This window comes from Apodemus sylvaticus, chromosome 9 (assembly GCF_947179515.1).
Source record: "Apodemus sylvaticus chromosome 9, mApoSyl1.1, whole genome shotgun sequence".
NCBI lineage: Eukaryota > Metazoa > Chordata > Mammalia > Rodentia > Muridae > Apodemus > Apodemus sylvaticus.
The window spans coordinates 83,404,892-83,679,072 of NC_067480.1; the positions used below are offsets into that span (position 1 = coordinate 83,404,892).

At 42.8% G+C, this 274,181-nt stretch overlaps 1 protein-coding gene across 1 annotated transcript; it reads right to left on the reverse strand.

Annotated features, from left to right (window-relative positions):
* Positions 1-1,677: 1,677 nt before the first annotated feature.
* Positions 1,678-227,232, reverse strand: Rcan2 (regulator of calcineurin 2). The gene is made up of 5 exons (XM_052193409.1): positions 226,956-227,232; positions 194,615-194,841; positions 23,489-23,662; positions 20,413-20,584; positions 1,678-4,277 (listed from the first exon to the last, which is right to left on the reverse strand). Exons 2-5 carry the CDS (start codon positions 194,837-194,839, stop codon positions 4,117-4,119), a joined length of 732 nt encoding a protein of 243 aa, XP_052049369.1. The 5' UTR covers positions 194,840-194,841; positions 226,956-227,232; the 3' UTR covers positions 1,678-4,116.
* Positions 227,233-274,181: the final 46,949 nt, after the last annotated feature.

Consider the following 274,181-nt stretch of genomic DNA (forward strand, 5'->3'; position numbering starts at 1 on the left):
TTTTGTGCAAAGCACGCTAGTGTCATGGACCACATGTCTGGATGTCAGAGGGCAACCTTTGTTGTCTTTCCTTGACTTTCAAGCTATGGTTGACCCAGGGCCTCTCTTGCTGTTTGCCATGCATGGTGTACTCCTGTCTAGCGGGTCAAGAAGCTTCTGGGGCAATGGTCCTGCTTCACCTTCCTCCTGTGTTGACTGGGATTATAGGTGTGCACCACAGTGTCCATATTTTTTAATGGGTTTTGGGATCCAAATTTAGGTTTCAGGAAGGAGTTCTTGACAAATTTTTAACCTGATGAGCTGTTTTCTTGGCCCTTCAGCATACTTTTCAACTCCCTAACTGAAACAATATGCTAAGTATTGTTTCATATACTATATGAATATATATGTATAACTGTATATATAAAACTGAATACAGTTATATATATTTGTATATATATGTATATATGTATATATATCCAACAGTATAACTTTGAAATGTATTTAGTTACTACATGCATTAGATTTTTTTATTTATACATTAAATACTTGAAAGACATTTGAGTTGTATAAACTTAACAGCTCCTGGTCACTCTTCTCTGGGTCTTGTTGTACATATTTTTAAAATTGATAGGAGCACTTTCCTCTATGTGCTTCAGGGTAGAAGAGCTCCAGACAGGCGTGCACATGGGCCATCAGCTACTGACCAAGTGTTCTCAGATGACCATTGTGTCTTCTTCACGCAGGCCGCCTTTGTCGCCTTACTAGGACTCCCAAGCTCTGCACACTTCATCTAAACCATTCTGCTGCTAGATGCCAGCTATCTTCACCTTTGGGGTTTATTCTTGACTGGCAAGAGGTGATATAGAGCACCTTTTACTGTTTATGGGTCTTCGGATAGTTAAGACACGTGTATGTATGTGGATTGCCCCGATGTAGGTTAATCATTAAAAAGAAAGCATTGTATGTCTTTTATGGGTGGCTTTTAAAGCAGTGGTTCTCATCCTGTTGGTTGTGGCCCCCTAAAGAACATTGGAAAAAATACATAATTTATATTATGATTCATAACAGTAGCAAAATTACATTTAGGAAGCAGCAATGAAAATAATTTTATGGTTAGGGGTCACCACGACATGAGGACCTGTATTAAAGGGTTGCAGCATTAGGGAGGTCAAGAACCACTGCTTGGCCATGCATTATCTAACTCCTCCATGTGTTTTGGCTATGTCTCCCCATATGGAATTTCCTTCGTGACCTTCCTATTCCTATGGTGTCACTGCAGTGAATGGATGTTCCAACCTCAATGACAGCTAGAAAGCCAATCTCTTAGATTCCACTAGTATTTCTTTTATTGTTTAAGGGCTCTCTTTCAGAGGGCTTCCTGTTGGTGTTTTTAAAGAATGTAGCTGGGATGTATTATAAGCTGTTCTTAGTGTACTTAAAATGGCTTTTGGAATGGTTGAACTACAGTAAGATTACCTTCCGAGCTCCCTTAATGAGAAGCCAACCCATCCTTCCAGGCTTGACTTAAATAACTTCTTCACAGGACAGCTAGCTCATCAGGAAGGATGCCATTGGGTTAGTTACACACATTGGTCACCCCTCAGAAATCTCCGAGCTGGTTTGTACTCCTCCACCTCCCCTACCTCAGAAATTCTTAACCCAGGCAGACAACTCAGAAATGACGCCACACAGACATTCATTCACCAGATATATTTGAACTCTAAGCTCTTTGAGCTGTACACGTGCACAAATGATTCAGTTGGTGGAAACCTTCCCCTTCCCCTCCATTTAAAACGTTTCAAACATAAAAGAGCGCTAAAGAGATTTGCATAATGAGCATCATGGAAGTGGCGAGGAGGCGGCGAGGTGAGGCGACTTTCTCCATGCTGAGAGGTCCTGTGGCTTCCCCATTCCTTCTGGGAAAAGCTCCTCCTCTCCCCTCCCCATGCTCAACCTAGCGCGAGAATCCCTTGATCTGCAGCAGGTTAACATCGACATATGGCAATACAGTTTACTAAGACTAGTCACCTGGCCATTTTTAACAGAGTTCTCATCTTAATGCCTATCCCAGGTAGGCAGGTCTGCTATCATTGTTTGGAAGCACAAGTTATTTCCAAGACTTTCTCTCATTTCGATTGTGTTTCTCTCTCTCTCTCTCTCTCTCTCTCTCTCTCTCTCTCTCTCTCTCTCTCTCTCTCTCTCTCTCTCTCTCTCTCTCTCTCTCATCTCTCTCTGAAAGTTAATGTGGATTAGAAAGGCAGCCCGTTAGTTGACTGTTGACTGTTGTGATCAATCCATCTATTCAACCGACTTCAATGTTTCTGCCACCAGAGGGCATCATCTCGTCACTATTTGTAGTCTTTCCGTGGCCAATGGGGGGGAAAAAACAAAATCTTCCACAACAAAGGAAAGTCAAAGCCTTTGCTTATTGTACACTCCTCAGATCTGATTTTCAAAAGGAGACTTGTTTTCCCTGTAGAAACTCAGGATTCCACAAGCAATACTGTCCTCGGTCTCAATGGTACTGTACCGTGTCCGGCACTATATTGCTATATTTCACAGTAGAACGGACTTTAATTTTCTGAGTGATCAGTCTAGGTTTGAAGTTTCTGCTGAAACTAACATACACCTTAATCAAAAAACCACAATGATCCCCCCCCATCAGGTGGCTGTGTTAGTGTTCTTGTGTTTTATTCTGAGGCTTAGGTCATGAAAGTCCTTGCCTGTTGTGTGGTAAATGGTATTTGCATCCAAAGTTACTTGTTAATGAACAGGAACAGATGAGGCTTGACACATGGAGCAGAAAGTATGGTTCTGCAGGCGTTATCTTCTGTAATGCACTTTGGGCTAGAGAAATACAAAAGTCACATGTAACAAAAACAAGGAACGTTTGAGCACGTGGGCATTGGATGAATGGGAGGGGCATCCTTTGTGCTCTGAAATGCTCAGCTGTATATGTTCTTGGATTTAGTATTACCCAAGTTGCTTATAACTGATACTTAGATCTTTGTTTGAAAACAGGTGGTCTGGACAGCAAAGAGGTTGGCTAGTCAGTTATCTATTGGCATGAGACATTGCTGTACCCTTTTTACAACTTAGCACGAACCATAATAGCATGTAATAGTACCAGATTATCTACATTAGAATCAGAATGCATTCAGAAGCAACACAGGTATGATGTCATTAAGCAGCTACCGGTTGAACAATCACTAAATAAAAAACATCCAGATTTTAAAAGCACAGCTCAAACATCTGTACAAATATACAAAGGGGTGGGGGACAATCGTTCAGACACTATGAGACTTTTATAATAAATATGTTTGTCTGAAATCAGTCTCTGTCACTCGGACAAGCCTCCCCAGTAACACTGGGTAGTCCTATGTGGTAGTGATGTTCAGAATCTTCTGAGGAATATCTTTGGGGCCACGCTCAATTTTACCTCCAGGAATTTGAACAGAGCTATATGATGTATTGACTCAAACTAATAATGATTCCCAGACTTATTGAGCTGAATGGTGCTGTGGATGCCCCCTGTCTATACAGGACAGGGCTGGGATACCATAAGTTGGGGCATACCTTCAAATCATCAAAATAAATGCTGGTGATCGTGCATGTCTGGGAATGTTGGGATGCAGAGGACTGGGTGAGACCAGATAGGGGGATCTCATGCAGTCAAAACCAAGTTTACTTATGGTCCTATAAGGGGCCAGGAAAAAAAAACACCACACACACACACACACACACACACACACACATACACACACACACACATAGGACTGAACTGGAGAAGCTCACAAACAACATAAAGGCTATTCATTACTGATGTCTCTGGCTTGGATCAACATGAGAGAACAGAGATATAGGCCATACTGATAGTTTAATAAGAAAATACTACCCTTTGTCTAGAACTTTCTAAGTGATAGATTGTAGTTAATGGGTGGGAGTTGATTGGGAGACATATCACCTTTTCCTAGCCCTTTTGTCCGAGAGGCTTAATCACAAGGAAGGATTCGCAAACAATCAAACACCCAGGGACTTCAAGGCAATTAATTGTTTTGACAAACACCAAGGGAGGAAGCATGGTAAGAGGAGATGCATGTATTGTGGACGTGACGTGCTCAGTTGTGGACGTGCTCAGTTGGACACGGAGGGTGGCAGGCCGGGACGCCGGGTCTGGATGATTTTTGGCTTTGGGGAAGTCTTTGGATCCTCCTCTTCCTCCATGTCGCTGTCACACACATGCACCACAACACTTGGTGTGGACTCGGTCCCCGCATGCAGTTCATACTTCTCTCCTGAAAAGCAAGAGACATCTGGTGAGAAAAGGGAAAGAGGTTGTTTGTTTGTTTGGTTGGTTGGTTAGTTGGATTTCTGTTTGTTTGTTTGTTTGGTTGGTTGGTTGGTCTTTGTTTTTGTTGTTTTATTGAGACAAGGTCTCTCTATGTAGCTCCAACTGTCCTTTAACACACTATATAGACCAGGCTGGTTTTAATCACAGAGATCAACCTGCCTTTACTTCCTAAGTGCTGGGATTAAAGACCTGAGCCACAATACCTGGACGAAGGATTTTTTTAAATTCATTTTCTCATATATTGCATCCTGACCACAGTTTCCCCTCCATCCTCCCCTCCCTGCACTTCCCTCATCTACCCTTCTATTTCTCTGCAGAAAAGGGTGGACCTCCCATGGGTAGCATGGATGGATATCAAACAGCATATCAAGTTGCAGTAAGACTAGGTACCTTCCCTCGAATTAAGGCTGGACAAGGTAATTCAGTAGTAGGAACAAGGTCAAAAGAGTCAGAGATAGCCCCTGCTCCTGTTAGGAGTCCCCCAAGAAGACCAAGCTACACAACTGTAACATACGTAGAGGACCTCTGTCAGACCCATGTGGGCTCTCTAGTTGTCAGTTCTGTTTCTCTGAGCCATGATGAGTCTAAGTTAGTTGGTTCTTTGGGTTTTCTTGTGGTGTTCTTGACAAATCTGATTCCTATAGTCCTTCCTCTCCCTCAGGAAGGATTCTTACAAATGGCTTTCATAAGATTTGCAAAAGAAATAGGTCCAACATTTTTAGGTGCATTGGGAAGCATGTGATCTGACATCGGATGGAATAAAGCCTGTCTGCCATTGTGTCCTGGCTAACATCTCTCAGATGTACAACTGCCATTTGTCTACTATCAACTAGCCAATCCCCAGTAAGCCATTTAGCCTTTCTCAGGAAAGCAAGCTCAACTGCAAGTTTCAAAATGGTACTTCCATTCCGGTGGATTGTAAGGACGAGATGGATCTGGCACTGTCATGCTTTGGTTCCTCGGTGCTCTCTAAAGGCTCAGTTTGCTGTGCCCTTGGACATGAGAGAACATTCAAGAGCTGGAGTATCACAGAAGGAAGTTGGATCATTGAGGATATGCCCCTGTAGGTGATGATGGAACCCTGGCCCTCCTCTCTCCGTTTTTTGCTTTCTGACCTCCATGAGGTAAGTGGGTCTGCCCTCTCCATCACAGTTCTATAGAGAGATTCTCTTATCAACATTACCTGTCAGTAAATAAGCTGATGGTTTATGAGCTGAGGCAGAAATCGGGGGTACCGTACTGGCAGGAAGAGAGGATTCTGGGAAATAGTAAGAGATGAAGGAGAGACAGGAGGAGAGCTGAGAGAGATGAGATTCAAGACCAAGAAGATGAATGTAAATCAGCAGGCAGATAGTGAGGAGATGCTAAGGAAGAAGTGGGATGGGACTGAATAAGAGGTAACTAACCACTTACTTGGTAGACATAGAATAGTTTAAGTGGGTTAAATAAGTTATGAGCTAGTCAGGGAATGAGCCAAAGCATATGGCCTAGGCAAATACTACTACTACTACTACTGCTGCTGCTGCTGCTGCTACTACTACTACTACTACTACTACTACTAATACTACTACTAATATCTTAAAGTTGTCATTGATAGGAACTAAAGGACCAAAGGAAAAACAGATTTAAACATTATTTTTACATGGTTCCCTCCTTGGGAACTGGGCTCCATAGTGCCTAGTGAGTATGGACTGAAGGCTCTGAGGCCATAAGCCCAAATTGACTTCAGTGACTGATTAGTTCAAGTGTTTTGTCTCAGTGACAGGGAGCTGACGAACACAGCCAGTGAGTCAGACCTGTTACCGCTTGATCCCAGGCCTTGCTGCTAATGGCTGAGTAATCTTGAGTCAAACATGTTTTGGCAAAGATCGTCTTTAAATTCTCCTCCAGCTCTATGATTCCAATGACCACAACTCTGGGGTGCAATAGGGATGGATTGCTTGTCCAGAATCTTCAGTGGTTAGTGAATGAATTGTTGATGATCATTAAGGCCCTAATTCCTAGAGTGTTTCTCTCTCTCTCTCTCTCTCTCTCTCTCTCTCTCTCTCTCTCTCTCTCTCTCTGGCTTGGGGGTATATAAGTATATAGATGCACATGTGTATATGAACATGTGTGGCTTAGAGGACAGTCATAGGTACTGTCCCTCATGCATTTCCACCTTTGGCTGTTGTCTGTGGTGGTTTGAATATGCTTGGCCCAAGGAGTGGCACTATTAGGAGGTGTGGCCTTGTTGGAGGAAGTATGTCACTGTGGGGGTGGGCAGTGAGACCTCGTAACAGTCACTCTTCTAGCAGCCTTCAGATGAAGATGCAGAACTCTCATCTCCTCCTGTACCATGCCTGGCTGGACACTGCCATGCTCCTGCCTTGATAATGGACTGAACCTCTGAACCTGTAAGCCAGCCCCAGTTAAATGTTGTCCTTATAAGAGTTGCCTCCAGTTTGCTGTTTTATAATCAAGTCACTCCCTGACTCCCTGGCATGTCTTCATTTCACCTCAGTAGGTATTTTCTGAGCCTCTCCCATGGTCTTCCCCACTGCTGAATGCACAGTGTAGTCAATCAACATTTGTGCCTTAACAGCACAGACCTGTAGAAGCAATGTGATCTCCAGGTAGAGGAGCAAGAAAAAGTGGATCTACAGCCTGCACTTTCTCCATAACTGTTAGCATCTCCATCTTCCCCTGAAACCTCACCCTGTACTTCCCATCCTTTAGGACTCAACAGAAAAAGACTTCTAAAGGTAGTATCTTCTAGATTGCATCTTAGTGGCTGGCTCCTCAAATCTCCCCAAGTCCAGATGTCCTTGAACTAATCCAAAAGACTCTATGTCACCTCTCAGCAGTCTTTTCCTGAGTTCATTCACTCCCTGTGTGCTTTGTTAGAGTGACTTACCAGCTCAAGCCTAATCATGGTCTCTATCTTCTCCTACTCAGCCTATCTACTGCCATTTGGCACCATCCCACCTCTCTCTGAGAGTTCCTCAAATCTTGCCTTCCTACAAGGATCATGACCTAGAAACCACCCTGCCCAGGAATTGTGCCTGTTGTCCTAGGTCTGTATGGTGAACCTCTACTTGATGACTAGAGCAAGTATTGTTAGTCCCCACGGCAGGGTATCAGTCATTTGTGGCCCTGTGCACACACTGGTAAGAAAACAGGAGCAGAACAGAAAACTTGCAAGGTATAAACTTAAAGGTTGCAGGCTGGCATTGAAAATGAGGATCCTGGATGATATAGTGGGTATCAAAGCTCTTCCAAGTGATCCTGGGAAGGATGGCTTAGTCACTGTTATTCACTGAACTATCCCCATAAAAGTTATTGAAGTCCTAACCTTGAGTTCTTATGAATGCCACTACGCTTGATAATAAGGTCTCTTTATAGATGACCATGTTAAGATGAGGTCATTAAGTCTATAACCTTATAAAAAAAAGGACAAGATCGGGTAAACACACAGAAACTCACGCAGAGTGAATAAATGCCACATGGAGAACGGATCTATGTTGTCCAAAGCCAGATTATGACCAGAAGCTAGGAAAGAGGCAGGAACAGGTCCTTCTCTAACACGTTCAGAGTGAGTGTAGCCCTATGCACACCTTGATCTTGGAGCTCCCGGAAATGCATGTCAACAGTCTTGTTGTAGAAGCCATTCACATTATGGTGCTTTTGTTATATAGCCTGGCAAACTTTTTATTCTACTCTGCTTTTTATTCAGTCAAAAATGTTGTATTCCCTTTGAAGTTGTGTGTATGTGTGTTTGCACGCACATGCATGCTTGCTTGCTTGCTCCTGTAGCGTCAGGTGTGGAGATCACAGGACAGCCTTGGGTATTAGTTCTTATTTAGTTCCTTGTTTGAGAGAGGGTCTTTTATTTGCTGGGGGTACACCAGGCTCGCTGGGCCACCCAGTGCTTGGGATTCCCCCATTTATAGCTTCCATCTTGGCATAGGAATGCTAGGACTGTGGACACATACTAGCATCTCTTGCTCTCCGTGGGCTTCAGATATCTGAACTCAGGGCCTCCTATCTGCATGGCCAGTGCTTTGCTCACTCAACCATCTCTGTCTCCTCAGTCTAGGAGGCAGGAAGCTCTTTATCAGATCCTCCATCAGCATCTCCATCAGCATCCCTATCAGCATTCCACTGTGTCCAGCAGGAACTTCCATTGCAGTGACTAGCCCAAGCAAACAGAATATTATGGCTCCTAAGCGCTCTAGAAGCCAAAGCAATAGAAGCAGGCAGAGGAGTTGCTCTGCAGTGCATAAAGACTCTATGAGTTATGTGTGCTGAAATTACAGATAGGACTGCTGCAAGTATTACACCCCTGGTCCAAGTTAGTTGATAAGGACCAGTCAGCACGTTCCCCTGTTTGCACCCTGCTACATGGCAAGCTGGAATGGAAAGCAAGCCTTAATCCAGCAAGGGAGTAAGCCCCTGTGAAATCCCTGTAGGCATCATGTGGCCCTTTTAATTTGTTAAATATGTTGGATTAAGTGGAGTTTATCACCATGGAACTATTTTGTCCTAATTTATTTATTTATTTTTTAAGATCAAAGCTCTAAGGCAGAAGAGCCTATTTGGGTGCTGCTAATGGGAGGAACACTCTTGGAACCAGTTTTATCTGGGGATGCAGGAGATGGTTTAGGGCAGCTTGAGGACATCTCTGAGCACTGGTTCTTGGAGGAAGAGCTTATTAGAAGTGCTTGCTAACAAACACACACCAGTGGGGCCAGCCACCTTGCTGACCCTGATATAATGGAGGGGTGTGTGCTTGTGTGTGTGTGTGTGTGTGTGTGTGTGTGTGTGTGTGTGTGTATGTCGGGGGGGGGAGGTAGAGAGGAAGGGGGAGGAAGGAGGAGGGGGGAGGGGAGAGGGGGAGGAGAGATCACAGAAGCCTTAATGCGAAGGTCATGAAACCTAAGGCTGGTGTGGGTGACAGCGGTGATGCAGGCCAGCATAAACATATATCCTGGCCCTTTACTCATCTTTTGGCAAGAAAGCTATCCTTATTGGAGAGAAGATCACATTTGTAACCCTATAATGCTATATAATATACATAGATATACGTCCTATAATTCACTATGTAGCCCAGGCTGTCCTAGAACTCACTGTTTAACCCATGCTGGCCTGGAACTCACTATGCAATCCATGCTAGCCTTGAACTTGTAACCCTTCTGTGCCAGTCTCTGAAGTGCTGGTATTTCTAGCAGACTCTACCATTGCTGGCTTCCTTTTCCTTTTCCCCTTCTTTCCCTTTCTTCCCCTCTCCTTCCTCCCCTCTCTAATTTCTTCTTTCCTCCCATCTTCCATTCCCACCTTCCACCTTCCTTCCTCTCTCTTTTTATGCCTTCCCCTTTCCTTTTCCCCATCCTCCCTTCCTCTTCTTCCTCCCTGTCCCTTCACAACTGCAGTGAAGCACACAAGGGAAACTAGCCTTTGTTAGGTCTTTTCTTCACCTTGGCTAAGATAACAGGGTGCTCCTTCCAAGGCACCCCCCACCCCTTGCACCTTGTTCACACATCTGGCAGGGAGGAAGAAGAACCCAGAATGGGACTGAGTAGCAGTTTGGTCCCCTCTGGTGCAGCCTCTTCAGTTATGTTAATCAAGTCAGACTGCACAGGAGTAAGGGATGCTTTCTGGCTGTGGTCCCATTAAGGCTGACATCTCATTGTGCTATTTTGGGAAACACTGTTACTATCAAAATCCCGCAAAACTTAACATCTGCTGAGTGCCTACAAAATAAAAAGAAACGGCCTTAGCTTTACTGGATTAGATCTTTCTTTTTTTGGCTTCTCTTTCCCCTTGGGCTTCAGCTAATTCTTCCACCATGAGGGTTGACGTCAATACTGTCACTATTCAAAGGGGACAACTGGGCTTAACTGGGGACTAAGAGCTTGTGTCAAGCCTTTTCCACCCAGGGTGGAGACAATCTTGGCCATGGTGCAGTGAGGACAGGACATTCAGACCGGGTTCTTTTATGGGACAAGGAAAGCATTCATCTGTCACCTGCTAGCTCCTTTGTCTGCATTAGATTGTCCTGTCCCCTGTGTGCAGAAAGGAGGCCAGGGCCAAAAGCCATCAAAAATGCACCAGTCAGGGTTTTCCCTTGACCTCTGCTGAGACACGTGAAAAACTATCTAGTGTGGGCAAGAGTCAAATGCTCAGTCAGGCCCTGGACACTGACTGAGGCTTGGCTGCCATCCAAAATAGATGCCCAACTTCTGTCCTCTGGCTTCTCGGGTGGGTGGGATCAGGTTGGTGACAATGTCCCAGTTCCTGTGGTATGAAGATGCCACCCACCTGTAATGAGCATGGTCCTGAAGGATCCTGTGTGGTAGCACCTTCTATGCTAACTGACACAGGGGACGGCCATAATGCCAGCTTTGTCTCTAGGCAGGGACTGAGCCCCTCCTGCATTTTCTCTAGACTTCCTCGCTGAGATTACAGTTTGTAAATACCAGCTTCTTACAGAGGCTCGATGGCCAGAAGATGGCGCAGACATTAAAACACAGTCAAGGCTATACAGATGTTAATACTTAGGAATGAAAAATAATAACCCTTTTTGAATTTAATGAAGGGAAGAAGAAACCCTCCTGAGACTTCAGCCCTTGGGGACCAGTCCCTAACAGATAGAATCTCTGCCCCAGGGGCTTGCCAATGGCAGTTTAACAGGTAGATGCTTTATTCCTTAGCACTTCCTGCTCTTCTGTACGGATTCTTACTTGTTCACACTGACCACTTATTGGAGGCTTCATACTGATTGCCTGACATCTTCCTAAATACCCACACATGCTCACATATCTAATATGTATTATATCATGACTTTGTGTGCGTATGTTTCTTTTCTACCTGGTTTTCCCTCAAAGGTCTTTCTATCACCCTTCCAGGCATCTCTGTGGAAATCCTTAGAGCCAAGTACCCCTCAATTTCCCATCAGCCACCACTTTTGGTCTCAGTGCTTTCCTCAATGTGACTCTGAAGCATTTCCACACGTGTTCCTTCCAACATCCGCTAGGCAAAAGGACCCCATCTGGCGGCATCTTTGAAACTTCCAGCCACCTGGGGCACTTCCTGTTGTTTTCCTCACCACAGCAACTAGTCTTCTTAAAACAACAGATGGCAATGCTGCATTATCACATGCTAATAACATGACTCAGAGGAAGTTGTATAACTGAGCATTTATCAATGCAAGGAGGTTAGCACCCGTGTTCCTAGGATACGGTCAAGAAAAATTCATACCGACTATATAAAGCTCTCCCAAGATGCATGATCTTAATTGCTTGGGAGAATGTCACTGTGGTCAGTGCTACCCAAATAATCTGTTTTCTATATGAAGAACTATTCATGCAGTATTTAAATAACCAAGCAATGAAACAGTTGCAAAGAGCTTTGACTCAGTGGGTCATGAGGAAGCCTAAGAACTGAAAGGCAGGCTGAGTCCCCCAGGCCATTGTGTAGCTGGGCACCATGGAACCTGATCATGAAGACAGACAGTTATTTCCCCCAAGTCACTAGTCTCCATTTTCTAAATTGTCATTGGTAAATCTCTCTCCTTTTTTCTCTGTCTTCCTACCCACTTCCACACTCCTATGTCTGAGACAGAAAACTGCAAGTTGCTATTTTAATGAGATCTGGCATTTTTTTCCCCTGAGATCCTCTGAACCATTCAATTCTAATATTTAAATGTACCATCTTTTGTAACCATAATTATCTCATTGGAATGATATTTGCACATGCTTGTATGTATATATAAGTATGTGTGTGAATGTGTGTATGTGTGTATGAGTGTGTATGCATGTATATGTGTGTATATGTGTAAGTGTATGTGTGAGCATATGTGTGTGTGTGTGTGAGTGTATGCGTGAGTGTGTGTTTGTATGAGTGTGTCTGAGTATAAATGTGTGTGAGTCTGTGAGTGTATATGAATATGTATATGTATGTACGTATGAGTATGAATGTGTGTGAATATGTGAGTGTGTATATGTGTGTATGTATGAGTGTGTGTATATGTGAGTATGTGTGAGTGTGTGTATATATGTATATGTGTATGAGTGTGTGTATATGTATGTGTGAGTATGTATGTGTAAGTATGAATATGTATAAGTTTGAGTGTGTGCGTGTTGTCACTTGCTGTGCTATTGTCTTGAAAGTGGATCTCTCACAGAACCAGGTCAGCTTCAGCTAAGCTACCCAGCCAGCAAGGTCTCAGGCTCTGCACGTCTCAGTCTTCCCAATACTGACCCAGTTACAGGCATACCTAGCCATGTCTGGCAGTTTATATAGGAGCAGGAGATTTGAACTCTGATTTTCATGCTTGCAGAGCAAGGGACCTCACCCACTGAAGTCACATTGTAGACTGGGGAGTGAACAGACACTAGTTAATGCTCAATAAATATAGGGTTGACTTACAGAGGGCGCTGAGCTGCTAACAATTGCCTGTGTAAAGTCTAGTACAGACCTGGGGCAGCTGGGAATCATTGTCGTAGGATGGAAGGCAAAGAAACTACTGAACCTAAAGACTGTTCCTAGTTAAAGAATGGCGCATGCTCTCTAGCCCATCCTGGTACTTTCCCAGTATCTGGAACAGCTTAAGTTCCTGAAGTCCATTAGGGATGATGATGATGATGGTGGTGGTGGTGGTGGTGGTGGTGGTGGTAGTGGTAGTGGTGGTAAAGAAGGAGGAGAAGAAGGAGGTAGAGGAGGTGGAGATGGTGGTGGAAAAAGAGGGGGAGGAGAAAGAAGAGTAGGAGAAGATGGAGGATGGAGGAGAAAGAGAAGATGTGGTTAGCCCACACCAGATAACCATTACGATCTTGCCTCTCCTCTCACCCTGAGAGCAGCTGAGGCTTCATTTCGCTCAGTGCTGACTCCCTTCAGGTTGTGACCAAAGCATCATGTAAATTCTGAGTGTGCTCCTACACCTTTCTATTGTCTCTGTGGTACCTGACACACCCATGGATGTTCCACTCTGACCACTGTTCTGTCTTTTCAATCAAGCTGAACACCCACCCTTTAGAGCAGCTGCCTGCTTTGCTTATTGTATGTCCTAGAAACCCGGCATGCTCCTTAAACTCAATGAAAACGGTGTTTTAGAGTACTTACTAAATTCTAGGCACAGGGCTAGGTCTCCAAGGATGTTACATTTAAAAAAAATGAATGCTTATTATACAGTTCTGTGATGTGGGTTTCATCACGGGAGGGTAAGGGAACTTCTGATCATACGGCACACAAAAGGTGCATTCTAGACTCAAACTCACACCGTGGCGTTTCAGTCATCATCCCACAGCAAGAAGAGAGCCCAACTTTATGGTAGATATTCTTTGCAGATAGAAAAGACCAGGTATGAAAGGCAGAGCATACTGAACACTGAAAATCACAGCCATCTAGTTGCTGCCAATTCACCAGATTTAAATTTTTAAAATATTTATTTATTTATTATTTATTTATTTATTTATTTATTTATTTATTTATTTATTTAGTGTGGATCTGTGGATGTGCAACTTTCAGAAGTCAGTTCTCTCCTTCCACCAAGTGGGGCCCTGGGGGTTGAACTAAGGCCATCTGGCTTGGCAGCGAGGACTGTTACCGGCTGAGCCAGCTCACGAGATAGCCCAAGAGTAGACACAGAATATACTTTTAAGGATGGTAAGGAGGGTTGGAATGAAAGAGGCGTTTCCAAGATTTCCAGTTGTCTGTAGAGGTTTTTCTCTGATTCCGTGTTTGCACATGTTTATACATGTTGGACAGCCCTGGAGAGGAGCGGTGTGCTCCAGTCCAGGCTGGTTACCACCGTCGCTGTCACACTCCCTCCTGTGCATAGGTGAGGGGTCTGAGTAGGGCTAGGGTAGAGATAATACGAGGTCATAATAGGAAAATGTCACTTGGATTTCTAGCATCCTCCCTCTGTTCTGGTTCTGGAGGGAGTGAAAGAGATTAACAGAGAGGAAGACCTGGGAGAGGAAGAGGTTCCAGATTTATCACAAAAGCCATTCGCCTCTTCCACAGGTCTCTCCTTCCCCTCCCCTCATGGTGGCCATTTATCTAGGAGGTGCCCTCCTAGACCTGTAGGACCCAGATAACTTCACAGAAGTAGACTGAAGGCCTGAATTCCTGGTACAACGACGGAGGAAGAACACACAAAATAAGACATGTAGGGATTTGACATTGCTGCTCAGTGGAATTGAGACACGTGGGGAAGGAAGACCTTTCCACAGGTGTGACTCCCCTCTTCAGGGAGAACTCCTGGAGAGGAGCCAGAAGCTGCTGAAATGCCCGCTGGGGGATCAGAGCTCCGCATCTCCTGTGTGTGGGGAGCCATGGTGGGAGAGCATGCTGACCGGGGATGGGGGATGCTGGCTGTTGTGTGTACAGTTCACGCCTGTGTTCAGAGCACACCCATCTTGGATCATGAAGTGAACCATCATGCAGTACTCATGCCATACACGCAAAGTATGAGTGCCAGTTTATATTTGTAAAAGAATTCTCCTTACCTCTGACTCAGAGCTTGAAATAGATATGTCTTCCTTGTGAGTTACATTAATTAGTGAGAGATATTTTCCACTTGAAGGGAGACTATGTTGAGCAGTGACTGCAGCCAAGCTTCTTTACGACGACATGTTCTGATAGAGTAGCAATCGTGGGGGCTGGGGGAGGGTAGCTAAATATAGCAGACACGGGCAACTTGAAACTGAAGCACCATTTAAAACTCTCCTCTGCTGTTAACTAAAATTGATCTCGCTATGCCGAGCTAAAAATAGCAGGAGGGAAGAAGAGAATAGACAATGTTTTCATATCTCCCTGTGGGCATTCTCAGTGGCAGTGAGCGCGACCTTCCGCGCCCTCCAGAGAGCAGAACAAAGGCTGGCACTTCACATCTGCTCAGATCAGCATCCCGTCTAGTTGGTTGGCGGTCTGTTTGCCATTTATGCCCGCTGTTGTGGATACACTGTTTTTGCTAGGCTGGGATTTTATTTTTCCTTTCTTTCCTATTCCGTTACCAAAAGAATATAGCCCCGTACTGCTTCTCAAATTCAAAACAGCAGATACCATAAAACAAAGAGAAATAAAGAACTAGCTCATTACCAGGTCAGAAGCCTCCGCCTCAGCGTTAAACAAAGCACAGGGAGCCTCCTGTGTTTCTTAGAGACTGTAAACACCCCATCAACAGAAAAAAAGGGAGCCAATTCTGTGCACCAGGCTCCAAATTGCCATTTTAGTAATGCAGGGATGTAGGCTCCCCCCCCCCTTGGAAAAAAAAAGGCCTGGGGTATATGCAATGGATGGTGGTTAATTCCGAAACTGACAACTGATCAAAGTACAGAAAATAAATGCCTTTGAAGCGTTCAGACACCAGGGACTATTCATTCCACCCTTTCCAAGATTGGGAATCACTGGGGGAAAGGGGATAGAAAGATCATAAGAACTAGAAGTGGGAAGAATGGGAGGAGCGGGTGCCACCTGGGCATGTTCTATGACCTCTGCCCTCATAAACTCACAGGAGCTGTAGCTGCCTGAATAAGACCCTCAAAGATCAAGGTAGGCGATCTTTTAGCACACAGGGGGAAGGGGATCCTAAACACCCAACCCCAGTAGGGAGGCTACGAGCACGTGGTGGTTTCTGGGAAAGGGCGAATCTGTCTTCCTTAAGGGCGTGGACTGTGGTGCCTTGACTGTCGCAGAGGATAGTCTCATTCCCATGAGAGTAAGCATAGCACAAAATTGAACTCTGAGGATTTTTTTAAAAAAAAGACACAAAGTTGGAAATCGGTGCGGGGGAGGTAGTAAGTAGATCTGAAAAGAGTTATGGGGAGGGATGGGGGTAAATATGATCAAAATACTTTGTATAAAAATTTCAAACAATTAATAGAAATATTTTGTTTTTAAAAACCAGAACTCAGGTAACTCTCCCTTAACACGAAATGAGTTATACTTTGTCACTAAAAGGGTTCTGCCAAAGGATTAAAGAAACGAACTTTATGAAATCATTTTTAATGGCAATGCTGGAAGTCCTTTTGTTATTGCTAACATTAATTAACTGCTGTCTGACTCAGTCTGGCTAAAGCCACAGAAAGCAACAATTTGCTGCTGAAGATACTATCTGTAAGGAGGCTAACATCTGAGACATCCATTTGTTTATGTATTCAGTCATCTAATATTTATTGAGCATCTACTATGTGCCAGGCGCTAGCAGGAACAGAGAATGCCAACATGGATAAAGCAAACACATTCCTTTTAAAAAGCAGGGAAGAGCCAACAGTGAACAAGAGAAAATACCCACAAGGAGAAGGGAGTGACTGCATAAAGTGTCACGTGGAAGACAAATGTGAATTTTTTCCCTGTAGCACCATGTTGAGGTAATTCAGAGTATGTAGTCTTGAACCCTCATTATTATGCCTGAAATAGCCTCTTCTGTAGCTTGAGGGCCTACCATTAGCTCATATGTTAGATCCCCACTTCCCTACTGCAGCGTGGGGAAGCATTTGGGTCACGAAGACTGAGTGCCAATGAATGGATTAATCCAGTCTCCTATTCATGAGAAGCAGGTTAGTTGCCACGAGAGTGGGCTGTTGTAGAGTATGTTCTAAACTCACCTCCTCTATGGAGTCTTTGCTTTAAAGATAGGGTATCACTATATGTGTACGAATGAATATAGGCCAGGAACTTGCTATTAGATGAGGCTGGCCCAAACTCACAGAGATCCACCTGCCTCTGCCTCCAAACCCGTGGGAATAAAGCTGCATTCTCTCATATCTGACTGCGTCATGTCCTCTGGATGACAGGAGTGAGCAGATGGTCACATTTATGTTCCTGGGCTTCCTAGCCTTCAGAACTACTAGCCAAACACATCTCGACCTCTTTTTATAAATCATTAAGTCTTGGGGGTTCTCTTTTGGACCCAGACAAGTAAGGATTCTGGCTTCTAATATGACCTCTGTAATATTTTCAGCCCCATTGTTGGACACAAGTCATTCATCCACATTGGATATGAAAGCAAAGAGAAACAGCATCAAACTGCTGACAAGGAACATGAATAATAATGTCAAAACAATAACAACAATGACAAACCCCCAAATCCATCCTGGTTGCAGATATTCTAGGAACATAGACCCAGCTGTCCTTAGGAAGGAGGGAACCCTAGATGTTGGTCTATCTTTGCTCACCCTACACACTGGGTTAGGCTTTCTGAAAGACTGGTGTGGTGTTAAAGATCACCATCAACTCAGGGTTAGAACAGAAGTTATCCCGTATCCAAGCCAGAGGGGCCTGAAGTTGGCAGTGCTCCATAACAGGAGACCGTCTGGCCAAGGGGTAGAGCTTCATTCCCTGCAGGAATCAGAAGAGACAACTATCCAGCTGTATTACCCTAGAAAACCCATCTGTCTTACCACAGCTCTGTCCCTCAGTCTATCATGCAGATGACAATAACTCAAGGGCACTTGCGAAATGGTACAAGGTATATTTGAGACAGGGAGGTGAAGGCCATAGGTTAGCCTGCATTTGAACACTGTCAATCACCTGGGATCAATATTCACAGGAACCACCCTTCTCTGTCTGTCTGAGGTCATTTACTCTCTGCCTCCTTTGTGGCAGGTTCTACAAGTATCCTGGCCTAATCCCTGTTCTATATATCACTTCCTTCTATCATTTAGGTCAACCCATCCCTCATAGTGACTTCTAGCCATCGAGGGAGGCTGAGGCTGGCCCTCATCTCCTCTCTGTTCTGCTCTCTGTTGACACTGACTCCAAATGAAAGTTTATATCCTTGATAAAACAAACCACCACTAACAAAAGGACTAGATTTTACGGGATTACTAGCTCTCAGTAGGCAGAGCATGGGTCAGTTGAGCTACAATCCCAGCACATTTTATATCAAGAAGCCACTTTGTTAAAGAGCAAAGACCAGGCTGGAATACGGCTCCCAACTGATGAAGGGCTTACTGGGTAAACACAAACACCTACTGTCCAGAGCCCGTGTGGGCATGATGGTACGCACTTATAAATCCAGTGCTGAGGAGGGAGAGACAGTTGGGTCCCCAAGAATCTCTGGCTGGTCAGTTTAGTTACTTATCGAGTTCCAGGCCATGTGAGATCCTGTCTCAACAAACAGCAGAAAAGGTAGATGATGCTTGAAGAGGGATACTAGAGTCTGACCTCTAGCCTTCTTTCAGATATACATATATGTGCATATAAGCGCTTGTACACACACACACACACACACACACACACACACTCACGCTTACAGTGAAGGATGATGAGCAAAGTCTTGTAATTACCTAGCAGTGTTCTCAGTAATTGATGTTCTCACCCTGGGACCCATCTCCAGTCCTGTAAAATGTAACTCAGCCAGCCAGGGTCTTGGTAATTCTACAGGAAATTCTATGTGCTGATATTCAGAACAACTATGCAACATGCCCATTCATGTGGTACCCGTTCATAGCCAAGTCAAACCAGCAGCCCACAGGGTCCTCTTGGCTTTAGAGGGTTCCTGCCTCTCTGACAGGTAATGGCCTTCCAAGGCTTGACTTGAGAAAACCTGTGTTTGTACATGTCACCATGCTACTGCTCTTCACAGTTGTGGCCCTCCTTGAATGGAGACTGTAGATTTGGGACTTCAGAAGGTGAGCCAGGCACTCATAAATGCTACCACTTCTCTCACCAGCCTATCCTGCACACCTACTGCTTCTCACAGGGGATCTCTGAGGGTGAAACCATGGCCATTTCTAAGGCCCCAGAAGCCAAGTGGGCAGGCTTCCTTCCTTCTGAGGCAGGCTCTACACTGAACAAGCAGGCATTCCCTCAAAGAGAATAATAATTAATCAAATCAGACTCCATCTTTATCAAACACAGCAGAGTGACCATTTCTTCTTAGTAATTTCCTGGTTTTAACACCGAAGTCCCATACCCCAGGAATCTTGCCATCATCCATCACTGACAAACCAGAACCATTGCTCACCCTATTTCCCATGGTTGACAACATATAGTACATATGAGAATCAAGTTTCTAGGAAGGGTGACTCTGAATCAAACACTTCCCTGACTGTGTAATACATACTGGGAAGATTGTATTATAAGTTCATTATTCTTAGAATTTAGCATCTAGGATATCAGTGACTCTTAAACTCACCTGTAAGAATCAGTGGAATTTTCTGAACTTTACCTCTCTTAGGGTGGAGTCAGGCCATTGGGGTTGTTTTCTTAAGTCCTGAGTTACTCTAGGAGAACCACTAGCACAAAGAACTGACTTATGGGCCTCTATTCATCTTTTCTTTCTACAGTGCTAATTTTTGGCCCTTCCATTTCAATCATTTTCTCTCTTTGTGGAAGACAAGGAAAAGTAATTTGAAGTACAAAGGTGCTTCACCAGCTGAAATCAGAGATGGTATCACTGCTGGGTATAAAATCTGTAATAACACTAGAGAAGCATGTAAAGAGATCCAAACAGGTTGCTAATGGTAGCTTTGATTATAATACAAAAATATGGAAATAATCTAAACATACATTTACAGAAGAGCCAAAAAGTATGGCAGTAAATGCATATAACTGGAATGAAAAATTAAGCTACAAAATGTCAACAGTGGAACAATGTGACTGCATACATAGACATATATGTATAGATACACACACACAATTTCATTGACTTCTCGCAAGACTTGGAAGTCTTCATTTTCATAGGAAGGATGTCACATATTAGAGGATTCCAGGATGCATACTCATATCTGTGGCAGTAATAAAACTGTCAAGATAGCAAGGTAGACTCTTGCCAGCTGAGAGAGCATCTTCCTCTGCATGTCTCAGGATACACAGAGAAATCCTAACACTGGGTAGCTGTTTCTTCATTTAAGTCCTGCATTGCAACCCAGAATCAGTCTTCTTAGCAGAGGCTCCCCAGTTGCTTTGCAAAAGGTGCAGAGCTGAGCACTGCATTCTCATCCATCATTCCTCCCTCCCATTGTCCGCAGGGAGCAAGGAATCCATTGAAATGCAGGTGTGACGGGAAACCTATGCATTCACGCTTATTAATTTTACTTGGCACTTCTGGGTTGCTGACAAATGGTTAGTTTGAAGAAGGGGCCAGAGCTTACCTGGTCCTAGTTTGGCCACGGCATAGAGGAGGTCATAGTTGAGGACTGGTGTGGCATCACTGATAGGCTTCCAGCCAACAGGAGGAGATGAAGGGGGTGAGATGAGGAACTGTTTGGCAGGCTGTGGGGGTGCCAAATGCAGTTTGTCTCCATCTGTCTCTGGGGTCTGGACCTTTCAAACAAGATAATGAGACATGTGACTGTCCATGCTTGCAGCTGGGCAGGCTTCACTGCGGGCCAGACCGCAGTGGCAATCGCTCCTTATAGCACATAGTGTACTGGACTCATTGTTTGACTTAATCCTTAAAACAGCAGTTTCCATCTTTTAATGAGCACCAGGGTCACCTAGATGACTTCCAAATCGTGTTGTTTAGCTCTGCACTATGTTGTGAGTGTGTACATGTGGAAGCCAGTGGACAGCTTCTGATGTCCTTCCTTGCTTTTTTTTTTTAACCTTGATTTCACCAATAAGATTAGGCTAGATGGGGAACAATCCAGAGTGCTGCCTAAGACCATCAGAAAACACACATAATCACACTATAATTAAAAATATTAGCAAAATTACAGTTATGAAGTAGCAACAAAAATAAATTTGTGGTTGGGGGTCATCACATCCTGAGGAGTTGTATTAAAGGGGTGCAGCATTAAGAAGGTTGACAACTGCCCTAACTCTTCCCATTGCTCTAAGGATAACTATGCACCCCTTAAATGATGACTACCAATGAAGTTTCCTACTACGCCTGAGGGTTGTCAAGCTGTGTCTACTTCTCTGAACTTAACTCTTATGAAAATGGAACCATAGCATGGGTGAGCTCTTGTGTCGAGTTTCCCATTACATTTTAAAGGCACATTATTTGATGATGAATTATCAACATTCTCTCTCTCTCTCTCTCTCTCTCTCTCTCTTTACACACACACACACATACACACACACACACATACACACAGCTGAATAATATGAATAATAGTCCTTTGTGTGGGCATGCTATAGTCTCTTTATTCCTTTATCTGTTGAAGAACTTTAGGTAGTTCTCACTGTTGGCCTATTGTGAACATAGGGCTGCTCTCAATATTCTTGCAGAAGTATTTGTTTGAGTTCCTGATTTTTAGAACCTAGAAGAGTATTTATAGTAATTCCATGTTATCTATTAATGTTTTAATGGAAATCTATCTATCTATCTATCTATCTATCTATCTATCTATCTATCTATCTATCTATCTATAAATATATATCTATGAGTCTATCCTGTATCTATATAGATATGTATGTATCTATGTATGTGGTCTGTCATGTATGTATACATATATGTGTGTATCATATCTATATATCTATATATATGTACCTATCATTTAACTGTACACACCCACACACCCACACCCACACACACAACACACACACACACACACATACACACACACACACACACACACACACACACGGTCTTTTGACACAGGGACTTACTGCACACCTCAGGCTGGCCTTGAATGCAAGGTCTCCTGCCTCAGGAGATAATAATAATAATAATTAATGGTTTTTTGGATTTGTTTTTTTTTCGAGACAGGGTTTCTCTGTATAGCCCTGACTGTCCTGGAACTCACTCTGTAGACCAGGCTGGCCTCGAACTCAGAAATCCGCCTGCCTCTGCCTCCCAGAGTGCTGGAATTATAGGAGTGCACCACCACCTCCCCGCTCATACACCATTATAACTGGTCCTGATGCGGGTTTTAATAAATGATAATCTAAGATTGTCCTAGCTACATGAATTTACAAGAGATGTAGGATTTTAGCAGGAGTCTGCAGCTGACACAACTGTTTCAGATGCATGTTTTAATAAATGATGATCTAAAATTGTCCTAGCTACATGAATTTATAAGAGATGTAGGATTTTAACAGGAGTCTGCAGCTGAAGCGACACTTAAGAGGTGACTATGGCCTAGTGATGGATAAGGTCTTGATGGAGAATGGATACTGACAACTAGTACTGTGAGCTTCATGAACATCCCTAAGAACTACCCAGCCCTGTTCAGAATAGTGAACCTTTGGTTTTACAAAACATGAAATTAATTTTCATGGATTTGTGACTCTTTGTCATTAATGTATTTAGCATACCATTAAGATGATTTAAATTTTAATCACAACCCTGTCAGGAAGGTTAGAAGTCAACTGTGGTGAGATCAGTTCTATTGCAGTTCCTAGCTGGAATTTATTGTTCCTTTGCCAAAAATCTAGGCACTGCTGCACACAGCTTTCCATGCCATCATCATGACAGCTACATGTGTTGATACCATCATCATTGCCATCTTACAGATGAGAACTCTGAGTCCCTGTGAGGTTCTGTGTCTTCTTCTAGTTAGAACATAGCTTGGCAGTTCTTAGGGCCTCTTTTCTAAGACATAGATACTGCTCAATCTGGGACTCACTATCTGTGTCTATTTCTCTCCTTATTTTAAGAACATTAACTCTGAGGATTTCATACATGTATACACATATTTTGATCAGATTCGCTCCCATCCCTTTCCCCTCCTCATGTTCTTTATGCTTTCATATCTACCGAGTCCAGTTTGTGCTGACCATAAAAGCATGGGTGTGGGACCATTCCCTGGAACATACTCAACCTACCAGAGACCACACCACCATGGAAACATCCCCTCTCCCCTAGCATCCATCAACTGTCAAAGGCCCCTCAGTTGGAGGGGGCATCTCCTGGAAAAGGGATTACAGACAATTATAAGGCACCATATGAGCTCTAGGAATCAAACTCATGTCCTTTGGAAGAGCAGCCAGCTTTCTTAACTGCATAACCATCTCCCCAGATTCCCATTCCCATTTTAATTTATTTATTTTTCAACTAACAATGACTTTCTATGCTTTTAACTTTAAATTTATGTGCATGAATGTGTTGCCCACATTTATGTATATCCACCATTTGTGTGTTTGTGGCACCCTAAAGGATCAGAGTAGGGCAACAGATGTTTGTGAACTACCATGTGGGGTACTGGAAATTGAATCTGGTTCTTCTGCAAAAGCAACACATCCTCCAAACTGTTGGGCCAAAACAGCAGGGTGAAGAATTACCTGTGCAAAGTAGAGTTTTAGCTTCTTCCCTCTGAACTGGGTCTCATGAAGCTCTATTCGGGCACGGGCTGCAGATTTGGGGTGACTGAAATTTATTCGAACCCGTCGGAAACTCTTAAATAGCTGGAACGTCACACATTCATCATAGGTCCGGAACAGTCCCTCGAATTTTTCCTGATAGAAACAGAGAAAGAAATCCATTGGTCATGGATCTTACATGGTGTCATGTGACAAAAGCAGGTAACTTTGGTAGGTTGTTGAGAACAGAAAGTTAAATCAGAAGGCACAGGGGCCAGAAACAGAAGCTTTCTTAGCCTGGGTAGCCACGAGGAAGACAAGTGTTCTTCATGTGACCCACAACCAACTTTGTTTTGACATTAAAAAAATAAACAAAACAACCAACAATTTATTGCATCAAACCACTAAGATTTTGTTCTTATTTCTCCATGCAGCATGACTCTATGATACAAAGCAATGATTTAAAATGTTTAATTAAATACAAAATCTTAATTCTACTGGAAAATACCTATTCATGTTCACTCGGCACAAGGCATGCATGGTTTTACAAGGCTACACAGGTTGGGGCTATTTTATTCTGACATGTGGTTGTCTAAAAATTTAACATTAGAGTCCACTACACATGCAAATAAGAGAACACCCAGAAGGGTCCAGAAAGGACTGAAAGGAAATCCAGAGAACTAAACGTGTGTGTGTGTGTGTGTGTGTGTGTGTGTGTGTGTGTAATTAACCATATCTATAGAGTTCTTCTTAGTCTTAAAAAAGAACTTACAAGTAGAAAACCTGTGTATATTAAGCACTGTACATTTTTAATGGCAAAATGGGTCTTATGAGAATACTATCTACAATTAAAAAAAAAGTCCTGATTTTTAAATTCCAACAGTCAACAGTATTTTGACAAAATGCATGAACAATGGATTCTACAAAATTCATAGAATTGTATGTTTGTGGAATAAGTATTCCTGTGTCTTGTACACAGGTCGGGGCCAGGAGTTGTTGCCCAGTGTTGTTCTCAATCTCTTTCCACCTTGGTTTTTGAGGTACAGTCTCCCAGTGAACTGGAGATCATCATTTCTGCTAGACAGGCTGGGCAATGGACTCTAGAATCCACTTGTTCCTGCCCTACTCCCAGTGCTGGGGTTACAGCTGCATGCTAAGGTCATCCCTGCTTTTAATTGGAACCATACTTATTGAGCCATCTGTCCAGCCTCAGGTTCATAGAATTTTAACATCACGTTAGAGCCTAGTGGACGGTGAATTTAACTTTTCCCTCCTCAGTGGCATCATTTTACAGATTAATATTCCCAGCTCATTCAGTAAGTTAAGACCAGTCAAAGTCCCCTGGGCCCTGGCTTCAGAGGTGCTTTTGAACTACGTGAATAATCAAACTACTAGACTGATGGGAAGAAATGTTGTTACTGTAAAGGAAGGATGGCTATAAAATGACCCCAGGGATAATTCTGTGACAAAGGGAAAGAGGATGATGTGGAGTTTGGAATTCATGAGTCCTTCAGCCTTTTAGAAAAGACCCCTCATGTCAGAGAAGAGTTTCTTGTCTCTCTGGCATCCAGAAGGTGTCCTAGCCTTTTATGTACATGCCTGTGGATCTTCCAAACTTAGCAACAGCCCATGCTGAACCCACCATAGCTCTTCCCATGCTTAACTCCCATATCTGACCACTCTCTTATAAGCCGATATGTCATTCCACCCCATCAACCTGGAGCATCCATTCAAAGCTCTGGGCTTGCTTTGCCCAGACATTTGAGAGATTCATTCCTCCTCTTTTCTGCCTTTCTTTTTCTCTTTTCCTGATAGTAGCAAACCAAGCATCTTCCCTTGCCATAGACAGAATAATGGCTTTTCTCCATTATCTCTCAAGTCTTGAGATAAGTCAGCCCCAAAGCCTGAGCCTCTAGGTACCACGCAAAGGCATTCTTTAAGGAATTCTTTCTCCCAGTCCTGTGTCCTTCCAGATAGGAGTTCTGATATTAGCATCCTTTCCCTTTGCACAGTAGGAGTGCTCTGAGCTGGCCAAAACTGGCTAGTGGTTTGATAAGCTATGAGTGTCCTCAGGAATGTGATGGGTTAAGATGTAAAGAACTTATTTTTCATTTATCCTTTGTTTTAGGACCAAATTCTCTTTTTTATTCTTTTTTTTATTCGATATATTTTTTATTTACATTTCAAATGGTTTCCCCTTTTCTGGCCCCCCACTCCCCGAAAGTCCCATAAGCCCCCTTCCCTCTCCCTGTTCTCCTACCTACCCCTTCCCACTTCCCTGTTCTGGTTTTGCCTTATGCTGATACACTGAGTCTTTCCAGAACCAGGGGCCACTCCTTCGTTCTTCTTGTACCTCATTTGATGTGTGGATTATGTTTTGGGTATTCCAGTTTTCCAGGCTAATATCCACTTATTAGTGAGTGCATACCATGACTGATCTTTTGAGACTGGGTTACCTCACTTAGTATGATGTTCTAGGACCAAATTCTTAAGTCATCTCTTTGGCTCACTTATTTTTTCCAGTTGAGAGGTTCTACCTCTCCATCTCCTCACCAAGGCCTAAGAACAAGCAGCTGACTAGTAGAGGATAGGTTTTACCCCTCCTTAAATATCCATTTTTCCATATTACTATTATTTTTTAATATAACGCTATGAGTTTGAGCTGCCAACCTTAAATGCTTATGTTAGAGGAAAAGAGTCAAAAGAGCTGGGCCAAGGGCTCTTGGCAAATGGCGCCATGCGTGTTTCCACATTGAAAGGCTTTGGTCAACCAGCAACACTTGCTGTCTACTGATCTTCAATAGATTGTTCTACACCATGGTTGTCTGGCCTCAGCTTCTAACATAAGTGTCCTATGTCATTTCTGTTGCTATGCTGACAAAATATTCTGACAAAAAGCTAGGGAAACAGAGAAATGAATGGTTTATTTAGAGTATAACTCCAAGTTACAATCCATCATTGTGGGGAAGGTCAAAGCGGGAACCCAAGAAGCTAGACACACACATCTACTTTCATCCACTTTCAGGCAGAGAAGAACAAATGTATCCTTGCTTCTCCATTGCTTTTGAGCTAGTGTTTGTTCTTACATAGTACAGGGCCCAGCCTAGAAAATGGGGCCACAAAAGGAGCACCTGATACCCATACTTAGAGATCCAGTTCAGTGCTCAGGGGCCAGGATTTTCATTGGACCATGTAGGGCTTTATATCTAGAATATTGATAAGAAACATCTGCTATGTGCTTAGAAGGTCCTCTATATGTTTTCAGGAGCTTGTAAGGGGCAGGGGGTGTGAGTGAGAGCTAGCCACGAATGAGGAGGCTTCCATTAATGACATTATAAATATTCATATTTTGAGGTAATAAATAGGATACAACACAATTTGGCTAGAGGAAGACAACACATCAAGCCCATCAATGCACAGGAAGACAAAACAATGACATAGAATGGCCAGCTGCAAGAGTCTTCTACCTCCACCACAGCAAATCTATTACTGTGTTGATGCCCCGTGCTAGCCAAGCACACAGTTAAATGTTGTGGTTCTCCATCTGACAGTTTTCTTCACTGTGGAATCCTTCAGACTTGACTGTGAGATCTCCCTGTAGCCTCTATACTGTTGTATCATGGCAGTCTTTATTTTTTTGGTCTTAAGACACTGAATTCCCAGAAATTGCTAGAGAAGCCAAAAGAGCGAGCTTTTATTGTGTTGGATTTTCTCTCTTAACATTGATCATACCAGATATAAGACAGAAGTTGGAAAATCCTTACTTATAACTGCATTGCAAAGCAACAGTAACAGGTCTTTTGTAAATCAAAACCTTATGATGGGAAATTTCTGTTTTCTGGAAAATGACAAGATATGGTCAGAAGATTGTCATTGCTTTCCAGGTTTGCAAATCTTTTCACTTTTCACTTTAATTTACTTCCAGGGTAGTATGTATCTGTAACTCAATGGTATGTAGAAATGCGCAATGGTATGTTGTTGCAGCTCAGACTCTGAAGCCACAACCAAACAACACTTTAACTATGTTAAGGCTCATGGATCTAACCTTGTACTTTCAGTGGAGTTTATTTTTAACCCCTGCATGACTTTATAATAGTGGTTACCATCATGTACAATAACTTCCCTAAGTTATATGGCCATACAAAATGATGAGTATAATAATACAATTTAAAAGTGACAACCAAGAAAAAAATCCAGTAGAATTCAATTTTTCCAAAATTAATTTTGGCTTTAAAGCTTGTGATTTATCATTGGTAATACACATAAGAGCTACTTTAAAAATAATTGTGTGGGAAGTGGAGGTGGGGGTGGGTAGGTGCCGAAAGAGGGCACTGCATCACTTGGAGCTGGTGTTACAGCTGGTGAACTACCTGAAGTGGGCAGTGAGAACCAAACTGGAGCCTTCTGTAAGAGCTGTGCAAGCTCTGACCTGTGTCTTCAGCCCCAGGAGGGGTTTCCTTTCAGTAAGTTAGCATTCAGCATTGTAATAGGCTTCATAGCAGTATTTATATTCATCCCTTATACAGTGTTCTTTTCCATTCTTCACACAGTACTTCGCTTAGCCCTTTCCCTTTCTTGACACTGTCTTCCTCTTCACCAAATGGGCCCCTCTTCTGCTGATTGATCACATGCCCTTCATTACTTGGAGAACATAGGACTTTAAGTTTTCTACTTTTTGATGGATTTGGCTTTTGTAAGTGCAGCCTGGGGACTTAGCTTGTCACTTGACCAATCCAGATGCAAGTTGTCACTTTTAATTTTTTAAAATTTATTTATTTATTATATGTACATACTGTCTTGAACACACCATAAGAGGACATCTGATCTCATTACAGATGGTTGTGAGCTACCACATGGTTGCTGGGATTTGAACTCAGGACCCCCGGAAGAGCAGTCAGTGCTCTTAATCACTGAACCATCTCTCCAGCCCCCCACTTTCTAATTTTTTATAGTCTAAGAATTTTATACGTATATAATATTTTGTTCAAATTCACCCCCAGTTCCCTCCCCTCCAATTTATCCCACATCCATCCCTGTTTGTCCCGCCCAACTTCATGTGCCCATTTTAAAAGACATATTTATATGTTTATGAGCATTTATATCCATGAGAATGATGCATGATGAATGTGCCTGATGTCTTCAGAGGCCAGAATAGAGTGTCAGATCCCCCAAACTGGAGTTACAAGTGGTTGTGAGGCACTCTGTGGGTGCTAGGAACTGAACTTGGTTCCTTTTCTAGAGCAGCCAGTGCTCTAAATCACTGAGCCATCTCTCTAGCCCCAGATATGCCCATTTTAAAAACAAAATCACTGAGTTTACTTAGAACTTCCTCTAGGTTCATGGGGTTGGGGCCATCTACTAGAGCGTGGGTAGCCTCTCAGGGAATGAATCCCTGAAAAGAGCAGACTTTCCCTTTCCCATCAGCCATCAATTGTCCTCAGTTAGGGGTGGGGTTTCACAGCCCCTCCCCTCAAAACTTTGATAGGCAGCAAGTCTTATTTAAGTTTCTTATTTCATGCCTGAGGTCAGTATTTATCCAGTTTGTGCCTCATACTTAAAGGTATTCAAACACACCTATAAATACTTGATAGTGTAACACAAGTCAAGATGGAAGTTGAGTAAGAAAATGGGCTTGAGACAAGGGGAGAAGAATAATTGGCCTGTACAGGATACGTTCAGCAAAGCTGAACAATGTCTCACAGCTATGACCTCTTGTCACAGCTGGGCCAATACAACGCCCGCCATCTTTGTGAACACATACTGGGAAAAAAAAATGCTCACTCATTCTACTGTTCATGGAGTCTACAAGGCAAAAATGGGTCTGATCTTAAAACTAGGCCATTGGCTCTGTCCACCATGCTCATTGAGGGACTAGCGCCCTTTATGAAGAATGAGCACAACGTTCTTGTTAAGGCAACAGAATGGTGGATGGCATGTTTCTGATCAAAGTATCAGCAAATACTAATTCCTAAATCAACACCTTTCCCTTTGTGCCCAATAAAACTGAGGAAGTGCTCAAGACATTCTGCCCGGTGGGTGCCACAGAATCTGAGAGGATCTTAGAAAACACAATAGAAATCCCACTTACACTGGTTTTATTCACAGAAGTGGACCAAACTTAACTTCTGATGGTTCTCTCCCTAACTCCTTGAACATTTTTGAGAGAGAGTTGGAGTTATCACTGCTTGACTGTAGGTTTTTGTCTATACAAAGGAAGCCCACTGCAAGCCAGATAACTGTACAATTAGGCACCTAGCAAACTCAAGCTAGTTCTACTGCATAAAAACTGCAGGTAACACGTAACGGAGCCCAGGGTTCCCAAGACAAAATGAAGAAGTGGATTTTCATCACCTTAGAGAGTCAGTCCTGTACTTGCTTTTGTGACTATGGGGGAAGCTTAGTGGAGCCTTTATCCTCTGTGAAACCACACTGTATTCCTTACATAGTTCCTAGTGTTTTACACTTAGTATCCCTGTAGGTTTAAATTGGCTTAATAAGAAACTGGGCATCTCAAGAGTTATAAGACTTTCATCTGTCAGATGAAACCCAGAAACTGTCAAAGAAGGAAAGTACTTATCACCTTTCTGTAGCTGTCATGGACGGTCACAGGCAAATCCCATCATCAGAGTGATACTGGCCTTGACCAGCCTCTCAGGGGTCCTGCTATCAACACTGCTGGGAAGGGGAGACCTAGGTTGCATGTGCTGGTTCTCATGTCTGGATTTAACCTGTCATGATTTCTTTGTCCAGTCCCTCTTATTACTATGTGTGCATTGTCCCATCTCTGATCCAGATGTTACCCAAACATCATTATGGAAAGAAGGGTTGCCACGTCCTGCACAGCTGGCTCCCGGAAACTTAGCTGTGGTGCCCTGGGGAGAAAGAAATGAGAGAGACTGGAGAATGGCAGCTACATTTACAGAGAAGCTGGGATTGGGAATGTTCTGCTGGCTCAGACGGAGGGACACCATCCAACTTACTATACAACCCAGGAACACAAAACGGTTATTATGTATCGCACGGGGACAGTGGCAGTATCCATCTCTCAGAGGTATCCTGAGTATGACGTCCAAAATAACATAATTAAGGTATTTGAAATGCTAAGCACAGTATAAAAGTATGTGAGCTGTTGTTATTCGTTACTATTAGAAGGTAGAAAATATTTTATTTCGATGTCTATGCTTGGCCTATTAGTTGTAGCTGTACAAATATCACTATATCCAGTTCAATTTTTGTCCATGTCTTTGTCTGTTCTACCAGTGCCTTTGTCCATAATCACTTATGACTACAAACCACAAATGGAAATCTTTATATGCAGCATATAAAATTAACTATAAATGGACTAATCTGATTTTATTTGTGGTTATGTGCTTAAAATGTAGAGCCTGCGTGTTTTAGTTAGGGTTTCTATTGCTGCAACAAAAGATCATGACCAAAACACAAGTTGGGGAAGGGTTTATTTGGCTTACTCTCTCATATTGCTGTTCATTATTGAAGAAACTTAGGACGGGAACTCAAACAGGGCAGAATCCTGGAGGCAGGAGCTCATGCAGTGGCCATGGAAGGGTGATGCTCACTGGCGTGCTTCACATGGCTTGCTCAGTCTGCTTTCTTGTAGAAGTCAGGACCACCAGGCAGGGATGTCACCCTCCGGCATTGAACACTAATTGAGAAAATGGCTTACAGCTGGATCTTGTGGAGGCATCTTCTCAGCTGAGGCTCCTTCCTCTCTGATGACTCTAGCTTGTGTCAAGTTGACACACAAAACCAGCTAGCATACCCAGTTAACCACAGGCATTTTTTTTTTCTTTTTCTGAAAAACTTCACAAGTGTCAATAAAGTGCTTGCTGAGTGAAAAACCTGACGTTGAGGCCAAACTATGATACAAGAAACAAATCATGGTGATGTGTACTTGTTGTACCAGAGTTGAGAAGGCAGAGACAAGAGGATCCCTTGGCCAGCCAGCCTAGATTACCTGGCAAACTCAAGGCTAGTACATACCCTGTTCTCAGGCAATATGTCTCAGGTATACTCAAGGTGAAACCCCATATTTCATTGTGTCCTGCGTAGACGCTATGAGATAGCCCATAAGTACCTTAAATTTAATGGTCCTAAAGCCAAGTTATAAATTGCTACTTAAATGCCTCTATAAACGTGCTCCCATCTTCCAAGTTGCTCAAACCAGAAGCTAAATGTCCTGTCCCCTCCTCTCCCTCACTGACATTAAGCAGTCAACAGCCCCTGAATTCTCTAAATTCACCGTTCTTCAGCCACCACACCTGCTCCCACTGTTTTCATGTTGCCACTGATTTCTGAGCACCCGGAAGCTGAGCCTGTGATTGTTCTAGGTTTGCTTACTATTGGGACATTTGAAAAGCAACCTGGAAAGATCATTTTTAGAGAAGACCTTCAGAAAGAAAAATCCCCAGTATGGCCCTTCCTTTATAAAAATCTGTTAATGGCTCCCCAAAGTTTTAGTGATGAAGCATAGGTGAGCATTCAAGACCATTTAGAAGATGGCTGCCACTTACCCTACCAACCTCATACCCCACCTCTGCCCCATCCTGTTTCCTAGATAATAGGCAAAATTTACTTAAAGGTCCCAAAGGAAGGTTGTTCTCTCTCCAGGCTATGTTATCCCTGTTCATGCTTCTCTGAATGTTTCTTTTATCCAAGCTTAGCTTTCACATCTGAGAGGCCCTTCCCCAACACCACTCAGGTTTGAACTTCCTTCCACTGTGTTCCCACTGGAGGTTAATTAGTGAGGGAAAAGCCTCCCTCATTACCTTATACTCTATTTGGACTGTGGACCATATGCCATTTGGACTCTAAAGAGAGCTCACTTGGCAGAGCAATGAGTGAGTTAATGTTGGAAGAATAGCCTTCTGACCCACACACCACCTTTGGGAGTATTTGTTTTATTGATTAATCAAATCAGATCCTGTACATGTACTAACCAAGTGAATTAGAATCCTCTGTATAAAGATGCTATGGGGAAGGCGTGACTGAATCTGACACATTCTTAATCTCACCCCATTCCTCTGTCTAGGTTTAATTTGTTCTTCCTTAGAGCCTTTCAAAATTTCAGAATCACTTGTCAGGTGACTGGGTCATTATGGGTGTGTGTCTGTCCAGGGCAGTGTTAAGAGAGAGTGCAGAGAGTACATAGAATATGTGTTTAATTTAATGCATGCAAATGAGACTGTGACTCTAATCAGAAGGACAATTTGATCAACAGACTTATATATTCATATTAACTTGTTTTTTTTATTTTTTAAGTCATCAAAAATTTATAATAGTTTAATGCCTCTGAAATATACATATCTTCTGAAACTAAAAGTAATATGCACTCAACCAGTTTTTAAAATCTATTTGGAGCATTACACATGATAGATGTAGAAAAAAATCTCTTATGAAGTCCTCTATGAAATGAGATTGTGGATTGTGGCAAGTTCCTGATTAGACAGAAACCATTCCATCTTCAAGGGAGAATATGCTGTGTAACTGTGTCTTGACAGAATGAATTAGATAGTGTTCCTTCTGTTTCTATTTTGATGACTGCTTCTATTTCTTTAGGGGTTATGAGACTCTTTAGACAGTTTTCTGATCCTGATTTAATTTAGGTATTTGATATACATTTTCAAATTTGGTTGAATAAAGGCTTTTGTAGTAGAATCTGATATTTTTTTAAAATTTCCTCAGTGTCTGTTGTTATATCTTCATTTTTCATTTCTTATTTTGTTAATTTGGATACTGTCTCTGTGTATTCTGGTTAGTCTGGCTAAGTGTTAATCTATCTTGTTGATTTTCTCAAAGAACCAGCTCCTGGTTTTGTTGATTCTTTGTATAGTTCTTTTTGTTTCTACTTGGTTGACTTTGGCTCCGAGTTCTATCATTTCCTGCCTTCTACTCCTCTTGGGTGTATTTGTTCCTTTTTTTTTTTTTTTTTTTTTTTTTTTTTTTTTTTTTTTTGTTCTAGAGCTTTCAGGTATGCTGTCAAGCTGCTAGTGTATGCTCACCCAGTTTCTTTTTGGAGACGCTCAGAGCTATGAATTTTCCTCTTAGCATTGCTATGATTGTGTCCCATAAATTTGGGTATGTTGTGCTTTCATTTTCATTACATTCTAAAGTCTTTAATTTCTTTCTTTATTTCTTCCTTGACCAAGTTGTTATTGAGTAGGGTATTGTTTAGCTTCCATGTGTATGTGGTCTTTCTGACGTTTTTGTTGCTATTGAAGACCAGCCTTAGTCTGTGGTGATCTGATAGGATGCATGGGGGTATTTCCATATTCTTGTATCTGTTGAGGCATGTTTTGTTACCAATTATATTGTCAGTTATGGAGAAGATACCATGATGTGTGAGAAGAAGGTATATTCTTCTGTTTTAGGATGAAATGTTCTATAGATATCTGTCAAATCCATTTGGTCTATGACTTGTGCTAGTTTCAATGTGTCTTTGTTTAGTTGTGTTTTCATGATCTGTCTATTGATGAGAGTGGGGTGTTGGAGTCTCCCACTATTAGAGTATGAGGTGCAATATGTACTTTGAGATTTAGTATTTTCTTTTATGAATGTGTGTGCCCTTACATTTGGGACATAGATGTTCAGAATTGAGAGTTCTTCTTGAAAGATTTTTCTCTGATGAATATGAAGTGTCCTTCCTTATCTTTTTGGATAATTTTTGGTTGAGAGTCAATTTTTTTTCAGTATTAGAATGGCTACTCCAGCTTGTTTCTTGGGACCATTTCCTTGGAAAATTGTTTTCCAACCCTTTACTCTAAGGTATTGTCTGTCTTTGACACTGAGATGCAGTTCCTGTATGCAGCAAAATGCTGGGTCTTGTTTATGTATCCAGTCTGTTAGTTATGTCTTTTCATTGGGGTATTGAGTCCATTGATGTTAAGAGATATTAAGGAAAAGTTATTATTGTTTCCTGTTATTTTTGATATTATTTTTATGTTTTTGTAGCTATCTTCTTTTGGGTTTGTTGAAAGAAGATTACTTTCTTGATTTTTCTAGGGTTTAGTTTTCCTCCTTGTGTTGGCATTTTCCATCTATTATCCTTTTTAGGGCTGGATTTGTGGAAAGTATTCGGCAAATTTGTTTTTGTCTTAGAATATCTTGGTTTCTCCATCTCTGGTGATTAAGAGTTTTGCTGGGTATAGTTGGCTGGGCTGGCATTTGTGTTCTCTTAGGGTCTGTATGACATCTGCCCAGCTTTCGTAGCTTTAGCTCGAAGATCGTCTAGCTTTCATAGTCTCTGTGAGAAGTATGGTGTAATTCTGATAGGTTTGCCTTTATATATTACTTGACCACTTGACCTTTTTCCCTTACTGCTTTTAGTATTCTTTCTTTGTGTTGTGCATTTGGTGTTTTTTTTTTTTTTATTGCAATAAGCTTTGTTTTAATTAATGCTGAACAGATCATTAAAATGAAGGCATTTACTACACAAAGCAATAGTGGCAGGGAAACATTATTAGAAAAACATTCAGTGTTGTACACTGGGCATTTTCTTTTGACTATCATGTGACAGGAAGAATTTCTTTTCTGGTCCAATCTGTTTGGAGTTCTATAGGCTTCTTGTGTGTTTATGGGCATTTCTTTCTTTAGGTTAGAGAAATTTTCTTCTATAATTTTGTTAAAGATATTCACTGGCCTTTTAAGTTGGGAATCTTCACTCTCTTCAATATCTATTTTCAATATCAATATCCACACTCTGTCCCAGTGGAGTGCTGTGGCACAGGATCAGCTCCAGGCACTGTGGCACAAGATGAGCTCTAGCCACAGATGGAAACCGGAAGGCAATTGTCTTTTTTAAAATGGTGTTTTCTAACTGATTTTTCCACGAAACTGAAATGCCATTTTTATTATCTTAAGAGGCAGGTATGAGCATTTAAATAAATGGTTCAATCATTAAAACTAAAATACAGATTTTATACTTCCCGTTTTTTCCTGGTCTCTTTCCTCTTTGATTTCTGAGGGGTTCTAAGCCTCACACCCCTAGTTCTTTGCTAGCCCATAGCACTGTTATGAAGTAGGGATAAAGCTGAAGAACATGGAAACGAATGGGAGCTGAGCACTTGCTACCAGGCGGTGCTTGCATGAGTCTTACATTTATTTTTACGGCAAGAAGTTTCTGGGAATAGACTTTGTGTGCTTTCCAAACTGCAGGTCAAGGGCCTGCTGATGCTTTCCAGCTTGCTGGCTCATTTCGGGAAACACATCTCCCGGGAACACTACATGATAACACACTTAGAAGGTAGGGAAAGAGGAACTGGACAGACGGCTCAGTGGCTTAAGGAACTTGTTGCTCCTGCTGAGGATTTGTGTTTGGGTTCCCAGCACCTACAATGGGCTACCCACAGCAAACTGCAACTCCAGCTGTAGGAGATCTGACACCCTCTACAAGCACTTTCATGAACACACACACACACACACACACACACACACACACACACACACACTTTTTTAAAAAAGCAGAAATGGAATTCAATAAAGACGGTGTATTCCAGATTCTCAAAGTGGAGGTAAGGTCTGCTTTCTCATTGGTCTTTCAATAATTGATGAGCACATGTTTAGGAAGTGTTAAATTAAAAGGCTAAATTCTAAATAAGTTCCCTATCACATCCTTTTGAAGATGGGCAATTTGAAGTCTAATCCGTTCATTTTCCTACTTGGCTGATGATCAAAGCCAGGTTGCAGATGCAGTGTGGAATCCTCTTACTGATTTCTGGACATGAAATTGAAGTGGCCTCGGGGTTCCTTAAAGAGGCAGGCTTGAGCAGACACAACCATTAAATCTAACAGTGCAGTTTTCCTGCTTCTCAAGGTTTCCTACCAGCCCCGCCTCTCCTCCCATTTCTCCTTTTCTGTCTCACTCAGGCTATGTGTTTGTTCTTCCTGATCTGATAACATAAAATAGGGTGGGCTTGAATGCTAAAACTGTTCAAATTTCTCTCATCCAGCTTTCTTGATATTCAAAATTAAAAATGATTGCCTCAATCCTCTGCCCCCATCCCCAGGATACAAGGTACCTAAACAAAAGCCTTTCCAAACTGAACCATGAGAGTCAACACCACCGAAAGCTTACGCAGAGTGACAAAACCAACTATGGCCACAGCTAACACTGAGCAGAACTCTGGAGCACCATTGTCTACGGTGACTAAATTTTTAATTAGGTATTTATAGCCAGCAAATACAGGTCTGGCTTGAGTGTGGTTCTGCCTCTCTAATCCCCCTTCCATATATGCTCATTTCTACTTACAGTGAACTGAGACAGTTAAAGAAATGGAGAGGAGGGGGGAGTGGGTGGGAATAGTATGAATACTTTCTCTCAGGGAGCCAGCCTTAGCTACAGACTGGAAATTCATCAAAGAGAACCCTGCTCCCAGGCTAGCTCACCGATGGCAGAGGGAAACAGGCTCTAACACAGCTTTGTTTACAGCTCATCCAAAAGGCTGAACACAGCTTTTGTCATGAGTCACTTTTGCTGGTCTCTTACAAGGGACTCTCATGTACTCCTAGGAGAAACGGCAGAAACTCAGAAAGAAGCTTTGTCTATTAAAGGAAAGAAAGCTGAAGTGATGTCCTTCAGGTACAAGATAGCTGGCTCCCACTGTAGATGTAAGTTTAGTTCCTTGAGAACCTCCATACTGCTCTTCATAGGAGTTGAACTAGCTTGCAGTCCCTCGCCAGTAGCATCTAAGGGTTATAAACATCATTAAACGACCAAAAAAGATTATATAAATATACAAAAGATATAAAAAGTGAGAGTTTTACATGGAAAGTTCGTACCAGAAGCAACTAAACACGGAAGTAGGGCAATGGAGTTACGTTTCTTCCTCAATATGCCTGTGGTACACATATGTGTTTCATGTTTCTTTCGTGTATTTGATTTAAGGCTCAGATGCTTGCCAGCCAAGTAAGATGATTTTTACTAAGAATTACATGGAGAATGACTTCTCTTTGTGTGGCATAAATCCATGTTCAATGAGGCAAGGAAGCTGGAGAAACCAGTAACTCATAGTTAGTAACTACTGTAATTAGAATTATTATATAATGCATTGTTCAAATCAGGACACTGAAACTGGGGGTGGGGCGGGTTACTATTCATTATGGTGTGACCTCAGAAGAATCTTGGCACAGTGGCTCTGTGGTCCCCAGCTAACTAATCTTCTCAACCAGGGATCCCTGAACTATGTCCTTCAGCTCACTGGAGAGACCTGGTGGTCCTGTCTCCAGAAGGATCCCACCCAGATGTGCAAGGTTCCTCCACTAATCTTAGCATATACCAGTGTCTCCTTACCAAAGGCTGACTATGGGCTATGTTTTAATGGTGGCTGAGCTGTGTCACCTTGATACAGGCTAGAGCCATTGAGAGGAAGGAGCCTCCATTGAGGAAATGTCTCCATGAGATCCAGGTATAAGGCACTTTTTCAATTAGTGACAATGAGGGAGGGGGCTAGTCCATTGTGGGTGGTGCCATTCCCAGGCTGGTGGTCCTGGATTCTATAGGACAGCTGATCAAGTCATGTACAGCAAGCTAGTTAGCAGCACATATCCATGGCCTCTGTGTTGGCTTCTGCCTCCAGGTTCATGCCCTGACTTCCTTCAATGATGAATAGCGATATGGAAGTGTTAAGTCAAATAAACCGTTTCCTCCTCAACTTGCTTTGTGGTCATGGTATTTCATTACAGCAATAGCAACCCTAACTAAGACAGTGACTGAAATTCTTAGGTAGTCTTTGATGAAAAGGATGCTGGTCATATTCTCAACTACAGAGTCTGGCTCCTTCGAATTTTTTCAGTTTTCAGAAATAGGAGGAACTGCTCACCCCTACTAGCCCTCCCTGAGGATGAGCACTGTTCAACAGCTTCACACTGAGTCTTGGAGAGGGCTCAGTACTTGCGTTGCAAGCTTAATTCTCAGAACATGCATAGAGTATGTCATGTGTTGTAATACTTGTAATCCCAGTGCTGGGGAGGCAACGGCAGGAGGGTCTCTGAGGCTTGTTGGCCAGCTAGCCTACCCTAACTGATGAGCCTGAGGTCCCACTGAAAGACCCTGTTTGAAAAACAAAATGGGTAGTATACACACACACACACACACACACACACACACACACACTCTGCACAAAATAGTTTTCAGGAAATCACTGAATTAAAAAGAGTTTTATAGTCCAGCCTGTGAACAAGAAGTCACTATCATCACCATCACCATCATCATTATCACAAGCAGCACCAGCATCGCTAGCTTCACCAACAGCACTAGCAGAATCAGCAGCAGCAGCAGCACCGGCAGCAGCAACACCAACATTAGCACCAGCAGCACCAGCAGCACCAGCAGCACCAGCAGCACCAGCAGCACCAGCAGCACCAGCAGCACCAGCAGCACCAGCAGTACCAGTACCTGCATCTTTCCTATATTCTCAAATGCTGTTGAATGAGCATCATTTCACGTTCCAGGCTCTTGATTTTACAGATTAATTCACAACTTTCATTTCAACAGATCCACAGGTAATTGGTTTTCCTTAAATCTATGTTAAAACACCCTGAACAGGATTATTTGAGACATGAGGGCTAGCTCACATGCTGAATGAGTTCATTTAGAACTGTGCTGCTGACAGTTATGACAACTGTTCTTGGGTACTGGTGCTCTTCATTTTGGGACTAACAAGAACATCTGGAATTAATGGTTACTATTACTACAGTTGATGGCTTCATTCTTGCAACCACTGTCTGCATTTTACTGTTTTAATCAACAGATTCCTTTTCCACCATCAATGGGTAGCCCATTGGATAGGTGGGCACCATGTTAGAAGATCCCATGTCCAAAACATTTCAGTGGAATTAGACCTTGTCTGAGCTAATAATGAGCAGTGTGCCAACATGTATCTGGGTAAGCCTAGGGCAACTCCTTCGTGTTTCATGTCCCTCTGGGGTGGCACTTCTGAGGGTAGGCTATACCTTCCTAAGGACAATACAGTCCTCTGCCTCTATGAAATGAAAATGAATACCAGGTGTCCAAATCTCGCTCAACATTGCTTGTTCCAGAGTGTCCCACCAATGATGTTGAACATTATAAAGCCAAGATCAGAGCAGCCACATGGCCAAGGGTGGAAATGACACTAGACCTTGGGTGGGACTCGATGCATACACAGGAGAACCCTAAAGCCATTGTAGCAGCATTTAAAATCAAGGACCTTGGAGCTGGGAAGTGGCTCAGTGATCAAGAGCATGCACTCTTGCAGAGGGCATAAGTTTTAGTTCCCAGTGATCAGGGCTATAGAAATGCTAGGCCAGCACTCCCATTTTCCTGTTAAATATGGTCACCCATATGAATTTGGATTTTCTATCTCAGAAAACACTATTTCATGCACTCATGTGGGTATCCCTTGCCAGCTGTCTCATTAAACATTCACATCTATCTCATTCCTAGAACATCTAAAGTCCTTTCTATTCCTGTTGAAGATGTCAACCTCTTATCTCATTAACACCATAATCTTGTCCCTCCAGGTTCCAACTTGTTTGAGTTGTTCTATCAAACATCCTCTTGAGGCTCTGTCCCATAGACCCTCTTGGTTCAAGCAGAGGCCTGCTCCACCATGTGTTTCTTTAGCCTCTTAGTGGATAAAGCTCTTGTCCTACAAGCATGAGAACCTAAGTTCAAATCCTAGAACCCATATAAAAGTAGAAGAAAATAACTCACAGTTTCCCTCTGATCTCCATGTGTGTGTTGTGGCATTTGCTCACCTGTTACACACACCAGACACGCAAGACAATAGTGATTTAAAAATAACCAGTTTATTCCAGAATGTGTATGCAAATTTGCAAATATGCAAATATGCAGAATCTGGCTCTATGGTTTTGTTTTGAGCTCTGAAGATGGCCCCCAGGATCATACATGTACAAGGCAAGGTAACGACAGCGACAATGATTCCCATTTCCCCGTCTGAATCTGTCATTTTCTAGCCAAATGTCTTAAACCATGCCCTCTTCCATGAACCAAAAAACCATGACTGCTACCTGAGTTTTGTCTTTTGGGGATCACAAATATCCCCCATCCTCTGCATTTCAGAAGTATGAGCACGGGGTATGTAGGGATGTGTTTTTACCCCATTTTGGTTTCCTGGGAAGCAGGTTAGCAAGCCACAGTCAATTCCAATTTTCTGCCTGTTTACTACGTGAATAAAGTTTTATTGAACCACATTCACTTTCATTTGTTACATAGTGGCCCACAAAATCTGAAATATGTACCTGTATGGTTGAGAGAGCGAGGGGGGGGGGGAAACGCATGTGTGTGTGTGTGTGTGTGTGTGTGTGTGTGTATGTGTGTATGTATACATATGTGTGCATGTGCCTACATGGACCTGCAGAAGCCAGAGAAGTATCTTGGATGTTCTGATTTGTTACTCTTCACTTTATTCCTTTGAGGCAGGATTTCTTTCTGAATCTGGAGCTTTCCTAGCAGCCCTCAAGTCCCAGTGTTCCTCCTGTCTCCACTCAGTAGCCCCAGAGCTGGGGATCCAGGTCCACACATGACCACATGATGATCCAGTTTTCTTTCACAAATTCTGGGAATTTAAACTTGGATCCCTATACTTGAATATTAAGCACTTCTACCCACTGGACCATCTCCTCAGTTGACCTGTCTGGTTTTTGCTGACCCCTCATGTAGGGTAACAAGGATTTCTGATTGGTTTATGATTTCTGGTCCTATATTTAATACTGCAGATGGCCTTTTCATTTTGTTCCTACCATTTCAGAGATACTTCATTAGTGACAAATCAAATTGTGGTGGTTTGAATAAGAATAGCCTCATAGGCGGATATATTTTAAGGCTTAGTCATGAAGGTGAAGCACTATCTGAGAAGGATTAGGAGGTGTGGTCTTGTTGGAGTAGGAGTGGCCTTGTTAAAGAAAGTGTAGCTGGGGATGGAATTAGAGGTTTCAAAAGCCCATCCTACACCAGGTTCTTCCTCTCCACCTGTAGCTCAGGATGTGTTCTCAGCTATGCTCTAGCGCCATGGTCTCCACCATGATGACAGTAGACTAAAGCTCTGACGCTGTAAGCGAGTCTCCAACTCAATGCCTTCTTCTGTAAAATTTACATGACCATGCTGTCTCTTCACAGCAAAAGAACAGTGACTAAGTCACAAATACTTTCTAAGTTTGCTATTTCAAGTCAGAAGTACACGTCGAGCTTATATGAGCTTGAAATGCATGAAATTGCATTTCAGGAAGGTCAAAACCCATTGAATATTGGCAATTTCTTTTGCAGTTCAACCTGTGAGTAAGAGCTCGGGAAACTGAAAAACATAACCACCAAACCAAGGAATTATTTCACAAAGGCACTTTAAGGAGATAAAGATCAGACAACTTTTGGAAAAGGCATTTTGTACAAAATTAATTTCTTCTTCAATACCAAGGAAGGGCATTCATACTTGTGTTCCAATTTTTATAATAAATTGGGTACTTTCCCCCGGTGTCCTAATAGTTTTCTGTGTCCTCATTAAGCTTTGGGGTGTAAATAGTGACTCAGGCACACAGATGCTAGGTCCCAGCTTAATGGAACCCAAGATAGCTATGGGGGAGTGATAGAAAGCTGTTCTGTGCTCTGCTTGGTACAGGCCTTGATAGCCTTTTTGCCAGGAGCAGAGACCATAGCTGAGTTCCTAGTTATTTGAGGGTCAGGGAGCTGCTGTTCCAATTTGGCTGTGGGTACCTCGTGCACACACTGTTTTCCCAGTAACCCTCTGGCCTTGTGCTAACTAACATTTGGACAGGAAGGCAATGAGGCCAATAGACATTTAGACATTAGGGGTTTGTCCCCTTTCATAAAAATTATTGGATTGCCCATTTTTCTACTCTTTCATCCATGGAAACAGTCATATATATACATATATGTATATATATATATATACGTCCAGAGGCCACACCCCCAAGAAAGAATAATTTTCTCTCCCTTGCAGGTACCGCCTGCCTGTAGCTCTTTCATACAGAGTAGGGCCTAGAAAGCAGCTCCCCCCTCACCCCTGCTCCTATCTTATGGGAACTTGGACTGGCTTGATCTTGCTGGGAAACTGCAGCTGCTGTGAGTTCCAGGAGGCAATAGCCACGCCCCGCCCAGAAGATGGGATTTCATGGCAGTCATGTTTTGAGCATTTACTCATGATACTGACAAGATCAACATAAGAGTAGAATAGTCCCTCCATGTATATTCTTTGGTTGGTGGTCCAGCCCTTGGGAGCTCTAGGGGGTCTGGCCTGTTGACACTGTTGCTCCCTCCGTGGGGGCTGCAAACCCCCTCAGCTCCTTCAATTCCTTCTCCAACTCCTCCATTGGGGACCCCTGCACCTAGTCCAATGGCTGCCTGTGAGCTTCTGCCTCTGTCTTTGTCAGGTTCTGGCAGGGCCACGCAGGAGACAGCCACAGCCTTGTTGGACATCAGTGGGAGGAAAGGCCCGTGGGCCTGGGGGGAGTTGACTGCCCCAGTGTAGGGGAATGCCAGGGTGTTAAGAAGGGAGTGGGTGGGGGTGGGGGAGCATCCTCACAGAGGCAGGGCAAGTGGGGATGGCATAGTGGGTTTCCGAAGGGGAGACCTGGAAAGGGGAAAATATTTGAAATGTAAATAAAGAAAACATCCAATAAAAAAAAAGAGTAGGGTAATATATAGTGCTTTGTACCCTGCTCATGTGTAAACTCTCTTTTGTGCTGGCTATCTCATGGATGCTCCCAATCCTCTGCATATGCAGGCAAAGTGTGGCTATCATTTTTCAGGTAAAGAAGTGTTTAGGAGGTGAGGGTTAATCCTTTGCTGAGGTCAATCTTTGCATCTAACTTTAGACATTTTTCTACCTCAATTATCTGATCATGGCAGGAAAAGCTAGTGCACCATCTCATAAGTGCATGGCTCTGTATAGAGGAAGAGATACTTCACCACTACTTTAGGACCATTACAGTAGTCTAGGGTCCCAGAGAGCAAGGACTCAACCATGAGTTCACTGAACGGCTGCATACGTTGTTGTGGCACTGGCAATTTTCTTAAAAGGCAAAGGTAGCTGACAGGCTGATGGTGACTGTCATCTCTTTGGCTAGCTGTATGATTTTTTGCAGGAGTAACAAAAATACAATCACGATTTCTATGTGTTTTGGATACTGGGTTCTGGGTAGCATCTGCCTACAATCAGCTCAGTGAAAAGCCTGGCTGTGTGAGATGCTATTGAAAGATGAGCGTTTCAGCAAAATGGGCCACAGCACGGAGCTTCCTCCGCTTCATGCGGCAAGAAACACACACACTGCGTGAGTTTATCTTTTCCTTTCCAGCAGCAATTGAACTGCCTTCCTGGTCTGTGATTGACACAGAACTTCATCCAGACAAGGAGGCATCCAGCCTGCAGACCTTTGATAACAGCAAAACATTTGCTGGGGGACTTCTTCTTCTTCTTTGAATATTGGTTATGGTTTTAAAGGGATAACTGTACTGATGGAGTCTTTTATTAAACCCTTATGCAGGCAGCTAAATGCAGGCTGGCTACTTCCTCAGTTGTAGAAGCAGAAAAGAAAAGGAGCCAATTATTTTCCTTTCAGTTAAAAAGCTGTGATCTAGTTGCTGAGATTCAAGTATTTGAGGGTATGTTCTGTGAGGCCAGTTGTTACTACCAAGAACTATATATATATATAGATTTTGAAAAATGTTTAGACAGCAAGGATTTGAGACTATTACATCTTAGTTTAAACCTCTGGAGGGGAAAGGGAGGGGTAGGATTCTGGAATCCATCTGAGCTGAGATGAAATACAGTACCCATGTCTTGTTTCCTAGAGAGGGCAGAGACCCGGAAGTCAGAAATCCAGCTGTTGCCATTTTCTATGGTACAACAGCCTAGATATGGCTATATGGCAGTCCGGCAAAGGCCTTGAGAGTACCTGAGTGAACTCTGATGCACAGCTCTAGTGTCACCCACACCCCCAAATGTGTGAACTGTTTGAAGAGCTGCACCAATACGGGAAGAAGAGGTGCTCCAAGGAAAGCTGTGGCCAGAACAAGGGAGATGGAGAAGAATCTTCATAGGAAGTGTGAGCTCTCCCAGAAAAGGAGAAAGGATACAGATGACTGAGGACCACCAGTGGAGGATACAGTGATGGATATCCATTTGGGTAAATTTAAACAAGAACATACTTTCCCAGTCGCCACACCTGAACGCTTTGACAATGTGCAAGGATTTTCAATTCAACATCCATCTGGAAGTGAACTGACTCAGAAAAATCCTATAATCACTAGGAGAAAAGCCAGAAGTGGCCAAGATTATGTTTTAAAACCAGCTGGCACAGTATCATGAAAAATACTAATTTTGCTAAGAACAAAATAAAGGCTATTATTGCTTTTATATCCCTGAGTCTATGGTCTGTAGCTCTCTAAAATTCACATTGAGGATGTGGTCACCGTGAGAAATACTAGGTGGGTTGACCCAATTAGGACTTAACTCTCCACCACCTTCTCTCAAATACAAACCTTTTCAAGGCAATTTAGATGACACACAAGATGGCTGTTTTTGTTTGAGCAGCTTAGCCCATAAGATCACAAATCCTTTGTAAAATATTATTAGTGTGGCACAAGTATGTCTACTTTGTTATTCTTGAGAAAGGAAAAACATTTAGTTGTCCAAGGCTGTGGTGGTTTGAATATGCTTTGCCCATGTGAAGTGGCACTATTAGGAGGCGTGGCCTTGTTGGAATAGGTGTGGCCTTGTTGGAGGAAGTGTGTCACTGTGTAGGCAGGCTCTGAGGTCTCCTAGTGCTCAAGCTCCATCCAGTGCAGACTAGAGCCTCCTCCAGGCTGCCTGAAGAAGAAAGAGTCTCCCTCTGATTGCTTTCAGATCAAGATGCAGAAATCTCAACTCTTCTAGCACTGTGTCTGCCTGGACACTTCCATGCTTCCTGCTATGGTCATAATGGATTCTGAAACTGTAAGCCAGCCCCAACTAAATGTTTGCAATTATAAGACTGGTCATGGTATCTTTACCCAGCAATGGAAACCCTAAGACAGAGCCCAACTGATGACAGAGTCCTGGAAGGACAATTGAATGGAGACATTGCTTCCCTACCCCGCTGTTAAGACATAGGCTCTTCCACTCTCTTAAGACCTGATTCGGTCTCATGTTCAAACTGTGCAAATAATACCTGCTAAAGGGTCAGATAGGATTCAAAAGTAGCCTGTAAAACAGAAGATATTCCACAGGTATAAACACCGATGTCTGATGTCTTCCATGATGGTATCACCATGCCAGAGAAGAGGTTCCTTTTTCCAAATAGATAGGATTTTAGAGAGAAGATAGAAGTAGAGTCAATTTTCTGCCATGTTTAGGAAGAAAACAAACTAGGAGGTCAAGATTTGATTTATAGGTTGGTGAGATGATTCAGTGGTTAAATCGATTGTCACTCCAGCAAGAGTTCAGAGTCTAGAGTGCAGATCTCCAGAACCTATGTAAATACCAGATGGGAGTGGGGGCCCTTTCAGCCTTAGAAGCCAGAGACACATCCTCAGGGAAGTGGGCTAATAGACTGACCTTATGAGCTCTGGATTTTGTTGTGAGTCCCTGCCTCAGCAAATATGAAAAAGAGCCATTGAGGATGACTTCCGACATAAACCTAGGGCTCTTCAGGCACACACACAGAATATTCGGGAAAGTATTTGATTTGTTTTAACTCCATAGGCCCAAGAGAATTCTGGATCTTGTGTTGGTTATAAAGTATATTTTGCCTTAGCACAAGCTGTGAGAAGAGCCAAGCAGGACCAACAGGACCAGCAGCATCTATATGAAGATGTATGTGAGGTGGCCATAGAGAGGGTTCTATTGCTCTCAGCAGGGATGCAGTTTTACTCCATTCTCCATCTGTCTATTCTCCTCTGGGAGCTTAACAGCTACACGAGGTACAAGGTTTTTCCAACCAAATGCTACTTTAGCGAACCCTTTGAATACAAAGGGTTTGAAAGGAGCCACCCCATTCTCTCACAAATAAGGAATTCAACATGTACTTTTTCAATACAGTAGTCGATGAGAGTCTCTCTATGGGAACACTCTGGGCTCCAGGAAACCAGCCTTTTAGCTGAGCAGTTGCTAAAATTCATCTCATCTTGATGGAGCCTATAGTTCTCAAATGAGTTCACGGAGTATCGTGTGGTGTGTGTGTGTGTGTGTGTGTGTGTGTGTAGGGGTGTGATTTTGAGAGCTGGATAGGGCCAGAGGCATCTAAAAGATAATGGGGGCAGCTTGTTGCAGCCATTGGCTGATACACGGGTTCATATCCCCTATAACTAGATGTATGCTTCATCCAGGCATCCCTGTGGTTCTTGCATGGAAATGGAGCAGAAATACAGGAATATAGGAAGGGTATGCCCGCGAGGACAAGGAAGGAACATACCTTTCTTTTAGAAGAAGAGAAGGAGGCGGAAGAGGAGGAGGAGGAAGAGGGGAAGAAGGAGAAGAAGAAGAAGAAGAAGAAAAAAGAAGAAGAAGAAGAAGAAGAAGAAGAAGAAGAAGAAGAAGAAGAAGAAGAAGAAGAAGAAGAAGAAGAAGAAGAAGAAGAAGAAGAAGAAGAAAAGTGATTTAAAACAGAGATTGATCAGAAAATGCAACACTAGCAGTACTGCACTCTTGCATTGATGTCCTGTTCCCAGGTCTTACTGTTTTCTCCATGGGCTGTGTTTGCCTTCCCTTTGTTCAAACTTCTCTGTTATATCCCAAATAGACTGGAATTATCATATGCTCCCCCAAATCTCATCAATTTTTCTGACACAAAGATAAATTACCACTGTGGGTGTAAATCATTCTGCTGCCTGGCTTCTCTTGGGAGACTAATTGACACTGTGAAAATCTGATTGGCTGCAGATGCAATGTCATCAGCTGTTTCAAGTTCCTGCTGCCTGGACCTTCCCACCGTGATAGACTGCACCCTTGAGCCATGAGCCACAACACACACCTCTACTTTATTCCTTTTCAACAGGGTATTTTATACCAGCAACAAGAAACAAACCAATACAGAACTCTACAAACTACACTTAGTTTTTCAAGATTTTCCCACTAATGTCCCCTACTATGTGGTGAATTCAGTCACTATGTCTCTTTAACCCCCTTTAATCTGTAATATTTATTCCTCATTTACTGATATTGGGTGGTTTACAGGTCAAATCCTTTGTAAAATGTGACTTTGAAATATACAGTATGGCTCTTCTATTTCCTCATGAAAGGTTTGTGCAGGGCATCACTGGAAGGCTATTGCAAGTATTTTAAATCCCTTTATCCTTTACGTTTTCTTTTTTAATGTCAAACCCACCACAAAATCACTGCTCCAACTACATTTTACCCAACTGAACACCTCAATTGAGTACAGTTAGTGATGCTCAACTCCGAGTACACACTAGATCCACCACATACCAAACCAAATTAGGCAGAAGTTTTTGGAGCAAGGCTATTTGGTAAAGCATCTCAGATCACAGTGACATATAGCCAGGAATTCTTTTGCTTTTCTCTTTGAATGGCTGCTTAGTTTTCTTGGTGAAAACATGATCATTTATAGCACTAGGAGATCTTTCTGCTCAACCTGTCTTGTTTAAAAATCAATCAATAAAGATTGAAATGCAAAAGGAGGCCTGTTATCTTTACTGTAGGCCACATCCCAACACTGTGGAATTTATCATTATCAAATAGACATATGTAGGTATTTAAACCATAAGACAGTGCCAAATATCTCCATTGGAGACACACAAGCAGAACATTCTAGCTATAGGATGCTTCAAAATTGTGGCTATATAATTTTTTGTTGTGTGTGGGGGGTTGTTATAGGATACAACCTATGCCCCCCTTTACTAACAGCAACCACACCACAATTATGATAATAAAACCATCTCTAGATAGAGATAACTGCCTCCTTTCAAGGGAGGAGTTATCTCCCCTGGAGAAGTGGACTTGGACACTTCTCGGAGTTCAGGCCTCTGGTTAAACTATTCATCACACCCACTTCCATGTGGCTACATTCTGCTTGGCTGGTAAAATCATCTAGATCAAAGGCATATCTGCTGCTTTTCTGTTGCTGTGATAAAGCACCCTGGCCCAAAGCAACTCCAGGACAAGCAAGTTTATTTTGGCATATGGTTCCAAAGGGTTTAGAGTTGATTGCAGAGAGGGGCTGTGACAGTCGGTGGCTGGGATGGCGGCAGGAGCATGGCATTGAGCAATCACATTCTTGATTCTAAACAGGAAGCAGAGACCACTGTCTGAAAATAGAGTGATCTATGAAATGTCATACAGGAAGGCTGTATCTTCCAAGCAGTGTCACTAACAGGGGACTGAGCTCAATTACTTGGGCCTTTGGGAGACATTCTCATTCAAAACACCAGAAGGGGACTATATATCTGTTGGCTTGGTTTTCAGACATATTGCTTTGGGATTCTGTTTTCTCTGCCACTTCCTGTTGAGCTTTGTTCTTGTGATTTTTTTCTTTTGTGTTTCTCAGGTTTTTTATCTGTAAAATGGGAACGATATGAACAGCCCTCCTTTGAGGTTGCTGTGAAAATGTCATGGGATCATTTATAAAATGTGCTAGTATCCAGTAGTCCTCTAAACAAAGGTCTCTTAGAGAGCCAGTTCACCTGAAGTGACGTTAGTTAGTACCTGGCATTGCATGAAGCACTTGCTGGATGTTTCTGGCTGCTATTATTGACCTTATAAATTCTGGCCCAGAATGGTTGAAGGTCTTGGTGGAGACCATACAGCTGGTTAATGATGGAAAAAGCCATGCTTGCTTTCTCCCGAGCTTTGAAAGCTTAAGGACAATTCCAGGGAAGCCGGCACTCTTGGCCAGATTAGCTTTGGGCAGTGCTGTTAATAGGCACAGTTTGGCAGTATAGGTGAGGTGATTTATCATTCTGATTTAGAGATGTCAGTACACTGCCACTCGATGGGACATTTAAAGGCACTTGCTCCCTTAAGTGCTATCCCCTGACTTTTAAAAAGAAGTAGAAAACCATTGGGGATACTTGAATCTAGCTCTGCAAAGCCTGTTCACACCAAAACCCTGAACCCTAAACGAGATATCAAACCTTCATGGTTAAAGGCCTTTTGCTGAAGATATATTAAGATAAACGCAATAGAAATGAATACTCCAGGATATAAGACAGTTGTAGTAATAAAACACACAGCGGGGTGAGCTAAATGCCCAAGAACCTTGAGCACAGAAGTGATCCCTGGGCACCAAGTAGATTTGTTTGAGACTAAGAATGTTGGCTCTCCCTACAGAGTCATATACTAAAGGGGACCAATGGAAACTTGGAAAATGATTTCTTCTGCCAAGAGACTGTAGCTTCTCATGAAATACAGGTCAGGGAGATTCATTCAGCATACAGGTAAGCAGCAGCCCATGCCATCTGGTCCCTTCAGTGAAGGAGCTGGACACTACTTATACTAATGTCCTCTTAGGAAAGGTGTCATGAAGCTGTACATGCCTCAGGGAGGTTTGTGGTTATACACAGGTACACATAGATGCAAGATGAGAATAATGCTTAGCTCCATGTGGTGTGTGTGTATGTGTGTGTGTGTGTGCTCTTAACCCAAGAACAGAGCTTTTATCTTTTAGGGATATTCATTGGAAATTAGCTTGACATTTTTGGCAGGTGCATCTGGTCCCTGACAGGTCTAGACATGTACCTAGCTTATGGCATCTGTCTCTAATTAATAGGCCCGAGACTCCAGGACTGGCTCTCTCAAAGACAAAGCCCTGTTTTAATTCTCTCCCACAGTTGGTCTTTGCACGGGGATGCTAGGTTTTCCTGTCTGAAGCACAGATCCCTGGTGCATGTGACTGGGAATGAGTTTTCAACAAGCTCCCAAAGAGGTGAGCCGCTATCGATCGATTCTGACTCTTTCAAGAGTGTGTTCACAGCTTAAGAGGCTGCTGGTTAGCCTTGAGGATGAAAGTCCCTGTAACAAGTGAGAAGTGAGATCCGAGTAGTTGGCTGGAGAAGGAAGAGCTCCATGTGACATGACAGCTTCAATTAACACACGAAAAGTGGTCTCTTCTTCCTATAAATAGTGCTCAAGGGAAAGAAGTGAGCTACATAGCCCCCTCATTCCATTATTTTTGTGTTTCTTCTTCTTAGTGATTCTAATCTATTAACTAGAAATATTGCATATTGAATGGCTACTTCCCATCAGACATTCCAAAGATATTATAAGGTATCACATTTATAATTTTCTTAGTAGATTACAAATCAAATATTATTTCAATTAGATTTCCTTTTAAACCGATGCATAATATAAAAATATACAAACTAATGGGGTACCACAGGATGCTTTGATGCCAGTAAACATTGTGTACTGTTTCATACATGTTAAGCATATTTGTTGGTTCAAACATTTAGAATCTCTTGGGTTGTCTTTGAAAACCTCCCAGCCTTTTGAAGATTTAGTTGATGTGTATCTACATGTGTGAGTGTACACCCTTATGTTTTCAGGTCACCATGGTGACCTGAAGAACCCTCAGAGTTGTGAGCAGCTGAGAGCCACTTACCATGAGTGCTGGGGACTTACTACACATAAAGTCTAAGAGAAGCAAGCGTGCTCTTAGCTGATGACCCAGCTCTGCAGCCCATGTTTCCAGCCTTTTGAAATGCGTGCTGTATATTATTATCCCCATGGTCTGTAGGATAAATGTTGCTGCCCCCATTTCACAGATAAAGAGAATGAAGCTTAGAGACTTAACAAACATCTTCCTCAAAGTCACACAGTTAAAAATAAGTTGCATTTTATATCCAAAGTCTGTACCCTCGGCCACACTGCCACTACCTCATGTTACCATTTATGGTAATTGTCACAGTTCACCAAATATAATGGATGCGCAATGATGCTAGAGTCCATTTCTCTCTGGTACAGTTCTATTTCCCAAGGCCTAGTAATCCTGAGCACCTAAATTAAAAATATCATATTGCATACAAAACTTTAGAAGCATGTGTCAGAACAAATTATTATCTCTCCTAATGATGTAATATTTTAGTACTACAACTACAAATGACCTAAAGGATGCCACACTGGTGGGCCAGGAGAGAATGGCGCTGTCTTCTTAAATCCTTAAGTTCTCCTGGAGAGGTCTTCTATCTTCAGCTACTGAAAGGATTTGTGCTTCCTTTTAAATCATACTGAGAAAGCACACTGCCTATGGACCACTGAGCAATAGCTCAGGAGGGATGACCCATCTTTATGACTCAGTGATGGGGACATAGGTAATCTTATACTTGAAGTTACTGATGGTCTGAAGCAGACAGAGCAATTTGCCAGAGAGTTGCACAGAGGCCCTTTCCTGGCTGTCAATGCAAATAGAATTTCACAGCCTTTCCCAAAAGCCAATTCCAGAGGCAAAGGCAGAGTCCTGGCTCCTTGTCAAGCCTGTCTTTTACAATAAATATTAAACACAGGAAATATAACCTAAGCCTTCATTCTAAAGATAAGCAATCTTGAGCTCAGAGTAAGAGCGGTACTCAAAATTTTCAGGATTTTTTCCTGTTCAGGAACTGTGTAGTGTCAGGGTTGGGCAGGAAAACAATAAGCCTTAGTGACTGAATGGTGGGGAAATTAAGGGGTGGCACCAATGGCCTATGACATCAATTGCATTGTCAATCCATAAGCCTTTTGTTCTTTAAGTTGAACTTGCCAGGTGTTTTATCATAGCAACAAGAAAAATAAGGAATATAAGTTTCAAGTGCTCCAGACAGCTTTGTAGGGCATTTGGATAAAAACATTTTAATAAATATACTTGACTAATCAGAACAAAAGATACAGGCTGATCACTGTAAGTGAATGGGCAAATATTATAAATTTACAGCGATTTAACAAGGAGAGAATAAAGATGGATCATACTTATTGTGTAATGAACAATCAGTGTTGAGCGTGGACATGCCGTGGGGAGGATGGGTGGTCACTGGGGTCTGTGCAGGAAGGAAATGAGAACTGGGGGAAGCCGACTTGCATCAATGGGAAGCCCTTTGGTTCTATATGGTTTCAGAAAGATTAACTTCTGCACCCTGGAGGACTTTGGACTCAATTGTTTGGAAGTGGAAAGTAGAATTGGATTAGCCACAGCTGCCACTTTATAAACTTTAGGTGCAAAATAATAATGTGAATGTTAATTAATAATAGCAATAGCAATATTTAGCTGAAAATTTAGGAGTTTAAAGGTTGCTATTTGGGTCAGCATAAGAATCTGATGCCTGGCAGCGTGGGTATCACCACCTATACAGGTCAACATAAGGCCTTTACTGGTAAGACACTGATGAATTAGGCAGTGTTCTATTGCTGTGAAGAGATACCATGACCAAAGCAACTCTTATAAAAGAAAGTATTTAATTGGGGCTGGCTTAAAGTTTCAGGGGCTGGGTCCATTATAATCATGTCAGAAAACATGGTGGCAGTAGGCCAGAGAAGTAACTAAAAGCTACATCCTGATCCTGGGGGAGAGACAGAAAGAGACAGAGACAGAGTCACAGAGAGACACAGATAGAAGACAGAAACAGAGACAGAGATCTGGACCTAGCATGGGCTTTTGAAACCTTAAAGCCCACCTTCAGTGACACACTTCCTCCAACATGGCCACACATCCTAATCTGTCTCATATAGTGTCACTCTCTAGTGGCTAAGCATTCAAATATATCAGTCTATGAGGCCGATTCTTATTCAAACCACCACAAATGCTACAGTCTTCTACAGAAAATTCTATGAAGCAGAGTGTGTGGTTAGTAGGTATCCTCAGTCGATTCAGTGTAAGGCAGTGTGCTACAGCAGACTTTGGGGAGCAGGAACTTGAGCATTCCTGGGGGCCCTGAAGCCTTTCGCTGATGTGGAAGCCTGAGACATCAGTTCTGCAGCGATGGCATGCTATAGAGCCAACCAGGTAGAGACTGCACCACTGCACCACTCGCAAAACTCCATCTACTCTGGCTCGCCCTCTTTTGGGAACTTTGTAGCTCTGACAGAGTTCTTGACTGCAGTTTAATTATCTCAATCATGAAGAATTTGGGGATTTGGCAAAGTATTAATAACTCAACCTTTCTAGTGTACTTGAGGCCACTTGTTTTCCATAGAACAGCCAAATCCTATTTCATGTCTCTCTTATCTATTTGTCCTGGTCCATAAAACAACCCAATCCTATTTTAAGTCTCTCTCATCTATTTGTACTGGGATCAGCTGCTATAACAGGGCTTAGCATTTGATTATACTATGTTTCATTGATCAATAAATACATGTTGACTTTGCTTTTTCAAGCTATGCATTAGCTTACTAGGGGAGACTGGGTCTGAATATTGTTTTTACATCCAGATGCAAAGCAGAACCCACTCACCTCATCTGTGTGTCTTTGTAAAATTCAGGCTAATGGTTACACAGAGTACTTAACAAGATGCAAACTAAACATAGAAGTTGATCTTAGACTTTGATCATATTATCTGAGATGGGGCTGAGAAGCCTACATTTTACACAGCTGCTAAGGATTTGATGATAGTCTCCCCTGGCTGTACACTGAGATACAGTGTTCTATGTTCCCTGGTAAGAGTTACCTGGGAAGACCTGTTCAAAATGTCCATTTCAAAGCTTCAAAAGTAGAGGTTCTAATTCCATGAGCCTGGGACAGGCCAAGATTATTCTGATATGGATGATCGGAGGATCAAACCTCAGAAAGACCGCTCAGTTGAGTATTACTGATATATTTGAAGATAAGCACTTCCTGAACGCGACTATGGAAAAATGTCTTCCTCACCTTTTCATGAGGCATTGCTGCAGTTAGAAGGATGAGATCTTGGCTGTGCTATCAACACAGACATTAGATAAGGAGCCCCTATGTGAGGTAATGTTTTGAGTCTTTGCAATGGCATACAAATTATTCTTGTATGGTATCTGTGAGAGTTAGGATGTGCCCTGTGACATGCCTGACATATAGGATATTATGAGCAAGAACCAGCTCTCAGAAATGGGTGTTATAAATCATGTGAAAATCTTGTTGCTGGAGAATAAATACATAAGGATTCCTGTAATGAAACAGATTTCTAAAAATAGCTATCAGGAATATAGATACAAAGAAGGGGGGAGCATCAGATGCATTTTGGTCAGAGCAAAGGTGGACTCTCCAAGGATAGTGGTGTGTTCCTGGTGTGATTGTTGAGAAAATAAGGTTACATACACACTTTGGGATAGCTCCAGACTTTTCTGACATCTCTATGAAGGAGAGAGAACAGATAACCCTCGGAGAGAAGGTTATACAAAGTTTGCAGCCATGCAATGAGCCCTTAGTCCCTGTACTTACAGAGAAAATGACTAACAAAGGGAAAATCAGTTTTCTTCAATGAAGTATTGCAGGGCCTATCAAACCACACTCCAGGGCAGGCCCCACACCCAGAAGTAGTTGGTAAACAAAATAAATCTAGGTTTTTTGGTTTTGGAAGCTCTGTTTCATTTTGGCAATTTTATTTTTGTCTTACTAATCTTTTGATTGTTTTGATGTGTGTGTGTGTGTGTGTGTGTGTGTGTGTGTGTAAGGGGGGTGCACAGGAGAAGAAAGAGAAAACATAAAGTTGGGTGGGAAGGTTCTGAGAGGAGTTAAGGAAAAATCATAATCAAAATATATAACATATTGTATGGGAGAAAAAGAATTTTAGTTTGAAAAAACCCACTCAATTATTTTTTTCCTCTCAAAAGCAAAGTCAACTCAATTTAGGAACAAGTGTTTTAAGAACACAAACATTGTGTGATTTCAAAGCCTTAATTTGCTAGAACTCTCACCAACATCTTAAAGAAAAAAATTCCTGGACTGCCGCTGCCTGATCCCTCATGCCCACCTGCGAAGGAGCATCCATTCTGAAGTGTTGTGTTAGTTCCTTTATCCTGTAGGAACACCAGGCATGTGGAGTGCTAAGCTATGCTTTAGGCCCCACACAATGGCATTCTGAAAGGCACTAGAGAACCAATGAGCAGGCAGTACCCAGCAACCATTAGATATAGTTCCACTCTTCCTTCTTGCTCTCGGATGCCTAAATTTCTTAGACTTCACAGTTGGCATTACATCCTCAAAATGCAAATACCCTTTGAAGCTGCCCATCAGCAAACTTAGTATGCTGTGCTCTAAGTAACCAGTGTGGCATTTAGAGCAATACCAACCCCAGACTTTCTGTTCTGTATGGAGAAGATAAAACAGTAGTATGTAGAAAGTTCCCAAGAGGCAAAGGAGTAGACATTTCCAATTTTCCCATCAAGTAAATTGATCAAGAGAATTATTGCCACGCGGCTTGATATAAGATAAATGTGTTAAAGAAAGGAAGGAAGGAAGGAAGAAAGGAAGGAAGGAAGGAAGGAAGAAACTAACTTGGCTTCCTAACCAAATTAATAGATTTGTATTCTTATTCCTCTATAACTTTGACAGACTACAAAGAGTTGTGGGGTTTGGTTTTATTCTTTTTTCTGTTTTGCTTTAAATACAAACCAAAATGTTACTTGTTTCTCTTTGAGAAATTCAATGTGTGTGTGTGTGTGTGTGTGTGTGTGCCCCCTGTATATGTTCATGTGTTGTGTATGTGTGTATCTGCTTTTGTTTGAGTGTGTGTGTATTCTCATGTGTCTATATCTGTGCCTGTGCTCTTGTCTCCGCCTTTTGCCCTTCCTCCCTCCCTCCCTCCCTCCCTCCCCCAACTCTCTCTCCCTCCCTCCCTCCTTTTCTCTCTCTCTCCCCCTCCTTCCTTCTCTCTCTCCCTCTCCCTCCCTCCTTCTCTCTCCCCCTCCCTCCTTCCTTCCCTCTCTCTCTCCCTCCCTCCCTCCTTCCTTCTCTCTCTCTCCCTCCCTCCCTCCTTCCTTCTCTCTCTCCCTCTCTCCCTCCCTCCCTCCTTCCTTCTCTCTCTCTCTCCCTCTCCCCCCTCTCTCTCTGTATTAGAACCCTGTGCATATTAATACGTGTCCTTATCTCTGTATCTCTCCCTCTTTGTGTGTGTGTGTGTGTATGTGTGTCTGCCTCTCTCTGTAGTATGTACAAGTGTGTTCATATGTATGTATCTGCACATATATCAATGTGTCTATGTGTGTGTGTAAGCTAGAGATGAACATTATATGTCTTTATACATCTTTCTCAATAGCTCTCTATAATACCTTGTGCATCAAGGTCTCTTACCTGAACCACTAAGACCCAGGAACTCTCTAGATTCTGTTCTGGGATTATTCATATGCACCACCATGTCTGGCTTTTCAAAAAACATGTATTGTGTGGTGTGGAAATTGTGTCCTTGTGCTTCTGTTACAAATGCTTTATTGCAGAGCCATCATCTAGCAGGTAGAACTTTAATTAAAAATTCTTAATAATTTATTTGAATATTAAATGATATGGGAAAATGATACAAAAGCCATCTTTCATGAGAAATTATACAGAGCCTAATTAGATAATAGGAAAAATGTTTTCTAATTGACAAGACAATTTTTGTGTTTATTATCCACCCACCCATCCATCCTCTTCATCCATCCCAGCATCCTCAAGGTTCACAGCATTATGCTATGTTCCCCTTAGAATTAAAAAAAAATCAAATGCTGTGATAACTGGCACAGTGAAATTATAATTTCTATGTTAATAGTAAACCTGAGCTTTGGAGCTAATCAAATTTAGTCCAAAAAATTCCTTTCCTATAATTTTATAGGTAATTATAAACAGGACATGTGCCAATCATATTTTATATTGAAAAGTTTTAGTAGATTAGCAACTAAATGCCAGGGCTCTACCCACCTGGAGAGAGGATGGGGCAGGGCACGTTATTATATTATCAGGATAAGGAATTCAATGGGATACACCCTCTAAAGCAAACGCACATGATTTTATATAATTAGTAATAGTTTCTTCCACATTTATTAAGCACAAACTATGCTTCTGATGGTAATTGGCAACTCCCAAGAAGTAGCAATAAAGACAATACAGCATCTAAGCACTGTGAGGGAAACTTGACCAGAACACAGAGCAGAGAGAGCACACAATGAGGACCTGAAATTGAAGCTCACGGGTAGAGAATATTTCCTACCTAGAGAGGTGTCTCAGTTTCTTTATCATTGTGTTGTTAAAAAAAAACTCAACAGAAGCAATGTACAGGGAAAGGTTTCTTTTGGCTTATGGTTTCATAGGGATGGATCACATCACGGCAGAAAAGGCACAATGGCAGGAGCAGGAGGCTGGAAGTTGGCCATTAAGGTTTTATCAGGTACTCATAAACAGGAAGTGGGGTTGAGTTAGTAAGCCCCAAGCCACACCCTAATGACCTCCAGCAGGGCTCCACCCCTAAAGATTTCCCAAGCAGCATCAGCAGCTGGAGATCAACTGTTCAAACCCATGAGCCTCTAGAGGCCATTTCACATCCAAACTACAACAGGAGGTGGGTCTTGAGTACGCCTAAAGGTAAGTGAAAATTATCCAGAAAGCAGGGGGAGGGCAAGCAGAGAGCACCCATCTGAGCATCTTGCAAGGAATGCAGTTTAAGGAACAAAGATTATTTTGTAAGCTGGGAGTGATTCAGAGTCGGCCTCAAGTGGATTTGTGAGCATCTTGCTCACAATGTCAGACAGTCAAGGGCAGAATAATGGGGAAAAGTATGCAGAGTTGGGGGATTTCAGCCTTGCTCTGAGACTTTTAAGGAACAATAAAGGGTGCTTAAGGAATGTTTGTATTTCAGAACGGAGCTAAAAGCAGAGCATCCAAAACTGTAATCTAAAGAGAAACTGAAGACCTTCAGGTGTAATTCACTCCCAAGTTATTATTTAAATGTACATATGCACTGAAGAATAACTTTTTTTTCTGGAAAACAGAAAACAAATAATGTCCTCCCCCCCAAAAAATCTAAAACTAAAACAACAACAAAACTAAAATTGAGAGCAATAGAGAAAAGATATTGACCATGGCCTTTACACACAAGCACCATAACACAAATGTGTACACACCTATGTAAATAAGTACATATGGACCTGGAGAGAGAACAGAACATTCATACATGACACACATATGGAAAGAGTGGTTTTAAAATGCATGCAGTTGAGAAAACTTAAGCCCTATTGGGTTTAACAACCGTATAGTGTTCAGAGTCAAAGAAAAAAAAAAGTAGAGTTTTTTGATAGACCATGAAGACTGTGCAAATGCCACAGACCTTAGGACCTCTCTATTGCTTTCCTTGGTTATACTGTCATGGCACGTTTCTTTCTGACTTAAATATAAGTACATTATGCAGAGGGAATAGTTAATCCTTAGGATGTCCCATCAAGCTTTGGAGATAGTTCCTAAGCAGACACTTGCATGAGTCTTTGACATCCCTTGAGGCCTCACTACATAATTCTTTGTCTAATTTGACCTCACATTGTGTTATATTTTTTAAATTTAAAAGAACTTATCTCCACCATAAGTCATTAAAATGAAGTCATAATGGAGGGAGTAGCTATAGGAAATAATTTAAGTCATCTCTCTGGCCTACAATTGAGCCTCTTATTTGTGCATAAATATCTCTTGAAGAAGGGATTTTGGTCTTCTGGAAGCCTCAGGAAGAGACAAATGGCATAAAAAATGCTAGCAATATCATCCCAATATCTAATAGCTTTCTTGTACAGTTAAGATATAATTCTCTCACGAGTCGCCCCTGTTACCAGTGTCTGCTTTTAATAGAGGTCACACAGAATACACTCAAAGCTGAGCCTTGAAGAAGTCTGATCCCGTGTCTTTCTGTTCTGCCCAGATATACCAACAGAAGAGTCCTTGAAGAGCTCTTCTCCAGTCTTCAGCCTCACAATGCAAACTCTTCTCGTTTTCTTCCTTATTCCTGAGCTCTGCTCAGAGTAACTGTGAGATAAAGGCTCTGTTTCTACAAAGCCTCTTCATTATCCTTCAGGGTCCTGATCCTGAACTGGTATGCTTCTATAGAACAGGACCCTCCCTGACAGCCTGCATCAAGCACCTGGTGGAACATCTTTTCCAAGAAAGGCTTTCAGCGTGGAGATTCTTCAGATACTGATGTACTCCGTATGAGCCCTGTCAGGCCAGAGAGAGGACAAGATGCAGCCATCTGTCACTGCAGACACAATAACGAAAGAGGCTATACTCAGCCAGGGAAGATTAAAGGGCACAGCTTCCTAGACTTGGGCTAAGGAATGGTATCTAGACACTAGCATTTTCTCTATATCTCCCAGAGGGTACAGACATGCCAACCAACCCATTGTCTGGGTCCCTAATGAGATAAGAACTCCGACAGGATCCAGACAGAACAAAAAGAAAACTCAAGCTGAGGCACAGAATATGTGTGTGTGTGTGTATGTGTGTGGTGTGTGTGGTGTGTGTGTGTGTGTGTGTGTGTGGTGTGTATGTGTGTGTGTGTGTGTGTGTGTGGTGTGTGTGTGTGTGTGTGTGTGTGTGTGTGTGGGTGTGGGTGTGTGTGTGTGGTGTGTGTGTGGGTGTGTGTGTGTGTGTGCTGTGTGTGTGAATATATAGAAACATAAGAATATATGCATTTATGTATGTATATTTTAAGTCTATAGAGAACCAAATAAAATTCTAACATGCTCATGCATTCTATACCATTAGTCAATATGGATCTAGTCCCTTCAGATCCAAGTAAGTCTCCAATACTTTGAATGTTATGGTGAAAGAATTTTATTCTTCTCCTATTTCCTATTGACCATGACGTTTTTTCAGAAGGCTTCCTCCTAATGTTAACTGAAAAGAGTGAGTTTTAGTTTCCTTTGAAACAGATTACTCAAATGTAATTCTTGAAGTCCAAAACATTTCATTGAGAGAAAGGGAAGGAGAGTCTGAGAGCACAAGTTCCCTCAAACAAGGAACAAGGTGATAGAGAGGGAAGCGGAACACCCCGGGAAGCTATCTAACCTGCTCATTCCCCACCAAAGGTCCAATTGGCTGAGGTCTGCGGTGGAGTCCTGAAGGTCCAAGGCACACCAGAAGGGACTCATTAATTTATGTAAATGACACTACAAAGGCTATTTTGCCTCTCTATGATAGAATGCCTGGGATTAATACTGTGGTATCTGAAGTGTAATTATCTTCTTGGCGGCTTGGAAGGGAGTTAAGATGCTAAAAATAAATAAATTAAAAGCCTCTCTCCATCAAATGCTGTGCAATATAATGCATGTCTTCCCAATTCACTCCTGGTGGTAAATGTGATTGATTTCTTGTAAGTGACAAAGATGTCACCCAGAGTAACCCAGGGTAAGACAGTAGTAGCATATGAATATTTAACTAGTTAAAAACAATGTTTGGGGGCTGTGGTGGGGATGGTTATGCAGGCAACATAAAGCACAGTGGGTACCAGGCTCTCGAGGGTTTTGCTTAGAGTTGCTGAAGTTACTTTTTTGATAAACCTTTACATTCTCCTTTCTTTGCAGAATGATGCACACTGTCTTTAAACACTAGAGCAAAGGCAGAAAGCACGGACGGACTCATTGCTTTTCTCAAAGATCTTTATACCAAGAGCTAGTAACACGATACTGACGGGCACTTAGACCAATCACCGTTCCTCGGGTAACAATAGAGGAGCTGCGGTTTCTTAGTAATCTTGGTAGCAGTTACCCTGAACCAGTAGTTACCAGAATTTTTCTGATTTTTGATAAACCTTTATATTCTCATGAGTCAAAAGATTCTTTCCAACTTCGGTGAATACTATACAAACCACCCATGCTTGAAGAGGCTTTGTTTAAAAAGCTACTCAATTTCAAAGAGTAGAAACCAAATATGATATCAACTTAAGGTTACTGACCTGAGGGGGGCTTCAGGGGACAGTGGCATTAAGGATCTACTGTCCCTCTAAAGCAAACAGTTTTAGGATGTGTAGTTCTAGACTGAGAACGTGGTACTGAATTACTCACTGTAGCAATGACGGCAGCAGTGATAATAGCGACTGATTGCATTATCAAGTGTGACTTGCTTTATGCTCCTACTCAGTATCGCAATGTTTATAAAGTAGGCTTTATTCCAACTATTAAATGAGAAAAGTCCCAGAGAGATAGGACAGGGCTATATGGCTTTACGACTAGTGCTAAAACGCCTTTGCAGGATGCGACATGCTGTCTTTAAACTCTAGAGCAAAGGCAGACAGCATGGACTCATCATAATTCTTAAGGATCTTTGTACCAAACTTGTAATGTGATCATGGTGGATGCTTAGACCAACCATCTTTCCTTGGGTAAAATTAGAGAAGCTATGGCCATGCGTCACAAGTGTGTCTTTGAACTAGAAGGTCCATGGATCCCTTATACAAGACCCTTACTGTGGTATTAGGTTGTTTTTATTTTAAGATGGCTTCACGATGCATGAATGTAGAACATTATAGAACCCTATTATTTTTAAGGCTCATAAAATTATAGAACAAAGGCAAATGTTCAAATTAAGCACACATTCCAAATCAGCACAATTTACATTAGCATCTCTCAGCGCAGATTGGACTCTGGCTTCTTTATGTAAGAACTGCTCTCACAGCACCACCCTGCCCTAAGAATAGCTTTTCCTCCTTTTCTTGCTGGGAACTTGGGCTTCTGAGAAGCCTTTATTCCTCCTTCAGCTCTCTTTATTGGATTAAACCCAATGCTGTCGTCATCTCCTAAAATAAATGTACTATTGTACATGATTGTCCTGCAGCCTAGCTCAGGTGTCTTGACTTCTTTCTGCCTCATTGTTCTCATCTAAAAAATGGGGATAAATTCATGGGATCTCTTCCCATTGAAATTTTGTTGAGTACTGATTACAAGTTAGTAAATGCCCTGTTACTATTAGTGTCTGGTACCCCATAGATGTTTAGTGTTTATTATTTTTTGATATAATGAAGAAACCTGAAAACAGTAACAGAAGGGCAGCTCTGTGGCTTAGCTGATTCTATGATGGTAACGTGAGTGAACTAGAATCTAATTCAGGAAATGATCTTAACTGCTGAGCCATCCCTCTAGCTCCTCTATTTCTCTGTTAACAAACTTATAGATCTCTGAGGGAAAAATATTAGAAAACCAAGTGGAGTTCATCCCATTTTGCCTCTAGGCTTCTATGCTCTGTACAGCTACCAAATCAAAATTTTAACCTTTAAAGTTTTTATTTGAAAAGCTAAACTAAGCATCTTCTGAGATGAAATCAGAGAAAATCACATAATAAGTGACAAGTAGGATTTAGACTAAGGATAGACACAAATTCTAACAAGAAGAAGCGTGATTCTTGCCACTGGTGAGCAAGGCATTTATATTTCACCATTCAATGACCACCTTCTAGAAAGTTCATTTAGGGAGAAGCAGTGGCTGAGGGGGAACCCTGTTTCCAGAATTTATAGCAAAACCCAAACCATAAATCAAAGAGAAGAAAAATGCTGTTTAAACTGTGATGGCCACCAAGGGAACTCAAAGATCTTTTGTCATTTAAAGAAATCATAGGTACCAAAAAAGAAAAGAAAAGGAAAGGAAAGAAGAGAAGAGAAGAGAAGAGAAGAGAAGAGAAGAGAAGAGAAGAGAAGAGAAAAAAGAAGAAAAGAGAGGAGAGGAAAAAGTAAGCCAAAAAAAAAAAATCTGCGTGGGAAACTGAGACATCTTGTCTCACAATGAAAATCTGGGCCGTATTTCTTTCTTGTAGGAGGAAATGAGAATCCAGGCTCTGGTGCTAAAATGGAGTAGGTGTAGATGAAGGGAAATATTTATCAACATGTAGTTAACACCACTGGTTTTCAAGCACAGAGATGTGGGGGTTGTTTCAACAAGAGCAGCAGATCAAGTATGCTTGGCTAACAGAAAACAGCAGGATTCGATCATTAAAAATGACATATTTATTCTGGGCCTCTGTGTTTGCATCTGTGCAGTGGGACTGAGCCTTCTTAGGGTGGTCATCAGGAGTGAAAACATATACACAGGGTAGCCCTCTATATATCCGTACATTGTGTTCAGGAACCCTGGAAGCTTGGCTCCAAGAAAATCATTCAAATACTTGTTGCATCCCCCCAAGCCAGAACACTCAAATCTCCCAGACATTGGACACATTCATTCATTCCAGCAGTCTGTTGACAAATGCGCACTGAAAGCATGATCCTGTCTCTGATTACTAACACTGGTAGACATAGCATCCTCCCGGTGAATTACAACCCATTGGTGAATACAGATTAAATGTAAATGATCTATTAGAGCTGATGGGATCATGAGAATATGGGGAATGGTGGAGTGGTGGGGAATGGTGGAGTGGTGGGGAGTGACTTACTGAGGGGGGATGGGCTACTTCAGGCTGCATGATGAGAGGCACTCTGGGGAACTGGTTCAACCTGGGGACAAGAGCCAACCCCACAGAAAACCCAGGGAAGATCTTCAGGAAGAGAAACCCTCAGCACGCCTTGAAGCATAACAAATAAGAGAACAAACTCAGCGTGTGGCTAACACACCAAGCCATGTTGGCCTCCTGGTCCGTAGTGTCCCTTTCCATTGATTCTGAATATAATAGGGAGTGAGGGGAAGGTTTGTGAATTGAGAAACATGACATTGCATTTTTAAAAGGTCACCTTCACTGCTGAGACTGGATTAGAGGGGAGAGAGTGTGTGACCAAGGGGCCTTAACTATTGCAAACGGTGGGGCATGGCTTGGCAATAGAGTGCTTGCTTAGTATACACCAAGCCCTGGATTATGTCTCCAGCACTACATAAACTTCAAGTGGTTGTCAATGTCTGCAATTTCATCAATCCAGAGGTAAGGGGACGGTGACGCTCAGTTCAAGGTCATTTTCTCCTACATTGAAAGTTTGAGGCGATCCTGGGTTAAATGAGACCCTATCTTAGCAAAAAAGAAGAAAATGAGTCTCTGATCTGGCTTCCATTTTCACCTGGGGACTAGAAACAGATTGGGGTCCCTGAGGTGTATTTCAACAAGAACAGGCAAAACACACTTGGCTACAGAAACTCGCAGTACTTAACCACTGGGACTGTCTCACAGGCTCTGGGCCTCTGTGTCTGCATCTAAGAGGGGCAGCAGAATGTAAGAGCCAGAGGAGGGGGGAGAGCGATTATAGTTAGCATCTTCCAAGCAGGATACGAATATGACAGCCATGAACTTTCAGCAGCCTTTTGATTGGTCCTCCCTGAGTCCCTAGACACTGAGCCTTCTAAACAAGTCAGCTATGGGGGGGACTGGGGGGGCAGCTCACAGAGGCCCTTCCACATAGTGTTGATCTCTTGGAAACTGATAGATTCTGGCAACCTGGGAGGCATGATATCCAGCTGTATACCTGTGCTTGAGTCTCCAGGATCCAAACCCAGGATCACAAACATAGTCCAGATTAAAAAGTCCATGGGACACTAAATAAATTTACCAGACTGGTAAATAGGGGGATGAGATGGGACAAGGGCTAGTAGGCATAGGAGGAAGTAGGTGAAGAGTAGAGGGCACAAAACTATATAAGGTGCACAGATGAAATTGCAAAGGAACAAACAAAATATCCTGCAAATAATAAAAGTGAAAGAAGCTATTGTGGGGTCTGAGGGAAGACGCTGGGCATAGGCTATTGTGAAGGTGGTGAACGCTGGAGGGTAGAGTTGGACCTGGTTTGCTGAAATGGTATGGGGACACCTTGTCTATGGCTTGAGTGGCTGACTGATTGACAGGTGAAGTTTCTAGAACGGACACGGTGGTAGGGAGACCAGGTGTTTGTGGGGGATAGCCCAGAACAATACTTTGGCCAAGTAAAGTAAAAATAACTGTATCAGAAAACAGGCCGTGGCATTGAGTCCCAGGAGACAACAGAGCTGAATCAGATTAACTGGGACACTCAGGTGAGGTTCCGCACACTGGGCTGCCAAAGTCACCAGGGCTGCACGGGTTCTGCTGTTCTGCAGGCTTGTTTTGCTGCACCTGCAGAACATGCTCCCGAATCCTCGCTTAAATAAGCTGCCATTTCTGCCTATGCTAGCTTTTCAACCGGTATTATTCGATACCCTCACAGACCTTAAGAAATCCATGGTGTTTGACAAGAATTTTTATTTATTTTTATTTTTATTTTTATTTTACCAATACCTATGGTATTGGTAGTGGTGGGCTTGGGGGTGAGGGGCAGGCATGAGCTACATGGACAATGGCCGTATAGGAGTCAGCGCTGGGTTTAAGTGAAGTACCACAGGCTTTTGCACATTTCAACTCTTTTCTTCTCACAAAAGGTGTTGGTGACCACTTTGTTTTGCAGTCAGGGCTCAGGAGTACCTATGGGAAGAAGCCTGTGATGGTGTCAGGTCTGGCTTTCTAATATCTACTGTGTTGGTTAGCCACTGCAATGCACCGCTGGGAGCAGGCTTGGCCTGGCAGGACAGGAGGTGAGCGAGCCAGGGTCTGAAACAAGTTCATGATCCACGGTGTGTTTGGGGGAGGGGGCAGACTGAGCGCTGCAGAAACCTACTTTCTTACTTTACTGCAGTGCTGGCACAACACAGTCAACCCTGGCAGACCTCTAAGTAGGCTGTGCAGACTGCTGAGCTTCTTTCTCTGTTTCCAAGGGCCCTGTGTCATTGGACAGGGCAGAAAGAACACAAGGCATGTGTCTTCATCCAGGTCTTGGGAGGAAAGGAAATCACTAGAGTCAGGGACCTCTGAGGTACACAAAGCATCCTTTAGCAACCAGCCATTTCATAGATAAGGAAACCAGGGTCTGGATAGGTTACTTTCCAGGATTAGTTGGCTAACTGATCAATGTCAATCTTCAAGTCTCCGCTTTTCTGAGTCTGTGTTTAATCTTCTCACAGTGTCCTTGCCTCTCTCGATTCAGAGGACATCCTGTACCCCCTTCCTAGCAAGACAGATCATCAACTTTTTGTCCTTAACTTTGGCCCATATCAATTTATTATTATTAAGCTCTAAGATACACAGACAAGGCACACCAACTGAACTGTGTAGATATTGTACAGAATAACTAACCACTACCTAACTACCGTCTACCTACAGTACCCTAGAAGGCTCCAGACTGTCTGGCCAGCCATGAGCCAGCTCCCCCAGTCCTTGGGGTAGCTGCTATTCTGGCTTCTATCACTATAGAATAGTTTCTGCCTATTCCCAAATTTTGTAAGCAGTTTTAAAGTGTGCCTTATTTTATTCTACATTATAATAGGAGAGGATACCCTTCTGTTATATAAGTACACATAAACAACAGTCACCTGTTCTCCTTGAAGGGGTATTTAAACATAGCCACTTGTAGGCTGTCAATTTCTATAAACATTTCTGTCTGTGTCTTCTGGTAGGCATATGGACTCATTTGTCTCACAAATTTGAATCGCAGGGTAGACCTAGATTTTGTTCTGGAAGACACTGTAAATGGCTTTCCAAAACAGTTGTAATAATTTGCCCCCCTGTTGGTAATGTATGAGGGCTCCAGTTGTTACAAGATCTTGCCAATGCTTGGCGCTGGCTGTCTTTTTGCTTTTAGCCATTTTGTTGACTGTGGTGTAGTGGTGTCTCAGTATGAGTTTAATCAGCATATCCATGAAGACTAATGTTTCTTTTTCATTTAGATATACTCATTTATACAAATGTCTGTTCACATATTTTGCTCAGTTTTAAATCAGATTTTTCTTTTACCTGATTTTGCAATTCCTATGTATATTTCAGGAACATAGCCCTTGTCAGGCGAATAAAACACGAATGTCTTCTCAGGTGAAGCCTTGATTTTTATTTTTAATTTTTTTTATTTTGAGTGGTACCTTTTACTGATTAGGAGTTCTCTTAAATGTTTTCTTTTTTACATTTATTAATTTTGTGTGTATGTGTATGCGTGTATGCACATGTACACATGTGTACCTCAGCGTGTATGTAGGGATCAAAAGACAATTTGTTGGTGTTGGTTCTTTCTTCCACCATGTGGGATCTTGAGATAGAACTTGATAGACCAGGCTTGAGAGCAGCAAGCACTCTTGCCCACTGAGCCATCTCACTGGCCTGAAGATCTTCATTTTGAAGTCCAATTTCCTACCTATTATATTTAATGTTCATTGGTCCTAAGTTCATTACTTAGGAAATCTGTACCTACTCCAAACCTTGCTTCTTTTCACTCAGGGAGGCCAGAACATCTACTCATTTCCTGATGACTTAACAGCTCTGTGAGATGCTGATAAACTTAGCTTTTTGTCAGTTCCATGGGGGCACAGATAATGAGAAGTAAGAAAAGAAGTAACAGGATGGTACTGATGCAACTGGAAGCGAATGTTGGAAATGTAGGAATCGGGGCATGGTGGAGCATGGCTGTAATCCCAGCATCAGGAGTTCAGAGCCAGCTCTGCTATGCGAGACCCTGTCTCAATTGCTCACCTCCAAAGACGACAACAAAAATGAATCTATAATTAAAACGGGAAGGGACGCTTTTCTTGAGAGAAATAATAGACCAATCATTAAACCGTCTCTGATGTACTTAAGTTTTTCACTGGAAGTGTCTCCAGGCTTTTGAGGAAGGGGATGTTCAAAGCCTCACTGAACCGTTACTGAACATCCTGGTTATGCATGAAATGGAGGCTTCAGAAGAGAAGCATGCAATTGGTAGGGGTAGCAGCAACCTTATGTCTTTCTTGGAATATGCATGGGCTGCCTTAGATAATTCCAGGGCATCACTCCACAGTTCTCTACCCTATCTTCCTCCCATCAGCGCAGCCGTGGCTGAATCACTTATCCCTACGCATGTTCTGATTTGACGTTATACACTTTGCATCTTGGGGGCTTCTCTTCCAAGTCTGCCTTTTTCCCTGCCAGGACTTTCTGCCAATACACCCTAAGTTACTCACAGATGCCTACTCCAGGGAGCAAGAACCTCCTATGGCATCTGGCAGCCAAAGGATAAAGGCCCTGGATATAACGTTCTGCACCATGCCCTGGACAGTTTTGTATTCTTCCCATGGAATTCAACAAGTAATTCTAATAGTAAAGATCTTCTCCAAACCTGGCCTTGTACTTGCAAGCCCCTCCTCAGTGCTCCGCTGTGCTCCACTGCTCAGCCCCCTGCCTGCTATTTGGTTCTCAGTCATTACTATGGCCAGTATACTTGGTTTTGATGTTTGGCTCAGCTCTCTGGGGAGCCCAGGCTAAGATGACAACGAATAGGAGTTTTGCTTAATTATTATGGCTTCATCATATTTCTAATGTGGGTCAATTTCAACCCCATTAAAGCTTCAAAGGAAAACTCACACCTTTTAGTGAGTCAAGGCAACTGCCTTATTCATTTATTTCAGAATCAATGAAGTTCTCTGTTAACCACGAGGCTGGAAGTATTTCTCTGTAGACAGTTGATGAGGAGGGGCCAAGACCAGGATCAGATCTTAAGGATACTCTTAGTCTAAGATACTAAACTTAGAGCAATTTGGTCTACAAGAAACATGCCAAGAAACTGACTGTCCCACACCTGGGGCACTGTCCTGTTCTCCACTGGACTTCTTTGGTTATGGTCTCTACTTCAGATGCTGGCCCAGCTCCTGGTGAGCTCAGCCCATACTGCTGAGATGGTCAGGAGGAAGCCATGAGCAGGTACTGCAAGAGGCAGTAAAGATGGTATGCTGTGGAAGTGTGTACATAGCAGAGCTATTGAATGTAACTCTCTCTCCTTTCTCTCTGCTGGCGTAAGAGAACATGAGAGTGAGTCAACAGGTGACATCTGAGATGGCTATATGGCCTTAAGGGTCCTCATCAAAGGAGCCAAATTATGAGTGCTGTCAGTAGATGATTCCATCCATCTATCCATCCATCCATCCATCCATCCATCCATCCATCCATCCATCCAAATCCCATCCTCCTAGCCTTCTCCAGGTCCACAGTGACCATGCCCATGACTGAACATTCTAGAACAATGGCTGCCCTATAAAACCTTCAATATTCTTACAGCCCCAGAAAGTAGAACTTCTACAGCACACCTGAATAAATCACAAGTCACCATGCTACCACCAGCACAGGCACTTCTAAAGGAAGTGAGGCATCAGGAAAAGGGCAGAGCGAGGACAGGGAGATGACAAGGAGGGTAGCAATGGTGACATTTACATAGCATTTGGAAAGCCAGCTCTCTGAGCTCACGTAGCCCACTGCTATCCCATTTTATCCCGGCTGCTCTCACACTTCCTGTACTCTGGCGGACGTGCCAGCCTTCTCACTAGAGAGCTCTATTTTTGAATTCTTGAGCCTCCGTGCCTTGCTCACTGTAGGAACTCTGTTTCTGGAGGGCTTCGCTCTCTGCTCGCACGCCAACTTCTCAGTCAGTCTGCCTACCACCACAGGGAAGATTTCTACCTGAGCCACCTCCCCCTTTCCTGTCCTTTATTGTTTTTTTTCCTAACACACATCACTTTTAGCATATTATTGGATTTTATTACTTTGCTTATCATATTTTTCTTCTACTGCCAGATAATGCTTAATAGAAAACATCTTTATTGCTTTATTTGATGAAACCTCTTTATAATAGAAAACAAGGGACTATTAAAAGAAGGCTCCTTCTCCTCATGAGAAAGACTTCTCAAGAGAATAGAATCTTTTGTCTGGATGGAGACCTAATATTTTAGCTGGTCCTGATCAGGCGCCTGGCTAGGGACCACCCTGAGGAAGGCAGGTTCCTCTTAAGACACACTAAATAGATAAATAGAGCAACCCTTCTTTAATGAGATACTATAATTTTCCTTCCCAGAACTCCTGTCCCCAGCTTAGTGCCGATGTGCAGCTATGCTGTCCTAACTCACACAGATATAACTATTTCCTTTTTGTCTCTTCCATCCTTATCTTCAGATGCTGGCATGAGCCTAAGTATGTTTTTTCTGGTACCCTGGGCTTCCTTACTGCATTTCTAAATCAGGGACCCCACCACCACTACCACCACCACCGTGATGTGGCTGCTTCTGTGTCACGTGTCTGACCTCCTTGCCTTCTCCACATGAGCAGTATAGCTCACTTCCTTCTCTTCATTCTTCTCCTCTAAGGTGCTGCTGAGACTTACAGCTTGCCTGTCCTGAGGGCTTATCTTTGAAACTTTAATAAAATTATCCTTAAGCTTCCATTTGAGTCTGTTTTTTAAAAATTACTTTATTAATGGGACTAAGATCCCCCAAGAAGAGTCTAGGGCAGGTCTGGAATATAACAGACTCTTCATAAATGTTACCTGAGCAAAGAACTTTTATCTTTAGATCTCTTTAGTACTTACTGCCTACTCATATTGTTCTAAATATTTATAGAAACCATATTTTTCTAATAAGCGTTGTTTTGTAGTCCAGACTGGCTTTTAATTTCTGGATGTTTTTGTCTGCATCAGCATCATGTGTTTGGAGATTATAGGTGTGTGCCACCACACCTAGTTTTAAAAACAGTATTTATAACTCATCATTAACTATTTGTTTTATACGTTTCCAGGCGCAATGCTTAGTGACAGAGAACTAAATGATGAGGAAAAGGGTCCTCGGCTCTGAAGACCTTACTGTTTGTGCTAGAAGACTGCTGTACCACACCTTAGTAAATGTGGTATTAGAGTTAAGTCCACGATGGAAAGGGAGTATCAGGAAGATGTAGGTGGGCCTTATAGATCAACCAAGATTTTTACAGGAATCAAATTCCCAAAAATCTGAGGCTTCATGGACACTCATTAGGATTAAGTATACAGGAAGAGGAAGCAGGGAGTCACAGCAGAAGATGAAAATAATAAACATAAATGCCCCCATTCTTATGACGATATAATCGCTTCAGCATTGACATTCAACTATCTATTCAGTACATAGTTCTTGCATTTCTATTCCATGCTGAACCGGGGATTCAGTCACAAATAGATTTCTGCTTCTATAAAGCTTACCTTCTGGTAAAAAGAAATGTAATAGACAAAATGGATAAACAAATTTAAGTATTTGAAAAATACGTGCTCTTGATGAAAACAGGAAGAAGAAAGGAGATGCATGAGAATCCCAATACATGGAAAGACAAATATTGACACATTTGAGTTCAAGTGTTGTTTTGCTTTGTTGCTTTTCTTCATTTTTAGATAATTTTTTAGTATCCTTTCTGCGAGCCTGGCAGCTGGTATGGTCAGCCTCTTTCTTTTATGGGGAAAGAGACCCTCGTGTATCATAGTCATTATAACATTAATTGCACTACTAAACCTCTGAAAGCTCAAAGCAGCTGTCCAATAAATAGACAAATAAAAAGATCCACAATGACAATAAACATCAGGCAAGAATGCTGGGTGAGGCTAGAGGTTTGGGGCCTGGAATCTTAGCTTTTCAGCCCAGTTTTGCTACTGACAGGCTGATGTGGGCAACTCCTTCAGATCACAAAGCCTGTCTTTCCCCATGGACAGCGTAGACATTGCTATCAATTGGAGTGTGGTGATTTAGGTCCACTGGAATTGGTAAGAGAAGGGACCAACAACTGGATGATAGCTTGAAACATAAGTCAAGCAGACCTGAGTTATGGGAGGCAGGAATTTGATTGATACCTTGATAATCTAGAGAAAAGTCACATCTATTAGTCATCCCAAGTAGATCTGGCACTTGAGTAAAGACCAAATAGTTGTCATCAAAAAACAAAACTGTTTTTCTAGCCAAAAAAGGGAAAATACTTACTCTGCCTTTTTGCAGAGCATATCCCAGCTGGGATAAATGGATTGTAGTTATAGAGCTTCAGGAAAAAAAAAAACCTGAAGCATCATGGGTAGTGAGGGTACCATCTCTGGAGGAATCAACAAGGAAGCTATGATCTGAAGAGGATGTGGCTTCCATTGGAAAGCAGGCACTTGTCATATATCCAACTCTGAAGGCCTAACCTTCAACTCAGTTGTGACGAAAGAGGCAGACTGAGCATTAGTGGGAAACAGAGAGGAAATGAATGTAGATATTTCAGTTGATACTCAACTGAAGAGGCTAGATATTGAAGAGGCCCTATGGGACTCCAAGCTTGTATGAAGTCTAAGTTTAAAAAAAAAAAAAAACAGATCAACAGTAGAAACATGGGGTGAACCAATTGTTTCCAAGTTCTAAAAAAATGATGTCAGAAGGCATGGTACTGTCATAAAGACCACATATTGTTCATAGGCTCTACAGAATGTAAGGGGTCTCCATCAGCACAGAAAGGGGCTAGAAAAATAGCAACCATATGTTGAGTACCTGCATGCCTTACGTACATGTGTATTCCAGTTGCAACACCCTAGAGGATAATGCTATTTTACATACTCTCTAAAAAATAGATAAAGATAACTTCTTAACAGTGACAAACTGCTAACTAGTAGGATCAAGGGTACAAAGCCTAAATTCATTTCCTCTCTGTTTCCCACTAATGCTCAGCCTACCTCTTTCGTCACAGTGGAGCGCCTAAGACTTGCTCAAATAATCCTGTGCCTACTTAGTGTTCTCCTTTCTGTCTGTCACTCAGCAGCACAGCCCCGCCCATCAGGGAGGCTGTTGTAACGACGAAGCGTGGGAAAGGCTAGAAGATGATTTATATAAGTCTAGAAGACATACACCCTGCACAACAAAGGACCTAAATGACACTCAGAGATCTGTCGATAAAACATCGACAGAGTGAAGGGAGCTACTCAACTGGAGAGTGGCCACATAAAGTGGTGTGTGAAATGCCCACTGGGCAAGGGAGGGCAAGGTATGATGAGATACTTTTCCAGTTGCTTCTGCAAAATGTCTGACAAAGGCAACTTAAGGAAGGGCAAAGTTAATCTTGTGTCCCAGTCTGTAGAAGTGGGGAGGACATGGTAGCAGGAGGCTGAGGCAGCTGGTCATATCACATCTGCAGTCAGGAAGCAGAGAGGGATGCAAGCTGGTGCCTTCATCCCCTATTCACCCCGCTATCCTCCATTTACTCACTATGGAGTCTCACTCTACAGCAGGGTGCTGCCCACAATAAGTATGGGTCTACACCTTCTCAATTTACCTAATCTAGAAAACCCTTTAGAGTCATGCCCCATGTGGGGTCTGTCTCCTAGGTGACTCTTGATTCTGTCAAGTTCAAAGCCAATTTTAACCATCACAGACAGCAACCATCAGAGTCTGGAAGTTGACTGGAGAAAGAGCCACCTGAGCTCTGATCTCACTGCCTCCCAGAAGCAATAGCCAGACTGAACGGCTGAGATGTGTGCTTTAAAGGCCTCTTTAGCTTCTTTCTTTTACTTAGCAGATACAAAGCTATGACTTGACTTTCCAAGTCTTTTACTTGAAGGACACATCTGTTAGTCATGCAGAAATTACCATGAGTCTTTGAATATTCACTTTCTCTTCCTCTGTGTATAAGATAATCCTGATTTGGCACCTGGGCATGGGGCCACCTAGAACAAGGTGATATTCTTAGCCTCTCTTGCACACAGACAGGTCCAAATGTCACACTCTATCCAGTTGAATATGGAATGAAGTGGTATGTGCAATGTCTGAAGTCTGTTCTGCTTCTCTCATCCAAACTTTATTTTGTATCTATTCAGCATGGACCACTATGCTGCAGAAAGATTGGGGCATGCTGTGACAGTTAAGCAAAAGGACACAAAACTGAATTTTCCCTTTGTATGTGGTCAACTTTGATTATGTTATCCCATAAGAATGTTAGTAGTAATAATTTGGATGTCCAACTGGTAGGTTTAATTGCTAATCCCAGCTCTCAGAAGGCAGAAAGGTAGGTAGATCTCTGTGAGTAAGAGGACAGCCTTGCCTACAGAGGTTTCCAGGACATCCAGGGCTACACAGAAAACCTCTTGTCTTGAGAAAAAAAAACAAACAGAAAATGAATGAATGAACAAATAAATGGATTTGTGTGTGTGTGTGTGTGTGTGTGAGAGAGAGAGAGAGAGAGAGAGAGAGAGAGAGAGAGAGAGAGAGAGAGAGAGAGGTTGTATATATGCACCAAATGCCCTTTATATAAATTTTTATATTCTTTTTACATATTAAGAAAGTAACAAATAAGGTGAACTGTATTGCTCTGACTCCAAAACAGCCCGGAATATTCTAGATCCAACAATGGACATAATTGGATTTCTCATTTGAAGTTTTTTAGAGATGTGAGGGGCATCAAGGCAGAACAGATGTGTGAATAACACACCTCTGTGGCTCTGAGTTTCTCTGCTTTGACCACAGAGCCCTGGTTTTAGATTCTTGATCCTAGAAAACCATAAATATCATGTACAGGCCATATTAACATGCACTCCTCCACTACTAGCTCCTTTGAAAGGGAATCTAATCATATCCTCCAGATGATTGCCTTCCTATTTTATCATCTTCCCTTATTAGAAAGGCAGAGGAATAGCTAGAAGGCAATCAGCATGCTTCAAGGGTCCTGGGGCTTAAGGGCGGAGTCTCACAGGCTCTCACTGTGGAGGATGCTACAGCCACTTCATCTTTGCCCTCCTCCCCTGGCAATGTTGGCCACAAGTCACAGAATAACCAGCAAAAACTTTTAGTCTGGCGAGGTGACAGATCTCTAATCTGTCCCAAATATTTCCATATCTCAGATCTATTGAAGTTGAGGGTACAATCCCAACTCCTTCCTAATGTGAGTCCGGTTTTGGTATGATGTCATATCCAGCCTGGTATTGCCTTCACAGAATCACCCTTCCTGGCATCTCTGCTTTGGGGCAGGCTCCTCCTGGGGTACTATCCCTTCTTCCTTTATTTTCTTCACCAGATGAGTACTTTCTTATCCTATGAAGCTGTGACTTCATAATTATCCCTTAGTAATGCTTCCTCTCATCCCAGAATACCAGCTAACAATTACTTCCAGTCTTCCATTAAATGGAAGCAGAGTAAATTCATGCATTTCGTCATTTCCATGTTTCTATTTCATACCTCTGCCAGCCTGGGAGGTTGAAACTATGCCTCCTATTCCAATATTCCTATGGCTAAGTACCTCCTATTCTATAGCACACGCCCCACCATAACTGTGAAAGTGCACGGCTTCCTAAAGCCCCACCATACGATTGATCATGATGCCCTTGACCTGGCTGAGCATTCTCATCACAACAACATTCACCCAAATCTGTATCCTCTTCTTACGTACAGGGAAATTCATAAAGAAGAGTAGTAGCATCCCTCTGCCTCCAAAGACCAAGCAGCTTTCTACCATGCCTTTGCAACAAAGCACAATATATAGAGTGAGATACACTGGAAGCAAAGACACTTAACCAGTAACATGTTGGCCCTCCTGAAGGCATGAGGATCTGAGTTGGATCTCCAGAACCTTTGTATAAACTCAAGGTGATATAGTATACATAACTGTAATCCCAGTGCTGAAAAGGCAGAGACAGAAAGATGTCTGTGGCTGGCTGACCAGACACCCTCACCTTCTTCATGAGTTCTAGAGCAATGAGTGATCTTCTCAAAGGAAGTGAACACAGTTTCTGAAGATAACACTCAAGGTTGTCCCCTGGCCTTCACATACAGGCACACACACACACTGAAAACATGAACAAACTTGACTCTCTTCTTTGTTATACAATTGGGAGATTCTACTTTATAAATGTCACATTGTAAGAGCAATACTTCCTACCCACATAAAATTGTGGCTATGAGCTAGCACTCTTTCGAAGAGAGTTCAAGTCTTCTGAGGCTGCACAATGTTAACTGCCATTAATAATATGCTTAGTTATCTAGTGCACCATTTTGCTGACCACAACTCGTGGAGTGCCTCCTTTCAAAGGGAGAATATAAAATAGACCATCCACTATCTTTCTCATCCATAATTCAGATTTACTGCTTATTCATTCTGACATTGGATGGTAGGGGCTTTTAGCTCAAATTTTATTTTTAAGTATTCCAGAATTGAAAACTATTTTTATGATAGAAATTAGTAAGCTTTTGAGGAGAGCGGTACATGACAGAATTTTTAGGCCGTGATGCCTGTGAAGCAAAAGAGAAATTGTGCTCAGCTTGGATAATTAATCTAATTTCCAACCCTCTCCACAGTTTTAAAGTAGAAATGGGATCTGAAGGTCAATATTGAAAGTATTGTAATTACAGTGTAATTACAGTGTAGCGTTACTGTAGTGAGGTCAGTCTATAATTCCCTTTAACAGTCCTGCTTGGAAGGAGGTGCTTAAAGGTATTTTTGAATAAATGGCCTCTGAGCTCAACCTCTCTCTTCCTTAATGAGCATCTTGTCTTAAAAACCTGTTATTTTCATGTAACGGTCTCTCTTATTTAAGTGGCTTTGGCTTGGAGTTTTCTGCCCAGCCCTTTCCAAGAAGTGGTGTCGGTACTGTCTGATGCTGGGAACTACAGCCTACAGTATTTCTTCTAACAGACGGCATCATTGCAGTATGACCTACCCACTCTCACAACTGACTTGTCAGTAGATGAAAGAATAACCCTCATGACACCTTCACTTTAGTGGGGGAAGTTAGACAATGAATAACACATAAACACTCAAAATGCCACTTTGTAACTGCACTGAAGGCAAAGCTGAGAGAAGAATGGAGAGCATCCAGAGGGTTAATGTGCTAGCTTAGATGTGCCAATCAAAAATTGATGGCTCTAGAGGCAAGAGAGGTGGTACTGTCGGTACAGTGCTTGCTAGAATGTAGGAAGCCTGGGATCCACCCCAGGTACCCTATAAACTGAACATGGTAGCACATGCTTGTGATCCCAGCACTTGGGAGGTAGAGGCTGGAGGATTAAAAGTTCAAAGTCATGCTCAGACATATGGTAAATCCCAGACTACTCTTAGTGATCACCATATGGTGAATCCCTTGGCTACTCTTACCTGCCCCTCAGAAAAGAATCAATGGTGCTACAGAAAGTGAGGAGCAAGCCATGTGGATGTATGCTGAGCTAGCTCAGTAGGATGCAAGGGCAAGGAGAGTATGGTTAGAGGTCATTAAAAAGGACAGAGGGAGAGGGGAAGTCAGAACAGCAGGGCAGCTGGTCCTCCAGGCATGGGAAGCCCCAACAAGGACTTAGGTTTTCTTCTGAGTCTGATGGAAGACACCGAATCCCTGGCTTCCATCTTGACTGGGGCGAGGGTTCTATGTCTGGTTGATATTTCAGATCCATCCAGCTACTTCCCCTCCACAAAGTAGAAGAACTTTTCTTACACCACACTATTTGTTTTGGGGGAATGGAGATTCTCCCTATCTACCTTTCCCCCATTCCTGCTATCTCATATGCTAGGGTGGGCCTTACTCATGGAAGCTTAGAAGGATCGGGAAAAATACAACCAAGAAAAGAAGAAAAGCATAAAAAGAAGGTTGGTGCCCATCCCTGTCACCTGCCCTTGACTATAATTCTGTTTGAATACAGAGCCAGTGACTTCTAGGATGTCAGTATCACAGAGATGAGTGTGCTGCTGTAATGGGGCAATAATCAGTTCACAACTACAGCAAAGAAGTTTAATGATGGACAAAGAGAGGGAGAGAAGAAAGAAGGGAGGAAGAGAGGGAGGGAGGGGTGGAGTCTTGGAAACCCAATAGAAGTCTTCTATGGCTGTGGGATAGTACCATATTAATTAACATCATGGTGGATCTGGATGGCTAGGTGTGCATTCCCTTCATCTCTTTACTCCTTCGTGTGCATCCCTGCTGAAGCTGTGTGCTTGGTCCAAGAGGATGAGGTTAGGGAAGAGCAGGTCTTCTAGATTGCAGAGGTATCGGCACACCCCTGCTGCAATCTCCACAAGTGTTTCCTTTACATCTCTAACAGATTTCATCCATTCCATTTCTATCATAAGAAACAGTTTTCAGTTCTGGAATATTTAAAAGTAAAATGGATGTAGTCATGATTATTTTGATCCATTTCCAGTTGAGAAAAACCAGGTCATAAAAGCAGGAAGGATCCTTGTCTACAATCAATACCAAACAGTCAACCTGAGAAGCCTGACCAGGATGTCTAATTCTAGAATGGTCTCACAGCCTATATTAGTAAAGGAGGTGTCTTCAGAGGTCAAAAATGGCACTGTCCTTTCTGGGGGAAGGAGAAAGAACACTGGGGAGCACAAAGACCAGGACTGTTGGGTGCCCAACAAGTTTGCTCCTCTTTCTATACAGAGCCAATTTGAGTATTTGACCCTCAAAAAACCTCAAAACATATTTGATGAATGAGTGAATGAATGAAAAAGTACTTTGCATATTCCTTGCAAATTGTAAATGATCAATATCTTGTTGCTATTCTTAACTTTGCTCATTGCTTATGTATCCTGTTCTAGAAAAAGATGACCCGAGATGATGTTCTGAGTACAGAAAGGCATAGTGAAGTCATAGAAGAAATCGATTCTATTAGCTATCTGATTGATGCAGATACAATAATACCCCAAGAGATCTTATTTTGTGTCATGAACAAAATCCCAGTCCAAGTCCCTTCCCTTGAGATTTCAAGATTTGTTTTGCTGGGTAGACTTCCTAGGGAAAAGCTGCATTCTAAATAATCTGGAAAGCACTAACCTCACAGTAAAATAGCATCATTTCTTCCTTCATCACCTCTGTTCTACAATTCTTAATGGTTCATCTGTCACCGAGTCCATGGGAAAACAAATTGGTGGAATACCACCACGAAGCCTGTGCTCTCTGATTTTTGCCTGTTCTTGGGACCCTTTTCCTCGTACTGGGTTGCCCCATCCAGCCTTGTTATGAAGGTTTGTTTGTGCCTAAACTTATCACATCTTGTTATGCTGTGTTTGGTTGCTATCACTGAGAAGCCTGCTCTTTTCTGAAGGGAAATATAGGAGCAGTAGATCTGAGGGACAGGGGAGAGGGTTGGAATGTGGGAAAGAGATTGGGAGAGGGGCAACTTGGAGGAGTGGAGGAAGAAGAGGCAATATTTGGGATGTATTGTATGAGAGAGGAATAAATAAAAAGAATTTTTAACAAGATTATCAAACAGATCCCCAATATAAAAATATATATTTTAAACAAAATCTCAAGCAGATGCTACTATTCAGTACAGATTAGAAGTGTGTAGTAAATGTACTAGGCTTTTAACTTAAACACATCAAGTAAGACTAATACTTCAGGGGTCATCATCTTCCTGATACATCAATTCCAAGGCTCATTAGAAAATACTAAACAGACTATTATGATTTACCAGCATTTGTACTTAAATGGAAACCTTAAGAAGGTGCCAAGGGCATCCTGAGTTTTCCATTCAAATTTGCTTTTCTAAGGGAGTACTTTTAGTGAAGACATAGTGTTTTGTTCTATTGGTAAGTGTGACACTTGGGTTATAGGTGTCAACTACACTCATTGTCTCACTTTCCAACAGTTAAAAAGATCTTGAAATAAATGAGTAAGTCTGTAGTTGATGTCTCAACCTACCGATGTCTTTAGTTATAACAGTGTGCTTTGTCTCTTCAGTGACAGGTGACTGAGAAATCCATCTGATACCCTTCTCAAGGAGCATCTGTCATCCACACAAAACTATCTTCCCCTTATTTTCCACATTCTTTTGGGGCAAAAGAAAAGCTTGGTACTACAATTTTGAGTTTATTCATAAATTTTAACTTATTCCAAAAATGGTATCAATTCTACACCATATTATTCATAGTCCATCTGTGCATATATATGCATGATAACCTTTACACAGACATACACACTTCACTTCTAGTTTTTATAAACTTAAATAGGACAAAGATATGTGTAATAAAATACCATTTGATAATACTGCCATTGTTTAGTTACATATTTTGGCTACTAAGGATTTTTGTTGCGTGAAAAATTAAAAAGAAAAAGTAGAGTCCACACATTCCCCTGCTTGTGCCTCTAACTCTGCCCCAGCGGCCTGACCAACCAGGCACTGGAGACTCCTGGAGATTCACTGGCTTGAAACTCCGAAAACAACTCCACCCAGCTTAGTGGTGGGTCACTACTACACCAACATCATGTTTCAAATCCCCCATGGTCTTTGTGGTGCACATCTGAAAGACCCACATTTTGCCACTGTACCTTTCTCTCTTGTACCCAAACGAGCTGCACCATGAAGAAAAATGTAATACAAACTTAGTTCAGAAACAATGGTTAATCAATCTCTGGGTGTAACAATTAAAACCTGATCTTCTAAGCCTTATTAAAATCTGTTGCCTCTGGTGGTGGATGCACAAGGATCTGCCATGATACTAGAAAACTGTAACAGCTATATCTCACCCCTCTGCTGTCCTGGTTCCAAAAGGAACTAACTCCCTCCTACTTCCTCTCTTCTTCTGTCCAAACCAGAAGTCCCACCTACTTATCCTGTGATTGGCTCCTTTATTCATAAGGGGATTGGCTCACAAGAATAGCACCAGGCCCATCTACAACAGGATTTCCTATGAATAGTTCTCTAGAGTTTTCCATTTTTCATCATAAAGCTGCGTACAGTACAAACTAGACTATATTACCACATAGATGCAGAGGTTTTGATGATCTCAAAGAACTGCAGTAGTTTGTAGAACCATAGTGGTAACACCCAGACCCTTACCTAGCACGTGCTATAAGCTTCAAAAGTTGAACCCCGCAGGCTCTAACAAGCACCCATCAGCTCCTCTTTAACACAACTCCTGGTACCCTGCACCCATGCGGTCATTTGAGTCACTCTTCCGTATTCTTCTGCTCTCACCAGACAATGCAAGTCAGTAGAAATACCTAGTAGTTCAAAGGCTGAATAGATAGCATTCTGCTAAGACTCTCTTCCATAACTCACTCAACAGCATGACACAGACTTTGAGTCATTTACCTGTCCTCTTATAGGGGAAAAAAAAACAAGACTTAACAAAACAGTCTTTCTTTGCAACAGGATTATGGATCACTGAGGATAGTTAAGAGACATGCCCAAGGTCACCTGGTTTGGAAGATACTGGGAAATGCTCAAAAACAGAAAAGAGAATGTAAGACTCATATAATCATGGGTGACAACACAGATTTTCTTAGAAGACATCCTGTTAAACAGAGTGACAGAAAAGACAGCTGTCATACAAGCTTGCACATTCATGGGATCTAAATCATGTTATCTCATAAAGGCTCCGGAGCTCTTGGTGGAAAAACAGTTAGTTATCTGAGGTTTCACGGGAAACATGGAGAAAGGATGGTCGATACACCCCATCTTACAATTTGAGAAGATGTGTTTCTGTGTGTGTGTGTGTGTGTGTGTGTGTGTGAGTGAGTGTGTGTGTGTGTGTGTTCCCTTGAACATAAGGTATTGTATGTTTTGAAATATCTAGCAGACCAAAATCTGAATACTTCCTATGAAGAAAGAATTAACATGTAACAGTGTGGATAACAAGGGAACCTGAATTGAGCATCTTATAATATAAATACATGTCACAATATTCCATAAATATTCCAAAAATAAAAATAAAACAGGAAAGAAAAGGCCTTGGCTACTTTTAGATTTTAGCCATATCTAAGGAATTATTATAGGGGATGGAGAGATGGCTCAGTGGTTAAGAGCACTTGCTATTCTTCTAGAAGACCTGGCTTCAATTCCTAGCATCAAAATGCTGGCTTGTAACTGTTTATAACTCAAGTGCCAGGGGATAAGATACCTCTTCTGGTCTCCATTAACTCCTGCACACATGTAGTACACAGACATACACTCAGACATATATGTAAATGCACTTCTGTGGGTCCCTGATGAAGAATGCCAAGAGGTTAAATGTGGGTTAGGTAAAAGGAACAACAGATGAAACTGCTTTTATTTTTAAACCTCCTCTACCTGGAATGATTTCGTCTAAGATCTATACATGACTTTCTGAACAACTTCTTTTAATGACTGTTAATACGGTGTCACCTCCCCCAGAGAAGCTTCCATTGTCTATGGATTCAATAGCAGCTATTTTTTCCCATTGCTGTTCATTCTTCACAATACTAATTTACTGTCTGCCTCCCACATGAGAATGTGAACTCTCTGAAGGGATGCCTTGCCCATCCCTCACTGCTGAGAGCACTGTCTGTGAGCTAAGAATTTATCTACAAGTTCTTAAATGAACAGGTAAAGCAAATGTTATAGGCCTTAAAGTCCTTCAAAACTTCTATACTTCCTATGACACATATCATGTTCCCTTTTTCCTCTAGTTAGTAAACTGGAGTTCTATAGACAGATCTCTGCAGAGGCAGGAGTGGATATGAAGGGAAGGATCAGAAACCCCCTATCCTAAAGAGAAGACATCCCTTCCCTACCCTCCTCCCTGGGAGAGTAGAACACTATAAGGAGTCAGCAAAGCTTTGAGAATGCTGCCTGCCCGCAGCTTCTAGCAGTGTTTCTAGAGGAGCGTTTACTGTCTTTTCCCAGAAGAAGCAGATAAACTCCAGATGTGCTGACCTGACCAAACAGTTTGGGGCAAGCCTTGGCATCTCTGGCAGCTTGAAGATCAAAAATTGCATAGTTTAAGTCTTAATTTGGGGGATGTAGATCAAAGCACTTGAGGAGAGGCAACTGTTAGCTGACCTTGATGTACCAATTTATGACTAGAAGGGACAAGATACTGGCTTAATATGATGGTTTATACTTGGGTTCCATTCATACCTAAACTATATGCATTTCTGGGCACAGGGCCTGGGTTTCATCAATATTTTTTAAAACCTTTCAGAGTAAGCAATGTTCAATCCGGCTTAAGAACCCAAAAGACAGTGAAGAGCAAATTTAATTATTACCCTTTTCACTTTTTTTTATTTTATAAGAGTTTTGGGTCCTGATGAAGTGGCAAGAATATTTTTAGAAATATGAGAAGACTATTTGAGGAAATTTATACCCCCTATACACACATGTACACACATACACCAATTTATCATAGCATTTTCTCTCTAGTGATGACTTCAAACTTCTAGATTGTTATTCACGTTCTTGTGAAACTAAATAAATAGCTAAGTTCCAAAGCCCATACTGAGGAGAGAAGGAGTATTTCTAGAGAAGAGAAGGAGTATGGCTGACATCACAGCCCCAGTTTTCTTCTTTAATATCACTCCAGCAGCTTTGAGAAACTTTAGAGGGTTGAAGTCTGAATGGTATCCTTTGCACCCAGCTAAACCCCAGGCTGGAGTGGCTTGCTAAGTCACTGTGAGAGAGTGTGTGCACAGGCTACTCTTGTCATACATTAGCTGCCATATTTGCACAGAACGCCCAGTGGCTGCATCTCCTTAACATGGCCAGTCTTCCTCTAGATTCCATAAAGAAAGGGAGAGGTCCAAAACCATGAAAAAGTCTTCAGTCATGCAACCCGGATACAGACCTCTGTTGTCATCAACATCAAAGACGTTCCTAAGATTTATAATATTTTCAAAAAATATTTTATTACTTTATGTGTATGACAGTTTTACCTTCAGGTCTGTCTGTGCACTGCACATGTGTTATGTACCCAGGTGGACAAAAGAGGGATGCTGGGTGCCCTAAAACTAGAATTATGGACATTTGTGAGCTGCCATGTGGGTATTGGGAGTTGTACTGAACTACCTCTCCAGGCACTATTTATTTTATTTGTAATTGTATGTGTGTGTATCAGGAGAGGGGACTGCCATTCTTTCAACTGCTGAATCATATCTCTAGCTTGTGTTTATTGTATTTATGGCTGTGTGTGTGTGCACACACACACACATGAGTACAGGTGTCTAAATGTCCAGAAGGGAGTAGGATTCCTTGAAGTTGCCGTTATAGGAAGTTGTGATGTGGGCAGCATCCAATCCAATGTGGTTGCTGGGAAGTGATGGACTCTAAGAGTAGTAGACTCTAACTACTGAGCTATCTCTCCAGTCCCAAAGGCATCAAGTACTAAAAGCTTTGAAGAATGGAATTCCCAACTCTACTATTACCTATCGCTAGCACCTAAGTATGGATATTAAATTTGGGCACATTTTGGCACCTGAAATTTTATACTTGTATTTCCTAAGACAGTATCTAATAAGTCATAGTGATGATGCCACAGATTTTTTTGTAAGTCTCATTTTTATTTAATTTTCCTCTTTTTTAATAAATATAATATAGATCTTGACTTGATGAAGATGTCACTGCTACCAATTGAATGACCACATGTCTGAAATAGCAACCCATGTTTTCTTGATGGAGGTGGTGTGTTTATGTGTGTCTCACTGGGAGTGAGGACATATTCTTTGTTCTGATTTATCCCTGTATACTACATGGGAACTTTATTTCTTTGTTTATTAAAGTCCCTGTCCTTCAGAGAGTGTTGGAAATGATGGTCATGATGACAGAGACAGCTGACATTTAATGACCACTGAATACAAGTTAAGTACTGTAGTCAAATTTTCACACTTGTACAATTCTCTGGATAAGCCAATATGGAGGGTGGGGGGATTACTGTCTCCACATTCCAGATGAGAAAACTGAGACATAAAATCAGGAGCTTCTCTACAATAACAAAACCATGTGGCTGAGAGATATTGGTGGAAAGAGCATGCTATCCATGTCTCCAAACTCCATGGTTCTGAAGAAATCTTGGTCTGCTCTGTGGTCATCCATTCTGACCATCTCCCCTCTGATACATAGACAATATACTGCAAACAAGTTGAGTCACTTGACTAGAGAGAGGGTGGTATACATCTGCCAGCCCCTCCTTGAAGTCGCCCCAATTTCTCAGAACTTGGTGTCCCTTTAACGCCATAGGACAATCTTTCTCTGCCTCTAGGAAATACTGAATGAGTGGTTATTTTATTTACCCATCATAGAGACATGCAGCGTATATGTGTATATTTGAAATCCCTCTTATATAAATAGGTATAGTATCTGGTTTATTACAGGTCTCTAATAAGTAAAGATTTTCTTCACTATTGCTTTATGTATGAGCTTCAGAGATTTGAGATTAGCTTGTAAGATTTCTGGGACAGAATATAGCCCAACCAAACTAACCAACCAAACAAAACAAACCTAGTGAGGACAAAGGGGGCCTTGGAGTTTTACTTTCCGGGCTGATCCAGCAGTTTTGGAGGGTAACTCTAGGTAATAACCCACGGTGGATTTTAAGCTAGCTCTAACCTTAACCTGAAGGGTTTTTGTGACTTCTGTCCTCTTAGAATGTCTGTCACACACATTTCCCTTCAGCAGACAGGCAACCCCAGACATTTCTGTTGAAATTCTTCAACCTTTCCTATGACAGGTGGTACAGAGTTGAACTTACACTGGAATAGGAATTAATAAATACAGAGACACATGCTTCAGACTTGAAGAACAGTAAACCAGAAAGAAGACCTAATTCATTCCAAAAGAGTGTGTGGAACTGCAGCCTTGAGGGGTACCATCATGTGCGGGTGACATATTAATCCCTACCTGTGTGTCTCCAGCATGTCACCTGTGCTTGTAGTATTAAAGAATTCAGGGCTTCAGTAAGTAAGGGTTAGAAGGTTGGTGGTCCTTGACTGTGTAGCATAATCTTCCCTTTCTTCCTCTGGCTTCAGCAGGAGCTACTGTGTTCTCTCTCTCTCTCTCTCTCTCTCTCTCTCTCTCTCTCTCTCTCTCTCTCTCTCTCCTCCATCAACCTTCCCTCTGTTTATAAATAAGAAGCTTGGCTTGGCTAGTCCTTTATCAGAACCTGAGAAAGAAAGATTCTTATTTTACAAGCACAGAATCTTTTTCATAATAGAAACCAAATTCGAAAAAAAAATCCCCAGGAGAATCATGGTGATGATAGAACAGTTGCCACGACAGAGACAACTGCTGCCCAGTCCGGGCTGGTGTGTCTAACTCGGAGCCTCGGGATGGAAAGATGGATTTCCGCATGAACTTTCCTCATGGATGAGGAAAGGCGTGAGAGGAAACAGCTCACCGCTTTTGCACCCGACAAAAGCAACTTTAAACGCTGCTCCTCGGACTTCAGATTTCTACGCCCTGGAGACTGACACTGCACCAAAGCAGCCTTTGTTCAGTCGGAGGACCACATCCCAGGGTACGTAGGTGACATGTTGTGAGTGGGTATTGTCCTATTGTTAGGGCATCCTCAATGTCCTGGTGACTGCGTGTACATTCTCCCATTAATCAATGATTGAAACCCCCTCTCAGTACTGAAGACCTACAAATTCCCCGGCTTGATGGAGATACTATAAAGGGAATAGGAAAACGTGTCTCCTGGGAAAGAAGTGACCACAGATCACTTAATTCAGTAGAAGAGAATTAACCGAACCGAACGATATCCAATCACATTCTAACATAGCACGCTGGTCTTCTAACTTATTCCAGCTAGCATCACCATGCACTTTCACTTGTCTTCGTGGTACAAACAATAAAACTGCCAATGATTAACCCAAGTTATATTTCCCCTGTCCTAGAAAGAGCTCTGCCAAGTAGCCTCCAGAACAGCAACGATCAATGAAAAAGAACACTGTAGCTGCATACCTTAACCTCCTGATTGGTAAAGACCTCCACATCCACCACACAGGCAACCAGAGTGGAAACATCACAGTCCATGCTAGGGGCTGGCATTCCCCTCTCTGTGAAGAGTTAGGCAGCCTCAGAGTTGGGAGTGAAGAGACTCTTCTGGATACAGTTCTGGTACTGCCCTGCTCCTGGGGGGTGGGGTGCCCAGGCAGAGCAGTGCTGGTTGGAGACTCAGGCACCTGGAGCCTGCTCCTGCTGCAAGCAGCCTCTGAGGCAGCACAGCAGAGTCAAGACGGCCCGGCTCTCTCTCTCTCTCTCTCTCTCTCTCTCTCTCTCTCTCTCTCTCTCTCTCTCTCATGCCAATGACATCATCACAGAGGCTGACACAAGCTGAAGCTTCTCCCCCCAACACACACACACACACACACACACACACAGAGAGAGGGGGGGGGAGGGAGGGAGAGAGAGAGCCTTTTATCTGTAGGCAGTGCAGTAAAGCAAATTGAACATGATTACGTGCTAAATCTGAACTCGGACTAAATCAATTCAGGCAGCAGCGTTCGTGAGGAACTGAGTCACTGGTGCTGTTTCAGCTTACGTCTGCAAAAAGCAGTGTGCGTGTGTGGGGTGGGGGGAGGTTCTGACAGCAGAGATTCCGCTTTTCGAGGGAGGGTGAGAGATACTGGGCACAGGAGCCTTCCTAGGTTAAGGTCTGACAGTTTTCTGCCTGGGACGATAAGCTGGGCATTTTGCAGCTTGCCTGGGCTCTGCTAATTTGCTCCATGCCCCTCAGCACAGCCTCACATGTTCTGGGTGCCCGAATGCATGCCAGACATGGACTGAAGAGAAATCCATTAGTGGGGAGGGGGGGTAGAGAGCTGGTTGTCAGTCATTGAGTTATGTTGCTGGGGAAAATTAGAGGTTTGTGCAAATTCTATTTGAAGAACAGTTAAGTGCAGACGAGGAACTCAAAAGCACCCTCCTCAGCTCAGTAGTCCTGGCTGCCTCCAAGGTCACGCAGACTGAAGGCAATCAGTGGAAAGGGGTTGCAGTAGGTATGACACCCAGGGACAGATGGCAGGGTCTAATGGGCAGATTCACTCATGTGGGTCACTGTCACCGCCTCCTGGCTCTGATTTGCCTGAGACTTTGAAGGGACACTCACCCTTGCTTTCTCTTTGTCCTGCTTGTGAGTCCCTGAAGGGCAGGGCTGTAGCTATCTTGTGCTTTGCAGAGTGCCTGGCACGGAGGTCCATACACGTGTAATGACTAAATCAATCAAGTGGGACTAGCCTTTTGTCTTCTTCACAGTAGGAGTGTGTAAAGGAAAAAAAATTTAAGACAGGTTTAATCTGCACCATTAATTGCACAGGTCTCAAAAGAATACATCAACACCCCACAGGATTTATCCCAAATAGAAAGGCAGCTGCCTTTCCAGTGGCCAGCAGGGTATCATGGTTTAGAACATATTGGTGCCTTTCCAGTACATGATTAGATAAAATATTCTAATTTTACCCACAGACGAGAAAGGTGGACATGGCATTTTACATTTTGTGATTGTCTACATTGGATTAGCTCTGAATGACAGAATTCCTTTTCATTGGGCATTTTCCACACTAATGGTAATTCTTCTACAAGTAGCAAGTAGATATTGGGAAAGATGAATCTCTCTCTCTCTCTCTCTCTCTCTCTCTTTCTCTCTCTCTCTCTCTGTGTGTGTGTGTGTGTGTGTGTGATTACATGCTGTTCAGGCACTGTAGGAAATATGCCATCATGTATTCAGAGAAATCAAAAAACACTTTCTGAGGATGACTTTGTAAAATATTCTGTACCAGATGTTCGTAAATATAAAAAAAGCAAGCTTCCTCATCATCTAGGGGTTTAAAATTTAACAGAGAAATGCTTATACAAAGCAGTAGTGATGATGGTGAAGTGGTTCAAGAACCAGTGAGCATTGGACGAAGAGGGATGGATGGTGAATGTTCGTTAGATGCCAGGTTAGGATAAAAAAAAAAATGGCTACCAAGAACTAAGATCAGGCCCGTTCTCTGACCTCCACATACTGGCAAGACATGGGCAGACCGGGAAGCGAGGTGAAGTCCCCAGCTCAGAGGCAGCTGACTGGAAATACCCACAGGAAAAGGAAAGAATAAGACATGGCTGAGCCTTGTGGAAACTTAGATTTGAAGTAAACAGGGAAGGCAGCAGAGCCTGAGGCTGCAAAACCTTGAAAGTCCCTTAGTGTTTACCTGATCAATCATAGAATTTGTGGTGGTCTGAATAAGAATGGCCCCCACGAAATGGAAATCAAAATGACTCTGAGATTCCATTTTTATACCCATCAGAATGGCTACGATCAAGGGACAGCACAGTCTGGCTTGGATATGGAGAGAGGGGAACACTCCTCCATTACTGGTGGGAGTGCAAACTTGTACAACCACTCAATTCAGTTTGGTGGTTTCTTAAAAAAACTGGGAATAATAGTTCTACCTCGAGACCCAGCTATACCACTCCTGGGCATAAACCCAAAAGATGTTCCACTGTCTGACAAGGACACTTACTCAACTATGTTCATAGCAGCTTTATTTGTAATAGCCAGAAGCTAGAAATAACCCAGATGTCTCGCAACTGAAGAATGGATTTTTTTTAAAAAGCAGTTTATTTCAGAATGGAATACTACTCAGATATTAAAAACAAGGACACAATGAAATTTGCCAGAAAATGGGTGGAACTAGAAACTATCATCCTGAGTGAGACACCCAGACCCATTCTCCTAAGTAGTGTCTTGTCTGGCTTCAGTGAAAGAGGATACACCTAGTCCTGTAGTGACATCATGTTCCAGAATGAGGTGTTACCCAGAAGGGATCTCCTCCTCAGAGAAGGGGAGGGGGTATAGGGAAGAGCCTCTGTGTGTGTGTGTGTGTGTGTGTGTGTGTGTGTGTGTGTGTGTGTGTGTTGGGGGACCAGGAGGAGAGGGGTTGCCTGGGATTGGGATGTAAAGTCAATAAATAAATAAATAAATAAATAAATAAATAAATAAATAAATAAATAAGAAAAATGGCTCCCATGTGCTTATTTATTTGACTATATAAAGACTATATATTCTCTCCTCCATACCCCCTCTCTCTCCTTGTCTCTTTCTCTTTCCTTTTCTCTCTCTCCTCTCTGTCAGCCTGTATCAGCCTCCTTCTTTTCTAGGAGTTACCTTGGTTGTAACTTCTCTTCATAGCAATGGAACTGTGACCAAGAAAGAGAGAGAGAGTGCTAGGCAAAATTTCTAAAATGGTCAAAGAAATTGATATTTCTTCAGCTATATCAATACACTTAAAATACAAAGTAATCCAAGAACAAAACAAGAAGGGTTTTGAATATAATTTGGCATCCACTTAAGAGGCTGGATAAAGATGTATTATTTTCATATTCCATGCCACACCTTAGAGTTTATTTTCAGTATTACACAGCTGTGGGGCAGAGGAGATGACTCAGTGCGTAGAGTTTGCAGCATAAGAGTAAAGACCCGAGGTCAGAATTCCAGCATCCACATGAAATTTAGGAACCATAGGGTGCATCTGTAACCCAGGTGTTGGAAGACAACAAGAGGGGAGATCCCAGATGCTTGCAGACATCAATCTAGTGGAAATGACAAGCGCTAGGCTCAATGAGAGTCTTTGCCTCAAAAAGTAAGGTTAGTAAGTTATAGAAGATGATGCTAACACAAGACTACACACACACACACACACACACATCCACATGCATGTTAAATTTAAAAATAAAATTAAAATATTTCATAGCAATAGAAGCATGCAGGTAAATGTCTAAAAGTTCTCTGCTTACTTAAAAAAAAAAAACCTGATTTTTCTAGGGTTTCTAATTTCTGTGGTGTATGATTTTCAGGGTTTAAATAAATACCTGACCTTTGAGAGATAACCTAACAGATATTCAAATAAGTAAGTAAACACAGGTGTGGACAGCTATCGGTGAGCAGAAGAGCCCTTCCCAGTAGAGGTGCCACCTGAACCAGGGAGACACTTGCAGGGAGGTGAGCAGGTACGCATGCGAATTTGCACATCTTCTGATCTCTGACAGCTGAGATAGGACACAGCTCTCTTCAGGAGGGTTCTTTCCAGTGGAAGCTGCCAGAAGCTCCTGGAATTCTCCCAAGCCACTGTTCTTCCAAAATCCATAGGGAGAAGCAGGATACAGCATGACACAGGCGTCTTAGAAAGCACACTCTTCTGTAGCCTCTGTCCAGGAGGCCTAGTCAATGGAGAGAGAGCTGAGCTGACATGCTCACGGCCAACAGGGTCAGAAGAGCTACGAGCCTTCAATCCAGAGGCGGCCTTAGAAGCAGCCGCCACATCTGATTTGTTAATGGACACAGAAGTTCCCATTAACAACCTTGCAGTTTTAAAAAGGTGAGCTCCATGCCTGTGTCCTCTTGGACTCCTACTAAAGTTTCTTTTTAAATAGAGAGTCTCAAGTCTATTTGGAACACAATAGCAATGTTCTCACGGGCCAGGTGCAAGAATAACTAACTCCAGTCTGGTCTTGCATCCACTGCTCTGAGCAGTGTCCCTGGACAAAAAGTATTAGCATGGCTTGAGGACTTGTTGCAAGGTAAATCCTAGGGTCCCCTCCCCTCCTCCTCTCTCCTCCCCCTCAGTCACCTCCTTTTCATGTCCCCTCCTGCCGCTGTTTCCTCTCCTTCCTCCCCCCTGTAACTCTTCACTTATTTAAACCAAAATCTAAATTGTGTCTCTCATGCCTCTTTTGTCATACTGTCTCCACCCTCTTTTTCCTTCTTCCTTGTATTGTGTTGATGGTGAAACCATGATATGTGTTTTAGAATTCCCTCCATCGGGATTTTATTGATCCAATTATATACATCGCCACACGTTGAGCTGAGTTTCCCTGTTGCCTGCAGGTTCTGTGTGTCAGGCCCAGAGCTGTAAGAAACTCAGGCTTGGTTCCTTCATAAGCCTTGGCCTGTGCTGCAATTAGCAGGGGCACACTGTTGCCTGGCTCTCTCTGTGATGTTAGTGGCTCTCGATCTCAATGCTAAGACCTCCTCATGAACTCCTTCTTGCATTTATTTTCGTGTATTCCATGGTCTACTCCCTTATTAGCTCTAAAGATCATGGATGGTTTTAGACACCATGTAGACTGATGGATTGGTCAGTCTCAATAGCTTCCATTCCATTGCAGTTTGATTTTACCGCTGTGCATACAGCCCAACTTTGGCTGTTGGGAGTCTAATGAGGTTGGCTTCAGAGTCCTTCTGACAGATGCCAGCAATCTTTGAGGAAGTACCTCGCCTTCTGGTATGACAAGATGTTCCAGACTCATTTTGTTCATTTCCTGCCCCAGATAAGGGAGTTAGGCATTTCTCCAAGGAGTCCTGGTACCATTTACTAAGTACTTCAAAATATTTTAAGATCACAATCAACACACTTCAAGATGTTCTTTGTATTGCATTGGATATTCTCTGTAAGCCTTTCTACTAGGTAGAGCTAGGAAATGTCTAAATATATTCTGAAGATTACATATGAGCTCAGACTTATTATTCCAAGTTCAATATAGGGCCTTCATATTGAAACTTACTTGCCATATGTCTACGATCCCATCCTTCTACATCAAGTATCATGGTCTAACCAACAATATAGTTAGTGTAGAGCTGTGTATTGTACGCTGCTGTGCCTGGCCAGCAGCCTCAAAATAATAGGACAAGAGTTACCAGGAAGAATTAAAGGCTTTATTCTTAGTTTTTCTTTTTTTTATCTTTAGGGTATAACCCATAATGGACACAGAATATTATGTTTTGTTGTCAGAATCATCCCTTTCTCCTACCAAGCAGATGCCAAGTTTTTCTTTTTGTTTTGTTTTATTTCATTTCCTGTTCCTAGAGACTGCTTTTCTCTTTAAACTTATTATTGTTTTACAGTACACACATATGGCTCTGTCTCTCCCCTTGGGGGACTGTCTGCCAATAAGGTCCATGGGGGCAACGGGAGCGGAAACCAGAGGCAACTAAGTGGGGTGGGGCAGTCCAAAAGCCCTGTGAATAAGTACTTTGAAGGCTTATATAATTTTGGGGACTGGGAGTAGTTACATCCAAGATGGGCAAAGATCATTGGCTGAAGTCTTAGGGTACCAAAATGCCTTATTAGCATTGGGGAAGCATTTTTAGCAATCTCGGGTGATAGCTGAATGGGCTCTTATCAGGAGAAAAGAAGTTAATCTAACTAAATTAATCTAACTAGAGCTATGTGACATTGCACAGGTAGAGGAATTTGAATTCCCCAGACAAGGTCAGAGAAGCAAAAGCCCTCCATATTGTGTGTGCCAAGACCAGAGGCTTTCTGGTTATTGGTAGACTTTGACCTTAATTAGCAGAGTTTTACACACACACACACACACACACACACACACACCATGCCTCAAGAAAATGGGCTAAGGGGCTGCAAAGGTAGAGACAGGGATATCACTAGGGGCTTGCTGACCAGTAAACCTATCTGAATCAGAGAAAAGGCGAGAAAAGAGAATTCCACCTTTGAATGTGGACTTTTCATCTTCGTTTCAGTCCTGGAACATCAGAAGTCAGCACACGCCACACACGAGGGGAGAGCCATGGTGTAGACCGAGGAGAAGCAGAAATCAAAACAGGGATTGAGAAGGAAAGGGATCCTGAGAAATTCAGGAAAGGAAAACCGGGGCAATAAAGTTTTCATTTTTTTTTTGTTTGTTTTTAAAACCTGGTTTAGAATAAACACTGAAAATAATTGGTAAAAGTTTTAAGTAAATGAATATCAGGATAGGTAAAAGAACAAAACTGAAACAATTAAAATGTACTGTAACCATGTCACAAGATCTTATCAGGCTTGGGACTATGTTTTAAAAAGTTTCCACCTAGAAAGAGGAACACTACTCCACTGCTGGTGGGGCTGTAAGATGGTACAACCACTTTGGAAATTAGTCTGGCGGTTCCTCAGAAAACTGGACATGACACTTCCGGAGAACCCTGCTATACCTCTCCTGGGCATATACTCAAAGGATTCCCCAACATGCCATAAAGACACATGCTCCATTATGTTCATAGCAGCTTTATTTTTTAATAGCCAGAAGCTGGAAAGAACCCAGATGCCCCTCAAAGGAGGAATGGATACAGAAAATGTGGTATATTCACACAATGGAATACTACTTAGCAATTAGAAACAATGAATTCACAAAATTTTTAGGCAAATGGTTTGGTCTGGTAAATATCATCCTAAGTGAGGTAACCCAGTCACAAAAAAAAATAATAATAAACATGGAATGCAAGCTCTGATAAGTGGATATTAATTAGCCCTGAATACCCAAGGCACAAATTGCATAACAAATGACTCCCATGAAGAAGTTTGGAGAAGGTCCTGATCCTGGAAAGGATTGATCTAGCACTGGAGGGGAATATAAGGACAGAGAAAAAGGAGAGAGGTGATTGGAGAATGGATGGAGAGAAGAAGGTTTATGGGACACATAGGGAGGGGGGATCCGGGAAAGGGGGGAATCATTTGGAATGTAAACAAAGAATATAGAAAATAAAAATATTTTTAAAAAAGTTTCCACCTCTCTTGCCTTCTTGCGTCTTCCCTTGCTCCCCCTCTCTCCCCATTCCCTTCCCCCTCTCTCCATGGGGTCAGGGCTGGCCTCTGCTTCTCTACTCTCTCTCCCTCTCTCTGCCTTTCTCTGCCTCTACTACCCTCTTAACTCCCTTCCCATGCCCTGAATAAACTCTATTCTATAACAAAAAAAAAAAAAAAGATTTTGCCTAAGATGGGCGGTAAAGATGTCAAATTATTTTCTATTTGACCACTCCAGGGTCATCTTAAGAAGAAAAGTCAGATATCTGTAATCTACAGACCCAGACAGAAAATAGAACAGTAAACAAAGGTAATTAAGAGTGTCTTCATTGATAACACAGAAGGTAGATGAAGACACATGATTAAGACATAAGGTTACATACAATCAATAAAAAATTACAACTATTGACGTGAATGCGTCTCCTGATGAAATCTCCAAGTCCGCTGAATAGAATGTGACAGAATTAAAGAGAGAAACAACTTTGTGCTTACAGTCAGGTGTTATAATACCTCACCCACCCCCTAACCCCACCCCACCACACTTCTAAAGTTAGTAGAGAAGATGTCAGCAAAGATAAAATAAGATTTAAACAGCTCTACCTGTAAACCTCAGCTCCTTGATACTCATACAACCACCCAAGAGCTAAAGAACATAATTGATTTTCATGTGCTAACAGAGTGCCCACTGCTGTGTTTGCAATGAAAAATGCGCTGCCCCACCCCCCCAACACCGTTTGGCAAGATTGTGGAACCTTTAGGGAGGAGAGCCTTGTAAGAGAAACAACAATAAAATGGGCTTTGAGGTTTCATAGCCTTGCTGGGCTTCCTGTTCTTGCCCTCCACTTCCTGTGTGTGGATCATGTGATCTCTTTGCTACCTGACTGCCAAGCCAGACTTCTGTTTCTGCCACCATGCCTTCCCTCAAGTGATGGACACCATCTCTGTAAAACTGTAAGCTAAAATATGCCTTTTCAACCATAAGCAGGTTTTTCTCAAGGTATTCTATCACAGTTGCAGAAAGATTAGGCTTACTGCTTAATAATTTCATTTTCATGATCCCTGACCTGAAGAATATACATGAAATTAAGATAGAAATCTACAAAATAGGACACCAAGTAGCCCCAGGTGCCTGAAATAAAATTATCTTTTTCAGAGTCACCCTTCGGCCAGAGAAATATAAAAGAAAATATTTAAAGAATATTTTAAAGCAAATGATAATGGCATAATCAATTTCAACTAAGGCAGGACAGAGGATGGATTTTTTTGGCCTTGGGTGCATAGCGATAAGAAGAAGACTGTAAAAGTCAATTGGATTGTGTAGCAATACCAAGTCATTCACATACCAGAGAAGGGGGAAATAGTTCATTATTCACCTTTACAGGGATAGCATAAGAATGCCAAAATTTAGTAAAGTCATTTTAAAGATCTTTCTGCAGTGATGACAGCTGTTGGAACATCTTCACAGGAATTACTAATAACCTAAGTATCTCTGTTCAGTAACATAGTAATAAAATATCCCTAGAGGTATTGATTTAACTTGCACCAAGTACTAAATTACCAATTGAATAAATTACCATGCCCATGGGTTGAATCATTATGCAACTTCTGTAAGTATTTTCAGAGGATTTAATGCTATAGGGAAAGATATAAGTTATGTGAGATGTGCATACAGTTATGTGCCATTGTTGTGAGACCACACATACATATAAGAAGCCTGGAAGGAAATGTATCAATACATTAATAGTGCTTAACCCCAGATAGAAAGAATCCCCACTAATTTTGGTTCCCCTTTTTATTTCATTTTCCTAACCCCCCTGTGATATAATCAGGCCACGTTGATAGTAGGGGAGAACAAAACCTTAATTGGTTGTTTAAAAGAAAATTCTGGATGAGCCAACTCATATAATTCATATGACAGTATTTCTCTGAGAACCTTGGAAATTGACACCTGTATTTTATATTGGTAAATTGAATTCCTCCCATCTAGGCTGGACACCCATAACTGATACATTGGGTAACAGTTCTGTCATGGCAATGACAGAATTAAGTCAATATTTTTGTCCTCTTCTTCCTCATACCCGTCTTCTTCCTGAGACCAGGCCACGTAGAGCACATTATCATATCAAGTATGTGGAAATTCCTCAGATTTACTCAATTATCTTAATCCTGAGAGAGCAGAAACTTTATTCTGTCTTAGTCTTTTGTCCTAGTTTGCTTTTGGTTTGCAGGGCTAAAACACCACAACTAAAGCCAACTTCCGAAGACAGGAATGGTTTTGCTTGCAGTTGATAGCCCATTATGGAGGGAAGCCAGAGCAGAAACTCCAGGCAGGACATAAGAATTCTGGAACTAAAGAGACCATGGGAAAACTTTTGCTTACTGGCTTGCTCTCTCAGCTTTCTCAGCGTGCTTTCTTATACAATCCAGAACCATCTGCCTGGGGGTGATATCGCCCAGAGTGGCTGGGGCCTTCCAAATCAATCATCAATTAAGACTGTGCCCTACAGATATAGCACACAGGCAAAACTGATGTAGGCAAGCCCTGTTAAGGTTCCCTCTAGTTTGTATCACGCTGACAAAAAAATTAATCAGCACCTTTGTAAATTCAAAGGTAAAGCGTAAAAACTATATTTACAAATAAGTATACCATCAATGATCACAATATAGGCATGGATAGATTTTTTTTTTGTCTCTCCTTAAATTTTAATATTTTTCCTATGTGAAATTTCAGACAGTCAATAAGATTAAAATTACCAACAGCATAATAAATATGGTTACTTCACTATCCAGGTACTCTGGCGAAACAAACAAATTAACCAGCCTTCAGAAAACCTGTACTGTCCTGCTCAGGGGTCATCTCAAACCCAGTATTTGGGCTAGCTCCCTCAGAGACATCTGGGCAACAAAGACTTTGTCAGAGAACAAAAGCTGCATTTCGTTCTTGGCATACTGATGAGTCCATCAAGCCTGTGCTGGGAGAACTGAGCACGGTGGCTCGGGCAGCACAGTCTGGGGAAGGCGGCTGGGGAGGACGCAGGACTCCAGCAGAATGCTAGTGTGTGATTAAAATGAGCAGCCATCGTTGGCGACTGTCGTGTCTAGATTTCCAGCCACAACAATACATCCAGGAAACTCAGGTCAGGCTCCTATCACTTTCTTTGCTTTACATTTTATTAATTTTATATATACTCGAAGATATGCATGTGCCCTGGCCATAGGGTGGAGGACAGAGGACAACTTCTTGGGGGAGTTTGCTTTCCTTTTATACTATGTGCTCAGGGTAGAGCTCATGATGCCAGGCTTGGAAGCACATAGGCTTGCCTGCTAAGCCATTTCAGTGGCTTTATACCACTTTCTTAGTTGATGCGGTCTCAAATGACCACTTTGTGGTATATCTATGATAGATGCACCCAAAGCCTATAGGCAATGAGAGAGTGCATTTTCTATTTAATGATAAGATTAGTATATTGGAGTCCTGAAAGATTTAATATGTTACAGCATTTGTCCTTATAGAGTTAAAATGTGAAGCAAGAATTTGAGCCAGTGCCCCACCTATACCATTTTGTGGTATTGGAGATATTTGGGAATGGTCCTAGGGCCTCTTTAGCCTCTGCTCCATTGTGATGCTGGTGGTCTTTATCCTCTATATACTTTATCCTTTATACTTTATCCTTCATTCCTTGCCATATTAGAGGCAACTTCTCAGGCCCCGGCTATTTCACCAATGACACTGGCTGTTGGGTCTGGTCTACTTTCATTCTGATGTCACAATAAAACACTCTGGTCCAAAGAAACTTGAAGAGGAAAGTTTAGTTTGGCTCGCACTTCTAGGTCATAAACTGTCACTGAGGGAAGGAGCTCAAGCAATAACTGAAGCAGAGACCACAGAGAAATGCTGCTTACAGGCTCATGTTTGGCTAGCTTTCACAGCCTAGAACCACATGCCTAAAGATGGTGCCACCACAATGGGCTGTGTTTTCCCCGCATCAATCACATAGTCAAGACAATGGTGCACAGACTTGCCTATAGCCCAATTGGATGAAGGAATCATCTATCCATATCCACATTCGACTGTCATCAGCTTGAAGTACATTGCTGTGTGTGTGTGTATATATATACATATATACATACATACATACACACACATATATACATATATATACACATACACACACATACACACACACACACACACAATATATATATATATATATATATATATATATATATATATATATATATATGTATCCTGGTTTTCAAAAGGAAAATTATGTTGTGGAAAAAATGTTTTCCCAACTAACAATTTCAGAACAAGTATCAAAATTTGGAAACATTGGCTCAGTGATATTATCATGTGCCTTACGCTTACACGGTTTAAGGATTTTTGTCATCCATTTACGATATACTAAGTACTACAGGAGTACTATTAGAGAAAAGGGAGGAAATAGCTGTTAAAGTAGCTCTTAGGTCTGGGAGGTATCTCCATTGTTAAAACATTGCCTTGTAAGCACAAGGACCTAAGTTTGATCAAAACATATATGTAGTAATAATACACTAATAATAAACCTGGATGTGGTCATGCTGGGTTTCAATTCCAGAGTGGGGCAACAGAGACAGGCAGATCTCTGGGGTTTACAGGCCAGTCTGCTTAGCTTCTTGAAGTAGACCACAATCCATCTCAGGATGGTCAGCACTGTTCAAGCCCTCTCTCACTCATATCCAGACTTCCTGCCATGCCTGCTAACCATCTTCAAAGCTCATATCATAGTTGACACATCCTCCCCCCATCTCTAATCCAAACCACTTTTATCTCTTACCTAGTCTATTGCCTGAGTACCTGGGCTGGTTTCCTATCTTTCTTCCTGATTTCAATAAACTCTATATATCCAGACCATGTAGAAGCTGGACTCATCCAACTCTTATAAAACCATTATTAGCCCACAGCACTCGACCTTCTCAGTCCAACAACATCATTTGATGTCACTGAGCCTTTCTCTAAAAGCTCACCCTGTTTTCTTCTCAGCAACACTTGTTATCACTGGAGTGGTCTGGATGAAAATGCCTCCCATAGGCCCATAGGGAGAGGCAGTGTTGGGAGGTGTGGCCTTGTTGAGGCAGGTGTGGCATTGCTAGAGGAAGTGCATCACTGCGGGCAGGCTTTGAGATCTCAGGGCATCTAGTGGGGCTCCCTCACTCTTCCTGTTTCCTGTGGATCCAGATGTAGAACTCTCAGCTGCCTCTCCAGAACCACATCTGCCCGCATGCTGCCGTGCTTCCCCATGTGATGATGATAATGGACTGAACCTCTGAAACTGTAAACTAGCCTCCAGTAAATGCTTTCCTTTATGAGAGTTGCTATGGTGATGGTTTCTCTTTACAGAAATAAAACCTTAACTAAGACAATCACCTATCAAAACATGCATTTTCTCATATTCTGATTGATTATCCCTGTATCACGTGGGATCCACAAGGGCAAGAATATTGGTGATTCTATTCAGAGTTGTATCCTGCAGGATCTGCAATCGTGTATGGGGAACAGTAGCTCTTCACTAAATATTTGATGGCAGAATTAATGAGCAGAGGTAGAAATTGAAGCAAAGAGGCTCCCAAGATGGCACATTTGGTCAAAGCACTTGTCACTAAGGTTGCTGACCTGAGTTTGATCCCTGGGATACACATACAAGTAGTGAAGACCAATCCCCAGTATTAGTACTCTGGACACCATACTGACACTCTTCTATGCACAGATAATAAATAAATTAATTAAATATAATTTTTTAAAAAAAACATGGAGGAAAATATGTTGTTGATCAGTACAAAAGAATGCTAAATCACCATCTCGAGTGTGTCCCACTTGTAGCTTACTTGGTTGGTTAATTAATTGGTTGATTGCTTGCTTGATTAATTGATTGGTTGGTTGGTTGGTTGGCTGGTTGGTTGGTTGGTTGATCAATGTTAAGTGATTTTGGGGCAGGTGATAAGACTGGACTGACGTAGCTGGAGAAGAGCCAAACACAAAGATGGCTGCTTCTTCATGTGGCTAGCCTAACTGAACCTAGGGAATTCAAAGCCACCAACTACATAGTTGGTTGGTGAAGGTAAAAACTGCTTTTTGTGAGTTCCAGGCCAGCTAATGAGACCGAGATCCATCTCAAAAAAGAAAAAAAAAAGAATGAATAAATGAATGAATGAATAAATAAATAAATAAATAATAACACAAAAGAAAAAAGTTAGGCCACTGTATAGATGTCTCAGCAATTAAGAGTACTGGATAGATACTCTACCAGAGGATTCAGGGTTCAGTTCCCAGCATCTGCATGGCAGCTCATAGCCATCTGGAACTCCAGTTCCATGTGATCCAACACCCTCTTCTCATCTCTGCAGGCACTAAAATAGTGAGCACACAAATATGCAGGCAGAACACCAATACATAAAATAGAAAAAAAAATCAAGTTCACACACACAAAAAAGTCAACTAACCAAAGAGTTGAGAGCCAAACCCAAGAATCCTAGCGGAGTTCATTGAACCACACACCACTCATCAATTTGGAAGAGTATAGGTCTTGAACTAACTTGACTAGCTTGAAGTAATTTGGCCTCCAATCATCTACTTTCCTAGTACCTCTACTTCTTGTAGGTAATGGAAGCACTGATGTCTGTGTTTTCTGAGAGGTTGAAATGAGTTTATAAATAGAGAGAAAGTGAGAAAGCAGGGAGGCACTCACACAGAAGAACTCAGAATTATCATTGCAGCTAGAGGATCATCCTGAACAGAAGCACTACAGGCTACATGCAGAGCCGTGGACCCCACACAGGCCCAGCCATGTGCGGCCTCCAAAGTTTTGTTCTCACAGGGCACAGGATCCATCCAGCATTTGCGGACCCCCAGCCAAAGCTTTCTGTTCCACTGTGGCACTTCTCTGTAACATTAAGTCTTACTTCTGTGTGTCAACCTTTTAATAACCTGGGATTCAGATAGAGAAGTCTCAAGCCTGGAACTTGACTTTTTACAACTGACTGAAGAAATCTACGAGCATGGCAGCTGGGGCTGCTTCCTCTTGCTTCTAACATCCAACCTCCCCAGTCCAGACTTAAAGGAAGTCATATCCTTCAAAGGCTCCATATAGCAATGCCCAGTACTCCAAAGGGCTATATCATCAAGCCACAGCTCTCACAAGATACACAGGTGAAAGGTACAATAACTGTTCTGGTAAACAGCACACATCACCACACTGGCAAGGCTGGTCAGTTCAGTTCCAGGAGAGTGGCACAGTAGGACTTGAAAAATAAATACCCCATCCGTTGATGGCCCAACACACCATCATAAGCCTGCATACTGTAATGGATGGTCCAGGCAGTTGATACCACAGATTTATTTTGTACTTACTAATTTATCTGTCTTCTTTGTATGCGTTCCTTTGTGTAACTGGGTACTCTTATGGGCCAGTGCCCTCAGAGGCCAGAAGAGAATGACAGATTCCCTGGAGCTGAAGTTATAGGGTTAAACTGCCAGATATGGGTGTCGAGAATTGGACTCTGGTCCTCTACAAAAGAAGTAAGTGTCCTTAAACGCCAAGCTATCTCCGTAGCATCGGCCTTGCTTTGCTTTATAAATAGGGTAAAACCATGGAGAAATCTAGAAATTGCAAGTGTGTGTGTGTGTGTGTGTGTGTGTGGCAGTTTTCCTGTGGCTCCCAGGCACCTCGACTTTCCCTGTTTGTCACCTGAACTCAGTGTCCTTACAAGGCCTCTGTTCCTTACATCTTCCTGGTTTTCAACATTTGTTTCTAGAAAGAGGCATATAACCCTGCTTCTGTTATACTGCAAATCAGTGGTTCCAATGGCTTTTTCAGACTCCGGCTAAATCACAAGAGTCAGTACACGGTTTAAGCTGAGCAAAAAGTTGGTTAACCCAACCATTAAAGCCTTTCCCGTAGAAGAAGAGAAATCCCAGGGAGGTACTCATCTAGTGCTCTGAAGTCAGTTTCTAGCCCTCACCTTCATTCACAGGAAAGGTTAGATTTGGTGATGTTTTTTCCAGAGCAGTGTTTTTCAATCCACCTAATCTATGTTAATCAGAATGTTCAAAGGACATTTCCCAGGGCACTGTGGGATTATGGCTAATGAGGTGCAAAAGGATGCATCAATAAAGATGAATGGACTGTGGTTTATAGCTAAGTCTCTGAGAAAGGCACTTCTTCTCTTCCACCTCATCCTATCCTCTTTCCCCTCCCAGGATTGACTTTAGGGGTCTGGGAGCAGAGCTGGAAAGAGTCATCTTTAGAATCAGGTACCTCATCATCGTCCTCTTGGCTGAAAAATCAGAGCTCCTGTCATAGGCCCCCCAGGGACTCCAATAGCATTCCCAGGAGAAACTCTACTTCAGACCAGAGCCTCTCCCCAAGACGTGAGGTAGAAAGAATCTTCTCAAAATTCCTAGTCAAGCATGCAGTGTACCCTGTAAGTTTCTGGAAAATTAAAGCCCCTTGAGATATCCAAGACTCCTAGCCAGACACAGGAAGTTCTGGAAAGAATACTAGGGCACAGAGAACTTAGAGAGACCAGAGAAAGAGAGGCCTCATTACTGCAAAGGAAGTTGTCAAAAGGGAAACCAAGGGAGGTCTCTGAGGACAAGTCCCCTCTGCATCATCCAGTGCCTTTGTCATATTCTGTAGGTGTATTTGGGGGCGGAGGGTTCTGAGACAGCAGAATACATTAGTAGCCAGAAACAGTGGAGCTGTCTCACTTATGGGACAAGGTGAGATCTTACAAGCCCACAAAAGTCAATCCTTAGTCATACTGGTGTGGCAAAGAGAAAGCTTGCCCTGAATAAAGAGGACTCTCTTTCTTTTACAAGGCCAGAAAATGTTCTGAATCCCAGTTGCTCGCCAGGTCTTATAGCCAGACGCAGCCAGGCTGGCATGGAACTTGTTCTGATTGCAAACATCCCTAGATAACCACAGTGAGCATCAGAAAACAGACGCTAGGATGAGAGGTGAGCCCTGTTTATCACTCACACTGCATCTCTGATCAATGCTCATTTCCACGCTATTAGAGAGAAAAACTATGGAAACTTGCTGGGACAATGTTTAATTTCCCAGGTGGCAGAGAAGGGAGTGCTGATTTACTTATAGAGGACAGAGATAGCTAATGTGCATTTTCAGCATGATCAGTGGATGTGCGTACGCACACAACACACACATACACACACACACACACACAGCTTACTTACCGTGTTATCAGGCTTTAACCACTACATTTTAAGCATAAATGATACTTTCAAAATCCATGGTGTTTCCTTCCCGGTGCTGACAAGAATCTAAATTCAGGGAGCCACACCTCTCTTCATTGCCTGGGAACAGGAATGGCCAGCATCCTCTTCCTGACTTGGGGTCTAAACTAGGATATGTTCTGTGCAACTCTCAACTATTTTCCTGCAGTGACATTTTCTTTTGAATGTCAGTGCTACTTTAATGTCACAATCTCTTATTAAAAGTGTAGAGCTTTTAGGATGTGTGCTTATAAGAGGACTTGACACTTGTATAACACATCTGTGTATATGATATGGTGTGTGTGTGTGTGTGTGTCCATCTGTGTGAGTGATAAATGACCATGGTTAAAAGGAACCAGAAGTATCACTTTGAGTAGAGGTTTTTCAAGAACCTTGACTATTTGGTAGACCATTTGGACTTCATCTGGCTAAGAAGGTAGCTCAGTTAGCAAGGCGCTTGCTGCTCTAGCATGAGGAGCCCCTGGCATCTGCTTGCATAGCCAGCAGGATAGCATGCTCCCCCCACCCCCAGGACCCAGCACTGGGAGGGAAGGGAGAGACAGATCCCTAGTTATCATTAGCCAGACAGTCTAGCCTAGCACGGATCCCCAGGTTCAATGAGCGACTCTGTCTCAAAGAATAAAGTGGAAAAGACTGGAGTAGCTGCTTTTGCTTATAAGCATTATTACTCTGGTTGTGGATGACTCGGCTATGATGTTCAGCTGTGGTTACATCAGTTGTTAGCACTGGGGAAGGCTGAGTGGAGGGCCTGAGGGATCTCTCTGTGTTGTCTTTGTATTTTCCTGTGACCTTATAATTTTTTCAAGACAAAACATCTAAAAATTCTGAAACACAGACTGTACCCAGAGTAAGTATGAGTCTCTGAGGGAAGAAATCCAGACTCCATCTTTTTAAAGCTCTCGCAGGCCCAAGCAACAGTCAAGTGAGGGCAAGGTGAGTGGATAGTTACTGATTGCAGTGGTTTGAGGGAGTGACACTGTTAGGAGGTGTGGCCTTGTTGGAGGAAGTGTGTCACTGAGGGGGTAGGCTTTGAGAGCTCCTAGCGCTCAGGCTCCGCCCAGTGTGGAAGAGACTGCTTTTGGATCAAGATGTAGGACATCCAGCTCCTCCAGCCCCATGTCTGCCTGGATTCTGCCATGCTTCCTGCCATGATGATAACAGACTGAACTTTTGAAACTGTAAGCCAGTCCCAATTAAATGTGTGCCTTTAGAAGAGTTGTCTTGGTCACGGTGCCTTTTCACAGCAATGGAAACCCTAAGCAATACAGTCCTCTTACTGTAACAGTCACTCTGTATTCAATCCCCCAACATAATGCTTATTATATTCACAGGAAGAAATGGCTTATCAGTTATGGACCAGAATATCATGAGTTCTCTAATATTCTTGGCAACTTTCAGAGAAACCTCAGAGGAAAGTTTATATATGCACCAGGCACCATGATATGATAATTTTTCTAGTAATTCCTTAATTGTATTTCCATAGAGAGCAGCTAGCCCTAAAAGTCCATGCCTGCCTGCACTGGCAGAGACACTATGCGTAAAAGCTTCAGTACTTATCTTTATAAAAATATACCTACCATTGTGTGTGTTGGCACATAGCTTTAATCCCAGCACTAGGGAGATATGCAGGTGGATCTCTGTGAGTTTGAAGCCAGCCTTGTCTATGTAAATCCTAGCTCATTTAGGGATGGATATACAGTCAGACTCTGTTTCAAAACAAAACAAAATAAAACAAATACCTTTGCTACCACAAAAAGTAATTATAAATGTCATTTTAAAAGGAATTTTTGAATGGCAAAACATTCATATTATATAATTGAGTGTATCTCCAAATACATCTCCCCCCCATAAAGGTCAAAGATATCACTTAGACAATGATTTGAAATAGCACTGAATTTGCAGTAAACATTCACCTCCATCTAAAATTCCATATGTCTGCTATAGGGTGCAGTGGATCAGCCCAATATGATGTGTGCTATTAAGAGTCTCTCAGGGGCTGGGGGGACCTTCACATATGTATAGGCATAGAGAGTAAAGAAATAGTGGGAGGAAAATACCAGCATAAACGTAACAACAGGTGCCTCAAAAAATTAGATAGAGACCATGGCCCCTAAGTTTATTGGTGAGAAACAAGAGGCTCAGAGGTGGAGAAAACTCAGGCAAAGGACAAAGAGTTAGTGTGCCGGTGAACAAGAGAAACAGAATTCTAAGCCAGACCCTGTCCACAATGAGCCCTTCAGAGGAGCAGTTGCTCTTTGTGTCTAGATCTGTCCTTCCAACTGAGCTGAAAGATCAGCACCATAGCCCATCCAATTTACCAAATGAGAAGATGGAATCTCAGAGGCATACAACCAAGTTTAGGATTGTGGGATACAACCAAGTTCAGCAGCTCAGTAATGAAACTGATGGAACTCTGTGCTCTCCTCTACAGCTGCTTTGTGAGGCCTGTCTCTACTTGGGAATTTGACCTGGCCCTACTATAGAAACTACCCAATGCCAGTGTTTGGGGACCTTAGTATTAACAGTTCACAGTGGAAGCAAAACTGTGTGTCCTTTTGTTTGAGGCAAGCAGAGGTACTTTCCATCTTTTATGCTGAAGGTAAATTTCAGACACATTACATGACATTCAGATTCCCTGGAGGATTCCCTCCAAATATGTATATTAGCTCATTTTGGTTGTGGTGGTAAAACACCATGACCAGAAGTGACTTATGGAAGGTGTCTTGTTTTGGCTTTGAGTTCTAAAACTTTGGAAGAGGCATGGCAGCATGGATCAGGAGGAGCAGAAAGCTGAAAGAACAAATCTTTGTTCATGTACAGAACTAGCACTCTGGAAGTGAGGGAAGGCTCTACACCCCAAAGCCCACCCCAGCGACAGAAAGGCTGTATCTCCCAAAGGCTTCATGACTTCCCCCAAACAGCACTATCAACCAATGACCACATATTCAAAGATGTGAGCCTATGGAGGATGTGTCTCCTTCAAATCAGCACAATATGTATTCATCAAACCCTAAAAAGGGGGGCCACTTTCAGCTATGCCATTAAAATCAGAACAGAGCTTTGGAGATAGCTCTAAAAGGGAATCATTAAAATAAGTCATTGACCAAGAAGGAGGTGGTGGCATTTTGAAGTACCATCCAACATGTATAAAAACCCTTTCTTCTACTCTGTAAAACAGAATTGATCAAATTACCAGAAAATACCCCCTGGTCCTCCCCCCACTGTCTCCCTTGGGGCCCCTGATTACTTTGATAGTGCACATCAGAAAGGCACCTGTTTGGAGATAGGTTATTGAAGTCCGTGCTAGTATAGAGAAAGAAATGCCCTGTAAGTGGATGAAGGCTTCAGGTATCTCTAAAGACTACTGGAAAGGCTTGAGCCTTTCCTATCCCAAAACTTCTTTTGCTGTATCTCAAATTTTCCCAGATAAACCCACAAAGGGGCAAGAACATGAGCAGATATTGACACTTGAGCATAGAACCCCATGGAGAAGGCATCTCCTGCTTATTCACTTAGAAAGCCAGGGCACTAAAAGACAGATGACTCTGATGTGTCCTGTCTATCAGAGACAGGGACATTTCTACCCATGGGTTCCCCGGTCCCAGGAGACTTGTTTCCAGCAATATCTGCAGCAGATCAAGATTTGGGTATTCATAAGAGTTTCTGGGTGTTGAACACACTACCCAGAGCAGTCCTGAGCATTGGTTTCCATGTGCATGTGCATGTACATGAGAGTGTGCATGCATGCTTGTATGCAGCGGGGGTGGGGGAGGTCCTAATGAGACACTGGGATTTAATCAATTCTCATTTCCAAGGATGGTATTTATTAAAGTTGCTAAGTGACTCAAATAAACACTGAGGTTGACCCTAAGTCAGGTGATATGTAAGGGACTGCTGTGTTTGGGGTCCCATACCCTTCCTGCTTTGTAGGCAGTTTTAATGATGTCCTCAGATTTATCACCATTACCTAGAGAGCTTGTTAAAGCACAGACTTGCGGGTGTCATCTCAGAGGTTCCCAGGTGTAGGGTAAGGAGTGGGAATGGATTTATAACAGGCCCCAGGTGCTGCTGCTCTTAATGCAGAAGTCACACTTTGAAATTGACTGCTGTAGAACAGATGTACATTTTTAATTTTTTATTTTTGTTGTTTCTAATTGTGTGTGTGTGTGTTGGTGTACATTTGCATATGTGTGTTGGTATAAGATGTGAGTCCAGGTGCTCCAAGAGGCCAGAGACATAGGATTCAGCTGGAGCTGGAATTACAGCCGGTTATAGACTACCAGGCATGTGTACAGAGAATAGAACTTGGGTCTTTTGCAAGAACAGTAAGCACACTTGACCACTGAGCTGTCTCACTAGCCCTAGCAAAGGTGCTTTGACATTGCAGAATACAGACTAGGAAGAGTAAATAAATTAATAAACACACACAATGTGTGTGTGTGTGTGTGTGTGTGTGTGTGTGTGTGTGTGTGTGTGTATGTGTGCAGGTACTTGGATGTGCACTCCTGGAGGGCAACCCCCAGTGGTCAGTTTTCTTTTTTCTGCATGTGGATCCTTAAAGTCAAACTCAGGCCATAAGACTTGGTGGTGCCTGCCTTTACCTGCTAACTCATCTCTCCAGACCTAGAACAAGTTATTTATTTTTTTTAAGATTAATGATCAGACAGAAGAAAAAGATGGAGGGAAAAAAAACAACAACAGAAGTATATTGGGATCTTAAGGTGTAACCTAGGGACCATGATTAGACTTCCAAACCCAGACAGGAGGAGAGCCTGCCTAAGAAATGGGAAAATGGCAGGGACACACCCCACCCTTGTGACTCTCCATTCACCGTAGATGCAAGCTGGTTTTTGGTCAAGCCACAGGAAGACAGGAACATTGGAGCAAGCCCTGCTTACCTTCATAATAATATCCTATTAGTATTCACATTTGATCAAGGCTTTTGGCATTATTTTTTTCTTTTATGACTTGAACCATCATATTATTTTTCTAGACATCTATATTTAGGAGTGCATTGTTTTGCTCTGAATAATTTGGAATGTCCCAAAAGAGAACCGTCAATAATGAGAAGGTGTAAGGGGTGGATAGAGAGCTTGGCATGCATTATCAGTCAGCTGTGGGTATATACATCCTATTCCTGTGGTTGTATCCTGTTAATTCCCTTCAAAATAGGCGGATGGCATCTCACCATGTGCAAATGCTAGAACACATCAAAAAGATCACCATATTCGCCTTAATTCCCACAGCTAGTGGGGACAAGAGTCAAGGCTTGAGTGCATGTGTGTCTGACTCCAAAGCCAGGTCTGTCTTTCCCTTCATCACACACAAATCTTGTCCCTTTGTGCCATCTACTGATGGGCCCTGAAAACTGCCAACCTTCCTAACCCAGAGCATCTCAGGTCTGGCTGTGCTAAGATTCCCCAGGGAATCTTGTTACAATGCAGTTCTGAGGCATAATCTATGAGTCTATATAGATTAATATATAGCTCCAGGCAGCACAAACACATCTTGTCTGTGACCCAGCTTCCTAGACCAAGGTTTCAGGAGACCTGAGTTTAAAGGGAGCCTGATGCTAGTTATAGGAGACAGAAATCTTCCAAAGCAAATCTTCCGAAGAAGACACCATTGGTCTAGGAAACTAGGGAGGGAAGCAAGAATCCAGGTGCATGGGACACACTGTTTACATTCTGGTTTTAGTAGCCAACCACTTCTTTGATCCTAAAGGACAAAATGACCTAAGACCTGTACTGGTTCAATCTAATGAACTTTTTTCTGCCACAATCTGATTACTTGTCGGTAATAGGTAGGAAAGTCAGTAGTGTGTGTGTGTGTGTGTGTGTGTGAGAGAGAGAGAGAGAGAGAGAGAGAGAGAGAGAGAGAGAGAGAAAGAGAGAGAGAGGGAGAGAGAGAGAGAGAGAGGGAGAGAGAGAGAGAGAGAGAGAGAGAGAGAGAGAGAGAGAGAGAGAGAGAGCTGTGTATGGGTATATGAGTGGATGTGTGCATGTATGTGTGAGGAAGAAAAGGGGGAGAGGGAGGAGGAGGAGAAGAAGGAAGAAGAAGAAGAAGAAGAAGAAGAAGAAGAAGAAGAAGAAGAGGAGGAGGAGGAGGAGGAGGAGGAGGAGGAGGAGGAGGAGGAGGAGGAGGAGGAGAACACTAACACAGGTGTCCATGGATGACTGACAATGGAATTATTTCCTCTGGAGCTGAAGTTAAAAGGTGGTTATGAACTGTCTGACATAGGTGCTGGGTTCTCTGAAGAAACAGCAAGTGCTCTGAAGCACAGAGTTATTTTTCCAGCCCCAGTAAACACCTTTTGTAGCATGCTTTATTCAAGAATTGGGTGCTAGTTTTCTTGGAGTGAAGTGATACTTAGATTCATGGGTGTTTGGATTAATGGGATTTCCTTGGAGGAAGGGTTGCTAGGAGTCTGTTTGTCACCACAGAGCCTTGTTGCCAGTGGTTCTGTTGTAGAGATTAGAAGGATTTGGGGTATCACTGGCACTGTGAATGGGATTTATGTTAATCTCTTAGTCATTTATCTTTAACTGGATTAGATACTGAGAATTCATATATTTTTATCTGAACTTTGCAAAGACCTATCATCAGGGTTGGGGAATTTCAGCTGGGATAAAGTTTTAAGAGACAGAGGAAAAATATCAATAAACAAGGTATTTAGAATGCAACCTTTCATTAAGTTTTGAGAGTTGAAGTCAAGTCCAGTGCAGGAGCTGACTGAGGAATCATTTTGGACATTGTGTTAGGATGGGTTCTGAAGTTCAGCAGCAACCAACACTACAATTTCGCAGGTCTGCTTGTCCTGAGCCCAATTTAGGTTTGTGATCATACATATGCTGTGGACATAAATATAGACACGTGTAGCATTAATGGAACCAAAGTAACAAAATGGTTCTATACTTAAACAGGGAAATTTATCTTTTCCTGTTCAAGAGAAGTGAATTAAAACAGCATGGGTTCAGATTAGCTATAATAAATGGACCAATCAGGATGTTCTACAGACTGGAAATGCTGGGTGTTTCTCCTTCATTATAAACTTAAACAATGTAGGCACTGTAAGGAAATATGCAACAGTGTGTGGCCATCTAAGGACATCCTCAAAGAGGCCACACTCTTCCACTACCACCAAATCAGCCTACCGGAGGCTGCTATGTCCTCTCTGAAAGCCTTCAGGCTGAGAGCAACCTGATGATGTCCTGGCGCATGGTCTTCAGTTTGGGTTCCTTTCCTTCAATAACTGCGGTTTGGCCTCTAGATGGAAAACCCATGACACTGGAGGGAAAGTGGAGGTACGCAAGATCTGCTGACTGTTTTTTGTTTTGCTTTGTTTTGTTTTGTTTTGTTTTGTTTTTCAAGACAGGGTTTCTCTGTGTAGCCCTGGCTGTGCTGGAACTCACTCTGTAGACCAGGCTGGCCTCGAACTCAGAAATCTGCCTGCCTCTGCCTCCCAAGTGCTGGGATTAAAGGCGTGCGCCATCACTGCCCAGCTTGCTGGCTGGTTTTTAAGATTTATTTATTAATGTAATATAAATTGTCTCCATTCATGTATGTACACTATTGTGTTCAGTGCCCTCTGGAGGCCAGAAGAGGCAACTGATCCTATGGATCTAAGTTACAGGCCATTATGAGCTTCCATGTGGGTGCCGGGAACCAAACCATGGTCCTTTGCAAAAGTAGTCAGTTGGTACCTTCTTAATATGCAGAAAAGGCCCCTCATATTACAATATTTCCCTCATAAGTCTTTATAGTGGTTCAGGGCTCTGCCAATGTCTAGTAGGGCTGTTCATCTGGCTTCCTCTTCTATGCTTACAGTGTGTGAGGTCCTAAGATTAACCTTAAAGGTCCTGTGGAGGCCCAATGCCCCAGTGGTGGGAGATGCTAGGGCAGTGAGTCAGGAGTGGGTGGGTGGGTGCAGGAGCACCTTCATAGAGGGAGAGGGAGGGAGGGATGGGATAGGGGATTTGTGGAAGGGAAACCAGGAAGGGGGACAACCTTTGAAATGTAAGTAAATGAAATAACCAATTGAAAATGTTATCTTTCAAGCAGAATACATGGGCACACATGTTACACTTGTATCTCTAAAGATACAATGCCACATTTAAATACAGCCATTCTCCTGCAGTACCAATTACGTATACCCATGGTTTCTGGGCTATGCTGCTAGATGGAGACTTCAGCTATTCCCATCCAGTCAGCTAAATTCCTGTTTATATGTCTTTTTTTCCATCTTGCTATTTTTTATTGATTATCCTTCTTACATAATAGTAAGTAAATTACACTGGATCGGGAGGTAAGGTATTGCAGCTGGCTCCTAGTAAAGATGTCTCTCAGCTCTAGGTCTTTTCAAAGCCCTACATAGATGTTTTCCCCTGCAACATGTAGACTTGTTGGACAAATATCTCTTCCCTTCCTGCTAGTTACAGAGACGAAAGTAAGGTATGTGCACATGCGTACGTGCAAGAGGGACGGGGAGAGGGAGAGAGAGCGCTAGCAGGCTATTGGATGTGTAAATGCAGCTTATGTCCCACAAGCTGAAGTTGCCCTTTTGATTTATTGAGATGGTGGATCCTAAATCACAGCCAGAAGAGCTCTTTCAACATCATAAATGAGGGAAAGGGAATTAGTATACAAATATACAAATACTCTCCTATCTATGATGGCTGAGCTTGGGCAATTTCAACTTTGTCGTGGTGTGGAAACAGTATATTTCTAGTAGAAATCTATTGAATATGAAATCCATATGAAAATACATGGACTCATACATTTGAACACTTGGAACCAAGCTACTGATGGCATGGAGTTCGAGCACACTAACAGGTAAGTAACTCCTACAAGCCTATACTTGAGTTTGAATTTTTTTTCCCTAGCTAGCTATATTCCAGAGACGCGCTGTCTAGTGGGAACTAGCCACGGCCACCAGCCAGCCACCGAATCGCAACTGGATACAAGAGCCCCCTAGTCAGCTACCCAGTCACAATGGGAAACCACTGTTAGTCTGCTATGCCCAGAGTCACTGAGGTCTGAGGTGAGGTGGGCCAGAGATTTTAAGTGCAGATTTAACAATGAGTCAAGAGCATCTGTGCAGTCAGTGGATTGCGAAGTATCATTTCTGCAAGTGCTCCAATACTCCCAAGTCTGGAAGCTACTAAGTAACAAAAGGCCACACTGCTGAATCTAGGAGCTGATGTAAAACTTGAGCTGCCTGCTCAGCCTCACTCCGATTGGTCTAAGACATCAGAGGTTAGCACGCAAACCATTAGCTTCTCATCCCATTGTGAATGCTGAGCGCTAGCTCTTGTCCTCTGGAAAATTCCTACTGCTGACACCTCTGTGAAGGGTGCTACCACTCTGGGCTTCTCAACTGTTGACTCTGAGGAGGAAGAGCCCAGGTTCCCTGGAATCCTTCAAGGTTTCTAGGAGAAATGACCTCCTCTACACCATTCTGCTCCCACTCACTCTGCTCAGTCACACCTGCTTCCTGGCTGCCCCTTGAGCCCGCCGAGTCCACTCCGGGTCTGTTCTCTCTGCACTCGACATTCCTGTTCCAAGTTCCAGCATGCACTGCGCGATCGCCTCTGCCTGATCATCACGGAAGCATCTCTCGGACGTCTACCCTAGCCACCCCTCCTAAGGGTGCACACCCCCACCCCACTTTAATATGTCCTACTTCTTCTGCCTGGTTCATTTTTCTCCCTGCCATTTATTTCATAACTGTTTTGCAAAGTACGTATTTATCTTATTTCTTGCCTGACTTCCTGCACTGCTAGGCAGTCCTCAAACAGGCAGCTCTTACCTGCTTTGCTCATTGCTGCATGCTGTGGGGTGTCAGGATGAGCACCCAGCAGGCGTTCTGTGAGCATCTTTGGAGGGTGAATGAGAACGTGAAGCCCCTCTTAAGTGTGTGCGTGTGCCTGTGCGTGCGTGTGCGTGTGTCTGTGCGTGTGCGTGTGCATGTGTGTGTGGTGGTTCACTCAAAATAAAGAGAGAGAGAGAGAAAGAAAGAGAGGGAGAGGGAAAGGAGATGAGAGGAGAAGAGAGGAGGGGAGGGGAGGAGAGGAGAGATTTCCTCAGTGTGTGTACTTTCCTCTGCAGAGTTGAGAACTGGTTTGTTGGCGCTGAGCCAGGAGTCTCCCCCACAGCAAACACAGTCATCCACTGTCTGTCTTCACCCGGCAGACATCTCTGCCGTCCTCGCCCAGACTTGAGCATTTCTCATTCCTCCTCCAAGGAATGTGGCGAAGATGGTGTCTAATGACTACACTTTGTGGGCTCAGGTCCTCTCCTCTTAGCTTCGTGGGTTGGATCACGATGGTAACATCACTTCTTGCAGGTACTCCTGACTCATAAGGCAAATCACATTTAGTTGTTTGATGAGCAATAACCAGTTGACTCCATTGGAAGGTGCTATAAATAAACACTGCTTAGGTAATCTAAGTTAATTGTGTTGGTAGAGAGAAAAGCCTTTCCCTGTACTGTGCAATATACTAGCTAGATGCCCTGCTGTACAATTTAGTTTAATCTTTGACAAGGACTCTCTCTAAGTGGGTACTATTAGCCCCCCCCCTCCCCAGCTTGAAAAGGAATAAATACAACAAAAGGATGGTTAAATGCTCAGGATTATTTAGCAGGTATGTGTCAGATCTGGGCAGCTATGTGGGAGGCTAAGGTCGGAAGTCTGGGGCTGCAACCATTATTTTCTAGGGCCAAAGCTATGGTTCCAAATGACACATCGTGACTCCTTTTCCCCTGCTTGGGTTGCTGACTCGGGATGGGGTGGGGCATGATTTTCCTTTTCTCCCCATTCTCCTCAAATCTCAGCCTCAAATAAATCACACTATTAACAGACACTGGACTCTGAATAATTCAAGACACTTCCAAAGGCTCCTGAGGCAGAAACTCTAACACCTGGACTTCTGAAATATTTACACACTTTTCAACACCCCTTGAAAAGAAGACATTTTTCCTTAGTCTCCCCGTAATAAAAATCCTGAGGCTCCCTGCTCCAGCTTTCTGTCCATCCTTACATTCACTTACAGTGATGAAGATTAGCCCCTTGAGTGGACTCTGCTAAATATTGCTTGAACCTTTCTCCTGGGCCTGAACCTGTAGCTTCTGTGTTCATTTCTGAGTCAACTGGTTTTTGTCAGAAAGCAATCCAAGTTGGTATTCCTAGACTCCTATACGTCACACTGGCCGCCCTTGAGGCAGAACTGTGTTTCTCTTTTTCCACTGCCCCCACTCCCAGTTGATGCCTCATCACCTGGCCTTCTGCAAGGCCCTGTTTTATCAATTTAGCCAGAATCCACTTTCATCTATAATGTTTATTCTACTTATTAGCTATAAATTAAAATTTGTTTGTGCTGAATTGCGAGCCAAATATAGTCTCTCTCCTCTATAATAAACTCACTACACTGTGAATTTCTGTTGTGATAATTCACTAGAGTAAAATATTCAGAATATTTTCTTTAATACCAGCCTACCTCCCAACCTAATAATGGAAAAATCCTCTTTTTTTTTCTTTTAATTTTAGTTATCTTTGATGCCTATCTGTCCATCACCTTCTAGGCTGATAGTCCAACAATTAAAAGAAGCAAGACAAATTTAAACGTGCCATGCATGCAAAGGAGACCTCTGTTATAGGGGGTGGGGGTGGGGTGGGGGAAGGAAATCTAAGTTGGAGAGATACGAGCATGGCAAATTGTAAATTCTTCTTGCTGTGCTTCAAGATGCCTTTAGAAATAGAAGAAAAATCTAGGCTGAATGCACTTCAAGGGTACACTTAATGTGTTCATTTTTCTTTATAAGCTGTTGGCTTATAAAGTCTAGGCTTTACAAACACACCAGTAGGGAGAATTACCATTTGTGGGGTTTTGTTGGTTTGTTTTTATTTCTCAAGGCAGTGGATTTAAAAGCACAGCTGTTCCTCCCAGTGAGGACTTTAAATCTGCAGTGACAGCCTGAAGATTCCAGGAGACAGTGGCCGAATTAGAAAGCTCCTGAAAACCCCGGTATTAACATTGTGCCGCTCAGAATCTTCAAAGGCTTGGCCGGCTAAGATGAACTCAGCATGTCAGCTCCAGATCAAGTTAAATCACTTTGCAGTGCTGAGTTACAGTTGTGTCTCCAGGTGGACGGTCTTTCTTTCATCTTCCTTTTCATATGGCTGCATCTCTTATCAACAGTCACGTGACCTAATTCTGATGCCATCCTCAAAACTATGCGCATCCTTTTCTGATTTAATTTCCCTTATACTTTAAAAAACATAATGTCAGATAAGAGAATAAAATTGGTGTCTTCTAATACTGTTCTCTCTCCTTCTCTGTCCACATTTAACTCCCAGTTGTATGCACAAAGATGCCAATTAATAGTGCCAAGTCATAATACAATTAACATGTATAATATTTTAGAAATGCAACTTGACTGGCATTTTAAATAAAATTTTTTCCATATATCTGGCTAGCACTAACTAACTTTTCTTTACTCTCTAAATTGTATGGACTAGCCAGATATGTAATTTAACTATTTATCTTTCTGTCTCGGAAGCTGGCAAACTTCCTGTGAAAAGCTAGATAGTCATTACTTACAGCTTTGTGAAATGTGTTGTCTCTATGGTATCCCCTCAAAGTTGCTATTATTTTTGTATATGTACAAGATGTATACAATGTATATAAGTGTGTGTGTATGGGTGTGTGTGCATGTATGTGTGTATATGAGTGTGTGTGTGTGTGCACCCGCGCGCACGCGCGCATACACATATACACATGCCACAGAGCACTTGTGACAATCAGAAAGCAGCCTGTAGTGTCAAGCCTTGTCTTCTTCCTTCCTTGTGTGAGGTCTGGTTTTCCCAGCTGTCCCTGAGATTCTTCTGTTTGCCTCAGATCTCACCATAGGAGCAATGGGATCCTGAGGTGCACTGCCACACCCAGCTCCCTCTGCACTCAGAGATTTCAAGCGCAGGAATTTCTGCTCCATGACAAATGCTCTGCTCACTAAGCTGGCTCCCTCAGACTGACCATTTAAAGTGACAGCAGCCACAGAAAATTGTAACGAAGGCGTGGGTCTGCATTCCAGAAGCAAACAAAAAACAAAAACAAACAAACAACAAAATAAAACAAGCTCAAAAGATGCCCACATATACTTTATGACAAGGAATTCTTAAAAATCTTAATAAGCTTAAATTGCCATCCTGTCCCTGTGCTACCTTTATGGGATCATATGTCCAAACAGCAGGATTCTGGATATTTCGTGTTAAAGCCATATAGTAAAACTCTGCATAGACAAGCTACAAAAAAATGTTCTACTCCCAAACATGAGCTGTTAGAAGCTATCTCATATAGTCATCTAAAGCAGAGTGTCTCAGCCTCCTTGATGATTCAACCCTAATCCAGTTCCTCATGTTATGGTGACCCACCCCCACCCCAATCATTAAATTGCTTCTGTTGCCACTTCATAACTGTCATCTTGCTACTGTTATAAATTGTAAATAAAAAAGATCTGATATGGGAGATGTCTGATATGTGACCCCTGTGAAAGTGTCATTTGACACCCCCAAAGGGGTTGCAACCCACAGGTTGAGAGTCACTGATGTAAAAACCTAAAGAAGAAATTGTACCAAAGGTGGTGATAAATCTGGTGTGATATAAATAAGTCACTGAGATATTCCCCACCCCCTTAGAAATAGTTTAAAACTCATTCATGCCTGCCGTGCTGGCTAAAATGGACACCCAGAGCTGTGTGACTCTTTTGTTTCTAGGGGACCACAGCACCTGGTCATCTCTGCTAAGGTCTTTCCTTTTACTTCCTCCTTTGCTTTCTTTTCAAACCATTAGAAATCAACAAACATCAAACAAAGCTTGGAACTCTGGGAAGGGTGTGGCTGTGTCCTGTGCCTGAGAACAAAGGAAGGCTGAGAAAGCGCTGCTTGAGGACTCTGTGTGGTGGCAGGCATAGTTGTAATTCCAGCAACACTTGGGAGACAGAAGCACAAGAGCTGGAGCATGGGGTGGGGGGGGGGATAATTTAAAACTAAGCTTGATCTCCTGCTTAGCTTTTTGGCAACTAGACACAAGCCAGGACCATCGGGAAGAGAGGAACATAGTTGAGAAAATTCTTCCATCGCATTGACTTGGAGGAGAGGCTGTCGGAGCATTTTCTTGGTTAATGATTAATGAGGAAGTATTCAGGCCACTGTGGCCCGTGCCATTCCTGAACAGGTATTCCTGGGACTAGAAGCACAATACGGAGTAAGCCATGGAAAGTGAGCCAGTCAGCTGAGTTCTTCCAGGGCCCCTGCCTCCCACAACGGACTGCGGATGTGATAGAGGATAGAGGTGGACTGGGATGGAGGAAATTGTAAGATTAAAAACAAACAAGAAACAACCACCACCCACCCTTCCTTCCCAGGTTGTGTTTGGTCATGATATTTTATCACAGCAAGAGAGGGCAAACAAAGACATTTAGCTTGTGTAGTGAAGATCGAGCAAACCAGAGCAGCAGACATAGCTCTGCTTAGTCCGTCTGCAGAGACGGTAAATGCACAGTGCGCAGGTCCCCCCGGGCCCATGGTAAGAGCTGTAGAGCGGCCTCGTTAGCCTTAGTGTCTACCCGTCTCCTGTGAAACCTTCCCTTCCTCTTAGACTCTACACACTTTGAGCAAGCCCCTGTTGTGAGAGCTCCTTCCTGAGCCCCAGCCCCTATCATGTGGGAGATGCGGAAATCAACCTTGGGAAGGAAAACATGGGACGGAGAACAAGGCTCACAGGCTCCTGCAACAACTCAAAAAGTCCCAATCCACTATACAAGGCAGATCTAAATTGGCTCCCGGAACACAGGGGAGACAACAAAAAAGTAACCGAGGCTGGGGCCAAGGCTGCTTCCCCCATTCTCAAAGAAGTTCTAACTGGTGACGATGCCCCGCCCACTCTCCACGCCCACCCCACGCACTTCTTCTGAGTTATCTTATCAGGCAGTGTTTTCATTGGGCATGGTGACAAGATACACGATTGGCCATGTGTCAAGATACGATTGGCCGAGGATTTAGGAACCTGGGATTGGCTGAAACACTGCATATAAGCTTATATATGCACTGGGCAATAAACTCAGGTCTGTACCCTGATGCTGGCCTCCAACGTCTGATTTCCCAGGACATCACATGACTCTGCCACCTGTCACCCCACATCCTCAGTCCTGTTCCCACTCTCTCACACACTTAGCCTTGCTCACGCCTGCAGTTTTTCCTAAGTCCCTCACTGGTTCTTCTCTCTGTGCCCTCTGCCTCCTGTTCTGCTCTGTCCCGGAAGGACCTTCTGTGAACCACACCCTACTCTAGCCCCCCACTCTTCAGCCCCAGCTCGTCCTCCAAATTCCTAGTGAAGTCACTACTGCGAAGTGTCACTGGGACCTCAGTAGACAGTAGGGGTAGCAGCTTTTCTGGGTAGTCCTAGCTTCCTCCTGGCATTCAAAATGGTGCTAAGCCTAGCCCCACTGCTCTCTTACCTTCTTTGACCCTGAGTGTAGCAATACCTTTCCCTTGTTACTCATCTCCAGTTGTTCTAACAACTTACATCTGCCTGCATTTCAATGGGTAGCCTCTTCACGATGGCTTCTTTGTTGCAAACTGACTAATTTTATTCTGATAGACATCTTGACCTTTCACCTTTGTTGTATGACCAGATCCCTCATGTAGTCCACACAACTCATTTCACATGGCACCAAGGCCATCAGAGCTTGTGCGTCACGCTTTCATCCTTTGCTGGTCACTCTGTTCTTCGTGTCAAACTGCTCAGAGCTACAGACCAAGGATGTAACCCACAGGTCTTAGTCTGAAATACACAATCTTCTTAGGGTTGCAGGAAGGGAGTTTGAAAAAAAAAAAGGAACGGGATATATTCTGACATCAGATAGGAGTGTGTATACCTTTGTGTGAGTATGAGTGTGTGCATGTGTGAGTATGTAAGTGAGTGTGAATGGGTGTCTTTATGTGAAAGTGAGTGTGTGAGTAGGAGTGTGTATGTAGGTGAGTGTGTGAGTATGAGTGTAGGTATATGTATGTATGAGTGTGTGTTCAAGTATATGTGTCTGTCTCTGTATGTAAATGTGAATGTTTGTATAAGTGGGTGTCTGTATGTGAGTGTGAGTGTGCTTGTGTGTGAGTGTGAATATGTGTATGAGTATGAGCAAGTGTGTATCTGTATGTGAATCTGAATGTGACAGTGTGTCCAAGTGTGTGTGAGTGTGTGTCTGTATGTGAGTGTGAGCGTGTGTATGTGAATGTGTATGTTCCCATGTGCATGTGTGCATGCATGTATGTGGTGCCTGCTCTGGAATCTCAGGATTCATCACCTTCTCAATGCTCTTCTGACTAAATAGCCAAGCATGACTTTTATCAAAGATAAAAAGAAAGTCAAATCAAAACTGACTTTATCAGTTCAATTAGTGACATAATTCCTAGTGTATTTTCTCACACACACACACACACACACACACACATACATACACACACACACACACACACACACCCGAACATGAGTTCTGACAATCCCCAGTTGCGATGATCATCAGCTCTCTTGAGCATTCAAAAACAAGCCTTGGTTCCAAATAATTAGGGGGACAAAATGAAAGCAGCAGGGTACTAAGGATGTCCCAACAAGTCTATAGGTCACAGTATTGATGTGGATGGGCCTGGCCCATTGTAGATTGTTCCTTAGGTAAGTGCTTCTGGGTCATATAAGAAAGAACACTGAGCAGGCAGGAGAGGGCAAGCCAGTGAGCAATATCTCTCCACAGCCTCTGCATCAGTTCCTGCACCCAAGTCCCTGCTGGAGGTCCTGTCATGTCTTCCCTTCATGATGGAACATAAACTACAAGTTGAAATAAACCCTTTGCTCCCCACGTTGGCTTTAGGTCATGGTTTAGGTCATGGTTTAGGTTTGACACAGCAATAGAAACCTAGTTAAGATAAGCAGTGAACCTGGACATCATGCTGTGTCCTCTCACAGACCCTGACACCTGGCCATCATGCTGTGTCTCTCACAGACCCTGACACCTGGCCATCATGCTGTGTCTCTCACAGACCCTGACACCTGGCCATCATGCTGTGTCCTCTCACAGATCCTGACACCTGGTCATCATGCTGTGTCCTCTCACAGACCCTGACACCTGGTCATCATGCTGTGTCTCTCACAGACCCTGACACCTGGTCATCATGCTGTGTCTCTCACAGACCCTGACACCTGGCTATCATGCTGTGTCCTCTCACAGACCCTGACACCTGGCCATCATGCTGTGTCCTCTCACAGACCCTGGCACCTGGCCATCATGCTGTGTCCTCTCACAGATCCTGACACCTGGTCATCATGCTGTGTCTCTCACAGACCCTGACACCTGGTCATCATGCTGTGTCCTCTCACAGACCCTGACACCTGGCCATCATGCTGTGTCCTCTCACAGACCCTGACACCTGGCCATCATGCTGTGTCCTCTCACAGACCCTGACACCTGGTCATCATGCTGTGTCTCTCACAGACCCTGACACCTGGCCATCATGCTGTGTCTCTCACAGACCCTGACACCTGGCCATCATGCTGTGTTCTCTCACAGACCCTGACACCTGGCCATCATGCTGTGTCCTCTCACAGACCCTGACACCTGGCCATCATGCTGTGTCCTCTCACAGATCCTGACACCTGGTCATCATGCTGTGTCTCTCACAGACCCTGACACCTGGTCATCATGCTGTGTCCTCTCACAGACCCTGACACCTGGCCATCATGCTGTGTCCTCTCACAGACCCTGACACCTGGCCATCATGCTGTGTCTCTCACAGATCCTGACACTTGGCCATCATGCTGTGTCCTCTCACAGACCCTGACACCTGGCCATCATGCTGTGTCTCTCACAGTCCCTGACAGAGAGCTGAGGCTCTAGCCCTGTTTGACTTCTCCCTCTGTCCTTCAACTGTGAAGTTTCCAAAGAATTCCTTTTCCAATGAACCTCTAGGTTCTGTGTGTTGGGTAAATTACTCGGTTATTCAGAACTATTTGAGATAGGTTAGCTCAGAAATTGTCCTTTCAACTGATCTTAGATATTGGCCTTTTCAAAATAGGTAACAAACTTGGTAGGATCACAGCTCCAATCCTAATTTTGATGCAAAATCTGGTAATTTTTTGAGCTAAGAAAACATTTCTCCAATTGCAATGCCCATTACCAGTTATCAAGAGAACTCCTTTGACATATATAGGTCCTTTTACCAACAAGTGTCTAGTCTCAACTGTCTCCTTGGAGCATCTAAGAAATTACTATTAATTTCTTTAAGCTGTTTGATATGGGTGGTGTCAGGTAAGTTAAAATTAAGCTATAGAGGATATAAAATCTAAGAATCTTCTATTGAATTTTCACAGAATAACAATTGGTCCCCACCATCTCTAGGACATGCTAGAGACCTGGGATGGGGAAGGCTCCAGGAAGTCTATGAGGGTAAGTCTAGTTGAAACTCCTAGCAGTGGGAAATATGGAGCCTGAGGTGGCCACCCCCTGTAGCCAAGCAGGAAGGATAAGGATGCCAATCCACCCACAAAATCGTTGACCCAAAATTTGTCCTTCCTATAAGAAGTTTATGAACAAATATGAAGCAGAGACTGAGGGAATGACCAGCCCAACTTGAGACCCAGCCCATGGGCAGGAACCAATCCCTGACACTATGAATGATACTTGTTATATTTGCAGACAGAAGACTAGCACAGCTTTCCTCTGAGAGGCACCACCCAGCAGCTGGCCAACATAGATGCAGTCAAACGTTAGAGAAAGTTCGGGCAGTCTTGTGGAAGAGTCAGGGGAAGAACTGAGGGATCCAGATGGGATAGGGACTCTACAAGAAGACCAACAGAGTGAGCTAACCTGGACCTTTGGTGCTCTCAGAAACCACACCCAACAAAACAGCACATATGGGCTGGACCTAGCTTCCCCTGCGCCCCCAACACATATGTAACAGATGTGCAGCTTGGTCTTCATGCAGGTTTTCCAATTTCATGCAGGAGTTGTCCCTGATTCTGTTGCATGCCTGTGTATCCTGTTCCTTGTCTGACCTCAGTAGGAGAGGATATGTCTAGTCCTGCAATGACTTGATGGATGTGCCAGATGGGGTTGGTACCCAGGAGGGCCTCTGCCTTCTCATGGGTGAATGGGAGGGGTGGAGGAGGGGACACGTGAGGCAGAGAATGAAGGAAGGGGGCCTGAATCAGGATGTAAAGTAAGTAAGTAAGTAAATAAATAAATAAATAGTTAACACTCCCCACATAAGGGAAACCAAGTCACCACCAACTTTCTGCATTTTTCTTTATCTCTAAGTAACTAATCAAGAAGGTGGGGGCACGTTGCTATACTTGTTTATCTTTACAAGCAAGGGAGAGAGGGCCCGCACAAACAGTAGCAGGAAACCTGACCATATTAAGATTCACATTTGACCTTTGACTGAGACTCTTGATGTAGGCGATGATAGCTCAGTCTCTGCAATCTTAGTTCTCTGTCTCTCTGTCTCTGTCTCTCTGTGTCTCTTTCATATTTATCTTCCTGTCTCTTCTCCTCAGAATCATCCTCACACGTTCACCTGAGGTCTTCATGGTCATAATCCAGCCAGCCAACAGATGTCATCGACACATCCTTAAAACTCTCCTCATCCCCAGTCAGCCTAGCACTCTGATGCCACCTGCAGAGGCAAGAGCTGCATCTGGAACATTTGTTTCTCCTGGGAGAGTTTACAGTCCTGTTCCTTGAGGGCAGGGTCCATGGCTCATTGGTTGTGATTTCCCCATGGTACATTCAGTACAGTGCTTTATACAGTCCGTAAGAGCCGAGGAGAGAGCTCAGGTGGGAAAGAGCTTGTGTCCTGCGTAAGGACCTGAGTTCAGTGACTACGGCCATCACTAAAGCTGGGCTCTCAGCCTACATACAAGCAGAGCCCAACAGGAAAAGAGGGAAATTGCTGTGGTAGCACCAGAAAGCAGGGGTAGAGCGTGCCTTTCAGATCAAGAGTTCTGCCTCACTCTGTTTTCATACTCTTGCTCAAGTGGAATTTCCTGTGAGACATCTGATGACAAACCGGACACTCTCCTCCATGACTGTTTATCTGGAATCAGACAATGTGACTCTCATATGCTATATCTCAGAACTTAGTAGCCGGTGTTTCTATAGGGAGATAAGCACTGGACTCTACCTTCTAAGGATCTAAGTTAAGGCAGACCCAATCCTGGAATACACACAGGGCAGAGGGCACAATTCCCAGTGTATCTTCTCCATCAATGGTCAACAGAAGTGTACTGTGATGGATGAGGAGAGATGGGTACTAGGTAACCAGCACAGGCAGCACCTCGAAGAGATGTGTCTGCTCTTCTTTCCAAAAAGCAGCAGGGATGGGCTTCCCCTGACTGAGAGCTCAGGGGAACCCCTCATGGTTGCTCTGTGTTCGAAGGAAAAAGCCGTATGTTACTCAATTTCTAAATTAAGAACTCTTGAGGTCCACATGCATTTGTGTGTACACGTATGTGTGTGTACATGTACATGCATGCACACATTCATGTGCCTGAAGGCAGTGTTTGAGTATAAGCAGTCTTAAGTCACATGACATGGGTGCTAGGACCAAATTTGTGTCCACTACAAGAACAGTAAGTGCTCTTAACCACTGAACTGTCTCTCTAGATCCAATATCCATGTTAATGACAGCCCCAGAGCTCCACAAGGAGCTAAGAGAAACAAATATTCAGAATCCTATGGTCAGTGTCCCATCCTGGCCGCCAGGAAACTTCTATAATGCTTCCTTCCATAGCTGAGTCAGACTCACACTCCCCAGTGGGATCCAGAGTGAGTCAGCTGTGCATCAGAGCCCTGTATGGAAAAGTGAGGGATGTGCCATATACTTGTGCATCACAAATGCTCTGAAGAACGCCACCCAACCCAGTGGGCGCTGTCTTCTGCCGGATGTTAGCTAACAGAGCAGATTGCCTCTGGTGCACTCCTGATTTGTGCTATTACGTTTTCTACATATATATGGCGTAAATGAGGTTCATGCTTCCTTCTTATTATAAAGAATTTGCATATAAGCATAAATGTTTTATAAGGCAACCTGACAACATGTTTCAGCAAGTCAAAACAGGTTCTAACCCAATGCTTACAACTTCCCCAGTCATGTGCTTTTGGTCAGGTTAATAATCAGGCATGGCATTTTTCAATGTTAAATAGGCCTCAAATACAATCAGAAAGGACATAGAATGCAGTTGTGAAATTTTCCTTTTTCTAACTCACTTGAACTCAGACCATTTCATATAACCCCATTCCAATGCACGCTGGTGTTCCCCCCACCCCCCCACCCCCGAGAGTCCAGCTTTGTCTGATTATGTAACAACTCTGCGCGGCTTTCTCATTTAAGCACAACATTGTTTAGGAGACATCAACAGTGAGCTGGTGATTAAAGCCTCACTTGTTCTGGAATAAAAGTAAGATTGTCTCTGCCTCCCTCCTGATTCCCAGCTGCAGGTATCTGCAGGTTAAATGGAACCTCTCGCTCCCATAGAGAGAGCTGGTGCTTTTGGAAGGCATGGTGGGGTGTCGGGATGGAGCCATTGACTTCACCCCTCAAGATGTCACAAAAAGCTTCAGGAAATAACCATTTCCCTTCCGCTGTGTCCTTGGGCTCTGCTGGGATCACTGGGAAAAGCACTTGGCACCTTTCCCACCCCAGCCTGCAGCAGTTTATCTGCAGCAGGACAGAAACTCTTGGAAGACAGCCCATAAAACATCTCCCGAGGTATACATCAAACCCCAATGTGTGCATACTGGGTCTATTTAAAGATCACTATTTGTTTATTTATTTTTTAGTTTTGCATCATCGGAAGCAAAGAAAGCTGTCCCTTCTGTGAATGTATTTCAAGTTGAGTTCCTTGTCTGAAACCCTTGGCATCAGATGTGTTTCAGATTTAGAATTTCTCAGGCTCTCCACGAAGGTATGAAGCATCTGTGGGGAACAGATGCTCTGCACATCCTACTTGAATTGACACTCCTATCATTCAATACACGGATATCTCTGCCACCCCCTCTGCAGAGGTACTTCAAAGGCTAAAGAAAAATTATAAATGATTAAAGATTAAAATTATACAAAGTCTCACCATTGTTATGTCAGGCTTTGCTGTCGAGTGGTGCTCTCACCATACTGGTAAAAATAAAAATAAGAATAAAAATAAAAATAAAAATGAAAAACTCATTCTATTTTCAGAGTGTTTTGGTTTTATTGCTGTGTATTATGTGTTCACTGCTTGTAGAATAGTTGAGATGTTACAATGTCACCATATAGAGCAACAGTTTGTATAATGTGGTCCTTAGACCAGCAGCTACAACCTCTTCTGGAAGCATTCTAGAATAAAATACAGGAGAGTCTAAAGGGATGGTTCCCTGGGTTAAAGGCTTGCTGCACAAGCACTCAGACCTGATATGCATCCCTAGTAGCCTTGTAAAAGGCCGTGTAAGGCAGTGAATCCCTGGGGCTCACTGTCCAGCTAGCCTAATTGAACTGTTCAGCTCCAGGTCTTAAAAATAAGGTGGAAAGTGATTGAGAAAGACACCCAACTTTACCTCTAGAGTCTACACTGCATATGCTCGCATGCGCGTATACACACACTCAAGACCACACACGCACAAATGCATACAGAGATACACCCACACATATACAAAGAGAGAAAGAACAGCGCATTCTCCAGTTCCATCTAAGACTTACTGAATGAGGAACTGTGGTAAGTGGGCCACGTAAGCCTGTCTCACTCGACCTGCATAGAATCGTGAAAACCATTGCAGGGGGAGGAGCCTCAGGAAGACGCATGCGTAAATGTTAGCCTGAGAGGAAAGACACTTGAGTCCTGGTTACCTGAGTGTGGTCTGTAGTAACCGGATTTTAAACCAGATGCATGGGTATTGTGCATAACGCCCCCCACCTTTTCCCTCTGAGCAGAAGTGTCATACAGTTCTAAAGTGATAACTAACATTTTTTAAAACGTGTAAATAAAGAAACGTTTTATGTTTCACTGACTGAAATAATATCACCATTGCATGGGGCAAACGATTATTTGCTGATCAACTCTATATAGTAAGAGAAAGTAAGTGTACTAACGCAAAATGCTGAATCTATAAGAAGAACAAATTGGCATTGTCTTCTACCACAGCTTTTCTATCGAAGGAACTCGCCCGCCCTGGGCCACAGCATGCATTTGGGACCAGCCAAGCCTTCCGCATAAGACCTTGTTCTCTCTGGACTCCAAATGATGCTAGAACAGAGGTACAGGCAGACTAGCTAAACTGCTCCATTGCGTAATCAAAAAAGCATCCACCCACCACAACGATCATCCTTCACAGAGAGCAGGGAACAAATTGCCTCATTATCTATCCGAGGCCACAGAAACACAGGCGATTCTCTCTGGACTAATTCTGGGTACAGTGTTTACTTTCAAACCTTGCCATGATGTCCCGGGCAGAACAGCTGAGAATATGAAATGTGACCGTGGGTCATAAGAAGAGATTCTCGTTGAGCTGGAAGAGCCGTGAAGAGGGCGAGGGTGGAAGAAAGGGTCAGTCGCATGTGGCTGTCACCTGCGGCGTTAGGAAACTCTTCCAGTGCCACCTGACCATTTGTTTGGCACTGTTAACCAGTCATAAACAGAGGGAGTGACATACAGTGTAGGCAAAATATTGTTCCCTCGGGATTAGCTCTTTGCTGTCTCAACACTACAGATATCAACCCCAGGGCTGAGCCTTCACCAAAAGCAAAGCAATTCTCTGGATACTGTGGGTCCTCCGTGGGTCATAGGGTCAAAGCTTGAGAGGATCTTAATCACTATCATTTTACAGAATGTATTTCTGGTCATTATTGACTTTTTGTCATTGAAACTCAGTTAAAAAAAAAAAAGTGACCACATATGCCCACTGCTTTTTCCAAGTCCAGCAGAGCCACACTGCCCTCAAGTCTGCAGGGCTGTAGATTGTTGGGGACTGCCATGGCTGAGTACTGGAGAGTACTATATAGAAGAGGAAAGGAGGGACAGTGGGACTTAGGAGCAGCGAGAGTCACTTTGAGGGGTTTCAATAAGGAGAGCTGCTTCTGAGTCTCCTGGTAGAGAAGACTGAGATGCCACCCACTGTTTTCAGGATGCCTGGAAAACAGCGAAGGTTCAGGAGAGATGCTGAATACCACAGAAGTTAAAAGAGTGGCGGGAGGGGGGGGTACTACGATATTTCAGTCAGGCCTGGGCAGACAAAGGTAGGGGGCAAAGCCCTGCTATAGTACATAGCAGGGTGCCTGAGTCAGAGAGAGGAGTGTTCTATGTCAGACAGCCTGGCTCCAACCCATCTCAGTGCATCCTGTACTCTCTCTGCTGTGTACCTGTGCATGTATGGGTACGTTCATGAGTGTGTGTGTGTGTGTGTGTGTGTGTGTGTGTATGTGTGTGTGTGCATAAGTATGCATGTATATAGGTGTGGAGGCGGTATGCCCATGTGGGAGAAATTCAGGAGATACCCACTTTGTACAGTTGATTTCTTTGGGGTTTCTTGCTTTGCTTTTGTTTTTTTGTTTTTTTCCACAGGCCCAAAGCTTGTTCAATAAGCGATGCTGTGTGACCAGGGCATCTCAGGGATCCTCCTGTCTCTACTCTCTAGCACGGGACTACAAGCCCATGCCACGATACCTGACTTACTCCATGGGTTCTGTAAGGTCAAACTTAGGTCTGGATGTTTATGGTGCATCAGAGTTCAGAATACAGTTGTGCGCTCTCGTGGTTGGTATTGGTTCAAAGCCAACACTCAAGCTAGTCATCAGTTTGTTGCTTGACTTTTCTGAACCTCTGAACCTGAAGAACTGTGATATGGAAATGATCATTGGCTCCTGGGGCCCCAACCCCCTCGGAGGATTGATATATAGATATCAATTAGAACGGGAAGGAGAAACCTTGTTTTAGTGGTGTAACTGCTGGAAAGGTCCATACACTCCTATGAACAACCCTGATAAAGTTCATTAATTTACAAAAAAGGGACAGGAAAGTAGGAGGATTTCATTTTGAAGAGGAAGAGGGATTATTGGGGGCGGGGGGATGGACAGGGAGGAGGAGAACAAGAGAGGATAACTAGTAATTGAATATAATTAAAATACGTTATGTACATGTGTGGAAAATGTCATAACGAGACCCATTAGCATGTATAATTATCGTGACTCATGAAAACACAGATGACTGCATTAGGTGGTGTGCAGTAAGTGTCCAATCAAATGAAAGCCAGGGGAACCAGGGCTCTCGCTCAGGAGGAAGTCTTGGCTAGCATGCGTGATGCTCTGTGTTTATTCCTTGGTACTTGACACACAGGAAGAGGACAGGACTGTCAGTCAACTCTTCTTTCAGAGAGGAAACTGTGGGACAAAAGGCATTTCCTTCTTACAAGTGGTGGTATCCATTCTAAACATTCACTTACCCTGCAAAGGGACAAGCTCATCTTGTTTACCATGTGGTAATAACCCCTGGATCTCTTTGCCATAGGAGAAACTGACTCTTACAAATAGCTACAAATGGCTGGTCCTCTCCCTCTCCTGTGTGGTTCATGCCCCTCCCCCACAGCTCTACTTCTGAGTTCTCTGCCTGTTGTGTCTATTGCCTATGTGCTCCCCTACAGAATGTTCCTCTCTTATCTCCTGGGGCCCATCCACTTGCTGGGTTGCTAGTCAGTTTGCTAATCACCCTAACTTTCTCCCAAGCCTGCTTGGCACTGCCAATGTGACTGAAACACAGCAAAAAGAACCCTTGACCTCAATGCCTACAAATCCTAGTCTTCCCACAGGGATTGGAATGGAACTCGGGGCATGGACCATTCTAGGTGAGTGTGGTGTCCCTGAGCTACAGCCCCAAGTCTACTGATTTGTTTCTTTGCCACCAATGAAGGACTTTGAGCACCACTGGAGGACTTTCGGCAGCAGGATGAGGAAGGGGCTTAAAGGGGGGGAGTATAGGGGGTTAGGTGAGTGTGGCTAGGCGGCATGGGGGAAGGTGTCCAGGCGGGCCCTTGCCTGGACACCTCTGCCCCTGAGGGACCACACACACACAGACATGGTATAGAATAGAGTTTATTCAGAATAGGGGATGGGAGTTAGTGGTAGAGAGAGAGAGGTAGAGGTAGAGAGAGAGAGAGAGAGAGTGAGTGAAGGCCGGCCATGACCACGTGTGGGGGGGGGAGAGCCCCAGAGGCAGAGAGGTGAGAGAGTATGGGAGAGCAGAGAGCAAAGAGGGAGAGGAGGGACAAGTAGCCCCTCTTATAGTGGGCCAGATCTCTGGGGCGGGGCATACCTGGCTATTTCCAGGTAGGTGTGGGCGTGGAGCTTAGACAAAACCCCCAACAACATCTACTATTAATTAGACATTTCAAATCAAAATCTTGAGGCTAATTTCTATGCATTGTAGTATATTGGGCTATTTCAAATGTCTTTACCCATACCACAAATAAAATCAACAATAATCAGGTTTGTAGACACAGCATAAAACTGTGGGGATTAGCTAATTACATCATCTTTCTGGTTTATGATGTCTTGATTTTGTTTGTAACACTTGTAAGGTTGTTTTGTAGCTTTTGCCTGCAAATCAAAATACTCTCTCTTACAGAGAACAGACTCCTAATACTTCTGAAGCTGAGGAAACATGGGAGGTTCAGGAAGAGCCTGAAGCCTATGAGGCTCAGAAAGTAGCAAGGTTTACGAGATTAAAATAAGCAGCAAACAAGGGTTGGGAAGAAAACCTTCAGTAGAGCTCTCTGCAAGTCAATCTGGGAACTCCTAAGATGCAGCTTTATTGTCCATGCTGCCATTGCAGAGCTGTGATTCAGCTGCATTTGAATCACCAGGTGTCTGTAAGTTGCACTTCCTCCATGCTCGTTTAAGTAAATCCATTAAACTCACTGATTCAACAAGCTACACTTGGGAGTGGTTATGTATTTAGCCTGTCAGAGTCTTCTCTGGAGTGAATAGATATTTAGTCAGATCTCCCCCAGGACAAATCATAAAATGGGATCTTCAACTTAAAGTCAGTTCTCTTTGCCTTGAACTATTCCTGAACAAATACCCTTTGTGTGGTCACCAAAACTCTATATCCTCACCCAGGAAAAGGTGAGGACCACCATTTTCATTTACTTTAACATGGTTTATTTGCAATATTAACATGTAAAAAAATCTTTTAAAATTTGCATTATTTCAGAGGCATAAGTTCTAAGTTAAGGAAAATATCCCTGAGCTAATGGACTCATCATTTGTGTTACAAAGAAAGATTTGTACCTTCTAGACTTGAGCATAATTTATGGAGTGTGAGAAACTGAGGGCAATCTGGATGTGCAGATAAGTGGCTTGTTTGCTACACTTTAGCAGAAACACAGACTTATAGTCAATCAAGTGTTTTTATAAGAGACTACTTCACAATTGGGAAAGCAGTCCTCAGTGCTTTAACTAAGTGGGAAAATGCTTTAATGGAGTATACAACAGTATCATTTGCATAGAGAACAAACAGATATTTAAATGTTAATGGGAGTTTCTCTGCAGGACAGCATCAAAAATAGCAGTTTTAGCTACTAAATTTTTAAATGTTTGCAATGAATATTGACTACATTTGCAACAGATATGTAAAAGAGGAAAGCATGAATCTCTCATGACCAACTTTGCTGCAGACTAACATTTCCAAACTTCGGTGAGGGGACCACTGGTGATCCAAAGATTTCTTTCATTATGGTTCATTATTGCTTCTTGATTAATATGATACATCCATAAGATTCTGGCTATCTCTGGAGAGAGAAAGATTAGTGGGCAAAGCACTTGGACAAGTGGGAGGACCTAAGTTCAGATCCTCCAAAAAACCACCTAGGTCAACTTGGAGCTCCTGTTTGCAATCTCAGTGCACCTGCAGAGAGATGGAAGTTGGAGACAGGAGAATCCCTGGGAGCTCACTGGCGACTAGGCTGGCATATGCAGTGGCAAGTAATAGAGGGCCTTTACTCTAAAAAGGTGGGAACTGAGGACTAACACCCGAGACTGTACACTAACCTGTACATGTGTGCTGCGGCATCATGCACCTGCATTCAAACACGTGCACAGCACTTTCTCTCTCCTGTTTCTTACACAGAGACACATAGGCAAGGGAGAAAAAGGGAGAAGGGATAAACAGAGAGGCAGAGAGAGGTACAGAGAGGCACACACAGAGGGAGGAAGGAAGAGAGACTGCGGAAGGAAGGAGAGGGACAAAGGTTAAGAGAGGGAGAGAGACACACACTGAAGAAGGGAAGGAGGGGGAATGAGGGAGAGGGAGAGACTACAACAATAACAGGTGTGTTCTGGCTCACGGGTACCCTATGTGTCTGTGTGTCAGAGTTGGCTATTGCCCATATGTGCATTGACTTTTATGTGGCTACTCTAGTGCTTACCAATTAAGGAAGAAGCAATCATATGGAAGAGATGGTGTCTTCTTGGCTAATACACACCAGAGGCACTGCATAAATGAAGCCTGGCAGACTTTCCCATGGTGAAATTAGACATCATATTAGCCATGCCAATCCTGAAAGTCCCACTCTCTGCTGCAGTACCTAGTTCAGCATGTGAGCACTGAGTGTGTCATTGGTACTGTAAGTTATTAGGGTTTAGTTCCTATTGTCTTTTACCTATAAATTTTATTTTGTCTCCATTCCTCCATTGAGGGACATCTGGGTTCTTTCCAGCTTCTGGCTATTATAAATAAGGCTGCTATGAACATAGTGGAGCATGTGTCCTTATGACATGCTGGGGAATCCTCTGGGTATATGCCCAAGAAAGGTATAGCAGGGTCCTCCGGAAGTGACGTGTCCAGTTTTCTGAGGAACCGCCAGACTGATTTCCAGAGTGGTTGTACCAGCTTACAATCCCACCAGCAGTGGAGGAGTGTTCCTCTTTCTCCACATCTTTGCCAACACCTGCTATCTCCTCAGTTTTTAATCTTAGCCCTTCTGACTGGTGTGAGGTGAAATCTCAGGGTTGCTTTGATTTGCATTTCCCTAAGGACTAATGATGTTGAACATTTCTTAAGGTGCTTCGCAGCCATCCAAAGTCCTTCAGGTGAAAATTCTTTGTTTAGCTCTGTACCCCATTTTTTAATAGGGTAAAGATTCCAGATGTCCCTCAATGGAGGAATGGATACAGAAAATGTGGTATATTTACACAATGGAATACTACTCAGCAATTAAAAACAATGAATTCATGAAATTCATAGGCAAATGGTTGGAACTGAAAATTATCATACTAAGTGAGGTAACTCATTCACAAAAGAACACACACAGAATGCAGTCACTGATAAGTGGATAATAGCCCAGAAGCTCTGAATACTCAAGACACAATTCATATATCAAATGATTCCCAAGAAGAAGGAAGGAGAGGGCCCTGGTCCTGGAAAGGCTTGATGCAGCATTGTAGGGGATTGCCAGGACAGAGGAGTGGGAGGGGGTTGATTGGGGAACTGGTGGAGGGAAGAGGACTTATGGAACTTAGGGGAAGGGGAGGACTTGGAAAGGGAAAATCATTTGGAATGTAAACAAAGAATATGGAAAATAAAAAATAGTAAAATAAATAAATACATATATAAATAAATGTTATTTTGATCTCATAAACACACAGAAGGTTTATACACAGAGGAGTGTACCTAGTTTTATGTTGGAGCTATTTGAACAGTATATTGTGGCAAAAAATTGAGTGAACTGGCATCTATAGAATTTTTTTTCTTTTCTTTTTTTTTTAATGTGCATGGTATGGATATTTTGCCTGCACACATGCATGTGTGCTATGTTTGTGTCTGATGTCTTAGGAAGGCAGAAAAGCGAATCAGATCCTCTGGAACATGAGTGCACATGGTTGTGAGCAGCCATGTGGATACTGGAAATGAACCCAGGACCTCTATTAAGAGCAGACAACATCTTTATAATCACTGAGAGATTACATGTGAAAAAAACAAGTGATTTCACATTTCCAAAATTTGACAAATATATTCTTAATTAAAACTGATCCAAGAGGCCACAGAAACTTTACCAGAGCATTGTGAGCATTTGTCTTATTTGTCGATACTCTGAACAATCAATAACATGTAAGTGGACCATGTCCCAAAAGGCTGTTGCTAAACTGCCTATTTGCTCACACACACACCCAGCATATTTTTAGACACATATTTTAGAATGTGTGTGAAAAGAACCAGTTGACTAAATCTCTTCAATATAACATGTCTTAGACTAGAAGAAACTACATTCTAGCACTGGGATAAGTTTTTTTTCTCCTTTTATTGGGTCATGGAATACTTCACAGAATTAGTTTGGGATCTTACCCTAGCCTATTGATTTGCTGCATCCCAATGCCTTCAAACTAAGTAAAACATTCTCTTCAATACAGTCTCCTGCTGCAAAATAATACAGACATCAGTATTTTCCTCCAAGCTTATAACACTATCTTTGTACTCTGTCTCACTAAGTCCTCACATCTCAGCATCTTATTAATAAGAAAGAAAATACACAGTTTGTAAATGTTCAGAAGAGGTTTTCAAGAAGACCAAATGGCCCTCCCACCCATGAACAGGAACAGGACAGCCCTGAGGCAGGAATATTGGCTCCCAGTCCACTCACCTTCAATAGTAATTCACAACCAAACTTATCTCCTTGGTCCTTAGGAAGGAAAAATCACTTAGATCAATAGAGTTTGCTTTGGGCCTGAAGAAATGGCTTGGAGGGTAGAGGCACTTGCTGTCAAACCTGGCGATCTGAGTTCAATCCCTAGAACACACACATTAGAAGGAGAGAACTGACTCCTGCGAGCTTTCCTCAGACCACCACATACACATGTACAAATTATAAATAAGCAAATGTTTCCAATGAATTGCCTTGAGTGGAAATGAACTTTGAAGCTTCCTTGAAGTCTTTGTTTTCATAGGACAGGGCTATTCCAATAGCTGATCCATCCCATAAAGTTGAAGGCAGGGTGGTCTGGTTTCTACCCACCACCTTGATTGATTACTATGAACAAAATGGTTTCGGAAAATAGCTATGGGCTCTTCCATGTTCTGGAGGCTAGAGCTTCAGTCCTTCCAATGACTATGGAGGCAAACTAATTGTATTCCTTACTCTCTATTACTGGTGGCTGCAGCCTGGCTTGGAGACATGTCATCTTCATCTTTGCCTACATGCTCACTTCACCTTCTCTTCTGCAATCTCTACTTCACTTCAGGCTATGGCTTCTCTGCTAGTCACTAGGTTTGGAACTCTCTCTGATCCAGAGTGATTTCACTTAAGCATCTTTAGCTCAGTCTTCTATATGAAGACCCTTCTCCCAAATGAGGTCATGGTCACAATTCTGGGTGGACACATCTCTTTAGTAGTTCACTGCTGGTTCACTCTTTGGTGATCCAGTCTACTGCACAGGGGTATGTATCTGCAAAGTGGACTTCATGTTCAGGGATATCCTGTGCATCTATGCACTCTTATTCTATATCTCACTAATTATCTCCCAGATGGAGACCATGGATACTCAGAAGCTAACATCCTGGTCCTTAAAACTTCTGCCACAATGGCCTACCATGACATCTCTACCCTTTAGTTTCCTGTGTGACTATTCTCTGCCTAAAATCTCCATTCCTGATCATTCAGAGGATAGATTCTATTGGGAAAGTTGCCCAACTTTCACCCATTGCCTATAAGCGTTGTATTCTACCCATCTATCACTCAAACCCACTGGACCAGGTTTCCAGGAGGGCTCCTTAGAGCCCCTTCTCTCCCCTGTTAGCCTCATCCCTCTAGCTATATTTTTACTGAAGTAGAACTATAACCCATTGGAGACATCATTGGTCAATCTTGATAATGAAGTTAAGAGCAGGCCTGCCTAGAAACCAGACTCTCCCATAAATTTCCTAGTCATGGGGTTTTGACTGGTCACTTTTTGTTTTCTGGCCTCTCCCCAAGCATCAGCATCTGACCCAGAAATTCCAGGCCACTCCAGATCTCACTAAAGGTACCAAACACCAAACCTGGGTTTCCAGCATTTGTTGACCAACAGCAACAGGTACGAAATACCAGACATTTGTAGCCTTCATAATTTTAAGGAAAGAATGACTTCTTTTCTCTGTATTTGGTTCTATGTTGCCTCTGACAGGAATGCACTACTTCAAATACACTGGCCACCCAGACCAGAAGCATATATGATCACCCTGAATCATTGCTGAGCCCCATTTAAGACCCTTGTGTCACACAGGAAACATGAGGGATTCTGTTCCTCATGCTCATCATTCACAGTAATTCTGAGAGCCATCATCAGAGTACCGAGAAGATCCAAAGTTCATCCATGTTCCCCAGAGTTAAGTTGTGTATATTAACACATTGAACATTCTGGAGAAGACTCTTCTCCTTCCTGTTCACTCACAGAACCTTTCTCTGGAGTAGAGGTGTGCTCACAGGTTTGGTTCAGGACCTTAGAGACCCAGAATCACTCTTGTCATACCTTACCAACTCTAGCAGGGAGCAAAACACAGGGTATCCTAATCCTGCCTCATTTTAAGGACCATCTCTGTCACTGTCCATTTCTGTCCATCCCCGACACCAGACTTTGGTCAAGGCTCACAGCATCTCCTTTTGGTATGGTTTTGTAGATGTGTGAGTCTCCCAGCGTTCTTGAGGGGATTGGTCCCAGAAAACACAGAGAAATCAAAACTCAGAAGTACAGATACATGGAATACTAAAGCTAGAGGTAGAAACCGGAAATGAGTGCTCAAAGCTTCCTCACATGCCAACACAACGCTTGCGTCTAACCTGAAACCTCCTTCAAATCACCCTTAGGTCAGTTGTATCTCTGATACAATGTGACTACTATGCCGGAGCATGCTGACCATGCTGACCATGAGGCTTAGTTCAAATGCAGTTCCTACCCCTTAAAGTTCTCATCCTCAGCTGAATCTGTGGCCCTAGAGTCCCAGCTGTATACATGCGGGGGTTAAGTATGCATATGCATACAGTTGGTTACTCTAGAACCTTTGTAACTCAGAACTGTTACATGAGTTCTACCTTTGATGCTTAGGGTTGTTTGCAAAAGGGTCTGATAGCTAGAGTTGGGTCAGTAGAGCATATTAACAAGAGGCAAACTATACAGAATATTGTTCACCATTATCTGCCCTTACCTTCTCACAAATGAGTCTACATGAAAGTTTTACCTTCCCCAAATATCAGCTAGAATAATTGTATAGTGCCTTATAAGAAGCTAACGTTCTGGGCCAGGAGATGAGGACCAGCCCACTCCTTATTTGTATGGTAGGGAGATAGGACAGGACTGTGTCTAAGTTTAGAAGAAACAGTGTATGAGAGAGAAGCCATTATTATTCTTTTGACATAAGCTCTACTGGCTTGATATATTAATCTTTATAATTTCCTAACACCCAAAATTTACACCCAAGGGGCAAGAAAAAGGTGATTTGCTATTATAAAGTAAGTGCCAGGGTATATTTTGTTAATGCTGGTATGTTTGTGTGTCTGCGTATATGTCTGTGTGTCTGAATGTCTGTGTTTGTGTGTCTCTGTGTGTGTCTATGTCTGCATATCTATGTGTCTGTGTGCTTGTCTGTGTGTCTGTGTGTCTGTGTACCTGTCTGTGTCTCTGTCCATGTCTCTATGTACATGTCTGTGTGCCTGTGTGTCTGTTTGTCTGTGTGCCTGTCTGTTTGTCTATGTGTCTGTGTGTCTGCTCACACATATATGTGTGTCCACTCTTGTGTGTGAGCAAGTTCACACATTTGTGTGGGTATGCACCTGTATATAGAGAAGGCCAGAGTGCATTGGGTATTACTACTTAGGAGATATCTAATTTGAATTTTGGATATGGTCTTTCAGTATCCTGGAGCCCAATCCTAGAATTACAAGTACTTACCATCATGTCTTTTTTATTTGGGTACTGAGGTTTAAACCCATCTCCTCATGCTTAGATATAGCATGCCATTTGCTATAAGGGGTATCCTGAAATCTGACAGCTTTTATTAAAATTCTATTTGTACAACATGTATCCCCAAGACACTGCTAGAGTAGTTTATTAGTCATATATTAAATCTTTTGGTGTGGGTTGGATGAAATTATTCTAGAAACTTAATGGAAGTCACAAAGTATATTTACCTTTACTAAAGCTTGGAAGAATATTTCCAGGGTATGAACCAAATATATTCTTTTTTGTTTTTTTTTACAACAACCAATTATTTTTAAACCCAACATAGCTAAGCTGTTAGGTGTAGAAGGGCACAGACATAGAAAAAGGCTAACCAGGAAGTCTGGGAACTCGAAATGTCATGGGACTAGACAGACTGCTCAGCCAGTGCTACATCCTGTTCCCTTGGGAGGACAGCAGAAGCGAGCAAGCCAGGGAAGATGGGAAAAGGGTTTACTCTACCCCTCCACAAGAGCAGTAAGGAGAAATGCACTTTCAAGAATTTTGAATGCTTTTATCTTCTGCAGAAAAAAGGCAATTACATTCTCAAAAGTGTACTGCCAAAAATAAACAATAACTAAACACAAGCCACATTGCATCAAGAGACAGGCTGTCAGTAGATCACTCCCTATGAAGGCTCACGCTGCTGTGTTATAATGGCCTTGGGGACACTTGGAAAGAGAGGGTCTCCAAGCAGACTGAGGTCTGAAAAAAAATCAGACACGGGATCTAATTTTCCCAAACAAACCCACTCCTCTCAAATGTCTATAAAGCTATGCAATAAATAGGCAGCATAGCATATTTCTGGGTCTGTTCTTGTCACTTTGGTTGCAACTATGTTTCTTAAAGTGATACACCCCTGCCTCTGCCATCACCCTGCCTTCACAGCATTAAGGGTTTTGATGGGAAGCCAGCTGCCAGAGGTTTAATGCATTTGGAAGCAAATATTTCTGTCAGGATTTCTTTTCATTTATTTAGTTTTTTTTTTAATGCTTATAAATGAGTCAGAAGAAAGCAGAGCTAAAAGCCTTGCTTTCAGCCGGTCCTTTGCTTCATCATAAATTGACTGTGACTGTTTTGAGTGATGCATTTTCCATGTACAGAAACCACTTCTGTGGATGGTGCATAAATTATCAGGGAAATCATAGCATCAACCATATCACTTATTGTCTTTCATGTGTAGGCACTGCGTTCATTACTTGATGGCTTGAAAATTTAGCAGAAGGCATGAATAGTTTCTCTAAAATAAAAAATAAAATAGTTTCTCTAAAATAAAAATGGCAGTTTTCAACAGGAAAATAGGTGCTAGGTGATTGAGTGATATGATATCATATCCAAAAGCAGAGCCCTTCTAAACCATCACTGGCTACAGCAATGACAGAGACCTCAGCACTGGCTTCAAGGCCAATGTCTGAACTTTCGTTACAAAGGTCTGTTGTGACTTCTATTGCCAAGGCCTGGAAGGTGTGTGACAACTCTTCCTCTCAGCTCCTACCAATGAACCTCCCCCACAGCCAGAAACTGATGAGCAGCCAGGGAGGAGGGTGTGAGGCACCAATCGGGAGCCGTGTTCAGCATCTGCAAAACCAGTACAGGGCAGCTCCTGCTTAGCGTTTTCAGAGTAACTAAATTGAGGTTAAACGGCACAAAACCAATAGAGTCAAGTTGCCAACAGCATACAACACTACTTTTTATTCATTCATTTACATCATTTTGTGAATTTGATAGGTGCATTACTTGTGCATGCCAATTCACGTGTACAGTGCTGTGTGGGTGTTACGGCATGTGTCTGGAGGTCAGAGGAGCCCTGATGCTTGTCCTCACTGCTAACCTTGTTTAAAACAGGGTCTCTTGTTCACTGCTGTATATGCCTGGCTAGTTGGCCTGTAACTGTGGAAAATTCTCCTCTCTCTCACTCCTATCTGGCCATATGAGCTCTGAGGTTGCTAATGTATACTATCGTGCCTAACTACTTTAAATAGGTTCCAGGATTTGAACTCGGGTCCTCACATAGATGTAGAAAGAGTGTATTCACTGACCCTTCATCCCCTTAGCTCTACTCTGTTAGTGTTTAAAAGCAATCTCCTGCCTAAGTGGCAACCTCTCCTCGCAAGGCCTCAGCAGACACAAAGTGATGCTTTCAACTAGTTAAAAAAAGATTTGGATGCGACTCTTCAGAGAGTCGAAGGAAGACTCAGGCAGAGGCAGCATCTGCAGAAAGCTCATGGACAAAACAGTCCTAAGAACAGGAACGTACAACCCTCTGTTCACAAGATGAAAGAGCTACCCTTGCTATGAGCATCGAGCATTTTCAGGCACATGTGTCTCGAAGGGCAGAAGGATGTGGGTTTAAAAACACAGATGGACTTTGGGAAAGGATCCCAGGAAAAGAGTGATAATCACATATCACATGTGTGCTGCCTATATGCACCAATGTTCTGGTTTGTCTTAGGGAATTTGTGCATGGGGTAAGTTATTTAACAGGGCAGGACCCTACATCAATTAATAATCAAAGCAACCCATCCACAGACAGGCCCATAGGCCAGTATGATGTAGGCAAATTCCTCAGCTGAGGGTTTCTTCTTGGAAGCTCCAGTCCTCAACAAGTCAACATGTAAAGCTAACAAGGACAGTGATTGATAGATAGATAGATAGATAGATAGATAGATAGATAGATAGATAGATAGATAGAGATATATATGGATAGGGATATGGATACGGATACAGATAGGGATACAGATAACTGTGGTCATCTCCTTGGACCAGGAACACCAGCTTTAGTAGCACCGGGGAGACTGTGAGGCACCCAAATGATCGGGACTCTCAGCAGACCCTCCAAGTCAGGATCCAAAGGATTGTGTTTTAACAGATGGGTGAGTAGCTTAATAGTAATAGATAAAAATAAAGGAGATGGAGAGAGATAGACAGAGGGGCAGTCATCAGTTAGGAGCATGTATTGCTCTTGCAGAAGACCCAAATTTAAGCCCAGCTGCAACTTCAGGAGGCTCATGACCACCTATATGTACTTATAACTTGAGCTCTAGGGTTGATGTCTGGCCTGGGGGCACCTACATTACATATGCACACACAAGCACACACAAGTATGACACACACACACACACACACACACACACACACACACACATTATTAAAAATAAAAACGTAATCAGGCATGGCGATGCACAGCTTTAACCCCAGCACTTGAGAGGCCGGGAGAGCGCATGCTCAGTGATGCACAGTGAGACCTTGTCCCAAACAAACAAAACAAGAACAACACCTCAATAAAAGTAAAATGGAGATGAAGTAACCTCAGAGAGAGGGCTTTGGAAGTGTCTTTAAGGGAAGAAAGCAAAGGGTGAAAGCAACAACTAAAGTCCACTATATTCCCAATCACTGTAACCTAAACAAGGAGTTAGAAGTTAAAAGGTTCTGCCCATCCAGGAAGTTGCAGCAGGGAACTCTCAAGGTCATCTAAATGTCGTAGTAGATGTTTTCAATACCTATGGTATTATGACACTCAGGAGATAAGCTGTTTAGAAGAAAACATTGCTAAGGGCTTTCTGGTCAGAGTCCTCAGATCTGAAGTGTTTTTTTTCCTAGGCTTCCTCTGTGGGGTTCATGGACTCTCCCTGTGAGTTCCTGAAGGGACGCTCACACCATTCACCCCAAATAACTTTGCGGCTTGTACCTGTTTACAGGTTTGGGACACCCGATATGGAGCCAAACAGCTGGGGTAGCTGCAGGCTTTTGCAGCCGCCCACTGCAGATGGGGCCAGATTCCCAGCTGCTCACAGCACAACGTGGGCTCCATCTGTCCTGCTCTGGGTGGCAGACACTAATTAGCTATGGTCTGGCCTCCCTCCGGTGCAAAAGCAGAGCTGACTGTGTTGCCCTTCACGTAGAGAGGATCCTCCACAGTTCTTTGGGCGATGAAGTCTATATAATTAGAACATTCTGGAGTTTCTAAAAAAAAAAAAAGTTAAAACTAGAACCTCAATATGACCTAGTATACCACTCTTGGCGGGTTCCAAAAGAACACCATTCCTTGACACAGAGATACTTGGATATCTGTGTTTAATCACAGTGTCAAGAAAATGGAACCAGTCAGAGTGTCCATCAACAGATGTGACACATAGATAATGGAAATGTACGTGTACATAATTATGTCGAACTCAGCCTTGGGTAAAATGAACATGTAGGAAAATGACCAGGTATGAGAAGTACAGTGAGTGGGACCATCTAAGCCCTGAAAGACAAATACTGCCCGTTCTCTCGCGAGAGAATCCTAGTGTGTAATGTACACAGGCATGGATACAACTGGGCGTAAATGTGCTTCAAGGCCGAAGAACTAGAAATGAAGCCAGCAAAAGGTAAAAAGAGGCCCCGAGGAAAGAGGTGGGGACAAAAGGTCATGCGTGACTTTAAACTGGAAAAGATACCAGAGGGAGGATGAGGATGGAAAGACACAGAGGTGGGTGGGAACAGATGGCTGGCGGAGGAGAGGAGGGGGAGGGGGACGGGAGGGGAGGGGGAAAAGAGGGGAGGGGGAGGAAGGAGGGGAGGGGGAGGAGGAAGAGGAGAAGGGAAAAGGAGGGGGAAGAGGCAGGGGAGGTGGAGGAGGGAGAGAGGAGGAGGGGAAGGCAGACACATTTTGCTTGACTACGCCATGCTGATAGCTAAAACTTTTGGCCACTAACTTTAAAATTTAATTAAACAATATTGCCAGCATTGCTCTTGCTTTTTAGTAGTGATGAAAACAGAGCATGGCATACAATGACCGGGATTATGGTGTGATTCCAGGCATCTAAGCTAAGCAAAGCTGTCAATGCCCAGCGAAAAGGAAGCCCAGGCTCTAAGCTTCTTTGCCTTTTTTGTTTTGTATTTAATTATTTTTATTTTATTTTATTTTATTTTATTTTATTTTATTTTATCAGAATTGAATAAATCAGCCATATGGAATTCAGCCATATGGAATCACAAAATAATAAGGAATAGAAGAAATGTTGGTTGAAGCTTGGCAGAAAAATAGAAACTTCTCCCTCCTTGCTGACTGATGTTTTCCCAGCAGGGGATAGTTGAGAAGGTGTCCCCATATCCACTCTTAGGCTCATTCCTGCATTAGGCTCTTGTCAGTCAAGGAAATCAAGGCGGAGCTAAGAAACTGCCAGCCACTGAGTAAAGTCCCTCCTCCAGCCACTGAGTAAAGCCCCGCCTCCAGCCCCTGAGTAAAGCCCTGCCTCCAGCCCCTGAGTAAAGCCCTGCCTCCAGCCACTGAGTAAAACCCCGCCTCTAGCCACTGAGTAAAGCTCCGCCTCCAGCCACTGAGTAAAGCCCCGCCTCCAGCCACTGAGTAAAACCCTGCTTCCAGCTACTGAGTAAAACCCCACCTCCAGCCACTGAGTAAAACCCCGCCTCTAGCCACTGATTAAAACCCCTCCTCCAGCCACTGAGTAAAACCCCGCCTCCAGCCACTGAGTAAAGCCCCGCCTCCAGCCCCTGAGTAAAGCCCTGCCTCCAGCCACTGAGTAAAACCCCGCCTCTAGCCACTGAGTAAAGCCCCGCCTCCAGCCACTGAGTAAAACCCCGCCTCTAGCCACTGAGTAAAGCCCCGCCTCCAGCCACTGAGTAAAGCCCCGCCTCCAGCCACTGAGTAAAACCCCACTTTGGGACTCATTCCAGGGGCCATGAATTTCACAGGGGTTTTATCCAGTGGCTCAGACTCCAAGATCGTTTGTTTCCGCCTAGGCTGTCCTTTTAAATTATCCTAATAAAATGGAGCCCTTGTGTGCTGACTTATTTGTCTTCCCTGGGAGAGTCTTTAGAAACTGAAGCCATAAATCTCAGTGATCCTGTCGGAAGAAAGGAAATGCTTTAAATAACGCCTCAAGACACTTATCCAATTCAAGTCCTATTAAGCCTCCTTGTTTACAACTGAACACGTAGATATGAAAGCACTAACTGAAAACCGTGTTTACTGGATATAGAGATCACCAACTGAAATGGGAACTATTACGGCATACGTTACTAACCTCCTTTGGGAGGTCTATTAATTCCCCCATGAGCTTTTAAAGCCACTTAGTCAACTTGATCATCAGCTAAAGTCACGAGTCTCATCGACTTCTGTGGTGTCACGTTCGTAAGGTAAGTTACCAGTGCGTGCAGGAGTCTTCCAATTCATTCCACCTCATCAAGAGAGCGACCCTGGAGCTGGAGAGAGGGCAGGAAGGGAGAGAACAGGAGCTGCTCTTCTTGAAGAGCTGGCTTCTGGCTTCCCAGCACCTACATCAGTTAGTTCACACCCACCTGTGACTCGAATCCCTTGGGCACTCACATAAAGACTCACACTGCCTTGGCTGAAACCCCAGCACCCATACAAAGCCCGGCGGCCATGGCAGGCCACCTACAACCCAGTTCCCACAAGCTGAGCTGGGGTCTCCAGGGCGAGCTGTCGAGTTGGAGTAGCCAAGGCTGGGAGGCCCAGATTCGGCGAGATACCCCATCTCAGTAAACAAAGTGAAGAGGAATTGAAGAGAGCACCCAGCAATAACATGTGGCCTCCACATTCATACACATGGACATGGCGGGCACACACACACACACACACACACACACACACTTGAGCATGTATGTTTATCACATACGCTTACCTGCACAAAGAGATAGAGTAAGAGAGGTGGAATGTATTTTGCAACCGCAAAAGCACCAGATCTCTTGTCCAGTGTAACTTCAACTAGGACAGGAAGCTTTTGTCCCGCCCACTCATGGCTTCTTTCCCGCTCATAGGAAGTCTGTTGCTTGCCAGGAGCATTGCCAGTATTTTACTATTTTCCCTCCCATGTGTGTGTGTGTGTGTGTGTGTGTGTGTGTGTGTGTGTGTGTGTGTGTGTTTTATACAAACCAGTCCTGAACACATTCTGTAGCCCAGGCAGGCTTTGAACTTGTGATCCTCCCGACTCACTCAGACTTCTAAGCAGCCAGGTTTACATACAAGCTGGTAGCACCAGGCCCAGCTTCCTAAATTCTGCTTCTTTTTCATTCTATATTAAGGGCGATGACATACCTTTGGACCTATATTTTTAGATGTATATTTACAAGAGTTTTATCATGTGATGGCAAATTTTGCATGATAGGTGACCAGAATAAGGACAGCCAGAAAGATGGCAAGGCATTATGCATGTGTGGGGGTTGGTGTGGCCCCTGTATACACTCATGTGTTTGAATGCTCGGCCCATAGGTGATTGCACCATTGGGAGGTGTGGCCTTGTAGGAGGAAGTGCGTCACTGCAGACTGAGACGTCATATGTTCAAGCTATGTCCACCATGATGCCCAGTCTCCCGGCTGCTTGCAGTTCAGGATGTAGGACTCTCAGCTCCTCCAGCACCACCTCTGCCTGCAGGCTGTCATGCTTCCCACCATGATGATAATGAACTGAACCTCTGAGACTGTAAGCCAGCCCCAACTAAATGTTTTTCTTTATAAGAGCTGCTGTGGTCACACGGTGTCTGTTCACAGCAGTAAAACCCTAAGACAGCACGCTAGGGAGGACATCTATGGAAGAGGCTGGTAGTTAAATCAGTGCATAGAAGGAGGAAGATCTGCCTTGATGCAGTATGCGTGGTCCCATCCAATCAGCCAAAGCAGACCGAACAACGAGGCAAATAAAAGAAGAACTGATCCCCTTCCTTCTCCCTCCTCCTTCCTCCCTCCTCTCTTCCTCCTCCCTCCTCCCTCCCTCCCCTCTCTCCTTCCATCCCTCCTCCCTTTCTCCCTCTCTCCCTTCTTCTCTCCTCCCTTTTTTCCTCCCTCCCTTCCTCTCTCCTCCCTCCCTTCCTTCCTCCTTCCTCCCTCCCTCCCTTTCTTCCTCCTCCCTCCCTCCCTTTACTTACTCCTCTTCTTCATTCCCTGTCCTCCACTCAGGCCTCCCTTTCCTCTCCCTCCTCCCTCTCCTTTTTGCTGTCCTGGAGTTGGCCTCCTGCCTTCTCCTACCTTTGTTCAATAAAACTTCATGTTTTCCATCTTTTGGACACACATAATTATAGAAGACCATTCCCTTCCCCCTGATTCTGAGACTTTCAACCTCTGATGCAGTAGCAGCAGCAGCAGCAAATTCCCCGAATCTGAGGCTCTCCAGCCTGAAATGACTGGGCTACACCGCAGGGGGTTGTGGTTCTCTGGCTCCCAGGCAGTCAAGTCTGTCATGACAACTCTCCACCACATCATCACAGAACCAGTCCCTTTAGCACATCTCACCGCTAACACATCTCACATCTATGCATCTATCTGTGTATCTGTCTGCTGTCTGCCTACCTACCTAAATGTCATATATGTCTACCTACCTGTCTGTCTATGCATCCAGCTACCTATGTCTAACTCCTTTTGGTTCTGTTTCATTAAATAGCCCTAAATACTATTTGCCAGTAACTGACAGTATGCTCAGTGGCAAATATGAAGGAGATTAAGACATACTAAAAAGGCTGATAAAGACTTAAGTCTACCACAGGAGACAGTCTGAGAGGCATTTAACATGGTATGTCTCCACCTTGTGGCCGTGAGAGTGAACAGCATGTCTGAGACTTTTGAGGGCTTCTGCAACTTTCCAGTTCTTGTAAGAATGGGGGGAATTGAGGGTGGGGAGGTGGGAGTGGGCAGGTGGATAGAGGAACACCCTCATAGAAGCAGAGGGAGGGGTGTAGGAGATGGGGTTTCAGGAGAGGGGGAAACTGGAAAAGGGCATAACACTTGAAATGTAAATAAACTAAAAAAAAAAAAAAAAGAATGGAACAAGAGGAATCCATTGTCTTTCCCTATAATAGTCATATTTTTAAAAGGTATTCAGTCTAGGTAATACTGTAGATAAAATTATTACCTGGAAGAAAATTATTTTTTTATTTTGTGAAAAAGTCCATCATAAAAGGAAATCAAACTAGGTGAAGTAAGGCCATTGGGAAAATATTCAGTCAAATATGTAGACAGTATTCACTAGAAGAGACCATGATCTTAAGCCGTTCATCGGTGTATCTGCTCTGTCCATGGGGCAAAAGCGCTGTTCTGCTTTTTATTTGATTATGATCAAATCCAACTCCCAAATAGCTGGTGTTTTGGAATATAAATACGACAGGGAAAGCCCAGGCCCTGGAGAGAGGCAAAGTTCTGTGGCTCACTAACAGGTCCTTTGAGTCTCTGTGGCCCTGGGCAAGGACCTTCACTTCTAAAGCCCTCGCTTTCATCAAATATCAAACAGTGAGGAATGGGCTTATGCTTCCTGAGGAGACGGAAGAGAGCAGTGTGTTGGAAAATATGCAAGGCTGATCCATGATCCCAGCAGGCGCCAATGAACAGTTTTAACCCAATGTCATGCAGATGACCCAGCTAAACTAACCAGGTCACAAAACATAACCAAAAGTCATGAACCTAGAGGGGAATGGTAGGGTAAGAGAGGAGGTGTCAGGGGAGGGAGGGAAGAGAGGATGGGGAGGCAGCAAGCAGAATATATTATCTATACACGTGGAAGTATCAAAAGGCAAAATTAATAAAGGATAAAATATAAAAAAATACAGGAGCTAGCGACCAATGAAAAGATAAGCAAAATGTCTTACATAGATTCTGTATTACTTTTTTAAATGAGGTTTATTTATTTTGTTTATGTGCATTTATGCATGCCTTCCTGAGTTTCTGTGCAGTGTGTGTAGGCACCTATGGAGGCACCTATGGAGGTCTGAAGAGGGTCCTGGGCCCACTAGCACTGGAGTTCCAGGAAGTTATGAACTGCCCAATGGGGGGAACTGAACCAGGACCTCTGCAAGAACAGTAAGTATATGCTCTCAACCTGGGCAATCTCTCCAGCCCCAAATCTCTGAAAGAAACAATTCATGAGGAAGAGGATGTATTTTTGCCCCAAGGTTTAGTGAACATCAGTCCATCACGGCAGGCAAAGCACGGTACAAGAGTCTCAGACTTGGTTAAACATTTAGCAGGTCGACAGAGAACCTGAGAGATGTCCTTGTAACTCTCATCTGTCAAACAGGTCCCATACCAGCTGCCAGTAAGTGCTCAAAGACAGGAGCCTGAAGCAGACAACCCCCATTCAATAACACATACAGTCTTTAAGAGAAAGGACATCTTGACATAGGCTAAAACATGGATAAACCATGAAGACAATATACTAAGTGATATAAGCCAGGCACAAAAGCAGACACATGGTGTGTGTCCATTTAAATGAAGAACCTAGAGAAATTCAACTCAGAGAGACAGAAAATAGAATGATGTTCGCCAGAGTCTAGGGTAGTGGTTCACAACCTGTGGATCAACACTCCTTTGGGGGTGGAGTGTCAAACAACCCTTTCACAGGAGTCACCTAAGACCATCATCAAATAGATATTCACATCGTGAATCATAAAAGTAGCAAAATTACATTTAGAAGTAGCAACAAATGAATTTTATGGCAGGGAGTCAATAGAACATGAGGAACTGTATGAAAGCATTGGGGAGGTTGAAAAACCCTGGTCTAGAGGGCTGGGAGAAGGGGAGGGAGGAAGGGAGGGAGTGAGGGAGGGAAGAAAAGAGGGAGGAAGGGAAAGAGGAAGGGAGGGAAGGAAGGAGGGAGGGAAAGAGGGAGGGAGAGAGGGAAAGAGGGAGGGAATGAGGGAGGGAGGGAGGGAAAGAGGGAGGGAAAGAGGGAGGGGGAAAGAGGAAGGGAGGGAAAGAGGGAGAAAAAGAGGGAGGGAAGGAAGGAGAGAGGGAGGGAAAGAGGGAGGGAGGAAGGGAAGGAGGGAGGGAGGGAAGGAGGGAGGGAAGAGGGTATTAGTTCTTGTATTATGTGCAATTTGTCACAAAGAAAGAGCTGATCAAAGCGAGCTATCTGGTCCTCGGAGAACAAACAGCAGAAGCTTCCAGAAGCTGTCAAGGCCCATTCTCTTCCACATTACTGTAGCAACCATTTACCAAAGGACGGCAAGGGTCTCTTATTGGTTTGGCTGTAATCCTTCCCTCCCCGGCACCCCCAATTACATATCAGTGGAGAAGCCATCAGCTGAACCTGGGACATGGCTGAAACTACCACAAAGATGGTCTGCAGTCAGCGACTGAGACTGTAAGATGTTGAACACGACCCATGCTAACATCCTAATTTGTGATGATGCCACGTCCCTGAGCAGAGTCTGACCATGACACATCTGGGAACTTACCTATGGTTTGAACGTGGTGTGGGTATGCCTCTCAAAGCTGCAAGTGTCGGAAGCTTGGTGAATGGAGGCAATATTGAAAGGCAGTTGTATTGTTCAAGATCTTCCAGAAAGCTTCGCTAGGACGGGACCCGTGGAGTGGACGGGACCCGCGGAGAGGACGGGACCCATGGAGAGGACGGGACCCATGGAGAGGACGGGACCCATGGAGAGGACGGAACCCGTGGAGAGGACGGAACCCGTGGAGCAGATGGACCAGTGGAGTGCTCACGAGACTCTAGTTGTTATAAAAGAGGCACAGAAACTCTTCTCCCTCAGACTCTCTTTCCAACCATTTCTGTCACCACAGAAGCTTCCACGGCAATGCCATCCACCTTGGCGACACATCCAGGAAGGGCTCTCCCTAGATCTAGTACGATGATGCTCTTTAGACTTTCAGCCCCTTAATACTGTGAACTAAGTAAACTTTTCTTTACAAGTAATCTAGTCTCTGGAGTTTTTCTTATAGTCATAGAAAATAGACTAATGGATTTATTTGGCTAAATAGAAACTATATAAATTATTACAAGGGCTGGCAAAAAAAAAAGGTCTTGGAAACAGCGAACATATAAACTGGAACTGACTGGCCAGTGAACCAGTGAACCCCAGGAACTTACTTGTCTCTACCTCTGTAGTACTGGTATCATAAGTGTGCAGTACCATGTCCAGCTTTCTATATGTGGGTTCTAGGGATTGAGCACTGGTCCCACTTTTGTACACTGGCTGAGCCATCCCCACAGCCCACATCTGTTCATTTGCCCCACGTCTGACACTTAGAGAGGAACACTGCCAGCATCAGTTGGACAATCAACGGGCCACATACAGCTAAGTAAAAAGTTGTAACAAGAAACTACTGATCGATACGGATTGTGAACAGCATCCTCCACAAGCAATCCATGGATGAAATTATAGCCTCTGCTGCAGGTATGTTCTTTGTACCAGAAAATATTACGCACTGAAAATCTTCTCGGGAACAAGATGATCTGAAAGTGAAAGTCTTGGAGAGACTTGAAGACGAAGTGGTTTGTTAAAAAAGCAAAGGCTGCATCCATGGCCCCTCCCTGGTGCCCCTCATGGTGCCTGCTCCATGCTGTGATCAACATCAACCCAGGGACAACGTAGATCTGCTCTCATGAGAAGGTAAGGATGTGGGAAGCAGTTGTGAGTCCCAAGCCCCTGGTTCCCAGAGGGCAGGGGAATCTCCCTGGACACCCTGAAAGAATTAGCTAGATTAGACCTGAACTTTGGTACCTGCATCTACCCACACCGTGAGGTTCAACCACATGGTGTTCAGTTAGAACACGGAGCAAACAGTTACAAGCAAACCCCTGCAGAAACTGTGGTAAACTCCCCACTGTTGAAGGGCAGATAGCATTGCCATGGCATTGCGTTTACGCCACTTCTTTCTGCTTAGAGAGTTTCATCATTCTTTGGCTCTTCCTTCACAGTTGGGGAAATAAAACTAAATTAAACAGCCAGGTCATCCCCGCTATCTCAAGAAATTATTTCATAATGTTAGCCCTGACCCAGACCTCAGTCCAGAGTTTACTAGGGCGTATTATTTTTATATGTTATGCATCTCAAGCTCTTCTGAATAAGACATTATATATCGGTATAGTCCCATTGTTATTATTTGTTAATCACCCATTGGTAAGATAGGAGGAGAAACTTGTTTCTCTATTGGCCTATTCATTGGTTTATAAACAGAATGACTAGTTGCATGGAGACCAGAGTGGAAAAACACTGCCAAAAGTTTCTCTCTTGGGAGGTTTTAGGTGAAATAGATGGGAATTGGCCAACCAGCCAATAAATAAACCATTAGTAATTTGAATCAGATCATCACTAAATAGAAAATAGAAGGAGGAGAAGGTAGAGGAGGTGGAGGAGGTGGAGGAAGAGAGGGAGGAGGAGGACGTGAGAGAGGGAGTCCTATCTCTGAGGATGAGTTACAGGTGGCAACATATAAAAGAAAAGCAGTATATGATGTGTATAAAAATTAAGAGGAGAAATATCCCATGCAGAAAGTCTAGTTGATTCAAACAACAAAAGAGATGATGTAGGGAAAAATTCTTGAGCGGGGGTGAGTGGTATGTAAAGAGTTGTGGAAGACTGGCAGGGCATAGCCAGAGACCGGGCTTTCGATTTTAATCCTAATATGATTGGCAGTAACCGGGAAGGGGTAAGCAAAGAACCAAAATCATCAGGGTTGTGTGTTGTGAAGTTCTTTCTGGATGTTGTGCAGAATGCGGGTCGTACACAGCCAAGCAATCAAAAGATTTCATTGGAAAGACTGACAGCAAGAGGACGAGGAGGGCACAGCAGCATCTTTTGGGTGTAACAGGGATGTTGTGCCCATGCATTTTCAGCGGGTCTGGCTGCCTGTATGAGATCTATGTAAGACCAAACCAGTCAATACTCCAGCAGAGCCAGGGGAAGGGCTCACAAAGCCTTGCTCCTGGCTGAGAAGCTATAAGCAGTGGATGAGTCTAGGGAAGACAGCCAGTTCTCTTCAGGGATATGTGTGCCTGGGTATGTTGCCTATACCCTATAAATGCCATGTGTGTCCCAGCACCCATACATATGTACATAGGCAGCATAAACTGGACTAAGTAGTTCATATACACGCATTCACATACTCACACATGTGCACAGACACATGCATACACAGGGATGAAGCTGAAGCGGACATGGAAGAGAGGGGATATGTAGGAGGTTGAGACCCAGAATGGGGGGAGCGAGGGGGTGGATCTAACCAAAAAGCATTGAATTCACTTCTGAAAATCTCAAAGAGTTTTTTTTAAAAGGAAACACAAGCTACTGGACTACTTTAATCAAGAGACAATGGTGGTTTCATCTGAGATGCTCATGACAAAGACAGAGGTGCACTCTGGGAATTTTAAAGGATGGCTGTGCAGAAGGCCCAAGCAGAAAGGAAAGGGGACTGAGGAGATGATGAATGCCTCAGGGAGTTGATGTGTGATAAAGGCAGTCTGGCTTCTCAGTGTCTCTCTGGAAGCCAATCTTATCCCTTGTTGAGCATGAGAACTCGCACAGGGAAATGGCAGACGACAATTAAATCTGTGAGTCAAGTTCTGGGGCAGAGTCAAGAATCAGAGAGTGATGGAGATCAATGGTGGCCAAACCCCCTCCACGTTTGACCAGCTGTGTAAAATGTTCTGAAGAGGTCAACAATGAGAAGGACATACAGTGGTAACTACGGTACCTAGTTTCAGGCGGTTCTGATGCAGGCCCATGTACTTGTTGAGAGAGACCTGGAGAGGGTATGGGAGTGGAGGAGTCCTTGGTCTGGTCTGGTGGTCGGAAGTGCTGAAAGGCCGGTTCCATTGCTCCAACATGGCAGGTTTAGATAAGAGGAGACAGCCCATGATTTTAAAGCTTTATTATAGAAAAGTAGGGGGAAAGAAAAGAGATAGAAAAGTGAAGAGAGAAACATATAGAGAGGTTAGAGCTGCCATGGCCATGTGGAAAGAGAATCCCCATTGGAAAGAGAGCTCTTTTTCCATGTGGAAAGAGACGGGAGCAATGGGGCAAGAGGCAAGGGAGGGAGTAAGAGAAGAAAAGAAGACAAGAGAGTGTGGGGAAGGGATTGAGGAGGGGCCACTCAGTCTCTTTTATAGTGGACCAGGCTACTTGGCTATTGCCTGGTGACTGTGGGGTGGAGCAAACCTGGCTGTAGCCAGTTGACTGTGGGGGTGGAGTCCAGCCAGAACACTAGGGGCCTGGGATGTGGTCCTCTGTGACTGATGGCCATGGGGTTATGTCCAATACCTAGTGACATGAAAGGTAGAGTCCCTAGGGTCACCAGTGACTTAGTGTAAGAACTGGACAGGAAGCCTGTGTGACAGGGGTGGATAGCTAGTTTGAGGTCTTGAATTCATGATAGATGACTTCACATGGGCAAAGAAAGCGTTGGAAGGAGATGAAAGGGATGGGGCAGTTCTATTGAATATTGTTTTAAACAATAATTCTATCTTAATACAATCAAAGAAGAAACAGGAAGAGGTATAGTGTGTGATCATGTAAAAGAGACAGCTCATCATGTGTACCATTTGGGATGCAGGAAAGAAGACAAGAGCTGGCTAACCTTGAGTTCAGGTGACAGATTGAATAGTGGGAAGATGCTCAGGAAAGAGTTCTACATTATTTCTGCATTCCCAGTGAAGTCAACAGCATCCGTCATCCAAGAATGGCTTTGGGAAATGTCTGGAGTGTGAAGAGCCTACACAGGATCTACAAGGAAAACATGCAGAGGTATGGACGTCCAGTTTGGGTTCTACTCAATGCAAATGAGAACTGCCGGCCCACTGTGCCGTTTCCTCCTGCAAGGTCAGACAGACCCAAGTGCCTGGATGACTTGGCTAAGCCCAGGGGAAGTCTCTTCCCTGATGCTACAATGAAGATCTCCAGAACTTGAAAGGCACTTAAGGGGATGCTATATGTATAGAAGGAGAATTATATTGGTATGCTGCTAAAACTTAAATGTGTGCTTCTTCTTTTCAAATCTCTAATTAATAAGATAGCTAAATGGGGCCAGAATAAATCATGAAATAGATTACAGTCACACTCAGTCCCTTTTCTTCATGACTGTATCCTCTTTGGCTGGGGAGATAGCTCGGTGGACTGCATAATGATGATGACTTGAGTTTGGATCCCCAGGACCTAAAAGAGTGGCAGGTGACTGGCTGTGGCAGCCAACTGTAATTCTAGCCCTGGAAGGTAGAGACAGGATCCCTAGCACATGGAGAAGAGCTGTAAGGGGCAGCTTTGAGTTTAACGGCAGCCCCTGCCTCAGTGAGTAAGGTGAATATGTGAATAACCAAGGATGACTCTTTATATCAATCTTTGGCCTCCACTGCATGTTCACCTATGTTTACATACATATTATACACATACAGGGGGGGAGAGAGAGGGAGAAGGGAAGGAAGGAAGGGAGAAAGAGAGAGAGATGCTTACATCCATGCAAACACGGACACACACATGCATACCCTACATACATGAAAAGGGAAAAAAAGATACTCTTTAACAAAACTTTGTTGCAATCAGATGCAATGGGTAGGTTTGGTGGCATGAAAAAAATCTAATTTCTAAAATAAAGGACCATCACGGATTCTGGAAAGAATCCATATGAAGAAAAAGAATCACAAAGCTTTAATTTTTCAATTTCATATTTAATCATCAATTTTTTAAAAAATTAGCTAGTGTGGTGGCCATGTGTGTAGGACACGCGGAAGAGGAAGAGGCAGGAGGATCATGAACTGAAGATCAGCATGAGCTACACACTTTGGGAAATGGAGAGATGGCTCAACAGTTAAGAGCACGGGCTGCTGTTCAGAGGACCACGGTTTGATTCCTAGATCTACCTGGTGGTTCACATCTGTCTTTAATCCAGGTCCAGGGTATTCGCCACCATCTTCTGGATCCCATGGGTACCAGGCATGCAATTGGTAGCCAGATGGAGTATAGGCAAAACACTGACACATATAAAATAAAAATTAAAAATTATTTTAAAAATATTCAATCCAGGAAGGAAAAAAAACCATTAAAATATAGGCAGCATTTGATGGAAGAGTTACGGAGAGAAACAAACAAACAAAAAAGAAGTAAAAATGCTGTGTGTATTGTAAAGAATAGGTTACATTCTAATTCTAATAGCAAACATGCTAATTAGTACTTAAATCTACTAATTAGATTAATTAAGTTGGGAACTGTAGGCGGTTCTATTGAAACATTTCCTAAGACTCTTTTTCTTTTTCTTTTTTTTTTAATTTAAAATAATAGGGACTGGGAAGATGCTCAGTGGGTAAAGTACTTGCAGTGCTGAGGTCCTGAGTTCAGATCTCTGGACCCTCATAAAACTTGAACAGGAACAGCATCTGCAGCCCCAGTGCTGAAGCAGGAGACAGGTGGGTACCAGGAGCTTGGCTGCCAGCCAGCCTTGCATTACACTGAGCTCTAGATTCAAGGAGAGAGAGACCTTGCCTCAAAACATAAGTGATAAAGACAGAGGTTAACCTCTGACGGCTACACCTGCACACACAGGTATGTATGTGTGCATACATGTGCACACACATTGGTAAGACATAAATAACAATTCCCTCCAGTCCTGATATGTAGTACCAATTCCATGGATCTGCTTATTTAGAAGATACCTCAGGAAATATGGTGCATGGAACAATATTATAATGATAATTTCATACATGTGAGGTTTGTTTATTTTTAGTTGGGGGTTAAAAATTGCTTCTTAAGAGCAGAGAGTGTTGAAAACTCAGTGTTTGTTGTGGGTTGATGAGTTCCTGGGATGAAAGACTCGATTGGAAGAGCCAAGATGGCCCTGACTGACCTCCTTCAGTATTCAAATGTCCGTAGATAACGTTTAGGTAGATATACCAACACTCTTTTCTGTACTTACTATTTTTACAGTTGGCATTGTGCAAATATTCATGTTCATATATTTGTCCCTGTTGGAAAAAAAAAGGCAGCCTCCCGCAGCACTGATGGGAGGAGGTACCCCTTTGTTTAGTTACTTTCATTGTGATGAATCCATTTACTGCTAAGCCTCTCTTGTCTCCTTCGAATATATGGGCAGTTGGGGAATTGTGTACCATAACATATGGGCATTTTTATGAGTTTCGCTGTATAGTCAAATAGATTTTCAGGAGGCTTAGACCAATTTACAATCTCCAGCAAGGGCACACTGCATATTCTCAGCTACTGGGTATAATTTTTTTTTTCAACTATCGGAGAGAGAAAAAATTTATCTCACTGTTTGCATTTGCATATCTTTTTTGTTTTTGTTTTGTTTGTTAATTGGCTATTTTATTTATTTACATTTCAAATGTTATCCCCTTTCCCGGTTTCCCTTCTGCAAACTTCCTATCCAATCCCCCCTTACCCTGCTTCTATGAGGGTGGTCCCCCCTACCTACCCACTCCAACCTTATTGCCCTAACATTCCTCTACACTGGGAATCCAGCCTTCATAGGACCAAGGGCCTCCCCTCCCACAGATGCCAGATAAGGCCCCTTCAGCTCCTTCAGTTCTTCCCCTAACTCTTCCATTGGGGTCCCTGTGCTCAGTCCAATTGTTGCTTTCGATCCTCCACATCTGTATTGGTCAGCATCAGGCAGAGCCTCTCAGGAGACAGCTAGCTGTATCAGGCTTGTGCTAGCAAGCACTTCTTGGCATCTGCAATAGTGTCTGGGTTTTGTTGTCTGCATGTGAGTTGGATACTTCGGTAGGGCCATTTCTGAATCTTCTTTCCTTCAGTCCCTGCTCCACTCTTTGTCCCTGTATTACCTTTAGATAGGAATAATTCTAGGTTAAAATTCTGGAGATGGGTGGATGGCCCCACCCCTCAACCGGGGAGCCATATTAAAAAATGGGGACCATAGGTAAACAGAGAATTCTCAACTGAGGAAACTTGAATGGCTGAGAAACACCTAAAGAAATGTTCAACATCCTTAGCCATCAGGGAAATGCAAATCAAAATGATCCTGAGATTCCATCTCACACCAGTTTGAATGGCTAAGATAAAAAACTCAAGGGACAGCAGATGTTGGAGAGGATGTGGAGAAAGAGGAACACTCCTCCATTGCTGGTGGGATTGCAAGCTGGTAAAACCACTCTGGAAATCAGTCTGGCAGTTCCTCAGAAAATTGGACATAGTACTAGTTGAGTACCACTCCTGGGCATATACCCAGAAGATGCTTCAACATGTAATAAGGACACATGCTTCACTATGTTCATAGCAGCCATATTTATAACAACCAGAAACTAGAAACAACCCAGATGTCCCTCAACAGAGGAATGGATACAGAAAATGTGGTACATTTACACAATGGAATACTACTCAGCTATTAAAAACAAAGACTTCATGAAATTCTCAGGCAGATGGATGGAACTAGAAAATATCATCCTGAGTGAGGTAACTCAGTCACAAAAGACTGCACATGGTATGCACTCACTGATAAGTGGATGTTACACAAAGAACAAGGCATACCCAAGATACAATGCATGGACCACATGAAGCTGAAGAAGAAGGAAGATCAAAGAGTGGATGCTTCAATCCTACTTGGAAGGTAGAACAATAATCAAGGAAAGTAGAGGGTGGGAGGGACTTGGGAGGAAGAGAAGGTGGGGACAGGAAAAAGAGGGTGAAAAATCGGGTGTGGGAGGAGATGGAGGAGATGTACAGAGGGTCAGGAAATTGAACAGAGGTGCGTATTAATAGAGGATGGGGAACTGGAAGTAGCAACCAGAAAGTTCCAGATGCCAGAAAAGCAAAAGACCCCCTGGATCCCACAGGGATGACATTAGCTAAAATACCCCACAAAGGGGAGGGAGAACTTGTCAAGACCACATCCAGAGGTTAGGCATGGCATTTACAAGTCTTGCAGCCAAGAGGTCTGATATGAAGTTCTTCTTTACAAGCTCTGATTAGTTTCTAAGCATCCTGATTAAAAAGGCAACAGAGACAGCTCACTAATGAAGACAGACCCAGACTGTGAAATGAACTCAGGTGAAAACTTACTCCTGTAAAGCCAACTAAGGGGCGGGTCACCTTGGATGTGGAGGGAGGGCCTATTTTTACCACATAAGCAAAAGTTAAAGGCGATGAAGCCCCAACTCTCGTTGATCCGGAGCCCTTCAGTGACTCTGAAGTCTGTGATCTCCAGATAATGGCAGGAGAGCAGGTAAGGGACAGATGCTCTGATTTTCTGACTCTGTGTATGTCATGAATCCAATCCAACATCCTCAGACTCTCCTAAACAATCAGCAACCTATTAGTTGCTTTTCTGTTGCCTTGATAAAATACCATTATCAAAAGCAGCTTAAGCAAGCGTTTGTATAGACTTACAGTTCCAGAGAGCTAGAGTCAGCAAAGATGCGGCATCCAGGGGGAGCAAGAAACTGGTTGGTTACACGTTATCCACACACAGCGAATAGAGAACCAGGAAGTGGGGTGGGCTATGCATATCCCCTCTAAGCTCCACCTCCTCTGTAAATTCCCCAAATGGAGCCACTAACTGGGATCCAAATTTATAAATACAGTAGCCTGAGGGTTACGTTTCTCATTCAAACCCCTACATTCTCAAAGGCTCAATAATGAATTTAGATGTGAGCCCCGCTCTAACAATCAGAGCCGCTGTCTACACTGTTCTCCCGTGACCAATCTCTGTCTGCTACCCACTCCACCGCCCAGACATCCCGTGGGTGGAGCCGGAGCTGTGCCACCATCTAGCGCTGTAGAGCCCACTGTTAAATTCCCAAGACTTTCCCTCGCTGGTTGTTAAACATGATCACCATCAAAATTAAATTATTCTTTAAGCCTTTTCAAATTGACAGATTACAACAGAACTAATAAAAATTCAGAATTCTACACGTTCCAAGGACACGTTCCAGGCCTTTCCAAGGCCTTATTTCGTTAAGATCCGAGCTCACCTATTTGCAACTCTTGCGTGATGGGAAGGCTACATTCTGGCATCTAGAGAACATCTCGGGTTAATCCACATTTATGACTCCACACTAACAAGTACATTTGTCATGTGAACCAAGGATCAGGAAATGGTACATACAGGTCAGGGTTTTATCCCAGCACCAATGAACCTACTGTTCATTGAAACTTTTATTTCATTTCCTGAAAACCACATCTTCTAGAAGTGCGCATTCATTCTCCCCGTGGAAGTCCGTGCCTGGATCATTACCACCAGCAGGGGGCAGCAGTGACCATTGAGAGGAAAGCCAATGTCAAGCCATCTTGGCTAAGAAAGAACACACATTTTTAGGGCAAAGTCGAAAACATTTCTAAATAGTTTGCTGGCTCATCATATCCTTTGTGTCAGCAAAATGCCTTGTAAAATGTAGGATATGTCATTTTCTACATTCTCATGAAACAAACAACCAAAGATATCATTTAATGTTTTTCGTGCAAATTAATCAGGAGAGGATGGGAATGTCTCAGATTCCCACAGATTAGATTTAGGTGATTTTTACCATGTTCATGTTTTTAATTAATTAAACTTAATTGCTTCTACTTTTTAAGATATAAATACCTGAATACACGAACAGAATACAGATTTCAAAGCACAGGATCACTACATTTAAAAAGACAAACCATGAAAGGCAAGGCCATCAAATAAATAAATAACTGAACTGCATACCTCCACTGAGATCTAGGCAAGGTGATGAAATTGAATCTGAGTTTAAAGTAATCCTACCAAACTACTGTGTGCCTTGGTGTGGGATGCCTAATTAGTAAGTGACATTTATAAGGAGTAGCCCCCGTCTCTATGGAAACAAACATCCATATGCATTAGGGACCTGGGGTTCAAAACCAGGAGGGATCACAGAACAGGGACCTTTGCAGGACATAGAATAATGGTTTTCGTACATGAAGTATGGATGAGGGTGTGCTGTCTCTTTCCATGACTCAGTTATCAATATTCTCTAATCAGGTGTTTGTGTGTGTGTGTGTGTGTGTGTGTGTGTGTGTGTGTGTGTGTGCTCGTGTTCAACTAGACCCCATCAGAACCGTCTGAAGGCACACATCATTCATTGATCTGGGCCCTCAACCCTAGCACAGATGTTCTAAACGGCCAGGGGAGGGCAGCAGCAGCTTCAGCTGGTGGAAAACAATCTCAAAATAGAAGCAGGAGCTGAAAGGGGCCATAAGCACTGGTGAATGCCATTTCTAAGAAAGAAAATTGTTTTAAAAGAAATGAGACCTAGGGTTGGGCTCTGAGGGATGCAGTCCTTGAGGAGTCAAGAGAAAACAAAATCATCTGGGAAGGAGAAGAAAATGAGCCAAAACCAAAACAAAAATAATTAAGGGCGAGGGATGTCTGCTCAAACACCCAGAATGCTGCTGACATCTAGGTGAATGGAGAAGAACAAACCACTGAACTGTATGGTCAAGCTCTGAGAACATTGCACCTGAAATGATATTCAGAACAAGGGAAGGAAGGCATATTGTTTGGATAAGACACTAAGGATACTCGGAGAGTTGTCAGTTCCTGTTGTTTAAGTTCTGCAAAGACCACACAGAATCAATCAGGCTGGGTGACTATCTCAAGGCAGAAAAGTCTTGAAGAAGCTGATTTTGAATGTACCGTGTTGGCTAACAGACCTCTCAGCACAATAACACAAAAATAATGCTTCTGGGGAAGGGTGAATGAAACTGTTTGGGGCATAGTTTTCCCCCAGAAATAATGGTCTTGTTAAGACAAGCAACTTCCTATAAAGCATGGTTTGTCCTCTGGCTAGGCAGACACCTTCAGATTTCCTCCTATGGTTGGCAGAAATGAATGGACAGGAGCTATCTAGTGACTTGCTGAAGGGGTGAGGTGGATAGTGGCTGCTAATCTTTTCCCAACTCCATTCCAGGAAATCCTGGTATTTCTAGACAGTAGAAGTGATCCCAGAATAACCCTTGGAAGTGAAGGTCACTTAATTTGCCCTTTTTAAAATTTCCAAATGAGGAGACTGAGGCCCAGCATGCCAAATGGCTTGAGTAAGGTCATGCTGACAGTTCCAGTGGAGAGATTAAGCCCAAAGCTTAATCTACAGACTTCTCAGACACTTCCTAAGTGTGTAGGAAAAGCAGGGAAATGGACACACAGTAGGGACAGGCTTTCTCTCCTCATTAAAGACAACCAACATCCACTCTCTCTTGTTTAAAGTTTTGTTTTATTGTTTAATTGTATCTCTGTGTGTAAAGGACGTTCACCCAAGTGTGGGTACCTGAAGAGACCAGAAGAGTGTCTGATTCCCTGGATCTGGAATTAGGGGTGGCAGTGAGCCATCCACTGTGGGGGGAATTGAGTCCAGCTCCTCGGTAAAGCCATTGTGTTCTCAACTTCTGAGTCACCTCTCTCTGGCGTCCCTGAATCTTCTTTTCACTCAAAATCCACTTATTAACCCTGACTGTTTCCACTAAAGGCAACACAATATGGCTCTGGAAAGACTACTCAGTCAGACAAGGCATCTGCCTCACAAGTATTCGGCTTTGAGTTGGGATCTCAAACCCATGTCAAAGACAAGGCCAAGTGTGATGGTCTGCTATCCTGGTACAGACCAGATTGGAAACACAGTTGAATCCCTGGAGGCTCATGGGCTAAGTAGCCTGCTCAATTTGGTGAAGTCCCAGGTAAATGAGCGATCAAAAGTTAGAAATCACCTAAGGACCACCTCTAATCTCTGACCACATACACACACACACACATACACACACATACACACACATACACACTACTGGTCACACAATAACTTATGCACAACTTATTAAGTGCAATCATTTAAAGGAGGTATACAAGCTATCACACTCACTTTACATAGGAGCAAGGTAAAACACAGACAGGCTCTGAGGCTCTTTGAAGGTTGTAGAGTGAGCAACTGGAAGAACTGAAATCCAAGCATCCTCTGACCCTCCCAAACCTGACTCATAGAGCCCCCCCTTTAAAAACTATAATCTTATGTGTATGGGTGTTGTGCTAGAATGCATGTCTGTGTATCATGTGCACACCCAAATATCCTTGGAGGGCAAAAAGGGTATCAGATCCCCTGGAACAGCAGGTACAGATGGTTGTGAGCCGCTATGTGGGGGCTGGGAACTGAACTCAGGTCCTCTAGAAGAACAGCCTATGTTCTAAAAAGCTGAGACATCTTTCCAGCCTCGATATCCCCTTTCTCAATCACTATAATGGCTGCATCTCCAGAAAAGGACACCAAACAAGCATGGGAATTCACTGCTTTTGATCCAAATTCAGTCCACCCACTCTCAGCTCCTCTACTTTCCCAATGCTAGATTCAACTTAGACCATTTTGCTTTCCTTCTCAATGAGATAGATGGTCTCCTGCCCTAAAGCCCTCCGGTGTGCTACCTGCTACCCACACCCACTCACCTGCTTTAACCCAGAGCCAAAAGAACAGTTGTTCAGATGGAGAGCAAGCCAATGCAACGAAGCCAGCAGTTCACATGGGAGTCCTTCAGTTGTCTCCCCCCTTGACAGAGATGCAGAGGCATCCCCAATGTCAGAGACAGTCCCCTGATGTCAGAGGCAGTCCACAGAGCAAGTGGTTAGTAATGTATCAGTGTGAGCTTTTCTGGCTTCTGCTCTGAGCCCCAGGGATCTCGTGATAATCAAAGAATCGGAAAGGGTTCACCCTCCAAGCAGCTCTGATTCTAAGGGGACTGATAGGAAATCCACGAGCCAATGGTCACGTGACACACATCAAGTACTGATACCTAAAAAGAAATCTAAATTTCCAAGGCCATGTAAGTAATCCCCAACCTTCCAGGCATTAGCTATCAGCAGCTCCTTCAAGATTACCCCTCAAACATTGGAGTGTATCAGCTTTCAGTAGCTACAGTGAAGATTAAAACAAATAGTTTCAAACATAAGACTGTGCAATTAGTTCTCAGAGAAGCAATGCTATCACACAGCTAGACAATTCTGGGTGCGAATTTGAGTGAAATGGGCAGAAAGGTCTAGCAGTATGGCTGCCCTTGCAGGGGCCTGCGTGTCTGCAAGCCTTGAGAACAGTATTCTGGCAAAGACATGCTCATGAAAACTATCTAACTATCCAGCTTTAGAAAGAAAGAGGAAAGAAAGAAAGGAAGGAAGGAAGGAAGGAAGGAAGAGAAAAAGCCTTTGTATCTATTTCTCACTGTGTCAAGCATCTCTTGCTCATTTCTCTACAGTTAAAAAAACTGTTAAATTACAGTGTAGGCTATGTGAAGTATAAAAACCTATGGTTAGATTTTTTAAGTCATTTATATGCCTGTTTCCTAAAAAAAAAAAAAAAAAAAAAAAAAAAAAAAAAAAAAAAAAAAAAAAAAAAAAAAAGGAAAGAAAGAAAAGAAAAAGCAATCAAAGCAAGCAAGCGTCTGTCAAAGCTCCAGCTCTTGGTCTTCAGGGGTGCAGACCATTTGCCATTTCTCTGCTGCTCCTCTGCAGCTCCCCGGTCCCAAGCTGGCTCAGTTGGGAACTGATGACTTCTTTCAAAGGTGTGTCACATTTTCTTCCCGAAGAAGAATTTTGTTGTTATTTTAATGCTACTTTAAATGGATGAAATTCTTCAGAGAGTCCCTAAACATCCATAAAGTAGCTCCCTAATTGCATTCCACTCTGCTGACAGGGCCTCTCCTGAGTTTTAATTTTGGATTCCAGTAACAGTCCTCTCGAAGCACAAAGCCCTCTCCTCCTTGGGAGCAATATCTTTTTTTTTTTTTTCAATTTATGTAAAATGTAATTCTTTTGGTCTTCAAAGAGTTTTCTAACAGGTAAGAAAAGTTGTTGCTCCTACCACTAACCATTGTAATGAAATCAGTGTGGCAAGGTAGCAAGGAGCAGGAGCAGGGTGTATGCAATTCCCTGTGAGAGCTGCCCACTGGGAAGTGCTTGGTTTGGGGAGGGAAAGGGGGAAGGGGAAAGGGGGAGGAAGAGGAAGGGAGGGGAAAGGGGGGGAAAGAAAGGCAGAGCATCCTAAAACATACAGCAAGCACCTCACGTTCTCCCTCAGTGAATAATCCAGCAACAAATTGCAAGAGGAAATAAATTAATTAAAGCCACTGTGTTCTAGTTTCATTCCTGTTGCTATAAACAATACCCGGACAAATGGCAACTTTAGGGTAGGAAGGGTTAATGTGACCCCCAGTTCCAGACCAGCGAAGGTGGTCCACAAAGGTACACGGAGACAAAACGCCCAGACAGAAGATAAAATAAACCTTTGTAAACGTTTAAAAGAAAATTGTATTGTGTTTCTTCGCGTTTGTTTCCCATCCCTCTGCCTTTCTCTGTGGGGGCATCTTTCAGTGTCTCTCTGTGTGTGTCTCTCTCTCAAAAGCTCCATGGATAGCGATACAGTTTATATCTTCCTCGTCATAGCTTCAACAATGACAAAAACATAGTTGGAGCTCGAGAGCTGTTTGTTGACTAAAGGAATGATCAGAATGGTTTGTTTGGGCTTTTCTATGAAGCAATGGCTTTAGACTTTTCCAGGAAAGGATCTTTCGTCTCTGGCCCGGAAAGCAATCACTCAAAGCCCAAGATAGAAGAGGGCGGCTTCTCTTTCAATATCCACCTACTCCCTTCCTGGCCTCTGGAAGGCTTTTAGCTAGTTTCTCCCTTGCAGAGCATTTGAGCTGGTCATGCAGTCCTTTCCACTGCTGAATCAGCTGGCTTTCTTGCCCAGCTTTCTTCCCAACCTCAAGAGAACCCCTTGACAAGGGTTGGGGAAATGGCTACCACACAAGCCTGAGGACCTGAGTTCAGATCCCGGGCACCAATGTGGGAAGCTGGGTGCAGAGACATACACTCAGTGCTGTGCTGGGAAGGCAGAGATGAACAGTCCACCTGTCAATGAGTCAGTACTCTCCTGCCATTGTGTGTGTCCCGGGAGTGGAACTCAGGCTGGCAGACTGCGTAGAATGCTCCTATACTCCTGAGCCATTCGGCAGGTCCATGCGATGGTTTTCCAAAATAAACCACACTGTGTGACAGAAAAGATGGAAGCATAAAAGAGGATTCTACAGAATAGTACCCAAGTGCTCCTTAGGTAAATGAACTGTATCATGAACTATTATCATGATCTGTAAATGAATAGCAGACTATAGTCAGGTCTATGGGTCACACTCTGGGACCAGCCACCCAAGAGGCAGCTTGGTACCACCATATAGACAGCTGGATTTGGAGTCAAATGCCAAGGATTCCAGTTCTGATGACAACAGACCTCTGTTGGCATCAACAAACTACTGCAGAACGGTGCATCTTTTCTCTCACCCACGTGCTGGAGGGCGAATTGAAATAAATCACATAGGCTCTCAGTAGGCTGTGGGGTATCTATCAGTTTGCTTATTATATATTAAAGATTAGTCAAAGGTTAATCAATGTTTTAATTTCTGCAAGAACTAAACAGGTGACATGTGAAAAGCTTTCACTGGTACAAGGAGGACCAGAAGGAACCAACGGAAGGGATCACAAACCCATTTCCTCTGCAAAGGTAAACGCTAGACCAATTCTGTACTAGGGGATGGGGATGGTCTGTGGCTGTACCAGGAGGGGTAGGTCTGAGGGTATGAATAGTGGATGCTGGCAGACAAAAATGCAAAGGCCTTGTAATGGCCTTTTGCAAATGTGAAAGCATACAACATTCACAAAAGAGAAAGGACAGAGGCAATTAACATGGCTGGAGATAGAAAGTCAGGGCTACAGTATGAGAAAAATACTTGAGATGGGTAAGATCTGTGTGTTAAACTAAGAACACTGACCTTTATCCTGAGAGGTAGAGGAGGAGGAGGCTTTGATGGGGCACAGACACTGTGGATATGAGCTCTGAAATAAACAATAACCCAAACCATCCAGTTTACAAAGAGGAATGAAAGCCAGTATGAGGGGCCTAGATGGAGACAGCAGCAACTGTAATAGTGAGAGATGCCCACAGCTTCCACCAGGGATAAAGGCAAACGCATGCTCAGGAGACAGCACCTCGGGGTTAGTCTGTGAATGGTGTAGGAGGTTGCTTTCTAGTTAAAACTGGGTACAGCTGGTTTGGTTCAGGATACAAATGGGCCTGAGTGTAGACCTGGCTGGAAAGCTGTGAGAAAGAGTTTGTTATTCAGCGTGATGACTGCATCCTAAAATGCGGACAAGAGATGCCAAAGCCCAGCGCCAGGAGACTGCTCACCTGGAGGTAGAATAAAGATGCTTCCTGGTGTACAGCTGGCGAGTAAGGCTTGATGAAGTTGGTTAGGGAGAGGACGACATAGGTGATTCTTGAGTGAAAATGCACTTAGATTCATAGCGCTCTAGCCTCCTCCTTCTTCCAAAAGGAATTTGTGTTTAAAAGTCGCCTTCTCACAGCATGTAGATTCACAACCACCATCGCCCAGTAGGTGTGACTTCACTTTTATTTATTCTCCCTGAGAAATAAAAGTTGCCTTTCTTCAAAGGGACATGTGACAGAAAATTCCCAGCGTCTTTGTACCAAGACTATGAAACGGGAAACAAGAGGCAAGAGATCTGAGAGTGGTGATTAGCTGCAGATCCTAAGGGTTATTAAAAATTGAGAGAGGAAAGAAGAGAAAAAGGTGATATTCTCGCTGATACGGCCTTTAAAATACTTTTGTATAGCGAGCCCCAGATGCCCGTCAATCAGGGAAGCGATCCCTAGGAGAAAAGAATATGGCTGGCGTAAATAATTAATGAATGGAGGCAGCAGAATATAGAAGCAGGAGGAGCTCTGAGAGGGACTCACTGCTGGGAAGTTCAAGGAAGAGCCAAAGGACACTCTTTGCCATCTTGCTCCCCAGCACTGTCTGTGAGCGCTTCATTCTAATAGGCATTGCCAGCTCTGAAACACTGGTGAAAACATTTAGAAATGAAGACAGCAGACTGGGAAACAGCTTAATAAACGAAGCACCTATTATGCAGACTGGGAAATGGCTTAATGAGTGAAGCGCCTACTGCGCAATGCAAGCCTGAGTTCAGAAGCACGGACCTGTCAGAGCGAGGTGTGGTTGCACATCTAGAATCCCTGCACTCTGTGAGAAAAGAGGTGGAGACGAAGCTCACTGGCCAGCTCTCCTGGTGTGTGCAGAGGCAATAACAAGATAGACAAAGTGGAAAGTGAGAACCAACACCCAAGGTTGTCCTCTGACCTCCACATGTACACCATATGCACATGTGTATACACATATATCATACACACATATATACACACATATATCATATACATAAAAATATTTTAAAAATTAACAGCAGATGGTGAGCAGCCATGTAGCTACTGGGAATTAGACCCAGGTCTGTCTCCTGGAAAAACAGCCAGTGTTCTTAACCACTGAACTGAACCGTCTCTCTAGCCCAAGGGAGAGAAAGAATTATAGGTGCCAGAGGGTTGGAGGACACTAGAAGAACACAGCCCACAGGGCTCACAGGGCTCACAGTGGCTCACAGTGGCTCACAGAGACTAGTGCAACAATCACAGACTTGCCGGGGTCTAAGCTAAGTCATCTGCATACATGTTATGGTTCTTTAGCTTGCTGTTCTTGTGGGACTCTTAACAGTGAGAGTGGGACTGACTCTGACTCTTTTCCTGCTCTTGGGAACCTTTCTCTTCTACTAGGTTCCCTTGCCCAGCCTTTAGATAAGGGTTTTTGCCTAGTCTGATTGCATGGTTGTTTTTTTTTTTCCGATGCAAAAACAAGAGGAATTTTATTTAATCTAGCATGCTGGGGTCACCCTTTACATGAGGAGAGAACGACCACTCGCAGCCCGTCCTGTAGGCCTTTATACCATCCTCAGGGTAGCCGCCATTAGACACAATGTGATTGGCAGAACAGTGTGACTTTTAAACTGATTGGTTGTTAGGGAATGAGGAATGGCCAATGGTCTGGGCATAACTGTGGCCTCCCCTAGCTGCAGGGACCTCCCTGTGGTCTGAGGAATGCTATGCCCTGTTCCGTTGATATCCTTGGGAAGCCTGCTATTTTTTGAAGGGGACTGGAGGAGTAGATCTGGGAGAGGCTGGGATGAGGGAGGGGAAACTGTGGTCAAGATGTACTGAAAACAAAAAAAAGTAAAAATTATTTAAAAATAATAAAAGGATAAAGTACACCAAAATGTGTAAATATATTATACCCATGTGTATTAACTACATATTAAAGTTAGTACAAGTAAAAAAGCATTAAAAGTACAAGATAAACAAATATTTAAAAGGAAAAGATGTACTTTAGTAATTACTGACACCTATCTATCCTAGATGGAGCCAGCAGAGGCTTGTCACCGATCAGTTGCATAAATCCTGGAGGTAATTTGGAATCTCACAGAGCCCTCAGGGTTAGAGCAATTCAAAAACATCTATTCCTAGGAAACATCAAAATGATCACACAACCAAATAAATGATCATGTGACATCATTAAATCTCTCCTCTAAGTCTCTGCATGCACCAGGAAGTGTTCACACGTGAACAAACTGTTTTTGGTGTCTTGCCTTAATTTTAACCCGGCGATTAATCAGAAATTAGAATTACAGAGAGACAATTGTGCTATCCTCAGATTTACACAAGCCAGAACCCTAACGGTGAAACACGCGGGGCTAGCCCTGCTTTCGCGGAACGACATTAGTCTTACTTCACTTCCCAAGAAGACGGGGAAGCTGTGGCATTTTGTATTGACTTGTGACTTTAAGCAACATGTGTTCATACATCAAAATATTGGTCACAACAATTTGATTCAGAGTTAAACAGAAAGAAGACAAGACAGTGGAAAACGAAAGTGGAAAGCAAAAATATTTCAACTGAGGTAGAATGCTTGCAGCAAATTCTTTTGGCAGATTACTCTGTGCCTCTGTCTTCCTGTGAGGGAACTTAGACACGCCCTCCTGTACAGTTCCTTTCAGGACTGGAGGTCTAACCCAAGGCCCAGGGGGACCTTTCACTGCACTCTATCTTTGGAATTTCATCTTCATTATTTTAAGAAATGTTCTCAAGAAGTTACTTAAGCTGGACTTTCCATCCTTCTGCTTCAGTCTCCCAGGCAGCTGAAATCACTGGTGCATGTGCTGGGATGTAAGATAATTCATGAGCTGCATTTGCAACCTGACTGCATTTTGTATCATCTTGTGACAGTTGAACTTGCCACAATAACTTGTATCAGCTTTGGTGTCCTGATCTGATGCTATTTATTCCGTAAGCATCATCAACAACCAGCACTATCTTTAGAAACAATTGTTTTTCTAAGTGTAAAACAAAAGGTCAACCAATTACCAACAAATTTTGGCCAGAAAAGAGAGAGAGAGAGAGAGAGAGAGAGAGAGAGAGAGAGAGAGAGAGAGAGAGAGAGAGAGGATAGATACATACATAGATGCATAGATGAGATAGAGAGGTGATAGAGAGAGATAGATAGATAGATAGATAGATAGATAGATAGATAGATAGATAGATAGATAGATAGATATGTGATAGATAGATAGGTGATAGATAGATGATAGATACATACATATATAGGTATGATATGATAGAGATGTCATTCTGTACAATCAATACCACAATAATTCACTGTAAATCTGAGAACAGGATATGATTTTGATAATATTTTTTAACAAAATAGTCCCTGGATCTCCTTTTTAAAAATCATTGTGTGGAAGAAGACCTCAAAAAATGGGAAAACCTCCCATGCTCATGGATTGGTAGAATCAATATAGTTAAAATGGCCATTTTGCCAAAAGCAATATACAGATTCAATGCAATACCCATCAAAATCCCAACTCAATTCTTCACAGAGTTAGAAAGAGCAATTATCAAATTCATCTGGAACAACAAAAAACCCAGGATAGCTAAAACTATTCTCAGCAACAAAAGAAAATCTGGGGGAATCAGTATCCCTGACCTCAAGCAATACTACAGAGCAATAGTGTTAAAAACTGCATGGTATTGGTACAGTGACAGGCAGGAGGATCAATGGAACAGGATTGAAGATCCAGAAATGAACCCACACACCTATGGCCACTTGATCCTCGACAAAGAGGCTGAAAACATCCAATGGAAAAAAGATAGCCTTTTCAACAAATGGTGCTGGTTCAACTGGAGGGCAGCATGCAGAAGAATGCGAATTGATCCATTCTTGTCTCCTTGTACTAAGCTCAAATCCAAATGGATCAAGGACCTCCACATAAAGCCAGACACTCTGAAGCTAATAGAAAAGAAACTGGGGAAGACCCTTGAGGACATCGGTACAGGGAGAAAGTTTCTGAACAGAACACCAATAGCGTATGCTCTAAGAGCAAGAATTGACAAATGGGACCTCATAAGATTACAAAGTTTCTGTAAGGCACAGGACACCATCAAGAGGACAAATCGGCAACCAACACATTGGGAAAAGATCTTCACCAATCCTACATCAGATAGAGGGCTAATATCCAATATATATAAAGAACTCAAGAAGTTAGACTCCAGAAAACCAAACAACCCTATTAAAAATGGGGTACAGAGTTAAATAAAGAATTCTCACCTGAAGAACTTCAGATGGCGGAGAAGCATCTTTAAAAATGCTCAACTTCATTAGTCATTAGGGAAATGCAAATCAAAACAACCCTAAGATTTCATCTTACACCAGTCAGAATGGCTAAGATTAAAAATTCAGGAGACAGCAGGTGTTGGAGAGGGTGTGGAGAAAGAGGAACACTCCTCCACTGCTGGTGGGGTTGCAAATTGGTACAACCACTCTGGAAAGCAATCTGGCGGTTCCTCCGAAAACTGGGCACCTCACTTCCAGAAGATCCTGCTATACCACTCCTGGGCATATACCCAGAGGATTCCCCACCATGTAATAAGGATACATGCTCTACTATGTTCATAGCAGCCCTATTTATAATTGCCAGATGCTGGAAAGAACCCAGGTATCCCTCAACAGAAGAGTGGATGCAAAAAATGTGGTATATCTACACAATGGAGTACTATTCAGCCATTAGAAACAATGAATTCATGAAATTCTTAGGCAAATGAATGGAGCTAGAGAACATCATACTAAGTGAGGTAACCCAGACTCAAAAGGTGAATCATGGTATGCACTCACTAATAAGTGGATATTAGCCTAGAAAACTGGAATACCCAAAACATAATCCACACATCAAATGAGATACAAGAAGAAAGGAGGAGTGGCCCCTGGTTCTGGAAAGACTCAGTGAAGCAGTATTCGACAAAACCAGAACGGGGAAGTGGGAAGGGGTGGGTGGGAGGACAGGGGAAGAGAAGGGGGCTTACGGGACTTTCGGGGAGTGGGGGGCTAGAAAAGGGGAAATCATTTGAAATGTAAATAAATTATATCAAATAAAAAAAATTAAAAAAAATTCACCCACAAAAAAAAATCATTGTGTATATGTATATGCTTGTGTGGTGTATGTACATCTTCCTGTGTTCATGAATTTATGCATATGGATACCAGAGGTCAGTTTATGTGTGTGTGTGTGTGTGTGTGTGTGTGTGTGCATGTATGTGCCAGGTCTCTCATTGAATCTGACTCACTGATTGAGCAAAATTGGCCAAAAATGAGGCCCAGAAATTTACCCTCCTCTGCATCTGAGGTTCTGGAGCTACAGATACACACCCTTTCATATAGAAACATATAGGCACAAGAAGGAATAATTGCGTTAAAAAAATTTCAGAACGAAAGATACTTTGGCCTAACCCCCAAGTACCTGGTGCCCTGAGTCTGTGGCAGTGATGGTGGCAGGTGACTTGTACATGTGACTTCAAGTGTGTTCACCCTTTGGAGGCTGGCTTCAAGCCATGTGCAATGTTCCTCAGGTTGGCTGAGCTGGTGAGAAGCCACATCATCACATACAAGGTGTAACCGTAAAATTGCCAGGATAACAGTCTATAAAGGCTAATCTGGGACTTCCACGTGGTTGTCTTATGCTCCCTGGTTTATCTTTAGTACTCCAACATTTCCACCAGCCTACCAGCATGTATGTGAACAAGGGACATAGCAAACCTCACTTCAAACCTTGTTCATAGGACATACCCAGAATACAAAATGTTAACTACATTGACTAAGTGTTGAGCCTAACTAAATAGTTCACACATTCTCCCGGTTTATAGTGCTGTGTGCATGGAATCCCAGCACCATGGAGATGGATACAGACAGACACCTGAAGCTATTGAGTGGGCCAGCCTAGCCTCCTGGGAGAGTCCCAGGCACAGTAAGAGACCCTGCCATGAAAAATAAAATCAATGGCTCTTGAAGAAGGATAGTAAGATTGATCTCTGACCTCCACCTCAGCCATCACACATACACAATCCCCCTACCCCCGCACACCGATACACATATAAACATACTTTCTATCTCTCAAATGTACCTAGCTGCATTGATGCTTTACAAATGAATTGTTTTCGTGATGTTTCTGGTGACTCTCCACCCTTATGAGATTCCTAATTTTAACCAGCATGGCAGAAATAAAGGTATTCTAAGAGAACATTCATGTATCTCAACCATACTGTCAGACGGTTGAAATAATGATCCCTAAATAAATGGGAATTTCTCTGGGGGGTTTCAGCTAGGAGGAGGAAAGGACATGAGGCTAGCCAGAGGAAAAACATGTCTTCCAGAAGGAGATTCCACACAGCTCTAACTCTGCCTCCGACTGCCTTCCAGGTGGCAACTCAAGTCCAGGCAATGAGACCACACCTGGTAGGATTGCCCCCATGTGTATATTCTTGAACCTCTATTTAAAATTTGACTTCAGAGCCCCAAAGACAGACTTGAAGAGTTCACCTGCCCTCTCCGTCCATCTTCTCAGTCTATCCACATTGAACCAATCCCCCCATTTTCTGCTTTCCTTTATAACTATGAATCTTTAAATTGGCTTATTGAGGATGGGTGGCTGAACCTGGCTTGGGGCATATACTATGATCACTAAGTTCAATAGTATAGCCAATAATGTAAAGTCCTGGATTAGGCACAGAGAAACACCCAGAATACTCTCATTTACCAATGAGGATGGAGACTCTGGCAATGTCTGTGGACATTTTTTGATTATTGTAAGTGAAAACGGTGTCATCCTGGTATCTGGACATGGACGATAAGGATGGTAGTGAACATCCTATAGGACACAGGGATGGTCCCATTCAAGGTAAGTATACTACAGATCACAAGGAGGCTTCGATTCCTGCAACCATCAGGTCTAAATGTCAGGAGTCCCAGAGTATGAGCTGCAGCATTCCTTGAGAAGTTCCGGGCCCCACATATTGAGTCTGTTCCTGGCACAAACTCTCAGGCAAGTAAACATGCTTCCCAATGCATTATTTATTAATGATGACACCTCTACATATTAATAGATCAGAATATTATGACTCTTTGTGCTAAGCAATAAATTAATATAACAACCTGTGCCAAAGGAGATTTGAAAAGGTTACATCCGCTGGATTCGCTTTCATTCGGTTCACACTGGTTACCTAGGATTCCCTAGAGAGTGATTTAATGGACTGGAGATAGAATTCAGTGGGTAAAGACACAAAGCCTGGTGTCCTGAGTTCAATCTGTGGGATCCACATGGCAGAAGGAATGACTAGGAGCTACTGGACATCCACGTTATCCTCTACCTCCACAAGTATGCTGTAACACCTGTTCTCTCTCTCCCTCTCTCTCCCTCCCTCCATCCCTCCCTCATTTTCCACCCCTCCTCTATCCCTCCAGTCACAAGGAGCACATACTTAGTTTGCTATTGGCAAGGATGGGACCCCAGCAAAGAAAAGCCTCTAGGATTCAGATTTTTGATTGCTGAAATTAAAATCTAAAATGTCTTGAATTGCCCACACTGTGAGTTTGCTCAACCAATCCAGGTTTCTGCTAGAAATGGATACAAAGGTGAATAGAACAGAACAGGAAAGCAAGGCACATGTACCTGATCAGAAAACTTCAAAGGAACTTGTTATAACTGTGGTAGATCATAGGCAAAAAATTAGTCACATGAAGAAGATGCATAAATTGATAAACAACTGAAGCTCACTTTTAAATCACACACACACACACACACACACACACACACACACACACATACACACACACACACACACACACACACACACACACACACACACGTTTATATGCGCACCACATGTATGCAGTACCCATAGTGACCAGAAGAGGGCACTAGATCACCTGGCACTTGTGCCCTGACAAGATGTGGATTCTGGGAACTAAATCCAGGTCCTCTGTAAGAACATCAAGTGTGAGAAATGTTTGTTTGTTTGTTTCTTTGTTTGTTTGTTTTCCATCAAAGATAGCTAGCCTTTTAAGAGCCAATATTCCATAATCTTAAATCTATCTGGCTTCTAAAACTATCATGTTAATTTTTAAAATCTCTCCCAGCTAGTGGAACTTCCATCAGTGCAAAGGCCCCACTGAAATCCCTTGATGGTGTAGGGAGGTCCTCCATACTTTCCTCCCCTGCTTTGAGCTAATTTTTTTTAATAGTAGTCAACTGCAAGAGACTATGAGGTCAGATCCCATCCAGTGGGAAAAAGACACAGATACCACCTGTGTTAGAATTAAAATCAAATGAACTTCCTGCACCCCCCCCCCGCCCCCAGTGTTGCTAGCCCAGTTTGGTTTCTGGTACTTTTTTTTTTTTTAAAGAAATTGCCTTGCCAACCTACATTTGCATTGTTGGTATATTCCTTGTTGGTTATATTCCTTTTGGCAGAAACCAAAATTATTCTCTGTTCGTCTGTCACACTCTTAAGCACTGAGCACCTCTTTGGCCCCTGGAGCTTAAACTATATTTTTGACAGAAAGGAAAATGACTACTAGCAAGCACTGGAGAGTGAGGACTAGAATCGTCAACGTTTTGATGTGGTGAGGAAATCTGTAGCTATTTGAGACATTCTTTGAGAACAAGACAGAATAGAAAGGCAGAAAATTATAGCAATATTAGAGGAAAGAAAGAGCCCATCATTCGGCCTGAGACTGAAGCCTCTCTCCATCTAAGAAGCAGGAATTCCAGCACAAGTAACAATATTTGCTTCAAGATTGCCAGCATAGATACTTTATATGAAAATCTAAACATAACCCAGGCTTAAAGCCTCAATGTCTGTGACCTTGGGCAGGGCCTTGTTTCTTTTCCCAGACATTACCTGAGAATCTCAAACAAAGCTGTTTACAGAAACGATGACTTACTTGACTGTATCCTGTGATCAAGATTTTTACCTTATGCTGGTAATCCTACCAGGTGCCCTCAGAACCAGTAAGAAGAACGTAACTCGAGTTCTGCTCATGTATGTGACTATTTAAAACCAATGAGCTGGACCTCCTAGAGACGCCCAGGCCTATTTTCTTCAGAGCTTCTCTTTGTCTCCTAATCCTTGTGCATATACTTATATTAAATTATCTTTAATAAAACTTCCATCTCTGCTTCGATGTCCCAGGTATAACTGCAAGTCTCAACAAGGAAACCAGGAATCCTGGTTTGGCCTGAGGTAAGGTCCCTGAAGCTGCTAGGATTGGCAGAGGCATGTGCCTCTTTATCTGCAGCCCAAAAAAAAAATGCTGATAGGGAGACATAGGGAATAACCCTCCTCTGGGCTGGTCCTTATAGAACACTCAGATCTCAAAGATGGACATCTGGTTTACCACCTCCCTCATCTCGATTTAGGTAGCTCTCTTCTGAAGGTAAGCATGGGAGGCGGGGTAAGGGCACACAATAGGAGCCCACCCAAACAGCACATTCCAGAAAGATAAGCAGCAGCCAAGCCATAGAAGAGGAAATGAAAGAATCCAGGGGATATGCCATCCTTGCAAGATGCAAAGATCAGACTTCTGGGAGGAGTCACTAATCATCACTGTTAGCCAATACACAATCATGATGATCAAGATACCTGGGTCATATAAGCATATGTGACAACAACCCTATGAAGCATTGGTGTAAAAAAAAAAACCCTAATCTCTCACCTTAAAGGGCATAAGACAGATTCTGGAGCTAAATATGAGCGATCACGGTGGGGCTCTGGAGTTGAGCCAGTGGGAAGCACTTGCTTTCAGGAGAAGCATGAGGACTGTACACAGCCAAGTCCCAGGGAAACGTGGAGGGAGGGTGACAGCCTACTGGTATTTCCAGGACCCAGGAGGTAGAAACAGAGAATCCTTGCAGCAAGCTGAGTTTTGAGACTAGTTGAATCGGTGCTCAGTGAGCTATGGGTCTAATCAATGAGCTCTGGGCTCCTCACAAATGATTAGTACTCCTCAAAACTCTCAGGTGTCGTGTACAATACATCAGTCACATTTGGGGGTGTACATTAAATAGGCACTGGGAAAAGCAGCCTCACCCTGAGCTATAAAGTTCTGCTTCTGGGCTGGGTGGGTTTTATTGGACTGTCTTCAAGTTCCATGGTTTAATTTATATTATCTATATCTATATATTTATTTAGTTAGTTTAGCAGCCCATAATGCCATTTGTTTGGGTTGGGTATTTGTCTGTTTGTTTGCTTGCTTGTTTTAGTTGACCTGACATAAAATCCAGCTTCAATATATAAGCATGATAGAAAGTAAACCAGAAAGATGTCCTATATCAACCACTGGCCTGCATGCACACATGATTATACATGTGTATTCCTCCCATTTACATGAATGCACACTACACACACACACACACACACACACACACACACACACACACACATCTGTTATAACAACAGTTTCATGAAGGTTTTATAGTTACAGAGCAAAAGGATTCACAGATCAGGACATGTTTCTAATCCCTTGGTTGGAACTATCAGGTAGGCAGGTTATAGTGCAGCTGGGAAGTCTGGATTGTAGACTCTTAGTCTTTGGGCTGGCAGAAGCTGGTGGTCTGCTAGGAGAGTCAAAAAGGATTTAGCTGATAGTCAAACCCATAGGTAAGCAATAAGTGATCAATGAGAGAGTTAAGATAGGAAAGACCTATCTTACCTATCTGGACCTGTTCTTTCCCCCCTCCTCTTCTCCCCCCCTCTCTGTCTCTCTGTCTCTGTCTCTGTCTCTGTCTCTCTCTCTCTCTCTCTCTCTCTCTCACACACACACACACACACACACACACGTATGCACATCAATCAATCAAATTTATTGAATCTCTAAGCATAGGAGCCACCTTTTTTTTCAGTTCGCAAAGATCAAAACTGATGTTATTTTACATAAGCAGCAACTAAGATTTGGAGACATAAAGTACCTATGATCACACAGTGAATGAATAGCAGAATTTGTTTCTAAACTGGAACTCATATGTTAGAAGCCCCCTCCCATAATGACTGTGCAACATTTTTCTAGAGACAGAATGACCCCCGATGATGATGATGACGATGACGATGACGATGATGATGATGATGGAGTTTCATCCAAAGTTGACACAGAGACTGGAAAGGTGGTTCAGTGTTTAAGACCAGGTACTGCTCTTCCGTTTCCAACCTGCATTGGCAGTTTACAGCCACCTGTACCTCTGGCTCCTGGGAATCTGATGCTTTTCTATGGACTCCTGCACTTACATGCACATATGCAGCCATGGACAGACAGACAGACAGACAGACACACACACACACACACACACACACACACATTCAATTAGAGAAAGAAGAAATAAGAGAATCAACTAATCCATGGCATAGGTGCCTCAGAATGCCAGAATGTTCCCTCCCCTCCAGCCACTCTGAGCAGGTCATATTATGACTCTTCTGTCAGCTCAAGAGACAGAAAAGGGACACTCTAATGCAATATCAAACAACCGCCTCATTTTGTTCCAAGCAGCTGCTGTGGCTGGAAAAATCGCTTGGCTGTCCTCACAAATCATTAGGACTCCTCAGAGCTCTCAAGTGTCACATAAAATATATCGATCACATACAGAGTGTGCACTGAATAGGCAACAGGAAAACCAGCCTCACCCTGAGCCGTAAGGTTCCATTTCTAGGCTAGCTGGGTCTTCCAGTTTTATTGCCCTGTCTTCGAGTTCCAGCGTGGTTTACTGTGCAGTTTATATGCTTATTTAGTTCGACAGCCTATAATGCCAGTTATTTAGGCTGTTTATTAGTTAGCTGGCATAAAATCCAACAGCATCACCTTCAACCTCGTGCTCCTAACCTGAGGGATGTAAAGTCATTCAAACCGTAAGACACACAGCATGGAGCCAGGCCTTGAGGTTGCAAACTGAGCACAGTCACTAATTAAAGTTTCTACCAAGTGGGCTTTGGCTCTAGATGATAAGGAGCCTTTGGGACTGAGGGGTCTTTACCTTGGTCCTTTTTGTTTGTTTAAGATTTATTTTACTCTCAATCGTGTGCACATGTGTGAGTTTGTGCACATGTGTGCAGGTGCCTGAGGAAGTCAAAGGTATTGGATCTCTCTGGAGTCACAGGCAGTTGTGGGTGCTGGGAATCAAACTCAGGCCCTCTGTCCTTGTGGAATAGTCATTATATATGCTACTTACAGTAGTTGGAACCTGTGGCAAAGGACTATCAACATTAAGAGGCAGCCCCTGGTACAGGCATTCTCTTGACCACAGAAAACCTGAAAAGGTGACAGTCTACAGAGAACTGGCTCTGAGAGTGGAGAATTCATTCTGTTCTGACTGAGGTATGGGGACAGGATTCTTGCTGAGGTGACTTTTGGTAGAGTCCAGACACAGAGGCTATTCTTAGAACAACCAAAAAAAGCATAAAGCATGGTGCCGCCTAAAAATACTGATGAGTCAACACCTAGAGGCTCCGGTGACGTCATGTTGTCAAAGAACACCCTTTTCTCCTCACAGGTTGCAGGTTTAAAATTAGCAGGCTCACAGCTCACCTCCTGAGGAGAGCAAAACATCACAGCTGAAGAAGCAAACGGGAGTGTGGGTCAGTTAGACAGCCTGACACCCAGACAGTGCCTGTCTGTCATTGTGCCTTTTGGTCAAGTTATTGGGGACTTAGAGACAAGCAAAGTTAAAGGCAGTTGCATCCCTCTGACACCCTTACTTACAGACATCCTCCTTAGAATGGGGTCAGGGAGGAAGAGCAACAGTGCTGATTACAAATGAGGGCCTTGGAGGGCTCATCTGAGCTCACCAAAGCCACCACAACTCACATCAGATGGGCCCACTTGGAGTCTATGATCTACATGCATGGTCCTGCCCGAATTTCTTCCCCAGAGGAGACTATGCAGTGCCTACCCTCCACTTCCTAGTGTCCCAATGATAAACCAAAGTATGTTTCCATCAAAGTTTACCTTGATGATCAATAAGTCTATTAGGCTTCCTTATGGAGCAGGAGTGAGAGATTTCTGATAAGTATATAGATGACCTCAAAGCAGCCACACTAGGAAGTCTTCAGTAGGCATGGACCATGGGGTCCCCAGAGCCACAGAGACAGGGTCCTCTTCCCTAATCTTTCCTACCTGTATTCTATAGCACTCCCCTTCGCCCTCAAGGCCATATGCAATTAGGGAAAAATTGCATACAAATGCCTGAGAGAAGTGGCCAGAATATTTGTTGGTGAGAGTCCAATGACCTGCTCCCTGTAAGAGGGAATGTTAACAATCAGCAACCCCAGCTATGATCTGGGATGATGTTTTTGCAAGCAGACAGTTGGGCCTAGGAAGATATAGGTGTTTTGCTCTGAAGACAGCACTAAACAAGAGGGAGGGGAGACAAAACCACATATGCAATGTTTCTAACACAGTAGCAAGAGCAGCAGCCATGGTTTGGGAGAAGCCAAGGCAGGAACTCAAGCATCTGCTTACATCACATCCACGGTTAAGAGCAAGGGCAGAATATGTCTTTGCTTGCTCTAGAGAGCGTGTTCAGCTAGATTTCTCTACTTACACAGTAGAGGGCCTCAAGCTAGGGAATGGTGCCGCCCGCAGTGGACTGGGTCCTCCCACATTAACTAACAATGAAAATAATCCCCCACAGACAGACCCACAGATCAACCTGATCTAGATAATTCCTTTTATTAATATGCTTTTCTAAGATGTCTCTAGGTTATATTAAGTTGATATTAAAACTAACCAGTAGAGTCAGGAAGTGGTGGCACATGCCTTTAATCCTAGCACTCGAGAGGCAGAGGCACATGGATCTTTGAGATGGGGACCAGCCTGACCTACAGAGTGACTTCCAGGACCACCTGGGTCACACAGAGAAACCCTGACTCAAGAAAGACAAAAAAGAAGGAAAGGAAGAGAGAAAGAAAGAAAGAAAGAAAGAAAGAAAGAAAGAAAGAAAGAAAGAAAGAAAGAAAGAAAGAAAGAAAGAAAGAAAGAAGGAAGGAAGGAAAGAAAGAAAGTAGGAAAGAAGGAAGGAAAGAAAGACAGAAAGAAAAGAAAAGAAAAGAAGAGAAAAGAAAAGAAGCAACCAACCTAACCAGCACAGCAATGTATTTCAGTCACTGGTACTTCCATGAATACTTTACCTACATACTTTAAGATGCCTTGGGCTACTTCCTTAGGAACTTAGGAAATAATATAGTGTAAAGGTAGAGGTTGGTGCTCATTTTCTCTGAGTTAAAGCATTTCCTCCTGAAAAAAGGAAGGAGAATCATTAGATTCCCCCAGGAAACTATATTAGTCAGGGTTCTCTATAGAGTCACAGAACTCATAGAATGTCTCTATATATTAAGGGAATTTATTGTGATGGCTCAGAGTCTATAGTCCAGCTAACGCGACAATGCTCAGTGGTGATTGGAGAATGTAAGAATCTGGTGGTTGCTCAGTTCCAAGAGGCAAGTTGTTTCACCTGGTCTTCTGTATAGGCTGGAATTCAACAGATGTGCTGGCAAGTAAGTGCAAACAGGTGAAGAAGAGTTTGTCTTCCGTCTTCCGATGCCCTTATGCAGGCCTCCAGCAGATGGTGTGGCCCAGATGAAAGGTTCACAGCTCTACACCTGGATCTGAAAATTGCTTTGACTCAGGCCTTGAACTCAGAGATCTTCTTGCTTTCATCTCCTGGGGTTAAAGGCATGTACTACCTTTCCTGGACCTAAGTTTTTTGTGGCCACTATACCTCAAGATCTCCATGTCAAGATCCGGGTCAAAAGCCTGTGTCTTCCAGCCTCAAGATCTGGATCACAGGTGTGCCCTCCATTTCTGGACTGTAGTTCATTCCAGATGTAGTCAAGTTAACAACCAGGAATAGCCATCACAGAAACTCACCGGGCAGAGGAAGTTCGAACTACAAGATTCACCAGGCCCCTCTCCAAGGTTATACAAGCAACAATGGCAGGTGAGGGAAGATTCTAGTGGAGCTGAGTGTGTGAGATGTGCATGCAAGTTGGGCAGGAGCTACAGGGCGGAAGTGTTTCATGAACTGTCACTCATGCTGGGGCGGGCCTTCTGGAGAATCAACTGCCTTTGAGCCAGACAGGTTCCCGTAAGTAATTTTGATAAGCTCAGTGCTTTACTATGGCAGATTGGGGTCATCTCTTTGATCTCTTTGATCTGTTGCCCAGCACCCTATCTGGAATGAATAGATATTTGCTCTCACCTCTCCAAGAGGTGTCAGTTGGTTAAAAGCAAAGTCTCGATCAGGAAAGACCCTTGAATCCTTAAAAGACTCTAGAGTATTGTAGAAGGGACTCAGTCTCAGGAACATCCTGAGACCACAGAGGGCACATAATTGTTCTCTGGGCTTGTTCTGTCCAGCAAGAAATTGGTCTGGAAAGTCCAGGCTGGATGTATGGCTTATCAGCAAGCTATGACAACAATTATTTTAACAAACCCTCCGCATGTGATGCACCACACAAGGCTTCACAAGCACAGCTGTTTCTTCTTCAGGAAGGTGACCTTGTCTCAGCAATGCTTTACTTGGGCATATCTGGAATTCCCAAAAGTCTGTGCCCAGACTTCAAAGGAAAACAATTTCTGGTATTCCAAAGCTGATACTCATTATGATGTTTGCCAAAATTGTGTGCTTTGTTTTGTTTTGTTTTTAAGAAAAATTATTTTGCTTAAGCTGACCACCTGCTCATGTCATCAGATTTAACTCCAAATCATTTGCTTATTTCTGTACATTTAAATCTCTACCCTGTTCACATGCCACAAACAATGGGCTCTTGTTCCTAGAGATGCCAAGGGAAACACACCCCTTCCAAAGGAGTGTGGGAGAGCAGGGTGAGTGTGGTAGTTAGTTTAACAACTCACACAGCTAGGGTCATCTGAAATGAGGGGACCTCCATTGATAAAATGCTCCCATCAGACTGAATTGTGGGCAAATCTGTGGGGCATTTTCTTGATTAATGATTAATACGGGAGTGCTCGGCCCACTGCAGGTGGTAGTGCCCCTGGGCAGGAGGTCCTGGGTGGTATAAGAAAGGAAACTGTGTAAGCCACTGGGGGAAAATAGTAAGCAGAGTTTCTCCATGGCCTTTCCACCAGCTCTTGCTTCCAGGTCCCTGCCTTGATCTCCTGCCCTAGCTTCCATTAATGATCCACAGTAAGACATAACGTGATAAATCCTTTCCTCCCCATGTTGGTTTGGTCAATGTCTTAGTTAGAGTTATATTGCTGTGAAGAGAGACCATGAGCATGGCAACTCTTATATGGGAAGCAATTAATTGGGGCTAGCTCACAGTTCAGAGGTTTGATCCATTATGGTCATGGCAGAGAGCATGGTGGCAGGCAGGCAGACACGGTGCTGGAGAGGGGGCTGAGAGTTCCCCATCTGGATTAGCAGGCAGCAGGAAGAGACTGTGAACCACTGGTCCTGGTTTAAGCTTCTGAGACATCAAAGTCCTAATGACCTACTTCTCCAACAAAGCCACACCCAGTCCAACAAGGCCACAACTCCTAAGAGTGCCATTCCCTATGGACCTATGGGGTCTGTTTTCAAACCACACAGTTAATCACAGCCATGAAGAAGCAGGCTAGGACGGTGAGTACTCGCTTAGGACCAACCCAGATGGTGGCAGTAAGAGCCAACCTTCACCACATTGAGAGTCCAGCTGTCAACAAGAGGCTGGGCATAAAATGTTAACAACCTTGGAATCACACACCAGATTCTGGGAGTAGTGGGTTTAATGCCTCCAGTTAGCTACTGTCTGGCATGCACATCTTAAATGCATGTCCCTTAAATATCAAAAATGGCTAGTTGAGGAGCCAAACTTTCTTTTTATCATATAACCCCTCTGGAGCCCGGAAATCAGCCATAGGGTGCTAATGTGTGTGTGTGTGTGTGTGTGTGTGTGTGTGTGTTATGCTGCGCTCTCTCTTGTGAGTGCATGTGTGTATGTTACAGGAACACATGTATGCAGGTCTGCAGGTCAAAGGAGAATATAGGGTATCCTGTTCTTACTCTCTACTCTTATTTCTGTCTCTTAGTTCTATGAAACAGAATCTCTTAGGGAACCTAGAGCTAGCCAGTAAATCTCAAGAATGCCCCATCTCAGCCACCTTCCCCCATAGCTCTGGGGCTATAGGTACCTGGACACACTCAATTATGACACTGGTGCTAGGGATTCAAACTTGTAACCTCACACCTGTACCATGAGCACTCTTACCTACTAAGCCATCTATCTCCTCAGCAGCCATGGGAGACTAATTTTTAACAGGACAAAAATATAAAGCCAGTGAAGAAAAGAATTGAGGCAAATCATCACGCTGAACCTGCAGCCATGGGATCTTTTGACTTGAGACTTTTAGGGTCCAATGTGAAGATAGCTGTGGAAAGGGCAAATGTGAATACTGCATATCCCCCATGTTAGCATGGCCTTCCTGTGTTACGTTTCTCACAAGCCACTAATACAATACTCATCTGATATGAACCACACTTAAGGTGCAAGTCACATGATTTGAGAGGTACTCTACAGCAAGCATGCGTGTACACTAGAGGATGCCACTGCTGATTCTGATAAGAAAAGGTACATTTTTTTTCTCCTGCAAAGATGCAGTAAATTATTCCTGGAAAGGTGTTACAGCAAAATAATTTGTCTTTTATTCTTTTAAAAAAATGCTGTCTAATAACTCAGGTCATTTTATTTCCTCTGTTCACAGTGGCACTTAAACTACCTTAAAAATCTATTTCTAATGACATTAGTCAGCCGTTCGGCATGTTGCAAGATGAGTTTGGAAATTCTCATGGGAACGAATATGATTGAAGTGTGATGAATCTACTTTTTAAATATTTTACATTAGAGGTACATTTAATTAGGCTAAGCAAGAGAAACCACGGGAAGTAAAATACCAGAACCAGTCATAATAAATACCATTGCTGTGACTATTAATTCCTAATTTGAGCCTCCTGGAAGCCAGTGCAGGGAGGGAAAAAAGAAAACATTGTGAGTTACATAATCCTTCCAGTGAGAAAAATACCAGTTCTTTGAAGTGAACAGCGATTTCTTGGCACCAGTTCCTGTAAGAAAACATCACATTTTGGTTGGAGAGATGACTCGTAGCTAAAAGCACTTGTTGCTCTTACGGAGGACCCACGTGGGTTTCCAGGACCCACCTGGTGGCTCTCAATCAACTGTGACCCCAAATCTAGCAGATTCAACAGGCATGCACATGCTGTACTTACATGCAGGCAGGCAAAACATTCACACGTATAAAGTAAATGATCTCCAGAAACATGACATGATCCTTATATGGGGAACAGTGGACACGTGTGCTCTACCATAGATGTGGAGAGTCAGCTACTGAGAGTCAATGTCCGTAAGCCTCGGGCTCTCCTATAAGTGCAGTACTTTACGGTGATGCTACAAGGAGCCTCTCGGTCTTCCTTCCGGTCTGCTACGTTCTTCGAAAATTCTATCCTTGTTTAAACCAGAAACTGGGCCACAAACCTGCATGGCTGGGGGGATGAAGAACGGGCAAGGATGCTAACCCTGATCAAGAACTCTATGGCTACACCCTCTGCTCCATCCATCTCACCCCAGACACACTGTGAGCCCATGGAGAGGTGGTCGAAGTAGCACTGGAGGGCAAAGGTCAACAGCACGCATCTTCTTCAGTCACTTTGCCCTTTCTTACTCAAGGCAGGATGGCTCACTCCACTTGGAGAACCAATCCAGGGAGGCTTGGATTCCCTTCCTCTTGCTTCGCCACCCCCTAGCCCTCAGTCTCATCCCTCTCACCCTGTGTCCCATACACCTGCGGTTACAGGCATGAGCTGCCCCAACCAGCTTCATGTGGACTCTGGGGCTCTGAACTCAAGTTCTCATATTTGCACAGAAAGCACTTTTCCTACTGAGTCATCTGCCCAGCCCTAGCAGAGAACTGTTCTAACCTCATTTTTTTTTTAATAAAAAGGGAGCTAAGGATTCATAGACAATAAGTTGACTGTGATGACAAAGCTAGCGTGCAGAGAAGACATGTTCCACATGCTTTTGGATCTAAAGCCCCACTCTTGCTTTCTCTGCCTCCCATGAGGCCTGTCCAGAAAACCATGACACAGAACATGATTGGTTTTCCTACGGATCTCTGACATCAGACCTCCCTATTAGACCACAAAACTATAAAGCAGGGTACTCCGTGCACAATCACCCCTCAGGGGCCTGTGAGATGGCTCAGCAGATAATGGTACTTTGTTAAAATAATATAATAAACCATTTTTCCTTTCCCAGTCCTGCTTCCAGAATTATGACTCAGATTAAATATTTATTAATAAATGCTTAGGCTATAAACTTTGGCTCACCCCTGACTAGCTTGTAACTTATTTAACCTATTTAAATTATTCTATGTCCATCATTTGGTTAAGTACCTCTCCTTTAGTGCCAGCCCATTTCTTCCTTCTCATCTCCTCAACATCTCCCTCAGTATATCTCCAAGTTCATCTCCTCAGTCTGTTTCTCCATCTCATCTCTCTCTCTCTCTCTGTGCATCTCTCTTTTATCTCTTCCTATTTCCCAGAATCCCCTCTCTTCCTGCCAGTGTCCTGCCTCCTATTTCCTGCCTCAGCTCATTGGCTATTGGCTTTTTTATTGACAGGTGACAGTTATAAAAGATTCCCTCTACAGTATCTACTGCCAAATCCAGTGATATCAAACCTGAGTTTGACATCTAGGAATCCACACGGGGAAAGGAGAGAATCGACTCTGACAACTTTCCTCTGACCTCCATATGCACACAGCATGCACATGCTCACAGATCACAAGATAGCAATAGGTTTGACATTCAAGCCCATTTATATCATAACCATTCTATCCATTGAACTGAATATCAGGCTTGTGCAAGAACTACCATGGTGGAGGTTTTCTCTTTCTATTTATTTGTTGGGGGGGAGGAATATTGAGACAGGGTTTTACTATATATCCTAGGCTGGTCTGGAACCCATGGCAAGCCCCCTGCTTCAGCCTTCTTAGTAGAGTGTTATACCTCTTAGTTAAAGTTCCTGACTTTCTTTGATAATCTCTAAGTGGAATCTGGAGCAATAAAATGGAGACCAGAGAGAAGGAATCCAAGAAGGGTGGGAGGAAGCCCAATTATTTTCAGCTCCTGAGAGCAAGGAAAAGAACAGTGAGGAAGATCACCCTCTGCCTGGGCTCCATCACTGACACAGCCTCTTACAGAACAGGTTCTCTTTGATGATGTAACTCAAGAATTCATCTTCAAATCAGTGGGTCTCTCAAAAACTGACTGACGAATAATTCTTCCATTCTCTGTCTCTTGTGTACTTCTCAGAATATCTTGATCTCAGAAAATGTAGAAAAAGAAATGAAGTATGAGTGGGCTTCGAGGTAGATCTTATATGGAAAACATGAAGAAGATGGCAAGTACTATCATTTTGACAAAGACACAAACAAACAAACAAGCAAAACACTGCAGTAGTCTGGATGTAAGGGCTCTATGTCCTTTAACATCATTGTAAGCTAAATGGAACACAGTGGCCATTTCCCCAAGTGTCAGCATGGATACACGCTTACCTACTCTTCAGCACAAAACCAAAGTAACCTTAATTCTGTTGCCATAAGGTTTAGTTCTCTCCACTACCACCATTATACATGGGACAGTTTAAGTAGATTTCCAGCCTCTTGGGCTCCAGGGGGGTCACTCAGTACCACAGAGAAGCAAGATACTAAATATGACTCAGAAATACTCTAGTCTCTTCAATAAAGGTTAAGGTTGCAGGGAAGGTCTTGCAGCAGCTTTCAAATCTGCCCCACACTGGGCCTCTCATCTGGAAGGTGTCCCCTGAGTGATTAAAGGCAACTCATTAGATTCCCAAGCACCATCCAGAGGTGAAAGAAAACAGGACTCCATGCTGAGGACAATGACACCCACCGTCCTGGCTCAGTTTAAATGGCCTCTGAAATAACAAACCACGGTAAATAAATGTCACTCTTACCCCACTAAGAAAATCAATGCAAGGCAAAAGAGTGAAAGTCCTTAAGTGTCCCTTGAATCTACTCTGAGAGTTTACCCCTCATTTGATTTACCATTTGAAGATGACACTTGGCTGTTAACTTCAATTCCAGCCTCTATAGTTCACGTCATTCCTGTTTTCCAGGGGTGCTTAGTTTGAGTTTTTCTACCAGCCTCTCCATTACATGTTTTCTAGAGCCTTCTAAACTACAGACTTTGGCTTCTACTAATGCCTGTGCATACACACTGGTCCTCTCCTGGGGGGATTTTTGGAAGCTCACGTGTGCAAGATCCTCCAAGATTTTACTCAGGTGGCCTTAATGAGTCAGTCTTACATAGAATTTTCAATCACTTTTTAAGTATGTTTTCACACTTGCATTTGGCCTGAGTCTTGCTGTTGTGTGGCCTGAGTTCTGTCCCACATTACTCATTTGGAGATCCCATGCTGATATAGCTGAGTTTGTTTCTAGAACCCATTTTCGATAGTTGAGTTTAGAGACAGGAAGGCATTGGGGAACCCTAAACTGGACTTGAAGGGTAAGAGACCTTCATCAAGTCCCTCCTATATCTCTAAATAGTCTGAGGATGGTAGAGAATGTAGCTGTGTCTTTGGTCATCATTTTAACTGCATGTTCAGTTCAACGCTGGATTAACAACACCTGAGTGTATCAGCAAAAGGAGAATATACAAAAAATTAATAATTCAAATGTCATCTGCTTCCAAAGGCCTCTGTCTGAAGATGAGAATGAGAATGAAATGTTGGTGACTTATCCAAGTGTTTTATGATGTATTATAATTTATAATATTATATTAAAAACTTATAATATAATATAAATGGCATGGAGCAATAGTTATCTATTTTTGGACAAAAAGGCTTTCCTATGGATCCAAACTAGACCATCAGGCAGGAGCTTTTTACAAAGGAAGGCTGGCAGCAGCATGAGGGAAATTAAGTCAAGGCCAGAATCAGAAAAAAACTATACTTACTCTAAGGAGGAGACTCACTACAGGTTAGAATCTGGCTTGAGGTCACCCATATAAGTATAATCCATGTCCAGGTACTTATTTTGCCTTCAAAATACCCTGTATTTCCAACAAACATAACCCCACTGTCCTGTTATCAGGCCAGTACCCTCTAACCAAGCATCCATCAGTTGCTATAGCCCCAGGTTCTAGGTTTGCTCCTGTGGCTCCAAGTACCATAAGACCCAAAGCTCCAGTCTAAACCTACAGATTCAGGGCCTGGACCTGCTACTGCAGATGCCATTGTTGAGTTCGCCTTTCCAGACTCTAGCTGCTTATACAATAAGCAGAAACAAGTAATACATCTTTTTCCTTGAAAAGACGACACTGCATGTTTAATATTTTGGATTTCCTTACTGCTGTCCGTGGGTGTAAGGACCTTTGGCTCTTGGCAATGTAGGAGGTACCCATGTGGGTGTTGGGAAATGAACCACTGTCCTCTGTAAGAACATCAAGGGCTCTTAGCCCCCGAGCCACCTCTCCAGCCTGATAGATTTGTTTTTTATAGCTTACAGCTCTACAATCTACTGTCTGAAATCCTTGGGCCTTGACATGTTTGGGATTCATATTTGGAGATATAGATCTTTAATATAGTGCTACCTGTTATGTAATGGTGACCTCCTTGTAATTATAAACAAGAAGGCTGCTGCCGAGAAAAGCATGAATATTCACATGGAAAGAGAGTCACCTCGGTTCTGCTCAGATTTAAATGGAATTGGGTCAAATGAAGCTGGGTTTCAAAATGAGTTGCAAAAACCCTTGGGTTTTAGAGACTTTTTTCCATAGCCTAGAGCTGTAGACTTGGGATGATAGACTGCACCTCTATACAAGGTATTACTTCTCATGCTGCCTTCCTAAGCAAAGTGGAAGCCAATCTATCCTGTAGAAGTAAAGATAGCAACACATCAGATTGAATCTTGGCAGGTTCGTTAGCATATCTTCCTCATGTCTGTGGTATCGGTCTGGACCACCAGTTGCTCAAAAAGAAGGAACTAGATCACAGCAGTGAAGCTGAATGAACACTTTCAATATTAGTATTCCCCTGGCTTCCCAGAGTGTGTTGAGATGGTCTATTCGGAAGAAGCACAGCGATGAAGAGACATGGGAATGGAGAGATGGTTCAGTGGTTAGGAACCCACGCTGTTCCTGTATGACCTCCAAGTTCAGTTCCCAGAATCCCCTATATGCACAGGAGGCTCACAAGTGCTGTGACTCCAGTTCCAGGGGATCTCACTCCCTCTTCTGACCCTCCTTGACACACATGTACACATAACTAAAAATAAAAAATGTTTTTTTAAAATGAAAAGATGTAGAGCTATCTTCCAACCTCAAGCCTATGGGGCTAGAATTCATTTGAAATAATAATTGGTAGAAATAGAAATGCTTCTTATTTTTTTTTAAAAAAAAGTAATTGCATGAGACAATGACCATGGTAGAAAGTCTGGAGGATCTTCTTTGGCTCTGGCGCCATCACAGTCACAAGCTTGTTGGCTTGTCTTAAATTGATCTCTCTGGGTAGACTGTGAATTCAAGCAGTTTGTGTATATCTTATTCATCATTGTACCCAGGGATAACTACCACACCAGGCTGGTAGGCAGTATCACTTAGTAAACATTAGAGTCCACTTAGGGTGTGTGGACTCTAGCAGGTGGCAGCCTGCATCCCGACTCAGTCACTTAGTAGCTGTGAAACCATGGCAAACTGCATCTCGATGGTTTTGTCTAATAATGAAGATAATGATACTATCACCCTAGAGAGACTCATTTGTTCTACAACAAACCCTCTAGTCCCAGCAGCCTATCAACAGCCTTATTGTGTTTGTTTGCTCTTACTGTATTTTTTTTGTTCATTATAGGTTAGCAAGAATGCTTCTCTATGTTGTTATCCACACTCTGACATCCGAATGGCATAAGTGTGTAGTAGATAACACAATGCCAAGTTCCCCAGCTGAGTACAGAGTATGTTTATCAAAATCCAACATCAAGAGTTAAATGATTGGTCTAGAAACGACACAAGTCACTTCTGCTTACACACTAGACCAGACAGCTCAGCAAGTTCAAGGCTGTGGAATCCTGCCACCTGCGTAGGAGGTAGACAGGCAGAAAGAGCCCACCCTAGGAGGTTCAGTGTTCATAAAACACTTGTAAAATCACCTGTCATCTGAGAACATGACTGATAGAGACATTGCTTTTATTATCATTATGATTATTCAATTAGATGTATATGCTTTAAAGGGCATAATGAAATCACCTTGTTGCCTTCTCCTTACTCAATTGACTTTAGATAAATATTTTGTAGCAGTTTTTTTTTTACCTTTAAAGGTCCTATCATGCAAGACTCCACAGCCCAGTGGAATCTAGAATGGCCAACAAGGGCAGGCCACACCAGAGGGAAATGAACCCCAGTAACTTTTCGGTATTGGATGTTTTGAAGAGTTCAGTTCTAAATGAGCTTCACATAAAAATATTTATACTTCAGGCTGTATCATACAAACAGTAGTCTACATTTGTTGGTTTCCAGTGCCAGTTTTCTCCAGCTCTGGTTATCTGTTGTGTTATATAAACAGCACACAACCATCTGGCCCACAACAAGCCACGCTGACGACTGGGCTCACTCATTGCCAAAGCATCAAATCAAAACATGAGCTTTCTGAGTTCTGCCTGACTGAAATTAAGAGCGAATGTCAAAGCCCTCACAATGCTGTTCACAAAAATGTGCATCAGGTGATAAAGCAGAGAATGTTAAAAGGATGGCAGAAATGTGCATAGGAGAATACTTCGGCAGAAACAAACGTGACCGTATCATGCCTGATGCCACTGTGTATAATATAAGCAAGCCAATTCAGTATTTTCTGGCTTGCCTTGAGAAAGACAGAGCCCTAAGAAAGGCATCTCAGATACACGAGGACATGGAGAAGAAGAGACTGTGGAAAGACTACTCATAAAAGGAAGCAGAGGTCTGATGGTTTATCCAGTCAAGAAACTTAAAACAAATACGATAATTTTAACAACAAGCTAATATCAAAGACACCAATATCCAAATACCGTGATTCAAAAGTAGACTATGACCAATGGAAAATACCCGGCCATGAAGTCAGCCTTAGTCGTGTATATTACCACCTACATACATGGACTATAGAAATGAGCACCATCTCTCTGCTAAAATCCCACGTTACAAAACCTGTCTTCCCCAACACAATTCAAAAGCAATCACCTCCGGCAGACTTAACTCACAGGTAAACAAAGGACCAATGATGCTTTCTGTTTCTTTTCTCTCAGTCTAAAATTGCCCCCCTCCCCCCCTTCTATCAGAATTCCCAAATGCCCCATCCTTTGGAAAAGATGTCCATCATCAGACTTTGTGACTCAGATTTATGAAATCTGGACCTATGCAAACAATATCTTGTAGAATAAGGTATAAATATCTTGAGTAAGATCATGGAAAATCTGCGCAGGGCATCTAGAGAGACAAGATGAAGTGAGGAAGACCATGTAGTGTTCTTCCAGCAGACCTGAGTTCAGTCTCCTGCACCTATGTTGGGTGGCTCAGTGGCTCCCAAATGCCTGTAATTCCAGCTCCAGTGACTTTAATACTCTCTTTTGGCACATATGTAGATACACAGGCATATATATACATGCATAAAAAATGATTATTTTAATTTCAAAAGATAACTGAAACACCAGATGACCATGTTAATTTCCTGTTACTGCACAACAAATATCAGCAAGCAACTTGCAAGGAGACAAGAGTGATTGGAGTTTACAAGTTGGGAGGATACAGACTCACAATCCATGATCCTTTGAGCCTGTGATGGGGCAGCACATCATGGTAGAGCAGAGTCATTAACCTCATGGTTGGTCTATAACAGACCTGGGGACCACTATATACATGAAAGGAAATTTCCCAACTACCTAACAAGTTGTTGGTATGCTTTGCCTTTTAAAAGTTCCACACTCTCTGCATCACCACTCTAGGGAGTAAGCCTTTAATACATGTGCTTCAGAGAGACATTTACTATGCAAATACTAGCCAAGTCACATGGCATACTGTTTATGTATCATAAGACCGCATATATTGCATTGCATACATCCATAGCATGTATTATATATAAATATGCACATTGTGTATAATATGTGTACATGCATGAATATTTGACTAAATAAAATAATCTAACCTACATCAGATTATTTAATATCCTAGAAACTTTCCACAGTTGATGGATGTCAGATGGAGCCAAGGTAGAAGATGACTTCCTGTCTGGGTTACCAAATATGATGATATAGCTACTGGCCAATTGTAAAATGAACCAGAGAGATGATTCAGCAGGGAAGAGCACTTGCCCCCAAGCATGACAACCTGAGTTAAATAACTGAGGACCACATGATTGAAGAAGACAATCAACCCTTGTAAATCATCTGACTTCCACATACACAAACATATATAAACATATGTATATATATAAACATACGTGTATATATTTACACACATATATACATTATATATATATAATGTATTAATTTTTAAAAGTTCACCTCCTTGGCTATAAATCAATATCTCAATCGTGATATTAGTTTCATCCTATTGTATCATATTTATCAATTGTTTTATCAAACTATTTCAATACTCAATTCTATCTCATACTGTTATACAACGACTTTAAGATAGACTACTTGAAAATATTCTGCAACCCATTTTTTAATCACAATTCAGAAAGTCCACACAGACATGAGACAGCCTTCCTATAAATGCTTGCCCCTAGGCCTTTATTCTTCAGGGTTCAAAATTTAAGCTCAGCCCATCAGCCAGTCTTGAACTGCACACGTGCACCTGTTTTCTCCAGCACATCCCATCCTGGAGGGAAGACTGTTAAAACTCAGGAAGTGCTTAAAAGAGGCTCATTAAGACTGAGAGAATTCTAAGAGGACACAATCAAGACTCAGGAAATAAACAACTCAGACTTCACAGGAAATCCCTAAAACTCACTGTTTGCAGAAAGCCACTCCCTTCCCAAGGGTATGTGAGGATGAAGGACTACTGAGGAACAGAGACATTCTCCTACCTATCAAGCTTCCTACAGTCATGCAGTGTGCTCCTGCAGGTGCAGGGTTCTGCATCCTGAGCTGCACCCATGCTGAAGTAACTTTCAGTGTAGCTGCCTTTGGGTCATTTCAGCCCCTGTAATTTACCCTTTATCCACACTCCTTTAAGTAGGTCCCAAAAACCCATTTAGTTCACCAAGACAGAATTGTTACTTTGATATGCCATCAATTCCCTGTCCCAAGGGTGAATTTGTTCCCATCTCTCCAGGACACAATTGCACTTCTAAAAATATCAGTACCTTCCTAGGTACCTATTGTTTCAACTGACTGCTAGTATTTAATCATGAAAGAATAGAAGCCTCCACTAAGCCTCCAAGGAGAATCCTCTTCACTGTGACATTGGATAAATGGAAGGCACAAGGAGAAAATGGAGAGCCTTATTTTGTAGTTCACAGCAAGTAAATTTCAGAGCAAATAATGCATCCCGAATAAAAGATAATCTGTTTTATAATCTGCTTTCTAATCCATGAACAAAATCCTTATTTCTTCATGGCATGTACTACTTTCTTGCTTTAAATAGCCTGTTAATCATGGGTCTGAAGCTTCTAATCACAGATAATTCATTGCACTTCAGGCTATTTTCAGCCCACAGTTTCAATTGTTCAAGGCCAAGGCAATATCGCTATATGGTGTCTTTAAATGGGTTGAAACGACACCTCCCCCCCCAACACACACACACACACACAATGTTCATTTCTCCATGGCTCATTAAGAACAATCACACACACAAAAAAAAATCAATGAAACTCAGAAACCAAATTTCCAATTAGTTGTGCTCAGTCAACAATGTCTGGACTTTAGAATTCGAAAGAACCAACATTTACAAAATGGCAAATTGGAACATGTTCACATCTCATACAAAGGCAGATACTTTAGTTTAGAAAAAAAATGACATCTTCCCTTAGAAAACAGCAATGGTTACAACATGGTATAGTAGTATATATTTAGAAGTCAGCATCCACATCTATGCAGGAAGGATGTACCCATCCAGCTATCCCATTTAAAAGATCTGCAATCTGAAACAAACTCAAGAAAGATCCCCAAATGGAACATTTACTGTGATTTCCAAGAACATTTTTCACAAGTTGGCTTCTTAAAATGAGCAACTAGAAAGCACTTATTCAAACTCAACCTTGTTTCACAGTCATATCAAAGTACCATTGTTGGTGAGCAATATAACTCAATATAACAACTACTACCAAGGTATATTTCACAATCACAAGTTTGCTTCTTAAAATAAGCAACTAGAAAACACTTATTCAAACTCCACCTTGTTTCACAGTCATATCAAAGTACCATTGTTGGTGAGCAATATAACACAATATAACAACCACTACCAAGGTAAACATGGGCAGAGAACACCTCAGATGGCCAGCTAGCTCTCCCCAGACCATCCCAGAATAGTCATCACATTGAAGAAAGGGCGGGCGTAACATTTTGGCAGAATGAGAAGAAAGAAAACTTTTAGGAGTTTTAAACATCTGCTCCTTAGCTCAAGGAGTGCCTCTTATAGTCCAGATTCTGAATACCACTTCTTTCTGTAAACTGGACCTATAAGCCAGTGATGACTGGGTTCCTTTCTGTACGACCTCATCCACATGCAGCCAGGTACACCTCCACCTCAGTGGCTTCCTTATACTTTCCGGGCTTTTCCTGATCCTGATCATCAGTGCTCAAAGCAGAGCCAAGTAATCACATCTAACACTTTCCAAAAGATTCACATCAAATGGGAAAGGAGACACCAGTCAGATTTCCCCGTGCTTCAGAATGCACGCCTTACCTTGCTCTCTTCTTCTTCAAACACAGACTGGTGAACGTTGCAGGCAAACAATGAGTTGGGGAGATCATTGAAGTCAGTGAGTGCTTGGAAGGCCTCTTCAGCAAAACACTGAGTGACAGCCCAGTCTCTGTCTATGCAGCAGAGGAAGAAAAGTCCCCCATCTTCAGGGATGGATGCCTGCTGCCCCAGGTTCCTCATTCCGATGAAGTAGGCGTCTCCCCTCATCCCTGCAGAGGCAAAGACAGATGTGCGTTGGAGTCAAACAAAATTCTTAGAACTCTTCTTTGCTGGCCCCAGTCTGGGAGCCTGAAATTAAATTGGTTAAAAGGAGCACTGGCTAAGACCACAAGTTCCTCCTGTGCTCCAGGTATTGTTCTCAAGGATCTGTGTGTAGCATGTGCACACACGTGCCCGGCAGGACAGAGGCCATAGTGCATGATGTCTCCTTAAGTCGCTCCCCATATTTTTTTTGAAACAGGATCTCTTACTGACCCTGAAGGATGTTGATTCAGGAAGACTGGTTGGCCAATGAGCATGAGGGCTCCACCTGCCACCCCACTTGCCCTCAAGTTGGGGCTACAGAAATGTCCCTCTACTTTTTCCTTTTCTTGTGAGTACTGGGACCCCAAACTCAGTGGTTGGGCTTGCAGAGCAAGCTCTTTACTGTCTGAGCCATCTACCTCATCCTCACATTAACTCATTTTTAAAATTCTCACAGTGGCCCATGAGACTAGTATCAATCGAATCCTGTTCCATCGGTTAAGTAACTTCTATCAGGCTAAATAGCAAATTGGAAGGCTAAGGCTGAAGATAAAAAAAGTATAAGACCGGAATTCACTTTCCTATGCCAGTAGGATGGAGCTGATTAAAACTGGTAGATCTCATTATCCCTTGAATCTTCACTTTGTTAATTCCGACACATGTGTGAGCACACATAGAGAAACACACACACACACACACACACACACACACACACACACACACACACGCACGCACGCATGCGCACGCACACACACACACACACACACACACACACACACACCACTTACATTCCTTCTGCTCCTTGGGATTTCGTCCAGAAAGGATCATAAACTGGACCCAGATTTTTGAAAATCAGTATGATCTGAACCAATCTATAAAATGCAAATGTCTGTCCCAGGAACTCCAATGAAACCTTCCAGAAAGATCCTCTCACCACTGCTTCCTGACCTCTCACAGTCATCTTTTACATAGCTAAAAGTGCTTCCCAAGTTAGCACTGGCATATGGTTCCACGGACTTGGTCAGTGCACCCACATGTCAGGGATAGCATCTGCTTTTTTCCTTTGTATCTAATTTTAAGTTTTTGAACCCCCTCCACTTAAATTTCAGTAGATAGAGGCTACAGAAGATGGAGCAATGGCTCACCGTCAGCCTCTGGACAGTTCTACCAGGGCTGCTGAGTTCCTATAGCAAGCCCCCTTCTCTTTCAAACCCACAGTGTATCCTTTCAGGAGGAAAGAAGAAAAAGTAGCTACCATGGGCTTAGCTCTACCCTCATGAGGTTTTGTGAGATACAATTTGGTTGCTTTTAGCTGAAACACTATGGGATGAAGTTGTTTGTAATGTCCCTTTTTGTTACAGAAACCCTGGTGTGAATTTGCTAAGTGTGATGGTTTGTATATGCTTGGCTCAGGGTGTGAACCTGTTAGAGTAGGTGTGTCACTGTTGGCCTGGGCTTTAAGACCCTCATCCTAGCTGCCTGGATGTCAGTATCCTGCTAGCAGCCTTCCTTCAGATGAAGATGTAGAACTCTCAGCTCCTCCTGCACCATACCTGCCTGGATGCTGCCATGTTCCCGCCTTGATGATAATGAACTGAACCTCTGAACCTGTAAGCTGGCCCCAATTAAATGTTGTCCTTTACATAAGACTTGCCTTGATCATGATATCTGCCCACAGCAGTAAAACCTTAAGACAGTAAACAACATATGATGGCAATGCTGCATTTTCTGCTGAGCCAGATGATGTGAGTTTGATCCCTGACACCCAAATGATGGGTGGGGTGGGGGGAGGAGACCAACCCTCACAAGCTGTCCTCTAACTTCCAGTTGTGTGCTGTGGCACACAGGCAGGCCAACCCCCTCCCCCCCCATACATACACACACACACACACACACACACACACACTTAAAATGAACGAATAAAATGTAATACATTTTTTAAAATTAAGTAACTTGGTAATGAGTCTCATGATAAATCACTATATCTATGACAAACAAAAGTACAATATAATTTATTTTGCATTTCAAAGTCTTCAGATATTCAATGAGTGCCACACTTTCTGTAGTCAGAGCCAAAAAAAAAAAAAAAGATTATTTTAAACAGAAATATAAAATACTTTTAGGCTTAAAGTACTCTATAATCCAGTTTTATAGTTCTAAATGTAAAAAGGAATATTTTTAATTCAAAGGAAAAATACCCAAACATCAATATGAAGGAAATCTCACAGCTTGACAACTTATGTTTGTTATGTTATTATTCCAGATGTTTTACACATAATATGTGCAGTAGTTATTATTTAATACCACTAGAGTACTATTTTCATAGCAAAAATATTTTCTAAACATAGCAAAACAGCACTACTCTTATTAAAAGTGCACAGGGAGACTAAAATGTCATTCGAATCCAGGAGCCTGGAGCTCAGATCACTGCCAGTCCATCTTATTCGAAAATCTTCTACTGAATCAAAACAGGTTCCCAAGTTTTGTCAGATGAGTTCTGAGACTCATTCAATTATTCTTTCTCCAAGGAAAAGTAAGATTCATAGCTGAAAAAATTAATGTCAATAAAGCACTCGCAACTCCTTTCCTTGGAGGAGAACAGCTTGCACTTCCTTCCACCTTAGCTGTGCAACGCGAATCTCCATGACATTTATTTTAAGCGCCTTACTTTGACTAAGACTTCAAGAGTCAAGGCACTTTGGGTGAACAACCTCCACTACTTGAATGGAGAAAGACTTCGGAAGTCAGAGCTTTGAACAAAGGAACCCTAATCACAGCGATTTCTCCTTCCGTTCCATTAAGTGACTCACTTCATTTGCTGGAGAAGGCAAAGGGTCTTTCAGCGACTCCGTTTATTCTCGAGTAAAAACCTCCCCTACCTCTTTCCAGGTCTCATTAGGAGAGTCTCACCTTCTCCCCCCCTGTCCTTTATTAAAAGATAAAGGACATGCACATTCCTCAGCTAGCCTCTCCCACTTCCACCCAATGTGGAATTTGTGAGATAGCCTGATTTCCTTTGACTAAATCTTTCTCTGACTTTCACCTGACCATCTTCTTATTTCCATATTGCTTCACACAGAACTCCGATGCTGCCCTTCCTGGGAATACACACTCCGTAACTTGCCTCTCCACTGCGCATGTGCCCATCCCCCTCTTCATATTCCTCCGGGAATCTGCTAGTGTCTTGCAGCTTCAAGCTGACCAAATCATATAGAAATAGCTGCTCTCCGAAGACAAACGTGTCCTTATTCCTTATGGAAACTCTGTGCTAGCCCAGCAAGATGACTTGGTAGGTGGGGGTTCTTGCCATGCAGATGTGAGGGTGTGAGTTCAGCCTCCAAAACCCAAGTAAACATGGACAGAGAGAACTCAGGATGCCACAAAGTTCATCTCTGGCATTCACGGGGTGGGGGTGGGGTTGAGAGAGAGAGAGTGAGAGTGAGAGAGTGTGTGTGTGTGTGTGTGTGAGAGAGAGAGAGAGAGAGAGAGAGAGAGAGAGAGAGAGAGAGAGAGAACACGAGAGAGTGCTAAAAGCTGAAAACATTTACTGAGCTAGGAATATTCCCTTTCATTGGGCTTGATAACCCTTCTGTGTAAAATTTGGTTGCATTCATAGAAAGGAAAGGAAATTTCTATAGATGTCCGAATTCTGCCTTGATTAATTATAATTACTTTCTTTTAGCAGAAATATTTTCTTTCTAAATACTCAGAAGTTTATAAACAGTATTTCTGTTTTGTATTTCCTAAATTTAACATAAAAGTCTTTTCTAAAGTTAATTCCCCATCTTTTAATAAATTTAACATAAAAGTATTTTCTAAAGTTAATTCCCCATCTTTTAACGTTATCATTCCTTGTGCTTCATTATACTTTTGTAAATATCAGTGAACAGCAATTCTTTCAAAATTTAAATAGAAATATTGCTTTTCCCCGTCTTAAATAACCAAGCATTACAAAATAAAATATAGTAAGATAAAGCAAAAGAAAAAAATCATATTGAACAAGGACAGTTGGCACAGGGTCTAGGAAGACTGTGGGAAGATGCCCAGAGTGCAGGGTAACTTAAGAGAAATCTGTCTCCCTAGGGAAGATGGCTGCTGCAGAGCCTTACCTGGGGCAGAAGCACCCTGGATTTCTTCCCTCCCACTCTATCAGCCACCAGCAGGAAGCTGCCTGAGGACCATGGTCTTGGGGTGACGGCCATGATGTCAGAACATGGTCCAGGAATGGAGTCTGGAGAGGAGGATTCCGAATGCTTGTGAGAGAACTCCAAGAAAACAAGACAAGTGTCTTGGGACCTCAGCTTCTCCAGAACCCAGAATTGTTTTTGAAACGTGCTTGTGTGCTCCTCTCTGGTGTAGCAGATAAGAATGAATATACTTCTGATTACTCATTATTGCCTGCTGCTGGTATTCGATCACGTGACAACGTGCCTCTCCAGAAAGACATGGTTTTGCCACAAGTGGCTTGTCTTTGTGGCTGTGTGCAGCTGGAACTCACGAGAACTTTACTTATGTGATATTTCTTAATCCTCAGAGTGTAAATTGCCTGATGTTCTGAAAAGGCTGGCAATTGCGTGGCCAAAAGAGAAAAAGAAAATTAGGAGAGGCCGGGAACTCAAATGGAAATGAAAAGAGTCATCAAAAGTAGCGAATTCACGATGTAACAGGATAATACTTTTAAATGGCATGTTATGGTAAACTTAGAATAAGGGAAATATACTTTTAAGACGATCACCAACCTTTGGTGAGCATAACTACACATAAGAACAGAAAATTGTGACAATGCAAAGAACATTCTAGAAATCAAATATTAAGCTCCGTGATGCAACCGAACTGCTCTGTTGGTTTTTTATTATAACTTCTATATTTTATTTGGAATTAAAACTGTCAGACAGTCATTGTCTACACATCACCTAACAAGGTGTACAAGTGTCTTGTTCTGATTTTGAAGTGTGAGGTTTTGTTCATAGACTCAGCTGCCCACTGCCTATGACATTGGTATTGCATCTTGAGACTTGTCCAGGTATCCTACCCCGCCCTCTCCCACAGCCTACCTTTTGCTGTGACTAAAGCCTCCTCACTCAGTGTCTCAGCCCAGGCTAGTATTTCCTGAGAGTGGAGCTTAAAGACACAAAGAGGAAGACAGTGACCATCAAAGCCCTCCGCAGGTGCTTGCCTGTGTTATATAACAATGTATCCTTTTCAGGAAGGAAAAGAACAAAGAGTACAGTAATCAACTTAAAAGTCACTAATGATACACCCATTCAAATATTTACACTAAGGCCAAAAGTAATTCTTTCCTCTATTGTTTGATTTGCAAGATGCTATTTTATAAACCAAAGATGACAAACTACTCAAAAGAAGTTGTGTAGTTAAAAAACAAAGATATGAGAATTATACTAAGAAGGGAATAAATGTAGTTCATAATCCTGTCCAAGAAAATATTGGCTAACAGTTTTTGTGGTTTTTATCTACCCCCATCTGTGTGTGTGTGTATGTGTGTGTGTGTGTGTGTGTGTGTGAGAGAGAGAGAGAGAGAGAGAGAGAGAGAGAGAAAGAGAGAGAGAGAGAAATAGACAGAGGAGAGGAGGGTGCTCATGTGTGGAGGTGCTACAATACCTTTGTGTATGTGTACATATGTAAAACATATAGGGGCACATGCACACATGTGTTGTTCATGAAGGCCAGAGGTCGGCCTCAGCTGTGTTCTTCAGGTGCTACTGACCTGAGACAGGGTCTCTCACTTGTCTGATGCTAGCCAAATAGCTACGCAGTGAGCCCTGGAGAGCATCTGGTCTCCAGCCCGTGGCTCCAGAGGGTGAGTACGTCAGGCTTTTGATCTGGGTGCTGAAGATGCAGACAAGAGCGTCACGCTCACACTTACGTGGCAGGCACTTTATGCGGTGAGCTCTCTTGCCACCCACTCTAGTGTGTGTGGTTTTTTGTACATGTAAAAAAAAATTCTAAAATTTAGGGTCATGTTCTTGGACTACAGGTCTATACTAACAAAGCCGGCCACATTACTTCTCTGTTTTTGTTTTTCTTAAGTTTTTGCTTTTTCTCTGAGACAGGGCTTCATGTCGTAGTTTAGGTTGACCCAAATTCACTGTATATAGTCGTGGATGTCCTTAAGCTTTTAAATCCTCCTGCCTCACCCCCATAGTGTTAGGATTATAGGTGTGTGCCATCATACTAGGAAAAGGGCATTAATTTTAATAGCCGCATAGCCTCAGTGTTTAGGTCTGTCATCATTTATTTAGCTATTCTTCTGTTGTTTGACATTTGGGAGGCATGCATTTCCACCAGTGGATCTGGAAGAGAGACACCACTGTTAAAACACAAAGCCTCCCGTGGGAGAGGCAAGGAAGCTCGAAATTCCCTTCAAAGCAGAAAACACTCATTTTCAAGAATCAATTAAAAGGAAAGCAGAGCAAAATAAACAAACAAACAAACAAACAAACAAACAAACAGAAAATCCCTAAGGAGCAGTCTTTTGCTACAAGCAGGAGCTGAGGTCTCCCTGTCAGCAAAAATATAAAAGCATGACACTTTGGTTCTCTTACAAGGCATCTAGGTGACAGTATCTTGAAGCTCCATAAATAATATTCAAGTGACGCATGTTTATTTTTATTATGAAGTTCAGCAGCAGCAAGTCCATGGCAAGGAAAAGGTGTTTCTCACATAGAACTCTTAAACGTAGCAACCAGTTCCACAGACCAGCAACTGCCCCTGCAGGTGAAGCCTCAGGTAATCCTGAGTAAGACAAGAGTCACACTCTGAACATCTGGTGTGAGTCCTGTTAGATGCTCTCGGCAAGGAAAGATGTTGAGAAGAAAAAAAAAGTCAAAATAAAAATATAAGCCAGTCTCCCATGGTGGCAATTACAGTGAAATGAAGTCTGTTTAAATATTACGAAGTGAGGGGCCATGAGTGTATCATGGTCTAACTGGACTCACAGTCATGCAGGGAAGAAAAAGCTGGAAGCTAGAAGACCCATTTCTATTTGATTTCTTTGCTCACATGAGAAAGTAATAATTTTGCAGGATTTTTAAAAAAGCCTAATTGCATTCATCAATTAAACATGAAAAGACCCAAGAGGACAACAGTATGCTTTCTTGCTCTAAATATTAGCCATCAACAAAGAAACATGCTTAACAGGGAAGTTAAAGTTAGTAGCCACCGAATACTTGCAGGTTGTATGCATACACAAATAAATCCTCTCTCCCTTAACAACCTGCAGGCAGAACCATCACTCAAACCCCTCTGACTTCATTCCTAATAGATCTTTCTACGCTACAGTGAAATCCAGGGGGAAATTAAGAACATCTGTTTCTGCTGGATGTTGTTCTTGTCACAGAGTTACTCCACTGCAGGAGATTCAAATTTCCAAATCACTGCATCCTGAAAGTTTGGCCCCTCTAAGAATGGGTCATCTGTCCCATGTGGATGGAGTGTGTGCCTGGCCCCACTGGGACTTCTGTTCTCTGCAGCCACGTACTGGGTGGAGATAATTGGAAGTCTTCACGAAGAGTTGAGGGATCTCCGAAGGAAAAACTAAACTGTGAACATTCACAGTGAGGTTTAAACTAGCTTTAACATCGATCAGAATCACTTAGCCACTAGTGTCAGAGGCAACCTGTTTTTGAAAAGGCTGATGCTAATCTGGAGTGCTAGAAGAATGGCTCAGCGGTTAAGGGGATGCACTGTTCTTGCAGGGGATGTGAGTTCAGTTCCCAGCCCTGGTTTAGGGCAACTAACTTCCATCTTTAACTCCAGCTTCGGAAGATCCAATGGAGATCTTCTGGTTTCCATGCACAACTGAACTCACATGCACAAACCCATATGCATGAGTGCAACTAAAACTAAGTCATCAAAAAAAAAGCTAATACCTCCTCAGAGGATGGTGCATCTCATCCGAATTCTCTACGTATGGAATGCCATGGCCAAGAGTACATACTAGAACAACTTGGAATTACCAGATAGAGAGGACTGAAGTCAAGTTAGCCAAAAGGTGACAGCAGGGGGAGGAACCACGGGAGATGCGTCTGCAGTGAGATTCTAACTGCCTTCAAATTCTGAAAGCGGGGACAGAATGTGGGTATTGTCACAAAGCAGAAAAAAACTAAGACCATGGTTCTTTGGACAATTGTGGTTAAAGCAGGGGAACCTCTGGACAATGTTTAGTAAGATAGGTCTGTTAGCAGGTATACTCTATCTAATAGATGTCAAAGGGGGACTCCAGAGAACAGCATTCTGCACTTGGTGAAAAGATGTTACCTTTTTGTCTTGTAGTTTTCTTTTTCCATGATAGGAAGAATATATACATATATTATATATACAATATATACATATAAATATATGCATATATATATATTTATATATGAGAATCTTTTCTTTGGGTTTGAAGCTTATTAAAAAGGGAACCTTAAGGCACTTAACAAAAGCTTTTTGGGGAATTTAAATCTTGCATTTGATCTGAGTGTGACAGCTGACACCTGTAATCCTGCACTTGAGAGGCTGAGGTAGAAGGACTGCCAGGATTTTTAAGTCTAACTTTGGCTACATGGCAAGTTGCAGGTTAGCCCAAGCTACAGTAGAAGACCCTGTCTCTCAACCAAGACAAATAAAACAAAAAGGTTGCCCTCCCAGCACAGCAGGCAGTCCATCTCACAAAACAAAATCAAAAACCAGGAACATCATTTGGATTGGAATGGTGGAAATCTCCAGCACTTGGAGGTAGAGGCAGAAGTTATCGGGAGTTCAAAACCATCCCAAACTATGACATGAGGCAGAGGCCAGCTCCCAGCTATAAAGAACTCTGTCTCAAGGGCAAAACAAAATGAAACAACAAATAAGCGAACAAAACTTTTAGCTTGGGTGCTTACAATACAACTTGTCCATGTTTCTGTCCTATTCAAACTAGAAAGCGAGAATTTTTAGTACATAAAGAATGAGATATGAAAGGAGAGAAATGAACAAGGAATACAAAACCAGTCCAAGCCTTGTTTTAAGTTTTAAGACTATCTTTTCACCCATTCATGTAATGTATTTTGATGATCTTCATCCCACTAATCTGTCTTCCCAACATGCTACAACTTTCATATATTGGTGTTTTTGTTTTGTTTTGTTATTTATTTATTTATTTATGACCCATTGAATTTCCTCAGGGAGGGCTGTTATCATGAACATGGGTAGGGGATAATTTACTGGAGCATAGTCAACAATTTAAGTCTAAATTTAATTTTTAATTAGATAAAAATGTGGAGGGACAATAATATAAAACCTCTTGCAATAGATAAGAAAAATCCTGGCTCTGTTCTTTGATGAGGTTAATAAGGAAGAGGATAGACAGAAGCAATTGATAAATAATTGACTCTAACTTCAAGTTTGACTAAAAAACCAAATAATTGAGTTACAGGAGATCAGCTAGTTTACAGGAACCAAAAGACGGCAAGTTCTGCTTGAATATTAATGGAAAAAAGGAATGTAATGTTGCTTTAAAGAACAGTAAAAAAAGAAATTCTGATAGCTATTTTTAAGTTGATTAGGTTAAGCGAATCTATTTAAATTTTTTTAAAGGCTAGAAACCAACACAAATTTTGTAGTTCTTTAAAAGAATCTCTTCAACTCTAGAATAAAATTTAAATTAAATTTAAATTCTCTAACAATATGTGGGAAGTCAGTTCATTGCATGAACATTCTTATATGCTTACTAATGATTTTATAGTTAGCCTTTACTTTTGGATCAGCCTCCTACATGGGATCCTTTTAATTGTCCTTTTGATACTTTAATGTCTAGATATTCCTGGGGGTAAAACAAGACCTTTTGTTCATTTTTCCCATCTTGTGGATAGATTGAAGTATAATATTAGAAACCACAAGCTGTGCTGGAATTCTGAGATACAAAGGGGAGACGAGATGTTCTTAAGCTGCACTCCATAGAAACCCATTAGAACTCCTTCTGAAATATAATGGAACCTATTTAATTCAGCTGCAGAATTTTCACACCTGCCGAGCTGTGTGAACCTCATGCTATTCTTGATACCAGTTGGGATCAGTCCTGAAAAAGTCAGGCGCATAAAGTTTTTAACTCACAGTTTTCAAAGGCATTTATCATCTATGTCTCCTGTCTGGATGCCTCCTGGGGCCACTGTTCTTCCCTACAGCTCACACTGGGCCATAATTTAATCAATTCCCCAATAGCACAGCATCTTAGGAATATTTATGAAGCATATAAACCAAGCAAGTTGTCTCCGTTAACCCCCCTGGGTGCTAGATGCTGAAGCAGTGATAGACTTTATCTTCTTGTTGGCAATAGTGTCTTTGTACACAGTCTCCCGAGAGTGACAGATCTCTATGGTCTCCTAAATGGACAAAATGAGAAGGGAAAGAGGAGGCCAAATCTACTCAGGACCTGATGGAATAAGCACAGAGGGGGTTTGGACACCATTTCCACAAGCTTAGCTGAATAACTGTGTTTCGAATAAGATGACTTCAAAAGAGTTAGATGGGAAACTCCATCCTTTGGGAGGAAAATTGCTATTTTTAAATGATGTTTCTATTTATCCTTCGTGAATGTCATACATGTATAGAGCATATTTCTATTATATCCACTCTCTGCTACTTCCGTCTTACTCCTCTGGGGTCTCCTTCATGGCTCCCTTACAACTTCACGTCCTCTTTCCCCCATACTTTTAAAGTTTACATTATAATTGTACAATTATAATTGCATGCTTTTCCCAGTTCCTTTTCCTCCTTTCAGCTCTCCCACGTACTTATGTCCTTTTTCTCTCTTAAACTTACGGCCCAAGACCTTGTTATCTTGCTTTCTTTAATTGTTGCAATACACACACACACACACACATACACACACACACATAAAAAAACACACTGATATAGAGATGTAGACAGATTCCTATACATCACAACATATCAACATACATTCATTTCTAAATATATAAATACAATCTTCTTAGTCTGTATAGTGTATGTGTTTGTGTGATAATATCCCAAGCATAGTTATTCATATTCCCTTAAAATTTTGTTACTATATTTTAATGATTATTTAGACAAATCTAATAAATGTCTCAGGCTCATGTTATTTTGATTATTATATTACATTCATTACATTATTTCTTATATCCCCATTTAATGATATATGGTATACATAGTTATTACTTTAGGTATAAGGTATTTTCCCTTTTTTATATTTTGGAATTATAATATAATTACATCATTTACTCCTTCCCTTTCTCCCTACAAACCCTCCCATACACTTTTTCTCCTTCTCTTCCAAATTCATTGTTTCTTTTTAATATTAACCATCATTACATGCACAAATGTATGTGCATATACGATATGTTCCTAAACATAACCTGCTTCATCAGTGTACTGTTATCTGCACGCATGTTTTCAGGGATGACCATTTGGTACTGGATAACCAATTAGTGTTCTCTTCCCTAGGGGACAACTATTCCTCCTACTCTCAGCAGTCCTTAGGGCGTCGTTCTCAACCTGTGGGCTGCAACCCCTTCATAACAGTAGCAAAATTACAGTTATGATGTAGCAACAAGAATAAATCATGACTGGTGGTCATGAGGAACTTTAATAAAGGGTTTCAGCATTAGGAAGGTTGGGAACCTCTGCCTTAGAGGAAATTTATTTTTAATAAAGCCTGAAAGGATGAGAATATGTTTTTCTTCCTCATTATTGTTGTTCTGGGTGTTTTGGTGCAAGATATTTATATGTTTCCCAGGCTAGCTTTAAATGTTCCATCCTCCTGCCTCAGCATCCCAAGTGCCAGTGTTATTACTACAACTACACCATACCAGTTGATGCCCTTGAAGCCAGATGAACCTGCTTCTACAGAGACTAACAAACCTATAATGGACCACAGAACTGTCAATCAATCAAAGACAAGAAATATGGAAGCACTTGCCCCAGTAGAATAGATGTGTAGGCCAAGGGAATCATAGATGACATGTTACAACTGGATACTTTCAAAAGAACTTCCAAAAGGGCTCTTCATCAAAGCGCCAAAGTGGATAGTGGGCATCCAGAAGAGAGAATGCAAAACATGGGCCTGTTGTTACCCCTAGAGCTGGAGAGGTGGGGAACTGGAGAGTTGAGGGAAACTCTGGGCTCTTGAGATTGCTCCCGGCATGCCTGCTGCTCAGGGCTCCAGTCAGTTCTTGGTAGCAACACAGCGAGGACACCAGGGGAGGCAGCCCTGCCTCACTCTCTTGCTTTCATAACCTAGCAACTCCTCCCATCAACCAAACCTAACTGGAAACCAGAGGGCAGGGACTAGAGCAGAGCAGGCAGATAGGTAGGTTAATTGTGCAGGGAAAGGCGGGAGATGTCAAACCTGGTCTTTATTAATATGCAAGAACCTTGAAATTCCATAGATTAATTTCAGTAGAACTTTAAAAATCTTAAAGCTGTCACTTATAAATGAGCAGTTCCAAAGAAGGCTTGCATAATATAGTTGAAGATTTGCCATTTCTGGACACATTTTTCCCCCTAAGAACCAAGAATCAAAGTCCGGGGATGTGGGAGTGGTGAGTGGCTCTTGGGTAATGAATACCCGTGCCACTGCAGGAGATCCTTGGAGACAGATAGGGATCCCAGGATTCTGGGAGTAAACTTAGAGCCTGAAGCCTTGGGACATGGCAAGTAATTATGTGTGGGATAACTTCTCACAGAAGGAAGACTCTTCAAAAGTGAGCAGCAGAGCCTGTGATGGTTGCCATGGTAACTGAAGTAAAATTGATCCTGTCAGCTTTCACCCTCTACCTTGGGGAGGGAGATGAGTGGAAAGAAAAGCTGGAGAAGGGAAGCATGACAAGCGGCTTTGAAGAAAACAGAGCCCAGGTCCTTCAGTCAAAATTGTTGTTGTTGTTGTTGTTGTGTTATTATTATTTTTTTCCAGGCTGCAAAGATGGCTCAATGGTTAAGGATGTGAGTCTGTCCGATTTCAACCACTCAAATTTCCAGGTGCCTTGCCCCATAACCTGTCCATCAGGAGATGCACTGAAGGTTATAGCTGGCACTAGAATCTATGCCTGGATCCTCTTGCTGTGGTTTTATTTTGCAATTCTAGGCAAATCACTGAGCCTCCGTTTTCACCTCTAAATGAGAACTATTAAGAGGCTCAGATGACATAAGCCTGGTGGAGAATTTAGCACAGAGCCTGGCAGGCCCTTTTCATTCTTTCAATCATCGCCGTTAGGTTACAGTCGGGGTGACAAAACGCCTGATACAGAATGACTTAAAAGAAAGAAAGGTTTCTCACTGATCACAGTTTCAGCCCTCACACTGGGCATCCCTTTGGGCCTGCAGAGAGGTCAGATATCAAGGAGCACAGAGCAGGAGGATGTCACCCCAGGGGCATCTAGCAGGCCCCACCTTCCAACTACAGCATAGACTGTTAACCAAGTTGTCAAGATATAACCACCGGGGATATGTAAGATCCAATGAGAACAACTTGTTTATGTGTGTTTATCCAATAGCTGCCTATATCTTTGACTACTTACCTTCTCTGATGACTGTTATTCAAGATTAAGAACCAGGTCTTACATTCTGTTTTGCCTTCCTATCTTTAGACTTCTTTATTTATTTTATGTACGTGAGTACACTGCCAAAAGCTTTGCAGGGTGCCAGCCGTGACAGGAAGAAAAGAGTACACCAGCAGAGGGCATCAGATCCCATTCTGAGCCACCATGTGGTGGCTGGGACTTGAACTCCGGGCCTCTGGAAGAGCAGTCAGTGCTCTTCACTGCTGAGCCATCTCTCCAGCCCCTTGCTGCCTGTCTTAAACCAGAATGCACCCCGAGGTCGTTAGCTTTCTAACAGGGTTCTCTGCTTCATTAACCACTCTCTTATCTCACAGCACCAGCTTTTCAAAACAGAGAAAAGTACAGTCAATGCTTCATAAGAGGCTCCAGGGCACCTTGCCCACCCTGGGTACCGCCAACCATCAGAGCATCTTCTCTCTGGCAGGGCTATCTGGATCCTCTTCTCTGTCCTCCTGTCTGCACATGCACTGTTATTTACAACTCTTGGCGAGAGAAATCCTTGTATTGACTTTTTTTTTTTACACCTTATCACATATGTTGAACACTCTCCCTTCTTCCCGTCATGGCTGGCACCCAGCAAAGCTTCTGATCTGACAGCAATGGCAAGAATGGGATGCTCAACTACATTCTCAGAGGGTAAAATCAACGGTACTTTTCACTATGCAAACACTAGCTGTTTTATTTCAGTGCTCACTTCTTTCCCTTATAAGTCAGGAAGCTCTTTCAGAAATTGTTGGATGCATTCGAGGATTTGAGGCAGAAATGGTTCAGTTTTTACAAATATACATTGAAATATGTTTCATTTTGTATCTTCCTCAATTTCATGTATATGAAATTTTACTTGCATGTATTTCTTGTACAGTGTGCGCATGTAGTGCCCATAGAGACCAGAAAGGGACATTAGACAGATTCCCTGGAACTGGAATTATGGTTGTGAACTGTCATATGGGTCCTGGGATGGGAGGCAGTCCTCTGAAAGAGCAGCTAGTTGTCTTAACCACTGAGCTATCTCTCTGGCTTCTAAAATGTGTTTCTCGTTTGCCTACTAACAGCTTTCTAGAACCCCCACAGTTTCTTCTTCATGACTCAAGTGAGTATCTGAATGCCCACTATTTAACCAAAGTTGCAAACCACACTCCTCCTTGATTAAGGATTGAGTTGTGCTGTGATGAACCCATCATACTGATGGGTGGCGCTGAAGAATGTTTTCTGTATACCATGGCTAAAGATGCTGTGGCTGTCTAACTCTCCATCCATCCTTGTGCATGCACAGGAGCATTGCTGCATAAAAACATTCATAAAAACAGCTCCAGCAGTTCAAGGTGTCAGAGACGTGCCAGCAGCATCCGGACTAGAATGAAGACACCAGCATTTTTCACTTTTCCATGAAACCAATTCAAAACCACCGGAAAAATACCAATGCCTATTTTAGATACATTGGTATCCATGAAGGGAAACAAGTAATTCGCAAGGTTATAGAAAATAGTCTAGTAAACGTGAGTAGAAATATGAACAATGCTACCAACACCATCGACTGTGCATAGGGAAACTACACACCACTTCATGAATGAATGCTTGTTTACTGGCAAGAAGCTCAGTTATGGAAGACACGGTAGGTCACAAACATGATGCCAGTTCTCACTGACTGAACTCTATGGGTGGCACATTAGGGTATCATGGTACAATAAGAAACAGAGACTTCAGTCTTGTTCAACATTCTTAGCTCTCAGAACCAGAAACTCTGGGAATGTTTTTTGATGTGAACAAAGCAATTTATTTAAAGACTTGGTCTTTAAAGAAGTTTCTCTATTTAAAGACTTGGTCTTCCATCCAGGGTTCTTATAATAGTCTGGATTGGCCAAAAAGATGCAAATATTTTCTAGCATTCACAAGCCCCATTTTAGGTTTTTGGTAGTAAAAAGATTGTTAGAAAATTCTAATAATCGCAGAATGAGAACTGGTTGCCAGGGCAACCAGCCTGAGATATGGCTGAGGGTGGATCTTTAGGCCCAGCCCTTAACCTCCAGGAAGGGAAAGAGGCTGAGGGTCAAGCTAATCTGCAATGGCTGGTGACATAATAACCTACATATGAATGGTAAATTCTCAGAATGATAAAGTCCAGAAAGGGAGGGAGGGAGAGAAAGAAAGTGTGTGTGTGTGTGTGTGTGTATGTGTGTGTGTGTGTGTTTGAGAGTGTGTGTGTGAGACTGTCTGTCTGTCTGTCTTTGGAACCCCACCATATTGCTGAACATATTTACAGGCCAAAAAGGAACCATACCTCATAGTCATTCTATCGTCATGTGTCTGTGTCTATATCCTTAAAATATCCTATATAAATTCATTCCCTAAGTTCTAGGAATTACACTAGCAAATAATCAAACCTAAGGAAAGGATCATGGAACTCCCATTTGATAGCAGATTGGTCCAAAGTTCTGGAAGCCAATGGATACAATGTTGGGCATGTGGACAAAGTGTTATGGGGGTGAATGCAATATCGCAGGAGTGGATGTTGGATATAGTAACACAACTGCTTCAAATTGTAAAACACGTGCTGGTATTGAATTGGTTTGAGTAAGAAGCAAAGCTCAGGGGCATGTTGACCACGTGTCCTATCCTGTGTGTTGGAGCAGGCACGCCATCCCCTGCCCAATGCGTTCTGTACTTCTTTGATGACCAAGGGTCTTTGCAGACTTGTGTGTCTCTAAAGATGTGAAGTCATCAAATATATTTTGGCTGCCTCAGTATGATCAGAAGTATGTTTAGATTCCTTCCTTTCTTCTCTTCCTTAAGGGTACATGGGCTCTGCGCGATGCTACTAGCAATAAAAAGTAAAAAATCAGGAAGCCAGGAACCGAAAGTATGAGTGGTCCCCTTTGCAGAAAATTCTTGACATATAAATTCTTAGAACATGGTTTATACTTTGTATAAATTTCCACCTGTAACATTTTGTATGCCATGCATTCAAAATAGCACCAAGTAGTGTTAAAAGTCACAGCACTTTTCTTGTCTTTGAATTCCAGTTGTGCTTCTTATCACCTATGAGGCTCTGGGAGAATTAATTAACTTCTTTGTGACTCAGTTTCCCCATCTGTCAAATATGGAGGAGATGCAGTGCTGTGTATGGAGCACCAAGTGTCATTGGACTGGGAGAGGGAATGACTCACACCTTACATACGTCAAAGCCAGATAAGTATGATTACAAACACAAGTGACACTTCCTGAACAGTTATGTCATACATATCAATTGACTGCCAGCCTGGCTTCATTGAAAGACTATCTCAAGAACTAAGGTAGAAAGTGCTAGAATGAGACACTTACACTTGGCCTCCACAAGTGTGCAAAGGGGCACATAGCCACTTGTTGTTTGAGCCCATGCTCAAACAACACACCTACATTCATACACACACACACACACACACACACACACACACACATATACATGCCCACATAAACACACACATACAAATGTGTTCCTGCATATAAGTTGCTGTTTTTCTTTGATTGATAGTAAATGAATATAATGTCCTTTATTTTCATAAAATCTGTAGGAACATGGTACTGCAAGTCCCTCCTAGGCATTTCTTGTCACTTCATATAATTAGTTCCTTGCAGCTTTCCCAGGGCAGAGCGAGTACTTCAGGATGGGTACAGTTGGGGACCTTCAGGCCAGTTGGGATTTCCCAGGAGAAGCTGGCCCTCCATGTGCTGCCGCAGATTCCCCCTTCTGAATTTTCTAGTCTTTTCGCACATTGTTATGATGATCACTGTTTGATTCTTATTCTGAAGATGTACTGATTTTAATTGTGTTTGTGTGAGTGCATGTGGGTGCAGTGCCCATGGAGGCCAGAAGAGGGCGTTGGATCCCCTGGATCTGGAGGTCCTGGCCTTTGGGAGTCTCTTGCTGTGAGCATTGGGTACTAACCATGGGTTCTCTGTAGGAGCAATATGTTCTCTTAGAGGCCAAGCTGTCTTTCCAGGCCTTCCATATGCATTTTTAAATTGAGAGCAACTTTTTGGCAAGAGCTATGAGAACTCTTACCTTTGTCATCTCTAGTCCTAGAGGGATTCTGCAGCTTCACAGAGCAACCTGAGCAAGATCGTGACACGCAAGCTTATCAAACATCTCCATAGGCTCATGATAGTCTTCCCACAGTGGGAGCTGGCCACTCTTGTCTCTAAGTTATTTTTAATGTATGACCCTTTGCAAGGGTGCCTCTCTTTCTAAGGACGGCAAGTCTTTTACCGAAGACTTCACCAGATAGGTACAAAAAGATGGCTTAGCTGATGGGACTCAGCAACCTTACCTTGTTTTTACAGCTTAGCACTGTTCTGAGTGTGCCCCACAGCTGTATCCAAAACCCCTTCCTACAATATAGTATTCAAACCCCAACACTGTATCCATCCCTCTCCTGTAACACTGTATCCAACCATCCCACTCCACCCCTACACCTTCACTCCATCCCTTAACCCACCCTCATCCCCCACCAATCCCCATGTACCCCCATTCCCCCACGGCATCTATCCCCATCCCCCACCCACCCCATCCTTTCACTCTATTCCCCCAGCCCCGCCTACCTCCACCCATCACCATCCCCTTCCCCCCACCCACCCCATTCTTCCACTCCGTCCCTCCACCGCCTCTACCCCCTCCCCATCCACTCCCCATCCCCACAATGCTGAGATCACTCATCCTTGCACAAGCACACCCAGTTTAAACTTGGATGCTAAGATCTTCCTTAGGCCTCCAGGCTACACAGCCTGAGCTTTTACTCACTGAGTAAAGATCCATTTCTCTAATTCCTTCGGCTTTGCTCTTAACCCACCTTCTCCTCGTCAGCTCTCCACAACTTTGTATGTGAGTCCCACGCCATGCCCAAGTACTTTAAAATTAGCCTTTCGTCTCCTTCGCTAGCGCCCACTGTCTTTTGAGGACTGTTCTGAGGACTAAGACCTGAGCAATACCAGAGAGCTGAAAACGGACTGCCAGGTACCCGCTCCTTCTGGCTTTCTACACATAAGAGCGGCTTGCCTTCCTCAGAAGAGCTACTAATGCAGCCGTCTTGGGCTGGCTCTGAGACCTTAGCAATCGGAAGTCTTTTAAATTCTAATTCAATCAATACTTTCCCTGCTCAGGTGGGGCTTGCATGGCTTCCTAGCCCACATTCACATATCTTTACAGCAAGAGTGAGAAAACAATTCTACGTCATTGGTGGCATGCACATGTGTGGATTATCCATCCAATCATGACAAGGAATGGCACAAAGTCTAAAGCACTGGTTCTCAACCTGTGGGCCCCAAACAATATTTTCTTGGGGATTGCAGAGGATTGATATCCTACATATCAGATGTTTACATTACAATCCCCAACAGCGGTGAAATTAGTTACGAAGTAGCAATGAAATTGTTTCATGGTTGGGGGTCGCCCCCACATGAGGAACTGAATCGAAAGGTCACTGCTCCAGGACGGTTGTGAAGCACTGGTCTAAAGGCACCTGTTTGTAGCAGACCAAACTCGAGTCTTGTGCTAGAACAGACAGTGAACTTAGCTGTTCATCCATCTCCTCAGCCTCAACTTATTTTTATACTTAACAATTATGCGAAGAGAACAAAGACATCTGAACGTGTTGACAGCCTTGGCGCTATGCTTCTGAATTATTTAAAACGGTTATAATGGAGAGTTGGTTCATCTTCCCATTGGCCCAGGAAAGCCCTGCAAGCTCTTGCTGATATGCTGCAGCCATCGCAAGGATGAAGGAGGAGACACTTTCTTCAGCTTTAGGTACTTAGTGTCCAGGGGTAGGTACAAGCAAGCGTGCAAGAAGTCGGTCATCTCCTGGACTCTCTTTTAACTGCAGACAGTGATTCAGTCCTACATATAGGTGTACATATATTAGAGTATGTGTGCACCACAGTAAGTACAGTTTTAATAAAGAACGCAATGGCTCCTTTGAGGGTTCAGGGATGGAGGAACTCTAGAAGAGATGAAACCGATGGAAGAAGACGGTCCTGAGGATAGAGATGGGAGACATCCAGCTGCGATCTCTCACAGCCACAGAATTTCATCGGGCCTGACACTTCCATATAACACTCCCTGTCAGCAAACTGCATATGGTTTCCTCTTTGTTATTTACTACAAGGACTTTTGATTTATTTATAAACAGTTTGGTGGTTTGTTATTTGTTACGATAGGAAGTTGAAGAAATAATCTCTGGTCTCTAAAAGAGCTAGGTCTCAATGATTTCTATTGCTCTCCTGGGGTTCACAAATAAGTAGACATAAAACGTCAATTTGCAATTAGGGAAAGGAATATACATATTTGGCAGTATTTACTTTGCTGTGATTGACAAAAGACATGACTGGCAGGAACCTCACCATGTAGGGAGAGAAACCTCATGATAGTATTAGCATATTTTGTTTAAATGTCTTACCAGTCCCAGAGTGAGGAAGAAAAAATAAAAGCCTGCCTGATTGGATTATGCAAAGCCCTGGGTTCCTTTGGCCCAAAGCACTCATCAAAGGTCCCAAGAAAGAAAGAAGGTCAGAGAGATAGCTCAGTAGGGAAAGACCTCACAATGCAACCCTGAGAACCTGAGTTCAGAGAACCTTAGCATCCATATCAAAGGCAGGCAGAATGAGGAGCCTCACAACCTCGGAGCTAGGAGGTGGGAAAAAGAGGATCCTTGGGGCTTGTTAGCTGACCAGTCTAGCAGAATTGGAGAGCTCTGGGTGTGGTTTGAATATGCTGGCCCAGTGAGCAGCACTACTAGAAGGTGTGGCCTTCTTGGAGTAGGTGTGGCCTTCTTGGAGTAGGTGTGGCCTTCTTGGAGGAAGTGTGTCATTGTAAGAGTGGGCTTTGAGACCTTCCTCCCCTCCTAGTTGCCTGAGGAGTCGGTCTTTTGCTTCCCTCTGTTTCCAGCACCATCCCTGCCTGGACCCCACCATGCTCCCTGCCTTGATGATAATGGACTAAACCTCTGAACCTATAAGCCAGCCCCAATTAAATGTTGTCCTTATAAGAGTTGCCTTAGTCATGGTGTCTGCTCACAGCAGTAAAACCCTAACTAAAATACTGGGTTCGGTGAGTGATTGTTTCAAAACAGAAATTGGCAACCATTTCAACTTATTGTGTTGTGTTCCCCATAACAACCCCTGTCTTCCACACCTACAGCACGAATGCCCACAAACACACAAATGTAAATATAATTATATAGATGCTTTGGAAAGTATTAAAGGGACTTAACTGATTTTAAAAGGGAGGAGTTAATACATTTTTAAAAGATATCTGGCTAAGGATGGTCAAGGATACCACAAGGACACATACAGAATCAACTAAGTGGGGCCCATCAGGGCCCACAAGAGCAAAACTGCCAAAAGGAGAGCACACATGGACAGACGGAGGCCCTCTGCACACACATAACAGTTGTGCAGCTTGGTCTTTCTGTGGGGTTCCTAGCAGCAGGAGCAGAGGCTGTCTCTGACTCCCCAGCCTGTCTTCAGATCCCTTCCCCTAACTGAGCTGCCTTGTCTAGCCACAACAGGAGAAGATGCCCTAGTCTCACTGCAACTTGATATGCCAAGGCGGGCTGATATCCATGGGAGACCTCTGCTTTTAAGAAGAGAAAGGGAGGACTAGAGGATGTAAGGGAGTGAGAGGGAGAGATTGGAAGGAGAGCACTCAGGGGAAGCTGCGATCAGGATGTAAAGTAAATAAATAACCATGCCAGGCAGTGACACACACCTTTAATCCCAGCACTTGGGAGGCAGAGGCAGGTGGATTTCTGAGTTCAAGGCCAGCCTGGTCTACAGAGTGAGTTCCAAGACAGCCAGGGCTATACAGAAAAACCCTGTCTAGAAAAACCAAAAAATAAAATAAAATAAAATAAAATAATAAAATAAAATAAAATAAAATAGCATGAAGAAAAAATATCTGGCTAAAAAAACCTATTAGTTCAAAGATAATCTCTTATCAAGTAGATAATAACACAGGCTAGATAGAAGTTCATCTATTGGTCCCAAATAACCATTACATTCTTCTTCTTCTTTTCTTCTCTTTAAGTAAGGGGAAAGGAAAAAAAACATTCTTTTAGTTTGTAAACATTAGAGACCCTGAATGAGAATGTGAGAATAAGGAGGAAGGAGGTGACATAACTGGGAAAAGGAAGGAGAACTCGGCCAGGATGTGAAAGCTTGGCTCTGAGCTGCAGATACGGAGTTCACAGTCAGTGGGGGCATGAAGTGAGGGGGTGTCTATTTGATCAGTATATAAGTACATCCTAAGCCTTTAGATATCCAGTAAATGTTTCTAACCTGTATCACTCTTTGGGCTTTCCTTCATCTGAGATATACCCTTATAAATTATACGGTCGTGAAAAATGCCCATGGTTCTTCATGAAAATGTATTAATTATCTCCAATTTTGTTTGCATAATATAACCTCATAGATTCATACCTTATCTTGACTTGTAAGACAGCACCAAGGGTGGGAGTTCAAACACTGAAGTGGTTGAGCGAAAATAAGGGGTTCAGTGAATAGTAATAAGAATTCAGTAAACATGGGGTGAGTTTGCTCTTTATCACTTAGGATACGGTGATATTATCACAAATGTTGGGGAGATGTGGAGTCATACTTAGAGGGTGGAATCAGAAGGATTTTAAAGAATAAAACTAGGGGGTACCACGAAGGACAAATCACTAGAAAAGTTCAGAGTTCAAAGCTCCTGGTGTATGATTCCATCAATCATACGCACTCATCCCTTCCTAACCATTGGGTTTCCTTAGAACTTGTTATTGTTAATCAACAGAAGCATGGAGGAATAGGGAGAGACACACGCGAAACCTGGGCTCCCTCCAGGACCACTGTGGGCTGACCTGTGTCCTCTGCAAGTCATTCTAAATTTAATGTCACCGACTTGCCAGCTAATCTTCTCAGCAGCTATTTACAAAACAGGAGAAATATGGGTATGGCTTCAGGTCAAGGTCATACAACTCCAACAGAACCAATGGTTGCTGTTCAGGTTGTCACTCGGTCTCCTTTCCTCCTGTGGCTGATCTTTCTCAGCCTGTCTGTATACAGGGGATCTGGAAACACCTTGCTAACATTCCAGAAGTCCTTGGGTCTCCCCGTGCAGCTGCAAACAGATTGAGGAAGGAATTGCATCTCTTCACCCACGATAATCTCACATCTCTGCAAGGAAACCAACATCCGAGGGAGCCAGCCAAGAATTCCCACAGCCTCTTCCTGTGCTGTGACACTGAGAGGTGAGAAGGAAAGTCTGAGAAATCTGACCAAGCAAGCATTTCCACCCAGTGCTCCCCCTGAATGTCACCTTGTCAGATGTTGGAGTTTACTGTGAAACAGCAGCTGTGTGTGGAGCAGAAATCACCAGGAAACAAATGAATCAGTAAAGAAAGGGCCTCGAATGAACACGCCCGGGGCATTCTAGTTGTTGAAGACTTCCCTGACCACATCTAATCTTGCATGTTTACAGATGTTTGTATGTCATACAAGGTGATCTGACCATCACAGGTGATCACAGGTGACCACAGGAGGGACAACTTAACATTTCCATGTATTACTGCTTTGGTTTCACTCATAGAAACTAAGAGATTTTGCTCTGTCAAATAAACCTTTGATTCAGCTACCCACTAGCTGATGGGAATTTATCACTCTCGATCCTGAAATTCACATAATGATACTTGGGATCAGATGAATAATTTCCTTCTTGAGAAATTAACAAAACACCAAAGACAAGTATGAATTGGGAGAGTCAGTGGAGGGGAACAATTGAGAACAAAGTCTGATCACACACACACACACACACACACACATACATAATCAAGTGCTTACCTAAAGGAAATTAATTTTTTTAAAGGCTGAAATTAGACACTGACTTTTTTCCTGGCAATACATGCTTACTGGGCTCTCTAAGCTTTGGTAGTTGCATAGGTCAAATAAAATAATTGTATTAAGTATGTCTTCAGATAATTTTATGGGAGAAAATAATTCAAAGTCATTGTTTACCTTGGTAATTGTACAATTTAATCAAAATAGTTAAGATGGTAACTGAGTAGATGGAGGCAGGGCTTCTTCTCTTTGGAAACACTAACCTGATTAGCTATCAAATCAAAATTTTTAAATAGAGAACATCTGAGTATTATTTTTAAAAGGGCTCACCTATTTATCCTACATATTTATTCAAAACTGAAGACTACACGGGCCAGTGGGTAAAAGTGCTTGCCACTGAGCCTGACGACTTGTATTCAGTCCTCAGAACACATGGCAGAAGGAAATTCCTCTCACCCCACACTGTCCTCTGAGATCCTTTTGTGCTCTGTGGCAGAAATGCCTACTCCCATGGTTCTAAATAAATAGGTAATTATAGTAGAAGGTATTTTAGAATGGTGTACTATAATACATTGACTCTGCTTAGTAGAGGGGAGCAAATGCAGGTATGTGTATCTGCAGCTTGTCTACAAGGAAGGAAAGGAGTTAACCCAAGCCAAGGGACACAGAAGAACTGCAATACTTGAGCTCCCATCCTTGGTCATGTTGCATGGTTCAAAAATGATTTTTGCTGAAGCAAGGACCCAGCGAGGAAGTTTTCTGTGAAACAGGGATGCTGTTTCCTGTTCATTTCAAGGTACTTCCAAACCCTGCATCGACAAGGAACCCAGATCAAACTCATAGGTGTCAAGCATCCATATGACAAGCTGTTAATAACAGCCATCAGAAGGGATGCTGCCCACTACACTAGACTTAATAATAAGCATACAAGCATGGGACCTCTACCAGTTCCCTGTCTATCATCCTTTAGTGCCCCAAAGAAATTCTAACTTTCTTGTACTATTAGACTTAAATATTTCCAGGGGTGGGGCTGTCTCTGCAATGCACCAATGTCAATTGGCTCTTATCTTCACATGAAGAGGGTTTATAAACTGAACAAAGGTAAGAGCTAATTCGTCATGTAGTGTTTTATGAAGTTGTTCACGACTTCACACTTGTTGAAAAGCAACAAGTGCTTGCAAATCACGGTGGCTTTCAGAGGTAACCTCAATGGTGCTGGGCAGAAGGATACAAGCAGAAGCCTGGTGCTTACTGAGTGGCCAGTCTAACATAATTGGTGACCTCTCCAGGGTCACTGAGAGGCCCTGTATCAAAAACTAAGGCAGAAAGAAACTAAGGAAGGCATTTGATATTGACAGAAGTGTGTGTGTGTGTGTGTGTGTGTGTGTGTGTGTGTGTACGCGTGCACTTGCACATACATACACATGCTATCAAACATGGACACATATCTACACACAAATAAATAAAGTAGTATCAATTACTTAGGGAGAATCTTAAAAATTGGGCTTAGAAAAATAATCCAACACACACGTATGCATGCATGCAAACATACAGGCACGCACAAATAAATGTGCTCAAAGATGTCCATAAAAGAGGCTAGAGAGAAAATGACTCCATGATTAAGAATGCTAGCTGCTCTTGGAAGTTTGGTGCTCAGCAAGATGCTCAGTATCCACCTCAGGCTGCTCGCAACAGTCGATAACACCATTTGATGCTCTCCTCGGGCCTTGAAAGGCACCTGCACTTATCTGTACACACACAGAATTAAAGATGGTAAAATAATAATTACTTTTAATTTTATCTAAGCCTTCTTTGTGACTTTTTGGATATTTAGAAACAAGTTGGATGTGTAATCAAAGGGAGAGGAGTAAATGCATTATAGTAAACTTGTGATGCTTTGTGTATGCTCGGACCAGGGAGTGGGCCTGTTAGAAGATGTGGCCCTGATGGAGTGGGCGTGTCACTACAGGTGTGAGCTTTAAGACCCTCATCCTTGCTGCCTGGAAGCCAGTCTTCTCCTAGTAGCCTTCAGATGAAGATGTAGAAATCTCAGCTCCTCCTGCACCATGCCTGTCTGGATGCTGCCACGATCCCGCCTTGATGATAATGGACTGAACATCTGAACCTGTGAGCCAGCTCCACTTAAATATTGTCCTTTATATAAGACTTGCCTTGGTCATGGTGTCTGCTCACAGCAGTAAAGCCCTAACTAAAACAAAATTCATACTTAAGAATGTTCTACACCTACCCTACCAGTCAGGGTAGGGCAGTCAGATAATAACATGGGTTAAAGTCCTTATCACACAAGCATGAGGACCTGAGTTTGGGTCCCCAGCTCCCAAGTGGCATCTAGGTGTGACAGTACATGTGTGTAACCCCAGGTCTAGGAAAAATCAGTAAACATAAGAGGGTCCCTGGCATAGTGTCTTTGAAATGGTAAGCTCTGGATTCAGTGAGAGAATAAAACACCAAGGTAGACAGCGATTAAGTAAGATGCTTACCGCTCGCTGGCCTTCGACTTCTGCATGTGTACACGTGGGTTTATACACATGTACACAGCCACCCACAAGTGTTCCAAAAGATCACTGACATCTCATGATAAGCTATTTCAAATGTTTGGAGAAATAGCGGATCGCAAAGTTCCTCGCACATTATTACCCTCATTCTATAAAAATATACAAACAGAAAAGGCAAGACGGGAAAAACATCAAAATGCTTGTGATCTCGGCATTGCTCACAGACATGTGCCATTTTGGTTTTTTTCTGTAATTTTCTTGTATTTCCTAAAATCCCATAGGAAGCATATATGTCAAAGAAAAACAAATACATAAGAAAACACCTGGGCAATGTGTCTCTCCAGTCGAATAAATGGCTCTCACTGGGCGATGGGAGATATTCCCAGCCTCCCTGCTCTGACTTTATATCCTGCCTGTCACTTGCACCTGATGGGAATCCTGGTGACAGCTTCCTCTTGCTCTCTATACCACATGTATCCATTTGACCCTGACTTTGAATTTCAGCTTCTGTTTATACTGAAACACCCTTTGCCAGTCACCTCATTTTTACAGACCATCTTCTCCACAAGCCAGACCTGGATCTACGGTTGACCGTCCTTGACCTTGGCTGCTCCACTCCTGTTATCGAAAAGAAATAAGCTAATCTTGAAGGAAAAAAGTTCTTTGTACTGGGGGGCGGGAGGCAGAGCAAGTCAATGCAATTTTCTTAATGCATGATGTAATTGGGCTATTTTTTCATTTTTTTTTAAAAAAAAATCTATTTTATGACTATGTATGGGTATTTTACCTGCACACATATATGTGCAGCACATCCTTGTGGTGCCTGTGGAGGCAAGGAGAGGGTGTTTGGTCCCTTGGAATTGGAGTTACAGGGGATTTGAGCTGCCCTACTGGTGCTGGGAATTGAACCTGAATCCTCTGGACGAGCAGTTGATGTACTTAATCACTGAGCAGTCTCTTCAGTCTGGACAGAGATGTCGTTTTAGACACAGAGTACCTCCCTCACCTCACAGACATGGTACTCTACCAGACGCCACTCTTAGAGGTCCTCACTGTGATGGGCATCCCTAACATCTGTACAGAGCATTTTACTCCTCAGTGCACACATTGAGTGGAACCCAGTCTCCTTTGCATCGCTGAAACTTGGGAGATTGTTGTCCCAAATTGCAACGCAAAGACCTGGCACGAGGTGGCTTATCCTCCTGAAGTCCCAGAGTATGCTTATCTGCAGTTAGTAACACTCAGACACATCCCCCAGGTCTTCTAAGGTCTGGAGATGATGCATACAACTGCATATAACTGGCTGACCAAGGTGTTGGCCATTCAACTATGACCAAACTACATATAACTGGCTGACCAAACAGAGGCAGCAATCTTCAAGTGCCAGTTCCAACAGCTGCCACAACTGCCAGGCCAGTGGAAAGTTCAAGGTCACATATCTGGGAAGTAATTGCACCAGGACTGGAATCCTGGGATTTTCCTGGCCCTCTAAGAGAGGTATTGTGGTGTGACTCACGTCCTCTGCACATATACAATATGGCAGAATAAGCCTGTCAGAACAAAGCAGTTATTCCATCAAAGACCTAAGGGATTAAAGCTATGGTCTAGTTCACAACTCTTGTGACTTTGACCAGCAATGAACATTCAAATGTCTTTTAATGTGTGTGCTCCACAACTTAGAAATTCTGCATTTTCTTTATTGTTTCGCAGTGAGTTTTTGAGCACAGAGAGCTCAGACATGAAATTAGTCTTTTCCTTCCCTATTATAGGAAACCTTGCTATGAACATTGTGGACCCGGGAAAATGTGAGCTCCTTCTGGAAGCACTTCTGGAACTTCTAGAAAGTACCAGAATCTTCATGTTAATTTTCACAATGGCTTCAGCTAAGTCTAAAAGGTGTTTCGACTCATTAACTAGGTTACTAAAGTTAACCTATATTGCAGAACACCTGGAAAATATCTATAAGGACAATGAGCATTTTGCAAGCAGGGACAGAATGAATTAGAAAAAATGAAAGGCAGATGCAGGTTCTGCAGGAATGGGTGTCATCCTGTGTCTTCTTTGAGTCACGTGTTGGAAAGGCATTTAATGGGATGTGTGTTTTTATAGTCTCGGTAGATCTCCCTATGATACATGCTACTCAATGGGGGGATAGATCTTAACAAACTTCGTGGTAAGGGCACTAGGAGGTGCGTCAGTCTGTAATGTGTGTGCACTTGGAAAGCCAGGACACTCTGAGGAGGCAGAGGCAGGAGGATCCCTGTGAGTTACTGGCTCAGCAGTCAAGCCTAATTGGTGAGCTCCAGGCTGATGAGAGGCCCTGTGTCAAAAGAGGTGGTTGGCATTCCTGAGGATGACACCTGAAGTCGACAGCCAGCATCCATGCACACGTGTGCACATAATTTTAAGCAAACAATTACAGAACAATAAAGCATCCTCAGGAACACTTTCCCGTTTACACATCTGTTGCCCTGTGGGTGAAGGGTGTGGCCCAATTTCTATTGTATTTTCAATGAGGACAACTTGTATGCAATGCCTGGTCCGTTTCGATTCCTATAGCTACCTTACTGCATGTTTACTGAGTGCCCAGGTTTTTCCATAACGAAGAAACATTCAGAAAGTAACATGTCTGAAGGAAAGAATGTGATCATCGTCTATGGGACATTGCTTTAATTTGGTACCCAAGCAGGCTTCTCACCTTTAACTGGGCTCTCTCAACATTAGACACTCCCATTGTCTCTGTACTTCTAAGTATGCCATACCAAGCCATGCACACTAGTAGACTAACCTGCAAACGGATGCTGGGGCTTCAGAACACAGATTCTTCACAGAATGCCTAGCCTTTCTTCTGTCATCACTACACAGACTCAAAATAAGCCAGGCTGGGGAGAGAACTCAGCAGTCACAAATGCTTGCTGCTCTCCCACAGGGCCCATGCTCAGTTCTTACCACCCCCAGTAAGCACGTCTGTAACTCTAGCTCCAGTGGTTTCTAATCCCTCTTCTGACCTCTGCAGCTGACCCCAAGCACACACACACACACACACACACACACTCACGCACGCACACACGCACATGCATACACATACATACATATAGACATTAAAAACAATAACTTTTACAATAAAATAACATAACCCAAGCCTGACAGAAGATATGAAATTGTGAATGTTTCCTCGTGTATGCATAACAAACACAGAGCCCAAGGGAAAACTAAGACTCTTAACTCAGCCCAGTTCCCTTCTCTTGCATTAGCCACAAGTATCCAAAACCTAGGGAGGGAACCGTTTCAACAGTATTAATCCACACTGATGGATGACAGTGTGATTCAGAACCCAGGCTCCAACACTGGGTGCACCTCTTATTAGCCGTGCACTCCAGACAACCTATTATTTTTTTTAGCTTTGGTTTCCCTGTCAATTATGTAAAACTAATGACAGGGCTACCTAAGGTAAGTGGCAGGATTCACTGTGCTAACTGCAGGCACTGAATAAATGCCACTCATTCTAATGATTACCACACATGGTCTTCAAATAACTGAGCTAAAATGTTCCCTTTGGGGGATAAAGGCATGGACGATATCCTACTGTGGAGATCAACTCCCTCTTTTCCATTGGCAATGCTTGGTCGCCTCAGGAATGAACTTAAACTAGAGTAGTAGTAGACAGTTCCAGGAATGAAGATGTGACCTTTGAGAACAGAAGAACCTAGCTCCGAAGTTCAAAAGAAAAATTCACAGTCCTTCTCAAACCTGCCATTTTAATTAGCACCTTCCCTCACCCAAAGCCTGACCGTGCCTCTACACATCAAAGTGTCTCCTTCTCTACCAGCCCTCACCTGGTGGCAAAAATAATGTCACCCATTTACCCCGAAAAGGCTGTCTACAGATCTTGCTTCTGTTGCCCCTGGCACCTGCTTCGTGCATACTTCATGATTCGGAAGGAAGTCGAGAGGCCTTGATCAGACCTCTGAATGGTGTTAGAGGCCTAACACTATAGAACAAGTTAGTTCATCACAGCTCTGCTTTCCCAGCATCCTTCAAAGTCACTGTTGCAAAAATACAAATGAGATCAGGTCATTTCTCCTATTAGAGACTGTATGGCTTCTCTCCTGCAATAGAATATATTTAAAGCCCCAGCTCACCATACCCTTTTCAGCTGTTGTCTCAGAACTAGGTGCTCTTGAATATAACTTTTCCTCTGTGTGCATATGCTGTCCTTTCTACATGGAGTGCCTCCTCTAGAGAACGCCAACCCCCCATCGGGACCCGGTCCAAACGTGTGCTCTCTGGCAGACTCTTCTAGATTCCTTCCACCCTCCCATCTCTCAGCTCCCACTGACCTCTCGCTTCTGCACTCAATGCTCCTCGCTATGCTGATTCACTGGCATTTATTTTCTGCTCGATTCTTTTCTGGGAAGTATAGGGCCTTGTTCTTTTAGCTGCTAGCACAGAGCCTGCAAGGCACACATCAGGTGCTCAATAAATAACCATTTCATCAATGGGGCCCAGGGAATTAAAGGAATGGGAATGTGCAGCCTCTGCCACTGTCAAAGTTGGACAGAATAAAAAGAATGCCGGTCCCTGCACTATATCCGACAAGCGGCAAACAGTTATGCAAGTGTGATGAGTACTTGCAAATGAGAAAGCTCTTGAGTTCCCACTCCTGTCAAATGCTCCTTCCCGGAAAGAGCTGCATCCTCCAAGATTTAGGTGGGTTAGGAAGGACTATACACCTCTAAGCATTTACTAAGACCTTACAATCCGGCCACTTTTGTTGAGGACACTTCTCCCTCCCCAAATCCTCTGGACCACATTCAAGGAAGAGGTGCTCAGTAAAGGCTGATTCAATTTACAGTGCATTGGGAAGCCAATCACAACTCCCATTTCAGGCTAATTGAGCTCAATGCCCGGTCATATGTGGTGCAATAGTTCCATAAGGCTAAAAGGGAAATCGATGTGGGTACTGAAAACCGGCCAAGTGTTCACTCCTGTGCCCCACAGCCCATGCCGGCCTGCATCTTGACTCTTCCTACCTCATGTCCATCTTCATTATACCCTGCTCAGCAAGATCTGCCCCAGCGGACACCACTCCCTTGCCCTGTATTCTGGCCTTTCTATAATCAAGGACAACGAGGTGCAAAAGTTAAGTTGTGTTGTAGACATGCTTCCGGTTCCGTAAAGTCCCTCTAGACACAAATTCTGGTGAAAGAATACTTTCCCATCCTTTTATTTCCATCCGTGGGAAACGATAGGACTACATAGTTAAGGCAAAACAAGAATTGGGTTTTGTTGTTATTGTTTTTGCTAAAGCAAGGTTTTAAAACAGTGTTAGCAGTGATAGAACTAATCCCTCCACTGATCAGTTCTATCCCAATAAGAAACAGAACGTGCCAAAGCATGCAGTCTTGTTGAATCCATTCGGGATAAGGGGGGGGGGAGGAGAGACAGCGAGGCTTTGGAGAATAAATCATTAACCAAAAGTCAAACCGAGGCACCCTGGAAACCAGCGAGATGCAGAGGCAGCCGAGAGACATCAGGCAGCTGAGACTGCCTTGTCCCCTCTGATGACTTCTGGAGAGAAACACCCCACAGGCACGACGAACCCGGCACACCGCGCTCCTGTCCATGTCACTTTTCAAACTTGAAGTTATTTTTAGATGACCCAAGCCGGCTAAGCCCAGGCAGGACAATTCTCAGCCTGCTGTGCCCGAAAGCCCCTTTGCCCCCCCTAACAAATTTGGTAAAGCTTGGGAAGACAGGGGTCTTCTCATTTTTCCTCAACTCACTGCGTTGCTGGATACCCCTAAATCCTTCTCCAAGCCCAAATCCTGGGGCTACTGGAGTTATTCTGGATCCTCCAAGTCCCTATGCACCTGCTGCTGCACCTGGGAAGGTGGCCCCTTGGCTAGTAGGGACGGGGAGGGGGCTTTTGGAAACTAGCGCCTCCTAAAGGGGGGCCATGGGAAACCGGTCCCTGGGGATGCTTTGGGGACTGGCCAGGAGAGATCTCTCCAGCTGCTCCAGCTCTAGTCCTAAACACAGCAGTGCTTGATTCCCATTGCCCGGGTCCCCTGGCACCCAGGTGTTCAGCCCTGGTGGGAAAGGGTACAGGGTCGATGGGGCCTGCGCCGTTACGTAACCGACCTGCAGGACGTCTGCGATGCGCCGCTGTGGCAGCGGTGACAGAGGCGGCGGTTCGGGGGTCCTTGGGGCAGCAGGCTGCGGGCGCGGCTCTGCCTGCTCACCTGACGGCCGGGGCGAGCGCGGTGCCCGCGGGCCTGGGCGTGGAGCCGTGCGCACTGAGCGCCGCCTCCCGCTCTCCGGGTCGTGGGGTCACCCGAGCTGTGCCTCCTGCTGGTGCTCCCGCAACCTCCACCGCCGTCACCCGGGACAAAGCGGCTCCGGGGAGGGGCCGAGCCAGGCGGCTCTAGCCCAAGCCAGTGGAGATGGGCGCGCCCCCAGCTCCGACTCATCGGGCCAACCTCCAATCAGACCCCAGGGAAGCCAAAGCCCCTGCCTGGCCTCCTTTGGTCGCCTCCCTCTTGACCAGTCGCCCTTCTGGGTCCCTCACCCACCTCCACCTCCTGGACTTCCACCCGGCGCTCAGCTGCACACCCCTCCTTTGCGATCGCAAGCGAACTGGACCCTTTGCAGGAACCTGACACAGAAGCCTGTCCCCCAAAGGCAATGCCTTTCCAAAACCTTTCCAAAGAGGCTCCTGGGGTCTTCTCTCCCATCCCCCGTGAGCTTTTTTTTGGGGGGGGGGGGAGGGTCAAAGAGGGGTAAAGTCGCTCTTGGAGCTAAGCATCTGCATACAAGGATAGTAAAAAATAAAAGGGCAGCGAAGAAACTGTGGTCGGTAGGACTGGAAGATTGTTTTCTCACAGGTCGACCTCTGGCTAACTAAGGAACTGTCTGGAAGCCACCCTGGAGTGCTCCAGAGCCACTGTGCTTGGTGGGTGCTGGCGCCCTCTGGCTGGGGCCCTGAGTGAGCCCTGCCCACACCATTGAAGGCACCCTGAGCCGGTTTCAGAGTTTTGTGAGGCCACCAGACCTGGGGAAGAGAAGGACTTGGATGTTCAAGGATTCTTATTGTGCAAGAGTCTGGGTCCCTAGGAAAAGGGAGGCTAGTATTTATACAAGGTAAAAGGGAAGGGGCGTGTCGGAAGAGAAACAATACAGGGAGGATTTACTTCTCAACCAAAGGAACCTCTGAAGATTCTGCAAAATTAAGCACCTCAAGAACAAGGAAGCCTGTGGCTTGTGGTGGCACAGACAGGGACAGGACTGAATCTCATGGCAAGAGGACGGGAGAATGGCAGAGAGAAATAAGTTCAGTGTCATGTCGCCTTCCTCACTGCTACACACTTGGCCTTCTCCAGCATCTAGAATCTGCTTGGTTGGTTCTTAACAGTATTAAAACTGCGTTGTAGTAATAACTCTCTCTCTCTCTCTCTCTCTCTCTCTCTCTCTCTCTCTCTCTCTCTCTCTCTCTCTCTCTCTCTGTGTGTGTGTGTGTGTGTGTGTGTGTGTGTCTGTTTCTGACTCTGTCTCTGTGATCTTTTTGCCTGCTCTCTCTCCCTCTCTTCTCTCTCCTTTCTGTGTATCTGTGTCTTTCTGCCTGTGTCTGTCTGTCTCCTCCCATCTCTGTGTGTAAGAGAGAGAGAGAGAGAGAGAGAGAGAGAGAGAGAGAGAGAGAGAGAGAGAGAGAGAGAGAGAGATGGTGGCTTGGCTCTTCTCTCTGCTTAATCTGTATTGCATATAAGCACAAAATTAAACAAACATTTCAGAACTGAAAATGACCTTCCATGTCATCATGCTTCCTAACATACGCTTCCTAAGTTGTTTGTTAATTTGACTGAATTCCAGTTTGGGCAGAATTTTTTTTGAAAGGACATTCTTATATGGAGCAAACAGGGTTTCTCTGTGTAGTCCTGGCTGTCCTGGAACTCACTCTGTAGACCAGGCTGTCCTCGAACTCAGGAATCCTCCTGCCTCTGCCTCCCAAGTGCTGGGATTAAAGGGGGGGGGGGGGGCGGCACCACCACCACCACCACCACCACCACCACCACCACCACCACCCAGCTAGATTTTCTCTTGCAGGCTATAGCTCACATTTGAAAAGTCATCAAGGAAATCAGGCACCATTCCTCTTCCAATGTACTATTTTTGAAAACCAGGAAGACGGCCATTATGTCTGCTGCACCTGGAGCCTCGGCTTTTCAGGTAATATAGCTTCAATGCTTTCAACAAAATTCCACTGCAGCAGTTCTTAGAATCACCAGCGTTGCCTTTGATTGTAAGGAGGTCTGGTTCTATGATTATGTATAATGTTTACATAAGATAAAGGTTTTGGTTGTAGAATATATTTTTGTGAAATTTTTGGAAAGTGAGACTTTTGTCCCTGTGTGATATGTGTTTGTGTGGGCTTATGTGCACGGTGTTCCATGTGTGTGTGCGACAGAGGACCACCTCAGGTGTTAGTCTTCACTGCTTACCTGGTTTGAAACAGGGTTTCTTTTGTTCCTCTGCTTGCGCCAGGGTGGCCAACTTTCCCGGGATGTTCTTGCCTCTGCCTCCCATCTCACTGTGGATGTAGCAGGGTTGCAAATGTGATCTCCTTGACTTTATGTGGGTTCTGGGGTTCAAACTCAGGTCCTCATGTGTAGTGCACCGAGCCATCTCCCCAGCCTGAAAGACACAATTTTAGTGATCAGTGTGAAGGAAATCATACACATAAATGCTTTTTGATTAGCATACAGTAAATGTGCTCACTATTAAAAAAAAATCACCATGGCCATTCTCCTACCACCCAGATACAGATAATTTTCCTTAAGTTTTCATAGCCACATATTTCTCCTTTTTGATACACAGGCAAATTCTGCATTGGACAGTTTGTGTGTTGACTGGAAGGTAAAAGCCAGGAGACCACACTGTCTTCACTTGGTTCATTTTTAAGAGGGAGATCTATTACCATCAGTAAAGTTAATGGTAATGATTAGAGAAGAGGAATTTGTGGGGGCTGGTTTGGAATATATTTTGGTGCAGGAGTAAGATTCATGGGCGGCTAACATGACAGTAAGATCCTAAGTTCCATCTGTTAGAATTTATGGAACACAACCTATATGCCAGGCTTTATGAAAATCTCTTTGTATATATTAACTCATTTAACTCAACCTGCAACCTTATTAGATTGATACAAAATATTAACCTATAGAAATTATGTAAGGGGAGCCAGCGTGGCAGCTCAGTAGGCAATGGTGCCAAGGCCGAGGATTTGAGTGTGATCTCCAAAACCAGTACAATGAAAGGAGAGACCCAATTTGGGGTTTCCGGTTTTGTCTTTTCTTTTTCTTTATTTTTTTTCTTTATTTGTTCAACTTTACATCCCAGTCCCTGCCCTCTCTCCTGCTCCCCCTTCCTATAGTCCCACCCCTCCCCCATCCTCCATTCCCCTATCCCCTTCTCCTCTAAGAGGGTGGGGACACCCCCTTGCTATCCTCCAATCTTGGCACATCAAGTTTATGCAGGGCTAGAGGCATCCTCTCATACTGAGACCAGACAAGGCAGCCCACCAAGAATAACATATTCCACAGACAGGCAACAGCTTTAGGGACAGCCCCCACTCTGGTTGTTCAGGACCTGCATCTGCTACATCTTAGTAGGGGGCCTTGGTCCATCCAGCATATGTATGCTCTTTGGTTGGTAGTTCTGTCTCTGAGAGCCCCCAAGGGTCCAGGTTATTTGACTGTGTTAGTCTTCCTGTGTGGAGTTCGTATCCCCCTCGGGGTCCTCAATCCTTTCCCAAACTCTTCCGTAAGCATCCCTAAGCTCCATCCAATGTTTGGCTGTTGGGAGACAAGCAATTTTGACATGTGTCCTCTAACTTCCATATATAGATCTCGGTATGGACATGAGCATACACACAGACACCATATAATAATCTAAATCCAAATCCAGACACTGGCTGTAGATACCCCCTCTCCTGCCCCCCCCCCATACACACACCTGTACTTGACAATACTGGTCAAATTTTTATAGCTATTACATGATGAATGTTAAGTCTCACTTGACATCTATGGATTCTAATATGATTTAAAATCCTATTCTGTATTTGTTTTAAGACTAGATTATACAGTTGCTGAGCCTGGTTTGGCTCCCATGACAGCTTGATGTTCAATGTCTCTATAATTATCTATAGAGCAAGATTATTTTGATGAACCTGGATGATTAACACCAACAGTGTTTGATAACATTTTCATGGGTAAATTTTTTTCTCATGTCAATATGAGATTTCAACTTTTAAGAATTTTAAATTAAAGCAACTTTATATGACAAAATCCACTATTCATTCCAAGTGTATAATTCAGTGGACTTTTGGTATGTATACAGAGTTGCATATATATATCATCATTGGTATCTAATTCTAGAATATTTTTAAACCCAAAAGGAAACCTCACACCGATTGTGTAGTCACTTTTAAATCCCTACCTCTACAACCATGTGCTGTGAACCACTTGTCTGATTTCTGTCTCTTTGGGTTTGCCTATGTGGACATTTCCTGAAAACTAATCATGTATTATGTGACCTCTTGCATATGCCTTCTTTCACTTGGCATGATGTTTTCAAGGTCTGTCTACACCACAGCATTTACTAGCACTCCATGTCTTACTACAAGGTCAGAGCCTAAAGGCTTTGGTGTGAGTCTACAGCACACTCAAAGAAGAACCCACACACGTTCTTTTCAAAGGATCAAAGCATTTTCAAATAGAAAAAGACTTCTAAACTTATTCTTGGTGGTCAAACCAGACAAACGCACACACACACAAAGGAAGCCACAGAAAAGTGTCCACGATGGGGAGACCACTGCCCAGTAGAACTCAGCAGTAAACTCAAGGAGACACTGAAGTCATCATTCACCACAGCCAGGTGGCCTTTACACCTGGGATGTGAGGGTGGAAAGGCATATTTAACTATGATCAGCACATTGGCATAATGAAAGATTGGCAATAGGTTTTAATAGATTTTAATAGATGCAGGAAAAGCACTTGACAAAATTCATTATCTTTTCACAATAAAGGAAAAATCTCTCAAAAATTAGTCACAGAGTCAAGCAGTGATGGCACACGCCTTTAATCCCAGCATTTGGGAGGCAGAGGCAGGCAGATTTCTGAGTTTGAGGTCAGCCTTGTCGACAGAGTGAGTTCCAGGATATCCAGGGCTATACAGAGAAACTCTGTCTTGAAAAACAAAAATAAATCCATGCATACATACATACATATATACATACATACATATATACATACATACATATATACATACATACATACATACATACATACATAACCACAGAAGGAATAAGTCTCAACATGGCAAAGGCACTTTGGGCAGACAGCTAGCCATACTGAACAAGGAATAGTTGAAAGGTCTTCTGAAGGATATGGAATTTTGCCCATTTCTCTTCTCCATGGTACTGGAATGGAAATTAGATGAAAGAAACTTTACAATTAGTTTGTTAAAGTACACAAAATAACTTATGGGGATTAAATTAAATATATAGATCAAGTTGGAATGAACTGATTTTGAATGTGAGCATGTATGCGTGCACACATGTGTATGCTCATATGTGCACATGGAGGCCAGAGGCCTCCCCTGAGTGCCTTCCACACTGTTTTCCCACATTGTATATTGAGGTAGGTCTCTCTTTTGAACCTATGACTAGACTCTGGGAGTCCAAACTCCACTCTTCACACTTGACCCACAGGCATTTTACCTGATGAGACATCTCTACAGTCCCCACCAAAAGACTGTATATCTTTCCATCTATCCATAAACACCAGTTCTCATTTGCTTAGTTGTTAGAATGTTTTCATCATTTTATAGGTTTTCCCATTTTAAAAACACTGTATATGTTATGTTAGACTTGCATCTAATTGGGTTTTGGCTTTTGATTTTCACCCAGGCTTTAGTCAGGCTGTTTGTTTGCTTACACAGAGCTGTTACTGCCCTTTAAAGAGTCTGGTCTAGCTGACTGTGTGATAAGCAGTCCTCGGATAAGAGAGATAATATCCTCTCCAAGTCTGCGAATTTTGTCTTCTCTTTCTTGACTCTGTCTTTAGTACTGAGTACAAAAGTATTTAATTTTGACAAAATAAAAACCCAACAGTTTTCTTTTGGTGGTTTGTACTTTGGTCTCAACACTTCTATGATAATATTCTTCAGCAGACTTTCTCCATGACTATCGCAAAGCTTTTGGCTATGTGCTTGTTTGCAGCTGGTTTTTGCTCTTCCCCATGTTGGAGGTGGATTGTTCTTCTCTTGTGTGTGTCCACATGTGCACACAGGAGTTTGGATACTATGACTTCAAGCCTTAGACATACCCACAGTTGAGTGTGTTCTACTTTCTTTCTCTTTCCCCTTCCAAGTGCTGGGATTAAAGGCATGTGCCTCCAGGCCTAATAATTATTCTCTACTTTCTGGCAGAAGAATGTTCAGTCAAGTCTTCGAGACAGCTATTTGTTTAAGAAGCTCTGTTTTGCGATTATCTTTATTTAGTGAAGGATGGTAATTAGAAGCCAAAACGTATGTGTTAGACAATATGGTTTAATGCTGTTTCAGTGTGCCAGACCCAAGGCCTTCTAGATAAAAGGGCTGAGAGTTTATATGTGTGTGCAAATCTGTAATTACATACACGTGTACACCATTTTCACTTTATTTCTACATCTGTCACTGTACAGTGAGAACTTGAGCTTATGACCATTCTGTGCCTATAATCCCACAGGCTTTTCCCACAGTCACTCTCTTCCTCTGACAGTGAGAAAGTACAACTCCATTATCCACAATCGGTTCATAGTTTTGACCACTCTTTGGCATTTCTCTGCTTTGGTGCTCTCTTTACAAAGGTCTCAACTCCATGATCATTCTTAATCATGTGGCCTCTGGGAAGTTACCAAACTCAGTGAAGGAGAGAAAGAGGGAGGAGAAGAGAGAAGGGAGAAGGGAGAAGGGAAAGCAGAGAAGGGAAGATGAGGTGGAAGAAAGAAGAGGGAGGTGAAGAGGAAGAGAGAAGAGAAAAGGATAATTGAATATAAATTGAATACAAAAGACCATCTGCCAGAATAAATTGGAGTATCTGCACCCTTTATCCTAAATACTGCTTCCATGTATTCCTCTTAAGTCTCCAATCATTTCATTGCCAAAAGACTAAGTTATATATGTCGATTTTAATATTCATAATAGTCTTGGTATAGTTCAGATATTTTACTGGGTGAACCCTCCAGCACTTCATAATTTCTCTATGTGCAGTAAAATTCTTAGGTATAAATCGTGAGAATGAGTTCATGATGTCGTGTGCCAAGACCACACAAACCTCTGCATGCAGTGTGTTGAATACCTTGCATCTCCACTGTGAATCTTATCTAAACACTTATAACTTTGAGGGAGCTGAGAGCCTGGGCACCTCTAGCAATTAGACAATCAAACTCAAGTCCTCATTGTTTGCACTTTACTGACTGGACCATCTTCCTACCCCCACTGCCTCCGTACCATTTGATATCTCTTTATAGTGTCCATTACATCGAACCATCCCAGAGATGAAGCTAGCAACTCACCCTAATATTATACTTCTGGTCAGTCTGTGGAATGGACCATGAAGGAAGGTATGCCCGTAAGTACTGAGAGCGGGGTACAGAGGCAGGGCGACATCACACAATCAGCGAATGGGGTGGATGATCTTCTTGGATACTTTTGATTGCTCCCAACTGCTCTTGTGACTTTCCTGGACACCAGGAGTGGGGGAAAACACACATTATTCCTCTTGAATACATAAGCAAATAAATAACCAGAGAGCTAAGCATGTTTCTAACAACTCAAGAAATTTCCCGTATGTGTCCAACAACCAAAGGCAGGAGGTTGCCCTGACATTTAACACAGCCTAGCATCATCTGAGAAAAGAGACTTGAGTGTAGAACTTTCCAAGCAGGAGGGCCTAGCCCACTGTGGGTGTTACAATCCCTAGGCAGGTGCTCTCCAACGTCATAAGAAAGATAGCTGAGTAGAAGTTGACCTGTAAGCCAGCCAACAAGCACCATTTCTCCATGGCACCTGCTTCAAGTTTCTGGCTCTGTCTTCTCTCAGTGACACACTGTCACCTGTGAGCAGCAAAGAATCTTTTCCTCTCTTAAGATGCTTTTGGTCTGAGGAGGTTATCACAGTAACAGAGAAGAAACTAGGGCTCAAATCAAGTTAGATTTGTAGCTCATCATCTGATGTCAGAGGAAAGACCTGAAGGAGATGGTCAGGCATCACAGAAAGAGGACATGGGGAGGAAGGACTTCCCAAGGCACCTGAGATGGTGTAAGGGAGAGTTAAGACTGAAGGCACTGCTTTGCTCCAGACTGAACACTGGAGAACAAAGAACTCATTAGCTTGCTAAGAAATATTATCTACATGGCAAGAAAGCAAACGTAAAATAGAAGTTATTTTTTCCTTCATCGAAAGACACAGCCATGGGGTTTCTGTGTACCAATTCTACCTGCCAAAGAATTTTTTACTGTTGCATGATTTTTTTATATCTCAATGTCCCCCACTTCCCTTCCCTTCCTTTCCTTCCCCTTCCTCCTCCCCTCCCTCCTCCTCTTCCTTCTTCCTCTCTTTCTCCCCATCCTCATCTCCTTCCTTTCATCCTCCATTCCTTCCCCACTTTCCCCTTCTCTTCCCGATGCAGCAGTCAGTGAGACTCCTTTCCCTACACCACAGTGCCACTCTTTCCTGTGGCAAGGGACATCGGCATCATTGTTCAGACGGCAAAGGAAAGCTGGCTGTCTCTGATTTCTGTTTTTCCATTTGCTACCTCGTGCCATGCCCAAAATAGTCACACCAGCCTTCGCAGTGGCCCCATGCTCACCACACTGGGATAAAAGCCATGGGTGCGCATGTTGAATCTCACTTGGCTCTGGGGTGGACTGGGGAGTGTGTAAGGTTGTACAGTTAACATCCCAGTTGTTGACAATGCCAGAGACAGTGAGCAGTAGTCCAACTGACCTGTGCCTCCTCTTTCATGAAACAAGATGCACAAGGAACCACAGCTCAGCAGATGTTTCTTAAGCTGAAATATGTGGATTTCCTGGTTTACCCAAGGGGAAAACTCACAAAACCTGGAAATGTGTGAGTCGTGATTTGTTTTTTAATGGTCCTTTACTTTACAAATTATGTCACCTGTCTTTATTGTATTTTTTTAAGATTCGTTTTTATTTTTGATTATATGTATGTTGGTGACTGCATGGGGGGGGGGGGGGAGAATGTGTGTGCATGAAAGGAGGTGTCAGCAGAAGCCAGAGGTGTCACATCCTCCAGAACTGAAGTTATAGGTGGTTGTAAGCTGCCAGTAGTCTGCAAGAGCAGCAAGTACTCTCAATGTCCAAACCACCTCTCCAGACCCTGTTACTGTATATCTGAATGTTCACAAACGAAAACTTAATCCACATCGGGTTTGAGAGTGTGAACATGCAGATACCAGCAGAAGGCGCCAGGTATGATTGGAGAGCTGCAAATCCTATGGTGAGGTCGTCCTCTCTTAAGAATCTGGATGACAGGAGTGAATAGCCACTGGTTCCGACGAGTCATTGTTATGGTAGGTTACTAAAGGAGATACACCAGTCTATTGAGGCCATCAGAATGGACCCAGTGACAGATGACTCTGTACTAGCTGGTTTTGCATGTCAACTTGACACAATCTGGAGTTATCACAGAGAAAGGAGACTCAGTTGAGGAAATGCCTTCAGGAGATCCAACTGTAAGGCATTTTCTCAATTACTGATCAAGTGGGGAGGGCCCACTGTAGGTAGAGCTATACCTGGGCTGGTAGTCTTGGGTTCTATAAGAGAGCAATCTGAGCAAGTCATGGGAAGCAAGCCATTAAGTAACATCCCTCCATGGCCTCTACATCAGCTCCTGCTTTCTGACCTGATTGAGTTCCAGTCCTGACTTCCTTTGGTGATGAACAGCAGTGTAAGCTGAATAAACCCTTTCCTCCCTAACTGGCTTCTTGGTCATGATGTTTTGTGCAGGAATGAAAATCCTGACTAAGACAGACTCTGACCAATCAATTTGAGTTAAGGTGCTAATGGGTGATGGTGGGTCCTCCTATTCAGTTTCTTTCAAAGAACATTTGAACTTGAAAGGGGCTGGTAGCCAGCATCCATGCTGACTCTCCTCCAGTTTCTCCCCAATCCTGGATCATCCTTTTTTTTGTTTTAAAAGAGATATAATCCCACTGTTTTTAATTGTGTATATGTGTGCATTTCTGTATATCTTACGTGCAGTGCAGAATCCAGAAGTGTCAGAGGAGCTAGAACTGCACGCCCACTGCCCCTCAGTTGGAAATATGAGTGGTTATATGCTGCCTGATATATGTGCTGGGAACTGTCGGATCCTCAGGAAGCAAAGGGCACTCTCAACTGCTGAGCCGTCTCTCTAGCCTCTAAGTTCCTACTTTTAATCTTCCATGCCAGGCAACGTTGTTCAGGAAGTAGTTAGACATTCCTTGGCCCATTTCCCATCAATTGGCTCTTAGAAATTTGGAGTTGGATCTAAAACTTTGAATCATATTATGAGATTTACAGAAGATCCTAGTGCATGCTAAAGTTTAAGCGACTTCTCCTAGTACGTTACCAGTGTTAGCACTGTTCATGTCCATAGGAGTTCCCCAAGGTAGGAGCTCAGCTAAGCACTTTACCTACATTAACACTCTTATTATGCGCAACTGCCCTCCAAGATAAAATAACCCATCTTGCTCCAACTTTCCCATTGCCCACACTGAGACATAGAATGAATAAACCACGTGGTAGAGGTCCTGAGGTTGTGAGTGGTTTGAATCCCAGTGGTCTGGCACCAAACCTGCCTCCGCTGCCACTCCATGGCTTGCTCTCTTATAAGCTCACCTGCGCAAAGCCTCTGTAACTCCCATCCCCCAAATTCCACCAGTCAGTATCGTCAGTTTTGTGTGTCATGTGCCTTCATACAACACTTATGATTTTGTGTCTTTCTGTCCTCGTCTCCCCATACCTGTGCCACAAACGCTTTATGATGAAAGACTGAATAAGTGAATGAAGTGGTTAGGGAGCCAATGGATACCTTTATTCAGAACTGTCTCTACTGGGATTTTCTAGAGAGCTTTAAAAACAGATTTAGATTATAAAATCCTATCCCTCATGTACTCTGTGAGAAAGTTCATGAGTAGAGTATGTCTTTTTGAAGTTAATGCAAGGATAGAGAGATGGCTCAATTAGTAAAGTATTTGCTTTAGAAGACTGAGTGCCTAAGTTTGATACTCAAACCCATATTTAAAAAAAAAAATCTATACATGGTGAGTAGCACTTGCTTGTAATTTCAGTGCTGGTCCATCTCCTTTAGAAACACATCATAACCATGTAATTACAGCTTCTTGATAATCTCCAGGCCACTAAGAGACACTGCCTTAGGAAAAAAATAACAAGGAGGTCAGCAATTGAAGAACATCATCCAATTGTGTCTTCTGATTTCCATGCATGTGCACGCGCAAACACACACACACACACGCATCCATGAACATTCACATACCTGTGCACCTATCCATATATGAACATACGTAGACATGCACATATGTATGCACACACACACACATACATAGAGTGAAGGCAAAAAGAATAACTTGGGCTTAAGTCAAAGTTGTGCCAAGATTCTACACATAGTACCTTAGTTGACCCTGACCATTTCAGATATGACTGATTTCAAGTTATCTGCAGAAGAGTCTCTTTCTATCCTGAAATACTATACAGGATTTAAAGCTGCATAACCAATCCTTTCTGGAAGAAATATTGCAATCACATTATATATTTTAAACAAAATACAGCTGTACAAGGGAAGTCTCCCCCCCTCCCAGAACAGACAGTCCTCAGCATATAAGTGGGTCATATTCCAAAAATGTATTTGTAAGTGGAGTTGTTTGGAGTTCAGAAAACACTTTCCCACAGAAGTAATATTAGAAAAGAGGTTTCATTCCTTTGCCAAAGCACAAAACCTGATTTAGAACACTCTGAAATAGCCTTTCAGCTGGGCCACATGGATGGCCATGGGAAATCTGGGACCCACTCAACTTAGAACAGGAGGATTATGGGAGCATGGTGACTTTGCAGGGAGGTTGGGCTGTGACAACATCTGGAACATAGATGTCTTGACTCTTATTCCTCTGCTAACACACACACACACACACACACACACACACACACCCCACATTACACCCTCACACACATACACACACAAACATATATACACATACTTACACACACACACATTACACCCCCCCTATACACACAGACACACCACATTATACCACATACAGACACACACACACAAACATGTATACACATACATACGGGGGGGGGGGTCAGAAGGAGGGAGCGAGGGAGGAAAGGAGATATAGAGAGATAGAGAGAGAGAATTACTGTTTTTCTTACAGTTATGCTTATCAATCAGGTTTGCTGAAGATGTCCAGTGAGAACCTGGACATAACAAAATCCAAACGGCCCCTGTCAAATAGGGGTATGTAATAGCTCTTATTATCTTTACCTGGCTTGGTGAACCCCTGTGTCCCACACAACAGAAGGCTGCCTGATTCTGGCCTGACTTGGGAGCTCATAGAGAAAACAAGGACAGATAATGCAAAGAAGACCTGTGATTCTGAAGGAGGAGAACTTTTGGGATGCAGCTGGGAGCTATAACCAGTTCCTAATAAGATGTCAGGATGCACCTAGTCTTCCCCAACCAGGCTGTGCATTTATAAGCCCCCCTCCCTTGGTGATTTGGGTATATGTAAGATTGGAGAAGCTCTGCTCTTAGCACATGTAGGTTAGAGATTTGCTCTGGCCCCCGCTGAAGGTGCATGCCAGGCGACTGGATTTCCCTCAGATTTCAGAAAAAAGGCAGAATTTTCAATATTCACAATATGGTTGAGTGTGAGCCTCCTGGTGGATATCCCTTTCTTCTGTTTAGTTCATGGTGTCTTTTGTATTACAATGGCACTGGTAGAAACTATTGTTCGAGATTTAACTCTACCAGCATAAAGACTTCCCATGTCCATGTTACCATTCCTGGGAGAGAAGAACCCCTCCCTTCTGGTCTAATTTCTGAAGCATGGGTTAAGGCTACTCAAATTTGTTTGACTAAGATTCATGGCAAGAAGTATAATTGAGAAGAGGGTTGTGTACCACTGAAATAAAAACTGCCTGAGTGGCTAAGAGGATGGCTCAGTGGGTAGAGCTCTTGGTGTGCAAATATGGGTACCTGAGTTCTAATTCCAAGCTTGCATGTACTTACTGATATCCCTAACTTTAGTGGATGGAGACAGAAGGATCCTGGCTTACTGGCCAGCCTGTGTATCCACAACAGTGAGCTCCAGGTTCATTGAGAGGACCTGTCTCAAGAGAATAAGAAAAGACACCTAGTATCCTCAGCTGGTGTCCTTATATAATGCAGGAGGGCAACACACACACACACATCCCAGAAAGAAAAAAAGAGACAGACAGACACACAAACAGAAAGTAAAATTGTAAGAAAGACTACATCTAATGAGTGTGAGTGGTAGACTCAGCTAATTTTTAACCACTCCTTGGCTGTATTTGATTTATTGTTCTCTACATTCCATAGGGTTAATAGAAGGACTACTCAATGGCTCCTGACTGACAGTGAGTGTAAACCCTACACACAGATATTACTGCAGAGGAAGTGTCTTCTAGTTTCACATACATCTTCCCTTTCAGGTACAGCGGACAGAGCCCTGATGCACATAGAAACTCAGCATGTTTTCTGATTGTATAATGAAAGAATACTGTCCTGACCCACAGGACAGTCAACAGGGTCCCCGGAACTACCTAGGGAAAGGTGAGAGATAAGAGACACGAGAGTTGGACAGCAAGTCTGATTCTGATCAAGCTGTGATATTTTAATTTTTACACAAGTCAATATAAAGGCAAGCAAGCAGGTGTGGGGAGGGGTGAAGGGGGAAAGTCATTGTATTCGGGGAACAATCTCAGGGGGCTAGCATCATTTCTCAGGGAAATCTTCTCAGGGAAGATTTGGCAGGTGCTGTAGGAACTTGGCATCATATTTCGATCATGAGGAGGTGAGGTGGAAAGGAGTTGCTGTGGTAACCTAACCACAGGTGAGCATTGTTTGTTCAAGCCCACTCGGGTGAGCTCTGCATGTACTGACCATCTAGCTTACCTGGATAACCTTTAAACTAGTACATTTCCTTCTAAAAGCAGCCTAGAGAAAGCAGGCTGGAAATGGCTGAGAGGAGGGGGTTTTAAGATCTCTGTGAGAATGGCTTTTGGCAGAATCCACCAACATTATGAACTGTTCCTACAAGTTGCCACCATCTACCTCCTAACTACTTGGACCTTGCAAGTCCAATTATTGCAATAATTACTTTTTAAAAAGTACTAATGTCTGATTGTACAAAAAGGCTTCATCCAGTAACCATAACTCTAAGCCAGTGACAGTGAACTTACATGCTCAGCAGAAATGTCCCCGTGAGAAGTGGCTCCAGCGACTAGTGTGGCGGCCAACAAGAAGACGTCGTAAGTTTAAAGCTTATTGGGGGCACTTTTAGGTTTCTTGTTGTCTGGGTGAATGTTTCATTGTTTCTCCTCACTGTCCATTAGATGGAGATTAGGTGACTGTGTCTGAGACACATTTAGAACATCCCGTGTTGGGGACATGCCAGCCTGTCACATGAGCCTCCATAGCACCTGGCCAGTTCACCTTCATTCTTTCTTTTCTCTGCCTCTGTTCTTCCAGCATTAGAGTCCTTGGGCAGAGGCTCACTGTGGAAAAAACTGATAGCTAACCACATTTATTTATCATTTATATCCTGAGCCTGGGCCTGTCACTCTAGTCTGTGAGACAGGAAGCAGGGTTTGAGACTAGGTGTCAGGATCTTCGGTTCTGTTTTAGCAAAAGTGGCACAGCCCCGGGAAGCCATCCTTCTTCACTTTACCACAAGTGGATAAAAGACTACAGCTCTCCAAGGTGTATCTGAAAGGAGCAACCATGATCTAGCACCCATGTGGTGGGTGAGACTCTTCCCACCACAACACTCAAAAAGAAAACCACCATGATTTGGGTGTGGTGGTACACATCTGTGATCACACCATTTGGGATTTGGAGGTGGGAGAATCAGTTCCAGGTCATCTTTGGACCCATAGAAGTTAGAGTTCATGGAAACAACTACAAAAGGAAATACAAAAGAAAACTACCTAATAATCCCATTGCAGTCTCTTGTAAAACATTTTATTTACATATAATACATGTGGGTTAATATTGTCAGCTTGACAGAATCTAGAACTGCCATAGAGACAAGTCTCTCTTGCAATGTTTGTGGGGAGTTATCATGACTAAATAACTGAGGTGGGAGCATGCACCCTACACTCGGGTGGCATGCTACCACTCCCCAGGCTGGAGTCCTGTACTGTACTGAATTAAGAAGAGAAAGTAAACTGAGCACTGCCTCTGTCTCCCTCTGCTTCCTGATGGCTGATGCAGTGTGGCCAGCTAGCTCTTGCTCAGGTCTTCATTCCTTCCATGTTCTTCTGTAGCTGTGGGTTGAAATGAACCCTTTCTTCCTTCAGTAGCGCATGTCAACTATTTTATCCCAGTAATGGTATTCCATGATACATTGTATGAAGGCCTCCATCTGGCTTTCACTATACCTCTTACCAGCTAAGTGACAAAGGATCCTTGGCCTTGGTTTATTATGTATAAAATGGGACTAGGAACAATAACACTCACCCCACTGAGTTTTTAAAGGGCCAAATGGGATAATACATATGAACTTTTAATAATGGAACCTGGATCACATAGTAGAAGCCTGGTTTACAGCAGCTAGTTAGGCAAGATTATTCCCTCTGGAAGCTGTACACACACCAGATTCCCCTCATCCTGTAGTTTAAAGCAATGAAAAATCTTTTGGCTAATTTTTTATAACACTGACTTCATGTTTTAACTTGTGTGTGTGTGTGTGTGTGTGTTGTCATGTGAAGGTCAGAAGACAACTTATGGAAGTCAATTTTCTCTTTCTCTCCTGTGGGTCCCAGGGACCAACTCAGTTCATGAGACTTAGCGACAAAATGCCTTCACTCCATCAGCCATCTCTCTGGTCTGTAATGACAATATTTGAATACAGAATGCTGCATATACTAAGTAAGTATACTCTTCTGTCCTAAGTTTGGTTCTATAACAGAGAAGGTCATCTGTGAAAACGCTGGTAGCATTTGAGTAAGATATGCAAAAGAACCTAAAAATTAATATCTTAGTTCTTAAATATATCCAGTGTTACTCATTCTTTGAGAATTTCATACAATGTATTCTGATAATATGCAATTCTCCACTTCTCCACTTAAGCCTTCCTAGCTTAGTTAGCCAGTAAATTATTGAAATTATTTACAGGAATATATAGGAGGTATTACAGAAGCATGGATAACTCAAAGGCATTTACATCTTTGAAAGCCTGCCTTAACAGCAGTTATGACTAACAACAGCTGCATCCCTGAGGCAGCCTGAAGAAAGCTGGACGTACCTGAGAGTCTCTTCTCTCCAGCATTTATTACTGCTCATGCAGCCTCAGGGAAGGTTCATGACAATTTTGGAAGTTTCCGAAGGCTTCTGAGTCTTGTGACTTTTGTATACTTCCTGTGCCTTGTAAGTTTCCTTCACTTCCTGTTCTTATGAGACTCCAGCTGAGAGGGAGGTGCTCCCATTTAGAGGAGTAACAACAAGTGCTTATGGGACTAAGATGGATGTTTACACGAGTAAAGGTAAGGACATTGGTTTGTGTACAGCCACTAAATAATAGTAGCTACAACTAGATGCTGCTCAACAAGCATCGACTCCTTTCCCCAGATTTGACCATTCATGTTGTTCCAACCATAATAATCCATTTACCTCCTACAGCTTGGGCTCAAGTGTGTAACCAATGGAGGAAGGCAAGAGGGCATCAACTGGAAACTCAACCCCTTAGGTTGGTTGTCAGAAAAGAAAGAATGATAGACACACAGATGGATGGACATACAGACAGACACAGGAAATCTTTTGCTTCCTGTGATAAAAGAATGTGAGAGCATCTATCATATGACCAGGAAAAACAGCAGTAGAAGCTGCTGGACCATCTGTCTCTAGACACTATCTTATGTGACACAACTGATGTCCTTGTTGCTCAAGTCACTTTCAGTGTCCTCTATCACCAAAATTAACACAACAATCACTAAAGGTTACAGAGAGTATGCAGTTATCGCCAGATTCCAGATGGGGACTATACACTTTTGAAAGGTCATACAAATGTTCCATACATCTTGTGGGGTATGCAGAGTGACTAAGGGATGGATAAATGGATGTTTTAAAATAAAAGTTTTAAATGTATGACTATGACTGTTACTGCAATTATGATTATGATTATTACTATGATAGTAAATGATTGTATGTTTGGGCCATGATTGCTATGGTGCATGTGTGAAAAGCAAAGGACAACTTTTTTTTATTTTTTAAGACAAGATTTCTCTGTGTAGCCTTGGATGTCCTGGAACTTGTTCTGTAGACCAGGCTGGCTTTGATCTCAAAGATCCACCTGTCTCTGCCTCCAGATTGCTGGGATTAAATGTGTATACCACAACCACCTATATCTTGCCAGTATGTATGTCTGTTCACCATGTCTATGCAGGCCTAAAGAGGGTATTAGGTTCCCCCCTGGGACTAGAGTTATAGCCAGTAATGAGCTGCCATTGGGTCCTGGGGATAGAACTCAGCTCCTCTGAAAGAGAATCTGCTCATAACCACCACATCATCTCGCCAGCCTCCAACATTTAATTTTCTAAAATAATATTTATTAGTTTAATTGTCCAGGATCAGAAGAGGCACAGCACAGCATGTGTTTAAAGGTCAGAGGACAACCTGTGGAAGCCAATGCTTTCCTGCCACCATGTTGGTCCTGGGTTCAAACTCAGGTCAATCAGGCTTGGTGATGGGTACCTTTATCCACTGAACAACCTTGGAAACCAGTTCTCTTCTTGCATCTTTTTATGGGCTCCAGATATCCAACTGAAACCACTAAGCTTACAAGGCAGGTAAGTGCCTTACCCACTGAGCTATCACTCCATCCACTAAGACATTTTAAATTCTTTCCACTGAACATGTTTTAGTTCATTTGTTCAGAAACACACACTAGCCTCATACAACACCCTCTTAGATGCTGTGGTATTATTGGTTGGCAGAGCCTTGTGTAGGAAGGGCCAGGTGAGTACGTACCCAAAGGCTGGCCCTAAATATTTGTTTTTCTAATTGTCCAGGGACAGGTCAGCTAATGGAAAACCGGTGGGAAATTTCCCAGTGAGAAAAGAAAAGCATTTCCAAGAAGGCTGAGTTGAGAATTCTCTTTCTAACATATTTAAAAAAGCTGAAGTACACAGCTTTTTAATAATTGATTACTAAAACCAACACCACCCTGTGGAAAGGCTCATTTTAATACCAATGGTGCTCTGTAATAAGACAGGGAAAAGGTAGTTCTGTAGGGTAGCGTAGTCTTTCCTGTCTCAGGTGGGATTGCTTCTCTGCACTGCTACCTAAAGGAGATCTTGGAACCTTTGTCCAACACATCCCTTTTCACTTATTATTTGAGGTTTTATTTTTCTACATACCACAAACATATTTACATGACTTCTGTGTCCTTATCACATTGTAGAGAGCAACAAAGTACAAGCATAAACTGATGATTATAATCAAGTATAACACCATCACCCAGATTCAAATTCCTAAGATATTAGATAGATGATGATGATGATAGATAGATAGATAGATAGATAGATAGATAGATAGATAGATAGATAGAGATAGAGATAATAGAGATAGGAATAGATACATAATCTATTTTCAAAGAAGCATTATGGTTTTCCGTATGATTACTGTGGAAAATAAATGTCACATAGGTCAAAGCAGTTTTCCATGGAGTTACATAACTGATAACATGCAAAGCTGGATTTCATCCTGAGTCATTCTGACTATAAAAGCTGAGCAGGGAGCATGGCTAAGGGAGGAGGTTTTTGGATGTGATCTTGCTGGGAGTGCTGGCTTTAGAAGGATGACGTGTAAAAGGATAGAGGTCCAGGCAGAGATCTCAGCCAGCACAGCTTCTTGGGTGTTGGGATGAGAGCACTGTAAGTAAGACAGGAAGGGAGGGGTTGAGTGGCAAAGAGGGACAAGAGGGGACCAGCAGGAACATTTTGATGTGCAATGATATCTAGAGCCGGCAGATCATAAGTCAGGACAAGTCATAATTCAGAGACACTGAACACATTGTTTTGAGAGACACAGAGAAGAGAGAAGGCAAGAAGGACATTCACCAGGAATACCCACCAAGTACCAATAGTGTGAGATCTTTGGTCACCATAAATTATAGGCCAGTCTTCTGTGGGCATGTGCTTTATAAAATTCTGCATCACAGTGTTTTCTGAAAACATATAGGCTTCGGGTACGGAGGTCTCTGTTAGAGCTATTAGATAACCAGGAGCTAGTGCAGACAGAGCATCCCAGGTGATGGCAATCAGTATCCCTGCCCTAGTGTCTCCTCCACGCACTACTGTGTTCTCAATCCTTTATCACACTGGCCTGGGCTCTTTTAGAATTTGAGCTTTGCTTGCTCTAGCAATCACTACAGTGCCCGCTGAAGACAAAACCAGATAGTCAATCTTCTTGAGTTCTGTCACCCCTGGGGCAGGCTCCACACCCAAGAAGAGTTGGCCAACACAAATTGGATTTAATGGATTTTTAAAGAGAGAGAGAGAGAAAGAACACAGAGATGGGTGGGTAGGGAGGTGGGAGTGGAACTGAGAGGAGTTGGGGGAGGGGCAAATAGCAAAACACACTGTATGAAATTTTCAAAGAATTAATAAAAATATTTTAAGTAAAAGGAAATGTTCACTTGATGGCATCTTTGAAATCCTACAATTATTGTGCAATGCTTTTACAAATATAAGAAAATGTTCATGTTATTTTTAAAACTATCAGTCCCACAAATATTGAAGGAGGAGTTGTGGCTTGGCAGGAGTCCTGTGAGAAGATCCAGGGGTTTTATTGAAGTCAGGCTCAATGTGAGCCAAACTCATGACACAGCAGCTAGAAAACAAAACAAAACAAAACCCCTAGCAGATAATTGGAAGCCATGACCTCCCAGCACGCTGCACGTCCTCATCTGGAACACAAGACACGTGTTACTGGAGAAAATAATAAACTAGAGAGCGTTTGCTGCCACAGATCCAAGCACAGAAGCCTAGAAGTTGGGTTCATGAAGAATAATCACACACACACACCATACACACACATATATATACCATACACACACACATACCATACACACACACATATATATATACCATACACATATATATATACCATACAGACACATACACACATATGTACCACATACATACCATACACATACACCACACACGTACTAACACACACTCACACATAACACACATACACACCGCACACCACACACATACCACATACACCACACACAAATACACACATACAACACCCACCATACATACCATATACAACACACACACTAACATACACACACACACACACACACACACACATGCACAAACACACACGCAAATGAAATTCTTGGTTTAAGTTTCCAAACAAAAACAAAGCAGTCATGAGATAACCATCATACAGAGTACAGAATCATAAAATGTGGTCACAACATCATGTCCTTATTCAGTGTAGAGAACAGGAATAGTGCCCCTGGGCTTGATGGGAAAGGGTTAGCCACTTGAATACCAAAGCAGATTTGAAAATATGAATTTATTCAATACTGAAAATTTCCTTGTACAGTGAAAAACTGTACCTAGTGAGAAATCTTCCAAAATAAACTATATGGCAACTCATTTCAGGGGAGAGTTGGGACCGTTGGGACCTGGCAACCTCAGCTCACACTCCAGATACAGGTCTCCACCCCAAACCCCATGACTAGGTTCGGCAGTGCTGACAGCTACTGAGTAACATGTCTGGAGCAAAGACAGGAAAAGTCAATGCCAGTCAACACTCGGGGAGAAGCGTCAACAGCGGCAGTGTGTGGACTCAGGTCTGGAAAGGAGACAGTGGACTCTCATCTCCTCCAGAGAGAAGGACCAAAATAACAAGCATCTAGCTATATTATGAGTGAGTAGTACCCCAAGGGGACATTGGGAATCCCAGTGAGAGAGGTTAGAGCTTTGTAAGCTTCAGAGACCCACGACAACACAGAGAGAGAAACGACTCCAGAATCTATTACTTTTGATTCTGAGCTGGGGACCTAGAAGTCTCCTCTTTCAAGGGTTAAAAGCTTCAGAGAGGGCTAGAGAGACGTCTCAGTTGGTGAAGTGCTTGTCACAAAGCATGAATATCTGAGTTCAACTCCAAGGACCCCCATAAGTAAAGAACAAGCGTTGTGTTGTTAGATACAGGAAGACTCCATGGCTCGTGGCCATATAGTCTAAATAATTGGTGAACTCCAGGTTCAATGAGGAAACCCTACTCAAAAAAATAAAATAATATAATATGGTGGGGAATAGTTAAGGAACATATCTGGCATGAAACTCTGCTCCCTATGTGCCTATAAGCATATGTACACACACACACATACACACACACACACACAGGCTCTATCAACACGGACACTGGAATCTTGGCTAGTAGACAGATGGACAGTTGTCACAGACTAAAGGCACACTTGGATACATGAAATATGCACAGCAGCTCTGCCTTGGCAAAACGATCTCATATCACTTTTCTATGAACACCCAGGGTTCTGTAGTGAGGAGCCATTGAGAAATGACCTATTTGGTGAGATTAGATCGCAGTGTAGGTCAAAGATCTCTATACAATCCCATGACTGGCCCACTACGTGGTTGACTTGAACAATAGCTCCCTTAGGAATCTACCTTGGTTCAGCAGAATAACTGTGGCTTGAGCATGCTGACTTTCCCGCACTGTAGGGAATGGGTGATGGGACACAAAGGGAAATGGAAGGTGACATCTTCCAGAACCAGGAGACCAGAGTAGTACCTGTTTGATGGCAAGGACATGGTGAGCTTTGTGTTGATTCTAGCCAGTACCAGTATGTAAAGAGGCATCCTAGCATCCTGCCACTCACCCTGTGCTAGACTTGGATGCCCAAATTGACTGAATGGGGAAGAAAAACTCTAGCTCCTGGTGCTTTCCTACCCACAGAATCCTAAGGAGATTTGAGCAGCCCTTTAGTTCTGGGAGTTATCTTGCTCCCAGTGACATCTATGGCTAAGAGACTTAGAGAGAAAGACTCTGGCTCCATTGACATCTCCCCTCTCGGATAAAAATTGGTACTATAGAGAGGAATGTGATTATTACTGCTCTCACCCCATGTGTATGATTCTGTGGCTACTCTGCTTCTACTTGCCTGAACACTCATGACAATGACAATTAGAATTAAGGATGTTTGTGGTGATTTGAATACGCTTGGCCCAGGGAGTGAGAATATTAGAAGGTGTGGCCTTACTATAATTGGTGTAGCCTTATTATAGTAGGTGTGGTCTTGTTGGAGGAAGATGTGTAGGGGTAGGCAATGAGACCCTCCTCCTAGCCATGTGGGAGCCAGTATTCTGCTAGCAGCCTTCAGATAAAGATGTAAAACTCTCAGCTCCTCTTGCACCATACCTGCCTGGATGTTGCCATGCCCCTGCCTTGATGATCACAAACTGAAACTCTGAACCTGTAAACCAGTCCCAATTATATGCTGTCTTTATTAAAGTTGTCTTGGCCATGGTGTCTGTTCACAGCAGTAAAGCCCTAACTAGTGCAGAGTATCACAAAAAAGCACTTGAGTTCCTGACGCTTATATCCCTTATGGTGTAGACTCAGAGCCAGTACTACTGTCTGGTCAAGAAGACAGGTGTGTTTTAGGTTTCTAACAGGCACCAGGGTTGCCAGTAGTGACTTAGCATCATCCACATCAACAATAACCAAAGAGGCTTCAGTGCCCTGAAGGAGCACGGCACTCTACCATAGAAAAGGTCAGCCATGAGCTCCCCCTGCCCACTGGCATCTGTGCCACTTTTGCCTGAGCTGTGGCAGTGTCCCAGCTGATACACAGCATAGAGAGAAGGTGAATCTCTCCAGCTCTGCCCAGATTCATTAGCCACAGCCAAAGACCCTACAGGGAGATTAGAATATAGCAGCAATATCACATTACAAACTGACATGCTAAGATATCTCTTCAGGGGAAAACTACTTACTAAAAGCCCACCCCCCAATAAAAGTGGGAAACATAGATCCATAGATGCTAAACTCTCAAAGCAGGGACACAAAAAATGATGGGGAAATGAGCTTAGGAAAATGGTACCTCCAAAAGAACATAGGAATTGTTTAGCCACAGATCCCAAAGAAGTAAACATGGACGGGGTCCTAAAGGTGGAGCATGGAGTACTTGCAGGGCTGTGTATGTAGCTCAGCAGTATGGGGCTTACATGGTCTGCACAGGCCGCGCATTGCATCTCCACACCAGAATGCAAGGTAGTTCATCATGAGGATTTCCCATCCAGAATGCGTAAGCCCAGAGAGCTTGAGGGATTCATCTGGGGATTTGGGGATATTTATGAGTACACAACAGGTTGTGTTAAGGGCGAGGACAAAGTTAAAGCATGAGATTCATTCACTTTTCACACTCACCTGACACACATAGCCTCATGTCAAGTGTATATACAAAACCGTTACTGCCACCATATGAGCTCAGGAATGGAGCTTCCCATGAGGGGTGTGTCAGTTCTCAAAAAGTTCCAGATGTGTGGCTCTGCAAAGATGGCTCAGTGGTTAAGGGTACTTGCTGCTCTTGCAGAGGCCTGAGGTCAGTTCCTAGCACTCTGCTCAGACAGCTCTCAGCCTTCTAGAATTCCAGGTGATTTGACACCCTTTTCATCCTTCATTGGGCACCTGCATGCATGTGATATACATCCATGCACTCAGGAATACACACATATGCACAAAATTACATATATATATATATCCTCAAATTTCCAAATGAGGAACCCTTAACTTGCATTTATTGTTTTATTTTTAATATTTATTTTAATATATTTAATATTATTAATTTGTATTGTTTGTGTATTTATTATATTATATATAATATGCTTATATATTAATTTTATATTTATATAATTAATATATTGCATAATATATTTTAAAGCCCAAAATACTTCTTTAAAACTAAGCCATGTTAGCTCCCACTTAAGAGCAACGGTGAGGTTTTCTCTGTGTCTATCTGCCTAATGGCTGTAGAATGTACATTAGCCTACTGAACTATACCACTCCTGGGCATATACCCAGAAGACTCCCCACCATGTAATAAGGATACATGTTCTACTATGTTCATAGCAGCCCTATTTATAATTGCCAGATGCTGAAAAGAACCCAGGTATCCCTCAACAGAAGAGTGGATGCAAAAAATGTGGTATATCTACACAATGGAGTACTATTCAGCCATTAGAAACAATGAATTCATGAAATTCTTAGGCAAATGGATGGAGCTAGAGAATATCATACTAAGTGAGGTAACCCAGACTCAAAAGGTGAATCATGGTATGCACTCACTAATAAGTGGATATTAACCTAGAAAACTGGAATACCCAAAACATAATCCACACATCAAATGAGGTACAAGAAGAAAGGAGGAGTGGCCCCTGGTTCTGGAAAGACTCAGTGAAACAGTATTCAGCAAAACCAGAACGGGGAAGTGGGAAGGGGTGGGTGGGAGGACAGGGGAAGAGAAGGGGGCTTGCGGGACTTTCGGGGAGTGGGGGGGCTAGAAAAGGGGAAATCATTTGAAATGTAAATAAATTATATCGAATAATAAAAAAAAATTCAGGAGACAGCAGGTGTTGGAGAGGGTGTGGAGAAAGAGGAACACTCCTCCATTGCTGGTGGGGTTGCAAATTGATACAACCACTCTGGAAATCAGTCTGGCGGTTCCTCCGAAAACTGGGCACCTCACTTCCAGAAGACCCTGCTATACCACTCCTGGGCATATATCCAGAGGATTCCCCACCATGTAATAAGGATACATGCTCTACTATGTTCATAGCAGCCCTATTTATAATTGCCAGATGCTGGAAAGAACCCAGGTATCCCTCAACAGAAGAGTGGATGCAAAAAATGTGGTATATCTACACAATGGAGTACTATTCAGCCATTAGAAACAATGAATTCATGAAATTCTTAGGCAAATGGATGAAGCTAGAGAACATCATACTAAGTGAGTTAACCCAGACTCAAAAGGTGAATCATGGTATGCACTCACTAATAAGTGGTTATTAACCTAGAAAACTGGAATACCCAAAACATAATCCACACATCAAATGAGATACAAGAAGAAAGGAGGAGTGGCCCCTGGTTCTGGAAAGACTCAGTGAAACAGTATTCGGCAAAACCAGAACGGGGAAGTGGGAAGGGGTGGGAGGGAGGACAGGGGAAGAGAAGGGGGCTTACGGGACTATCGGGGAGTGGGGGGGGCTAGAAAAGGGGAAATCATTTGAAATGTAAATAAATTATATCGAATAAAAAAAATTAAAAAAAATAAAAAAAAATAAAAATAAAAAAGATTTATTTATTTTATGTTAGTACACTGTCACTGTCCTCAGACATACCAGAAGAGGGCGTCCGGAGGTTTCATTACAGATGGTTGCCAGCCACCATGTGGTTGCTGGGAATTGAACTCAGGACCTCTGGAAGAGCAGTCAGTGCTCTTAACCTCTGAGTCATCTCTCCAGCTCTTCATTATTCAATTTTACTGGAGTAGGTTTCAGCCAGCCCGGGCTTAACTGGCCCTAACGATGTTGATCAAGAAGTGACTCATTATCTACTTCAAATATTCAGCTTCAGCTTTCCTACGAAGAGAACTCATTCATCAATCAGAAGTCTCTGTCTCTCATCATTGTGAAATGTGTATTACCACAAAGCTAATTGACATATCAATAACCTTGTGTAGACACCTGAATGCTGCATGCACATGCACGCATGTGTGTGCATGCATGCCTGAGTGTATGTGTGCATGCTTGCATTAGTATTAGGAACTATAGTTTCTAAGCTGTAAATTAACACCCATAATTCTTGCTTCTTTTGTTTCTTTAATCTTGTTTGAGATAAGCTCTCTAGTAGCCCAGGCTGTCAAACCCATTTTGTAGTGGAAGATGAACTTCAACTTTTGATATCTCTGCCTCTACCTCCCAAGTGTTGGCATTACAGCTGTGCACCACCATACTTGGTTTATGTGGTGTTGGGGATGGGACCCAGGACTTGTAGAATTAAAGGTGAGCACACTGCTGACTGAACTAACTGGCTTCGCTTCCATGTCATTCAAATGCTAATAGTTTCATGGTAATTCATGATTTGGATTTTCCCAATTTGTTAACTAATTATTTGTTTCTGGTTTGGTTTTGCATCATTTTGACTTACAATTATGAGCTCCTCTCTCCACTCCCTGATATATGCTATTATGTACTATATCTGAAGTTTATATCATTTCACACACCTAAAATGTTGCATCTCAAAGTCTCAAGAAGTAGAACTCATAAGTCAAATTTTTGCACATTTTGGTATAGGTTTCCAAATTCCTTCCTCAAAATGTCTTAACTATCAGCATTTTCATACATACATACATACATACATACACACAAGAAACCATTGTAGACTTCTGATCTCAATACACACAAGCACATAGATGCACACACACACACACACATGAGTGTACACACCCACACAAATATGTGCATACAAAAACTCAAATTGTGTGGTTCTTCTAACTTTAAAATATGGCCTTACAAAAATAATTTCTTTTAGTCCTAAAAATAGGAAAGACTAAAGAAAGAGGGAGAGGGGGATAACCAAAGAAAGGACACAACTGGGCATCTGTTGAATGTGTTTGTCCTACCTCACCATGGATGAGTGTGTAGAGGTTTGGCCTCTCCTGGAACCTGTAGCTCGCCAGCTCTGTTAGGCTTGCTGGCCAGCTCAGCCCAGGGTTCCGTCTGCCTCCGTAACCCCACCCAGCATGCTTTATCACTGCGCTCACACATGTGTCTTCAGCTTCTCAATAAAGAAAAAAGAGACAGAGCAAAAGGTTAGCTTGGCTCCAGGCTTTAGAGTGATTGATTGTGTGATCAGTTGGCCCCAATACTTCGTGCTATGACCAGGTTGCCCACTGCAGCAGAAGTGAGTGGCTGAGAAGATCCACTGACCTTAAGGCCAGTACATGCAAGGTAGGATTCTAGGGTTTCATTATTCCCTTTAGGGGCACACATCCAGGGCCTCCTCTAAGTTTCTATGTTTTAAATGTTCCCCTGTGTCCCAGCAGTGCCACAGGCTGGGCCACTATACCTTTAATGCATGGCTTTTGGGGGGACAATTATTTGAACCATAGCAACTTCCCAATCATTCATAAACCAACAGACATTCTCTGGTCTCTTACATGTAATATGTTCACATGGCTGTATCACAAGGCTAGTAGAGAGATAAACCAAGGTACACAAAATATGAGAATCCGTCACTGAGGGTCAGAGTCAGTCCAACCCTGATAAAGACAGCAGGTATGGGTTGGATCACAGAGTGGAGTGTGGGAAAAATATGGGCGGGGCTGCAGCAGGTCATGTGGCCAGAAAAACAGGCAGGCAGGTCCAGCATAGGAGAAAACTGGCTGGGCCCATGCACCGCACTGGGGTAGGAACAGTGGGTGCCTTAGTATCTGTATGTAGAGAGAGAGGCTGCCTGGTTAGCACGGAGGAGATCTTGGCTCAGAAGGCTGAGCAAGTCTGGCATGGACCTCCTGGATGTCTGTAAAGGAAGCCTGGCTGAGAAGAGGCTTGGTCCTTTCCTGGGGCTGGAGACTCTGAGGCCTGATCCATGCTCCTACACCTGGGGTTTACTGAAGCTAATAGAAAAGAAACTGGGGAAGACCCTTGAGGACATGGCACAGGGGAAAAGTTCCTGAATAGAACACCAATAGATTATATTCTAAGATCAAGAATTGACAAATGGGACCTCATAAAATTACAGTTTCTTTAAGGCAAAGGACACTGTCAATCGGACAAAATGGCAACCAACAAATTGGGAAAAGATCTTCACCAACCCTACATCTGACAGAGAGCTATGATCCAATATATACAAAGAACGCAAGAAGGTAGATTCCAGAGAGCCAAATGACCCTATTAAAAATGGGGAACAGAGGTAAACAAAGAATTTTCACCTGAAGAATTTCAAATGGCTGAGAAGCACCTTAAGAAATTTTCAACATCATTAATAATTAGAGAAATGCAAATCAAAACAACCTTGAGATTTCACCTCACACTAGTCAGAATGGCTAAGATTAAAAACTCAGGAGATAGCAGGTGTTGGCAAGGATGTGGAGAAAGAGGAACACTCCTCCACTGCTGGTAGGGTTGCAAGCTGGTACAACCACTCTGGAAATCAGTCTGGCAGTTCCTCAGAAAACTGGGCATGACTATACCGGAGGACCTGTTATACCACTCCTGGGCATATACCCAGAGGCTTCCCAGGCATGTAATAAGGACACATGCTCCACTATGTTCATAGCAGCCTTATTTATAATAGCCAGAAGCTGGAAAGAACCCAGATGTCCCTCAATGGAGGAATGGATACAGAAAATGTGGTACATTTACACAATTTACACAATTACAGCAATTAAAAACAATGAATTCATGAAATGTTTAGGCAAATGGTTGGAACTGGAAAATATCATCCTAAGTGAGGTAACCCAATCACAAAAGAACACACATAGAATGCAGTCACTGATAAGTGGATATTATCCCAGAAGCTCTGAATACCCAAGACACAATTCACATATCAAATGATGCCCAAGAAGAAGGAAGGAGAGGGTCCTGGCCCTGGAAAGGCTCAGTGCAGCAGTGTAGGGGAGTACAGGAAAGAGAAGTGGGAGGGGGTGATTGGGGAATGGGTGGATGGAAGAGGGCTTATGGGACTTATGGAGAGGGGGGAACTGGGAAAGGGGAAATCACTTGGAATATAAACAAAGAATATAGAAAATAAAAATTAAAAAAAGAAGAGACAGTTCATAGTTCCAAAATTTTTTATAGAAAAAATAGGAAAAGAAAAGAGATAGAGAAGTAAAGAGAGAAAGAAAAGATAGAGAGACGAGAGCTGACCATGACAATGTGGAAAGGGGAAAAGAAAGGGGAGAGGGAGAAAACAGGGGGACAAGAGCTAGGGCAAGAGAGAGAAACAAGAGAACAAGGAGGGACAAAAAGCCTCCTTTATTTTTATTAGATTTGTGATTCCCCCTTTCCTACTTCCCCCCTCCCTGAAAGTCCCATAAGCCCTCTTCCCTCCCCCTGTTCCCCAATACACCCCCACCTGCTTCCCTGTCCTGGCATTCCACTACACTACTGCATCAAGCCTTTCCAGGACCAGGAGCCTCTCCTTCCTTCTTCTTGGGCACCATTTGATATGTGAATTGTGTCTTGGGTATTCCGAGCTTATGGGCTAAAGTCCACTTATCAGTGAGTGCATTCCATGTGTGTTCTTTTGTGATTGGGTTACCTCACTTAGGATGATATTTTCCAGCTCCACCATTTGCCTATGAATTTCATGAATCCATTGTTTTTAATAGCTGAGTAGTACTCCATTGTGTAAATATACCACATTTTCTGTATCCATTCCTCCCATTGAGGGACATCTGGAGGGTTCTTTCCAGCTTTGGGCTATTATAAATAGGGCTGCTACGAAGAAAGAAATCGAAGAAGACCTCAGAAGATGGAAAAATCTTCCATGCTCATGGATTGGCAGGATTAATATAATAAGAAGCCTCTTTTTATATTGGGCTGGGTTACCTGGCTGTTGCCAAGTAACCACGGGACGGGGAAACCTAGCTGTAGCCAGGTGACTGTAGGAGTGGAGTCTAGTCAGAATGATGGACACAGGGTTATGGAGTCAGGTGTCAGGAGTCTGGGAGCATGGCTCACTGGTTTCATCCCTTGTAGAATGTTCTACTGGGTCTCCAGAGAAAGCCTTGCTCAACTAGGCCACAGACTGCCTTGCAGGGTCCCACAGTGGGTTGTGGGGAGGAGACGCACTGAGGATGCAGGGTAGTTCAACCTGAATGTTGTGAAGGAACAAGAATGGGGGATAATGGGCAGTCCACAGGAAAACAAACATGAACACATGGGACTGAGATCCTCTGGCGTGATGATAAAGGTCCACCAGCTTGATCAGAATGGAGGGAGTGAATCCACCAATGCAGAGAAGCACTTGGACTGTGTAGAGGATGGTAGGGAGGACCATGATGACAAAGCAGAGCCACGATGCAACTGACAGCATCCAAAGGCACCTCCTAAACATATTTTGGAGAGCCGGGGCACTTCATTTTCAACTTTTAAAACAAAATAGACCCATCCACCTTGTTTACTCAGGTTTATAATAAATCAAAAGGAAATTGACTGGCTTATGGCTTTTCAAACATTCCAGACTTTTGTTTATACAGAGAAGGATTTTCCCCCCAAAGGTCAAATTTCTCCTGCCTTAATCACCTTTATATATCTAAGTTCAGTATTATTTTAGTTCCATAAACAAGCTTAAAATAGGAGTTGATAATACCATCAGATTTGAACAGCGGAAGAGCTTAATATCTCTCCAGGTCTACAGCCAAATGCATTTTTTTCAAGCAAGGTCAGTGGTTTGGGATGTAAAATTTGGATTAGGCTTTAAATTTTCTGGAATGAGTTTAAGCAGCTCACCAGTTATGACTTTAAACATATTCTTCATAAACCCAAAGGTGGGACGTGATACCTAATTTTAAAACTTGCTTCAAAAGGTTCATGAAAAGTGGCATACCAAAATTAATAATAAAATCCTATTGTGAGATTAAAATATTTCCATAATGCACATCAAGAGCATGTAGACTATATCCCCATGGTTTTCTCTGGAGACCATAGTGAGAGAGAAAGGTGACTTTAATTTACTTTTGTTATGTCTCTGTATTTTTCCAGTGTTTCAACAGGAAGTAAGTATTCCTCATGCAATGTTTTTTAGCCAAGCTAATATTTGAAAATGTAGGAATCTAGTTACACATGGGATCCTAAGAATTTTTATATTTAACAGGGAATCACCAAAGGGATTTTATCATTATGACAGATGGGAAATTAGGATTTTTTTTAATTAAAAGGCAGATATGATAATTCACCATGGATATGGTAAGATGATAACCTGATGGCTTTTGTATGTATAAATGCTTGTGACAGTATTGGCTGAAGCTTATCTTACTGTTTCTGATCATCCGGAATGTTGTTTAGGTCCCAGAAGATGGTAAAATGGAAGCCCTTCTGGTCTCCTGCCATTCCACATCATTGCCAGCTGAATTTATCGTGTTGCTTCTGCTGATTCCTTCACTGATATCAAAACCAGCATTTCTAAGTTTCCATCCTTGACTAAGGAACAAGAGCTTCTCCAAGCACCCTGCAGATTTGGAGAGCTAGACTGGGAATAATGAGGCATCCAGCCTCCTTGACTGAACAGCTATGGTTTGGTTTGTCAGTATCTCCAGTGGGAACCAGACACCGTGGTGGAATTACTCTGACCATTGGGGCATTCAGCATCAAAGAGTAAACAACTACTGGATTATCAGAGTCTCAGGTATGAGACAGATGTTTGCATTTGAAAGTAATCTGTATAAACACACATACACACATACACACACACACACACACACACACACCAAATTGATTCTGTTCCTCTAGAAACCCTGAATAATTCAAATTGTATTCATCTGTATGTGTATGTATGTGTGGGTGTTTATATATATGTGTGCATGCAGGAGGTCAAAGGTCAGCCTTTGGTGTTGATTCTTGCCTTTCATTTGAGACAGGGTTTCTTGTTTTGCTGTTGTGGATGCCAAGCTAGCTAGTTATCCCAGCAGCCTCTGGAGGACCACCGGGATTACAGATGTACTCCACTGCATCCAGATCTATCTGGGTTCTGAAGACCCTAATTTGGGTACTCACATCTTTGTGACAGGTAGTTTATGCGCTGAGTCATTCCCCAGCCCCCACAGGCTGTTTCTTTAGTTGAAGAACCATTAGTCCCTATCACCTAAAACTTCTGCTTTTTAGTTTTGAAAACAATAAAGCAAAGACCTGGATATTCTAAGTATCCTTTCTAGCCTGAAAATCGATATTATGATTGATTGCTTTGTCGGCAATTAAGGGATTTGGTGAGAACTAACTTCTGCCTCCTTTTTATCTTGATGCCCAAAGAAGGTTCTGGTCCGTACTTACAGGGAGAAGAAGAAAGGAGGAGGAGACAAAAGAGGAGGAGGGAGAGGACGTGTAGGAAGAGAAGGAGGAGGAAGAGGAGAGAAAGGAAGGAAGGAAAAAAGAAACTTTATTTTAGAGACTTAATGTCACTAAGGGAACTGAAGGATTTCTTTCATAACCAGGGGATTCCTTCCTTAGACCCTGGGGGTAAGCTCAACTATTGCAGCTGCCAAGGAAAATCAAGTGAACTGGATTTTTGTTTTGTGGCGTGTTTGTTTTGTTTTGTTGTTTTTGAAATAAGGTCTTACTCTGTAGTAATGATGGCCAAAACTCACTATGTGAAGCAAGCTGCCTTGAAAGATTCACTTGCCTCTGCCTCCTAAATGCTGAGATTAACAGTCTGTATAATCCCACCCAACAAGACCCAAATCCAAATGGTAAAGCTGGAATACTGGATGTTTTTACTTTTAATTTTTTTTAAGATTTATTTATTTATTTTATGTAAGTACACTGTAGCTATCTTCAGACACCACAGAAGAGGGCATCAGATCCTATTACAGTTGGTTGTGAGCCACCATGTGGTTGCTGGGATTTGAATTCAAGACCTTCAGAAGAGCAGTCAGTGCTCTTAACCACTGAGCCATCTGTCCAGCCGGATGTTTTTATTTTTTATCTTATTTGTAATGTATATTCCTATGTGAAAGCAATTTTTGTCTCAGGGAAGTTCTCTGTGCTTGGGTCTCTACCCGTGAACTGTTCTTTGTTCTTGGAGATGCTATATGCCAAGAAAAGAACATGGCGGGAAAACAGCGTCTATGTGCATTCTCTTCTTATGGCATTTCTCAATTATTAGATGTGCCACCTCCAATCTCACTCTTCCCATGTTTCAAAGTTGAACATTTATTTTCTCCATGAAACCACCTAAAATATTAACCAGATTTTTGCCCACAGAAACTACATCCCTGTAAGAGTTTCACAGCCTTTATCATGTGTGCTATATTCAAGTCTACATTAGCATCTATTTCTTTGCCCCAACTTTTCCTAGTCTTAAGTAGAGAGACCTTGATAGTCCAAAGAGAATCTTTAGTTTTTCCACCCTTCCAGCCATGCCTGGTATATTGTTCAGTTTAGAGGAAATGGTAGAAGACACTTTTGATCAATGAAAAAGTTGCAATTCCAACCCGGTGCCCGTAGGATCAACATGGCCTTTTATGTCCAGGATACTTCCTTCTCTAATTGCCATTTGCTATCCTGCAATATTCTAATGACATAGAATTTTTAACTCATCCCATTCGTTTCTGCTAGGAGGCAAGGACATCATGAGGAAGCAGGGATATGAAATGGAATGGTCCTGAATCTCTTCAATAACTGTGATTCACTGGTTTCTTCTCTTCAACCAGAATTATGGTTGTGATTTTGTATTCTACAGATTTAAAATCAACATTGATGCAAAATAAACCTTCAAACCAAATTAGCACCGACTTGACTTTGGATTAATATGAGGAATGACTTATAAGGTGATCCATACCTATGTGCAAGAAGGTTTAAGAACCTCCACAGATATTCTGTAAGGCCTGAAAATATGTTTTGTTAAACAATGGTCTGAAATGATGTTATTGATCAGCTTTTTACCATATTTGAGTTGTGACTGCATTTAATTAATTGTGTGGGGCACACTGGAAGCAGTATAGTCCCGTAAGAATATATACTATATTCTAAGATGTTGTCCTAGAGCAAGCAAGGGCGAGGAAGTCCATAATATTTATTATCTATCTGATACAATGAATTCAACAATCATGTGTAGAGATTTTTCTCTATCTCTGGGTCATTTAGGGTGCTAATGAGGGATTCTTCCATTGTCTTGGAACACCCATTAGCTTGGTTAAGGTGAGATAGGACCAGTCCTAGCTCAGAGCATTGACTAAATGAATAGCCCAATTCACACTGATAACACAGGCCACTAATCTTATTTCTTCACTAATTGAACTAATAAATCAGCCCTTTATGAGTCATCACTGTAGACACAAACAACAAATGTGGCTTCCCTGAAAGTCTCCAAGTGGGACTGCGAAGAAGGAAGAACACAGAGTCCTAAATCAAACATTCAGTACAGGCTGAAATGGCCAGTTCTGTGGGCCTTTGACATGGCCTTGACCCTTCCGAAAAACACAGAGATGTTTTTGATATGCTTAATGGCAGATCAGAAAGGATACATTTGGAAAAACTAAGTAACTTGTCTAAAGTTACTTCTAGTAAGTTACAAATTGGGAGAGCCAGGCATGGTGTTCACCTCCCGCAGCTCATAAAGCTGATTCTTCATTCTATTGCTTGTCTGGAGAACATTGTGTGGTTTGAATGAGAAATGTCCCCCATGCGCTCATGTATTTGAGCAGTTAGTCTCTCTAGTTTGGTGGTTCTGTTCAGAAAGATTATGGAAATTTTATGACATGGATCCTTGATAGAGGAAATATGTCACTGGGGGTTAGTTAGGGTTTCCATTGCTGTGAACAGACACCATGGCCAAGGAAACTCTTATAAAGAACAAATTTAGTTGGGGCTGGCTTACGGGTTCAGAGGTTCAGTGCAGGATCATCAAGGTGGGAACATGGCAGCATCCAAGCAGGCATGGTACAGGAGGAGCTGAGAATTCTGTATCTTGTTCCAAAGTCAGACAGTAGACAGGCTTCCAGGCAGCTAGGATGAGGGTCTTAAAGCCCACACCCACAGTGACACACTTCCTCCAATAAGGCCACAATGACTCCAACAAGGACACAACTCTTATAGTGCCACTCCCTGGGTCAAGCATATTCAAACTACATACACACATACTTTGGTAGTTTATAGCTCTCTCTCTCTCTCTCTCTCTCTCTCTCTCTCTCTCCCTCTCTCTCTCTGTCTCTCCTTCCTGTGTGAAATTGTTATGTGTGCAGTCAGATTCCTGTCCCTACTGTCATTTTATGCCTTCTCTATCACTATAGATATATAGCTTATCACAGAAACAAAAAGTAACTACACAGTGCCAAGTGGAAACGTGGAGTAATCATCTGAAGATGGCCTCTAGCAAGTTACACAGAGACAGAGCTAAATATGGTGTTCACTTGCCCAAGGCTCATGAAGATGATGTTATATTCTACTGCTTCTCTTTATCAGTACAACAAAACAAAAACGATTTTTAAAAGGCCAGCTTGAATGTATTCATACCCATGAAGGTAGCAGAGAAAATACACATGTATCCCACTAATATAGCAGAAAACTGCCTTCAGCCTCTATGTGTCCTAAAACTAAATATAACAAGTCTCTGCTCAGTTGGGTTAGTCAATATAAGTAATGCATAAGGTATGACACCTGCAACTTCTTTTTTATTGGTTATTTTATTTATTTACATTTCAAATGTTATCCCCCTTCCCTGTTTCCCATCCACAAACCCCCTATCCTATGCCCCTCCCCCTGCTTCTATGAGGGTGTTCCCCCACCCACCCACCCACCCACTCACTCCTGCCTCACTGCCCTAGCATTCCTCTATGCTGGGGCATCCAGATTCCATAGGACCAATGGCCTCCCATCCCATTGGTGCCAGATAAGGCCATTTTCTGCTGCATATGGAGCTGGAGCCATGGGTCCCTCCATGTGTACTCTTTGGTTGGTGGTTTAGTCCTTTGGAGCTCTAGGGTGTCTGGTTGGTTGATACTGTTGTTCTTCTTATGGGGTTGCAAACCCCTTCAGTTCCTTTAGTCCTCCCCCTAATTCTTCCATTGGGGTCCCCATGTTCAGATCAATGATTGGCTTCGAGCATCCGCATCCGTATTGGTCAGGCTCTGGCAGAGCCTCTCAGGAGACAGCCGTATCAGGCTCCTGTCAGTCTGCTCTTCTTGGCATCAGCAATAGTGTCTGGGTTTGGTGGCTGCATATGGGATGGATCCCTAGGTGAATGGCCTTTCCTTCAGTCTCTGCTCCAATAGTTGTCTCTGTATTTCTTTTAGTTTCTGATAAGTCTGTATAAGTATCCCAGTCTAGTGTGGTGGCTCTTGCCAATAAAAACAGAACTGGGAGGCTGAAGTTGAAGGAATTCAATTAAAGGGTAGCCAGGGGTCTTTAGCAAGACAGTCTAAACAAAAAGGTTGGTACGTATATCTCATTTAGGGAAGACAAGGCTTGTCTTTCTCTTGTCTCTCTGTTCCAAAGGGCCTTTATAATATAACAGAATACTTTTTGGGTTTTTATACTATAACAGAATTTTCTAAACTTCATTTTACTATTATTAGGCACATAAAGAGGGAAAAATAAATTTAAAATAAAACATAATAAATATCTAAATAAAACATTGAGATAAACAGGCTGTGAATTATACTGCTTTAGAATGTCTTTCTTATGCTGTGGATGGCTCTCGAGTGTCTTTGACCACGAGTCTTATTTATTTATTTATTTATTTAGAACTGCTTTGATGAATATCTCATGTCTACTGGAACATAGTTTTAGAAAAGTCTGCTCAAAACAACGGTTTCAAAGTTAGTTCCTTGTAAGTCCTTAAGTCTCTGGTTTTCTAAGAGGAAGAGGGATATGTGCTGAGATTGTAATTGTAAACTTTGTGACCAAGTAAGAAATGAAGAAGCTCCTAAGTAGAAGCTAAATAGATACATCTATATTTTAGCATGCCACATAAACAGGGACAGTGATCCAAATACAAATCCAGATTTTTCTGTGACTATCCCCTTTCATATCAGTCTGTCCAAGCAACTTAAAGTTTTTGTTAATTTGTCTGTAACATTCAGTTTTTTGGAGTCTGTTTCTAGGATAGAATCCCATCTAATCTTTTGTACAGTGTTTATAATCTAAGATCATTTTATTAACAGGTCTGCTTTTGGAACCTGAGGTTCATGAAAGTTGGACCTTAGTTATATCTCTAGCAGCTGCTATAGTGTCAGGTGCATGTGCAACAGAAAGATATTTTGTTCATTCATGCAGTAACTATTCACTGAATGCTAACCACATGCCCAAAGCATTCATGTTTGAGATACAATGGGAGAATAGACATCTTCTAGTTTCTTGAATTGGTGTGTGTGTGTGTGTGCATGCATATATGTGCACTTATACACATACAGAGATCAAAGGAAGACCCAAGGTGTTGGTGTGGTCCACCTTACTGGTCCTCATTAGTTAGCACAGTCTTTCACTGAGCTGGATCTCAGTGATTATGCTAGATTGGCCATCAGTGACCCTCTACCCAGGGACTTGTCTGTCTTCAACCCCCCAGTGCTGTGATTATAAGTACATAATCTGACACTTGCAACTCTTTCACCTGGCAGTCAAACTCAGGTCTCTGTTTGTATGGCAAGCAGTTTGCTGACTTAGATACCTATCTCCCTAGCTCACATCATAGTTATTATTTAAAGATCTAAACTATCAATAATTAAGTACCTTAATTTCATCAGTGTGAAGTAATCTATGATGCATCTTGTTGCACTTTGTATTTTTCTCCTTAATAGAGAAGGGTGAGAATATTGTACACAATACCCCATTTAATCCTGGAAGTGAGTCAGCAGAGTGGAGACTGTTTACTTAGTACAAGTGAGTGTGACATTAGGACAATAGAATACCCAGGGCATGTAACTACTACAGAGGAGTAGCAGTTCAAATGAGAACTGTTCCACATAGACCTCAGCACTTGAGCACTCAGTCCTAGTCATAGAACATTTGGATAGGTTCTGGGGAGGTACAGTCTTGCTGGATGAAGTATGTCACTGGGGCAGGCTTTGGGAGCCCATAGCCATGACCTGCTTCTTTTTCCTGTGGCCAGTCATGCCTGTAGCTTGCTGCCATGCTTTTCTGCCATGATAGACTCTTATACTTCTGGAATCATGAGCCAAATAAACTCATCTTCTGTGCATTCCCTTGTCATAGGGTTCTACCACTACAACAGAAATGTGACTAATGAAAGAGTTAGTTCAAAATATAAGTCCAGTAGATAGATAGATGATAGATAGATAGATAGATTAGATAGATAGATTAGATAGATAGATAGGTAGATAGATAGATAGATAGATAGATAGATAGATAGATAGATAAGATAAATAGATGGTAGATAGATAGATAAGATAGATAAAATAGATGATAGATAGATAGATAGATAGATAGATAGATAGATAGATAGATAGATAGATAGATGGTAGATAGATAGCTTACATCCTTTTCTACCATACCTACTGTCTACTTATGATATTAGTATGTCTCAGCAGTAATTAATACAGCCCCAAATACCAAGAAATGGCTAACATAAGTGAGTCTCTCATATTGCATTTCGGAACAGTCTCTGATTCCCTTCAGTTAAGCACTCACTGTGAGCTCTAGACAATGTGCCTATGATTTTATACAAAGGTGTCTGCTCCACCTCAAAGGTGGAGTCTTCCAAATTTTTGCCATCTGTTGTCTACCCGGAGAATAAGACTAAGTAGAGTGTTTTTTCACATGGTTGCTGCAGGAAGAGAGAAAACCAACAAAGGAATCAAAGAAGTCTGAGAAATGAGAAGATAAAAAGAAGGAAGGCAAGTTCAAAACAAGCTAAAATTAGAAGTTACTCAGAGTTCCATTGGTAAGGCTACAAAACTTACCACAATTTCCCAGCAGTCCAGGTTCTGTCCACTCACCTGATTTGGGACTTGGCAGATGTTTCAGACTCTCTCTGTGAGTCAGCTTTATGATGCTATGGAGTAGTCACTGCTAAACCCCAACTGGTTTAGTGTGGAACAATGAATTTTTCACTTTGGATTTTTCCATTATATTTAGCCAACTGTAATCTTCATTGATGCAAGTGTTATGTATTTTTAGTATTAAATATACATATTAAAAAGCCTTTGAGAATTGACTAAATGTGGTAATAATTTTTTCCTCTAGAAAATGCTATTTGAAACTTGCCTTTACAAAGCAAACTTTTATCCAACCTACAACCAAGTTAACAATGTGCTGTAACATCACTCGGAACGATGTACTCACTCTGCCCACAAACTGTGAACACAGTCTGTTTAGAACTAACCCAGCTTTAAGGAGAACAATGTAATAACTTTACCATGCTTTGTTTTTTATATGTAAAAAATCTTTATATTTAATACAAAATTAGAATTATATTTTCTTACATTGGTATAGAATTTCAAATATTGATAGATGTTTAAGGTTTTCGTTGGTATAAATCTTTATATATTGATACAAAATTTAAAATTATTTTTTTACTCTCAGATAGGCATTATGAATATATGGCTTTAACCAAATATTTCTAATAGCTGATATCACAAACCATTTAAGATGATTAAGTAATAACAAGTTAATAGTCAGATAATAAGCTTAAAGACATATTAGATTGTGATTTAGTTATAGGAAAGTGTTTTGAAGTTATTCAAATAATAAATTAAAAATAATCAATGTCTGACAATTCAGTTATGCTATATATAGATAGATGGCCTTCAAAAATGTCAGAGCCACAAAATATGACATCTAAAATCATTATAAATAAATTATAAATAAATTTTGGGTATATTCCCAAGAATGGTATAGCTGTGTCTTCACGTAGATCTATTTCCAATTTTCTGAGGAACTTCCAGATTGATTTCCAGAGTGGTTGTACCAGTTTGCAATCCCACCAGCAATGGAGGAGTGTTCCTCTTTCTCCACATCCTCTTCAACATGTGTTGTCACCTATGTATTTGATCTTAGCCATTCTGATTGGTGTAAGGTGGAATCTCAGGGTTGGTTTGACTTGCACATGCTTTGGATATATGGTGCTTTCTACCTTTCCTTTGGGACCCACTCATGCCCCTGACTCAGAACATGTATGTGTACATAAGAAGTACACACATAGACCTAAGATCTTTTGCTAAAAACAGTGAAGTGTAAGAGGTGGTGGTAAGACCTAAGATATTTTGTTAAAAACTGTTTTGCTAAAAACAGTGAAGTGTAAGAGGTGGTGGTTAGACCTAAGATATTTTGCTAAAAACAGTGAGGTGGTGACAAGAATACATCTTCCTCTCAAAAATATTGAGACCAATCCATGGATACAGACTGATAACATACGACGGTGGCTTTGTGTGATGTTCAGAATCACTAGGGGCTAAAACCTATTTCCTCACTTGAGAGATTCCTGTAAATGGTCCTTGCTCCTGTTTGATACCACACTCATCGTACTGGTCAATAAAAAGAGGGTGGGGGTCAGTAGTGTTTGTTTAAGAGAACAGAAGAACTCTTCTGAAAACAACTGGGACTATTTGCATAAACTACACCAAGGATCAGTTCCTTTTATTTTTATTGGGTAAAATAAACATTGAAAGAATTGAAGTGACAGTTTAAAAAAGATAAGAGAAGAATAATGAAAAGAAGAAAGATGAAAACTAAAGCAAGAGGAATAGGAGAAATGCGGTGACTGCAGGTGAGGTAGAAGACAGATGAGGAGAAAGAGAAGAGAGACAAGAGGAGGATGAGAAAGAAAGGAGGGGCAGGAAGAGAGGAAGAGGGAAGGCACAAAACCCAACTCCAGATGAATCAAAAACTTCAATATACAACCAGGTACACTGAACCAGGTAGAAGGGAAAGTGGAGAATAGCCTGAACTCGCTGGTACAGAAGTCTTTCTGAACAAAACCCCATTAGCACAGACGCTAAGAGCAACCACAAATGGAACTTCATGAGATTGGAAAGCTTCTGCATCAAAAAAAAAAAAAAAAAAAAAAAAAAAAAAAAAAAAAAAAAAAAGGACATGAGCATTCAGCCAAAGCAGCAGCAACAGAGTGGAAAAAGATTTTTACCAACTCCACATCTGATAGAGGACCAACACCCAAGATATATTAAGAATTCAAAAAACTAGACATCAAGAAAACAAATAACCCAATTGAAAAGGGGGTACAGATGTAAACAGAATACTTAAAAAGGGAATTCAAGTGGCTAAGTAACACTTAAATAAATGTTCGACATCCTTAGTCAGCAGGGGACTGCAAAGCAAAACTACTTTGAGATTTCATCTTATGCATCAGAATGGCTAAGATCAATAATATAATGGACAGTTCATGCTGGCAAGGATGTGAAGGGAACACAGTCATCCATTGCTAGTGTAAGTGAAAACTTGTACACTTAGAATTCTACTGCTGTGTACAGACACCATGACCATGGCATATGAAGACAACATTTAATTGGTGCTGGCTTACAGGTTCAAAGATTCAGTCCATTGTCAACAAGGCAGGAATATGACAGTGCCCAGGCAGGCATGGTACAGAAGGAGCTGAGAGTTCTACATCTTGATGTGAAAGTTGTTAGGAGAAGACTGGCTTCCAGGCAGTTAGGACAAGGGTCTTAAAGCCCACGCCCACAGTGACACACTTCCTTCAACAAGGCCAGACATCCAAATAGTGCCACTTCCTGAGCTAAGCATATTCAAACCACTACACTTGTAATGAGAAATCAGTGTGGCTCCTTAGAAAGATGAGAATCTATCTTCATTAAGATCCAGCTATACCACTCAGGCATATAACCAAAAGATGCTTCATCCTATCACAGAGAAATTTCTTCAAACATGTTCATTGCTGTTCGATTCATAATAATCAGAAATTAGAACTAACCTAGATGTCAGCAGAATAATAGATTTTTTAAACGAGGTACATTTACACAAACTCAGCCATTGTAAAGAAAGGAAAAGGAAAGAAATAACAAAAGAAAGAAATTTGCAGGTAAATTGAAAATATCCTGAGTTGGGTAACCCAGACCCAGGAAGCAAAATATAGTATGTATTTGCTTATATGTGGATATTAGCTCTTATGTCAATGATAACCAAGTAACAATCCATTGAACCACAGAGGTTAGGTATAGCATAAAGGAATAGGGGTGAACAGATAAATATCCCACCATAGGAAAGAGAAATAGAATAGATATTTATGGATGTATTGAGGGTGGGACTTGGAAGGAAAGGATCAGGTAGAGGAGGAAATATGGGGATGAGGAAAAGAATATGGGTAAGACAGGAAAAATTAGGGGGCATTCGAGGGGTAGTATGAAAACCTAATACAGCAGTTTTCTAATAAATATTATGGTGATCTAAGGAAATCATCAAATAATTCAGGGACAGAGTACCATCTAGTTAATGTATTTTCACCACATAAAGCTTTCAGTACCAGTATTGAGTTACATCTAACTGGGATGTTGGCCAAAGGGGTCTCATGGGAACCCCCAAACAACCTAGGTTATTGCCAAGATTATAGGTTTCTCTCTACAAACTGATGGCAAGGCCCCATTGCTGAAGACAATATGTACACAACTTATTGAATATGGAGAAGTCAAGCTAGGTTCTACACAGAAACTTCATTCCTACATGTTTGTGTCTTTGGTACAAGAAGGTACTCTATAGGCTACTAAAAGAGAACTGTAAACACCAACCCAGCCACCATTGATCCATTGACCCATTGATCTTCAGTGGTGCCCTGTCTGCAAGATAGGTGTCTTAGTTAGGGTTTTATTGCTGTGAATAGACACTGTGACCAAGGCAATTCTTATAAAAGAAAGCATTTCATTGGGGCTGGCTTATAGTTCAGAGGCTTAGTCCATTATCAGCAGGGAAGAGAGCATGGTAGCATACAGGTAGACATAATGCTGGAGAGGAGTTGAGAGTTCTGCAGGTAACAGGAAGAGTGAGGCACTGGGCCTGGCTTGAGCATCTGAAACTTCAAAGCCTACCACCTGTGACACCCTTCCTCCAGCAAGGCCACACCTCAATAATGCTACTCTCTGTGAGCCTCTGGGGGCCATTTTCCATCAAACCATTACCATATGCTAGTACAATGGTGTCTCGAAGCTTGTGGAAGTAGTTAACCAATGTCCGGTTTGAGTTAAGACCCACTCCATGAGATGGAACTCATATTCAACAGTGAGTGGGCGACTAAGATCCTGCGACCAGATATCCCAAGCACTCAGGGTAAAACTAAATTCTTCTGTGGTAAAAACAAAAAGAGCAGTAAATTGACCCCTAATGACATTCCACTATACATAGTGCCTTTCTTAACCATCACCAGAGAAGCTGCAGAGATGGGAACGAATTCAGAGACCCACAGCTAGGCAGCAATAAGAGAGTGAGGGACCTTGAAACACTCAGTCCTGTACAGGATGTCTCCACCAAATCTCCTTCCTCCCGGGCTCAGGGAAATCCCTGGAGGAGGAGGTAGGAAGAGGGGATGGAGGGCATCAAGGACGCCAGGCCCTGTAAGTCAACCTGATGCACATTGAGCTCACAGCAGCACACATCTGCACGGCTCTGCCCCAGATGGGCCTAGAGCTGAAAGAAGGAGCAGACACATGCCCATCGCTAGCCCAGAGCTCTCTCCAACTGAGAACCACTTGAAAAGAAAAATTGGGTTTCCTCTAAGGGAGTCTCTCTGGGGGGGGGGGGGGGGGAAATATTTTTAAGGTAGGTTGTAGGCCCAGCAATAGACAGGCAACAAACATATGAATTCCAGGCCATATTTGGAGGCTTCTTGTCTCATAATGCTATGCCAAGGCTTTCTTTAGATTAGATTTATTTCTATATTTTTTTCTTCTCCATGTTTACCACACAAGTCCTTTGCATATGTATTAGGACTTCCAGATGAATGTTTCTATGGGATTCCAGAGTCTGGAAATGAGCGGGTCTTTGTGTCTTATCCCTTCTCTCAGGCTCTTGCTTTCTGTTTGCTTTGTCCTATTCCAATGTGCAAGCTTTTGGTTTTGAATTATATATTATATTATATTATATTATATTATATTATATTATATTATATTATATTTATTATATATCATATTCCATTAAAAGTCTGCTTGTTTTCTAAAACTAGAAATTATAATATATAATTAAGTAAATAAATGAATTAAATTATTATAATTAATAATAAAATCATTATATTATATTACATTATATATCATATTCCCTTAAAAGTCTGTTTGTTTTCTAATATATGGAAAGTGGGGTGTACCTGGATGGGATTGGAAAACATGGAGAATGTGGGGGACTCACAATTAGGATATATTGTGTGAGAGAAAAAATCTATTTTCAATAAAAGGGAAAAGAGAAGAATGCTAAAAGATGAAGGGGAAATGACCAAGAGAAAGTCGCGGGGAGAACGAGGTGACAGCATGGTCTTCCTACAAGTCCCAAGCGGTTCGTCTCAAGCTTGTTTTGCGATTCTGAACTCCTTCAGAACGGTGCTATATTTAAACTGCAATGATTGATTGCTGCCAAGGATATTAGTTAACTTTTCTGTTGCTGATAAAACAACAAGGCAATTTATAGAAAAGAGAGTTTATTTTGGCATTTGGCTCAAGAGTGAGAAAAGTTCATCCTGGCAGGGAGACACAGCAGGGAGGGGCAGGCACAGAGGAGGAAGGAGCACGGGAAGCTGAGAGCTCACATCCTCAAACACAAGCACCAAGCAGAGGGAATGAACTAGAAGCAGGGTGAGCTCTCAAAGCCTCACCCTGTGGACAGACACCAGCAGGGCTGAAACATCGCCACCATCTGGGAACCAAGCGTTCTCATTTAAACTAAGGTCCTAAGAATCTGCTCATTAATATTAACCTAAGCACCAGTTTCAAAAGCCAAAGCCGGGCACAGGGTTGAAGACCAGGACTTGGAACTCCTGACTGTTCTATCATGGAAGAGAGTTATCTGAACGAATCAGTGAGCAAAATGGAGGAGTCCATCCAGGGGTAGCAAAGCTGTGTCTGAGCATGGTGCCACTTGCGGAGAACTTGAAGCTGAATGCTTTGCACCCACAAAAGTCCCAAGCCTAAAGCCTTCTGCATGCATGGCTTTTCTTATTGCCGTGGCAAAATACACCGGCACAAGCACCTCCAGGAAGCGTTTGTTTTTGGCTCATAGTTTGCGAGTACAGTCCCCTGGGGGATGAAAGGCTGGGGCAGGAGGTTCATGGCCCACCCACAGTTGGGAAACAGGATGGTTTCTGGGACTCTGTTTGCTTTATCCTTGTGGTTCAGTCCGGGATTCCAGCCTATGGGATGGTGTAATTTGTTTGTGGGGTGGGGCTCTACTTCAACTAAGCCTCTCTGGCAACGCCGTCACAGACTTGCTCAGAGGTATTGGTATTGTGTCTGAGTGGTTCTAAATCCAAAGTTGACCATAACGGTTAGTCGTCCTGGCTTCCCTTATTGTGTTACCCTCACTGTGACGGCAGACAAGGGTTGTGACTGTTAGGTACCTACGCGGTGACGCATGGGACGTGGGACACTGTCACACTATGGAAACTGAACTTGGCTACAACAACGTGCTTGTTTTCAAATGAAGATAAACCATACTGATTAATAAGGAAACAGTATGGTAGTTGGTGTCAAGGAAAAGTTATCACGATGTACAGGCAGGAAGGAAGACTAATCAGGCCCGAGAGTAGGTTAGGATTCGAATAGAATCCCCCATTACATTTTGTGGCATGTAGGTGGCTTTCGTTGAGGACATGCCTGTCTTTGTCCGGCATGGGTCGCCCTCGAGGACTACTCTTATCTCCATTTGAAATCGCAGAACCGGACAAGACCTCTTCCATTTCTTTCTCTTCCGCTTTGTATTGCGCCCCTCAGCGGACTGCTATCCATCCATCCGCACACCTGCCCGAGTTTTCTCTGCTAGCTTTCCGATGATGAGCCTCAGACAAAACGAACTCCATCCATCTTCAGTGTCTAAATACTGAGTTGTTTTATGCATTCCTTCCCTTTTCCTACAGCAGAAGCCACAAGAGAAAGAGACAAGAAAATCTGTTATGGAATTCCAAACATGAAATCTTCTTGTTGATTCAGACCCGAGGGCAAGAATTCCAGGGTCCTTTTCTTCCACCCCCTCCCCCACTTTGGTTTTAAAAGCTTGTGCTTGTGTTATTAATTGGTAGATACTTGACAACAACCAAACATTCTGGATTAAATATAAAACTGATTTCTGTGGGAGTTCCAAATCACAAAATGCAAAACTCTTGAAGACTCATAAATAGGAGAGGAAAACTTGAGACATTTATCAAAGTATTTCAATGCATTTTATCTATTGATAGATGAGGTAAAATAAATCATGTTAGATAAATTCCTAATCCCATATAAATTAATTTGGTTTCATTTAATTTGGCAGTACTTTAGTTTTCTTCAAAACAATGGAAATAATTTTCAAGTGATGTTAGCTTTTTTCTTAAGATTTATAATCTTTATGTGTATGAGTGCATATATGTATATGACCATGTGGACTCAGGGCCCACAGAGGCCAGAGGAGTTATGGAATTCCAAACACGAAATCTTGTTGATCCAGTGGCACAGGCACAGCCACTGGATACGCTGGGACTAGAGGTATAGGTGGTCGTGCAGTACAGGGGTGGGTGTTGGGAACTGCATCCAGGTCCCTAGGAAGACATGCCAGTGCTCATAACTGTTGAACCATCTCTCTGGGCCTAATATTGACATTTATTTACAACCAACCCAAAGGACAACACATTTAAATTATGTTTTATAACTCTAATACAAACACACATGAGGCATCATCTGCTGCTACTAAAAGTGCCCAACTTTATTTGCTTAACAATGGAAAAGTTTACAGTGCATTTCTCTAGTGTAGTGGTCATCACGGCTGCCTAAGAATGTATACGTCTATTGTTTGTTATGATTGTTGCAGCATAGGTTATGTTCCAAGGAACCCCTCTCTATGTAGTCACTCAGGATCCAATCCTCTTCTGTTTAGGGCTACTCCTAGCCACCTCATAGCACAACCCCTAGTGAGTCCTGCTGGCAGATAGAGGAAGGAAGCTGAGTTGGGGCACACAAAGTCTTCTGCAGGGCAGTGCTTGGCATCACGACCATTATCAATTTGTTCACACCCCCTTGGTCAAAACTCAGTCACTGGTCATGCTGAACTAGAAAAGAATCTGGAAAATCTACTCATGTCACATTTCCAAGAGGTCAGGGGCATTCTGTTGGTAGGAGCATTTGGGGGACATCTCAAGCGATAGGAAAAG

Bases quoted from the DNA above. Each gene is read 5' to 3' on its own strand.
- Rcan2 (XM_052193409.1), bottom strand. From the start codon at position 194,839: ATGAGGGGAGACGCCTACTTCATCGGAATGAGGAACCTGGGGCAGCAG. The intron at 23,663-194,614 runs GTAAGGCGTGCA...TGTTTCTATCAG, and splicing joins TTGAAGAAGAAGAGAGCAAG to GAAAAATTCGAGGGACTGTT. The intron at 4,278-20,412 runs GTAAGCTCTGGC...CTTGCTTTTCAG, and splicing joins CGTGGCCAAACTAGGACCAG to GAGAGAAGTATGAACTGCAT.